A 211,248-nucleotide genomic window follows, 5' to 3' on the forward strand; every position below is an offset into this window, starting at 1 on the left:
GATCTGCAAGTCACACTCTCAATCCTTCTGCTTCAGCCTCTGAAGTAGTTCACTACAAGGATACACCACTGTGTGCAGCTATTTTTAAATTTTTTTTAAAGGAAGATATTTGCAGAAGATAAGTGTTCCCCAAACTATATTTAGTAATATTATCAGAGAAATAAAAGACAAGAATAGAATGCTATTATTTTTAAGAGGAACAATTTGTGAAGAAGAAAGAACACAAAAAAAATTAAATATAGTAGTTAATTTTTTTAAATCACTGAATGGATTAGAATATATATTCAAGGAAACCTCCCAGAAAGTAGAATAAAGTGACAAGGATGTGGAAAACAGGAGAGGAAAAGATATGAAAATTAGAGGTTTAATTCAGGGAATCAAGAATCTACCTACTAAAACTTTCAAAGAGAGCATAGGAAACAATGGAAAGTAAATTATCAAGGAGATAATAGAAAAATAATTCCCAGTATCAAAGGAAATGAAGTTGAAAGAACCCATGTAGTGTAGTGTCCAGAAAAATCAATTAAAAATAAAATCCCACACCTTGATCAACATCATGATGAAAATTTGAATGATAGTGATAGTGAAGAGCTTCCCAAAGCTTTCAGAAGGGAAAAACTCATATAAAAAGAACTGATGCTAAGAAAGGCAGTACCCTTTTCCACAGAAATAATATCTTAAAAATTCAGAGTGAATTTATATTTTCCTAATAAGGACTCTTTGTACAACCAAGCTGTCAAGTGGGATGATAGAATAGACATGAGGAATTTTAAAAATACTCTCCTGACGTGAGACTTAAAAAAAAAAAGGTAAAAATCTATAAAAAAAGAAGATGGGAAAGAAGTGGGGCATGTTGGCTAGACTGAATTAAATTTCCTAGAATTCCTTTCCCTTTAAGTTTCTCACTGGATGAGCCACAAGAGACATTCATGTGGAGATATGGAGGACAGAAGGGATGTGGTAACCATCTTTGTAGCTCACACATGCTGTCACTCATTTCCATAGCATAAAAGAGCCAGGCCTGTGACTGCTCCCCCGGCCCTGGATCTTCCTTCAGCACATGACAAAGGGTCTGACTTCTGCAGGATGCCCACATCACCAAAGGTAGAGGCCACAAGAACTGACTCAGGTTTCCGTCCATCCTCATGGACTCCAGCTTCTTGTTGCCTTATATCCACCTACCATTCTTGTCCAGAGCCATCCGTGGACTGTGAATGGACTAAACCAGCATCACAGCAAGTTAATAGGAGAATCTGGTGTCTGGGAACTTCCAGTGGCAATGCTGCCAAATACATTAAGACCACCCAAATACATGCGAATTCCTATGCAGCTCTGCCAGGTCCCACACAGCACCAGAGAAGGGGCACCTGGACTCACAGAGATGGGTGTGGCTTCCCAAGATGCCAATCAACCTCTTGAGGGCAAGACCTCAAGAAGCAAGATTCCACTGGTGAAATCTTTTCCCTGCCCTTAAATAAACCACCGGAGCCAATGTTTAATTGCTTTGTTCCAGCTCCTGCGTGGACTGGAAGATCCTATCAGGCGCTTCCTTAAAACTAATTCTGACTTTGTCTTATTTCTTCACTAAGTACTTCAGACTTTATTTTCTCAGGTGGCTTGTCCCCTCCTAAACAGGAAAAATTACTAGCCAGGTGCTAGCCACATCTCGATACCTTCTTACTTCTCTGTCCCCCAAAGTTCAAGCTTTAACATGATCTGTAAAGAGCAACTTTTCAGAGAGAGCTTAGCCAGCTCCCACAATTGCATTAAGTCAAACCCTTGTAGAAGTTCTGCTTCTCTGAACTCTGACCCTTGAAATGAGTCTCCCAAACAGGTAAGCTGAAGGCCAGAAAAGGAATTTTCTCAGTACACTCTTGGCTCCTGGAGACCTCCCAGAGTTCTCTGAGGTTTGCTCAAACCTGACTGCTCTCCCTGTAGGCCTGCTACATGAAGCATATAAAAAATAATATTGATAGACATTTGACATATTTCCCCAAATGAATAGCTTTACTTTGCACAAAACTTGAGTCCTCCCCAGTATACCAGTTAAGATAAAATGAAATGCTTATTCATTACTCTTCTTTTCAGAGATTTCTCACCTACCTGGACTTTCTTATTTCTTCTCTCTGATTATCTAACCATGTCTACATTGATTTTCTAACAGGGAAAAGTGCAAAAGATGTTTTCTTATTCTATTTTTTCCTTCAAAATTAAAGGAATGTTTGTTTTTCTTTTACTATACTATATATACAAGAACTTTGGAGCTGCATATATTTTATGCTTTTGAACAATAACAGCTTTCTTATTAAAGAAGAATCTCCCCATAAGCTTGTATACCATTAAAATTTTTCCACCCAATAAGGTTAAATTCTAATAGAAAACAGATTTTTTACACTTAAAAGATGAAGAAGAAATTAAGCTGTATGGTATAAATATATGGGGACAAAGAAGACAAGAGCTCACATTAAGTAAAGACACATTTTAGGGCTGGGGATGTGGCTCAAGTGGTAGCGCACTCACCTGGCATGCGTGCGGCCCAGGTTTGATCCTCAGCACCACATACAAACAAAGATGTTGTGTCTGCCAAAAAACTAAAGAATAAATATTAAAATTCTCTCTCTCTCTCTCTCTCTTTTAAAAAAAAGACACATTCTAGAATGTCTTTTAAAATTAAAAAAATAATAAAAGGAATTATCCAACATTTTCCTACCAAGTGCCAGGAACTGGGCCAAGTTCAGAGTAAGCAGACGAACCCTGGTCTATACCTTCATTGTGTTTACAGTTCATTGCCTACTGAGGGTTTCATAACCTCAGTACTAAGGACGTTTGGCTCTTGCGCATTGAACTGTTTAGCAGCATTTCTGGCATCTGTCCACTGAATGCCACTGACATCTCCATCCCTGTCTTCCTAATTGTAACAACCAAAGATGCATGCTGGTGTTGCCAAGAGTCCCTGGGGGTCAAAACTGCCTTCAGTTGAGGGAAAGAGAAGTTACTGGGGAATGACATTGATCAAATTACATTGATTGAATTTTTGATAAAATATGATTGAGGGCTGGAGGTTGTAGCTCAGAGGTGGAGTACTTGTCTAGCATGTGTGAGGCACTGGGTTTGATTCTCAGCACTGCATGTAAATAAATAAATAAATAAAGTCCATCAACAACTAAAAAAAGTATTTTAAAAAATATGATCTAAATGGATCTCTTTTCTCTGGTTTTTAGATTCTTAAAACATTATTTCCACATGAAATATCATCCAATTAATTAGAAAACACATGATGATACATACTGTTATGATATAATCTCAAACTATAGTCCCCAGGGTTGTTAGTCCTTCTGACAAAATTTTGGACTGTAGCTGAAAATTTTAAAGCATATATTTGAACCAGGGACGATGGTATGCTCCTGTAGTCCTAGTCATAAGGAGGCTGAGGCAGGAGGATTGCTTGAGCCCAGGAGCTGGAGGTCAGCCTGGGCAACATAGTAAAACCCTGTCTCAAAAACTTTTTTAAAAATATGTGTGTGTGTGTGTGTGTGTGTGAGTTTATGAAGATAAATACACATGCATATATGTACTTTGTCAAAAAATGTATTTGCACATTTAAATTTAAAATTTGACTTTGTTTTTCAAGATAAATTTTCTAAATAGAGAGCTGCTAATGTGGCTCAATGGAACAGTGCTTACCTAACATGCACAAGGCCCTGAATTCAATCTCCAGCACTACAGATAGGGAGGAAGGGAGGGAGGAAAGAGGAGAGAGAGAGAGAGAGAGAGAGAGAGAGAGAGAGAGAGAGAGAGAGAAACCCTAAATATCATTTTCGATGAAACGGTTTCTTGCTTTCACTTTGAAATAGCTATATGTTATATTGAGAACAAAGAATTTTATTGTTCACAATTATATACACATTTTGATTAATTTATTGATTGTCCTACATATAGTTCATTTCAAACAACTTATTTTTCTACATGTGTATTAGAAATAAGAACCTAGCATATTGAGCTTTTTAAATTCTCATTTAAAATTTTTATATTTGCACTAGGATGATTTTACCAATAACTAGAAATCTCTCAGGATCCAAGGCAAAGGTATTTGCTCATATGTGCATGGCCAAAATAGTCATCAAAAGTGACTGATTCCTCTAAGACTGAAACATTTTTTCATGTTCTCCTTTTAGAGTCATTAAGGGAAAATTCTAGAATTTTTAGAATAGACATTTTATGCTTGCTACAGGCCATCAAAGATTTGGAAATATTGAGGTCCAATCTCAGAGTTATTTATTTATATGGTGTGGGTTTTTGTTGTTGTTGCTGCTGTTGTTTTGTTCTGCCATCTGCAAAGAAAAAAGACAAAAATGATAGAATTTGTGAGAGGATTTTTTTTATTTGTTCTAATTTGCAAGGACATGCAACTAAATCAATCAGGGTCACTCTGAATAAATTTGGGCTGACTAAATAAAGACACAGACACAGAAAGCACCTTTTTCTTTGGGTTCAGTGACCACTCCTCAGCCACAGCTCCCATAAGCTGAGCAAGGCAGGCAAGAAAGAGGAGGAGTATGCCCTGAAGACTCACGTTTTATTAATGGGGGGAGCTAATTCATGGAACATTTTATCTAAAAAAGGACAAAGGGTAGGGTTACAACAAACAAGTGGGTGAAACTCAACCCCATCGGGTGATGCCCATTCCTGGAGCTGCACCTTTCTTATCCAAGTGGAGGTAAGGTTCAATTACATTGCAATGGGTGCAATAACAGTTCAGTACCTCTTTACTCAGGACTAAAAGGCGTGTACATAGCTCCTTCCAGAGTGGCTCCAGATGCTAATTAGTTATACATGACAGCAGAATGCATTTCAATTCATTGTACACAAATGGAGCACAACTTTTCATTTCTCTGGTTGTACACGATATAGAGTCAGTCACAACATACATCTACCTAGGGTAATGATGTTCATTTCATTCCACCATCTTTCCTACCCCCATGACCCTCCCCTCCCCTCTGCCAATCAAAGTTCCTCCATTCTCCCCCTCCCCCATTATGGATCCTCATCCACTTATCAGAAAGAACATTTAGCCTTTGGTTTTTGGGGATTGGCTTACTTTGCTTAGCATGTTATTCCCCAACTCCCACCAATTTACCTGCAAATGCCACAATTTTTATGCTCTTTTATGATGAGTAATATTCCATTGTATATATACCACAGTTTCTTTATCCATGCATCTGTTGAAGGGCATCTGGGTTGGTTCCACCGTTTAGCTATTGTAAATTGAGCTGCAAAAAACATTGATGTGGCTGCATTACTATAGTATGCTGATTTTATGTCTTTGGGGTATAGACCAAAGAGTGGGATAGCTGGGTCAAATGGTGGTTCCATTCTAAGTTTTCCAAGGAATATTCATACTGCTTTCCATAGTGGTTTCACCAAGTTGCAGTGCCACCAGCAATGTATGAGTGTACCTTTCCCCCCCCCACACACATCCTTGCCAACACTTATTAGTGCTTATTGCTTTTTTTTTTTTTTTTGGTGGTGCTGGGGATTGAACCAGAACCTTGCTGCATGCTAGGAAGGCACTCTACCAACTGAGCTAAAACCCCAGTCCCTTATTGCTTGTATTCTTGATAATTGCCATTCTGACTGGAGTGAGATGAAATCTTAGAGTAGTTTTGATTTGCAATTCTCTAATTACTAGAGATGTTGAACATTTTTTCATATATTTATTGATCGAATGTATATCTACTTCTGAGAAGTGTCTGTTCAGCTCCTTAGCCCATTTATTTTTTTGTTGAAGGGATATTGAAATAACAGAATCAATGACTGAGTAGAGTATTCTCCCAAGTATTTGCTTTTCCTCTATCACAAATCTCTACAGCATACACGGGAATGCCTCTCCTCACTAAAGGGAGATTGGGGTCATACTGTTGTTATTTGCATATCCATAGGAAGCAGCACGTACAGACTGTACAATAGGAGCTAAGAGATATTTATTTTTCATTACATAATAACATTTCCTATCAGTAATAGCATTTAAGGACTCAAACTTAGTAACCTGATCCAAATTGATAATGAATATGAACTGCTCACTACAAAGCCTGATACACAGAATAAATGTAATAAAGTTTTGCTGAGAGCCATAGCCCAGTCAGAATGACGCATGGCATTTTTGCCAGAAGTAGCGGTTGAGAGGTGACGCCAGCGAGTTCTCGCAGAGCTCCCGTTGAATTCCAGTTGAGCTCTCCTGGGGATTCCTGAAGAGTTCTCATTGGTTGGGGAAGTGCCAGAGGAGGGATTTCCAGTTGGTTGTTCCTGGACCAGCCACGTGGCGTTGGGGGGCGGGAGAAATTCCCGGGAGCGTGTGTGGAGTGTGCTGGTGGAGTTCAGAAATAAAGTTTGTTCCTGCTTCAGTGGCTCGTGATTTGTGCCCAGCCAGACTGCGGCAAAGTTTCATTTTCTTCTGTATTGAAACAAGATTGGGACTGTTTAATTTCATATATAAGAAAGACAGCCATATATACATACAGAAAATAAAAAGAACTAGAATTATCTGTGAGATGAGAAAACTCTGAGTCCTGATGGAGATAATATAATCCTCTGAAAATCACTTTACTAACATTTTCAAATTCGTTCACATTTTGGCACAGGAATTTTATATTCCAATAAAGAAAGTTGAGAGAAACTTCTGGTTTAATCTGTAATGAAAGATCTTGTAGCAGAAAAAAAAAAGTGTTACCTTAGATTAGGTAGAGAGAAGTGATGGGAGGGGAGGGGAGGGGATGGGAAGATAGGAAGAATAGTAGAATGAAACAGACATTATTATTATTGTGTGTATATATGTGACTGCATGACCAATGTGATTCTGCAACCTGTATACTTAGAAAAATGAGAAAGTATATCCCATCTGATTCAAATGTATGATATGTCAAGGTCATTGTACTGTCATGTGTGTAATAATTAAAACAAACAAACAAAAAATGGCACCAAGAAAAAGTTGAAGACTGGGTTGGGGGAAGCTGAGTGACAGAACAGGTGCTCAGTACACATGAGGCCCTTGTTTGAGCCCCAGCACAACCAATAAACAAATAAGTAAATAACTAAACAAATGAATAAAAAGGAATGAAGTATGAACCATCAGTGAGTTACTAAGGAGTCAGGGTTTGAGGGACCAGGTTGTCAAGCAAAGAAAAAAGCTCATTTAGGTATTTAGTAATTAAGCTGCACAAGACACTGAGGCAAATTTTAATTTGATATAACACAGCAAATTAAAAGCAGAGTGGAGTTTCATCAGCCCTTAGTGGTGAGGGGATAGAAATCATCATTTCTTTCTTTCTTTGAAGAACCTTCAAGGAGGAGGAATTCTATGAGATACCTCAGGTTGTTTGGACAACTATAGGACCACATTTAGGATAAATGTTATACATCAGAAGTAAAGTCAGTCTTGCAAAGACAACAAATCAGACACAATAAATTCACTTTTGCCTAAATTAGCCCATCAGTAACCAACCAAGAATTTCAACTGATATGTTAATGTTACTATTTTCCTGCTACTCCTCATCTCCCAGATTTCTCTCCTACTCTGGCCTGTATCTATTTTTTTTTTTTTTAGTCAATGACACAGATATATGTAGATTTTGAAATGGACTTACATGTAGACAAAATGCAGCTATAATTTTAGAGATAGACAAGGGAGGAAAAGTAGACATAACAGATCTTTCTAGCCAGCTATTTGAGGAGTAGGATTCAGAAACAGTGGAAGTGAAGAACAGTGACAGAACTTGACAGCTCTTCTTCTGTTTTCAAACATCTCTCTTGAAAAGATCCTTTTTTAGACCACTCAATCTAATACAGCACCAACAGTTATGGACAAAGATTTAGACATAAAAGGCACAACTTGTATCCAGAACATGGCATATACCCAGTTTGGCAAAAGGATGTAGTATACTTAGATGTAAAAATCCAAGGCCTAGCATCAGAATGCCTTGGATAATGTCTGAACTCAACCTCATTTAAACTGGGGTTCTCCTAAAGCACATGAGATGAAGATATGGATGCAAGTAGTTTATTTGAGAGAAGTTCCATGAAGCATACATCAGAGAGTAGAAAAAGTAGATGGAATGAAGAAGAAAACTTATAAAGGGTGTCAACTGAGTTGGGTGTAACCGCAGACAATGTGGCCTCACCCTCTCACCCTATTAGAACCTACGAGAGAGCCCCCATCACAATTTCCCCATATAGTAAAAGACCTGATTATACTTATTCACCAATGCCAGCCCTTATCGCTGGAGCGTTGCTTCTATGGGTATTGATTCCTCCTGTTTTAACCTAAACAAAGTACCTGTCCTCCAAATCCCAACCCAGTTCTTCTCTAGAATTGTTCCTTTGATTCTCATCCCCCCCCCCTTTTTGATACTGGGGATTAAACCCAGGGGGGCTTTAACCCTGAGCTATATCCTTTGTCCTTTCTTACTTTTTGTTTTGAGACAGGAGCTCTCCAAATTACTGAGGCTGGCCTTGAACTTTGAACTCTTCTTCTGCCTCAGCCTCCTGAGTTTCTGGGATTACAGGTAGGTGCCACCACTCCCAGTTTGTTTACTTTGTCAACATTACTTTCATTATGTCACCCTCTTTTTCTATGGTCTTGCCCTCTTTCCTTCTATTAGGCAAGTTCAACTCTTCTAAATTGTAGAAAATCAAAACCTCCCTTAATCCTGCCTCTAACTACCTTCCTATTTCTCTTTCTTTTTCAATTAATCTTTGTAAAAAGGACAATCTGCTCTCACTGACTCCACAGTGCCTCTTCACATGAACTCCTTAACCAAAGGCAATGACTTTTGCCCTATGCACTTTATAATAACTCCTTCCAAGGAGACCTCAAGTCTATTCATGCAGTTTCTTATTAATTTCTCACATTAAACCGTTTTCATCAAAACTTATTCTTCTATAAGTTTTCATAAAACTCATCTGCATTTGTTTTCCATCCTGTTAAAAAAAAAACCCAAGATTGAGTAATTTTTAAAGAAGAGAGGTTTATTTTTCTATTTTTCCTCTCAGTTTGGGAGACTGATAGTCCAAAAAAGCATGGCACCAGCTCTGGAGAGGGCCCTCCTTGGGCTGTGTCAGAAACAGAGAGTGGAAGAGAGGCAGAGTGGAAGCCCAAGGCAATGGAGACTGAGGGTAACATGAACTTGGAGTGTAACATTATGAAGAATCCCTCTCTCCATGTCAACCCAATCCTGTTCAACGCCCCTACCCAAAACACGCACACATCCTCCATGAGAAGCTTTTATGGACCAGAATAAGAATCACTGCTGCAGAGGGTAATGATGGTCCTAGACCATGTGAGAATGTTTCAAATAATAACAAGAAGGTGGAATGGAAGGGAGGAAATATATCAAACAAACAAAAAATAGCACCCATCTAAAGTACTGGCCACAGTCTTTAATTCCTCTCTGCTATGATTTAGACTAAAGACTGGCCCTAATAACTAAGTTATCTGTCCCCTACTCTATTCTTGAATACCAGGTGAGGTGATGTCAGGGAAATGGAGGTGTTTCTTCTCATAGTATCTGCTAATCAGGATAGTTGAGGACTTTATGCAATTAGTTTGAACATTCAAAGAGGACGTCTGTGGGGAAGCCACTATGAATTACTTGAGGGTCTTCACTTGGTATCAAAGCCAGGCAGATTTAGGTTTTTCCTTGGGAACTATCTGCAGCTGCCCTGTGCACATTAGATTGCCCAAGGCACATGACCTCAACCTCTGCTTTACTAGGAAGACCCCTCTTGTAGCTCCGAAGTTGGGCATAACCAGTTGGGAACTGGACAGCCCACCTCCTACCTTATTTGGCAAAGAATATTCCAAGGAAAACCTCTGATATCCCCTGATATGAATAAAGTAAGTGCGGGCTCCATTTTGCTTTTTTTGGTGTGGAAGCTCGATCCCTAAGATTGTCTAGCCCATCCCACCCCCGCTTTCTAAAAATACTTCCTGTGTTCTGTGGTTTTTTCGCCACTCTATTTTTTTTTAGCCTTTATTTTGCAGCCAGCCTATTCCACCAAGAGGAACCCCATTTCCACTGCCCACGAAGGATGTGGGTGAAAGACATCATTTCTTGGAACTCCATGCTGGGAGTCACACAAAGTGTAGCAGTGGATAAACAGTGCTCATTTTAATAGTAAGTATTGGGGTCAATAGCCAGCATCTCATTGGGGGGTTCTTCTTCCTGTCCAGGAAAATCCAAGCCACCCTAAACAAAATCTCAAATAATTAGTGAATTAAAAAACACAAATATTCAGAAATATATTTACAAAGGCGAACCCTCCTCCGCCCATAGGTCTAGTCCACATTGGCTCTGGAATTAGACAAAGAAAGAATGGCTTAGGTGGTTTGTTTAAGGGGGTACATCAAAGGCAGAGATAAGGTTTCAAGAGCAGAGTCTTGCTTCCTGATGTCTTGCAATCAGCAGGTTGATTGATATCTTGGCAGGTCACACCCATCTCTGGTGCTATGTGGGCCACGGCAGAGAAGGACAGAAACTCACATTGTCCCTGGGCAATTGACCAGAGAAAATGTCCACTGGTCGGTCATTACCAGGAACCAAATGTCTCTATCCACTAGGCATTCATGCATGGTGACCCATATGCAACCCATGGACAGCTTCTGACAAGTAGGTCTGGCTGGAAAGGGCTAAGAGCAAGCTCAAGAAAGCAAAATTTTCTGTTAATGAAGAATGGAGTTTCTACAGGTAATACAAGAGAAAGAGGTGAAAATGGGAGGTGTGGAATGAGACATGAATAGGGAACAGGGCCTGAAGAAAGAATCCCTAAAAATAACAAGGAACTGAGCAAGAGAGACGAGCCAGTGAGAAGTTCCAGGCTATAGTCAAAGATCTTTAAAGCACAGGGATGCTGAATAGTCAGTTTTTAGATGTTTACTGAAGGTTAATTCCTCTCTCTCTTCCCTTACCTTCCACTGTTAATTTTAAATCGTGAATATGCATCCTATCAAGATGCCTTGTGTCCATGGTATTTTGAGAAAATAATGAGAAAGAGGCTTTGTTTTGCTTTGGGAATGATATACAATGGAGAAAAAAATATAGCCAAAAAGAGACTAGATGAGAGAAATCACAGAAATTCAGTATGAAACCAGAAATGATAGAAAAACATAAACTCCAAGGATCCTAGAAGACATCAGCCAGTCAGGTTAGGTTTCTTTCTGTATATATAATGGAGATATGCATACTCTGGCAACTTTGAGGGCTTACAAACTTCAGGTATCTGACATTTGAAATGTATCAATAAAGTAACTCTCTCTCCTTCCTTCCTTCCTTCCTTCCTTCCTTCCTTCCTTCCTTCCTTGAGTAACAAGCATGAGATTTTTTATAAAGGATATGAAAAGGGAAAGGAGACACTCTCAAAGGAGGGAGTGAGAGCTAGTAGGTAGTTTCTTGTGCCATAAATTTACATGTTCCCTAAAGGCTCCATTCTACAGACTTGGAGAAACTTAATCTCACTTACTTCAGTATTATATCCGATAATTCAGTCTCTCTCCAGTCAGGGGATTGCATGTGATTTCTGAGGATGGGGTGAGGTTTGCATAGTGCCACCATGAGTATCTATGCCTGCTGCAGGCAAGGATATCTGTTTTTAATCCACACAGATCACTTCTTCCTTTTCAGAGATGCAAGTGAAAACATCCAATTATTTTAATTTACCCCCAGTGCTTCCTCTTTCCACCCCAGCAAATCATGAGGAGGGGGATCTGCTCTGATTTTTCACCTTATCTTTTTTCAACGTTTGAAATTTTATATTTTGCTTTTGGTACATCTGGATGTGACAATTCTTTGCAGAGGAAACCTATTCTTACATCTAGTCTGGAGAGGAGATAATAACAAAATATAAAAGAAAATATATGGTACAAACTAATACCTATAAATATTGTCCAGTTACATTTACGTTCCACATGAAATAAACACTCTGCAAAGTAATTAAACTATATTTTCTTCCATTGCTAATTTCTACTTTGATCTAACATTAATTATCTAAAAACTAAAAGTGTTTAGTGCTCTATGTCACAGGTCAGCTATCTTATCTCCTGTGGGCTAAATTGTAACCACTGCCTGCTTTTATATTTTTAAATGGTTGAAAATAATAAAAAGAAGATTAATATTTGGTGATATATGAAAATCATATAAAATCTAGATTTCAGTGTTTGTAAATAGAGTGGTTGGGGGACATAGACATGAGCATCCTTTACATTTGCCAGTGGCTGCTCTCATTCTACAACCACAGAATTGATTATGGCCCACAGTGTGGACAATATTTAACATCAGAACTTTTACAGAAAACATTTGTTAACCCTTGCCTTATACCACTCTGTTTTATCTATTGTCAGGGTTTTCCTTGTTTCCTTCTCTGGATCAGGGGTAGATCCTTCATAGTCCACCCTACCACCCATTATCCCCAATTTTTGAGCCTGACAAATTATTTAGTTATCTGCTGTTAAAGAGAGCACATGCTAATCTTCTCACCTGGCTAACTGTGCTAATCTTCTCACCTGGCTAACTGGAGTTCATGCATGCTTTGCCAATTCTTCTCTGACTTTAGAATCTTTATCATGGAAGGAGAAATGCAGCATGGGAAACCTTTTTATGGTAAAAGAGAGGGGGGGGAACCCCACAGCATATACAGTTGTAGCTTCCCTAAATAGTGAGTGAATTTAATGTGCATGAGTGTAATGCCAATTGTGTTGGACCCTCATTAGCCCACACTTATTTGTAGGCGTGTATCAAACCAGCAGATCTTATTTTTTTTTTTGAGGGGAAAAACACTTTTCCGGGTGAAATTTAATGTTTTATAGTCACTCTAGATTACTCTCTTATAACCATGGCAACTGTGAGTCATTACTTCATACAATTTTGTTTTCCATAACAGGTTTTTTAAATTTATTTTTTAGTTGTAGGTGGACACACAATTTTTATTTCATTTTTATGTGGTGCTCAGGATTGAACCCAGTGCCTCATGTGTGGTAGGTTAGGACGCTACCACTGAGCCACAACCCCAGCCCCTCCATAATGGGTTTTAAAGTAAAAGTTGTGGTTTGATTTTTATTCCTTTCTCATATTTTTCTTATGAATTAGAAAATAAAAGTTAAAGCCATCAAGACTGGTGAAATACAAATATGGATGAAGTTACCAGAATTACAAGAATTGCATTTGTTGAGTGAATGCTTTTTGAAAGAAAAGAACATAAATTGTTTATGAAGAAAGGAACAGTTCAGGTTGGTGTAGACACTAAATGCTGTATATTGAAAACAGCAATTAGGTATTTTTGTATTTAGTAATGAAGATCTGAACTAGGCAGTAATGAGAGATGTCATGGTAACCAGATATAGGAAAATGGGGGAAAGCAATAAGAGCCTTGAAACATTACTTATACGTGTGAATTTGATATAATTAGCTGATATGATTATACAATTGATTTCATTATGTATGTTAACTTCAAGTTTTTGAGCAAAAGATTTATATAAAAAATCATAATTAATGTAGTTTTCTTAATGCAAAGATCAGATCAGTGTTTCTCAAGCGGGAATGATTTTTCTCTCTTCCCTGCAACTCCAAGGAACACTCGACAACCAATGCCAGGAGACACTTCTTGGCTTTCTTAACTGGGAGTGGGGGTTGCTAGAGGTACCTAGTGGGTAAAGGCCAGGGACACTGCTAAATATCCTGCAATGTACAGGACAATCCCCAGCAAGAAGAATCATCCTTCCCCAAATGCCAATATTGTCAAGGCCAGATAAAGAAGAGAAGTAATAATGCTTAAATTTAACTAAAAGATATACAAGCTAGGCTAAAGGTCTTCAACTAGTCCCTTCTTTGGCATGACCAACTCTTTTTTCATTAAGTTACCCACTCAATTAAGTTAAAATCCTGTTACATTCTTTTAGATATATCTCAAAATTTATAAATATGTTCCCATCCATCAACATGGATGAATATCAGAAAGATATTTTGGACAAAAAGTAGTCATATAAAAATATCATTTACATAAAGTTTAAAAACAAAAAATTAAGCAATATTTTGGTGAACATCCATAGTTATATGAGGAAAATGAAGGAATGATAACATTGAATTCAGGTTAGTACTTTTTTATGTCTACAGAGAAATGAGTTTGGAGAAAAGAATGAGAAGTCCCTTAACATATTAAATTCTATGTGTTAGATGAGCTGGTGGGTTCTTGAGTGTTATTATTATTTTACCTTCTAATTTACAAATTTGTCATATATTTTGGGAGGTATCAAAAATCACATAAAAAATAATGATATAATTTAAGTTAGTATAGTCACTGAAAATTTTTCCTTTAAGTTCTATCACCACCTGCAGGTTGAAAATAGGAATTGCATAAAACTGTTTGTTTCAAAGCCCAAATTAGTGAAAATAAAAATAAAAGAACTGTATAAGGCCTGGGGATATGAAGAAGTACAAAGGCATGGTTTCTGCTAAAGCCATGATTACAGTCTGTGAATAAAGAACATTACAAAATATAACAACATAAAAATAAACAACATAATACAAAATGTTATAAGAACCACCTGATCAGTGTCCTACTAAATATCATCAGAAACAAATGGTATTTATTGTTTATGTTAAAAAAATCCAAATTCCTTGTTTAATTTATCCTGTTATTACCTAATGCCAAGCCTTTCTTACTTCATACCTTCTCCCTTTGTCTCTACCTTTTCTTTTCTTTCTGGTCTGAGCTAAACGTTGCTACTAGATTGAAGTCTTAACCATTTCATTACATCATTTCCTTCTTTCCAAAATCTTTAGTGGTTTCACACTGACTGCAAAACAAAACCCAAACTCTCCAGAGCAGTAGTTCAGGCTTTCTATAGTCTGGCTCCAACCTCTTCATCAATCTTGCCTTCTCCTACATCCCCATCCTTCATTCTACACGAATGCTTTTCTTCACTTAGTCTGGTTCCTGTGTTGTCTAGTGCTAATTTTTGATGTGTTATCTGAGTTTGTGGAGTGTCATGTTTCCTTGAACCTCAATCTGTCATTTATACCCTGCATCTTAACACATGTTAAACTGTCTAAATGAGGACAATTGAAATGTGGTTTCAAAAAAAAAAAAAAAAAATATATATATATATATATATATATATATATATATCTTAGAGGCAACTCTTCTATTTCCTAGAGATATTTTCACATATTTCTGTCCCTAGTTTCATCCAATATAGAAATTTTGGAGCTATCATAATTTCTGAGACAATATATCCCTATTTTATTCTGAATTACTAAAGCACTTTCTGCCTATAACATTTATTTGACACAGTCATGCACAACTGATACAAAATTGATTCATTGCCATAGGGTTTGCTTTTTAGATTAAACATTAAACTTTTGGAAGTTAGTGGTAATTTTATAGTTTCTCTGATTTTTCTTTACTTTTTCCCCTATAAATTTCAGTAATGCCCATATTTGAGTTTAAGAACCCTTTCCCTTTGTTTTTGTGATACTGAGAATAGAACCTAGGGCCTTGCACATGGTAAGCAAGCAGTCTATAGCTGAGCTACATCCCCAGCCCTTTTTAAAATTTTTATTTGAGGCAAGCCTTGCTATATCGAACCAGCTGGTCTTCAACTTGAGTTCCTCCTGCCTCAATTTCCTGAATAGCTGGGATTGCAGATGTTTAACACTGTGCCTGCCTAAGGATCTGTTTTTTGTTTGTTTGTATTTTTAATATTTATTTTTTAGTTGTAGTTGGACACAATACATAATAAATATTCTATTTATTTTTTATGTGTTGCTGAGGATAGAACCCAGGGCCTCACATGTGCTAGGCAAGTGCTCTACCACTGAGCCACAACCCCAGCCCAAGGATTTGTTTTTAATTTAAGAAATTTTCAAATTCTTCCCACCACTAACAGTATAGTATTGACATTCCATAAATTTAAAAATCTTAGTGGCAATAGTTTCTACATACATTTAAAAATTATATATATAGGTGGAAACTTAACAGGAGTGGGGTGTTGGAGGGGGTGAGGACTCTGACTCTGATTTTCCTTATCTGCCAAAGTTCCCCTGCCTGCCAAAAGTATCTGACAAACTCCTTCCCTAAGGTGGCCCTGCTAAACCCTATAAAATTCAGACTCTTGTTGTAGTCAGTCCCCATTTTCCTCTTGAAAATATGCCCCTCTGCTGCTTAATAAAGCATTGCTGATCTCTTGAGGTCTGTCTCCATTTCTTTTTCTTTTCATTTGCTTTGGTAACATATATAACAAAATAATGATGATAGTAATGTTTTGGGGCTTTGCCATGTGTTAATACTTTTTTTTATCCGCCCTCCCTTTTTTGGTATTGGGGATTCAACCCAGGGGCATTTAACCCACAGAGCCACATTCCCAGCCCTTTTTATGTTTTTATTTTGAGAGGGTCTAAGTTGCATAGGCCCTCACTAAGTTGCTGAGGCTGGCCTCAAATTTGCAATCCTCCTGCCTTAGCCTCCCAAGCCACTGGGATTGGAAATCTGTGCCACCACACCTAGCTGGCTGCCTTTTCTGTCTTAACAACAATAAGTTCCTCCAAGGAATCAGTTATACCTCAGTTTAAATCTAGTTTATACTACATGGTTCTGTCAGAACTTTATTTTACCTCTTATTTGTAAAATGGGTCCTATGCAAAACCAACCTCTTCAGGGATTTTATGAGAATTAAGAAAATCATAGTAATGAATTAAGAAAATCACTGCCTGGTATAAAATAAACACTAAGAAAAAAAGTGTTTAAATCCTTCGAAATAGGCAATATTATTCCCTTTCCCTCATTTTATAGATGGAGCAATTGAGGCTTAAAAAGACTAAGTAACTTGCCCAAGATCTCAGAGCGATGAAAGTAGGATACAGCATTCTGGACTACAATAAACACCTAGACAATTGGTTTCTTTCTGCCTTGCGCTCTCATAGCACTTTTCTTATTACACAAAATTTACCTACATTAAACTCCATCATTTCCCCATCCTTCAATAAAATATTAGTTCAACGCCAGTTTTTTTTTTAATCTCTGTACTTAGCAAAATTAGAAACAACAACAAAATGTTTTTAATGTATGATAAATGAATAGCATCAGTGATCATTCTGGCCCTGATGACTGAACTCGGATGCAGTAGCAAATCGCAGTGGCTTGGAAGAGCTTTTTTTGAATTGTGTTCTGAGATGAAGTTCTACTAATTGGTTTTGTAAACAATTTCTGTAGGTCACTGAGAACAAATTATTGGGAAGCCCATTCTTACCCTTATTTTGCATCAAAAAAAGTTATCCCATAATATAAACTGTCTAAAGCTAGAATGCCTTTGCACTCAACTAAAATTGACAATTGTTTTTAACTTAAGAAGTTCTCCTCCTTTATCGAATTTGTTTTTAAAGAGATAATCTGTCAATTTGTTAATCTTAATAGAGCTGTTAACAGAAGGGTACAAATAAAAGGAATTCAAAGGCTACAGGTTATGAGAAAGTTTCCAGAGATTAAACTCTGATTAAAGATATCTTTTTCTTCTAAGGAAAAAGCAGGACGTGATTCTAAAATAGTATTCATTATTAACAATATTTATGATTCTCCCACCGACTAGGTATATATAAGGTGTGGCAAACTAATTTCCGAGGATTTATTTCCTCACGTTAAAATTAGGGGGTTAGATAAGATCGTCAGGGCTGTTTTGTTTCCTTCCCTTCGCGACCAGTTTCTGGGTAAGAAAGAAAGTGCGACCTCAGTCTTTCTTCCTCCTTCGGGCACAACCTGGAGCTGACACCTCCACAGAAAACTAGCCCCGCCCCACGCTCTATCTCCAAGGGCCGGAGGGGCCAATCCACTTCCGCACAGGCCTCCGTCCGGGAAGCGCACAGACTGCTGGGATTTGTAGTCTCTGTCCCTAAAGCGGAAGGGAATTCATAACCCGGGACCGAGTTTGCATTCTGGGCTATGTAGTCTCTGGTTGTTCGTTTGTGTAATCTGTTCGTGACTAAAAGGCTAGAGGACAGAGTAGACGCTGGCGGGTCACGTGACTCGAGTCTAGCGCTTACTGAGATCGCATTGCGGCTCCCGCCCCGGCGAGTTCTCGCCCCCGCGCGGCGGTTTCCGAGGTGACGGCGCATGTCTCGCCTCGCGTTGCCCCCTCTGCAGTCCCCCCGCCCCGCTTCTCCCACCACAATGAGGTCCTAAGATGGCGGTGGCTGCGGCGGTTGGCGCCGAGTACCTAAAGTAGAAAGGCGGCCATTGGGCTCTAGGCAGTCAAGGAACTTGTGGACCTCCCTGTTGCGGTCTCTAAGGGAGGAACGCTGCCAGTGGCGGGTCGTGGGGGCTGACCGCCACTGCGCCCTTGGCAGGAGCGGCTGCTTCGTTTACAGGTAAAGCCTCCGCGTTCCCGGTCCCTGGCAACCGAGGACAGCGCGCCACAGGGGCGGGAGAGCAACGGCTCTGGGACGCTTGACCGTGTTGGGCCTGACCTGGGACCCACGCCTCCTCGGTGTCTCCTGAGACTTTTTGCTGCCTCTTTTTCGTCCCCTAGGCAGACAGTCCGCCCCTCCCCCGGGACCGACCGACGCGATCTCCGAGGTGAGCTTCTAAGGGACGTGTTGGCGACTGCAGACTCCCCGTCTCTCTCTTCGTAGACTTGGGGAGGATGTCACCCTGCTTCTGGGGTGCTCCAGAAATGCCCCCTTACGGGTGGAGACAGAAGGGCGAGGGCTGTCGTTTAGGTGCCGGAGTCGAGCTCTCAAAGGAAGGCCTTGGTGGCCGGAGGCCCCTTCTTGGTGCTTCCTCCTACCCCACCCCCCAAATTCCATTCTGTGGGGCTTTGGACGCCCAGACTCCCGGGCGGAGAAGGGCAGACAAGGAGCGTCGTGACCCTTACAGGGTTGGGTTGGCCTGTGAGCAGCCGGATTTCAGCTCTCTAGTATTCTTAGAGTAACCGAGCGAGGGTCGACATTCCTGACTTTGGACCAGAGGTGGTTTATTACTTGCGAAGGAAATGTTGATTTAATAGCGCTCTCTCCCTCACACTCCTCCTGTTGCCCCTGTTCTCCATCCCTTTTGCAGATCTAGTTAGGGCCAAAAATTTGGGGGAATGAAATGCTGAGTGGGATTTGGGAAACGTTGCTTACTTTGCAGAAACTGGCGTTTAGGGATTAGGTATTTGGCTCCATTGGTGGGGGGACAGTAGAGCTCACTTTTCATCCCGCGGCCCAACATCCCGCAGCTCACCTTGTTAGGATTTTTTTTTTCCTGGACGGTTTGAGGTTTGGGTCGGTTGAACTACGGGGATCTTGTTTTGGCTTTGGAAAGCGGGCTTTCTGGGCGCCCACTTCATCTCCGCCCCTTAACCGCTTTCCAGACCCCGCCTTCTGGTATTCTCTGGTTACCCAAGTGGGTGTTGCACCTGCTCCTTTCTCTCCCTATCACCTTCCTGGTGAGGGCAACTGGATGCCGTTATAATACTGAATTTTTAAACTGAAGGTACACTTTGTGTTTACATAGAGACAGGATTATTTTGTTATGAAGGAGCTAGCTTTGCATTTTTCATCATCGTATGACCAAAGTTCTTGAACAGTGATAGAAAGTTAATGACTTGATCAATCAGAATCAACTTTCTCACGGATTTTTCAATGGTAATAGGATTAGCTGTTTTCATTACTATTACAAAATAGATGTTAAGATATCATTTTGCAGTTTGGTAGGGTGTTAGAGGTTTGGGGGATTTTAACATTTAAATGCACTGTTTTCCAAAAAAGTTAAGGTAACTTAAGCTTAAAAATCCTGATAAATTATGTTTTTATTCTTTGTTGATTTCCTAAATATATTTTAGACCACAAATATAATATTTATTATTCTGTACTTCACAGTGTTAAGAATTTACTGAAGTGATTTTTTTTAATCATATGCAGACAACAACTTTAAAGTGTGAAGCAGAAAAGGAGCTGTTTCTGAGCTGCAAAACTTGTTTCTAAATAGGTAATTTGACATTATATTTATTATTTTCCCTTGTATTATAGCTGAACACTTTATGATGGAGACTGGTATCCAGTGTATGATTGAGGGCTGTACAAACATTCTGGGTCTGCTGCCTTGTTTGCTCTGCTTTTTGGCATATTATTTTGGCCAGCCTTCCATGCTATTCCTAATAACTAAATAACTAGAATGGTTTGTGAAGTATCTTTTCAAATATGTCTTCACAGAATTTCCTCAGGCCATGTGAGTTCAAATTTATTGTATGACAACTATTAGTATAACCTCTTTCAAAATCCATTTAATTTGAAATGTCCTTCCACAGTCTGTTAATTGGTTTTATCTTTTATTCATAAAAATGTTTTTTAAGTTTGTTATACTTGTTATTGAAATTCTTTTAGTTGTTTAAAATTACTTGTAACATGAATTTTTGTGCCTAGTGCATTGAAACATGTTAAGTCATTACTAAGGAAAGTTCATTCAGGGAAAGTTAAGGGCACTTTGGAATTTAAATGACTAAAGGTTGACGATCAGAAGAAATTATGTCAAAACCACTTTAGAAATAATTGGTCTTTAAAAATATCTCAGAATATGAATTTAATTCTACTGTTAAGATTTTAAGAAAGCCTATTTTCAAAATTTGTTTACTATATTCTTGCTTTCTATGAAAGCAACAGATTTTCAGCTTCCCTATGAGGACCTGCAATGAGACTGCTGTGTAGAAATACAAATTGGTAGTTGATTCATATCTTCATTATAATTCTCAGAGTGTGTATTTGTTTTGTTTTGCTTTTTTCCTGGAAGACTATAACAGAATAGGACAAGAAAATGGAATTCAGCAAAGGTTAGATGTGAGTGTGTCACAGGTTTCAACAGATGCTTGCTATGTAATAGGCATTTAGTGAAATAAAAAGAATTATAAAATTAATTTTCCTTTTAGCACATTAGGGAAGATAAATAAAAGAAATAAAAATAATGATAATAATCAAGTTAATTCACATTGGAAGACTTTCATTTTCTCTTTTTTATATACCTTTAATTAATTAATTAATTTCATGTGGTGCTGAGGAGCCAACCAAGTTCCTCTCATGTGGTAGGCGAGTGCTCTACCTCTGACCCCAACTTTCATTTTCTTAATAGGGGATGTAGCCTTTTGAAGTAAATGGTTTTGAGACTTGAAAAAAGCAAAGGGTTTAGAATGATTACACTAGTGAATTTTGTGTGAATCTAAACAGGAGAAACATAGTACTACATTTATTTTTTAAATCTAGTTGAATGCTCTGGTGTACTATGTAATGACCATAAAGTACTGGAGATAAGACAGTGTACAAAACAGTCAAAGTGCTTTACCTCATGGTAAAGTGTATATGTATAGAATATAGTGTACCTTAATAGTGGGCACAACCAGTGTCATTATTATTTCCTCACTGTTTGAGAATTTGAGGGTAGAAGCAACAAAGCAGGTAGTGGGCTTATCTAGAGTTATCAAAATAGGCAAATAGAAGAGAAAGTTAATGAAGCTAGCAAGATATTTTTAGAATGCATTTACTTGCATTTGGGTTTGGGTAAGGAAGCCAGATTAATATATTGAGAGAGAAAAAAAGATCAAGGGACTAGAAAGCATTTGGGGGAGAGCCAAGAGCAAGGTTAGCAGAAATGAGGCAGTGAGAAAAAATATAATGCTAGAATTTATGAACAGAAAGGAATTTCAGAATTTCTCTGAATAAATTACCAATTCAGGATGAAAAGGAATTGGAATAGAGAAGATGAGATGGACATTGATATTGAGGCCAGAATCTAGAAAAAGTATTGCAGATGTTCAGTTCATGAACACAGAGAATAAGCTAGAGAGTGAAACTAGGAGCCAGTTGTTATTAAGAAAAGTGCCTTGGGTAGGATAATAGGAAATGGTGTCCAAGACAGGAGGAGTGGTATTTTTTATGAATAATTTTTTAAAAGGAAAAGTTAAGCATTAAATAAGAATGGTCTGCAAACAGTATCCTTCTAGGAGAATAGGAAAAATAGCATCTTTGTTTTGTCTTATTACTGGGATCAGAACAAGGGGCACTTTACCAGTGAACGACATCCCCAGTACTTTTTGTTTTTTATTTATAGGCAGGGTCTCATTGAGTTGCTGAGGCTGGCCTCAAGCTTGCAGTCGCCTTGCCTCAGTCTCTCTACTTACTGTGATTATTGACATGCTTCACCACACCCAGCAAGTAGCACATTTTTTAAGAAATGACTACTAAAAAATGGTGCTTTTAGGGGCTTTGGGATTTTACTGAAGCCAAAGTAGCAGGAGGAATGTTTGGGAATAGATGGAGGATGTATGGGGAGTTTGTAATGGTCCAGTGGAAGAGATAATAGAGTTGTTATTAGTGAGTATGGGATGGAATGGCATTGAAAAATAGGGATTTGAGATTGATGGCAGTACCAGGGCTTAGTGATTTTTTCTTAGGGAGGATATGTAATTCATGATAAGGAATTGATAGATTTTGGATATAGTTGTAGGGAGGAAGAAGTCTTAACAATTAGAATTTTTTATATTGGGAGATTAATTGGCATTGATGGTTCACATTTGCTTTTGTAGAAGGCAAGAGTATATTATACAAATTTTGTTGGCATAAAATATCCTATATAAATAACTATTAAAAATGTATACCATAAAGTATTGATAATGCTTGAGGAGATATATTTAACCTGATTTAAATATTATGTAATGTATATGTATATATATATATATATATATATATATATATATCAAAACATATGTCACCTTATTAATATGTACAACTTTCTTGTTTTTATGTTATCAGTAAAACTTTTTTTAACTAAAAAAATAAATATAGTTATACCATTGGTAACTGTACCTTAAGATAGACCTAATACAAAGCTTGATATATAGTAAGGTCAAATTTTGGTTGATTCAAATTAAGCAGTATATAGTTTTGAAATTTATCCATCTCTTCCCAATTTATTTGCAGTATTAGGCTTTTTTTTTTTTTTTAAATTTGAAGAGGGTAATTGTAGAGGTATCTGAGTCCTAGAAATTTATTTAAAAATTGAAAAGTCTCAAATTTAAAAAGCGATGGATGGATCTGGAGACTATCATGCTAAGAGAAATAAGCCAGTCCCCGAAAGGTCGAATGGTCTCTCTGATAATGTGGAAGAAAGCTAACCCATATAAAGGCAATAAAGTGGTGAGGAGGTAGATTAGATTAGACAGTGGGGAATGGAGGGAAAGGAGGGGGGTTAGGAAAAGTAAAGACAGTGGAATGAATCTGACATAACTTTCCTGTGTACATACGTGAAAACATCACAGGGAATCCCACCATCATGTACCTCCGCTAGAATGGGTTCCTAACTACAATAAGATATATTCTATACTTGTATAATTATGTCAAGATGGATTCTACTGTCATGTATAACTAAAAAGTACCAGTAAAAAAATGGAAGTACAGAGAATTGAAGAAATTCCTCAAATGGAAATTTAGTTAAATTACACATAATACTAAATACTTTTACATTTTCTCTCAGTTTTCATTAAAAGTGCTTGGTTGTATACTATATTAAATCTTTCAAAACAGGCTGTTTCTTTTTTATAATCAGTAGAGGAAACACCCCGAATAGTCCAACCTTTAGAATATCCTTTAGATACATAAAATTCTAACAATTTTTATTTTGTGACTAATATTAAGAGAAAAAACTGTCCTTTCTACATTACTGAGAATTTCTTAAAATCTTGATTTTACCCCATTAGTTGAGAAGTAATGTATTTTCAGAGATGCTTATGAGTAATTAAAAAAATTTTTTTTAGTTGTAGTTGGACACAATATTTTTATTTATTTATTTATTTGTTTGTTTGTTTTTATGTGGTGCTGAGGATCAAACCCAGTGCCTCATACATGCTAGTCGAGCGCTTTACCACTGAGCCACAATCCCAGACCGCTTATGAGTAATGTAATGCCATTCAAAAAATAATACCTTAACTTTAACAATCTAGGGGAATTTTTTAAACTTAATTACTTGATTATTTAAATCTCTTCTTTACCTTGTGTTTGATTGATTGATTTAGGTACTGGGGATTGAACCCAGGGACACTTTAGCACTGAACCACATTCCCAGCCCTTTTTATTTTTCATATTGAGACAGGGTCTTGCTAAGTTACTTAGCGCCTCACTAAATTGCTGAGGCTAGCCTTGAATTTGCAATCCTCCTGCCTAGGCTTCGCAAGTAGCTGGGATTATAGGTGTGCACCACCACACCCAGCTCTTTTTTTTTTTTTTTTTCAGTTTTTGGTGGACACAACATCTTTATTTTATTTTTATGTGGTGCTGAGGATCGAACCCAGCACTCCGCGCATGCTAGGTGAGTGCGCTACTGCTTGAGCCACATCCACAGCCCACACACCCAGCTCTTTACTTCATATTCTTATTTCAAAGGCAAACTTCAGTTGTAGGTATTTTCATGGTAGTAAAACTGTGATATTCTACTTGTATATGATGCTTCTCTCTAGTAAGAATTCTGTAATAGGATTTTCCTTAAAAAAGAAAAAAAAAATTGCTGAGCACAGTGGTGTGCGCCTGTAATCCCAGAGGCTATGGGGGCTGAGACAGAGGATCTCGAGTTCATAGCCAGCCTCAGCATATGGCAAGGCACTAAACAACTCAGTGAGACTCCATCTGTAAATAAAATACAAAAATTGGGCTGGGATGTGGCTCAGTGGCTGAGTGCCCCTGAGTTCAATCCCTGGTTAAAAAAAAAAAAAAAAAAAAGAAAGAAAGAAAAATCATGGCAAGTAGCTTAAAATTGCTATAGTGTATTTACATTTTATATTTTTATTAGCAAGATAAGGAAACCCAGTAGGACTGTCAAAATTAGATAAGTGAAACTCACAAATTTAACTGTTTCAACTTCCTTTAGTATGAATAAGAATGCTTCTTTAATGTAAAAGAATTTTATTCAGATGTTCATTCTTTCATCCATTACCCATACCATTTGTTTGTTAGCAGCTTCAACTTTCTCATCTCATTGTATATTGAACCTGCCTGTCAAGATCCCAACCTTGGATGAATTCAGTGGAGAATTTATTACAAGGCCTATAAACATTTTTGGAGAAGAAAAAAAAAATGTAATGCATGTTAACAAACTAGTGAATGGTCTCTGGTTCACCTAAGTACTTAGTGCTGCCTTTAGTCTTTCTGTTCGCCACTCTTTCTTTTCAGATCTCGCAGCCACTGCATCTCACCCTTTAACCTTTAACATACAATCTTTCCTACTTCACAGGACTTGTGATCTCCCTCAGTTTCTTAGTACTGAATCTGCTAACCACCCTCTAGTTACATCCTTTCCTTTCAGTGAAAGAGATGTTCCTCTGCCTATCTAAAGCTAATCATTCAACCACATGAATGGGATCCTAATTAGAATAAGTTAAACTCCACGTACGTGTAATATGTCAAAACACATGCTACTGTCATACATAGCTGAAAAGAAATAAAAAATTAAAAGCTAATCATTTTTCTTTTGCCTTGGATCCCAGTTGCTCGTATTTTCTCAGAGACTATATCCAATCTCCTTTCTCCACTGCATCTTCAATTTTACCCTCTTTAGGCTCTTCCTGACAAATTTTAAATATGCTTAGGATAGTTCCATTTTATTCTTCATGATCATTTCTACTTGCTTCTCTTCATGGATTAATTCCTTAAGACTGTTGTCTAGTGATTTCCTTTATTTTTTTCTCCTTTCTCTCAATAATGCATTCTAGTTATGGAATTGACACTCATTGCTTTGCTGAAGTTGCTCTTACCAAGGTCAACAGTAACCTTGTTGCTAAATCCAGGTGGACACATCTCAGTGCTTTTCTTATTTGACAAGGTAACATTTGGTTTCTCATCACATGCTTGTCTTGGTAAAACACGCCCCCCCCTTCTTGGCACACTTCCTGTTTTCTGTCCTAAACTCTCTGTGCCTTCTTGCTGTCCTTTTCTTCTCTCTCTCTAAATGTGAATGTCCTTTAAGATTTAATCTTTTCTTACTCATCATCTTCTTCCTGAGCCCTCTTGCCCACTTTCAAAGTACTTTTATTTATGACTGGATGACTTACAGATCTATCTCTGTAGCTGAGATTTTTCTTGTGAGAAATCTGTATTTGCTTACTAGATGAATTTAATTGGGTGTAGCATAAGTACCTCAAACCTAATATTTCTAAAATTGTGAATTCATCATTCTTTTCTCTCAACAATTAAAACTTGTTTCATTTCTGATCACTTTGACATGATTATCATATACCTAGTTGCTTAAGCTAGAAACCTAGGATTCATCCTGTAACTGATTCCTCATCTCCCAATTGTAATAGTCACCAAGTTGTATTGATTCTACCACAGAAATCTTGCTTAAATTGGTCCCCCTCCCCTGCCCCACTTTAATGGAGATTGAACCCAGAGGCACGCTATCACTGATTTATATCCACAATCCTTTTTCTATTGTTTTATTTCTATGATCTTGCTAAGTTGTGTAGGCTGGCCTCAAATTGGGATCCTTCTACCTCAGCTTCCCAAGTTGCTGGGGTTACAGGCTTGAGTCATTGTTTACAGCCAGATTTTTTTTTTCTACATTTCTCTTTACGTTCCTAGTCTTTTGATTATGGGAATTTTTTTTACTATACTAAATATTAATTTATAATAATAGGTCTATAGATTAAGATTTAGAGGGCAGAGATCCATATTTGTTTTTTAACTTTTTTTTTTAGTTGTTGATGGACACAATACCTGTATTTATTTTTATGTGGTGCTGAGGATCAAACCCCTTGCCTCACATGTGCTAGGCAAGCGCTGTACCACTGAGCTACGACCCCAGCTGAGATCCCATATTTTTAATGGTGGCTTTGACTTGCTACTCTTTTCTTTCTTTTAATATTTATTTTTTAGTTGTAGTAGGACACAATATCTTTATTTTGTGTATTTATTTCTATGTGGCGTTGAGGATTGAACCCAGGGCCTCGCACTTACTAAGCAAGTGCTCTTTTGCTGCTGAGCCACTACCCCAGTCCCTTGCTACTGTTTTCTACATTGTATAGGGGAGATATTTACTATCTTTGAGAAATCTGCTGAATGTTCATGTTTTGAGAATTCATCCAAATGTAATTACTTCTTTGTATTAGTAATTTTACTTCTGTTATGTGCCTTTAAATTACATTTGGTATCATTATTAAGTTAATATTCTATGTGGCAATTGCAGTATAACAGTGGACAAAATTATTTTACTAACAGTAGATAAGACTTTAGTAAATAGTCTTTTAAAAGATTTTTAAAAATTCTATAATGTTTTCCCCAAATAATTATAATGTACAATTTTTAAACTGTTTTAGAAACTTACTTAATAGTATTTAGTCATTGATATATAAATTCACCTTTAGAACAAGTTCTTCATTTAAGGTTTTTTTTTTTTTTTTTTTTTTTTTTTTTTAATATCATGGATTGAACCGGGGTGATTAACCACTGAGTCACATCCCAGCCCTTTTTTAATTTTTTATTTTGACACAGCATCTTGCTAAGTTGCTTAGGGCTTCACTGAGCTGCTGAGGTTGACTTCAAACTTGAGATACTCCTCCTGCCTCATCCTTTGAGTTGCTGGGATTACAGGTGTGGGCTACCAACGTAGCTGGCTATAGGAAATTTATTGTAATTCAGAAATAGAATGTAAGACCTTCTCCAAATATATTGTTAATTAATTTATCTTAAAGTGAGTTTACTTTATTGTTGTTTTGACAGAAAGTAAAACATGTGGGTTGGGGATGTAGCTCAGGGATAAAATGCTTGCCTAGTATGTGTGAGGCCCTGGTTTCAACCTCCAGTACAAAAAACAAAAAAGAAGAAAGAACAGCATACTGTATTTGAAGAAAAAGCTAGCATATGAGAATTTTTACTTAAATATCATAATTTAATCTTCTAACATATTTACTTATTTGTGCAGTACTAGAAATTGAACCCAGGGCCTCTTCATGCTGGGCAAGTACTTTAGCACTAAACTATATCCCTAGCTGTCTAATTTGCATTTAAAAACAGTTTCCTTTTGGGGCTGAGGTTTGTGGCTCAGTGATAAGAGTGCTCGCCTAGCATGCATGAGGCACTGGGATCAATCCTCAGCACAACATAAAAATAAAATAAAGATATTGTGTCCACCTAAAACTAAAAAATAAATATTAAAAAAATACAATTTCCTTTTAATACTTTTTTTTTTTTTTTTTTGGTCAGACTAGGGATTGAACTTAGGACCCTATATGCCAGGCAAGAACTCTGCCACCAGATGTTTTTAGTACTTTCTAAAAAGTACACTAACACCTCTATTGCATTTGTATTTTTGGAGCTCCTTTAATATTACTGACATTAATATTAATGTCATTACTTCTAGAAAACAGTAGTTGCAGAACATTTTGTTTAAATGAGTTATTTCAATTACTGGAAATAACTCTCTTAGGGTAGTAACTATTTTAAAAGGTCCTAAATATACTTCTAGGCTAAAAATAATACAAATGATTGCTTAAATATATATAAATCAGAGAAAAGAGGGAAAAAGTAATCTCATTTCTACCCTGTAACCAATAATTAGTTTAACAAAAGCACTTTAGTATACTTCCTATTTTTTAAAAGTCTATCTACAATTTTCATACTGCTTTTTCCTCTTAATATTATGTGACTTTTTACACTATAAAGATGTTATGTTGTTTAGCCTTTGTAATTATATATTTTAAAGGGGGCTTAGTAGTCTACCTGTGGATATAGGACAATTTGTCTAATAACATGCATCCTGTCATTTGACATTTAGTAAAATCTTAAATTTAAGGTTGTTTCTTAGGTTGGATATGGAGATTTATAAATTTTAGGTCAGAATTCTGTTTTAGTTCTTGATGCAGTATTGCCAAAATACTTTTCAGAAAAATTATATCAGTTTACGTTCTCATCATAGTATCTGAATGTTCCATTTTCCCTTTACTCTCAACCAGGATTAGGTAGTATGTAATTTATATGAAATTAACAAGTTTAATAGAGTCTTATTTTAATTTGGTGCCGTACTTTGTTAATATTTTTTATTATTTTATGTTTACTATTTTTTTTGTAATATCCTTAATTCTTTATGTGCTAAAGGTATTAACTAACCTTCATATTTGTTTGATCCTTTTCCTCCAGTTTGTCATTTAGTATTTATTCTCAGAATGCTTAAGATTAACTTTTTTGTTCTTATTGTAGTGGTGCTGGGATTGAGCCCAGGAACACTATACCACTGAGCTACATCCCTACCCCTTTTTTAAATTTTGAGACAGAGTCTCACTAAGTTGCCAGGGCTGTTCTTAAACTTGTGATCCTCCTGCCTCAGCCTCCTGAGTATTCAGGATTACAAACTTAGCCATCATGCTTGGCAGGATTCATTTTTATGTGAATAGAGTCTGTTGAATTTTTTTTCTGCGTGTATGTGTGATTTCTTTTTTGTTTTGTTTGTTTTTTGTTTTGGTACCAGAGATTGAACCCAGGGGCACTTAACCACTGAGCCACATCCCAGAACTTTTTATTTAGATTTTGAGACAGGATATCATTATGTTGCTTAGGGTCTTTCTGAGTTGCTTATTAGCCTGGCTTTGAACTAGTGATCCTCCTGCCTTAGCATCCTAAGTTTCTGGGATTACAGGAGTGTGCCACCATGCCTTGCTCTGTATTCTAAGTTTAGTAAAGTCTGTATTTTTAAATCCATTCTATTTTCTTATTTGTTTTTTTAGCTTATATGAATTTTTGTCTTATCTGTTTTTAATTTATTTACTATATTTGTGGTTTAAGATAGCTTTTCTTAACATTAGGAGGATTAAACTTTAATGCAATAAGACATTTATTATTTACTATGAAATTAACTTCCTTGTGGAATAGTATCAGGATATGTCCATGGGAGAAATGAGAAAATAATAACCGAAGTCATTTTTCTATGTTCTGTGTTTGAGATAAAGAATTCCAGTTAAGAAAGATTACCAAGGTTCTTAATAAGTCTTGAAAATTGTTAGCAAATTGTTCTATCAACTGAATAATCCTATGTTGTAGAATTGTGAGGATAAAGTGATATAATGGACGTAAAGAATTCTGTGTGGTGCTGAGTATTTTCTTTCTTGAGCTGGTACTAATTTATATATAGATATTCATGGTTGAATGTCTTAAATTAACTTAATACCCTGCTGACCTCTACTTGCTTTTATTTTCCATATACCAATATTTGTTCTGGCTTATTTATTTTTCCAGATGAATTTTAGAATCATTTTTCAAGTTCCAAGAAGGATCCCGGTGGGATTTTTATTGGAATTACATTAAGCATTTAGAAAAATGATATGATTGCAATATTTGGACTTCCCATTTAATTACCTATTATATTGTTTTATAGCATGTAATAGTGTTTCTTCGCAAGGGGAAAATTATATTATTCTTAGGTAATTTGTGTATGTTACTGTAGCATCATTTCCCCTGCGTACGTAACTATATATTTGTATATTTTTTTGTGGTACTGGGGATTGAACCCAGGATCCCACACAGATGCCAGGCAAGTGCTGGACCACTGAGCTGTATCTCCAAACTTTTTAAAATTTTATTTTGAAACAGGATCTTGCTACGTTGCCCAACTTGCCTTAAACTTGGAATCTTCTTGCGTTAGCCTTCCAAGTGTCTGGGATTACAGGCATGTGCCACCACACCTGGCTTCCATTATTTTTTTTTGAGTGGGTATTGGTAATAATTTGAAGTTCTCTAAATTTTTTTTAATGCATGTTCTTTAAGAATATCACCTTTTTCAATATTAATATTCATATGTTTTCTTTCTTTTTTTTCATAGAACTTTTGAAATGGTGCTTACTGAATTGAATGTGGCATTCTTATTTTGGCTTTTGTAGGATTGTCCTTCATGTCTTATTTTATGTATAATGTTGACTGTTGGTTTTAAAAATACTTCTTTTCAGCTATTTGGAGAGTTATTAATGTATGCTATTTCAAAGAATACAGACAGTTTTAATATATAACTAAGGAAAATCTCAGTGTATTTGTTGTTTTTAAGATTTTCAAATATTTGTTGAATTTTATCACATCACTTTATTTTGAGAAGATTTAACTTGTTATGTAATCTGTTAATGTAATATGTATTCTAATAGACATTCTAGCATTAAAATATCCATGGAATTAATCCTGTTTAGTCATGGTTGATGATCTTTTTGCTTTTATGCTGCAGCAAATGGATCTTAGAATTGAAGCAGTTTGGATTTGTAATCTTTTTTGCCCTTTTAGCACAATGACTATAGTAAAATTATCTAACTCTTTTGAATATTATTACTTTTGTTTGTAGTCTAATGGCTCTCCCTGTCCCTTAAATTTTAGATAAAATTATCTCAACGTTTCCTACTCCTACATAATTTTATAGCTATTGGAAATCTAGAGTCCTCTACTAGATTATCTAGAGTTTTTTTCTCATGACCATTTCTGCTTTTGAACCTTTGCTTTCACCATTGCTACTTCTGTTTCTAGTCTCTTTAACCCAGATATGACATTAAGTTCTTTTTTTTTTTTTTTTTTTGTGAAAAAGCTTTTTTATTCTAAATCAAATTAGTTCACCAATCTAATCATAACAATGCTCAACATTTCCCATTTTGGCAATTTCTGTCACTCTCAATTTTTGGTAAATCTGCCCTGTGTTCCCAACATCATCGCACCCATGGCCCTCAGCAACCATTCCAGAAAACAAAGATGATCTAATTATACTACCTGTTCTTAATTTCATCTAGTAAGTTTAAAATTCTTTCTCTACTAAGAATCATTAATAAAGTGTCCATGCTTCTTTATGAAAGGCTTGATATCATACAATGCTCCTGTTTGTTTGAAAGCAAGAACAGTTTTCCACTCTAGTCTTCATCATATAACTGTTAAAGGGGGAAAAAAGAAGGAAGATCCATATTTCTTGTTTTTGTTTTCTTTTTCCCCAAACCCTGAATTTCTTCTCAATCTATAATGAACGAAACACAAAATCCACATTTCTTAGTGGAACTATTTTTCTTATTTGAGGTTTTTTTTTCAGATCCTGAATTTCTTCTAAATCTACAATGAAACAACCAGTGGATTGACAACATTGGTTCTGAGATAGACTCACTCGGTAACAAGAAAGTCCAATTCCAACTGGGGAAATTTACCTGAGTCCCAGCCTTTTCAGTTTAACATTACACCTACCACCTAGGAAAATAAATCCAAGTACCCATCTGGGTTGAGAAAAGAGTTACTTGTGACTTTATAAAAAATGGAACTATGTAATGTAAAATTCCAAAAAAGTCAAATGGTGCTACATAAGACATTTTTCTTTTTCTTAGGAAAAAAGAGTTATATGGAAACTTCTCATTATCTTTTTCTTCTCTTCTATGTCCAAAGTTCAAAGCAGGTCATACTATAGGGTCCATCTCACCTTCTTATCTAAAAAACTACTCGTGCTACTTTTCTTCCAGTTTTGGCCACACGGAAAACTAACTCTACTGTGCTATATGACTCCAGAAAACAGGATGAATAAAACTGTAATACAGCAGCCTCTCATCTTAGGATGGTGAACAGCGTTCCATCATGGACTCAAACTGGGTTGTTCGCTTTTACCATTCTTTTAACTAAATGTAAGCATGCACTCACTTAGCTGCTACACAATCTGGTCCTTCTGTAGAAGAATGAAAAAATTTAAAAAGAGCAAGTGTTCCAAGACTTGAAAAAGTAAATAACAGGTTCTGTCTCCAGGAGAAAAACCCCTCCTTTCATCCAAAAATGTGGATTTACACATGTAAAAATATGTATTTGTACAGATTCTCTTTAGGTATTAGATATGAAATCAATCTTGATATCTTGTCTTTATGCTTCTTTATCACACCAAAGGGTTAACTGCAAAACTGGACCTTCATTTCTATCCAGTAAATCTGTCACAAGATGAACCAGGATATAGAGATATAGATAACTTTTTAACATCTTTTTCTTTTCAAATTACAACAAATATTTGGAATTTACTGCTGCAGTCTCAAATGTGCTTATCATAATAGTGGCCGAAACTGGAAGACATTTTTTTAAAAAACCTGAAGTCATCCATACTTGCCATTTATTAGTCTTCTTGTTTGGAGCAAAAGGCTAAGAATTCACAAATACCACAACCTAAGCACCTGTTTCAAATTAAACGTCAGCCTTCAGCTTGCAAAATAATTTTTTGATAATTAAGCAAATTGCAGAAGACCCATCAATTGCTTTTTTTCTTCCGGGAGAAGTCAGCAGGATAACTGCACCCTAAGGGCTTCTTTCTGTGTTGAATTTGAAAGGTGGAACAAAAGAAAAGCAATCTTTTCCAATCTAAACCATGGAGGTAATGTGTAGAAAGGTATCCATATTTCAGTAGGGAAAGTGGCTGGATAAAAGAAGCAGGACTACCCGCTCTAGAAGGCAACATAGAAATACCGGCCACATCCTGAGTTCAGAATTTTGTTTTGAGATGAATAAAAAGCACCTAAATGTAAGGAAAGTGTTCATCCTGTGTGACAAGAATTCTCACATGGTCCATCAGACGCAGTCGGCTTCCCGGGGGCCTGCACGCCCCCGGCCCAGAGGCCAAACGGCCAAATGGCCGAGGCGCTCCTCACTCCACCATCTTCGCTTCTGACATTAAGTTCTTGTCCTTATTTTCACATGCCCAAGCAAAAACTCCCTGGGAAGTTTGGTAGACTTCAGCAAATAAGGGAAGCTATGGCTACTACATCATTGTTCTTAAAATGTATTTTAGCTATTGCACTCTTGGATTTTATTGGCCCTTCACCCCACGTTGATCTGCTTCTGTCTCCCCACCTTCTTGTCATCTTACTTAACGTTCTGATATATCTTGTTTCTCCTTGTTCCGTGCAGAGTAGTTCTAACTTTTTTGGATCTTGGGTATAAAACTAATGCCAGTTTTCTTGTGGTATCACTTTTATGCCAAGTTCATTAACAGTGCACTGGTTCTGTTAAAAAGTTCTTTCCTACCTATTTTCTTTACATTTTAGGACTGTGTTGAGTAAGTTAAAATAATCTTAAAGCATGCAGTGCACATAATGGATATACAGAGGGTTTCTTTTCCTTCTCTACTCGAGCTACTTAACTCATGATAACATAATATACGATAGCACCTAAGATAAAGTTGATGTTGTCTGTAACATGTGGTTGATAGTGCTTCTTTTTATTTTCACAAAATTAGTGTTTCAGAAATTCTTTTATATGCTAAGTTTCATGAAATGATTTAAACATTGAAACTTGTTTTATATGTGTTAAAACCCTTAGTTTTTACTTGTCTTTCAGGAAATTAATTGTTAAAGCCAATATGGCCACAGGAGGAGGTCCTTTTGAAGAAGGAATGAATGATCAGGATTTACCGAACTGGAGCAATGAAAGTGTTGATGACCGACTCAACAATATGGTATGATATCTTATTATTGATGGTGTGTTGTTGATTTCTAATGTTAAAATGCAGCTTTCTCCACACCAAATCTAACTCACTCTTTATTAACATTGCTAGTTAATATATTAAGGTACCCTGGACTATTCATTATTAGTTGAAGACCCTTTTATTATAACTAACAAATCAATTTGACTTAGCTTAAACTAAAAAGGAGATTTGTTATAAGGATATAAAGATGTTTTATGGAAACCGTATGAAGGAATATAGGTGGATTTTAGGGAAGGGACTGGAAAAAGGAACTGGAAAGTTGTCAAGAATCCACTCTTTTTCTACTGTGACTCTGCTTCTGAGTATTTTTTTTTTTTCTTTTTGGTATCGGTGGGGTTGAGCCCAGTGGTGGGTTAATCACTGAGCCACATCCCCAGCCCTTTTTTACTACTTATTTTGAGATAGGGTCTAGCTAAGTTGCTAAGGCTGACCTCAAACTTGAAATCCTCCTGCCTCAGGCTCCTGAGTCACTGGGATTAAGGCATGCGCCACCATGACCAGCTTCAAAGTACTTCTTAACCCAGTTTTCTCTTCACAGACTAGGATTATCTGCTTCTGTGGTCCATGAAGTTATAGTGTAATTGCCCCATCATTTTAAAGTTTTCAGTTATGGCTGTAATTATATGCTGATTGGTTATCTTTTATTTCCAAATTGAAAATTTGGGATAAGATTTTCCTAATTTGGATTGCATATGCATTTCTTTTCCCTTTAGCTATGGCCAGGAGAGAGTAGGGTAAGTATAAAGGGTTGACAGGAATACCTATATATGGAAGGGACAGTTCATAGAAAGGCAAGTTTTATTATAAATGAGAAAAGTAACCCAAATGGTTTCATTATAGTAGTAACTAATATGGATAAGGTAGGAATTATAGATATTTTTGTTGAATGAATTAGGTTATGTGGGTGTGATTAATAAAAATATTTTATAGCAATAATATTAAGCATATTTTAATTCTGTGTGTGGTATTATATAATACATCATTGTCTATAAAAATAATAGTTACATTTATTGCTTACTAAATGTGAAGCACTGTATTAGATGTTTATGTATTTCATTTTTAATCCCATTTTAAAGTTTAGGATTTTAGGCATTAGGAAGCAGACTGTAGTAAGTTAAATAAATTGCCTAGGATCACCCAGTAGAACATTTCTTTAAAAAACAGTAATTATTTTAGAACCCAGGTTGATTTCAGATCTGTTGTCTTTTTTTACTATGCATGCTGACTTCAATCTAAAGGAGGCCAGTAAATGTGTCTATAATTTATTTCACTATTTAATTTATAAATAGAAAAAAAAATTTAAAACGCTTTTGAAAATGTTTAGATTCTAAGACTGATCAAAGATTTTTAAGCTTATCAAATTATTTTCCTGATTTGATAGAGGCCAGATTAACTTATGCTTTTACTTTTTTAAAGGATTGGGGTGGCCAGCAGAAGAAGGCAAATAGATCATCAGAAAAGAATAAGAAAAAGTTTGGTGTAGAAAGCGATAAAAGGGTAACTAATGAGATTTCTCCGGAGTCATCACCAGGAGTTGGAAGGCGAAGAACAAAGACTCCACATACGTTTCCACATAGTAGATATATGACTCAGATGTCTGTTCCAGAGCAGGCAGAATTAGAGAAACTTAAACAACGGATAAACTTCAGTGACTTAGATCAGGTTTGTGAATTATTTTAAAAATCAAGTTTTATCTATGGGGAAATAGTTGAAATTGATTAAGTAATTTCTCTTAAGAATAAAAGATTGAGGGTTGTGGCTGTGACTTAGTGGTGGAGTGCTTGCCTAGCATATGTGAGGACCTGGATTGGATCTTCAGCACTACATAAAAATAAATATTAAAAAAAGTAAAGATATTATATCCATATACAACTAAAAAATATTAAAAAAAAAAAAAAGAATTGAGCCTTGTACTTTTTAAAAGGTTTCTGTGCTGTGGAAAAAGAATTTTAATACTCGATGATACTGCTATGTCTTTTGGAAGAAAACAGATTTTTTTTCTTTGTTTTTAATTGGTTCTTTTAAGTTGTACATGACAACAGGTTTCATTTTGACATAATTTTAAAAGTATAGAATATAATTTGTTCTAATTCAGTCCCCAGTATGTCCTCTTGCCCTCCCCTCCTCCTTCCCCCGTTCCCTTCCCTCAATTCTACTGATCTTTCATTTACTTATTTTTTTAATTAATGTTTTATGGGTTAACATGATGGTGAGATTCACTGTAGTGTTCATATATGTACATAAGAAAGTTAGGTCAGATTCATTTCTCTTTCCCCATCCTATCCCTCCTTCCTTCACTTCATTCTCCTTTGTCTACTCCACTAATCTATCTTCTATTCTTTTTTTTTTTTTTCTTTTAAGTCCCCTCCCCCCCTGCACCGCCCAGCACTTATTTTGGGTTAGCTTCTGCATATCAGAGAAAGTAGTCTGTCTATTTTTGACTTTGGAGACTGGCTTGTTTCACTTAGCATGTTAGTCTCCAGCTCCATCTATATACCTGCAAATGCCATAATTTCTTTTTTCAGGCTGAGTAATATTCCATCCCATATATATACCACATTTTCTTTATGTATTCAACTGTTGAAGGGCACCTTGGTTGGCTCCATAGCTTAGCTATTTTGAATTGTGCTGCTATGAACATTGGTGTGGCTACATCACTGAAGTGTTCCGATTTTAAATCCTTTGGGTATATACTGAGGAGTGGAATTGATGGTTATATGGTGGTTCCATTCCTGTTTTTTGAGGAATTTTCATACTGCTTTCTTGAGTGGCTGCACCAATTTGCAGCCCTACCAACAATGTATGGAATGTACCCTTTTCCCCATGTCCTTGTCAGCATTTATTGTTAATTGTATTCTTGATAATTGCCATGCTGACTGGAATGAGATCAAATTTCATTGTAGTTTTCATTTGCATTTCTCTAATTGCTAGAGGTGGGTAACAGTATTATTTCTCAGCTTGCCAAAGACATCTTTCTGGAGTTTATTACTATGCTAATAACTAATTTAAATTATTTCATTATGAAATTAAATTTTGCATGATACTAACTGAATAAAATTGTTATTAAATAAGTGGAAAGGGAAGGCGCAGTGGTGCATGCCTTTAATCACAGTGGCTTGGGAGACTGAGGCAGGAGGATTGAGAGTTCAAAGCCAGCCTCAGCAAAAGTGAGACATTGAGCAATTCAGTGAGACTCTGTCTCTAAATAAAATATAAAACAGGGCTGGAGATGTGGCTCAGTGGTTGAGTGTCCCTGAGTTCAATCCCTGTTGCCAAAAAAAGGAAAAAAAAGTAAGTGGAAGTATCCAGTTTAGCTTTAGCATATTTATTGGTTAAGTGTGGGATGTGCTAGATTACCTAAAATACAATTATGCCAATTTGAATTGGATATGTATTTCTTTTCCAGGTCATCTGTGACCAGGAAAGGGTAAAATAAGGTTAGCACGAATATCTACCCATGGATTGAGGTGTAGACACAGTTCATAGAAATATGAGTTTTTAATTATAAAAGAGGAAAGTATCTATGAATGGCTTTGTTGCAACAGTAACTGAATCTCGCAATATGGATAAAATAAGAATTTGTAGATGTTTTTGTTGAATGAATTATGTGGGTATGATTAAATAAATAAAATATTTTATAGTTAAAACTGACTTGTATTTATATAATCACTGAAATAAAGCTTAGATGAATTTTTATTGATCTAAAAGCCAATAGACATGATAATGAACTCTTGACCAATGTTTTACTGTCACACGTGCTTTAAAGAGAAATGTTTCCACATTTACAGAAAAGGGTAATTATTAGTTAATACTTAATTTATACCAGATACTAAACTGAATACTTTTTTCAAAACAGTGCTGCACATAGGTGTTTATGCTGATGTTAATATTAAATAACATTGATTCATTGGTTCCAAAGACTATAAAAATTCTGTAAGGAAGTAACAAATAGCAGTATTAATATGGCCCATAAGTTCTAGTAAGTCACCTAGACTAATTTTGTTCATATTTATCAGTTGTCTGAAGAAAATGAGAACTAGGAAGTGCTAATTAAATTTTGTAGATCTGAAGCTTTTTAATATTTTATTACAAAGCTATGTCTGCTGAATCAATACTTGATGGTGAAACTAAGAACATTGGAATTTTTAAAAAGTGGTTAAAGATTACTGTTTGTGATTTGATTTCATTTTCATGTATAGAGAAGCATTGGAAGTGATTCTCAAGGTAGAGCCACTGCAGCTAACAACAAACGGCAGCTTAGTGAAAACCGAAAGCCCTTCAACTTTTTGCCTATGCAGATTAACACTAACAAGAGCAAAGATGTGGCTGCAAGTCTTCAAAAAAGAGAAGTGATTGGATCAACACAGTGTAAAGAATTGTTTGCTACTGCTTTAAGTAATGACCTTTTGCAAAACTGTCAAGTCTCTGAAGAAGATGGTAGAGGAGAGCCTGCAATGGAGAGCAGCCAGGTGATAAAACTAGTTTATTTTGCTTGTTTTCACAAACCTCAAAGAATAAACATTAAGATTTAAAGGACTATATTAGTTATGCACATAGGAATTTTAGTTATGTGGAATTAAAGTATTTCCCTGACACTCTTCCTCAATCTGCCAGATATACTTAAAGTAGAATAAATATTTTTTAAACTAAATGATTGGAAAAATGGCATATAGGTTCACTAAGATTTCTTTTATTCGCAAAATACTGAATGGCTAATTTTGGTAAAGGGAGATTAGAAACAATGTGATTAATAGATTTTCGCTAATAATTTTTTAATGGTAGTATTTTTAAAAGTACTTTTCAAAGTATAATACTTAGGCATAAAAGAGAAAACATTAGAAGGAAATTTGTATAAATAATAGTTTATTTTATAACTAGTATTTATCAAGTAATATAAGGTAAAATAGTTTTGAAATTTATTTTTAAATTGATAGTGATTTTTAATCTTGCCAATTATGTTGATTAAAATCCAAATTTGATTCAGACTTTTTGCATGTATGGATTCATATAATAAACTTAGATGTACCATTATTCTTTTTGAAATAAAAATCTGTAAAATTGTTGCTATTGAGATGGTTATGTTAAGTTTTACATGTTGTGTGTCGTGCTGTTTTTCTTTTTAATATTTCCCCTGCAGATTGTAAGTAGACTTGTTCAAATTCGTGACTATATTACTAAAGCTAGCTCCATGCGAGAAGATCTTGTGGAGAAAAATGAAAGATCTGCTAATGTTGAACGCCTTACTCATCTAATAGATCACCTTAAAGAACAAGAAAAGTCGTACATGAAATTTCTCCAAAAAATTCTTGTAAGTTTTATATCTTTTTATAACATCGAGTTATTTTTATAATATATCACTGATGACATTTTGATGCTATCCTAGAGGAGTTAACGTATTTTCAAAAAATCTTGCCACCCATTATAACATTTTACTGCCCTTTTTAATAGTTGTATGATTTATACCACTAAAATATTTCAGGCTAGAGAAAATGAGGAGGAGGATGTTCGGACTGTAGACTCAGCTGTGGGATCTGGTTCTGTAGCTGAGAGCACATCGCTAAACATAGATGTGCAGTCTGAGGCTTCAGATACCACGGTAAGCGGCTTTTTGGTAATTAAAGTGCTGGAAATGAAGGTTTAAACTTTCCCCCCATTTTTCACAGTGATATTTTATAGGTGTTCTTTAATGAAAAGTATTCCAGTGGAAGAAACCCTCAAACTGTTAATGCTGTATGTATGTTTTAATGGAAGTTTAAAAATTTTAATTACATTAAAGTACTTTTTAAAAAATTTTTTAATCTTTATTTTGCTTTGTTTATTTTTATGTGGTGCTGAGGATCAAACCCAGTGCCTTACATGTGTGAGGCAAGCGCTCTGCCACTGAGCCACAACCCCAGCCCACATTAAAGTACTTTTGATGGCTAATTTGAAAATTTAATAATTTCTGAACTTTAGCTTTCAGAAATAGTTTTTCTAATTTGTTTAAGTATAATTTTACTAATTTTAGGAGGCATTGGATACGTTAAAATTTATTGTGGATGTAAGGGCTATTGTAATCACTAATGATACTCATGATTACTAAGTCTATAATTTATTAGAAAAGTATTCATGTTATTTGCCATTGGGGATCATTTTAAGGATATTAGGATTTTTAATTTCTCAAGCCCTAGTTTGGTACTGTAGCAAAACCAGATGATTGAAATATTTAGATAGAGTAGTAAATAGGACAGGACCGCATTTGCATTATTATGTTTTTCATAGTGAGAAAAATACTGTATTTTGTTTGTGGGCGTGTGTGGTACTGGGGATTGAACCTAGGGGTGCTCTCCCACTGAGCTGTATCCCCAGGACTTTTTATCTTTAATTTTGAGACAGGGTCTTGGTAAGTTGCTGAGACTGTTCTTGAATTTGTGAACCTCATGCCTCAGCCTCCTAAGTTGCTGGAATTACAGGTGTGCATCACAGCTTCTGCCAATACTGTAATTTCTGATTGAAAAATGAAATTTGTTTTGAAATTTCCAAAGCATGAAACCATGCTTTGGAAAATAATAATTTACAGAACTTTTGAGGAAAGATTTGTAGAAAAGACTTTACTCACAGATGTTAGTGTGCTTTAAAACTAGTATACTTGCAAGCATTTTTATTTTAACAGATACGCCTATACGTTAGTAAACTTTAAAACCAGTAAAGATTTTCTTTTGAAAGGATAACCATATATATATCTCTCCTGTTTTTGAGATTTGTTCCAAAATACCATTCAGCATTAGGAATTTGAGAGTTTGTTTCCTTTTAGTATTCACCTGCATAGTTTCTTATCTGCCTCCTTTCTCTTCCCTGCCCTTCCTGATTTGAAGAGGGAATTTGAATGTTGTTTTTTTTTTTTTTTCTCTACCTTGCTTTCACCAGGAAATGCTCAGAAGGCTTGATCCAAACAGTTGTTGAAGAATGGATTCTACTATGGGGAAATAGTTTTTCTATGTACAGTGGTGCTGGAAATAATTTCTTCCTTACATACCAGCAGAAATGGAAGGGTTGGGGCAATGTGGATAAAAAAATTTATTGGAGAGGGGTGGGAAATGGTATAGTTGATTATTATAGTTTATATTCTAATTTTTGAAGTGTTCACCATGATGAGAATTTTTTGCATAATAACATAAAGCCATAACATTATGGAAATTGCTTAATAATATGTTGTAGGATAAATGTTAAAATATGCTTTAACAGCTTTGTGTAGCTAGGATATGATATTTATTAATTATAATAAGTAACAATTTAGTCTAAAAAAATGTAAAGTTCTGATTGATTTTATTGCCACTTCGGGGTGGGGGTGGATTACTTTTTTAAAGATGAACTGGGTAACTTTTGTGTTTATTTAAAAGACTGGCTTATATGTTAAACAGAAGTTTGTATTAAGAAATTAATATGCTACACTATTTAATAAAGGAGGCATCTTTTAGTCTGAGAATTCGGCCGTGCATTGAGGACAAACTAGGGAATTCAGCCTCACGAGAACAGGTTTCAGACATTGACGTTACTACAAGTCCAAAAGGGAAAGGTGACAGACCTCCTCAGAATGACAGGGAACTGAGGCCTAATAGGAAATATAGCCGAAAACGTGGATTTCCCTCAAAGGTATACTTCACAATATTAACTTGGGAAGTCTCTAAGTAGCACCTCTTTTGTTCATATTCCTTTTCCTTATTTGCTTTCTGTTCTTGCTATTACTCTTAAATACATAAATTATTAATATGGTTAATTATTATACTGTAACTTGCTTTGGTAAAATGCTATCCCTTAGCATTTTTATTTCTTTCTGCATTTTTATTTCTTTCTGCTTTCCTATATACCTTCCCATGGATTATATGTGGCAGCTGATTTTAATTTACATTAACAAAGGATTTAAAGTGTAATTTGATTTCCTTTTTTTTGTTATCTAGGCTCAAAATACCTAACATTCTTAAATCCAGACTATTAGTCAGTTACCTTTTGTTTCTGATATTAGTGTTTGTGCATTATGATACTTTGCATTTTGTCTTATTTTCTGTGGTAATTCATTAAAGAAAAAGAAAATTGAGGGCTGGGGATGTGGCTCAAGTGGTAACGCGCTCGCCTGGCATGCGCGGGGCCTTAGGTTCAATCCTCAGCACCACATAAAAATAAAGATGTTGTGTCCACCGAAAAACTGAAAAATAAATATTAAAAAAAATATCTCTTTCTCTCTCCTCTTTCTTTAAAAAAAAAAAAAAGAAAGAAAAAAATTGAGCAAGCTACTAGCTTTCTTCTCTTTGTAAGAATGATAAGCTTTATAGTTGTTTATATTTTTGTTTTTATTGGAAACCTTTTTTTTAAGGAAAAGTAATTATGTAGTAGACTTGTTTATTAATGTTTTTGCTGGGTTTCTTTCAGTGTTTGATTTAAATGTTCTTTCTTTTAATTTTCTATGATTTGCATAAAGGTATTGAACATAAGTTTATGTAGTTCCACCTGAAACAGATTGGATAAAAATATCATATCATTCATAGAAGTATTTATATCCTTTTGCAAGAGCAAAGTGTTTTAATAATTGAGTATATACAATATTAATTTCATGTTTTATTACTAGCTTATTATCTCCAACTGGATCTTTCTTTTCAATTTTGTAGATATTTATATTTTCTTTTTATGACTGTTGAAAAATCATAAAACTTAATTCTAGATTTTTGGCAGTTTGTGTTTTTTGTTTGGTTTTGTAGACTTCGAGGACACAGTTTGAAATCAGTTATGGGGATCTTGCAATTTAAAGTGTTAATTAAGTAAATGGTGCCCCAACAGAGGAGTAAAGTGGGTGATTATTTTAAAAACTAGTAGCAGTGAAGAGGAGAAAGTGAACATGAACCACAATAATATCCTTTGGAATTTTTGTCTCCTTTTATCCTGAATAGTGACAAAATTTGAGAGTTGACAGTACAGTCTAGTTTATCTTAGCTCTGTTTTTATCCCCATAATGTGTTGTTGAAAACTCTTTTCTATTCTTAAGTTTCTTTGAAAATTATTTTTGTAAGTGAATTTGGAGTTTATTACAATTTGACTGTCTTTAAATTATGATTCTTACCTTGATTCTTAAGGTCATCCTAGTGTGGTTTTATTAGTACTCAGTTCCTAAAATGATTTTAATTTCCTAGGATAAAATTTATTCCCAACATTTGACTTTATTTTTTCCTCTGCTAAACAGAATCTATTATTCTCAGCATTCCTTCCCTTTTACTCAGCTTTTGTAAATATCTGTCTGAAATATTATTTACATGGGTACAAAAGTTATTAAATGGTGATAGAATTCCACAAACTTAAAAAATTGTTGGAAGTTCATTTTTGGATTAATGAAAAATATGAAAATCGTTGTAGTTGTACCTTTTTTGGTCTTTTTTTTTTTTTTTTTTTTTTACATTTTACTAATATCTTTGTTGAAATTATTGTGAAATGATCTTTTACCAAATCTGAGAGGACTATTGACAATTATTCCTAGTGTTTCAGGTTTTTTCCCAAGACGTAAAGTCTTGAAATATGCCAGAACTAAGAAGATGAATTTTTAATAGGGATGAATATAAATAACAAATATATATTAAATAAATATATAAATATAAATAACATCCTTCCTCTTGTGTAGGATGGCAGAAAACTGAGTAAACAGTAGTTACTTTGAAAAGGATTGTAGTTTATTAGGAATTCACAATAGAAAAGCCTTCAGTAAATAGCAGGCTAACCAAGATTATAGATTACTTCTGTCCTATGTTCATAAAGTCTAGAAATAGTCCAGAATAAGTAGATATGGCACTGATCAGGCTCTTCTGATGTGGACATTAAATATTTTTATCATAAGTCGATTTCCTATTTTATTTCTTAGTCACATATGTAAAATGTTTTCACAGTTACGCATTCTTAGTCACAATACTGATGCATTCTATTTGTGGAGTTAAAGAAAAGAGGCATTTACATAGTACTGGGAAGGGATGTCAGCCAGAAAGAAACTTACTTTGAGCCATCTGTTGTTCTCCATTATTTGTCCAGAATTCAGGTGTACATATGGAAAGTAGATCAGTATGTTTTTTTTTTTTTTAAATCATTGAACTTTTTTATAGAGGGGGCGAGGATTTCTTATTTAAAATATACAAAACCTCCAACAAAAATTTGTTAGCAAGACAAATTTAAAATTGCCTAAATAAAACAAAGGTGAATATTTTATGTAAATGTTAGGTAAAATCATAGAATTTTTAAATTAAAAAAATTATGGTAAATCACTGACGAAAAAATACTGATATATATTTCATGCATAATTTATCTTAAAAATGATTGTTTTGGGGTTATATTTAAATTCATATCTTTGACTTTTCTTTTTTCTTGTTGGATTACATTTTGTATGATTTTAAAATTAATGTCTAAAAGTTGATTGTTTCTTATCAGTGCTGCTTGTTTAATCTCTTACTTTTAGGCAGGATGATAACTTCCTATCATTTTGGGGGAATTTGTAAGTATTTACTTCTATTTTATGTCCTCAGACTCAGCTGAATGGGCATAATTTAAAAGTAAAAAAATGTAATGGTATGATACGAAATACACAATTTTCTGCGTTTTATATGCCTAATGTGATGCAGTTACATTAAAGCCTTTTTACATAAAATTATCAAGTAACTTTATTTTTAAAGTTTTTGTCCTTGGTTAGAAAGAAATTAGTGGGTTTGTTGTCTGAGGGTTTTGGTTTTTTTTTTTGTATTGTGTTATTTTGTATGCTTTGGTACTAGGGATGGAAATTGAACCCAAGGGCACTTTACCCCTTTGCTATATCCCCATTTCTTTTATCTTGAGACAGGATCTTGCTAAGGTGTTGAGGCTTGCATTGTGTTTCTCATTCTCATTCTCTTGCCAGAGCCTCTGAGTCTTGCATTGTGTTTGTAGCATCACTTCCAAGAGTGGGGCGGAAAATTTCTTAGTTTGGCCTTTTTACAGAGTCTTTTTGGGCATTAACCCAGTCTAAACTGTTCTCAATTTTTTATTGGCTGTGGTTCCCCTCATTCTTCTGTGTGTATGTGTGTGTGTGTGTGTGTGTGTGTGTGTAGGTAACTCCTCTTGCCCTTGTCAATTTTTCGGTTTTATGTTTTGTATGTCTTTTTCCTTTCTTTCCTTTTGTTAATTCCTCTTCATGATAAGCTATTGCTTCTGATCTTATACTATGAAATTACCTAACTCTTAACATGGCAGGCTATCTGTATGTTATCATTCTATTCTGATTCTTTTTTATTCAGGTCTACTAAAATTGTATATAGGGTTGCATATTTAATTCTAATGTATTATTTATGTACATATATTGCCATTTTTGTAGTCAAAAGGGGAAAATGGATTTTAATATAGATATAAGTAGTGTTGCTCTTATTTTCCAGGCCAGAGATCCTGAACAGGAGCCTATGGAAGAGATAGAAAATTTGAAGAAACAGCATGATTTATTAAAAAGGATGTTACAACAGCAGGAGCAACTGCGAGCTCTGCAGGGACGACAAGCTGCTCTTCTAGCTCTGCAGCATAAAGCAGAGCAAGCTATTGCTGTGATGGATGATTCTGGTATGACAATCTTCATATGTTTTTATAAGCAAGGCTCAATAAACACTTACATTGCAAGGTTGATGATGTTATTATATAGTCAGGTTGTGATTGTTGACTAGTTTAGAAACCTGCATACGAGGCTTACCCTATCCTGTGCTTTTCTCTGGTTATGCAGAAAAGGTTGCAGGGACAACTCCTGGCCATCATACTGTACGATGCAGACAGACAGCTCGCTCTCCTTTTCATCAGAGAGTACCCTTAAGAGGTAAAAGGGACAGGCTGTAGTTCTGTTTTTGTGCCTCAGATTGATAGGGCTCTTGATGCTTTTATTTCCAGTTTTTGTACTTTATTCAACTAGGATTGCCATTCTTTGTTTGCCTCCTAATGAAGTATTAAAAACCTTAAGTGAGATAATAAATTTATAGAGCACTTTACCATTTAATGTTAGTAGTAGCTCAGTTATTTCAATTAGATCTCCAATTTTGTATACTGGCTTTTTTCAAGTATAATTTCATATTAGTTTTCTTGAGACTCAGAAATGTTCATTTCTTCTTTTTCTCATCATAGCTATATATCATTTAGTTGAAAGTTTTATTGAATTGTTTAGTATTTAGTATTGTAGTTTGTCTCATTACCTTCACCTGAATGTTTTTATTTTTTTTTTTTGTTAAATTAAGATAATTACTTAATTAAGTTCAGTTAGGCTATCTTTTTAGTTTTATTTTTAATTGACAAATAATAATTGTGTATATTTAGGGGGTAAAAAGTGATGAGTTTATGACACACTCTTCTAGTGGCTAAATTATGTTTCCTAATAGAGTATTCTATCATTACATTCTAATATTTTTTTTCCTTTGAGCACCTCATTTTTGCTAGTGAACTTACGTCCCGAGACTACTTGTTTTGTGAGTTAATTTATACTGCTCTCCAGATCTAGCCTACCAACTCAGCTGTCTGATCACTGTTGTTATATCTTATTTAATTTTATATTTTCATGAGGATCTTTATGACTTTTAAGTCACTTTTATAATATATGTTGTGTGTATTAATAATTATACTAATTTTTCCTCATAAAATCCAGGGTACCATTGTATTTATATTTATACTTAGAAAGTACATAATTTTGGAAAATAAATTATTTCAATATGAAGACAATCCTAGTTAAGAAGTAACTCTTTAAATATTTTAAAGTTTGAAGTATCAGACTTTAAAGACTTCCCTTCATAGTTACATTAATTTTGAATATTTACATCATCTCATTTGATTATGATAGAATTGTAGGTTAGTACCTGTTTTAGTTAGCTTTCTTTGCTGCTGTTACAAAAGATTTGACAACAGCAATGTAGAGAAGGAAAAGTTTGTTTGGGTCTCAGGGTTTCAGAGGTCTCAGTCCATAGATGGCTGGCTGACTCCATTTCCTCAGGGCTCAAGGTGAGGCAGGTCATCATGGTGAAAGGGCATGGCAGAGGAAGACAGCTAGGAAAAATGGAACCAAGAAGCAAAAAGACTTCTCTACCCACCGAGGAAAAATATATATCCCAAGGGCATATTCACAATTACCCACCTCCTCCACCCAGTTATGACCCAGTTAATCTGTATCAGGGAAATAAGTGCACTGATTAGGTTAAGCTTTTCACAACCCAATTATTCCACCTCCGAAACTTTCTTGAGCTTTTCGGAACACCTCATCCAAACTATAACCATACCTAAAACTTTTATTCTTATTCTTGTTTTATATCAAAGTTTCTTTTTTCCCTAGGCTTATACAGAAAGAGTCAGATCTTTTTGAATTTTAGGCCAGAGGTCTTCTTCATATTTCTAAATATGAACCTTTTTAAGTAAACACACAGTATCTTTTAAAAAATAAACTATCACAAGGCAAGGAACAAGAATAGAATGAATAGGAATTTGGATTTGAATTTATTTTATACAATACTACAAAAAGAATTTTAGCGTAGTATTTTTAAATAGATTTGCTCCTGTATGTATGAGATTTTTCAGAGGGATACTGATGAAAAGCCAGAGTTACACTATTTAATCTTCTGGTGTTTAAGAGAAGCAGCACAGTTGTCATGGGAAAGAGTATTTTGCAAGGTATACACTAGTTACTGGACTGTAACTTCTTTATTTGTCATGTAGAGTTTGGAGTATATATGTGGAATTGTCAGCCCTGAAATTCTTATTTTTCCAGGAGAGAAAGAAATTTAGAAGTAGAGATAAAGATGGGTTGTTTGGATAAACCTGCTCCACCCCTAATGCATTGAGTCACAGGTTTTTAATTGGGTTATAACACCATTACTCCTTGTATGTTGGGTCAGAAAAAGATGAGGCACTATACTACAGTTTTGCAGTTGTCCTTTATTTTTAGAATAGACAGACACTTATAATAAAAGGATTATTTGGCAGATAAATAAGAAGGTTAATTAATTCACATTATTTTAGGTGAATTTTCCCTCACTTTATGTTTAGCTTCTCAGAACTTAAAAAATGTTTGATTTATTTATATTAATGAATAGTTATTAATTTTTTTTCAGTTGGAGAAACTACAGGTAGCTTATCTGGAGTCAGTATAACATCTGAACTAAATGAAGAATTAAATGATTTAATTCAGCGTTTTCATAATCAGCTTCGTGATTCTCAGGTAACAGTTTTTTGCATGGTTGATTTTAAAATCACATTCATTAGAACAGTGGTTTTCTGACTTTAATAAACATAAACATCACATTTGGAGTCCCTTTATCTCCAAAATTATGAATTCATAAGGTTTGAGTGGGCTTTTCTCCACATGATTTTATTGCTGCTGTTCTGGGAGACTAAACTTTGAAGAACACCAAATTAGAGCAAAATGTACTTTGAATGAAGTGCTAAGTGAAATTTTCTTTTTCTCTGTTATTAGATAATACTTCCTTCCCCACCCCCTGCCCCAGAAGACTATAAGGTCATAACCAATAAGATTTCTGTTAGATTCAAGTCAATGTCCTTGGAGCATTTTAAAATTGCTAACAATTTTGCCACGCCTGGTGATACACACCTATAATCCCAGGGGCTCAGGAGGCTGAGACAGGAGAATCTCAAGTAAAAGTTGCTAACAATTTTAAGAAAGTTCTTAAATTTAATTTGAGAATTAATAGTGTTATAATATGAGAACTTTGTAAATAATGATATAAATGCATATTTTCAATATGTGGGCTTTGGTAAATAGGGTAAATTAATACCTCTCCACTGGAAATATGTGTAATTGAAGGTGCATTGTCTCTTTGGTCTTTTTGCTGATTGATCAAGTGAAAATAAAAGAATATGATTCAACTACTTTGGAGAGTTGATTAGCAATATTTAGTAAATTTTTTCTAATGACCCTGCCATGATCTACCCTAAAGAATCAGATGTTTACAAGGAGGTAAATATAGGAAATGTTCATGGTAGTATTGTACTAATAGCAAAAAAACAGAACCAAAAGAAATGTCTAGCAAAATGAGTTAATAAATAATATATATGTATGTGTATAATATATACATTCCATGAAATTTTGATAGTAATTTGAATAAATGAAATAGAGCTAATGAATGAAAACTGATAAATTTAAGAAGGATACTGCTTATTTTATATTTTAAAATGTGTAAGTTTTTATGGATATATACATAGCTGTTACAAATTTCAGATTGTGGTTACATCTGGAGTGGGCAGTGAAATTGGGGAAGAGTACTTAGAGCTTTAGCTTAGTGTCTTTGATGTTATATTTCTCTTAAAAAGTAAAAAGAATGAGGCTGGATGCAGCGGCCCATGCTTGTAATCCCAGTATCTTGGGAGGCTGAGGCTGGAGGATCTCAAGTTCAAAGCCAGCCTCAGCAACTTAGCAAGGCACTAATGCAATTCAGTGAGACCCTGTCTCTAAATAAAATACAAAATAGGAGTGGAGATGTGATTCCGTGTTCGAGTGCCCTTGAGCTCCATCTCTGGTGTGCCCCCCCCCCCCGCCAAATAAAAAATAAAAAGAATGGATACAAATGTGGGGAAATATGATGAGGCTCACTGGTAGGTATCTACTGTATGATTCCCTAAGCCTTAGTACATTTTTGATATGTTTCATAATTAAAAAAAAAAAAAGTTGGCCAGGCACACGACTGGGCATACCTCTTAGATACTCTGGAGGCTGAGGCAGGAGGATCTCAAGTTCAAGGCCTGTCGCATATTCAAGACCCTATTTCAAATTAAAATTTTTAAAAAGAGTTAGGGATATGGCTCAGAGGTAGAACACTCCAGGATTCAATTCCCTTTACCACCATCACCACCCCAAAAAAAGTGTAGGAAAATTTGATAGTTAAGAAATTAAAAGCTTGTAATGGTGGTTCTAAGCAGAAATAAGAAAAAGATATTTGAAGGTTTATTCTATGTAAAATATGGCATTGTTAGCATCTATTTAAATATAGACAATAATGATAACCAGTGAACCCAGGACCACCGTATGGTTACATATGTATATGAAATCATTTATGTGTTGTGGTGGCATATCAGAAAATAGCATTTAATTTGGGAGTAGAAATGGAAGCCCACTGATACCTCTTATAAAAAATATTTTTAAGATGAGAATGCAACTTTTAATTGCCTTAATTCTATTTTTTTTTTTTTTTTAATAAGCCTCCAGCTGTTCCAGACAATAGAAGACAGGCAGAAAGTCTTTCTTTAACTAGGGAGGTTTCCCAGAGCAGGAATCCATCAATTTCAGATCATTTGCCTGATGAGAAAGTTCAACTTTTTAGCAAAATGAGAGTGCTGCAGGAAAAGAAACAAAAAATGGACAAGTTACTTGGAGAACTTCATACACTTCGAGATCAGCATCTGAACAATTCATCATGTAAGTAAATCTGGTTTAGCATTACTATATAGACAACATGTATCTGCTGGCACTTAATAGTGTTTGATGAGTAAATGAATACAGTTTCTCAGAAATTTACAATTTTGCCAGGAAGATAAAACTGGAGTGTGAAAAAAGTTTTTAAGTAACAAGTCAATATATAATAAAAGCCAAATATATGGTGAATCTTCAGAAAAGAAAAAGAATAAAGTTGGGCCTTGAAAAATAGGTAGAATTTTAATAAGGGAAAGGTAGAAGAGAAGGTAATTATTTGATACTTCAACATGGTACTGCGTTTTTTAGTATGCAAGAGTTTTTGTAAGGAAGTACTAATCCAATTTGTGCCTTGATTTAAAAATCTTAAAACTATAGGTTGCGGATGTAGCTGTAGAGTGCCTGTGTTACATGCTATGCTTGAAACCCTGGGTTGATCTACAGAACTGCAAAGAATAAAAGCTTGAATTAAATAAAAACCTTGAAAATATTAAGCAGATTTAGTTTTTAAGACACACAGACACACAAAGATATGAAAAATTTCTGTAGTATATGATTTAGAGCAGAAAGTCTCCAATTTATAACTACTGTACTTAAGTTCATTTTTTAAAAATATTATAAATAGCCATATCAAAGAGCTGTGACTATAGAAACTATCTTCTCTAATTTTTTTTTTTTTTTCTTTTTGATATTGGAGATTGAATCCAGGGCTTTGTGCATGTAAAGTGCACACTCTATCTACTCTAATTCCAACCTAGTTACTAGTCTTCAGTTGCTGTCCTCAGACCTTTTTAAACCTGGATCCTGCCTCTGGAGACACAGCTAGTAGTAATAAGGGGTAAAGCATTGGAAATTGAAGTCAGTAGGGGAAAATCTAACTTGCCTCTATTCTTTAACATTCCGGTATATCTAATTAAAGATAAGCAATAAAAACATCTCATCTCTGAAGTCCTTTTCTTTATTCTCTACACATCTTCTGTTTCTCTGCCACCTCCAAATGAACCTTACTAATTCTGCCCTGAAACATACTCCTTTTCCCTGATCTCTCCTAATCCCCTCTTCCTCTAAGTAGAGTATAATCCCAATCCCTTTCTTATACAAGAAAAGGTGAAAACAGCTAAGAAAAACTTAAAATTTGAAAGTTGTGCTCATGTCATTGTGGTCAGTTTTATACATATAAAGAAAGTAGTACTGTGCTAATGATTTTAGTAGGTCATTTTTTCCCATTGGAAAATAGTGTGAGGGCAGCACCAACAGTTAGAAAGGTTAAAGAATAGAGTAAAAAGACTACTAGAACCCAGCTATAGTAATTGTGTTATTTAAGTGAGTAGTAAACAATGATGGTCCTTTTAAGAGAAATGACAGTAGTTTTGAAGTGATAGAAGTAGAATCGCAAAGATTATGTCTTCATTAATTGTCCATGGAGGCATAAAATATCTTTGATGTATGTGGACAGAGAAGTAATTAGATTAGTTCAAAGACTTTACAGGATTGATTTTTATCTAGTTAAAAAATGGTTTTCCAGTTAGCATTTCATGGTATAGATGTATCACAGTCACGTTAGCACTTTTACTTTGTCTCCTGGAATAAAGCTCAATCTTGGTATTCATAAGACCTAATTAGTTAGGGCTCCCTATGATTTGCAGATTATGAATGCACATCATACCTAGGGGACCTGTTAACTCCAGAACTAAGTTTAGCAGAGTACTCTTCTAGTTATTTTTCCAGAATACATCATGATTCTTATCAGTGTCTATCTTGTCCACTCCCCCAACCCCAGTCGCCCAGTAACTATAATGTAAAAGATATAAAAATGTATTTTCTGTGTGTATTTTGATGTGTTTGGTTGTGGAGTATATTAATAAGCAAATTACTTGAATATATACTCAAGTTTCAAAAATTTAACTATAAAATTTAAAATGTTAATGATGTTTACTTTTTGGTCTATCTCTAAGCATATTATTAATAAGAGTTGCTTGGTGCCTTGTTTGTTTATGGTAACTGGTAATATTTTTCTTTTTTATAGTTGTGCCTTCTTCAGCCTCTCCACAGAGAAGTGGAGATCAGAGAAGTACAGTTTCAGCCCCCTCTGTTCCTGTAGGCTTGGTACCAGTTGTCAATGGAGAGTCCAACAGCAGCCTTGTATCATCTGTTTCTTATCCTGCCACTTCTCTAGGTCCTCAGAATGAGAATGAAAATGAAGGCCATCTGAACCCAACTGAAAAACTACAGTAAAATATTTTTTATAATCCTTATTCACATAAATTAGAATTAAATAATGGGGATAAACTTGGCATTTTTTCCCCTTTGTGTTAAAAAATTTTGGAGAAACTAAAGTTATTTAATAAGCATACTAAAGTGTGATGGTAAAAAGGAATTTATTATATGTGCATTCTATGAATAATCGAAGAGAAATATGACATTATAAAATAGGTAACTTCAGTGAGCTGATGTTTTTCTTGTTTTTAAAGAAAGGATCAGAAATAGCTAGGACTGTAGTTAAAATATTTCTATATTCAAATGATCGAGCTCAGGTCTGAAATTATATCATACAAGGCTATGTCACTGGACAAATTACTTACCATTACTAAGGCTGTTTTTGCATCTGCAAAATAGGCTTAATATTTAATAACATTAAATTTTTTAAAATACAGTTTTTAGTTGACACATAGGAATTGTATTTATGGCATAGAATATGATATTTCAATTTATAAAGATTTTTAAAGATTAAGAAACCTTGGCATAGTTCCTGGCACTTCGTAAAATTCAACAAATTTAATTTTGGTGAAAATAGCATGCATTTTATAGATCTCTACGTGTAGACTAGTTGGTAATCTTTTGTAAATGCTCAATAATATCTGTATAGCTGATTTGTCTGAGAAGTTGTATTTAAATTGAGTATTTAATATAATACTTCATGCTTTTGACTCTTATAAAGAAACCTAGAAGTATTTTTGACAATGAGTTTTTAGCTGTCAACATTTATACCTGCTTAAAGTGAACAATTAAATTGAAATGGATTTTTTATGCCTTTGTTCCTAACACAAGAAAATAAAGTCATGAGATTTTTGAGGGAACCATACTTGAGATTAAACTTATTGCTTTATTAAACTCATGAGATTCCCTAGGTATTTGACTAGGTATAAAATGTTTTTGTGCTGACTGCTGTTATATGAAAATAATGTGTGGGCTTTTTGGTTTTTTTTTTTGTTCTGTTAAGATGGGTGTTAATATTATATATTTTTATCAGGAAGTTAAATGAAGTTCGAAAGAGATTGAATGAATTAAGAGAATTAGTCCATTATTATGAACAAACATCAGATATGATGACAGATGCTGTAAATGAAAACACAAAAGATGAAGAAACTGAAGAGTCAGAATACGATTCTGAGCATGAAAATTCTGAACCTGTTACTAACATTCGGTAAGAACTTTATTTAAGATTGGTTTTCAAACCTAATATTTTCAGTGTAGGGAGAAAATACCTTAATAAATTGCTATTTACCTTTTATTTAAGCTTTTTTTCTTGCAAATCTACTGTTTTGATTAGTATAATCATCCCTGCTCTATAAAGAAAAATAGGGAATTATTTAATAATTTAGTAAATTTGCTGTTAGATCAAATGCAAGTAATCATAAGAGGTATTTAACTTAGCATTTTCCTACTTCTTTATTTTTAGGTGTATTTTGATTTTCGATGTTTTTCTTCACAAATTTCCTAATAATATAGATGCAAAAAGCTAATGGGAAAGAGAAGCACATTATTTAGTTTGAACTTAAATAAAATAGTTAATTGTGTTCTTAGTTTGCAGCTGTTTTACTACCACTCTGAAACTTAAAAAAAAAAAAAAAACAACTTAAATAACTTTAGGTTGTTTTCTTTCTTGCAGAAATCCACAAGTAGCTGCTACCTGGAATGAAGTAAATAGTAATAGTAATACACAGTGTGTTTCTAATAATAGAGATGGGAGATCAGTGAATTCTAATTGTGAAATTAACAACAGATCTGCTGCCAACATTAGAGCTCTAAACATGCCTCCTTTAGGTATGATTGACTGCATTTACAGATAATTTTGCCATATTATTCTGTGAAGTGGATTTTTTTTTATTAATACTCAAGTTTATTTTAAAATTATTGATTTGAATGATACATGTTTTTAATAGATTGTCGATACAATAGAGAAGGAGAACAGGGAATGCATGTAACTCAAGGTGAAGATGATGAGGAAGAGGAGGAAGAAGCAGAAGAGGAGGGGGTCAGTGGAGCTTCATTGTCTAGTCATAGAAGCAGTCTGGTTGATGAGGCTCCAGAAGATACAGAATTTGAACAGAAGATTAATAGACTTATGGCTGCAAAACAGAAACTTAGACAGCTACAAGATCTTGTTGCTATGGTGCAGGTAAATACTGCATGTTTGCTAAATAGTGAGTACAGTCTTTATAAAGTTTATGTATGTGTTTAATAATTATGTTGGTATAATTATACTGAGATGCATTTTTTTCCTCTTGTGCTAGGGATCTAACCCAGGGCCTCAAAGATGCTAGAAAGCACTGTACCCTGAGTTACATCCCCCACTGTAATTTTGTTTCTTATATGCAAGGCTTAGTATTTTACCCAATATACCTCAGACATCTGTGAGGGGTATTAGTAGGTATTTCAGTCTTTATAGTGTATACAATCTCTTTCACAACTTTACAGTGCAAAAGCAGCCTTACGTAAACAAAGAAGCATTGTTGTCTTCTAGTATAGCTTTATTTACAAACCAGACTATTTTGTTTTTGTTTTTGCCTATGCCACTAGCCTTATGTAGATTTTATAACATTCAAATGAGATAGGTATTAAAGAGATTGAAGAGGGTTTTTTTCACAGTTAAAAAGTAATAATAGGGCTGGGGATGTGGCTCAAGCGGTAGCGCGCTCGCCTGGCATGTGTGCGGCCCGGGTTCGATCCTCAGCACCACATACAAAGATGTTGTGTCCGCCAATAACTAAAAAAATAAATAAATATTAAAAAAAAAAAAAAAGTAATAATAAATTTTATTTAGTCTGGTATATCCAGATATTATCACTTTAACTGTAATCAGTATTAAAAATTATTAATGAAATATTCCACATTGTTTTTTGTGATAAGCCTTTAAAATTGGGTGTGTATATTACATGTATTATAGCACAATTTGGACTAGCTAAACTCAGTCACCATATGTAAGAGTTCAGGTCAAGACAACCCATGTTGTTTCTGTTCCCACCTAGCATGGGAGACAGAAGCTCTCCTGAATCTTAGTATCTTCCTGGGTATTTTGGGCCTCTATGGTCTTGGGTTACCTAAATTTTGAGTTTTTAAGTCACTACTGGCAATCACTCCCAAATCCAGCCTACCATTTTCAGGGCATGGGGTCCTTTCCCAAAGACCTTTTGACATACTTTTTTGTTATATGCTATCATCCATTCTCTGAGACATGCTATATATATAACCAAGTGAAAAGAGGATGAGATAAAGGAAGAGCAAAACTCCTCAGTTTTGGAAGATATTTTTAAGTTCCTACTCTAGACTAGAATTCACATAAATCTATTATAGCCTCTATACCAAAGAAAATTTTATTAACTATAACTGGATATTCTAGCTTGCCTGAGAAAACACCAATTTATATCTCTTTTCTGGCATAATTATTATCAAGTTTCTCCTTTCATTTTCAAAACTATCTTGGTTTGGATAGTAAAGGATTAAATCAAGCAATTATAGTCTACACATCATTACATTATTCTTCATATAATTCTATGAAATAAATCGTCTACATTCGTAATAAGGAAATTGAACATCAGGAAGAATTAAGAACCTAAGCTGAGTGTGGTGGCACATGTATGTAATCCCAGTGGCTCCGGAGGCCACAGGAGGATTGTGAACTCAAAGCCAGCCTTAGCAACTTAGCAAGACCCTGGCTCTAATAAAATACAGAAAAGGGCTGGGGATGTGACTCAGTGGTTAAGTGTCCCTGGGTTCAATTCCCAGTTACCACCACCCCCACAAAAAAGTACTGGCCCATAGTCACAAGTCAATCCAGAGTTAGAGTCCTTGTGAAGAGGTTTTAATTGCCCAATGTTATACAACTTCAGGACCAGAATTTAGACTTCCTGATACCAGAGCCTGAGATTTCAACACATTTGAGGTAAAGAAGAAAAATCCCTTTATCCTAGTAAAGCCAACTAAAGTTGGATTTTTATTTTTCCCCCAGTCATGGCTGGTGGTTGAACCCAGGAATTTTCTGTTAGGAAAGTGCTCTACCACTGAGCTACATGCCCAGCCTATTTTGTTTTGTTGGCTTTTTTAGTTTTTGAGACACGGTTTTGCCTAAGCTATCTTCAAACCACTGACCCCCCAATCTCGGCCTCCTGAGCAGGTGGGATTACAGGTGTGCACCACCATGCCAACAACAAAGTTGGAACTACTAATCATAGATTGTAAAAGGTAGTCTATATATACACGAATGTCTAATTGTGTAAGTAATAATACTTCTTTATTAACTAATATGGTCCAAAGACTTATTTGCCTTTTGTAGTTTACTAGAATGGATATAATCTATCTAGAGTGACCAAAATGATTTGACTTTTAAAATCATTCCTGTTTATCTTTTCCATCTTTTATGTATTGTTAAACTTTTTCTAGTAATGTAATCACTATAGAAATATTTTAGAGACTCTAAAGTAGTGTTATGATTTTTGGCCAAAAAACTTGTTTGTGATATCTATAACTTAGGGTAATATCAGCAGTTTTCACATCTCTGGTAAAAAACTGAATGATTTATTTTCATTGAGTTTTAGCTTGAAAGTTATGGAGGATACAGCATTAACATTAACCACATTAATAAAGGTATAGAAAAATGGTTTTCATCATGAGTGAAAAACTCATGTTTTATTCTTTTGAAATGCTTCTTTCTTTGAATTTTCAAGTAAAAAATGGGTATGCTGTCATCATTAAAAGAAAATATACATTATTAGTAAACTCCCTCTTGACTTTCATTCACAACTTCTTTACACAGATTTACAAATTATATATTATTAGATCTTTTCTCTGCATTTGTATACTTTGGTATGCATCATTCAAAAAAATGCACATCATTTTCTTTTGTTTATTTGTTACAAATCATATAATACACTTAAGTATTATTTTATAGCTTGCTTTTTCTCCTACTTTACAATGTCTTAGAAAACCTCTCTTCAGCATTTACTGTTCTATATAATTATATAAATAACTATGAAGTAAAAATAATTATATAGGCAATCAAGTATACCTAACACAGAGTACTTATAATACTTTTTAAATGTAGCGTAGTTTTCTGTAGTATCAGTGGAACTTAACTTTAGTTAATCTAGCTAGCATCCTGCCAACGCATACTTTTCTAATTTTTCACTATTTAGAAATGCCAGTGAGCTTTCTCTTTTTTTCTTTTTCTTTTCTCTCTCTCTCTCTCTGTAGTAGCGATTGAGCTCAGGCCCTCAATGCCTAGTTGGCAAATCACTCTACCATTGTGTCATATCCCCAGCATTTTTTATTTTGAGACACTGTCTTGGTAAGTTGCCCAGGCTGACCTTGAACTTGCAATTTCCTCCTGCCTCAGCCACTGGAATAGCTGGGATTAAAAGAGATATGTGCCACTGCTCCTAGCTTTAACATTTTTTATAAGTCTCTTTGTGTTTATGTTTTTCTAAAGTAGATATGAAAAATTTGAATTACTGTGGCCTCATTTATGTACATTTTAACTTTAATGGATACTGTTTAATTGCTTTCCAGAGTAGTGATGTTTGATTGAGTCCTTTTCCCCATACCTTTGATGACATTTTATTATCTTTATATGCTGTGGCTTATTTAAGCATTAGTAGCATTGGCTTGGCCTTTTTTTGATTTTCCCTATTATAAGAAGAGCTGTGGAGGAAAAGAGGGTGCAGGAACACATGTAAACATGTATGCAAACATATGGAGGTATACATTCATACGTATATTTATTTTTGCTTGTATAATCAAATTGATAATATCAATTGCCTATGGAGAATGGAATCAATTGGAAGACAATGCTGTAAATGAGACTTTTCTAAATGTCTTACTTTTTGAAGTTCATTATATGACTATATTGCCATTTGAAAAAAAAACTTCTAAAATAAATACTAATAATGGGTTATGCTATTTCAGATATTGCATTTGCTAATTTTACATTTTTTTCTAAGATTGTTTTCTTTAAAAGTATGGAAATAGTAGATAAGAACTGAGGAATAACTTGGTGGCTTATATGGCTTAATTTCAGGCTTATATTGAATGGAATTCTTTTCTAAGACTTGAAATACATATATGAGAAATAAGAAAACTGCAGACCAGAAGGATTAAATGCCCCTTCCTGAAAGAGAGCTCTTACAGGAGTTATCTAAAACTTCCAACATTTTATATCTAATGTTAATAGTTTTTAGTCTTTTTTCATGTTGAATGTAGTACTCTTTTTCTTATACCTGTATTTATATCCTGGTTCTCAGGGACACAGGAGAAGGTTTAAACATACATAGTTATTATGTTTATATAAACTGTTAGTCTTTCTGATTTAAAATCCTGGACAACTTAGAGTAAGGCCTTAATGAAGCCTAATGTATCAGTAAGCCTCCAGAAATTGTTATCTTTTGTTTTCCAGTCTATGATGCATTGTATATTAAAATGTGTGTTAATTTTTCAGCTTTATTTTAATGCTGTAGTTCATATCATTTCAGTTGTTTAGGCACCCTCATACTACCATCTGAAATTTCAGGAAGCTCTGTTTTGCATTATTTCTCATGCTTTAGTTTGTCTACTTTTTATTCTGTAAAAATACTTTGTGATCCAGCTTCTCCTTTTCTGAAGTTACAGTACAGTTTCTTTCCATCTTCCTATCAATATCACTAATAGGTTATGTTAGTGTTTAGATTGATGCAAAGTTGCTGAGGGGTATCAAAGATTAGCTTTCTGCAGAACATGAAGAGGAGAAAAAAATTACCAGTGGAGCTGGGCACTCTTGATAATAGATAAATTTTTATAGTAACAATTTCAAACAATCAAAATTCATTGTCACTGACCCTCTTTAAAAATTACCCCATTTTCTCTCTTTCCTCTTTAGTAAATACAAATATAGTGAGAATATCCTATCTCAAACATCATAATTACTGGAAAAAAACATAAAGTTCATATCTTCCTAGTAATAGTTGCTCAAGATGAGAAAAGACAAGTTGTTGGCGCACACCTGTAATCCCAGCAGCTCAAGAGGCTGAGGCCGGAGGATTGCAAGTTAAAAGCCAGCCTCAGCAACTTAGTGAGGTCCTAAGCAACTCAATGAGACCTTGTCTCTAAATAAAAAAAAAAATATTTAAAAAGGCCTGAGAATGTGGCTCAGTGCTTAAGTGCCCCTGGGTTAAATCCCTGGTACCAAAAAAAAAAAAAAAAAATAGAATTTTGGTTATTACTAGGTTGTCTTACTCTTGTGTTACTATATAGATATACCTGAGGCTGGGTAACTTTATAGAAATAAATAGATTTATTTCGCTCATAGTTCTGAAGGTTTAAGAGCCCATATCTGATGGTTGCCTTTTGGCTGACAGAATCTGTAGGCAATTCATAGTGTTACATAGCAAGTGACAGGGAACACATATGTGTGTCTTTTGGTCTTTCCACCTTTCCTATAAACCCACCAATATTTAGTTATTGGGATTTTACCTGGCAACTCTATCTAATTCTAATCACTTCTCAACACTAAAGTGAGATTAGTATTCACTCTCACATACTTTATAGTGGGGATTAAATTTCAGTACTTGAACCCTTGGGGGAGACACTTAAACCGTAGCAACTGAGTAGTTGGTAACCCATATTTTGAATGTGTTCATTTAGTCTTAGAATTCATTCCTCACCATTGGTTGAGAATGAACTTCAGTTTTCTATAAAAATTATTGTGTTTTCTCTATTGCATTAATTTGTGTTATGTAAAATTTTATGATCTAGTGCATTTGGTAAGGTGTGAATCTAATAATGTCTCTAGATATCAAGAGATATCTAAGATATGTTTTAATATAATTGTGCTATTTAGGATGATGATGCAGCTCAAGGGGTTACTTCTGCCAATACATCAAATTTGGATGACTTCTACCCAGCAGAAGAAGACACTAAACAAAATTCAAATAATACTAGAGGAAATGCTAACAAAACACAGAAAGATACTGGTGGAAACGAAAAGGCAAGGTATGCAAAGCTTTTGGCTTTTACTTAGTAAAAATCTAGTGCTTGTTAACAGAGAAAGTTCTTGGCTAGGTATTTTGTTTTATTTTGCTTAATGTTGTCATCAACTTTTATTGGGAGTCTACAAATAAAATGTCAATTTAATTATAGAGAGAAATTTTATGAGGCTAAACTACAGCAACAACAGCGAGAGCTAAAACAATTGCAGGAAGAAAGAAAGAAACTGATTGAGATTCAAGAGAAAATTCAAGCTTTGCAAAAGGCATGTCCTGACCTGCAGGTAATTAAGAATTATTTCTTTCAGTTTGCTTAGGCAAAGAGGTGTTCAAAACCTAAAGTTTAGGGATGGAATGTAGCTCAGTGGTGGAATGCTTGCCTACCAAGCGCTAGGCCCTATGCTCAATCCCCAGTATTGGAAAAACAAAACCGAACAAAACAACAACCAAAAAAAACTAATGTCAGTTGATAATGTTCTTTGCCTTTTTCTAGTACTGATGTATCAGATTTATATCTACTAATTTGGGAATTAATGAAATTGATGAAATAATGGGCTGGGGATATACTATGAAATCATGGGAATTAATCATTTTTATTCTTACTGGGCTGATAAGCCATTGATTCAGAACATGACTGACTACTTCTAAGTGTTTATTATATTAAAATATTCTGGTTTGAACTTTGCAGTTATAAACCAGTATTTTCATATTTTATTGGCCTAGGATTACATAATAAAGGTTTTAAATCATTATAAGTTTTCTTTTCCAGTACCAGGGATTGAACTTAGGAGCACTTAACCACTGACCCACATCTTCAGTCCTTTTTTATATTTTATTTTGAAATAGGGTCTCACTAAGTTGCTTAGGGCCTTGTTAAGTTGCTGAGAGGCTAGGTTTGAACTTGTAATTCTCCTGCCTCAGCCTCTTCAGCTGCTGGGATTTTATAGGCATGTGCCACTGCATCTGTCCTTATTATAAGTTTTCTGTGAAAATAAAATATATATGCTTTTGTTTATTAAATAGTACTGTATAGTATGGGTCTTTCAGTTTGAACAGAAAATAAGCTATATTTGGTCATGTCAGATAATCAGGTATAGGATTGATATGAGAATGGTATAATAATTCTTTTCTGAGATTTTCATAAAATTTATTGGTTAGCTTTATTTTTAGCTATATATATATATATATATATATATATATACATATATATAACGTTAATTTTTTAGTTGTAGGTTGACACAATAACTTTATTTTATTTTTTATGTGGTGCTGAGGATCGAACCAAGTTCCTCCACACATGCTAGGCAAGTGCTCTACCTTAGAGCTACAACCCCAGCCCCTATATTTTGTTTTTGAAGAAAGGGAAACATACCAAAGCATATATGTTTCTGATAAAATCATTTATTTTCAAAACTCTTACCTTTTCTACATTATCTAATCCTTTTGTTCTTTATCCCCAATCTAAATAATATCCAGAGGAATATGTGACAGTGTTAGGTTAGGAATACAGAATTTTGATTTCTATTGCTTTTGTTGTTCCTGAGTATTACTTTTCAACGTTAGCCTATGTTTTTATATGTTATTTTCAGATGATGATGGCATTTGGGGTCTAGTAATAACAGATTAAACATGTCACTAAAGATCCAGAGAAGAAGTATACTAACTACTTTTATGAAAATAATATTATTACTTTAATACCTCATAATAGTTTTGCCAATTCTTTTTTAGCTGTCAGCCACTACTGTGGGTAATTGTCCCACAAAAAAATACATACCAGCTGTTACTTCAACCCCAACCACTAATGAAAATGAGACCAATACAAGCAAATCTGTTTTTGAACCTGAAGATTCTTCAGTAGTAGATAATGAGGTATGGTAAACTCATTATATTTCCTGAGTTGGTCTTAAGACACATCATAAGATGGAGAACAGTATCTGTGAAACATAGGGTGTTTTGTTTTACCAGTTGTTGGATTGAATGTAAGGCTTTACACATGCTGGCAGTATTCTACTTGAAACATGTTTTGTGTTTTGTGTCTTCTACTTGGAATAAACCTCTTTTATTTTTTTATTTATTTTTTTTAATCAATGGACTTTTATCTATCTATTTATTTATTTATTTTTAGTTGTAGTTGAATACAGTACCTTTATTTTATTTATTTTTATGTGGTGCTGAGGATCGAACCTAGGGCCTTGCATGTGCTAGGTGAGCATTCTACTACTGAGCCACAACCCCAGCCCCTCTTTATTTTATTATATGCGGTGTTGAGAATTGAACCCAGTGCCTCACACATGCTAGGCAAGCTGAGATACAACCCCAGCCGTGGAGTAAAACATTTTTTTTTTACAAAAAATAATTATGCTGGCATTGTTTCAAAATAATCATGCTCTTTATTAGCAAATACTTAGCAGAATTACATATAAGAGTTTAGTTACAGCAGACACTAATTGTTTCAATTGGAAAGACTAATCACTTAGCACTACATATATATATATATATATAATTTGTAGATAATATTGTGTCTTTTCTCAAATAGTTCCTGAAGTTTGAGTGCTGCTTATTTTCATTAACAATTAAAGATTACCTAATATTTTCTTAATCATCACTGAAATATTATTTTAACCTTCAAAGAAATCTTATCATCAAAAGGATAGAGTGAAAATAGAAAGTTCTGTAGTACCAACAATATTCTTTGAGGCTACAGCAAATCCAAATATTTACTTGACTCTGATTTTTAAAATAATAGTTGTGGTCAGACATGCGAAGACATGAAATATTAAGGGAAGAGCTTCGACAGAGAAGAAAGCAGCTTGAAGCTCTAATGGCTGAACATCAGAGGAGACAAGGTCTAGCTGAAACTACGTCTCCATTGGCCGTGTCATTGAGAAGTGATGGATCTGAGAACCTGTGTACTCCTCAACAAAGTAGAACAGAAAAGTAAGAGAGTAGTTTAAATCACTTTTTAAATAATGTCAAACTTTAGGCAAAGCAGTTTGTTTTTCCCCCTTGATACGACAGCATAAATCTGCTGTTTCATTGAGGCTAGTGTTTTAGGTATCACCTTTGTGACTCAATTTGACTGAATCCAGCCATTTGCCTTTTTAAAATCAGCTTTCTCAAATTATTATGGCATGTGATAAATGGTGATAACAGATTTTCTAATGTCTATAAATCTTATTTTCTTAAAGTTTTAAGCCTATAAAAAGAAAATGCTTGATGTCTTGTTTTTCTAACAGACCAGGGGAAAAAATCAGTTTTTTACTTAAATTGAACATCTTCTATTTGTAAGAATCTTGAGGATCTTAAAACATTTTATTATACAAAACATTTTAGATTTTAGGATTTAAGTTCACCATTTCCATATTTAGAATATTTCACAAAGAGTTGGTTATCTATAAGACCAGTTAGTTGCTATATAGTAATATTTATATCTTAATTTTAGAAATCCAGATTTTTTGCAACTTTACATTTTCCTATCCTTAGAAAACATTTCTACCACATTGTACTGTCTTTCTCTTAGAACTTATCCTATTTTTGGAGTTTTATTCTGTGTTTTATTGATCAAACTGTATTATCAGTATTCTTTTCTGGTAATTACACATTTGTTCTTTTACAGCTTTCTTCAGATAGTTTTTATGAGCAGAACCATTGGTCTAGAGTTGTATATTGTTTTTTTGTTGTTGTTGTTGTTGTTATGATGCTGGGTATTAAATCCAAGGCCCTATGCCTGCAGAGCACAAGCTTTACCACTGTGCTACATTCCTGGACTAAAGTTGTACATCCTAAAACAGCAGCCCATAGATATTGGTGGCTCTTTAAATTAAAATGAAATGAAAATTTTTATTTCCTATCAACCACATTTTAAGTGCCAGTAGCTATGTGTACCTAGCATCCGCTGTGTAGTGCAGCACAGGTATCAATCATTATCACTATTGCAAAAAGTTGTTTTGATTGTTTATTTGTTTTTGTGGTTCTGGGATTAAACCCAGGGCCTTGTGCATGGGAGGCAAGCATTCTACCAACTGAGCTGTATCCCCAGCACACAGAAAATTCTTTTGGATAGCACTTAAGTAGAGAATTGTCAGTCAAGGAAAAGTTGAGGGAGGTTTAGTTAAGGAAAAAAGTCCTAAGGGCCAGGTGCAGTGGCGCATGCCAGTAATCCCATATACTCTGGAGGCTGAAGCAGGAGAATTGCAAGTGCTAGGGCTGGTTTTAGCAATTTAGCAAGATCTTTTCTCAAAAAATAAAAAAGGTAAAAATAAATAAATAAATAAATAAATAAAAAAGGTTAGGATTATAGCTCAGTGGTAGAGTGCCTCGGGGTTTAATCCCCAGTACTGCAAAAAAAAAAGTTCCTGGGGAGGTAATTACTATTTCAATTCAATTAAAGAATTGTTTGATGGAAGGCAAACTAATCTGTATAGCAATAATTAGGAGAGTACGATTTATCTTATAGAGTTATGATTAAATGTGTGTGTTAATATATATATATATGTTTGATATTAGGTCTGGTGCATAAAGTATTTAGCTTACTTTCAGAATGGAAACTGTTTTATGTCTCTTAATCACTAGAACAATGGCAACTTGGGGAGGTTCTACTCAGTGTGCCTTAGATGAAGAAGGAGATGAAGATGGTTACCTTTCTGAAGGAATTGTTCGGACAGATGAAGAAGAGGAAGAAGAGCAAGATGCCAGTTCTAATGATAATTTTTCTATGTATCCTCCTAATAGTGTGAATCACAATTCCTATAATGCAAAGGAATCTAAAAATAGGTTTGTTTGTTTGTTTTAGTTTTTTGCTTGATTTTAAGTATCTCGGGTTTTTGACACCACGGAATTATACAATTCTCCAAACTAGCTCAGTATCTTAAAATTCATTTGTAGCACATTTATAGCACTCTATACAAGAGTTAGTATAGACCTCATAAGTAAAGCAGTTCATTTCCACAAGAGTATCCTCATTTCAGATGTAAATGCTTAGTCCCTAGGATAATTGTACTTCTGTCTAACATGGCTACAAATTTGAGAGTTCCCACAACCCTTCTTTCAGTTGATAATTTGTAAGAGCAACTCACAGAACGCAGGAAAACACTTACTTATATTTACCAATTATAAGTACGATTCAAGTACCATCAAGTGAAAGAAATACATAAAGCAGTGTATGGGGTGAGGAGGTGTGCAGATCTTCTGTGTCCTCTTGCTATACCACTTTCCTACACCTTGATGTGCTCACCAACCTAGAAGCTTTCTGAACTACATTGTTTAGGGGTTTTATGGGCATTTCATTGCATAGGTGTGATCAATAAAACCATTGTTGATTAAATGCAAGCTCTGGCCTCTTTGTCTCCTCTGGAGTTCAGGGGATGAGTCTGAAAATTATAACCCTCTAAATGGACTGGTTGGTTTTTCTAGTGACCACTCCCTTCTCCATCATGAAGATATATAGGGCCTTCCAATAGTTACTTCATTAGTATAAACTCAGGTATGGTTACAATGGGCTTATTATGAATAACAAAAGACATTCTACCACTCAGGAGATGTCAAGGGTTTTTAGAGTGTTATGCTAAAAACCAGGGACAGAGACTGCTTTTATTAATATATCACAGGTGTTGCTGGTCCCAGCGAGACTGTGTCAAGATTCATACATAAGTTTTCATTTTTGCTACTGTTTTGGGGAATTAAGCAAAAATGAAAAATGATGGATAGTGAAAAGATGTGTCAACAAAGATATTAATTGCATTGTGGACCTGGGGGCACACTGTCTATAGTTTTTAACTATTCAGGAGGCTAAGGAGAGGATCACTTGAGCCTAGTTCAGGACCAACCTGGGCTCAAGACTCCATCTCAAAGAAATTTTTTTAAAATATTAACTGCATTTTGATTTATAACAGTGAAAACAATTTTTTCATGAATAAAAGATGGTTAGATAGAATAGTTCCACTTAATGGAATGTGTGTGGTTAAACTTAAAGCATGAGGAATGGAAGATTGTAGTATAGTCAGTGTTTTCATTTGACAGAAGAATACAGAAATAAATGGGCTCTTCTGTGTAAAGACATGAAGGAAAAAGACAGGGAAGCAGTTTTTAAAAATGGTTTAAAACTAGAAAATTGCAGGTTTTCCCCTCTATTTTTTATATTTTATAAGTCCTTTGAACTTCACGAGAATATTTGCTTAGAGACTAGGATATCAGGTTTATGGCTGTATTTTAAAAACCGAATTATTATATGTGATAACTTAAGGCTTTAAATTCTATGTTAGGTGGAAGAACAATCGCCCTTTTTCGGCAGATGGAAATTATCGCCCATTAGCCAAGACAAGACAACAACAGAATATCAGCATGCAACGGCAAGAAAACCTTCGGTGGGTATCAGAGCTCTCTTATGTAGAAGAGAAAGAACAATGGCAAGAACAAATTAACCAGCTTAAGAAACAACTTGACTTCAGTGTCAATATTTGTCAGACTTTGATGCAAGACCAGCAGGTAAAGTTTACTACAAAAATAAGTATCTTATTTGTATTATTTTCGAAGTAATACAAATTTTCCTCAACTCATCAGTAACTGTTACCAAATTTTTTTTTCAATAGACTCTGTCTTGTCTGCTGCAAACTCTTCTCACAGGTCCTTACAGTGTTATGCCAAGCAATGTTGCATCTCCTCAGGTACACCTCATAATGCACCAGTTGAACCAGTGCTACACACAGCTAACATGGCAACAGAATAATGTTCAGAGGTAATTGATTACTTAGAAATGTGGACAATTTTGAGTGCCAAAATTGTGTGAGAGTGTTATAGTTATCTGCTAGGAAGAAAGGGCATGAACCAAATATATATTAACACATTCTCAACCACCTGAGAAATGGATAAGCAGTGATTCCTCTATTGTTCCATATTGAAATTGTGGACTTTTGTTTGTAAAATTCTGAATTATTGAATTGTATACTTAACATTGGGTGAATTGTAGTGTGTAAGTTATGCCAGTAATGAAGCTATAAACAAAAAAAATTTACTTGTACTTGCTGTCTGACAGGAGACACTGCCTTCAGTTCTTGTTCCAAAGGCTAGCAGAGCAAGCATTTATTTGTTGTAGGACCAGAACAGTCCTGCATGCTGTTGAATTATTTCTTACATATAATCTTCCTGAATATACTTTATAGATGATAATATAGCTTGTTTTAAAATTACTGACTTCTTAAATTTTTGTAGGTTGAAACAAATGCTGAATGAACTTATGCGCCAACAAAATCAGCATCCAGAAAAATCTGGAAGCAAGGAAAGAGGAAGTAGTGCGTCACACCCTTCATCTCCCAGTTTATTTTGTCCTTTCAGCTTTCCAACACAACCTGTAAATCTATTTAATCTGCCTGGATTTACTAATTTTTCATCATTTGCACCAGGTAGGTGACTGAAACTGAAAGAAAAAAATTTTTTTGATATTATAATTTGTTGCATGGATTTTTTAAAATTCGTTCTAATTAATTATACATGACAGTAGAATGCATTTTGATACATCATACATAAATGAAGTATGACTTCTCATTCTTCTGGTTATACATGTTGTAGAATCACACCAGTTATGTACATAGGGTAATAATATCTGATTCGTTCTACTGTCTTTTCTACCCCCATAACTCCTCCCCTCCCTTCACTCCCCTCTTCCTAATACAAAGTACCTCTATTTTTTGTTAGCCCCCTCTTATTATGAATTAGCATCCACATATCAGAGAAAATATCCAGCCTTTGGTTTCTTGGGATTGGCTTGTTTTGCTTAGCATGATATTCTCCAGCTCCATCCATTCACCTGCAAATGCCATAAAGTCATTCTTCTTTAAGGCTGAGTAATATTCCATGGTGTATATATACCACATTTTATTTATCCATTTTGTTGAAGGGCATCTAGGTTGGTTGCATACTTGCTTGGTATTGTGGATTGAGCTGCTATAAACATTGATGTGGCTGTGTCTCTGTAATATGCTGATTTTCAGTCATTTGAGTACAAATCGAGGAGTGAGATAGCTGGGTCAAATGGTGGTTCCATTCCAGGTTTTCTGAGGAATCTCCATACTGCTTTCCAGAGTAGGTGCACCAATTTGCAGTCCCACCAGTGATGAATGAGTGTACCTTTTCTCCTACATCCTTGCCAACACTTATTATTGTTTGTATTCTTTTTTTTTTAATATATTTTTTAGTTGTATGTGAACACAATACCTGTATTTTATTTTTAATGTGGTGCTGAGGATCGAATCCAGTGCCTCACACATGCTAGGCAAGTGATCTACCACTGAGCCACAACTTCAACCCCTTGTTTATATTCTTGATAATTGCCATTCTGACTAGAGTGGGATGAAATCTTAGAGTAGTTTTGATTTGCATTTCTCTAATTGCTAGAGATGCTGAACATTTTTTCATATATTTGTTGTTTGATTGTATTTCTTCTTCTGCGAAGTGTCTCTTCAGTTCCTTAGCCCATTTATTGATTAGGTTATTTGGGGTTTTGGTATTGAGTTTTTTTGCATTCTTTATATACCCTGAAGGTTAATGCTCTATCTGAGGTGTGTGAGGTAAAGAGTTTCTCCCATTCTGTAGGCTTTCTCTTCATGATTCTTTCCTTTGCTGAGAAGAAGCTTTTTAGTTTGAATCTATCCTATTTATTGATTTTTGATTTTACTTCTTGCACTTTAGAACTCTTGTTAAGGAAATCAGTTTCTAAGCCAAAATGGTACAGAATTTGGGCCTGCTTTTTCTTCTGTTATGTATAGGGTCTGTGTTTTAATGCCTATGTCTTTGATCCACTTTGAGTTTTATGTAGAGTGAGAGATAGGGGTTTAATTTCATTTTGTTACATATGGATTTCCAGTTTTCCCAGCACCATTTGCTGAAGAGGCTATCTTTTCTCCAATTAATGTTTTTGGTGCCATGGTCCAGGATGCAATAACTGTGTTTATGTGGGTTTGTCTCTGTGTCTTCTATTCTGTACCATTGGTAGATGTGTATCTCTTAGTGCCAGTGTCATGCTGTTTTTATTACTATGGCTCTGTAATATAGTTTAAGGTCTGGTATTGTGATATTGCATAGATTTTTAACATTCTATTTTGAAATGGTAGGAAATGTTTGCAAGGCAAGTTAGAAACTTTTTTTCTACTTTGTTTCTTATAATGAAAACTTAATAATATAGTTGCTAACAAAACTAAGTAAATTACTAATGAATGATTGCTTCAGCTGTTTAGAAAGGGAGAAAATCTATTTAGTGGCTGTTCTATAGCAAGCACTATGTAAAGCATTAGGAGAGTAAAGATGATTAACATAGTATACTTCTATAGAAGCACCATATCTTGTTGGTAAGTGCATTTCTCTTAGGCTTTCATTCAGTTATTGCGAGTCAAAGGAGATAAATCCTTTCAGGAATTAAGAATCTATTGAGGAAGCTAAGAATGTTAACAAATGCTTCTAGTGCAGTGCCATGAGTGATGTAGCTATTGTGCGAATGCTTGGGCAAATTAGTTTTTGAATAAAATTTATTACCAGAGAGATTAGAAAGGAAAGGACTTTCTAATGAATGGAGCCACTTAGAGTAACAAAGCAATGAAATAACATATCATTTAGGAAATTTAGAGGTTGTTAAGTGTGACTAGTAGGTAGGACAGAAGCCTTTTGTAATTGGCAAAAACACTTCGACTACACTGTAGAGAAGAGGAGGCCATTGAAGGACTCTGAGCAGATGTGAGATTTATATTTTAGAAATATTATACTGGTGATAGTGTGGGAGGATTGAAAAGGAAGGAGGAGCTGGTAAATAAAAGACTTTAGCAGTAATATTAGGGAAAGAATGACAACCTGATCTAAGGCATTGCTAGTAGTGGTAAAGAAAAATGAAAAGACTTTAGAAATACAATGAATAAGTTAAGTGACTAGTTAAATGAAATGAATCATAAAGGAGAGTTGTTGTTTACAAGTGAATGTAGGAGGAGGAAAAAAGTTGGGAGAGCTTTGTGAACATATTTATGTTTATGTATCACAGTATATATTCTTAACAGGATTTTCAAGATGGTGGCATTAAAAAATTGAACAAGCTTTTTTAGTTCTATATTGTGAATATTGACAACAAACATTGAGTAGACTTTTAAGTGATGAATGAGAAGTTGCTCATTCTCTTTTCACTGTAATACTCTTTATACCTATGCCAACACCATGTACAATAATTGTTCGTTCTGTATAAACGGGTTCAGTTTTGTGAAGCCCTCCTCTCCAGGTTATTAAATAGCCCTATGCAGGGACCTGGAAGCACTGTTTGGTAAGTATGTAATGATATTTTGCTTGCCTAATTAGGGTGGGAAAAAATATAAACTTTAGATTCTTGCATACCTGAGATCTAACCATCTCTTCTTATTAGACGTTTGATCTCTAAGCCTTTTTTTCTCATGGCAAAATGAGTATAGTATCAATTTTATAGTGTTATTTTGGACAGTAAATGAAATAATATGTAAAGTGCCTATAGTTGGGTCTGGTATCCTGTAATAATTTGATAAATATCATTTACTAATATTTATAACTTTAGTCCTTTAAGGAGTAAGGATTATTAATCATCTTTGTATGCCAGTGGCTGCGTATAAATAGTGATTGAATAAATAAACATTAATTTATTAAATGAATAATTTTCTGTTTGAGTGGGTTTGAGCAGCACTTTAATTAAAAGCTGTCTTTAGGGCTGGGGATGTGGCTCAAGCAGTAGCGTGCTCGCCTGGCATGCGTGCGGCCTGGGTTCGATCCTCAGCACCACATACCATAAAGATGTTGTGTCTGCCGAAAACTAAAAAAAAAAAAAAAAAAAGCTGTCTTTAATTTCATTTAAAGCTAAAGACATTTCTTTATTGTTCTTTTACCCATTGCTTTTATTTATTAGGTATGAATTTCAGCCCTTTATTTCCTTCTAATTTTGGAGATTTGTCTCAGAATATTTCTACATCCACTGAACAGCAGCAACCTTTAGCCCAGAATTCTTCAGGGAAAACAGAATATATGGCTTTCCCAAAACCTTTTGAAAGCAGTTCCTCTATTGGAGCAGAAAAGCAGAGGTACTTGATTGTGAACATGACTTGTTATTTGCTGAAGCATTCACTTTTGTAATTATGTAGTTATGTGTAATTTGAAAACACAATGAAGGAGGATGTTTGTGATGGTTTGGTTTGATAGTATTGGAAATATGAAACTTTTACACCTTACTAGATATCTCTTAGGCATATTATATCTGCTGGTAACCCTGGTCTAAGAGTAGTAGTTCAGAATTTTGGTCCAGGATATTCTGTGAGATTTAATTTGGAAGGATATGACCTGACCCATATAGTGTTTTGTCCTTGATTTGTTTGTCTGTAATGTTAAAAAAGTTCACTGTTCATTGACTTAGGACTAGAAAGTAATGTTAACTACTGGAGGATACTTGTTAAGTGATGGTCCATTTATTTGACTCATAGCCTCTGATTAGAATCAGTTTCTAAAGATCATTCAGATATAATATTGACTACTAATAGAATCAGTCACTAGTTAGGATTTCATTTTCTTTCTCATATTTATTTTTTAAAGTGATACTTTTCCCAGGTACAATTTCTGACACAAATAGTGTGAGAGATTAGTTAGATTGGCTCAAGATAGTCATTTTCTTTAGGCATTTTTATAGCTACATAAATAATATTTTAATAATAATGTTGATCCCCAGAATTTATTTTCATACAGCTGGTGAAAATCTTACAGTGTTTTTATTATTAGTTTCAGGAAAAACTTTATATTCTGTCAGAAACATCTCTTAAGATTTGCTGTCCAAGTCCTTTAAAAAAATTCACATTGCCAGTTGCAGTGGTGTAGCCGGGCAAGGTATGATGTACTCCTGTAATCCCAGTGATTCTAGAGGCAGAGACAGGAGGTTTACAAGTTGGAAGGCAGCCTTACCCGTTTAGTGAGATTGTCCTGAAATAAAAAATTTAGGAAAAGGGCTAGGGATGTAGCTCAATTGTAAAGTGCCCCTGAATTCAATTTTTAGTATTCCTGTTCCCCCAAAATTCACATTCTATTTACTTTTAGCTATACTTTTGGACATGTCCCAGCCTTTTAATTTAGCATTTGATACTAATTGTTATGAACTTTTAGGGATTTTATTTTAACTTGATTAACTAAAAAAATATTAGCATCCCGACTTTGTAATCACCTCTAGGAATCCTACAATTAATCTCTTGGACTTTGTGGACTCTTATTAGTTGGATTAACCATTTTTTCCTATTAACTTTGATGTTGTTCTGTGAAAGTATTTTTTTTTTCATCAAAACTGAATATGCGGGGAGGCTGGGGTTGTGGCTCAGCGGTAGAGCGCTCACCTAACAGGTGCGAGACTCTAGGTTCGATCCTCAGCACCACATAAAAACAAACAAACAAACAAATAAATAAATAAAATAAAGGTATTGTGTCCAACTACATCTTAAAAAAAAAAAAATGAATACGGTGTTTAATGCACTGTTGCCATGAATCTCCATCACAGTCAGTGGGACTTCATTCTAATGCATTTCCCTACTTCATTATTATCAATGTTTATATATATATATATATATATATATATATATATATATATATATATATATACACACACACACACACACACACACACATACACACACATACATATAAATTATTCTAAAATTATTTTAGTTTTGTATTAAGTATTTATATTTTTAGGACAGATTTGGATATCTTATTTTAGATATTTTTACCACCTCTGAATAGATAGAACTTATCTCCTAAAATCTCAACTATCATAGGTTCCCTGAATAACTATAGAGATAACAAGTCAGATAAAATTTTTAGTTTTGAGCTAGGGTCAGAGAACTTTTCCTGTAAAGTTGCTAGGTTAGTAAACATTAGACATATTACCCTGTGGACAGTGTCTCCCAAACTGTTCTTTGGAACACTGCTGTCCATGCAAGTTCTATGATAAAATGTTGTAGAATTCTTGCTCACTATTACTCTTAAGACATTTATAAAGCACACTGACATATTAAAACTTCTAAGAAATTCTACATACCTATATTAAATTTGTTTTGCCTTTTTCCCCCAACTTAGATGAATAGTGAATTTCTTTTAAATATTAAGGGATGCCAGCATTCAGCAAATAAAATTTGGGAAATGATACTAGACCAACAGATGTAGGCTATACTTAATGAACAGAGTTTAGTGACAAACAGAGTTTGTTTTCATAAATTCTGGTTATGTTAGAAGTTCTTTAGATAAAAAGAGATCCATGTATGTTCCCGAACCCTCTGCTACAGCTCTTTTTTAGTTCCCTGAACTTTTTTTTTTCCTTCTGTGTCCCATTTTGCCTTAATTTTGCTTTCCTTCTTTCTATTATAAATGCTAGATCTTTGATTTTGAGTTTTTGCCAGTAAAAATGGTTTAGTGAGAAGAGTCCAAAATTAAAGTTTCAAGTAATCCATAATATGTAGTATTTGCCCATATAATGCATATTTAATGAAAACATTTTATAGCCTGTTGAAGATTTTATTCACCAAAATCTCCTTAGTAAACTAGTTTTTGAAGTTTTCAGTTAATAAATCTATAGTGTGATTTCTAAATACTTGTTTTCATTGGTAAGGAATCAGAAACAGCCTGAAGAGGAGGTAGAAAACATTAGGACGCCATGGTCGTATGACCAAGAAGGAGAAATAGGAAAACCATTTATCAAGACTGGATTTGCAGTGTCTGTAGAGAAAACTACAAATAGTAACCGCAAAAATCACTTAGATACAAGCAGGAGAAGACGCCAGTTTGATGAAGAATCATTAGAAAGCTTTAGCAGTATGCCTGACCCAGTAGATCCAACAACAGTAACTAAAACATTTAAGACAAGAAAAGCATCTGCACAAGCCAGCCTGGCATCTAAAGACAAAACACCCAAATCGAAGAGTAAAAAGAGGAATTCTACTCAGTTGAAAAGCAGAGTTAAAAATATTGGTAAGTATTGCAATTTGTTGAATGTTGATTGGCATTAGTGTTGGTAACCTAACAGTCATTTTTAGTTATCTTTATTATTTTTTTCCAAGAGTTTAATGTAAATATTTTATAACATATCATACATTGTTTTTTTGTGCTTCATAAACATTAGTATGTTTTCTGCATATATGGTTTCTGTGAGCTCACTCAGAAAGGTGTTCTCCAAATTTTCTAGGTTACTGAAGAATTCCCAAAATGTCCTTGTTTTTACTCTTTTCTGTCTTTTGTTACATCTGGTCCAAGCATTCCACTTTTTGTAACTTGTTAGATTTTTGATGGTTTCATTTAAAGAAATGAGGACTTATAATTATGTTGTAATTTTTGAATATCACACAAATGAATCCACTGTTAAAACAGCCACTGTTAGTCCTTCAAGAACAAACAAACAAAGAACCAAACTGATATTTTATTGAATCTTGCTTTTGAGTATCATACTAAAGTTTTCTTCATAGTGCTACTACATATACCTTTTAAAAAAAAATAGGTTTTCTTTGATTTTTTAGAGAATTTTCTGAAGTCAAGTACTAGGTTAAAAATAGTTTTTATTCACTAAAATCTGGAATATTATAGCTAAGGGATACTTCCTCACATTTGCAAGGGATTCTTTTTGTTTGTGGTTTTGAGGTTGTTGAGTTTAAGGAGATAATATTTGATACTTCAGAATAAAGTATTCTAAGCTTATAATAAGGAAAGTTTGAAAAAATTATGTATAACTGCTGACTCCCTCTCTTGGAAGTTCATAAAACAGATACACTAAAATCCCTGGGAAATCTTGTAGTAAAAACAATATACTCATCAACTTTGGTAGCATTCTTCTTAATCATTTTTGGGTGATGGGAACCCTTAAAAAAGCCAGCAAAACCTATGGATGTAACATAAGAGAATGATTGCAATTTTTTTTTGGGGGGGGGGGTCTTAGTAATTCATGCATCCTTAATCCTTGGCTCCTACGCCTTCCCTCATTGAAGAATCTATCTAATGGTCAAACAAGCAAATTTGATCAGGGATGGCATTTTTCTTAGTGTATTCTTGAAATAATTTTCTAGTAATTAAATGTTCAAGAGCAGTGGATTTATTTTGTATATTAACCAGTGCTGAAACCATTCAGACAACTACTGTGCTTTCTTCAAGATTACTTTTTGTGCTACCAGATAATGGCATTTTGAGAGAGGCCCTTCGAATAGTCATATAACTTTATTCCCCAAATGCCTTGCTCCCATAAAAATGGTTTATTCTAGCTTTCTCTGATACAGCCAGGGGATTCGAGAGTGCTGGGGCAATGATTTCTTTCTTTTGGTAACAGGGATTAAACTCAGGTGTACTTTAGCATAGAGCCGCATCCCCAGCCCTTTTTTATTTTTTATTTGTTTGAGACAGTGTCTCGCTAAGTTGCTCTGGGCCTTGCTAAATTCTGGGCATTGATTCTTAGACTTTAATGTTTCACACAAGACTCCTTCAGAATCTGTTTTAATTGCAAATTCTAGTTCACGTAGCCTGGAAGGATCCTGGGGGTCTGCCTTTCTAACAGACTTGGGTATTACCAATATTGATCTGTGGAGCACACCTTGAGTAGCAGAGTTTTAGAGAACCCTTGCCAATTTAGGGCCATGTCTCCCTAAGCCTAGAAATATTGATGCGTTTGGAGTTTTTGTAAACAGCTTTATTCTGAGAAATTTCAATTCCATATATATATAACATAATCTTTAACTTTAAGGCAGGGGTTGACATTGTCATCTTTATGCTTTCTTCCTTCATATTTAAGTTTACAAATGCCTGCCAAAACAAACTTTTGTATTTGTTCAACAAGCATTCAAGACCCTCTGTTAGTGAGAGTACCACTTTAATCACACATACAAAAATAAAAGATTCAATAACAGAATCAAATAGTATCTAGCACAGTCAGATTAATATGTAGCAGAATCACATTAGTCAGCTAAATACTTGCTATTCAAAATGTGAGATATGGACAAGCAAATCAGCATCATCTGGGAACATAAATCAAAATGGAGGTTTTGGGCACTCATATACTAACAAAATCATACACTTTGTAAAATTATGCATTTTACCAAGATTCCATGTATTCTGTGTGAAGATACACACATGAAAGTCTAGAAGTAGAGCTGGAGTTGTGGTTCAGTGGTAGAATGCTTGCCTAGCATGTGTGAGGCACTGGGTTCTATCCTCAGCACCACATTTAAAAAAAAAAAAAAAAACTACAACAACAAAACAAACTAAATAAACAAAATAAAGATATTGTGTCCATCTACAACTAAAATTATTTTTTAAAAAACAAAATCTTGAGAAGTGCTGAGATAGGTCATTGATTGATTTTTTTTTTCTGTTTGGAAAGGAAATGGCCAACAGTAGTTACAAGAAAAGGATGCTTTTTGCATCTTAAAAAAAACTAGTAATGGGGTCAGACGAGAGAGAAACTTTCCAAATCAGAATAACAATAAGAATGTAGAATATAGAATTGGGATGAAGCATGCTAACAGGAATTCGGAAAGGAAAAAAGCATATTACAAATAGACCAGCACAGTGGTACTTAAGTTGCTATCTTGAGACAATTGAGACAGCTAGTTTACTGTCCCAAACTTACTAGACTTAACTGTTTATATATATATTTTTTGCACTTATTGATATTCTTTCATTGAATGGAATGCTAAACCTTCACTTATTTCATTCAGATGGTGGCAATTATTTTAACTATTTGTGAGGCAAGAATTTACAAATTATATAAAATTCATTTTCTCTGCTTCAGTTCAGATTTAAATCTTATGAGCTGAAGGTGATTTCCTGCTTTGCTGAATTTTTCAGTTATCGGATATTTGGTGACACTCTACCAGGCCAGTTTCCTGTTTTGATATTCTTGAGGGGGAATAGGTCCATAGTCTATATCTTCACCTCTTCCTTCTTTTCTTGGAAAATTGAACAGACTTGTTAATGTACTGACTTCAGGGTTCTATTTATGTTTTTATGTCTTTCCTCCACCCTCTCTTATTACTCACATTAAACAGATGTAAAGAATTAGGCAAGCCAGGCACAGTGTTGCGTGCCTGTAATCCCAGCAGTTTAGGAGTCTGAGGCAGGAGGATCCAGAGTTCAAAGCCAGTCTCAGCAAAAGAGAGGTGATCAGCGAGACCCTGTCTCTAAATAAAAATACAGAACAGGGCTGGGGATGTGGCTCAGTGGTTGAGTGCCCCTGAGTTCATTCCAATAAACAAATAGATAAATAAATAAATAACATTTAGGCAAGGGAGCCTTTTGTGGTGGTGCACGCCTATAATTTCAGAGGCTCAGGAGGCTGAAGTAGGAGGATCACAAGTTCAACTTAGTGAGACCGAATCTCAAAAAAAAAAAGGTAAGGTAAGGCCTGAGAAACGAAGAGTAGTCAGAGATGCCAGCTCCCTTGTCTCACACTTAAAAGAGGAAAACTGAAACAAGAGGTGCCAAATGGCAGTTGTAACCTCAGTGGTAGGACACCCTATTGCTGAGAATCAGAGATGTACTGCATGCAGTTAAGGCATTTAATAGTCTGCAGATGTCCCCTCAGGAGTGAGGTAGAAAGATTTCATGTTTCATCAGAACCTGAGTGGCAATGCAAAACTATCTACTAATAGCCTCCCAGGGAGAGAAGACAGCAAGTAGGGAATGATCACATAGAAGCTCTGTATTCCAAGAGGGTCACATGATTTTCTGCCATGAATTAGATTCAGCAGTGGTTTAGTCCTTACATCTGGTATCCTGTTTTGAAACATGTAAGGTCTTTAAGGGGCCATGGCTAAGCCATTTCCCTTCAAAGGAGGGCCATATAGAAGTACTATTTCTTCTAATTATATGAACCACTCATACTGAGAAAAAAATGGAGATAGAGGAAAGAGTAATGAAGTGGTGTAGAAGATCACACCCTTAAAGTAATGAACCTCATGTATTATTCTTGCTGCTGTTACACTAGCTGACCTAGCCAGTGTTATTCTGTACTGTTAACATTCATTAAATTCTTCTGCTGCTCCTGGAGGATTACTATAAAGTGCTCTCCAGTTCAATCACACGTTAGTAGCTCAACTTCAGAAATCTAGCCTTTGATATTTTAAATTTGGGTCTCATATATAAAACAATAGTTTTTTCTTCTTTCTTTATAGCATCTTAGTTGTGGTATGTTTCATGTCACATTTTTGGTTGTTTGGGAGGGAGGGTTAGCTGTATATATGTATGTATTTGTATTTCTTTCTTTTTTTTTTTTTGGTCCTTGTATGTATATCTTTTTTAAAGTACCTAGTGGGGTTCCCCCAGAGATAATTTTATATATGCTAAGTAACCTGCATTGTAATTTCAATTTATTTAGCATTTTTTCATGTGATTCAGTATTAGCAATCAAAAGCTTATTTTCATTTATAAAAACATTCTTGTTAGAATAATGTGCTTAAATGGTTTTTTCTTCAGAGCATTGTGTGCTATTAAATGACACCACCAACAATACTTTCAATTATGTCATTCTATATAATAATGTGGCAATCGTTCCCTTATTTCTGATGTGTTTTATGTGAAGATCATGGTAAGGCAGCCTCAGCAAAGTCGAGGCGGTAGGCAACTCAGTGAGGCCCTGTCTGGGCTCATGCAAAATGAGTTTGGGGATGTGGCTCCATGACAAAGTGCCCCTGAGTTCAATCCCTAGCACCAAAGTAAATAAATAAATAAAATCTAGTAAATATGAGGGTTTAATATATTAGCCAATACACATTTTAATTCAGTGAAGAGAGGATTGGTATAATCAATTACCTATGTAAAACCACAACAAAAAAAAAATTGAATTCTTACCTTGTACCATATAGCAAAATGAATGTGGGCGGGGAAAAAAATACATAGAAGGAAAATGTAGTAGAATATATGTATAACCTGCGGGTGGGTAAGTCTTTTTAAACCAAGTCATTTGCATAAAATATATAATAAATAAGAAAGGCAGACATATTTGACTAATGCCCAGTACACTTTATTATGGATATTTATATAGATTGAATATGATTCTTGTTTTTCCTAATACTGAAAACTTGTTAACTTGGAGTCCGGTAGAGCATTTGGTGGTATAAGGTCTGCCTTGTACTATATTTTGAAATGGGATAAAGTCTTTAATGCAAGTGTCAAAAGCTAGTGAAGTGTTTATTACTATTACCCTATGCTTCCAAAGGTTTCTGCAAAGATAGCTCCAAGATAATATTAGTGTATTATGTTCAATTGATACCAGGCCTTCATAGAAACTATAAATTGAGTTACTTGAACTATTTCACTATGGAAATCGATTTCTCTTTCACTCTGAGTTGCTGCAACTGGTAACAGCTATAACTTTTTTTTTTTTAAACTAAAGGATATGAAAGTGCCAGTATGTCTAGCACATGTGAACCTTGCAAAAGTAGGAACAGACATTCAGCTCAGACTGAAGAGCCTGTTCAAGCAAAAGTATTCAGCAGAAAGAATCATGAACAGCTGGAAAAAATAATAAAATATAATAGGTCTACAGAAATATCTTCAGGTATGTTCTCTTCTTAAATTTGCTTTAATTTAAAGAGTTCTTCATCTTGGATTTGAAAAGCCTTATTAAAGCAAGTTTTAAAATTACCCTATCTCATTTTTATCATGTATGAGATTTTATGTAGTAGAGATTATGGTACACATTTCTTGATATTAAGAAATATAAGCTGGAAATGCTTTTGTGTTGTGTAATGATACTTTTTGACACATTTTAATAAACTTATTCCTAAGCAAATCATGAATAGTTGACATTAACATGGAACTCCCAATTTGAAATTCCAAAATCTTATATAATTAAAAGCTTAATACAGGGCTGGGATTGTGGCTCAGTGGTAGAGCACTCGCCTACCACGGGCAGGACCCAGGTTCAATCCTCAGCACCACATAAAAATAAAGGCATTGTGTTGTGTCTGTCTACACCTAAAAAATAAAATTTTTTTTTAAAAAGCTTAATACAAAATCCTGTTATTCCTCTGCTTACAACTTTGTCTTTACCATGCCTATTGGATAAAGTATGAATGCCTTAATTTAACATATATGTCCATTGGGGACTTGGTTCCATCTTGCCTTTCCAGACTCATTTCTCACCACCTTGAACTTTATTCTTTTAGTGACTGGGATCTAAAGTTTTCTCGTGGCTGTTAACACTGTTTCTTACCCTACCAGTTGTACTTTCTGCCTCAAGTCCTTTTTTGCCCTTTATAAGCCCTTTTTAAAAAAAAAAATATATATATATATATATTTATTTTTTATTAGTAGATGGACACAATACCTTTATTTTATTTTTATGTGGTGCTGAGGATCAAACCCAGGCCCTCACACATGTTAGGCGAGCACTCTACTGCTGAGCTACAACCCCAACCCTGTAAGCCCTTTTTAATGCTAGACTCCTACCTAAAATTTTTATTTGGGACCCTGAAATTTTATTTGAATTCAAGCCAGAATAACTTCCATTTCTCCTTTTTGTTTCCATTGGAGCCTGTATAAACCTACTTTGTTGCCTATATAAAACTATTTTGTTGCCTGTATCATATTATGTAATATGTACCTACTTAAATATCTTATCACCTTTCCAAGTTCCTTGGCAATGGATAATTTACGTCTTAAATTCCAGCATAATACCAGATACGTGGTTCAGTGGAGTCATATATGTTTACCACCATCTTAGTTTAAATAAGTACTAGTACTTTTCTGATTTATAAAGACGTCTCAAACAAATATGGAAAGGGAGTCAGGAATTATAGACTAATATGTTAATAAGGTCAGGTGAAATTATATATATTATGCTTTATTCTTAAAATTTTTCAAAATTGATGTATTTTGTTGTTTTCAGAATTTTTTACATATCATTTGAGACTTATAATGCTAAGTTGGCTTTGTTTCCATTTTTTGATGAGGAATCAGGGTACTGTCTTTTCTATCACTTATAAAGAACTAGTAATATAAATTGGTACAACTTTTGCAGAAGATTTCAAAAGTTATATCCTTAACCCAGTAATTGTTCTTATTGGTACCTATTTTAAGGAAACAGAATGAAAAAAAATCAACATTTAGTGTTGTTTGAACAGTGTATGATTCCTTCTATATGTAAACAGAAACGTGAATTTAAAAAGACTGGAAGAAAATGCATCAAAATGTTAATAGTTTTCCAGGTGCAGTGGTGGTGCATGCCTGCCTGTAATCCCAGCAGCTTGGGAAGCTGAGGCTGGAGGATTGTGAGTTCAAAGCCAGCCTCAGCAAAAGTGAGACACTAAGCAACTCAGTGAGACCCTCTCTCTAAATAAAATACAAAATAGGGCTGGGGATGTGGCTCAGAGGTCAAGTGCCCCTGAGTTCATTCCCCAGTATCAAAAACAAAAACAAACAAAAAAAACTTAACAGTTTAATCATCTTCTGTAAGTTCTAAGACTTTTAATAATGAGTACTTATTACTCAGGTTTAAAAAAAAAATCACATTTGCTTGTATTTTGAAATTACTTTCTGTAGCTCATATTGTTAGGAGATGATAGTGCTGAATTTTGAAGCATTAAGTTCAGGTTCCTTTTAGCAAAAATTATAGTTCTATTGTTCCTGACCCAGAATTTTATCAAAACTTTACAATTTTCATCTCCTTTTATTTTCTTTATCAAATAGTGACATCTTTAAAGAGTAAACAGTGGGTAGAAGTTGGGAAGGGTACTAAATTGAAAGGCATTACTTAAATCATTGATAGTCATAGTGGTACTTTAGACCTTATTGTCATTTGAAAAAAACGTAATGCTTGAATTTTGGTGAATTTAACAATGTTCTGAGTAGTATAAATTAGTACTCCCTTACATTCCCCAAAAGAGATTTTTTTCATTTTAACCATTCTCTAAAATATTTTGTACATTGTATACTAACACTTGTTATTCTACCCATATTATGTGATTATTAGAGTGTAGTAACTGCTAGTATTGGATTATGCAGTTTTTTTCTCTTATAGGAGTTATATAGGAGGTTCATCTTAATGTGTATGCTTCATAAAAATAAATGATAAAAGTTTATTAGGATAGTCATCATCAGTCACAGTAATGTAAGTTTATAATAGTAAACCTTTTGAGATTTTCCCTAATGAGATTATTTTTAAATAGAACAATAAACCATACCTTGTGATAACATTTCACTTTGGCAAATTTTTTAAAATTTCGCTTAATTCTTTTTTTCATTCACTTATTCATATTATAGACCCTGTCTTTACTACTCATACACATTTTATGTTCATCCTTATGTCTGCCCTTTCCTACAGCACATGCTAGGAGAATACTACAGCAATCTAACAGAAATGCATGCAATGAAGCGCCAGGTAACAATCTGCTTAGTTTTGGTGTCCACTTTTGTGAATTTTTTCCCATTGGTCCTAAAATTCTTAGTTATGTTGTTCTGATTTTTTTTTTTTTTTTACAATTTAGCTTAGTGTATGTTATTTGACTATTATAAAAATGAAAAAGTTAATATTCATAAAATTCTGAAGTCTTTTATTTTAAATTCTTGATTGGTAAAATTGGCTGCTTTTCTTGTTTTACAGTTAGTGTATGAAACCTAATCAACATAGTTATAAGGGTAATAGAAACTATTTTTGAGATTTTAATATTTTAAAGTTACTTATTTTATATTTCTTGAATATTTCAAAACATTAATATTTTTGAAACAGATATTTTTATATTATAGTTATTTTTTATCACCAGTTAATATCTATTGAAAAATAAGAAGCCATCAAACAAAACAACTATGACAGACTGTGATAAAGATACAAGATGGAAATTAGAAAAATTCAAGAAAACTATTTTGCTCTGTAAACTATTTTGGTTAAATATGGTTCTTTATGATTTAGCATTGTTAATATTCTTCAACTCCTCCTACATGAGTGAAAAAATGAAAGACTTTTTGAACCTTTAGGAAACTGTAAAGGACCCAGAACTGACAAAAAATATCAGTGGTAATTCCAAAGAAAAGAACTCTCAAAATAGTATAAAATCAAAATAGGATCAGAGAAACTGGACCAAGATCAGGGACTTTCCTAGCAAAAGCTAATTAATTATAATTAATAATCTAGGAGGAGAAATTGGCATACAGTTTCCATCACTGTAGAAGGGAAGGAAGGATAATTCATTATGTAGAAATAATTTTTTAAATTTAGAGTGACAATTTTATCTCATATTGATATTAAAGATGTCATTAAACCCTTTGTTTTTTTTACCTTTGAAAGAAACATTTTCAAGATCAAACAACTATGATTAAAGAACAGGATAGTATATCAAATCATATTTGGAATTTTACTATAAGTAGAGCTTTCTTAAAGGAAGTTTTGGTTTCTGCTTATAGTAAATGTCACTTTTATAATATGTCACATTTGAACATTTTAAAACTACTAAGAAAACTTCAGCATTTCATTTCATTTTATATTCATGACTATCTGAGGCAAGATAGGAAAATTGCATTTTTGTATTACTATTATTTTATGCTTTCAGAAATTGAGACCTGAAGTTGTTCAGTTACTTACTTAGCAGAAAGTTCTTCCATTAGAGCACATTCCTTTTGCATTTCCTTATCTCTCTCTCTCTCAGAAATCAATTAAATTCATGCTCTTTACATACTTTTTGAAAGCATGGTTCTCTGAGGTATTCCTGATTTTTGCAGAACTTGAGACTGGCTTCTTGAAGTTCTAGTATTGCTCTATAAAGTTTACAGAATTTGCTAGCTAGGAAAACCACTTGGAGATTTTTTTTTTCCCCCTCCAGAGAGAATTCAGTGGGAATAGTTCCTAGTTAAGAACTGTTAAAATTAAGAGTATGACTGTGTACATTTGAGAGTTATCATTTCATGTTATCAACAAATACATATAGTAGAATTGTAGCTTAATGATAGAGATGCTGAAATTCGGGGAAACCAAAAACTTCAGTTAGGTCACTGCCTGCTTCAGTTAATACTGAGAATGTAAATAAAATACTGTAGTAAAATTGATCTGTTATGTTATAAATTTAGTTATTTATCAGTATAGCACTTTTCGGAATTGTAGATGAAATTTGAAAATTAGTAAACCTAATAACCATATAGACCTTAAGATAGTAGCTTTTGTTAGCAGTTCTCAACATTAAAAATAAACAGATTTTCTTTTCTGTTATAAAGTTCATATTAGCAAAAAACAAGGCAGATTATTTGAACTTATTTCATTCAAGTGCTGAAAAATTTTTACTGATTTTTTTTTCCCCATGAAGTATATAAAATTTTCCAAATGTTTTTTATTGAGAAATAAATGGGGTTTTATATAGTGATTCATGTTATCCATGAATTTCAGTATTTCTTTAATATATAGTGTTGATTTTTATATTTTCAGATTGTTTTTGGTAATTTTAATCTTATTTTTCTACTTGAAATGTCCTGCAACAGAAATATATTCTAATTTTTAAGAAATCTAAAGCTTAAAGTAAGGACATAAATGAAAAGAATTGTTATGAAGATATTTTATCAGTATTAACTTTCCTGATTTTTTTTTTTAACTTCCTGATTTTTTGTATCTTCCAGAAACTGGGAGTGATTGTTCTATGTTTGAAGCTTTGCGGGATACTATTTATTCTGAAGTGGCTACTTTAATATCTCAAAATGAATCTCGCCCACATTTTCTTATTGAACTCTTCCATGAGCTTCAACTACTTAATACAGACTACTTAAGGCAGAGGGCTTTATATGCATTGCAGGTATCATTCTTTTTCCAACCCTATCTATTATCACCTTACTTCATGATAATGTCTGGTTACTTTTTTAGACTGAAGCATGTCCTAATTCTACATGTATTTTGATTTGTTTTTCTTGACATTTTATTTAAAAATTATTGTATAGCATAAGTGGATTATAGATAGTCTTTGTAATTTTGCCATGTTTCATCTTTAATGTTATTTCTTACACTTAACCTGTGAGATAAGAAGTACTATCTTTATTTTTCCATTTGTAAGATAAATTTGGAATTAAGCCTTATGTTTTTTCATAAATATTTTATTTCTTTATTTAGGATATAGTATCGAGACATATTTCTGAAAACCATGAAAAAGAAGGGGAAAATGTAAAGTCAGTGAACTCTGGTACTTGGATAGCTTCAAACTCAGAGCTTACTCCCAGTGAAAGCCTTGCTACTACTGATGATGTAAGCTGATAATAATTAGAAAAACATGGACATAATTTCAGTATGCGGTGAACAAAAGTTAAATAGGTTGTTGTCAAACTGTGAATATGTGTAATATATTCAATTTTTAGCTTTTTAAATTTTGTTTGTTTGTTTGTTTATTGGTTGGTTGGTTGGTACTGGGGATTAAACCAAGGGACTCTTAACCACTGAACCATATCCTTTATCCCTTTTTATTTTTTATTTTGAGACAGGTTTTCGCTAAATTGTTTAAGGCCTAGCTAAATTGCTGAGACTGGCTTTGAACTTGCGATCCTCTTGCCTCAGCTTCCCACATCACTGGGATTACAGGCTTGTGTCACTGATTCTGGCTTAATTTTTGCATTAAAAAAAGAGATGAGTGTAATCTATTACTTTATATTGAGGGTGAAATAGAAAATACAATCAAAATATGTTGGGAAATACCAAAATATTCTGCATAAATGATAGATAATAACATAGGAGCTGATTCGTAACAGACATCTAATAAATGCAGCTCGTGTGCCTTCAAACATTGAGTAAACCAATCACAGTAAAAACCCTTGCTTAGTACAGGATAAATCAGGTCTTTTGGTGAAAAAGAACCTGGAAAAAAGAAAATCATCAAGGGAAAATGTAATTTAATGTATTACATTTGTTAAAAAAATTTTTTAACCTTCATTTAATTTGTTTATTTATCTATATGCAGTGCTGAGAATCAGACCCAGTGCTTAACGTGCTAGGCAAGTGCTCTACCACTGAGTCACAACCCCAGCCCAACTTGGAGAAATTTTTCAATGAAGTAAAAAGGCCCTGGAAAAGTAGAAGAGTGTGAGGAGCATGATAGAAAATAGTACTTAGTGTGCATAATTTTGATGGAATGACTTAGGTAACAAAATCACTACCATAGGGGGCTAAGGCTGTAGCTCCGTGATAGAGCACTTGCCTAGCATGGGTGAGGCACTGGGTTTGATCCTCAGCACCACATTAAATTAATTAATTAAAGTTATAAAAAAATTCTTCAAAAATTGCTACCATACTAAGGAGATAATGTACTAGGTATTTTTGGAAATAACCTATTTAAAGTGTCTTGATTCTATTATAAAAGTTGTATATGGTCCTGGGATAGCAAATACACTTTTTCTTTCTTTTTTTTTTTTTAAGGACAACTCTTAACATATGAAGATTTGATTCGCAAATATTTGCTCTAGGTAGAAAGTTGGAATCATACTATGGTGTTGAAATATTAACACAAAGTCTTTTTTTAATATTTTTGTAGTTTTAGATGGACATAATACCTTTAGTTTATTTATGTTTATGTGGTGCTTAGGATCAAACCCAATGCCTCACACATGCAAGGCAAGTGCTCTACTACTGAGCCCCTAACACACAGTTTTTTGAGAAGATCTTGATTTTTTTCCTTAAGATTATTTTATCTCTTCTTCAGATAGACTAAGTTCCTTAGAACTATTGTGGACTTTTTCTAATGTTTCTCTTTAGCTTAAACTCCTGTTGAAAACAATACTTCTTTATGTATTTTTTTTTTCTTCTTAAAATCTTTCTCCACTAGGATCTAACTTCTAAGCTATTGTTAACAGAAACCTGTGTCTAAAACTACATGGTTTTCATTGACTATACAATTCACATATAAATTAAGAAGTACGCCTTTGGATAAATCATTATTATAGTTAACTGAAAATGTGCCCTCCTTTTTGTGAATTATATGCATAAAAATAGATTAGATTATATTAAAGTTTATTGGACATTGTAATAGTTTGGAAGAGAATGCAAAGTCTGTTCTAAAAGATCTTTTTCAGTAATTTTGTATCCCTAACTCTAGTACCTCTCCTTATTATCCAAGTTTCATATTGTCATATAGGCAGCATTATTTTCATTTATTTTGAAAGATTTGAGCACATTGGTCTGCACCATCAATAGCAAATTTTGAAAATTGGACTAAATTTAAGATAAAGTTAAGTTCACAGGATTTTAAATCTACAGTAAAATGTAAACAGTGTTCTACTTAAATAAGTAGGGACTTGAAACAAAAAGCTTACAATTTTAAAAAAAATAATTAAATACAGTTTATTTACTTTTTCTTTCAAAACTTAAATTCAGCATTAATGTCAATATCTTTCTACCAATGTCATTTTACCGGCAGCAACACATCATTCAGTGTTTACAGCAGTTTCCTGTAGGGACTTTTCTGCTATGATGGTAACTTAAAATAAAAGATCAATAGCTAGTTATTTTTAAGAACATGGAAAAAACATACTTTTTGAATGTTTCAGTCAGAATATAAATGAGACATAAATAACCTCTCTATCACACTGTACACAAAATTAATTTAAAATGACAGAGTCCTATAAAAACTAAAACCTATAAAATCTCTCTAAGAGGAAATGGGGGAGAATCCTCCCAATGATATCATTGGGGGAGAAACCCCAATAATAATAGACATTGGGGTTTGGGGGGGATTTTTTGTCATTGTATGTTTGCTTTTTTTTTTTTTTTTTTTTTAATATTGGGGATTGAACCTAGGAGTACTTTACCCCTGAGTTTCATCCCCAGCCCATTTTATTTTTTGAGACAGGGTCTTGCTGTGTTGCTAAGGCTGGCCTCTAACTTGAGATCCTCTCGCCTCAGCCTTCCAAGTTACTGGGATTAGAGTAAATTCCCAGCATGTCCAGTAACACAAAAAGGACTAACTATAGAAGAAAAAAATGAAAATTAGGTTTTATAAAAATAAAACTTTCTGCTTTTCAAAAGGTAGTGTTAGGAGAGGCTGGCCTACATAGTAACTCTACAACTTCATTATAAGACAACTTAGTAAAAAAATTGCCAGGAAGTTTTAACAGATGCTTCAAATTACTAGCATGCAAATTATAACTGTATGAGATACTACCTCACACCCACTAAAATAGTTAAAATTTAAAAGATGTGACCATAAGAAGTGTTGGTTAGAACATGTAACAACTGAAACTCTTTTATACTGCTTGTGGGGAATGTAAAATTGCATAACCACTTTAGAAAGAAGTTTGGAGGTTTCTTTTAAAGATGAACATAAATTTGACATATGAACCAGCAATTTTTCTTCTAGGTATTCATTCAAGAGAAGTGAAAACATATCCACAAAAATACTTGTACACTAATATTCACAGCATCTTTTTAGTCATTATAGCCTCAAACTGGAGATGAATGGATAAACTGATATATCCACACAAGGGAATACGGTGGATAAAAAATACAGCAGTTAAAAAATGACGAACTTCTGAAACACAACAATTGGGGATTAATTTCAGAAACACACTGAGCAAAAGAAGTACACTAAAGAGTATTCACTGTATGTTCCATTTGTATGAAATTCTAGAACAAGCAAAGCACATCTGTAGTGAAAGAAATCATATAATTGGGGTACAATGGGATTGATTGTAAAGAGGTACAAAGGAAATTTCTGGGCTGGTGGAAGTGATCTTTATTTTCAGAAAACTGTTTATAGAAGTGTATCTTTTGTCATTATTCCTCAAATGGTACACTTAAAGTGGGTGCATTATTGTATGTAAATTATATTTAATAAATAAAATACTACTTTTAAAAAATATTAATTATACTTTTTTGTTTCTTTTAATATGAGACAATGTTAAAGTAAGGTACTTCATATTGTTAGAGTTTGGAGATAAGAGAATGTCCATAAAGATGTAGGAATAATTTAAATTTTAATTAAAAGTTAATTTTGTCAGTTTAGAATTTTTAATCAGCTGACTTTTTAGCTACATGAAAAGTGTTCTGTAAGGTTCCTTAATATTTTAATATTTTCTGTGACTTTGCATTTATCCTTTAGTAACGTTGATTTTCACAGTTTTGCTTGGATGGAATATCTCTTTAAGATGTATAATGTTATGCAAATATTGTTTCCTTGTTAGATCTTTAATATTTATAAAATGTTTTAAGGAAATATTAGTGATTTTTGTTTATTTTATTATAACTTAGGAAACTTTTGAGAAGAACTTTGAAAGAGAAACACATAAAATAAGTGAACAAAATGATGCTGATAATGTTAGTGTCATGTCTGTATCTTCAAATTTTGAACCTTTTGCAACAGATGATCTTGGTAAGTGCATTTTTTTTTATCATCTCAATATGACTTTAAGTTGATCTCATGCAGTCTTTGAATTGCATTAATAAGGAAACAACTGGATCGGGCTAGGGCTGTAGCTCAATGGTAAAGTGCTTGCCTCACATGTGTGAGGCACTGGGTTCAATCCTCAGCACCACATAAAAATAAAGATTGGGGCTGGGGCTGTGGCTCAGTGGTAGAGCGCTTGCCTGGCATGTGTGATGCCCTGGGTTCGATTCTCAGCACCACATACAAACAAATAAATAAATAAAGGTCCATCAATAACTAATAAAAATATTTTTTTAAAAAATAAATGAATAAATATATTGTGTATCCATTTACAACTCAAAAAAAAAAAAAAAAGAAAGAAAGAAACAACTGGAAAGGCAATATGCATTTTAAAGAATATGGACCTAAAAGTCTCAAGTCTAATTTCAGTACTCTTAACTCTTCGACCTTGAGCAGATCTTCTAATCTTTATGATTCTGCAAATACTAAGGAAGCAGGGATCCTGTATACCTTACTGTATTGTTGGGGAAAATGTATGTAACTTTCTAGCATGAATAATAAGAGTTCAAAATGTTAATTTCCTTCTCCTTAAAGTAAAGTTTCCTTAAAGGAAACCTAGTAAATTAATGGGAGAACTTCAGACCTATTCAAACACATTTTCACTAAAAATATTAACTTCATAGTGTGAGGTAAGAACTCACATTTCTTGGCATAAATAACCTATATAAAAATTTCAGGTAATGTTAAAGCATGGCACATTGTGTTTTTCCCCCATGAGTAGTAAAAAGAATTTACATAACTTTAAAAAACAAAACAAAACTTCAGTGCTAAACTTAGAAAGGAAATCAGAGGAAAGAAAATATACCTGATAACATTTTTCTGTGCTGCAGCCTATTAAAGGATATCAAAATCGTCAGGAATTCAGATCTCCAGGGCACTTTGTTGATAAAAATAATCTCATGTGCCATTATTCTAGTTGTTCATATGAGGAGAAGATGATTGATATGATTTCAAAGGCAGTTTTCCACGATGAACTCTTTCCCTCTTTGCTTATCCTTCCCTTTCTGAATTACTAACTTTTAAAGTGTTGGCTATATTCTTTCTTTTACTGATTTTTTTTTTTCTTTTTCAACAACCCTTCACTGCTAGCATTGTTTGAAGTGGACATAGGAGAATTAGGAACTCTCATTAATAGGCTTTTTCCTTACCTTATTTGCTTGTGTTAGTTTGGATCATTTTCTGTAGAATTTTTGTGATATTTTGGAATTTGTTTTCTTTTTACTGTTTAAATGAAACATAGTGAACAAAATGGGTTTCATAATCAACGTGAGTTTAAATCACTACTTTTATGCTCGACTATGAAATCTTTTTGACAGGTTACTTAAGTTCTCTGAAAATGAAAACACTGTTTCCTACTTTATAGGGTTACTTACTGTAAAGATTAGGTAAATAAATGTGATGATGTAAAGAAAGTTTCCCATTAATATAGAACTGGTTTAAAGCTAATTTTCTTTACTTCAAACATTATTTTTTTAGAAATACGTGAAAAGTTTCTTTTATGAATACTAAAAATATTTCTGTTCCAAATGCAGGTAACACAGTGATTCACTTAGATCAGGCATTAGCCAGAATGAGAGAATATGAGCGTATGAAGACTGAGGCCGAAAGTAACTCAAATATGAGATGCACCTGCAGAGTTATTGAGGATGCAGATGCTGCTTCCGCCACCACTGTAATTAATAATTCAGAAGGTATGTTTTAGATTGATTAGGGTATTTGAAACAATTAAAGGCTCTACCTGGCATATTAATAATTTTTTTTTTTACTACTTTTTCCTAATTGTTTGGACTGCTAAAAACTGCATATATTTCCTTTTTTTAGCATAAAATTATCATAATTTAAACATTCTTTAAAATGTGGCATAAATACATATGTATAGTGTCATAGGCTTCATTTTGTTAATGTATCATTTTTCTTAAAAAATAGAGACTCCCATTATTGAAAATCATAGTTCACAACAACCTGTAAGTGAAGTTTCTAGCATCCCGTGTCCTAGAATTGATACTCAGCAGCTGGATCGACAGATCAAAGCAATTATGAAAGAAGTCATTCCTTTTTTGAAGGTAAACTTATTGTTTCTAGAAGATAAACTAACTTTCTGTATTTTGATTTTTGAGTCATTCAAAAAACTTCATTATAGTAAATCCTGAAAATACAAGTAAACAAAAGAAAAAAGCCAAAAAGGACCCATTAGTTTTCGCCCAGAGATAGCCCCAGCAACATTTTGTGAGCCTTTTTTGTACTATTTTGTACACATGCATAGTGCTTTTTTCGTTTGTTAAAACATCTTTGAAGATTATTATTTTTCTGTTACATGTTTTTAATGATTACACAGTATTTATTATTCATTCAAAAATATTTGTAGAATGTCTACTTTATGTCTTGTTTTGTGAACATAGCAGTGAACAAATCAAGCCCTTTGCTGTCGTGGAGATTACTTGATAATAGATGTTCTTTAGACTCATCTCAGAAAGTTAATGGTAGGGGCTGGGGTTGTGGCTCAGTGGTAGAGCACTTGCCTAGCATGTGTGAGGCACTGGGTTCTATTCTCAGTACCACATTAAAAATAAATAAATATAAAGGTTCATTCACAACTAAAATATATATATATATCATATATATATATATATATATATATGATATATATATATATATATAAATTAGTGGTAATTCAGATTATTTTGTAGTTCACACATAATTTTAAAGGACAGTAAGAAACATGCCTGGGGCTGGGGTTGTGGCTCAGTGGTAAAGTGCTTGCCTGGCATGTGTGAGGCACTGGGTTCGATTCTCAGCACCGCATATAAAGAAATAAAGGTCCATTGACATTTTAAAAATATATAAAAAAGAAAAGAAACATACCTAAAGTGGCTTGTTAAGAAAGTTAGAGGTTATTGTTGATTCAAGACATTTCATAACATCTAGAGACAATTTTCATTGTTAGGATGGGGCCAAGGTTGTGGATATTTTGGAGAGTAGTATAACTAACATTTAATGGATAGAGAAGCCAGTATGCTTCAAAACATCCTGTGATATACAGGATGTCTATCATATGAAGTTTGAGAAACCCTGAATTAGAAGATAATAAGAATGGGTTGTAAAAGTAGTTGAAATTAATTGAACTTTATAAACAGAAAGACATGCAGATGGGAACTATAGCATGGATAGTTCTCTTTAATACAGAAAGAAAATGATAACAGTTAAAAGCTAGTAAAATATTATTACCTTTTATGTTGGTCAAAATTGCAAAACTCAATATGTGTAGGGTGGGAGTTTGCTCTCATGAGTCAATCTTTCTAAAAATGTGTATGTGAAAATTATTTGTGCAAGAGAAATGAAATTTCATAATGTATGGATTAAAAATTTTTAAATAGTAGATAAGTGTATATCCTAACCAACTAGGATTTTTCTTAGGAGCACATGGATGAAATATGCTCTTCTCAGCTTCTTACTTCAGTAAGACGCATGGTATTGACCCTTACCCAGCAAAATGATGAGAGCAAGGAGTTTGTGAAGTTCTTTCATAAGCAACTTGGAAGTATATTACAAGTAAGAGTTTATACTTCTATGTCTTACCACCTGGTTAGTTTGTTTTAGTTTGGTTTTGGGGGTGGGGAGGTATTTTGGTTTTGGTGGGGTTTTTTTTGTTTTGTTCTTTTTTTTTTCTATTTTCTGGCATTACATGATTTATTTCAGTAGTCATTCATTCTAGCAGCCTTTTAAATACTTTTTAGTTTATTTCTTCATTAAAAAAATATTAGGAATTACATGTATCCAACTTAAAAATCTATTGGTTTGATTTTCTTTTTCTCTACCCAGTAAGAACGTTTTAAGTTTAAAATGTTCTGTGACTTTTTCTAAGATAGTTTTTGACTAATTTAGGAAATTTTAGAAGCTGGAAACCAGTTATCAATTGTAAAAACTTTTTAGCACTAATCAGATCAAAGTAATTAGCATTTCCCTTTTCTTATCATGTCTTTATGTTTAGATACTTTGAACTCCTGTCTTCTAGATCTTCATAAAGTATATAATAGGTTATTGTGAACTGTAGTTATCTCACTGTGCTTCTAACACAAATATTTATTCCTTCTATTGAACTTCCTTTTGGTACCCATCAGCTGACCTCCTGTATCCCCCTTCCCTCCAATCTTTCCCAGCTTTTAGTAATCCATATTCTATATTCATATGTACAGTAACTTTATATCAAGGCAGTGGTTCTCAACTAGGGGAGATTTTTGCCTTCCAGGAGACATTTGACAATGTCTAAAGACATTTTATGAATACCATACAGCAGGTATGATACAGGGAGATAGGGAAGTGGGAGGGGAAGTACTAGATAAAGGTCAAACATGTTGCTAAATGTCCTACAATGTACAGGGCAGTCTCTCATAACAGAATTATATAACTCTAAATTAATCATTAATGTCCAGTTTGAGGTCTAGAGGTGTGCTCAGTGGTAGAGTGCTTGCCCTGCAAACTTAAGACCCTGCGTTCAGTCTCCAGCACCATAAAAAAAGGGGGACAGGTTGAAAAATCCTGTGTTAAATAAGAAAACTTTATTTCTCCTTATGTCAGACACTTTTACTGTTACATTTTACCTAACATTTTCCCATTGAGATGGCTCAGTAAGATGTTGTTACTCCAAATTAGACAATACATTTTAATTTCATTTTATTGCATAATTTTCCTATGAAATTTTGCCTTCTGTTTTTTGTGTTTATACTGGTTGTGGATATAGTATTATCATTTTGCTAGAACTTAAATTACTGTTGTCTAGTTTTCCTTTTGAAATATAGTATTATCACTTGGTTAATTTTTTAAACCCTGGATTAGATGCAAATTTCCATCATGTTAATGTTAAAACTAAACTATAAATTCAGTAATAGGCTCAAACTGTCCAGGCTTTACTTAATACTGCCAGTGCATAATTTATAAGGAATATAAGACATCAGTGGTGGTGTACTTTGTAGGAATCCTTTAAATAGTATTCTCTGGCAAAATTTGCTGGCAGAAAACTAAAAGACTATGGAAATGTTCTTGCAGAAATATGTGAAGTATTAAAAATGTTTACGATAGCTTGTATATAAATGAATTTTAGTAAATTTAATCAGGTTATTTCTATAGGGAGAAATAACTTTTAGAATCTAGCTGAAAGAGAAATAATTTATTTGTAATTAACATATTTTCTTTATCAAGATCCACACAGCTCTCCCTTATTTTTACGCAGAATCCAAAGCATTAATTTGGAAATAAGATTTTTATCTAAATCTAAGAAAATTCGAATGTGTTTTTTGCATCCCATTCCTGATTTTTTTCATAGGGGCACATATGTGAAAATACAAGTTAGTTTACATCAAATACCACCTAGAATATTAAAATTTTTTCATGAGCTGAAATTTAAATTATTGTTGTCTAGTTTTCCTTTTGAAATCTGTTCAAGAATTTTTTCACAAAGCACTCAGCCTTGTTGAGTAGTATTTTTTTTCTTTTTTTTGAGTACTTCTTTCTATGATTGAACTAGATACTATTTGTTTTGGGTAATGGGACATTGCTTGTATTTGCTTGTCTATTTCTAAATGGCATTCTATATTTTTTAAAGAAAGAAAAGGGAAGTAGTTTTAACTGTAGAATATAGAATAAAATAATATTGTCCCTTTCATTTGATGATGCTAAAATTCAACTTGAACTAAAGTTTACATTTAAACTTATTCTGAAGAAAATTCTAATTACAATGAATGGTTGGTTAATATAAAGGGGAAACTAAATTAATGATACCATTTAGATGTGGAGGACTTTGTATTTTTCTCTCACAGTATTTAATGACTCATTACTGTAGTATAAAGGTATTACATAGGTATATGCCTAGTATGTACTATCTGAAAACTTTTTGCAATTAGGAATCCCCTGTTTTGTTTGTGCCCAGGAATTATATTAATAAGGATTAAAATTATGGATGACCATAATTATTTGCTTTCCCTTGTTGTATAATCTTTAAGCAGGACTAGCAAAATTCCTAGTAACTTAGTAATTAACTGTCTTTCCTTAGTTTCAAGTTTTTCAGTACTTAAAAGTAATACTACTGATTTTCTCCAAGTCAGTATTATAATTTAATCTTTTAATAATGTATATTGCTGTGCCCACAAGTGAAGTTTTCTCTGATCTTAAAATCATTTGGTTTGTCTATGCATAGGATTCATTGGCAAAATTTGCGGGCAGAAAACTGAAGGACTGTGGAGAAGACCTTCTTGTGGAGATATCTGAAGTGTTGTTTAATGAATTGGCTTTCTTTAAACTCATGCAAGATTTGGATAATAATAGTATAACTGTTAAACAGAGATGCAAAAGGAAAATAGAAGCAGCTGGAGTGATACAGTCTTATGCCAAAGAGGTAAATAACATTGATTTTGATTTTAGGAATAGTTATAATTAGCCTGTAAATATAGTGGGTTGTGTATGTGTGTGCACGTATGTGTGCACGTGCACATGCACATGCGTGCTAGGGCTCTAACCCAGAGCTTCATGCATGCAAGGCAAGCACTCTATTTTTGAGCCAACTCCCCAGCCCTAAGTATGGTTCATGATCAGTATTAATACCTAAATTTGTTTGATCTCAGTCAAAGTAGTTATTTTTAGTAAAATCATTTAATCAGATTGTAGTTCCATACATATACTACATATTAAATCTCAGAAGTAAAAACAGTAAATATTAGAAATGCAGGGGTTGGAGAGTGTAACTTAGTGGTACAGTACTTGCCTAATAAGTATGAAGCCCTGGTTGGATCCCAAGCAAGCACTGCAAAAAAAGAAAAAAGAAATCACGAATGCAGAATACAGATAGGAATGCTAAATGTACATTGTCACACATCTGTTTAACTTCATTGTGACTTATTTAGGCCTCCAAAGAGGAGAGGAGGACTGGGTATCTAGTTTTTTGGTCAGCTACCTGCCCTGGCTGTTACCAGTCCCCAAAGAGTCTCTAAGAATATATATCAACCAGAGGTCATTCCAACAACAGACAGCCTTGTTTGTTGGTTAGGGTTTTAGTTTCATATCCTCCTGTAGTTTCTTTCCCTTGTCAAACTAATTTTGACCATGTGAATTTGGATGAGTTGGTTCCGCCTGTATCTTAGGCTTACCAGGAAGCTTTCCCTCTAGATCTTCACCCTTTTCTTGGCCCTCTGATCATGAGAATGGAAGCAGACCAAGACCCAGATAAAAAGAAATAACCTCTCTTTCTTAGAATCTAAAGTAGACAAAGTCAAACTATGTACTTCATACTTTAAAAAAAAAATTTTTTTTGTAGTTGTAGATGGACAGAATGCCTTTATTTTATTTGTTTATTTTTATGTGGTGCTAAGGATTGAACCCAGTGCCTCACACATGCTAGGCAAGCACTCTGCTGCTAAGCTACAGCCCCAGCCCATGTACTTCATATTTTTATAACATTTATATTCCAGACATAAATTCATTTTAGCCATTGCTTTAGAGGTTAAGGAAAATAAAACAGCGTAACACCATATTAAATTATTAGAAGGAAGTCTCCTTTCAGTTTGCTTTAGCTAGGTAGTCTTCACCTTTGAGTGAAATATAAGCTAAACCATGAAAAATAAGGAGTTCATAATGAAAATGAAAGGAAATAGCTTTCCATGCAAAGATAACTTAAAGTGTAACAACTCTAAGGAAGGCTTGATCACTTGGAGAACAGAAAAGGTCATGGAGGAAAGAAGCATATTGAGGGAAGTGGTAAGAATATAGGTGATGTATCTTCTTCTTGTAGAGATGGACTAGGCTGCAGAAATATTGGTAGCAGGGAAGAGGCTAGGCTTTTTACTGCTCCAGAAACATTCAGAGGCAATTTGGTAGAAAAATAGGTTTTATTCAGAGCCAGCTTTGAAGAAAGATAGAAGCAACTTCATTTTCAAAAATTCTGGGTGTGAGGACAGCTTTTTTAAAGAGAAAAAGCAACAAAGTGAGACAAATATATGCAGATTTAGTTGTTCTGTTTTTGACAGGCAGGGGCAGGGGGCAATCGTCATTTTCAGTGCTCTTGGAACCTGTCAGGCTTGGAAGTTGTCAACCTTACTGTCAGCATGGAGATGTTGTTCTCAATTTTATAGGGGCCCTTCATTTCATTCTCTTTTAAGGTCAAGTTGTTGAGCATTTTAAGCCACATAAAAACTTTATTTATTTATATTTTACTTTATATGATGGAAACTCATGGGGAAGTTTGAAAAGAGCAGTGACATAATTTCACATTCAATTTTAAAGAATTTCTGTATACCACATTAAACATGTACTGGAGGAGAGTAGAGAGAGAAGTGGGGGGACCACTTATAAAACTGTTCAAATTGTCCAGGTAAGAAATTATAAGCTAATGTCTTAGATGGGTGTGCAACAACAAATATATGATAATCATTAAGTCAGTGAGGTGTTCATTGGTTTAGAGGTGAATAATGAATGTAAGCAAAGGCTGGTTCCGAGTTTTCTAGTTTATGTATCAGGATGAATGAAGTGCCATTTAGAGGTGGGGAAGATTGAGGAAGGATGGGGTTTGGAGGAAGAAAATGATGGTTTTTATTTTTGACTTAATAAATTTGAGATGCCTTTTTATATGTCTAAGGAGTAGTGAGGTAAGTGCTGCTACTTTTAGTTTTGTTAATTTAGAACTTACTCTACATTTCTAAGAAAGTATTCTTTTCTTTATACATGATGAAAAATGCAATATTTGTTAAAGTTTTTCTGAATTACCAACGTGTTTTGCTTAATGGATTTGCTAATAGGCCAAAAGGATTCTTGAAGGAGATCATGGCTCACCTGCTGGAGAGATTGATGATGAAGACAAAGTATGTGCTAATTAATTTGTGCCTATAAATAATGCTTTTGGAACAAAATATGAAATAATTTTAACAGCATTTACCTTAATATTTGAGAGCAGAGTATATCATCAGATGCTATTTTTTCTGAAAAACCTTTTTTTCTTTTGAAAATCAAATTAGATTGTCAGAAATGATCTTTGTATTTCTTAACTATGTACCTTTTAAAGTATATAAAAGAATTATTTAAATTACTTGTTGCTAGGACAAGGATGAGACTGAAACAGTTAAGCAGATTCAGACACCTGAGGTATATGGTGCCGAAGGTCCCAAAAATGTAAGATCTGATGTTTCTGATCAAGAGGAAGATGAAGAAAGTGAAGGATGTCCAGTATCTATTAGTAAGTTTAAAAGTCTGAAGTGTGGTTCTTTATTGGTCACTTATTTAAACAGTTTAGAGGAATATAATGAGAATAGAAGTAAGTGTCAAACTCTTGAATTTGAATTCTAATTTGATCTTGACTAAATTACCTATGTGGTCTTGATTAAATTACCTGGCCTTTTTATGCCACGATTTCTAGTATTTACAGTTTGAAGATTTTATATACTCTGTTTTAAGCATCTGGCCCATAAGATTCAATGATGTGAGCCTGATAGCAGGTGCCTGCAGTCCTGGCTACTCAGAGGCTGAAGTCATTGTACATTTGAGTCCAGGAGTTTGCAACCAGTTTCCAAAAAAATCTCCCCCCAAACCAAAAAAGATTAAATGATGAAATTTATTAAAAATTATGTATTAATCAACTTAGATTTATCTAAAGCGGAAACTCAAGCTTTAACTAATTATGGAAGTGGAGAAGATGAGAATGAGGATGAAGAAATAGAAGAATTTGAAGAGAGCCCTGTAGATGTCCAGACTTCACTTCAGGCTAACACTGAAACTAATGAAGAAATTGAACAGGACAGTCAGGTATTTCAGTGTAGACTGGCACACTTTTATTTCAGTTATTGAAAACAAGCACCTGCTGAAAAATGTCAAAATATATAGCTTTTCTCAATCCCATTTTCATGGATATAAGCATCTTTAGTATTCTTAGAATCTGAAACACTTGTTTTATATTTAGTAATGTTTAACCTTGTTTTTTTTTTTGGGGGGGGGTGGTACTGGGGATCAAACCTAAGCCTTGTATGTGCATGCAAGGCAAACATTCTACCAACTGAGCTATCTCCCCAGCCCAAACTATTTAAAACATTTTAATACTTAATTTTTTGGTAACATCTTAAAAAACAATGAAATGCTTTAGAAGATCTTTATATTTTTCTCCTAGTTATACATGAAATAGTTTGTAACAAAAATGAAATCATTTCCCTTTCTGCCTTCACTTTATTCTGTCCCAAAGGCAACACTTTATATAATTTCTTTTGCTCTCTAATCTCAATATTTCTGAATATGTGTGTCTGTCTATATTTAACCATCTATTTAGACTTGATTAAACTGTTAATATTACTAACTATTGAGCAAGTAAATATTGCTTATTTCTTAGCCTTGTATATTTTTCTCCTGAATTTAAGAAGTTCCTCACTTTTTATTAATTTTCTTGTAACATTTAAAGTTTTCTGCTATACTCCCCAGTAGCAAAATTTTCTGTATAAACTAAATTTGTCTTTTTTTTTTTTTTTTTTTTGCTTCCTTTTTTCTTCTGGAGCATTTCGCCTTTTGCTACATTCTAAATTTGGCTCTTCTTTCGACCTACAAAATAGCTACCAATATAGAAATTACATTTATTTATTTATCTTCTTTCTCAGATCTCTGTTTCTAGAATTCAGTCTTTCTTTCTTTTGGCTAACCACCTTATTTGGGGGTAGCATATCTTCAATTTTTTTTTTTTTGTAATGGACACAATATCTTTATTTTATTTAAAATATTTTTTTTAGTTGTAGTTAGACACCATATTTATTACACAATATTATTTACTTATTTTTATGTAGTGCTGAGGATCGAACCCAAAGTCTCACACATGCTAGGTGAGCGCTCTACTGCTGAGCCACAACCCCACCCCATTTTTATTTATTTATTTTTATGTGGTGCTGAGGATTGAACCCAGTGCCTCACACACACTAGGCAAGTACTCTACAACCCCAGCCCTGGTGTAGCGTATCTTTTAGTAACTTCAAAAAAAAGTGTCTTTTTTGTTTTGTTGTTGTTGTTGTTGTTGTTTGTTTGCTTTGTGTGTGTGTGTGTGTGTGTGTTATGGGAATTGAACTCAGGGGCACTCTACCACTGACCGCCTTCCCAGGAGCTAGAATTACAGGGGCTTACTACCATGCCTGACAAAAGACATGATATTTTTATACATTATATATCTATGCAAGTCTTAATTATTTGGTGTTGAAAATATTTTCCTTAAAATCTTTGAAGGTGCTGCTTCCTTGTCTGGTTTTCTGTGTTGCTATAGAGATAAACCATGGCTTTCTTAGTTCTCATCCTTTATCTCTTTTTTCCCCCTGCCTGTTCTAAAAGATCTTTTTTCCTGAAGTTCTGAAATACTGTAATAGTATACCTTGTTGCAAGTCTCCTTTTATTTATGTCACAAGCATACTTGTGGGTCTTTTGAATTTATATCTTAACTATTGTTCAATTTGGTAGTCGTCGTCGTTGTCTTTTCTTTTTTTTTTTTTTAATACCCCACCATTTTTCCTTTTCTCTCCCTCTGGAATTAATATTATCAGATATTGTTAGCCCTAGTGGGCTGATCAACAGCTAGTTTTCTCCTTTTTCCCTTTTATTCCATTGCTTTATTTTTTTGTTGTACTTTCTGGACGATTTCCTTGGCCTTAACACTGGTATAAAGATACTTTTACTTTCCCACTCATCTTTTGTATTTCTAGACACTTTTTTTTAATTGCTGTTTTTTTGTAGTGGTGTTATTTCATGGAAGCATTATTTTTTTTCTATCCCACCTGGAGGCTTGCTTCAAATAATCTCCTAAACCTTAGGTATTTATATTAAAGAATGTATAGCAGGAAACTGGTTTGTTTCCTTTTGGTTCCTCTGTGGGGCATTTCAGTAGACAGCCAGCCTTCTAATATTAACTCTGAAATGTCAGTATCTCTTGGTCTTTTCTTCAGAATAGTGTGGTTTCTTAAAAAGAAGGGTATATAATCTTGACTTCTGGTATTCTGAAGCTAAATGTGGGAATGAGGCCGAGTGTCCACTGTTAACAGACTTGCATTAAATCCTTTGGTTTTCAGTGTGACATTTTACTGTGTCCTCATTGTGCCTTCTTTACCCCACCTTTTCCCCCAAGGTGTGCAGGCTCACTAGTTCAATTTCTGTAAAATAAAATCTTTTATTTTCTGTTGAGGTTGGGATGGGAACCTAGAAGTCCATATTTTTCTTCCACAGTTTTAAAATTACCAGCACCACTTCTTTTTCATCACCAGCTCTACCATCATATACCTTCCACCCTAGAATCTGATAACTTCCAATTGTAATTGAACCTCAGTTTTTGTTCCCTTCTCTGGCTGAAAGCAACTGGCTTTGTTCATCTTTCTCTTCTCCTGGTCAGTTCCTCTCCCATTCACTTAATGTCTATGTATATAAGTATCTTTTAGTTTTATTTAAGATAAGTCTGGGGAAAAAAAAGTAATGACATCTATTTTTTCTGAATTGGTGTTTCTATTTTTTAGGTGGGGAATGATATAGTGCTGGTTGAACCCAGGGAGCTTAACCACTGAGTCACATACCTAGCCTCTTTTTGTATATTTTATTAGAGACAGAGTTTTGCTGAGTTGCTAAGTGCCTTGCCAAGTTGCTGGAACTGGCTTTGAACTCGTGATCCTCCTGCTTCAGCCTCCTGAGCTGCTTGGATTACAGGCGTGTTCCACTGCGCCTGGCTTCTGAGTTGTTGTTTGAGGGATTTATTTATTTATCTATCTATTTATTTATTTATTGGGGTATTGCTAGGGATTGAACCACCCAGGGCACTAATATTTATCACTGAGCTACATCCTTACATTATTTTCAGATAGAGTCTTTTGCTAAGGCTGACCTGGAACTTCGTCTCAGCCTTATGGGTTGTTGGGATTATACGTGTGCACCACAGCACCCAACTTTTTTTGAGTTTGTCTAAGGAAAGTAAACTTTTTTACTTAGCCATCTTGTCATTACATCCAAAGCTTACTCAAAACATTTTTAGGAACTCTTTTTAATTTCCTTGTTTGACAAAACCCACACACATAGTAGTAACTATCTCCTTTACAGTGACCACATATTTTAAAGCCCTGTTATTAAAATATCTTTTTCTGTCTAGGTTCAACAACATGACCTTGAAGAAACAGCTGAAAGCACAAATGTTTCATCAGAACAAGAACCCACTAGTAAAGGTAAGAAATTTAAATAATTGTTCAACTTAAAGTTCATCTAAAGTGCCTTTTATTGGTTTAAAACTAAAACAAATATAAATTTTTAGCTAATGTAGGTTTAAAGGCACTTGGGACTTGATGTGTATCTTTTTTTCCCCCAATAAATCTTTTGTAGAAAAACATAAGAGAGCTTTGTTTCTGCAAAAGCAGTTACAAATATTTGACAGATATTTACCCACAACAAAAAATTCTGCCAGGAACATCTGTAGATAAAATGAGACTTTTTTTTTTTAAACCCATACTTTGGAATGTTAGCTTTTTGTTACTGTGGTCAAAATATCTGACAAGAACAACTTAGAGAAAAGTTTATTTTGGGCTCATGGTGTCAGAGGTTTAGTCCATGGTTGGCGAACTGTATTGCTCAGGGTCCACAATAAGGCACACAGCATGGCAGAAGGGTGTGGTGGAGGAATGTGCTTGGCTCATGGCACCTGGGAAGCAGGGAGAGATCAAGGATTCAGAGACAAGATATACTAAGTCTAGGACTGGGGTTATGGCTCAGTGGTAGAGCACTTGCCTAGTATGTGTGAGGCACTGGGTTTGATTCTCAGCACCACATATAAATAAATAAAGCCCATTCATTGACAACTAAAAAAATATTAAAAAAAAAGATATACAGTCTAATGCCATACCCCAAGTGACCTACTTCCTCCAGCCATGCCCCACCTGCCTACAGTTACCACCCAGTAGTCTATTTAAATTATTAACCCATCAAATAGATTAATCTATTGGTGGGATTACAGCTCAAATAATCTAATAGTTTCACTGTTGAATATTCCTGTTGCCCAACACATGAGCTTTTTGCAGGACACCTTTTATAAAACCATACAAATGAGCCTTAACTCTGGAAAATTCTAATTCACTAGAAATCAGGTAACCAGGAATCTAATTTATTTAATGTTTCCAGATTAGATCTTATGGACTGAATTTGTAAACCACAGCTAAGAAGAGATTTTAATTGCCCTTTTTGGGGGATTATAATGCCTATTGTATTTATTTGGTATTTTATTTATTGTATTTATTTACTATTGTAAATTTAACAGCTGTTGGTATTGCACTGATGTAAAATTAAGACTTTGTTTTGATGCAGATGACCAAGATAGCTCTCCTGTGAAACCTTGTTACCTCAATATCTTGGAAAATGAACAACCTTTAAATAGTGCTGCCCATAAGGACTCGCTTACCACTATTGATTCATCTAAACAACCTAACCCTTTGCCATTACCTTTAACTGAAATTGAAACCTTAGTGCCTAGAGTCAAAGAAGTTAAATCTGCTCAGGAAACTCCTGAAAGCTCTCTCGCTGGAAGTCCTGATACTGAATCTCCAGTGTTAGTGAATGACTATGTATGTATCATTTACATTTCCAGTTATTTTTTATTTTAATTTTTGTGCATTTTTTTATATTCAGGTTAACATTTTAAGTGTATAAACCAAGCTCCGGTTTAGGTTTAGGTTTAGGTCTCTTGAGAGCATTTTTATTTCATATTCACACTTATTTTGAACTTTAGCCAAAGAGTGATAATGAATTAAGATGACCATCCCAAAACCTTAAGGCTATTCTTTTTATAGTTTTGAAAAACAAAAGACATGATTATAGGTGGCAACTTTGGAAGAGTTCATTTTCAGTTCAGATCTGAAGTAATAATGATACATGAGTCATCATTAATCATTAATCTCTCATACTATCCTTTTTTGGGGGTGGGATACTGGAGATCAAAACCAGAGGCATTTTACCAGTGAGCTATATTCCAGCTCTTTCTCTCTCTCTCTCTTTTTTTTTTTTTTTATTTTTTATTTTTTAGACAGCGTCTGGCTTGGAACTTGTGGGTCTCCTGCCTCAGCCTCCCGAATCGAGATTACCGGCATGCACCACCATGCCCAGCAATACACTACTCATTTTTAACTTCTCAGCTACTTAAGAAATTTTATACGTCTTTGCTAAACCTAAAAGTTTACATTTGGTATGTGAAATAAAACAATTTCACAGAAATAGAGTCCTTTTTCTATACAGTGAATGGCATAAAAATATACTAGGAAATCTGTACTTAATGATAGTAAGTAGTAAGTTTAATTTTACTCTAGACAGTTGTTTCAGTTAAGTTTACAGTAGCAAGTTATGTTTTGGATCTTGGGTGTATATGTTTTATATACTTTACTCTCTCCTTAGCAAAATTGAAAAGATTTATAACAGTATTTGAACCTCAATAAGTACTTCTAGATATAAGAAAGGTACTTCATTTTTTAAAAATTAAAATTGATTTACTTTTTAAAGATAAATTCCTGAGAAAGGGTGCTTATAATGTTTTAAAAACATTAGAAGAAAGTTTTGTTTACCTCACCAACAGTAAATGTATGCATATAAAACATGGTGGTGCATGCTGGTAATCCCAGCAGCTCAGGAGGCTGAGGCAGGAGGATCACAAGTTCAAAGCCAGCCTCAACAATTTAGCATTTAGCAACTCAGTGAGACCCTGTCTCTAAATAAAATTTAAAAAAGGATTGGGGATGTGACTCAGTGGTTAAGCGCCCCTGGGTTCAATCCCCTATACAAAAAACTGAAAATTAGATGAATTACCTAGTTGAAATTAATTTGAAGTGAGATTTTAGAGACTTATGAAAATTTTTGTGCAAGAAAGTAAATGGTTAAATTCATGGTCTATAAAGAATAACCTAATGACTATAAAATAAATTGTAAAGGGTCAGGAGTGGTGAAGCATGCCTGTAATCCCAGTGATTTAGGAGGCTGAGGTGGGAGGATCACAAGTTCAAGGCCAAATAGCAAGGGTTAGAGATGTAGTAATTTGTACCTCTGGTTTCAATCTCTGGTACCAAAAGAAAAAAAAGAAGGAAGGTATATTAGATTGCTCTGCTATCATATAAGTATAAAATGAATCTGAAAAAGAGTCGGTGGGTAGACTTGCAGGAAAAGGAAAAGCATATGGTTTCTATTTAGTTACTAGTTCATAGAAAATTATGCTATTTAAAATTAGAAGGGAAAGGCAAAAACAGTTTGAGATGATCACAAAGGTAAATTATTAAATTCATATTTTCATCAAACCTTGATGGAGTCAGTGTATTGAAAACTTTGTAAGTATTTACTAATATTCTGCTTGATATAGTACTGATGCATTCGGTAGACATATTAAGAAACAAGTCATTTTTCTAATTAGTTTAGCCCGATCTATAATTACTAATACATCTTTCTTCAGTCTATGTAAATCAGCTTTTGAACAAACATATCTCAACAGTATGTTCACAGCTACAGATGTGCAAACCTTCTAATGAACTCTAGGTTTCTGATATATTCATATAAGTATGGATACAGGAGAAAATCATAGAATTCCTGATATGTATTTACATATAAGAATGCATTTATTTCTTAGGATGGATGACAGATGTAGAGTAAGAGATAAAATGCTTTCGTTTTCAAGATAAATATAATTTATCTTACAGGAAGCAGAATCTGGTAACATAAGTCAAAAGTCTGATGAAGAAGATTTTGTGAAAGTTGAGGATTTACCACTTAAACTGACAATATATTCAGAGGTATTTTCTTGTCTTTAATCAAATTTGTCTTTATATAATACAGATATTGTTGAGATGAAAAATTTTATTTTTAATCTTCATTCTAAAGGCAGATCTAAGGAAGAAAATGGTAGAAGAAGAACAGAAGAATCATTTATCTGGTGAAATATGTGAAATGCAGACTGAAGAATTAGTTGGAAATTCTCAGACACTAAAAGAACCTGGTAAGTTTCATCAATTTTATTTATTTGTTTGTTTGTTTGGTGCTAGAGATCAAACCCCAGGGCTTTGTGCATGTGAGGAAACCAACTGAGCTATATATCTACTCATCAGTTTTAATTTTATATTGAAAATTTTTTGATCATGATACTACCATTTGAATTTTTTATTTTTTTAGTGTGGTACTAGCTTCTGGGAGATTTAAGTCTAATGTTAAAGGGGAGGTATTCTGTAAAAACTTTAGTTTAGCTACTTAATTTATAAAACAGTATTCTCCTTTAATTATCAGATCATTTTTTCATCTTTCAAATTTTCAGTTTTAGCAAATTTATGCAAGTACATGGTTCAAAGAAAGGTGTAAAAAGTTAATGATAAATAGCAAACACCCACTTCTTTTCATTATTGGTTTTCTTCCCTATAATAAATGTGTATTTAGACATTTTCCCTCCCCCTCAGTGTTTGTAGTTTTTTTTCTTCTGTTTTTCATCTTTGTTATTTTAAATATATATATGTATGTATATATACATATGTATGTATATATATTAAATATATTTGCCAGACATGGAGACACAACACTTGTAATCCCAGAAACTTTAGCAGCTGAGGCAGAAAAATTGCAGGTTCAAGGCTAGCCTAAGCAATCTCATAAGACCCTATCTCAAAATTAAAAAAAAAAAAAGAAAGAAAAAGAAAGGACTGGGAATGTATCTTAGTTTAAAGTGCTTATGGGTTTGGTACCAAAATAAATAAGCCAACAACTTTCCTTGTTTTATCAACTTGGGTGATTTTCATTCTTTTCTCTTTACTTTTTTGATTAAGTATTCTTACATTGTTAAGGTTATTAAAATAAATACACATTTTGTTTTTGTAACTCTAATAAATTTTATATACTTTAACTGAAGTTGATTTTATATAACTCATTGCAGAGGCAAGTGATGGTCCCAGATTTACACTTTTGTTATTCTCCATCAATTCATCAATTGGTTCAAATCACACGATTTAAAAAAAAAAAAAAAATCTGCAAATGGGGAAGAGAAGGGAGACCATTCAGATATGAAATCTTCAGTTAACGTCCCAGTTTTTGGCTGAGTTTTCTCTGCCTGTTTTAGTACATGGCAACTATCCCAGCTGCACAGTATGGGAACAATTGGACAGTACCCCATCCGCTTTGGACATTCTGATAATTTGTTGGTGTGTCCTAGTCTCTGATTTCTTTTTGGCGGGGGGTGGGGGGGGGTGGGGGGGGTGGGGGGGGCGATGCGTGCCGGGAATTGAAATCGGGAGCACTTGACCATTGAGCCACATCCTGTTTTGTATTTTATTTAGAGACAGGGTCTTACTGAGTTACTTAACTTAGCATCTCACTTTTGCTGAGGCTGGCTTAGAATTCTTGATCCTCCTGCCTCAGCCTCCCAAACCACTGGGATTACAGGCAAGCACCACTGTACCCAGCTTCTGATTTCTTACTGTCAGCTTTGTTGTTGTTGTTGTTGGCCTAAATTTAATTCTTTTTATATAGTTATTTTCTTTTCTTCTGTTAGTTTATCTGCTCAGTATGCCATCATAAAATAGAAATCCTCGCCTGTTCTTTTTTACTGTGTGTGTTATCAGGGAACTGGAGCTAAATTAGGATTCCCTTTGTAATATTTTATTCTAAAAGCTGTAATGGAAGAAAACTATTAAAAATAAACTTTAGTAACTAATGTGTTAATTCACTAAATAATTTATAAGGCATTAATTATTGTTCTGTTTTTCAGAAATAGTGGGAGCCCAGAGTGTATGAGATGTCTTCAGAGACTCATCTAACTCTGTTTATAAAGTCATCGCATATATGAAAATGACCCTAAATAAACATTGTTATGATCTGTATAAAATGTAAATTAGTTTGACACTGCATTTTTGGTAGGTGTGCTAATTTCTGCCCATGGCAGTTTAAAACATCAGAAACTGAATTTTGGACAGATTTAAGCCTTGGTATATACTGTGGCTGTTCTTTGTTTTTTGTTTTTTCTCTTTTATGGTCTTGATTTTCTTCTCATTGTGATGTTTGGTAACGTTAAATTTAAAATGTAGTTTTAAATAAAGTTTGAACTTATCTGTAAAATATTTTTTGGAAATTATGTTGAATTCTCTACAGCAAATTGCTGTTCTAGGTAATAGGAGGCAATTGAGAGAGAGCAATGGCTCAGAATTAGAGAAATATATTATTTATAAAGCCCAGCCATTGGGCCAGTCTTCCACATACGCCAGTGTTTCTGCTATTGGATATAGTTAATATTCTTTAAATACCTGCAGGTCCTATTCCTCTATATAAACAAAGCAGGACTAGGGCAGCAGGTCAGTCATAATATGGTTCCCTATCATTCACAGATCCTAGGTTTGATCCCCAGCAACACACACACACACACACACACACACACACACACACACGAAGAAAAGGAAGGAAGAATAGGACAGATTATAAATGTATCCAGGATATCTGTGAAATTATCATAGAATATATGTTAGTAATCTATTCAAATTGCATAAGTTTAGAATATATGTGCTTACTACCTAGAACTTAAATACTTATCTATTAGATGAATATTTTCCAGAATTGCAACTCCTATCTATATTGCCTCAATCTGGATTTTAAAGTTAGTATTTCTGCACAGTCAGTAATCTTCTGGTTAATTTTAAATGAAAAACCAAATATTTTCAAGTAGGGATACATAAAACTAAATTTATGTAATACAACATTAAGATTCTTGTCTTTTGAGATAATAATTTAAGACAAAAATCTAGTGGTTGATTCTGTGTGTAGTAAGAAACAGGTTCACAGGTGAAGTATTAAGAAAATCTATGTGACTTCTTTATCACTAAGTAAGCCAAGTTTTAAATGGTGATTTATTGTTTTATCCCATACTTGCCATAGACACAGAGATGTCAAAAGATCCAGTTAATCTTATAGATTCTTCCTTGAGTAAAATATGAAGAATATGAGGAATTAATTCTTTGTTCCAAGTAGTCTTTAAATCATTACCAGTGGTCTAAAATACTTCATAATAAAAGAATTAGCTTGGTATTCCTTTAAAATTCTTACTTGCTTGATATCTTAGTATCAAATTAATCTGTAACATCTAACAAAGGAACACTAATTGAGAATTTCCCTATAAGGAAATTTACTCTGTTTATGTTTAATTTGAATTGTGTAAGACATATCTCCAATTTTATAAGACCTATATGGAAAACTATCAGTTCAGAGTCAGGATTCTTATCCAGTTGTACTGACTTAAGGGCAATTGGAACAATAAATTACTTTATATGTATATTCAGATTCTGTATTTTCTTGACTCTAATCAGGAAAGGAGAAAAACTTCATTTTGGTTCTCAAGCCAAGCCTTACATATTGCAGCTGTCTTTCTATGTCTGCATGCATATTAAGGACAGAGAGAGCAGAAGAACTTTCTGCTATCACCGTGGTACCTGTGAACCTTATCAAACTATCTTTTGTTATAGCTCCTAATCAATCGGGTGTTTTTTTTTTTTCTATTTTAGTAGGTGTTTTAGTTTTTAAATACCCAGGCTTGAGAGCAGATAAGTTGTTTATTGTTTTCCCTAGCATACTATTGGTAAAGGTTTAGGCATTTATTATTCCTCTTTGTCTGAAAATTTAAATTAAAACTTTGGTTGGAGATAGAGGGGGGAAATGTCAAATGAGTGTGAGAGAACCCTGTGCAGGTTGAAATAATGCCTAAAATGATGAGCTAGCCAGTCTGTGGAGATACTCTTTGTATTTTGTAACATTCACTTTGGGTAAATGCTTTTTCACTGTTAATAAATGTAAATCCTACATACAACCCTGAATTGCATTTTTATTTACATTGACACACTCATGTATGCTTTAGAGTTTATTGCAGAACCGGCTTATTTGACAATGTTTAATGTAGAAAAAGAAACAAAAATCAGGACATAAAAAATGACACACTGACTAGCCAGAAAGATTTATTCAGCTTGAGACCACTGGTTTCACAATGAGCATATGCTTTATTTCTTAGTTAACATTTATTTTACATACTATTTTAAGAATGTAAATGTCGGATATGATATATAAATAATTCAGTGTGGCCAAAGGAGGAAATGAGTATGAGATTTAGAAGGAAGAAGCTTTTTATGCTCATAGGTCCCAGTGAAGGTGTTGGCACATGCCAGTCAGGAGGCAGAAGACAGGAGCCAAGGGAAAACCTAGCTTAATTACCTTTCTGGGGAGAAACATAGCAAGGAAGAGAACCCAAGAAAGAAATAATTGGTTCATCTGGACTTGGTGAATAACAGTTTAGAACTGGCTAATTCCATAATTCCCTTGGAGTTATTGCATATTGCAGCTATCTTTCTCAGAATGCATATTAAAGATGAGGCAATGTGTGAACTATATTTCCCTTCTGTGTAGAATTTAGAGTTCAGACTATAGGAATGTACTCATTTTCTGGTACCTTGATCAGGGATCGTATTAAACAGGGAAAATACTGGCTTGTGTGTGGGAGTTCCATAAGATGGTTGAGGCTGGGCTGGGGATATATCTAAGTTGGTAGTGTACTTGCCTCACATGCACAAGGCCCTGGGTTCAATCCCCAGCACCACCAAAAAACTAAAATAAAGGTGGTTGAAGCTATAGACCATCAGAGTGCTTGGTTTGCATATCAAAGATGTGCTCCTGGCCTAGAGGAGAGCTTGACCCTTTGGGCCTGGTCTCTCTCTGATCAGCAAGCTTTTAAAGTTGTCAAAACAATAAAATCGGGAAATAGCACAATCAATACATAACACTTTGTGAACTTTCTCATATTTACTCAAAAATTGACTTATTTCTTGTCCAGCTTACTTTACTATATAAACACTTCATCTGTCAAGAAGATAGGGAGTCTGGATTTCACTGTATATTTCACAAATAAGATTGCACAGTCAGCTTGACTGGAAGAGCAAGCATTTCCTGTTGTGGTTCTTATGCAACTCTGATTGTTACTCTAACATTCCCTGTCTTTACATGTCTGGTTTCCACCTCAGACTCATTTCATGTTTAGGTTTATTTTTCATTTCAAGTAATCTTTTTTTTTGTGGGGGGGTGTTTTATATGGTATTAATATAAGGATAATTTTATTTCCCTCTTACATAAAAGTTCAGATAGCACCATTTGTTGAAAAAAAAAAACCTGTCCTTTCCCTATTATCATTTTTGTGGAAATTGATTATATATGTGACTATCTGGAGTCTTTATGTTCCATTGAATTATATATCTAAAATCATTATCTTGACTACTATAGCTTTGTAGTAAAAATCTGGAAATTAAGTCGTCTAAGTATTTGTTCTCAAAAATATTTGGCTATTCTATGTCCTTTGCAATTTTGAATTTCCAATTTTAGGACCAGCTTGCTAATTTTTACAAACCAGAAACCTGCTGGGATTTTTATTGGAATTGCATTGAATATTTAGATCAGTTTGAAGGAAATGGAATTGTAAACAGTATTGAGTTTTCCAGTTCGTGAACATTGTATGTGTTCATTTAGGTCTTTTGAGTCTATAGAAATTTAGTTGGACAGTATTTTTTCTCTTAGCAATGGATAATGTCCATTCATTATTTTTTGGCCTGCATATATTTTTTTCATGGAAACTAGATACTCTTTACTAGTTAATTGAAATAAAAAATTGAAGATCCTGCATTTTTTAAAAGCCCTTTACATAAAGTAGAACTTATAATTGAGTGATCAGTATCAATTGGACACACTATGGATGCAACACAGATGAGATTTCCTCACACCACTTCCTTGATATTGATTTGATACCCTCCTTCAAAAAAAATCCTATAAAGTGCTTCAAAGCTCCTTTGAAATTGCAATAGTGCAGTAAAACCACAAGTGTATGTTATTTCAAATATAGAGTAAAAAGCCAATAGGCATTTTTTGTGTGCAATTTATTTAAAACAAATCATAAGTTGAAATATCAAATCTGCACAAGGCTGTCCCTTCATAGAAGCCAAGAAACTGTCCACGCATCAGGTCGGAGGCCATCCTGGGTGCTGTAGGCTGTGAAAGTGGGCTTCATCATCAGGGTCTGGCTGATGTGGAAATAAGGACCTTGCCACAGCGCAGACTGCTGGCCATGGGCTGAGGGGTTTTAGGGCTGGATCCGGGCATGACCTGGTTTAAGCCGCTCTCTGGCCCCTTGGCCCTGTGAGGAATGTTGGTGCTACTGCTGCTGCTGCTCCCGCTACTGTCACTGCTCGGACTCGTGTCCTAGGAATCTTGAAAGATAGGGTTTCTACTACTCCTTTTGGTCTGTGGGGGCAGAGGGGAGATGGTTATCTGCTTCATCACCATTCCTTCTTTTCCTGGGGTAGAGGCGCTAGCTCATGGCAGCTGGTGGAGGGGAGCCAGGCGTTATAGAGGGCGTTGTGTTCTGGCGGCCGCCACGCCCATCCCCTCTGCTGCCCTGCCTTCTGGTGGACGCTGCAAGCTGTGAGAACCCTTCCCACCCTTCCATCCGGCAGTACCCTGGCCTACATTTTTTTTTTTTAAGCGAGAAGTCTGCTGGCATTATTATTCTCTGTGCAATGTATCTGACTGCTTTTAAGCTTGGCTCTTTAAAAAAAAAAAAATTATATGTTGATCGACTTTTATTTATTTATGTGCAGTGCTGGGAATTGAACCCACTGCCTCACACATGCCAAGCAAGCGCTCTACCACTGAGCCACAACCCCAGCCCTAAGCTTGGCTCTTGAGCTATGGGTTTCTAGTTTCTGTCAAATTTGCTTCACACACTCTGGTAATTCTTTATCTCATCCTTTTTCTTTTCTCCCTATATTTACCATCTAAAACTATTACACCTGTGTCCCCTCATTAACAATTAAAATCCATGTCTGACTTGTTCAGCATGGTATCCCCAGCAACCAAACAGGACCTGTTATAGGGTTGGTGCTTGGTATTTGTCAACTTTGTGACATTGCCTGCCTACAACATTCATTCACCACTTGAGTAATAACTGTGGTGACCTAATATTTTTACTTTGACTATTCACAACATTCTAGCATTACTGATTCCAGTGTCAGATACTGATAGGTTAAAACGGGAAAAAATTAGGTAGATTTTTCCAAATGTTGTAGAAGACAGGTATAATTATGAAATCACCACCACTATTAACATCTAGCTTAAGGAAAACAAAAACAACTTGATGTCAACTCTATAGAGCAATTGGAATTCCTCTCTACCTACTACCTCTAACCTTAGCAACAGCTTTTGACCTGGAAAATAGATTCCTTGCCCTTGGTATTTTCCTATTATTAAGGAGTTTGGTTGAATAGGACAGAGGATAAAGAAGAGCAGTATCAGTGTGTGCCTATGTTCTCTTCTATCTGTAGACAACATAAAATGGGTACTCATTTGATCAATATGATAAATAAAATGCCTGCAATATTATCAAAGTATTAAACCACAAATGTTTGCCTATATTTTTGAACAAACATTTACTTTCAGTGCTATTTCTTACTCGCTGCTTTTCACCATTTCTTTAGGTTTTTTTGGCGGTCGGGAGTGTAGTCAGAAATTTTGCACCAAATTTCCAGTGACATTGTGTCTATTTGCAACAAGGTTTAAGTAGGACATTAGTTATCTGTTAAGCCCTTGGAAAGTTGTCTCTGTCTTTGTCAGTTATGAAGACATTTTTAAGAAAAACACTATTCAATCAGAAAATAAGGCCTGTCCAGGAGAAATTCTACAAAGAAGTTTGGGTAGAGGAAAACATTAATTAAAAGTCTTATCTTTGTATATGGTTACTGAAGGCTTGTAAGATACTAGCTGCCAGTACCTCTGACAGCTGCTTTCCAACAGGCTGTTTTAGAACTACATCTGTTACTGGAAAGTATGTCAAGTGATACAGTATCAAGTTTATTTGTAAAAATAAAGGTAGTACAGAAGGATGATGACCGAAAACTAAAAACAAAATCACATCATAATTTAGAACAAAAATGGAATGAAAAGTATCAATATTATATCCCTATATGATGTACCCGTCATTGGTTTAAGGACTCCAATTTTAAAAGCACTCATTCAGTCAAGTAGGAGAACCAAGAAAAGTGTGGGGCCTGGAAAGCAAGGTTGAAAGTGTTTCAAGGAAAAGGATCAAATGTACTAATTGGATAATTAAGAACTGAGAATTGACTGAGAGTTTAGAATTATTATGGTCACTGATAATCTTGACAAGTGTAATTGTCTCACAGTGGTAGAGTGAAAATATGATCAGAGTAGCCTTAACTGGTTTTAAGAAAGAATGGGAGCCAGGCATTGTGGTACATGCCTGTAATCCCAGAAACTCGGGAGGCTGAGGCAGGAGGATTGCAAGTTCAAACCCAGCCTCAGCAACTCAGCAAGACTCTGTCTCTAATAAGATACTTTAAAAAGGGCTGGGAGGGGCTTGGGCTGTAGCTCAGCAGTAGAGTGCTTGCCTCACACCTGTGAAGCACTGGTTTGATCCTCAGCACTACATAAAAATAAAGATATTGTATACATCTTTAAAAGGGGGGGGGGGTGCTGGGAATGTGGCTCAGTGGTTAAGCTCCCCTGGGTTCAATCCCTGGAATAATAATAATAATAATAATAATAATAATAATAATAATTGGGGCGTGGTGGTACATGACTGTAATCCCAGCAGCTCTGGAGGCTGAGGCAGGATCGCAAGTTCAAAGCCAGCCTCAACAACTTACACTCCAAGCAAGATAGTGAGAACCCTGTCTCAGAATAAAAAGTAAAAACCACTGGGATGTGGCTCAGTGGTTAAAGTGTCCCTAGGCTTAATCCAGATATCAATCAATCAATCAATCAATCAATCAATAGGAGAGGTATTGGAGATAATTCAAAGTGAATGAAAAAGGATGAGTGCTTTTAGATTGATCATGCTTATAAAGCATTGTCAAAGCTAGATAAGAGCGATATGAAAAGATAAATGTCCTTTGGTACTGTTTTGTAATTTTTATTATAGAGGTCTTTTACCTCCTCAGATTTATTCATAGGTCATTCATTCATTTGTACTGGGTCAAGTTTATTCATTAGCAAAATGAATTTGCCAGTGTGTTTAGATTTATCCTATTTGGAGATGGGTTAGTATTAGAATCATCTATTAAATGAGATACATTTACACATTGAAAGAGAAAAAACATATGATCATGTCAATTAAAAAAGCTAAAAGAACTAAAAGGGAATTCTTAATTTGAGAAATGATTTCTTTTGAAACTTGCTACCAACATTTGTAATGATGAATAATTAGGTATATCCTTTTTTTTTTTTTTTTTTGGTACCAGGGATTGAACCCTGGAGCACTCATTTGAGCCACAGCACCAGCCCTTTTTTGTACTTTATTTAGAGACAGGGTCTTACTGAGTTGCTTAGGGCCTCACTAAATCACTGAGGCTGAGTTTGAACTCTCGATCCTCCTGTCTCAGCTTCCCAAGCCACTGGTATTACAGATGTGAACTACCACACCTGGCCACATCCCTTTTGGAATGAAGAGAAAGAAGTTCATGACCATAATCATAATTATAACTTCTAATTCATATTGTACTATAGATTTTACCCAGTATTCTAAGACAAGAATGTAAGGAAAGAAGCCCAAACTACAAATAGAATACCTTGCAATTCACCTGCAACCAAGGAACACTTAATTGAGGCTTTATTAGTAAACCAGTTCTGGCTCTTCTGGGGGAAAACCAATACTTTTCTAGGAACACAAAAATGATTTTAACAGCTTCTATAAACAGAGACAAGAGAATTCTTTCCTGTTTCAAATAGCTATAGACTATCTTCAAACTTTTGGGATCTACCAACTCTAGCAGCCCTTGCCTGAGACAATGATCTAGTTGATTAATTAATTTAATTTTTTTTTTTTTGTAGTGCTAGCAATTGGAACCAAGGCCAAGCACACTGAGCTACCTCCCAGCCCTTTTCACTTTTTGATTTTGAAGCAGGGTCTCAGTTGCTGAGACTGGCCTCAAACTTGTGATCCTTCTGCCTTAGCCTCCTGAATTGCTGGGATTATAGGAATGTGCCACCTGAAATTTTAATGATATTAATTCTTCTCATCCAAGAATATGTGAGGTCTTTCTGTCTTCCAGCATCTTTTCCAATGTCCTTTTGTACTGTTTTGTAATTTTTATTATAGATGTCTTTTACCTCCTTGGTTAGATTTATTCCTAGTTCATTCCATTCATTCATTTGTACTGGGGAATTAATCCAGGGGTGCTCTGCCACTGAGCTACAGCCCCAACCCTTTTTAAAATTTATATTAATATATTGAGACAGGGTTTAAGTTACTGAGATTGGCCTTGAATTTGTGATTCTCCTGCCTCACGCTCCTGGGTTGATGGAATGACAGTGTGTACTACTGAGCCTAGCTATTTATTTATATTTGAGGCTAGTATGAATGGAATTGTTTTACTGATTTACTTTTCAGTGAGTATATTAGTATATAGAGAAGTTACTGATTTTTGCTGACTTTGTATCCTACTATTTTGCTGAATTTTATCAGTTCTAGAAGTTTTCTAGTGAAGGTTTTTGGGTCTCCTAATCACAGATTCATATTAAATGTAAATAGTCTCTTCTTCCTTGTTCATATCCCTTTTATTCCCTTCTCTTGCCTAATTTACCTGTCTAAAACTTTCTGTGAAAGTACTGTATTGAATAGGATTGGTGGATGACCTTGTCTTATTCCTGATTTTAGAAGAAATCCTTTCAGTTTTTCTGATATACATGGCTGATCATTTTTTATTGGATGCTAGACATTGTGTAATTGGATACTGGATATTTTTAAAATTCCTATAAATATTCTTTTGTTTTTGTATCTAAATTACTTGGAAACACACTGATCCTTTCAGGTCTTGTTTTTATTTTATATTTTGTTATGCAGGAGCAGAGCAGTGTAGCCTATATCTAATAATTTCCCCATTACCAAGACTAAATTTTTTTTTAGTTCTCTACCTAATGTTCCTATGAAATGTGAAGTTTTCCACTCAGGCTGGCAGAAAGAGGAGCTGTTCCCAAATCCTTATTAGTTAAAAGAAAGATTGCTTCTTCTCATTTTAGGAGTAGTTCCTTCCCCAGGTTTAGGCAATTCTCTTGGATGCACAAACTAATCAGTAATATAGGACTGAACAGAGTCCTCTGAAGATCACATTTCTCTCTCTCTGAAGTTCTCTCCTCTCTAGTACTCTGCCCTGTGATTTTTGCTACTCCAAGCTCCATCTCTTCAACTCAGGGATACGACATGCTTGATGTTCCCTTCTGCTCAAAAGCATGCAAATTCTGCAAGCAGTAATGTGGGTCAATAATCTACTGACCTTTCCATCTTCCAGACGTCTCATATCCAATGTCTCGAAAATCTTTCATATATTTTGTCTAGTTTTCCTATTATTTTCCTATTATAGTTTTCCTATTATAATTCCTATTATTATTTCTATTATAATGGAATTTTATAATTCTATTATAATAGAAATTAGTTTTCCTATTATCAGGCGGAGGGGTGAACCTGGGTTTTTGCTTGTTCATTTTGCCTGGGAGCATACGTAGTGATGACAGTGATGACATTTTGTTGCCAATATATATTTTGTTGAATTGTGGTAGGGACAGACAAGGCAAGGCACCGAAGATAATAGGAAACAGTTCTATTTGGCTGCAGCCAGGTTCAGAGGGCTGAGCTTTTGCTGTAATCAATCAATCCCCGGAGCCCCGAGTTCAGGTAGTTTCAGGACTTTACATCCAGCATGTAAGAGGAGGGGCTCAGAAGTTCACAGTCTGCTGAAGTTCACATAAAAGCAGCTTTTTCTTTCACTGTTTGGGCAGGTTAACCCTCCAGAGTGAAGCGTCATAGTTGCAGGCAACTGATTCCAGCTTAGAGGGACTCTAGTGGCTTGGACCATAGAACAACTGCCATGAGATTTTTCCACTTAATATGGGAGTAACAATCCCTTTTTTTTTCTTTTTGGTGGCAATGGGGATTGAACCCAGGTGCACTCTACCACTGAGTCACTTCCCCAGCCTTTTCTATTTTGAAATGGGGTCTTGCTAAGTTTCCCAGGGTGACCTCAAACTTTGAATCTTTCTACAATACAGGGGTACATTACTGTGCCCTGCTCATAATCCTTTTTTGCTCCCCTTTCCGATTTTCTAGATGTGGAGGGTCCACTTTGTAGTTTCTTCTACTTCAGTTGCCCTGACCCAGGCACCTGTGCATTAGTACTTGTAATGGACCCTTTGTCAAATTAGAGTTGTCAGTCCCATCTCCCCAGGAATGTCTTTGCAGAAGGCTCCAGAGATTCCATGAGAATAAATCTAGCAATGGGTATAGGGCAATTGTACTGTCTTGCTCTTACAAATATATTTATTGATATCATACCTTCATCAGGTTTGATAATATTTATCTTTTCTGAGTATCTAGAGGGGAAGGCACTATCCCCTGTATCTGGGAGCTTACAATGATTCAGAAATTTGGAAGGTACTTCAGGAGTACCCTACAAAGTAAACGTGGACCTAACCACATCTATTCTTTATATCTGCTGTCTAGTCTATACTTTCACAAGTATACACAAAGGACATTCACTGTGCACTAATTGTAGCTGCAAAACTACCCATCAGTGTACTTTAGAATCCTTTAAAGCATTTCAAAAGGGTGATGGAGCAGTGTACTTTAGAATCCTTCAAAGCATTTCAAAAGGGTGTGGTACGTGTCTGTAGTCTCAGCTACTCAGAAGGCTGACACAGAAAGATCACTTGAGCCCATGAGTTCAAAACCAGATTGGGGAACATAGCGAGAACCCAGCTCAAAAAAAAAAAAAAAAAAAAAAGTGATGAAAATATATAAATAGTGACATGGAAAGAGTTTCCTACTACTATGTGAAAAACAAAAATGAGCACAGAACAGGACATGGATTTCGGACAGGGTTCATCTTTGGAGAGGAGAATCGGGGAGGGTGAAATAAAGGGAGAGGTTTTTATTTTTTTTTTAATTTAAACAAAATTTTAGCAAGAGGCTTAAATTAATGTATTGTTTATATACATATATATTTCTTTAAAATTTTTAAGATAACCTAGACCATTGGTTCCTGAGTGATTTCACCTGACAGGTAGCTCAAAAGTATAACTGACCTAACTAGACGGATCAGATGCAGACTTAAAGTCAAGTCAAACAAACAAAATCTCTTATTTTGTAGCACATGGCTCACAACACGACTTTATTAGTGAAATTTAAAAATCAGTATTAAATAATATTTGTAGCTATACCTAAGACAAACTTAAAAAAGAAAACACAACTTGTAAATAAATAAATTTGTCTTAACCTTACTTGGTAAAAACTTGCAATTTCCCATTTTTCACTTGCTTGAGTGCTCTATGTTGATGAGTCTATAAAATATTGTCCACTGTGCTACCTGAGTTTTAAATTCATTTTAATTTGAAGGAGAAAAAAGGTGGTTTTGTAGAAAAACTAATTGTCAAAAATAAAAATATAAAGAATCATTTCAGAAAAACATAAACTTGTATTTTATAATTTATAAGTACCTTGGCAAGTCTGCAAAATTTAAAATGTTACTTTAAAATTTTACTTTACAGTACTTTACACAAAATGATGCACCAAATAACAGTTGCTTTGGTCATGATTCTAATGAACCACTTCAAAATGTTATCAGCTATTCTTTATAGTTTTAATGCTAGGTTTGTCATTGTAAGCAGCCAAGTCAAAAAAATAAAAGCAAGGAAGTTACTAAGCATCTGTATTTAGCCCCAGGTAGTCCATCAGTTATATGATTATATTAATAAACAATGAGAATTGCAGTCTCAGGGGACCTGGGGTTGTGGCTCAGTGATAGAGTGCTTGCCTAGCATGTGTGAGGCACTGGGTTCAATTCTCAGCACCACATATAAATAAATAAAATAAAGATCCATCAATATCTAAAACAAAAAAATTTTAAAGAACCACAGTCTCCTTTCCTAAACAACCAATTATGAAAATGAAAAAATAATCCATCATATTAGCTCTTAGCATGCTGACAGCTTAAGGAGATGATACAAAAACATTTTTAGTACCATTCGATTATTTGGGGGCATGGCCGAATTTCCAAATGGAGGAGAATAAGTCAAAATATAAAATTTTGTTTGGCCTATAAGAGTATCATTCAGTTCATATTAATATGATTTAGATTCTCAAGTTCATTTAGTTGAACAGCCAGACATCAAAGGCTATCAATTTGTATATTCCTTTGTCTTTGGCAGCCCTAAAAATTTTGCAGACATCTAAGATTTTTCATTGTGCCTCAGTTTCTTTGCATATTAAATACAGGAAAGCTAAATGGCCGAGTTCATACCAGGACAAGTCTCTTAACTTCATCTCCCCATAAAGGACATCATCATTCATTGGCAATGAGCTTTATAACTTAAAAATTACACTATAAAATTTTAAGTTAATTTTAACTTAGTTTTTGTTTTGTTTTGGTACCTGTGATTGAACTCAGGGGCACTTAAACACTGAGCCACATTCCCAGCCCTTTTTTGTATTTTATTTAGAGGCAGGGTCTCACTGAGTTGCTTAGGGCTTCACTAAGTTGCTGAGGCTGGCTTTGAACTCTCGATCCTACTGTCTCAGCCTCCAGAGCTGCTAGTATTATAAGCTGGTATTAAATAGGCACCACCTATTTATATAGGCACCACTACACCCAGCCTTAGTTTTAATAAAATTTAAAACTGCCAATTAACATTCAGAAACAAATATAATACTGAAATTGATTTTCTATTTTTAATATGCAATAAACTTAATTCTCCAATGACAGAGCCAGTACAATGAGTGAGGCTTGCAAGTTAATACTTTTTCTCAGTAAGATGAAAAGCCTTATTCCATTCAGCAATATGGTCCATTGTACCTGAGTACACATGTGAAAAATAGAAGTTATTATTGGTGCCAGGTTATCTTTCCTTGGTCATTGCTCTCTGACACAATGAGATTTCACTCACCTTCACACCTGGGGCACGCATGGCCTTGTGGTTGACTCCTATCTCTCATCACTATATTTTGAAATAGTGCTACCGACGCAGTCTCATTATTTCTTCACGTGGGAAGATTTGGAATTATTTAGCCCACTGGACTACTGTACAGCACAACCGGAACTTATCATTGCTTTCCTGGGATTCAAATAGGGTTGACACTCAAATCGGGTACTCCATGTTTTTAAAATCTATGTGTGTGTGTATACATTATATATATGTAAACAAATTTATGTATATTATACATATATAAAAATAACATCATTTTCAGTCAACAGGACATTTTTGGAAGCATCCAAACTAGCTCCTTATGACTGCTCTAGCAATGCATTTGCCTTCTGCCAAGTAGAGCGATATCCGTGTTAAGTACTAGCAATGGAAATTTTGATCAGATTTTCCCATGCAACTGTGCGAATGATAAAACACTACGACAGTTCTGGCACGTCCAACCACACCTGGGTGTTGACTGCTACTGAATTGCCTACAAACTTGAGATGAGGTAGAGTTTGAATCTAGATCCCTAAAGCTAGAAGCAGGCACACATAGAAAAGGACAGTGTGCATCAGACATGCTGAGGTAAACTGGAGGGGACATGGAGCTTGATGAACACCTCATTACATTCCTTTATAATAAATAATTATGAAATTATAAATTATAAACAAAAATAGAGGGAATATACGTATCCCATATCAGATATTTAAGGGTACAGAACTTTTAAAAAAATATTTCAATTGGTGCATTATAATAGTGGGATTCATTATGCCACATTCATACATGTACATAATTTGATCAATCTCATTCCCCAGGACCTCCCCTCCCGTCTTACCATCCACCTACCCTACTCTTTTGATCTAAAGGTACAGAACTTTGAACAAAAAAAATTTTTTTTTAGATGGACACAATACCTTTGTTTTATTTATTTAGTTTACATGGTGCTGAGGATCAAACCCAGTGCCTCACACATGCTAGGCAATCTCTGTACCACTGAGCTACAACCCCAGCCCAAGTCATTTGTCTTTTAAACTATTTAAAATTTTTTTTTTAAATCTGTTCTACTTAGTTGTACATGACAGCAGAATGCATTTCAATTCATCATAAACAGAGTGCAACATTTCAATTCTCTGGTTGTACATGGTATAGAGATGCACTATTTGTGCAATCATACATGTACCTAGGGTACTGATGTCCATTTCATTCCACCATCTTTCCTATTTTCATAACTCCTTCCCACCCTCCCCTTTGCCCAATCCAAAGTTCCTCCATTCTCCCCATGCACCCCCCATAATAGATCAGCATCCACTAATCAGAGAAAACATTTGGCCTAACTTTGAACACATTTTAATAGCCTACTTTATATTTGAAATTGCTACAAATTCTTGATCAAAACTTTGTGATAATCTCATCAAATTTTTAAAAATCTTTCAGGATCAATTTTGTATGCATAATTGGGTGATGGAATTTATAGAAGTTGAATTTATAGAAGTTGAATTTATATTTAAAGACTAATAGCTCTTTTTATTCTTTCACTGATAAATGTAATATTAAAAACCCATCCAAAATATTCTTATAAATATTCCAAAATAACCACATTGTACTTTGCAAAAAGCACATTAGGACAGTCAGGGCTGCCAGCTTAGGTGCCTCAAATTGGCCTGTCAGCCACAAAGGTCCAGAGTGCTGCCTGGAGCTGAATCCACCAGGAACCCACACTGCCTCTGTGCCTCCCCAGCATCTGCATGGTGCTGTATGCTGGGCTCCAGGTCCCTGGAATGTGAACTTCTCCAGCTAGAGCATGGGCTCGTGTCCATTAGACAATGAGATCTGCAGAAAGCCAGGTGCTACATACCATACATTGGTCTCGCTCAGCCTTTCTAGCAGAGCAGCAGTATCTGGATGTTATTGTTATCAGTGAAGACCAGGGACACCAAGACAGGTTTGGGTCCTGGTGGAAAAAAATGGGGTCTAAGTGGCTAGATATCTTTTTGGGGATTTGAAATAGGTAAAACCCAGCTGGCCCAGGCTGCTCCTGGTCTGCAGGGCTGGTGATCTGCATCAACTTGCTTCATGCCTTCCCCCCTTCTCCAGTCTGGTGATACCCCAGAGAGATGCAGTCTATCCCACTATGCTTGTGCCTCTACACCAAGGAGCTCTGGAGGAGATAGATGCCATGGGAGGACCCTGGATGAAGGTATCATAGGACACATTGGTAGCCCAATAGGGCAGCGCTACCAAGAATGGAGGATCTGAGATCTTACCCTGCTTGTAAACTAACCAGCTGGCCTGCCACAGCTTCATGGATGCTGGCAGGCTCCTGGGACTTTACTACTATGGGAACACCAGGCAGCATGGGCTTGAGATCATATCAGCTCCACTCGCCCTGCAAGTCCCCCAAGGAGGTAACATGGAAGAACAGGCCAAGTGGATGTTGCACACTGGATGATCTATGCCATAGCTAAGAAAACTCCAGAAATATAAGAGGAGCTGCTCTACTAGCCAGCCTGTCCCACCTATTCCCTGCAGGAAGACAATAGTCTTAATTATTCTAGTAAGAAAACCAATCTGTTCTCTGCCTAGACAAACACCTTGAAAAGATAGTCTGGGATAAAAGCTGCCACAAGATAGGCAGAAATGCCATGGAAAATTGCTCAACACAGCGATCTCCCCTGTGGCACCTGGGTGGGAAACTGCTTTCCCAATGTAAGAGGGAGGGAGTCCCTTAGGCAAAAGAACTGATTTCATGTGGGCTAACAACTCTCCAGAAGTTGCAGCCACTAGTCCTGTTGGGTTAATGTAGCTGTAGTTAACAGCTACACCTCCCTAGGCCTGTTGACAAGACCAGTGCCCAGTATGTAGTAGTCCAGGGCCTGCTGGCCACGTCTGACACATAATGCTAAGCTGGCAAATATTTTGTAAATTTACACCAATTAACAAAACTTATCCCTCACACTCTGGAGGACTAACTTCAGTAACCACCTGAGCTTTTCCATTCAGCAATTAAAAAAATTCAGAACTGCCCTTTTTTAAGAAATATTTTTTTTAGTTGTAGATGGACACAATACCTTTATTTATTTATTTATTTTTAATGTGGTGCTGAGGATCGAACCCAGTGCCTCACACGCAAGGCGCACCCTTTACCACTGAGCCACAACCCCAGCCCAGAACTGCTCTTTTTAATGGAGTGTTGGCTCGTAACCACAAAAAGGAGAGGTTCTTTGATTCCCCACAAGCTGAACACAATTTAGACTTGGGGTAGTGAAAAGACAAATAACCTGTTAGATGAATACACTGGAACCAATTCTTAGCCCCAAAGGTTTCTAATCCCTATGGAAAAGTTTTGAAGAGAACCCAAGTGATGCACACTCAGCACCATGGCTTGGGGCACTCCACTCCAGTGGGGGTCTCTCTCCCACGGCACAACTACTTGTGATCAGGTTCTGTATGAGAGTGTCAATGTAATAGCCAAGGGCTGGACAGACCTGGCTCAGTTCTAGCCCTCACCCTGATATTAATGCAGCTTTGAGCAACTCATTTCACTTCATCACTAGCAAGTTGGACTTCAAATACTTTGGGGGCTTGTTGAGAAAACTAAAGAAGCTAAAGCTCATGTAAAGCTGTCCCTAGGAGAAGCCCTGGTACACACACAGTTCTGGGCAAGTAGTAGCTATTATTAAGGTGAGTTATCCTGGAGCTACATGTATGAAGGAATGTAGTATGAGTCACCCCTGTTTTAAATCATACTCCTAAAACTAGGCTGGTAAATTCTAGGTTTGGCTCCAACCTGAACCTTAATTTTATCCAGTTTTTCTAATGCATATGCTTAATGTCCATGGCTACTAAGTTCTGACCTCTGAAAATTAAAATTGCACTGACTTCTGTTCAGGGGAAACTGTGGTAAGCATTTTGTTAAACATCCTCCCAGGTATCCTTTTGTACTCCACATGTTAGTTAGTTATGCATAAATACCTACAGAAAGCATAACATATACAGGCTTAGAGTTTAGAGAGTATTTTGTAAACACTGTACCACTGAACCATACTACTAAAAATTTTAATGCCAGGTATTTCCTCTAAACTCTTGGACTTATTCCCAAAGAATCAGTCTGAAATGATTGGTTTAAAATGCATATCAAAGGCTACTACATTAAAAACAGACATCAAGTTTGCCTCACTTCATTCTTTTTTTTTTTTTTTTTTAATATCTATTTATTTATTTATTTTAGTTTTCGGCGGACACAACATCTTTGTTTGTATGTGGTGCTGAGGATCGAACCCGGGCCGCATGCATGCCAGGTGAGTGCGCTACCGCTTGAGCCACATCCCCAGCCCCTCACTTCATTCTTAAAAGAGGATCAACATTTGAAGCAAAGTTTTTTTTTTCCTTTCCATTAATAGAATCCTAGTTTAACACAAATCCTCTTGTACTTCCTCTTGATTTTCTAAATAATCCTGGAACTGCTATTGTTCTGTGGAAGCACCTGCTGTCTGGGGGAAGAGCTGCCTCTGGACACCTGCACACTAGATTGATACTATGGAGTTAAGCGGAGGTAAGTATTAATCATGTAAGACTGTGACCATTTAGTCATATGTTTAATAACCCACTTACATAACCCTTGTAATTTAAGTCAGATATTATGTTCATCTTGTATTTCTTGATAATGACCCCCACCCCAAACCAACATGTACATGTACACCCAGTCTGCATGCATGACTGCTGACTGACACTACTTCCAGTGACTATATACTGAGCATCATGATGCAACTGAGATTATAAAAAAATGAAGTGGACACAGTTTTGCACAAATGGCATATATTTCACAGTTAATTGTGAAAGTTAGGAAGATTAACAATTTTTATTAGCTCTTTTCACAAACATTAATTTTTGAAAATATTTTAATAACTTTACTAAAACTTAAAAAACACATTGATCGGAAGAACAAACAAAAAACTTGTTTACTAAATGAATGATACTAATGAGAATTTAAAATAATGAATTTGTTTCTTATTTTCAAGTCTTTGACATGTTTATGAATTCACAGAATCTGGGACTCAGTTTTTGAAGTTAGCAACTTCCTGGGGTTACTAGGAGGTAGTGTGATTATGAAAAAGGGAACATTTCTTTATATAAAAGACTGCCTTGCAAACTGATTACTTCAGGAATCCCAAAAAGTACTATTTACAGAGTCAAAGGTCACTTATTGCCCATTAAAAGAAATACTGAATGTTTGTCTCATCCCCCCAATCAAATGTAGTGAAATTGCTGTCGCAAACAGCAAACGCAATTGATTTTAATAGTAGTTGTTAGAACCAGAAGGAAAATACTGCTACACAGAAAAATATACAAATATGTAGATAAAAGTGAAAAACCGAATAATGTGAAGTGTTTACTTTTACATTATTCATATTCACACAAGAATTTGGGATTAAATGCCCACAGAGAATCTTGAATTATTCCATGGAGCTGGGTCCTACAATGGCTTAATTGCTTATCCCCATCCCCAAATGTCCAAGTGAAATGAAACTGGGTAAATTCTAGCTGTTTTACTTCACTTGAATTTACCCTAAAACAAGAAGAATCAATGATTATGGCAAAAATATTCTGTTAATCATAAACATACTGAGAAGGATAAGCTCATGACTCAAAGAGAACCTGCCTTCAATCTTAGTCTTTGAAAGGAGACAACATGGCTGCAGGGGTCAGCTGTTTGCACCCTGTATCTTCATATCTTGGAAAGCAAATTCTGTGGCCCAGATGTGTGCTCACCAGCCTATACAGGGGTCTGGGCAATCCCGAAGGTAAGTTTCATAATGACCTTTGGTAACGTCAATCAAAGTTGTGAATACTGTCAGCTGAAAGAAAAGTTATTTTACATTAAGGATATTTTCAATTCAAAAATGTTCTGACATGTTAGCATTTCTGTCCCTAAGGAATTTGTTTAATATTAAATAACTTTATAAAGCAATTAACATATAATTATGTTATTACACAGTAATATAGCATGTTAATATTATATCCTAATTAAATAATTAAAGCAAGCAACCAACATCAATAGAACCATTATTCCAGGTCATGAATATTAATTAGTAGGCTTGGGAGAATCTCCGGTTCTTTACAAGATCTTATTCCTAAGCAGTACACTGCTTTGGTACCAAAACTCCAGATTCACTTGGCCCTCCTCAATGTATAAGTGGCAGTCATACAAACCCTGGAAATATACTGCAGAGTATGAACAGTTTAACATTGGCCATCCTTATCTTCAAAGCATTTCAAATACAATGGGGAAAGTACAGGCACATATTCAAAGTACCAAGCATACACCCAAGCCCACACAGCAGGCCATGTGTCTCAGGAAACCACACTGTGAGCTCATGTGAATCTGATGCAGGCAAAATGAGAAGCACAGCAGGGTCAGGGAGCTCAAGGAAGGCTTCCTGCAGGAGCCAGGTTTTAAGCCAAATGCTGAAGGATAAGAGGCACTTGTTTGGGCAGAGGTAATGGAGGCATGTTTATTTTAGGGAGAGGTGGGCAAAGGACCAGTGAAATAGGAGAAAGAACAAAAGGATCATGTACTTTTGTTTTTTCTTTGCTTTGTTTTTGCAGCACTATACCCAGGGCCTTGCACATTCTAGCAAGTGCTCTCTCACTGGGCTACATTCCCTGCCGGAGAAAGAACGCGTGGGATGGTCATGTATAGAACACAAAAGGAATGATTCTAACAAACTGGATGGCTAGCAAACTTGTTATTTTTTTCATTTACGCGTGGGGGGAAAGTAATGTGATAAAGTTCAGGGGAAACAAAACTCCACCAGGACACACAGCTCAGTCTGAAAATGGACTTCAGACTTACTTTTGTCAAATTTTAGGTGCTAGTTGTAGATTTTACCAGAAGACTTATGACAGGAAAAAGTCATTTATTTACCTGACATTTCAGTTAGGTCTAGCACCTAACTGAAATGTGCTAGACCTAACTTAAATGTCAGGTAAATAAAGCTGGAAACAATACTCATGGCCAATTTGAATACTAAGCCACAATGATGAACTTCTTTAGCATATTCCAAAAGTTATGCTTACAGCCATATAAATGATGTCTTTTAAAAATCAACCATAAGCCGAACATAACTTCTAGGCTCGAAGTGATCCAAGATAAAGGGAAGATAAAGTATAAGCCCATATTCTTTCCCTAGAAGTAATTATATATATATATATTTTAAAATACCTTGTTGAGGACAGGCTTTGTTGACAGGACATCATATAAGGTCGCAAAGGAGAGATTCTAGGACATAAGAACAGTTTTTGTTCAGCAAGTTAAACACAGAACCACATACAAACAGAGATGTCGTGTCCGCCGAAAAAAAACTAAACAATAAATATTAAACACAGGTGTTGATCAGCAGCATTCTATCCACACAAATGGGTCAATAGAAACCAAGTGATTCTTCACTCAGCCTCCCTCAAGGGACTTACCTTGGGGGTCACTGCTAGAAACAGAAGTGACAGTTATAATATACTGCTTTTTTTTCTTCTTTCTTCCTCCCCTTTTAAAATTCTTCCCTGTTTTTTATTTAACTTCACAGAATGGTATCCAGCATTAGGGTAAGACAGGAAAAGTACAGCAAAATGTTGTTCTTTTAAGTTAAAATAACAAAACAAAAACTGAGTGGGGACCATCCAGAGATACTGAATAATACAAGACCAAAGAAAAACGCCATAACTAAGATAATCCTTAATGGAGACAGTTTCTATCCATGGCAATGCAAACATACCTCCTGTGTTGTGAGGTTCAGACACATCTTCGTAGGAGTTCTGCGGTCATCAAGGAAGAAGGGGCTTTTCCATCGGTCATAATTCGTCTGTACCACATACCATCTACCATTCTTAGGATCAAGTCTAGAAACAAAAAGAGAGATTCTCTCTTAGGCTTCATGCCTTAAACTTGTACATATGTCAATCTAGGCTTTGGTTTCTACATATTTTGCTTTAAGAAAGGTACTTACTCATATACATCCAAAGAGTCTTTTCTTTCTCGTGTAATCACACAACCTTCCCCAGACTGGTTACCTCCCAGGATAAAGTACGCTGGGGCCAATAACTTGGTCTTGGTCAGTATATTCTTGGCTTCTTCATAACTAAATAGAAACATTTTTTAAAATCAGGAAACATCTTTAGTTGACTTGGAATGGAAATATTTGAGTTCTGTGAAAACTTAGGGAACTAACAAATGTAGAAGGAACATGTTTTTTAAAACAGGATGGTAAGCAGTGGTTCTGGGAAGGAATGATCTCTCTACATGGTAAAATGCTGAATTGGGAAGTTTGAAAGGTCCCTTTAATTTGCAGGAGAAATGAAATGGCCTCCAGAGATCACCCTACAGCCTTACCATCTCTGCCTTTGATTCAGCACCAGAAGGCAGGGAAATGGTGTTATAATTACAATATAGAAATAGGGAATAAAAAGAAATCTTGAAAGTTAGGACTATTAAAAATTGGAGTGAAGTATCAAAAACGACTACTAACTCACTCCCTATAAACTATTAAAAATAGGATCAATGCTCATTTACTCTAAGTCATGAGGTTGCAATATGGGCTGAAGATAAGGCAGTTCTGCTATTATAAAATTTCTGCACCACAGGAGACTATAACTTCTAGGTTAATATGTATTACTATTTAAATGAAGAATTTATTTACAATTTTTCTTTTGTAGGAGAGTGATTTTTTTTTTTGGTACCAGAAAAAAAATTCATGGGTGCCCTTCATAGTGTCCATATCCCTAATACTTTTAAATAACTCAATTCCTTGCTATAAATAAAACACAACAATAAAAGAAAACATGAATAATTCAAGTGTCAAAGGCTCACCAAAGAAATTCTGCAATAGTTTCTCAATGGATATTATGCTAGATTTTAGGAAATGTTTTTGTATTTTAATATGAATAACTTAAAATTAGCTAAATATTCAGTAATAAAGCAACCAATCACTTTACCTTGTAGAGTTTTCCAGAACTGATCTAGTGATAAACCCTATCCACATGGCATCTTTCTTTCCCAAAATCCATTCTAGGATACCTGGAAGAGATCAAACCACATAGTGTCAAACAACCTGAAAGAGGGTTAGGAGTAGTTAACTAGAAGGCACAGACCATAACTTGTCTTAAAATGGCTGAGAAATTCCCATTACACTCTGAACACTCTACTTACCAATATAACCGCCATTCATACTAAAACGTTCATTTAGTGTAAGACTAAATAGCCCCTAAGAAAAAGACAAAATATGGTCAGAAACTTCAACCATCTTCTTTAAGACCCTATCTATATATTACAATGGTATATAAGTGCCTGGATTGAGTAATGGGAAATCCTAAGAGAAACCAAAATCATGATAATTTCCACCTTAACTTAGCAAGACTTTTACTTTTCGTTTTTTTTTTTTTTTTTTAAGTTCCAAGCATTTCACACCTAGAATGTGAGATAAGTTAGGTGGGACATTGTTGGCTACACTTTTTGGACAGAAAGAATTTATGCCTAGCTCCATAAAGTAGCAGAGTCCCAGACCCTATCACAGATTTTGACTCCCAGCCCCTGATACCTGGTCACATGCTCTTTAATCTATGACACGCTCAGAAACCATTTCCTTATCTGCCATTTGATCTTACACCAATAAAAGTGACAAGAAGTACAAATGGATGAAATTGAGATTGTTTTCTTGGACTCTACCCTTCACAGATTGTAAAATCAGAACACAAAAGCTATCTGTAAAATTACGTAACAATAGATTCCTTACAGGTTTGAATCCTGTTAACATGCCCACGTAGCCAGCAAAGCTTGTAGCCTTGAAGACAGTTTTGTTGTTTCTCTGGAAGTCCAAATTCACTGTTAAAGGTTTCAGTTCCTCAGTTACTACCCAGGTATTATTATTTACATTCCACCTACAAAAGACAAATTTTGGTAACATTTAAGAACAATGATGATAATAATGTTGAATATGATGAGAGCCCGGCATTACACAATGCACTTTATCTCTCTAATCACTAATGAGCAATACTAATAGAACTTTACAGTATAGGTGGTTTTATTCACAAGTTGAATAACTCTCCCAATATTACTGATTGTACAAAGTGAACCCCAGATTCAAAGTTAGGCATCAAATTACCTTGACCTTTTCAGAAAGGTCAAGAGGACAGATACAGAAGAGTGCACCTCTTCCTTCTGAGCAATAAATGAGGCATGCATCTGTGGTCTTCAAGTATGGTCCAAGTTTCAGCTCACCATGTGCAACTTCTCAGATACAAACTCTAAATGGAGTAAGTGTGCCATCTTGTCTGGATACTAAGGAATCCAGTTATCTTCACTTATGGTCATTTTGGCATGATTTGGGACTTAACTTTTCATCAGAGGTAATACAATCTACTCTTAAGAAATGATACATATGATATTCCTTGCTTACCCAAGAAATACTCCAAAATCCATGTTTCTTCCATGGAGTAGATGACCTATTTAAAAGAAAGCAGAATGACATACAGTAGCAGTTAACAAAGTTCAACTGATTATAAATCATAGCTGAACACTTCATTTTGTTAAATTACATTCACAACTGTTCCATCTAACTATAAGAATTAAGAAATAGCATGACAAGCTTAACAAGATCAAATCAGTGTTACTGTCACATTGGCAAGGCTCCTATAAAATCTGAGAGCTCAGGGTTCTAGGTAAGATCAGAGTACCTTTACAAAATAGGATCAATGGTCATTCTTTGGTCCACTACTAGGACACAGATGTCTTAACTTCAACTAATGTGATTTACCCAGTGCTTCCCTTCGGGGACTAACACCTACAGTGGACACCTGAAGGGTTTAGGTGTAGGCAGACTTTATATCCAGAATGTAGGTCAAACATGAGGGTGAATCAGGGCAAGTCATCTTGTTTCTTGTACCCTGGGGAACATCCAGGAAAAGTATGAGAAAGTGAGCCTGCTATACATAGGGTCCCTTGGATGGAAACAACGTCTACCTGTTCCTCCAGAAAACTACATGTCATTACGTGTGTGAAGATAACATATGTCTAGAAGGACATAAGTAGTCTGTGAGGAAAGGAAGAATGTTTCTAGTTCTGAAACACTTTTTTCAAGTTTTTTGCGCACCTGAATTAATCTTTAATAGGCATTATAGAGGTCTTAAAGTGAGGCTAGTCTTCAGTGCACTTGTGAAAAGTCACTGTATATAATATACACAGGATGTATATAGCAAACCTGGGTTTAGAAAGTTCTAATTTTTCATTTCCATGGTACTCTGTTTTGTCCACCTTCTCTCAGTATATATTTACCTTCTTTGTCTTCAGTTATTATTGAGGTACAAATGGTAAAAAATTCATAAAAAATGTTGAATGAAATAATTTCTCCTATGAGGAAAAAAAGGAAGAAATTTTGTTAATACATAGAACCATGACAACATAAGAAAAATTTGTTTTGCTTTTCGTGGTTCTGGAGTAAAACTGAGGGACTCACTTATGATTAGCATGCACTCTACCACTGAGCTATACCCCCAGCCTCAAAAAATGTATTTTAAGAAAAGTTTTACCATCTTCACTCTGTGTGTGTGCGCACGCGTGCGTGACACACTTTGGTGCATTTCAGTGCTGCCAGCTAATTAATCCTTGTGTACCTGAACACCTGGCTGGTGGGCTGCTGCCCTCCCCCAATTGGACTCTCTAGAATGACAATAAAACAAGTCCTCAAAGAGGGAACTACTTCATGAGTTCAAGTTCTAGGCATGCTGGAATTATGTCACATCATAATGTCCAAAATTTTAAACAATATATGGCATGCATCATTTTTAATTTTCTTTGGGGAACTCAAATATGATAATGTGATTCATCTAGCTCTTGTTTGTATGCTGAAAATGTGTTTTGCTCAGATTTTTTAGAGTGTGACTAAAATCTCTACAGTGAGAAAGGACAGCTAAGAACTATTAATGAGTTCAGAGCTATCGAGAAAGTCCATTGTACAATATTTTATTTTTTGAATATTTTTCCAAAATGGTATGCCATTTAACATTCAAGCCAAAGATGTACAGTACACTTTGTCTATTTAATGTTCTTTATTCTACTCAATGCTAAGATACTAAGTGTAATATGTTTGTCACTCCAATCCAATATTTATGTTATTTCCATTCCAAGATTGAAGAAGATGGCATCACTATACCAGAACTAAAACTATACTACAGAGCAATAGTAACGAAAACAGCATGTATTGGCACCAAAATAGACTTGTAGACCAATGGTACAGAGTAGAGGACACAGAGACAAGCCCACATAAAGACAGTTATCTCATATTAGACAAAGGTGCCAAAAACATATATTGAGGATAGCTTCTTCAACAAATGGGAAAACTGGATACCCATATGTAACAAAATGAAATTAAGCCCCTATCTCTCACCATGCACTCAATTCAAAGTGGATCAAGGTCGTTGGAATTAAACCAGAGACTCTACTCTAACAGAAGAAAAAGTAAGCCCAAATCCTCATCATGTCAGATTAGGCCTCAACTTCCTTAATAAGACTCTTGTAATGCAAAAAATTAAATCAAGAATCAATAAGTGGGATGGATTCAAACTAAAAAGCTCTTTCTCAGCAAAAGAAACAATCAGTGTGGTGAATACAGAGCCTAATTTTTACCATTTGCACATTAGATAGAGCACTAATCTCTAGGACACATAAAGAATACAAAACAACACAAAAAACCAAATAACCCAATCAATAAATGGGTCAAGGAACTGAACAGACACTTCTCAGGAAAGGATATACAATCAATCAACAAATATATGAACAAATGTTTCATCTCTAGTAATTAGAGAAATGCAAATCAAAACTAAGATTTCATCTCACTTCAGTCATAATGGCAGCTATTAAGAATAAAAACAATAATAAGTGTTGGTGAGGATGTGGGGAGAAAGGCACCTCATACATTACTGGTGGGTCTGCAAACTGGTGCTACAAATATGGAAAGCAGTATGGAGATTCCTTGGAAAACAACTTGGAATGGAACCACCATTTGACCAACCTATCCCACTCCTTGGCTTATACCCAAAGGACTTAAAAACAGCATACTATAGTAATGCAGCCGCATCAATATTTATAGCAGCACAATTCACAGTAGCTAAATTGTGGAACCAACCTCGATGCCCTTCAGTAGATGAATGGATAAAGAAGCTGTGGTATATATACACAATGGAATATTACTCAGCATTAAAAGAGAATAAAATCATGGCATTTGCAGATAAATAGATTGAGATGAAGAATATTATGCTAAGTGAAGTAGGCCAATCCCAAAAAAACGAATGCTGAATGTTTTATTTGATGTGAGGATGCTGATCCATAATAGGAATGGGGGAACATGGAAGGAATGAAGGAACTTTAGATAGGGCAAAGGGGACAGAGAGGAAGGAGGCATGAGGGTAGGAAAGACAGTGGAATGAGATGGATATCATTACCCCAAGTACATGTATGAAGACACAAATGATGTGACTCTACTTTGTGTACAGAGACATGAAAATTGTACTCTATATGTGTACTATGAATTGAAATGCATTCTGCTGTCATATACAAGGAATTAAAATAAATAATTTTTTTTAAAAAAGGAAAAAAAAATGGGGAAAAGACCTTGACACACACTTTACTTTTCCCAAAAATAAAGAAATAAAGACATAAGAAAAAGGTCAACAAACTGAAAGTAATAATCTCAGTTAGCAGAGAAAATGCACATTTAAACTAAAATGGGTTATCATGACCTTCAAAGAAGTAGCTAAAATATAAATGACACTATCAAGTGGAGAAGTATCAAGTGGACCTGTATCAAGTGGAAAAAATAAAATTTTCATATTATACTGTCAGTTGATACAATCACATTACAACACTGTTTTGCAGAATCTAAAATTATACAGCTACTCTTTAACCTAACAGTTTACTTTGTAGGTATATATCCAAAATAAATGAATACATATGTCCATTAAAAGATAGTCACAAGAATGTCTATACTTGCTTTATTCTTAGTATTCAAAATATTAATATTCACAATATTCTACTCATACAGCAGCACACTCCCTGTGCAAGAAACCACATACAACAGTTCAAATGTTCAGTTCTATTTTTAAGAAGTTCAAGAAAAGGTAAAACCAATCTATGGTGAAGTCAGAAGAGTGCTCATCTGAGGAGGCTATATTCTGTAAAGGGGCATGATGGAGCATTCTGGAGTGCTGTAATTTTCTGTCTTTTGGTCTGATTTGTGACTTTGCATGGATGCGTTTTTAAAACTTCATTGAGATGTATACTTAAGACCTGTGAATTTTACTATATGTATATCATACCTAAGTAGAAATATATTATTTATTAAATGTTTTATACATTGCAAAGTAAAATTTACCTAAAGGTATTTCAGTAACATCTGCAATCCCCTTCATTTCCTCTTCAAAAGGACCAGAAAGACTGCCAAGGAGACCAGGCTGAAAATAAATACATTAACAATCATTTAACCTAAGAGTATGCTTTTGAGATTTTTGAGATCTGGTTCTTTGATATATACTTTGTTGTCCAGATACTCTTACCACAATAAGTGATACGAGTTTCTTAAAGCTTTTTTATTTTTCCTTTCAACCTGTACTGGGGATTGAACACAGGAGTACTCTATCACCTAGCTACATCCACAGCTAGGCATTTTTATATCATGTATTCTAAAAACTTTTATGTAACAGAAAATATTGGGCCTCTAAACAGAGACTCATGATTCTCAGGTTGTTTTTTTCTGCCTGATCCTTTCCCCATTTTCCAGAGCAAAGGAACTGGAAAAATTCCACGTGGATGAACCAAAATGACCCACAATCCAAAAACATTTCAAAAAGCACTCTTTATCTCTGCTCAAATTCACCCTCTAGCCATTGGCACATACCACATTCCCACAAAAACAGACGTGCACTATTCTATTTATTTATAAAACACTTTGTCATGGTTGATGGATAATCATTTTTTTTAATGTTGGCATTATTTGATAGTTTTATTATGTAACTTAATTGTTACTTAAGTTTAATTAAGTTTCTTAAAGCTGACATTACAAAATAAAATTAACTATAGCTGGGAAATTAATGAGAAATACAAAACTGGGCAATTCCTGTTTGTTGAACTTGGTATAACTAGTTAAAACAAATAAAACGTTATTAAAAACATTATAGGAAGAGAGCTATTAACAAAGTCAGAAAATGATATAAATTACACTTTTATTGTAATTTATAATTGTTCACTTTATGTTTTTGTTTACTTTATTTATTTATTTACTGGTACCAGGGATTGAGCCCAGGGCACTTAACCACTGAACTACATCCCCAGCCTTTTTTCTAAAAATATTGTACTGGAGACAGGGTCTTGCTAAGTTGCTGAGGCAGGCTTTAAACAGGTGATACTCCTGCCTCGGCCTCCCAAGCCTCTGGATTACAAGCCTGTGCCACCACACCCAGCTTTGATGGTTAATCTTGAGTTAAGAAACATTAACTGTATGATGTTAGTGAACAACAGACATGAGCAAAATCAGTGGTGTATACATCATACTTTTAAAAAAAATTTTTTTTTTTTTAGTTTTAGGTAGACACAATATTTTATTTTTATGTGGTGCTGAGAATCGAATCCAGTGCCTCACGCATGCTAAGCAAGCAAGCTACCACTTGAGCCACATCCCCAGCCCCACATCATACTTTTATTCTCAACTGCAACTATTTACTAATATCAAGATTACAATTTAAGTTCACAGTCTTTTGCTAAGATAATATGCTTATTATATTATAATATTCAAAAGTATTATTTTTTTAAACTAGGTAATGTGTCTTAACTAAGCATATTATTTTTTTCCCTATGAATTCAAAGCATTGTATAAGTGGAATGTTCTGGTCAATTTCACAAATGTGACTTCAAGAACATTGATTAAACATTTATTACATCCAAGCACAATGCTTTGCAGAGAGTATGTCATTTAATCCTCACAACTACCATATAAAATGTGTATTATTAGTAAATATCATTCTAATAAGGAAACAGAAGTTTCATAGGTGCATGACTGATACAGGCTTAAAACCCAATGTCTGATCTAAAGCATGGTACCAGAACACTGTGCGATGTTGCCCACCCCCAACATTCAGAGTAGAGGGGAACTTAGGGCACATGGGGTATGCGGGGGGGGGGGGCATTCTTCCTTTGCTTTTGGCAACTTTCATTTTGGAGAAGTACAGTAAGTAAGCATGAACATAAAGTAGAGCCTGAAGCAAAAATTAAGAATACAAGATAACAGGATTGGTGACTGGCAGGTGCAAGTGTCCCATGGAGGAGGTGCCCAGATCAGCCAGCCTCTAGGACAGTGATTTCCAACCAGGGCAGTTCTTCCCCACAGGAAAAATTTGGTAAGTCTCCTGACACTTTTGGTGTCATAGCTGAGGGAGCATTACCAGCATTTTACAGGTAGAAGCCAGGGATGTAGCCAAAACAAAAAAATTATTCAACCTCAAATGTTACTAGTGCCCCAAATCTGCCAAGGGCATGGAAATCCTCCTCTAGCCCTCCATACCCTTCAGTAAAGACTAAAGGAGGTTTTGCAGGCATGGTGGCACACACCTGTAATCCCAGCAACTCGGGAGGCTGAGGCAGGAGGATCGAGAGTTCAAAGCCAGCCTCAGCAAAAGTGAGGCACTAAGCAACTCAGTGAGACCCTGTCTCTAAATAAAATACAAAATAGGGCTGGAGATGTGGCTCAGGTCCCCGAGTTCAATCCCTGGTACTCAGCCCCTGAAAAGAAAAAGTCTAAAGAAGGCAATGAGGATATCTTTGGAGGTTCTAGAGGGCCCTAGATATTCTTCTACTGGTTCCATCTAAATGATAAAGAGGCTAAGAAATGGGGTCTTCCTGTGTGTCCAGGAGGAAATAAAGCGGTTTGGTGATGGCATTACCACATGAAACACTCAACCCAGTTGAGTTCGAGGATCACAGCTACTGAGGGACTCCACAGGAGGCAGGGCTGAGTTGAAGGTGTCATTTGGTCATTTCTAAAAGAAATCTCTAGGTATCCTGATATACTCAGGCAAAGTATGTTTTGTTTTGTTTTTGTTTTTCTAAATCTAATTTTCTTTCTTTTTTTGTTGCTGGGGATTGAACCTAGGCCTTTACACAAACTGAGCATGACATCCAACCCCTGAGCTACACCTCTGGCACAAACTAAGCTTTGAAATGTGAACTTACAAACCTAAGTATAAGGGCAACAAATTAATTCCACAATCCCAGAGGAAATCCATGTATTTGCCCACTGCTTTGTAAAATAGTCCATACTGTTAAAAAACAAAGAGCAGTTAACTGCCCAATTGCCATGCTTTGTGTCTTGTTACTCTAATATTACCAATCCCCAGAATTTAAAATCTCTGAAGTTTTGACAGAATCTACAATAAATGCAAATATGTCCCAAATTCTTGAGAAGAGGTGGTTGATTTATACCTTCAAATAAATCCTGGGCATTTTCTGGATTCTGTGTATATATATATGTATGTGCTTAAAATTCATCATGGGAAATGTTTCTTACCAGCTTTTGATCCACCAACTGTACAATTTTTCCACTTGGCACAAATGAATTTACTACAGTCTTCAGATAATTCACTAAAATCTTTACCTGAAAAAAAAAATTTTAAAAATAAAGAAGTGCTGAATTTAGATTAATATTGGTATAACAAAAACAAATGCAGAACTTTTGACTTACTCAAGCAGAGCAAAATTAAAGTGGTACTTGAAAATATTTTCAATCAATATACTAACATATTTTATCTTTTTTTAACACATTTTTTAGTTGTAGATGGACACAATATCTTTCTTTCTTTCTTTATTTTTATGTGGTGCTGAGGATGGAACCCAGTGCCTTACACATGCGACGCAAATGTTCTAACACTGAGCTATAGCCCCAGCCCCCACAATTTTATCTTTTAAAATGACATTTGCTTCTTAATTATTTAGACTATGAAGAAAAATGATGCAAAGGAAAAAAGCAACGAAAGAGGAATGGCATCTTCTCTGCAAGTATCAAAAGCAAACTTTGAAACTATTTGGTAGGTGATTTCATTAAGTGTTCTTTTATAAAAAACAGTTAAATTCAGTAAAATCAGGAAGATTTAAGAATCATAACATACCGCTGATGCCTTTTCAGTCATTAATTCATGCCATCTTTTGTAGGGTGGTAAGTCAAGATTTATGGTGTACCACGGAACCGGTCCTCTATAGCTGTAAAAAGAGGTGTACCGTCTTGAAATGTTGACAGTGGTTTCTGAAGAGGTTAGATAACTACATTTACAAGGATATACTATACTCATATTCTTAATAACTGTATAGAAGTTAGCTACTCAATTCAAAATTTTCAAATAAAGTGCAGTTTCCACCCATTGCTTCTGCCCTCTATTGCACAAACAATTTTAAGTAGTCTCAGAAGTCTCGAAATAGAATTATACATTCTGGAAGTTGAATGTAACTTCGTGCTTTGTGAAAGAATTAACTAGAGCTCAAAAGCTATAACCTAAATATTACTGACAGAAAATACCTATCCTTTTTCCTTCCTAAATATCTGCAAAGATTTAGTCTAGGCCTACACTCATCTCCAACTGTCTGACACTATTGCCAAATCACTGAACCTTGAATGATGGTTCAGTGAGGTCATCTCTGAAGCACCAGAGCTGCAACAAAAATTAGCTTCCCATAATTGGCTTCAAGAAACTTCACAATTCTTCCAGCCAAACTGACCTTCCTCAGTTGGCATCCCTCTGTTCCAAGTGCAAGCTCAAGCACTATTCAATTCTCCAATATCCTACTCTTAAACTTATTACATATAGCAATTTCTATTATGAGGATATAGCAATGTCCACTCTCTTATCTATGGAGCTAGGCTGGATTTCTGGTGGATGAATTCTATACCTACCTCTGCTGTTACGGGGGAAACATAATTTTTTGGCACTTTTTACCAAACTGAAATAGTTGTTGAGGGTGTGCTATTCAATGATTTATCAGCTTAAGGCTATATCTAAAAATTCAGTCAATGGATTTTAGGTATAGCCTTAAGCTCTATTCCAGAGAAAGGTAGGGTATATTGTATGCTGCAATGTTATCAGGTTCTTAAATTAAAATGTTTTCTGGACTAACATCTATAGCAGGTGATAGGTTATTTCCTAAAGGTCATTTACTGTGCTTCTATGTATACCTGTACCTTCATGAATACTTCATGCTCTAAGTAATGCTGCTAAATGTAGGGTTCTGGTATATGTATAAAGTTTTATGAAACTCTTAACCAGAAGTCGTTTATGTTGTGACTTAGATAAGAAAGAGAGGCATATTCAATTTTGGAAACATACATTTAAACAAAATAGCAATGAATAAATTTTGTTCTTCTCAAAGCATTTTCAAGTTCCCCATTTCCTTAAAGAGGTGATATCTACATGAAATACTATAATATTCAAATCCTTGAAAAAGGCTTTCATTATAACAATAAATTCCTTTCTAATTGGCCATAATTTCATATGTAAAATTCTGTCCCACAGTTCAATAATCTCTTACCTCTATCATGGGCAGATATTACCAACCTTCCCTTTCCCCCAAGCATGCATTTGGATTTCATGCCTAGTAGCAATGATACAAAACTGGTGGCCCATGTTAGTGGCAGTGCCATAGGATATGTGTTTTCCACATATGAACCCAATCAGCTCTTTTCCCCCTCATAACATCCAACAAAGCTCAAATCATGCCCTTATATTTACCATAAACCCCTGATTCTTTCTCAGACTAGAGTCTTGAAAAGGTTCAAGGATTTCAGAAAGGAAATGAGGAGGAAGGAGCTCATCATAGGAGGGGATTTTTGTGGGGATGGTGAGATCTCAGAAACCTTTATAACAAAACCTCCACTAATGACAATTTTTTTTTTTGAGAGAACTGTAAATCTGATTGACTAAAATTATTTTAATAACTTCAGTTTAACATCATCCCACATTTTACTTCTCATTAAATATTTTTCTAAATTATCTTAGTATTTATTTAGCATTTGCTTCTCAATTTCCTGTAAAAGAGTATCTACCTTATGAGGGTAAAGATGATTACATGAAATATGCAAAGAACACACAGCAACATTGGTGCTCAATCAATAGTAATCACTGTAGTATATTCTCCTGTTACTACAAATAATAAATATCATTTAATTGTTTTTGAGACTTAGTACAGGTCATCATAACCTTAATCATACTGCCTGAACCCACAAGGCTCCCCAGGTGGTTTGGAAACTAGTCCAAATGACACAGCACATACACACAAATAAGGGAACAGATGCTAAGCACCAGTGAGCAGTACAAAAGAAATGCTTAATGGGATTCAGATGGATATAGTGGTGATCTGGCTGTCATTCTTGGATCTCTGCATTGATATGACTGGTCAGGCTAGATGAGCAGGTGTCTCTTTCCTCCCTCACAGCTGCCCATGCATGCCACCAAAATCTACACACTGGATTGAAAAGAATGAACCCATAGGAATAGGAATTTTATCATTTAAAGGTACATGAATGCCTCACATTTCCCCCAGAGTTCAAGATATACTTAGATCAGAAAAGAAAAGGATCAGAGTAGAGCTGAGGATTTTGGTTTTGAAAACAAGGCTGGGGAGGTAGGAAGAAATCCAGCAAGAAACACAATGCAAGGAGAGAGACATCCATAAATATTATGTATGTGTACAAACGTGCATGTGTTTAGTATGTGTATACATATACATATATACACACACACATACACACACACGACAATGTGGAATCAGTTAAGTACCTGATCAGGGAAGGTTTATGGTTTGCAGGGCAATAAATTCACAAATACATGTGAAATACACACAAAAAGGGAATGGAAAAAGGACTTAAATGTGGAAGGTATTCATTCAATGTTCAGTATTCAATGTTCAATAATTGGGGCCATGAGATAAGCCAAGTAAAGCAATCAATAAGTCAATCAAAGCCAGTATGGTGCCAATGGTGAAAGAAAGGATGATCTTCTGAGTGCAGGCCATCAATGAGCAACTGGAATGTGCATTGGCTCAAGGATAACATCCAAACTGGTTACATAAAGGTAAGTAAATCAAAAGAATCTGGATTACTAACCAAGGAGATGAAAGCTCTCTACAGTAAAAACTACAGACCACTAAAGAAATGGAAGATGACCTCAGAAGATAGAAATAACCATACTACCAAAAGCAATATACAGATTCAATGTAATCTCCATCAAAATACCAATGACGCTCTTCACAGAACTGGAAAAAACAGCCCTTAAATCCATCTGGAAGAGTAAGACACCCAGAATTCCAAGAAAAGTGATGCAGGGGTATCACAATACCTGATCTCAAATTACACTGTTTATACGGAAAAACAGAATGGTATAGGCATCAAAAGAGACATAAAGACCAACGGAACAGAAGACACAGAGATAAATCCACTTACTTATAGCCATCTGATACTCGACAAAGGTGTCAAAAATATCTCTTCTGTCCAAAAGATTTTATCACTTCCTGATGTAAATATGATTTTTAATTTTATGTTTGCTTTAGATTTTATTTCAATCAAATAAGAGTTACATATAAGGATGGTCTCCCATGAAGCAGATGCACAACTTTGTCATTGACCTACTGTTTATTTTTTGGCTTAATAAAAAAACATTAAACTGTTTATATATATATATATATATATATATATATATATATATATATATATATATATATATATATATAAATAAATATATGGTGGAGGAAAGACAGTCTTTAAAACAAATGGGGCTGGGAAATCTGGATATGTATATGTAGAAGAATGAAAATTAGATCCCTACCTCTTACCTGCCCCAAAGTCAAATCGAAATGGATCAAAGACTTAGAAATTAAACCAGAAACCTTGCAACTGCTAGAAGAAAACATAGGTTCAATGCTCCATAATATAAGTACAGACACTGACTTCCTCAACTAGACCCTTATAGTTCAAAGAAATAAAACCCAGAAACTGTAAGTGGGATGATTTCCTCAAGCAATCAGGGACATACAAATCGAAACTACACTGAGATTTCATATCATTCCAGTCAGAATGGCAACTGCCAAGAACACAAATAATAATAATAAATGCTGGAGAGAATGTGGGGGAAAAGGTACACTGATACATTGTTCCTGGGACTGCATATTAGTACAACCACTCTGGAAAGCAGAGTGGAGACTCCACTCCTTGGTATTTATCCAAAAGAACAAAACCAGCATATTATAGTGATACAGCCACTTTAATGTTAATAGTAGCATAATTCACAATAGCCAAATTATGGAATAAACTCAGATGAATAGATCAAGAAAATGTGGCATATACACACACACACACAATGAGGTTTTATTCAGTCATTTAGAAGAATAAAATAATGACATTTGCTGGTAAATAGATGGAAGTGGAGAAGATTATGCTTAGCAAAATAAGCCAGACTCACAAAATCAAGGGTCAAATGTTTTCTCTCATATGTAAAAAAATAAGGAAAAGAAGGCAGTGTATGTGTGGGGTGGGGTGGAGAGGGCAGATCAGATATCATATAGGGACGATCAGTGGATTAGGAGGAGAATGAAAGGAACAAAGGGAGGAAGGAAGGGGAAGAAATGTGGAATGATTTAACAATATCGTGTTTTATGCATATATAAATGTATCAAAGGGAATTTCACCTTTATGTATAGAAAGTACCAATAAAAATAAATAAATAAAGGAATGTAAGGAAGATCAGTAGAATAGAAGAGGGGAACGGGGGAGAAAGAAAGGGGAGATGGGGAATGAAATCAAATTCCTTAAATATACGACTGTCAAGATGAACCCGTATACTATGTATAATTATAATGCTGTAATATAAAAAAGAATTTGTTATTATAGCTTCACTGAATCAATGGTAACTTGTACTCAATTAGTAGTAACCACCATAATATATTTTCCAACAAACAATAAATATAATTTAATCATTTTTGAGGTGGAACATTTGCTATGTCTAGGTCATCATAATATCAATCATATTACTTGAACTCACAAGGCTCCCCAGGTGACTTGGAAACCAGTTCAAATGACACAATACATATGTACAAATAAGAGCGGATGCCAAGCACTCAATGAGTAGTAGAAAGAAAATGCTCAATGGGATTCAAATGGATATAGGGTGATCCTCCAGTGTCCCAAGGATACCGGGACAGTGGCTACTTAGAATAGATAATTTAAAAAAGAACAATAAACAAATATAATTTGGAATGTTACAAAAACTGAAGATGCCACCTTGATATTACTGGTTAGTTATACCCTGCTTCCCCCCAACCCCCAATTGTCTACTTTCAGTGAGAAGGAAGAACAGGAAAGATAACTATTCCCTATACCTCCCCCGCTTTTTTTGTTCCCTACATTCTGTACCCTCTAGACCTGTGAGCTATTATGTTTCTCTCATAGGCCCATTTCACCCCTAAGCATTTGGAAAGACCAAAATTAAGACTAAAAACAATGTCAGACACACTAAAACATGGCATTGGCTCTTCTGTTTTCTGTTTTGTCCTCAACAGCTTTATCGAGCCAAGGGTAGTTTCTTAAATGGTTCGTTCACATGAGCTCCTAGGCTTATCTGTTCCAGTATAATTTAGAGGCTTATACCCAAGTATAATGGAGAATCACAGTTCAGCTTGATATATGCCTTACGTTTGACGCAGATGAGAAAAATGCTTGATGATCCCTACCTCTGGTGAAAAATGGAAATCCTTTCCTTTCCTATGACTTTGACAAGTCAGAAGTGTATATTTTAGTCATGGATTGTTTTCTTATTTGTCTAATATGTTGGTCACATGCATAAGACACACATCTAAGGAAACCAAACTGTCTCAGGATGGGAAGAGATGACTTTAGTTTCTATTCACTATTGTTATTTTCATGACAGAACAGTACATTAAAAAAAAAAAAAATCTCTACACAGGTCAAAGTAAGTTCTGACCATATGTTTACTCACGTTGGTCCAGAAGGAGGATAAGTTGATTTTCTACAATCTTCTGTCCACTAAAAAACAAAGAAAATTAAAGATTTCAGAAAGTTGCAAATACTTGCTAACTGAATAGGCAATCTATAAAAACAATTTTAGTTTGTGAAGACAAAATCATCTTTTAGACCATTTCAAAACTTTCTAAGATAAATCTTTCCTCTTAAAAAGAAAAAAAAAAAAACCAAACCAAAAAAAAAGCACTTCTAAAATCCTATACTGTTAAGGTCTCAATTCAATTTGCACAAGTAGTAGGTGTTATAATTTAGTTCTTTTTTAAAAAAAATATTTATTTTTAAGGTGTAGATGGACACAACACAATGCCTTTATTTCTATGTGGTGCTGAGGATCGAACCCAGGTCCCACCTGTGCTAGGTGAGCGCTCTACCGCTGAGCCACAATCCCAGCCCATAATTTAGTTCTTATATTATAAATATATTGAGTAAAGAAGAAACATAAGCAAATAGATGGAAAATGTTTTTACTACATAGGCTGATTTATCACCAAAAGTAAATGACTTGATAGGATGTGATATTACCTGAATTTCTGAGCCAACTGTCCTCTAAACTTGTTCTGGGATTTGCATCCCAAACCAGATTTTCAGGGCACACTAAATGGGTCCTTCATAATCTGTCCATAACTTACATCCTCGCCTCACCTCCCAGCACTCCTCCTAATATATATAGCCACCTGTAAGCACTTCTTATCACCCTTCCATGCCTGTATGTGTGCTGTGCTTTCCTCATTTCCTAACCTGGAGAACTTTGGGTTCTAACTTCTAAGATCCCATTCAGATACTTTCTTTTAGTGAAGTCTTCATTTAACTCCCCTATGAAAATGGCCACTGCTCCTCTATACTCCCATAGCATTGGTACACATCTCTATTACCATATTTAGGACATTGCATTATAATTGTTTGTCTCTCTCTTCAATACCACACTGAACTTCTTGATGTGAGGGCAGCCTCAACATTGAGGTCACCGCCTGAGACAATGAATGAATAAGACTATTTTAGGAATAGTTGCTTAATCTTAGTAGCAAAATTGAATTTTCTCCTAAAACAAAATCATCAAAAAGTCCATGCAGATTTATGCTTATTAGTAGTTCAAGATGGCAAATATGTTTGTCTTCTTTCCCCAAGAGACTCATTACGTAAAATAATTATTTTTTAAGAGTACAAATCTATAATAAGTGGAGATAGAGTAGGAAATGGAACTACTGGAATTGTAGATTGAGCTCAGAAAATATATCTGATGCACATTTTATGAAGGAATGGAGATCTTAGACCTTGTTTTAATTTTTGATAGCATGGGGAGTATATAAAGCCATCTGACATTACCAGTGATTCTGACATTTAACAGTTGTCAAAATGGCCTTACTGCAGTATAATCTGTCATATAATTACGTGTTTGCCTTATAATTTTGGGTTGAATTAATGAAGAAACAATATTAAGTCTTTAGCAAAAGCTGATTTCCAAAGCTGTTCATGTTCAATAATAGGGGTTGAGGGAAGAAGTTCTTGTTCAAAAAAATTTTGGTCTCAGCTCTAAGCCCCCAAACTGCAAAACTTCGCTGTTACCAAGTCATCTAGCTGCTCTGTTGTATGGGAAAGTCAGGAATTCAAGTTCTATTTCTGACAAAAAATCACAAAAAAATAATGGTTACAGCCACAAAAGCAAGTGAAGTTCATGGTTTACACTGCAAGTTTATACATTAGATTCAAATATTTTCCACAAAAGTTTCTGACAATGATTAATACCACTAATAACCACAACTGCTCGACATGTTCTCAAGTTTTATAAATTTGTTCAATTCAGCTTTTTTCTGCTCATAGATATTTTTACCCCTGTTAACCATTATATATCTTAGTAGATTAAAACATTAAATTATACTGAATTACTATTTTCTCTTCTTTGAAGATTTCCTCCTTCCTTCCTTCCTTCCTTCCTTCCTTCTTCCCTCCCTCGTGCTGGGGATCGAACCCAGTGCCTCATGCATTTGACTTATCTTTAATTGTTATTGATTGTGCTCTCCAAGTTTCGGACAACTGTTCTTACTTAAAGACATGTGGAACAATTTTTTCTAGTGATATTTCTTATGCTGCAACAATCAAATACAACTTAATTCAGTAACCATTGGTAAATGGCTTTTCTTGCTTGGCTAAAAATGAGCTACTTGGAGACTTATTTCGCTTGTGGCCTCACTTTTTATATTATGTAAACATTTCTGCACTGATGACATGGTGTGCTTTTAAATTTTCTTGTTTTTCTGACCATTACTTTCCGCTAAGTTGAGAACATTGTGGTGGCTGCTTGATCTGGTCACATGGCCTGTATTGTTTCAGCACAATTCTAGCACCATTACATAATAAAGACAATGCTTTGTCATTTAATTCAATTTCAAATAGTGCACATACCACTTTATCCCAAAAGATAACTGTTGAGGTCCACTGTTTTTCTTGTTTTGACATGATTAGCATGCACTAGCAAACTTTTTTAAAGGTAAAATATGATGAAGGAGGGCCCTGTCACTGACTCAACTAACGCTACTTTGTCTCCCAGACTACATCTTGTGTCTTTGACTCCCACCCTCTCCTTCAAATTCTAGAATTAGTCTCTTCTGCAGCAACTTGGATATCAGGAGCAACAGATCTGATGGGTAAATGGCAAAAACTGAAATTATACCCAAGTAACAGCACCTTTCTTATCACCAAAAAGACCCTAACTGATCCTGAGATAAAGATCAACCAGAGCATAGTCTGACCAAGATTACCTGCTTTATCAACTATGGAAATCCCCCAACTCTGCAAAGCCCTGATCCTTGCTTTTGTTCATTTTTCTATAAAATCTCAAAGTTCTTGTCAATTCCTTGAAGGTGGATTTTAGGTCACTGAGGTCTCATCTGTTCTTGCCAGTGCAGCCAACAACCACTAAAGCTCCTTTCCCACCTTCACTGCTGCTTCTGATTGGCATCTTGGGACAGCTGACTGAGCCCAGTCCATTGGAACACATGGTCTTGCGGCCTTCGCCCTAAAACTCCAGCAACAAACCAAGCCATGCCAGGAGAAGCACAGCCTTTGTGTGTTAGCCACTCACAGCCAGCTGACTCCAAAAGAGGAAAAACTGAACTGTTCCATCCAGCTGCTGAAATTACTTTTATTTATTTATTTATTTTTTCTTATCTTTTAACTTTGAGCCAGCATAAGTTGTTTTCTACCACTCTTTGGTAAAGAAGAGAAATGGGATTTGCAGGCCTGTAGATTGAGATCCCTAGTAAATCCAGATAGGATTATGCTCTTTCTTGTCATTTGAGCTCTTTTGGGTTATTCTGGGCTTAGGCCATTTGTTTTTTCACAGGGAAATTTGAAATCATATAGGAACTACGGTACCAAATATTAAGAAGAGACATTAGGTACAGAGAAGAGCCAAGGTACTGGAGATTGCCATTGTAATTTGTATAACAATAGGAAATACTAAGTTTGTATCTGTCAGTAACTCCCCTAGGAAAATCTTAGATGATCGATCTAATTATAGCTAACAAAGAAAATGATACAGTCTGGCCTATGTATGTACTACACTTAAAAGAAAGATGGCCCTCCAATAGGTCATTGAATTATTATACTATCTTACAGTTAGAACTGTTTCATCAAAGATCAAGAAAATGGAAAGGGATCCTGCATTTCACAATCTTTTATGGTTTTATATAATCCAGATTATTTTAAAGAGGGGATGAAGGCTGAGGATATAGCTCAGTTGGTAGAGTGCTTGCCTCGCATGCACAAGGCTCTGGGTTCAATCCCCAGCACCACAAAAAAAAAAAAAAAAAAAAAAGGGATATGGGCAAACTTATGGTATTAAGGTTCCTGACATCAAAGCCAAAGCCTTTGCTAAAAGATAATACAGAGACTGATGGATGCTGATGAGTCTAAAATGATCTCTTACTTTAAGGCCCATCAGGGCAGCCAATTTGATCAGGATATTCATGTGAACTGGGCAAGGCAATTCCCACTGAGACAGTATCTGGCAGAACAGCTTATCAGTGGGCTACTTTTAGACTTCTGTCCCATTTTTACCCCCTACTTGTTAAATTAGAAAAATTCTACCCACTCCCATCATGGTGAAAGTCTTTACCATCATTTTTGCCGCCCAGGGCTCTACTTGGGCTGATATACATGTTTTGCTTGATATAATGTTGACTGCAGGTATGAGGAGCCTCATCATAAGTAAGGTTAATAAGAAATCACAAGTCTTTTACCAGGTTGACCCTCAAAGTACCCTGAATCCAAGAGTTGCAATACTACTGGTGAAACCAAACTGGGACCCAAATGACAATGACTAATATCAAATGGAACACTATCCTAAGTGTATCCTGGAAGGATGCCAAAAGAATCATAGAAGGGTTATAATATGGGGGGTACCTGAGCTTAAGATTTTTGCAATTACAACAGGGGGCAAATGAAGACCTCAGTATAGTTGGAAAGAATATTATATATAGGCAATATATTGTCTTAGACCCAGAAGCCCCAGAGAATGTATGGATAGTCAATATGGTTTTCATTGGGCAGAGTGACCCTGACATTAGATAAAATTTACAGAAAATGGATTGGGCTATGGCATGAACCCTTCTCAGTTGGTGAAAATAGGCTAGGGCAAGATCTACAATGACCAGGAAATAAACAAAAGCCAAACAAGTCGCATGTTCATTCAAAGCATCTAGGGTTAAAAACCTGGAACTGAAGGTCCTACCTGAAAAGGAAGAGGCCCTTAGCAAAGGATCAATGCACATACTTGAAAAAAAACTGCCCCAATCTCTTAAACAAAAAGGACTAGCTCTGGGGCTGGGGTTGTGGCTCAGCAGTAAAGTGTTCACCTAGGATGTATGAGGCCCTGGGTTTGATTCTCAGCACCACATACAAATAAATAAATAAAGGTATTGTGTCCAACTACAACTAAAAAATAAATATTAAAAAAAAAATAGAAAGGACTAGCTCATTAAAGAGCCAAAGCATCAAGATGGTACAAGTTGATGACAACTTTGCTGAAGAACACAGAGGGCTGGAGGCTCCTGTGACATTTCTGGATCCAATAATTATTTCCCCACGGGAGCCCCAGGTACAACTGACAGTGGGGGAGAAACCCATATACTTCCTAATTGACAAGAGGACTATGTATTCAGTTTTAACAACCTCTTTAACAAAAAGGAGTAAACAGACTCAGCGACAGGCTTTCCTATGCAGCCTCTGGAGTGCAGCTAGGTAACTAGGTGACCTCACCTAACTCACAGCTTTCCCTATGTCCAGAAAGTCCAGTTTCATTGTTAGGGAGAAACTTGATCTGTAAAATCTATGTTCAAGTGACCTTCTTCCCAGAGAAGTGACAAATGCATGTAAAAGTGCCTCACAAACAGGCACTTAATCTTCAGCTGATTTTAATGCAGGAGGGGTCATCAGAGGGTGAGCTAATGCCCCTTATCAGCCAGGTAGTATGGGCCAACGGGACTCCAGACAAAGATAAAAATGCCTCGCCTGTTAAGGTTCTTTTAAAGGGAAGTGTCCCATCTCCCCACTTAGTACTCTTTGTAGTGGGAGGCCCTAGAGGGAATCCAATTTATACTTCCTTAAATGCAGCTAGCCAAACGCAGAAGCTAGTTATGACCTTGCTAGTCTCCCATTGTGTTTGTAAGGAAGGCTACACTGGAAAAGTATCATTTTGCTCAAGATTTACAAGTTATTAAGACAATCTATCCAGGAAATTCACGCTGCAGTGCCTAATGCTTACATTCTTCTAAATACTCTACCATAAGAGTGTAGATGGTTCATTGTCCTTGATCCAAAATTATTTTTTGTATCCTGCTTGAAACCAAGTCATGATTATTTCCTTAGGAGTTCAAAAACTCAACCATGATCATTGGAAAAAAGATGGCTAATGATTTGAGAATGTTGCAACTGAACCTCTGATACAATATGTAGATGACTTGTTGAACCACTTTGACTTATAAAATTGGCTGAGAACATACCACTTGGACTCTTCACTACCTCATTTAGGTGCAAATTTACAAAGAACAAGTTATTCATCTGGGGTTCCAAAGACTGATGAAGCCTAGAGACTGACTGGAAAAAGGCTATTGCCAGCATTCAGATCCCCAAGAACTGTAGACAGTTGCAAGGATCCTGGGGACCCGGGGGATGGCAGGCTATTGCAGAACATGGATAGCTAAATTTGGGCTTATAGCAAAGCCTATATATGAGACTCTAATTGGGAAAGACCTTAAGCCATTAATTTGGACAAAGGAATGCCAAATACTTTTAAAACTCTGAAGGATGGATTGATGTCTGCCCCCGCTTTGGGACTGCCTTAAAAAAGAGTCATCTAACTTTTTGTGCATGAACGACAAGAAATTGTGTTGGAAGTTCTTATTCAGTTGCTGGGGAAGAGTTCTCCAACCTGTAGTTTATTTATCAAAGCAATTAGATTACACGCCCAAGGGATGGACTCCTTGTCTTGGGGCAGTAGCAGCCATTCGTGATGTACCAAAGGAAGCTGAAAATTTTACACTTGGACAGTCAATTACTATAATATGTCACATCAGATGTTAACCTTGCTGGAACAAAAGAGTAGATACTGGCTAACTGCTGAGAAGCTAGGTAAATATTAGGTGATATTGTTAGATGACTGTAATGTGGCTTGTCAAATGATGTCAACTTTAAACCCAGCTATGGTGCTGTCCACAGGGCCTCAGCCTCCATTAATGCACCAAAATTGTGTGGAAGTTTTTCTTCTTTTTTGGGGGGAGGGAGGGTGGGGGTTACTGGGGATTGAAAAGAGCTGGAGCATGCTAGACAAGTGCTCTACTACTGAGCTACATCCCCAGTCTTGTTTTTGTTTTGGGACAGGATCTCATTAAGTTGCTAAGGATGGCCTTGAACTTCTGTTGCTGTCTCCTGAAGTGCTGGGATTACAGCACTTTAAGCCTGGCTGTGTAGAAGTTCTCAATGCCGTCTTTTTTAGTGGACCTAACCTGATGAATTAGACATTTGACCAGATTGGGAACTCTTCCTACATGGAAGCAGCTTCATGGATTATGGACAATGCCATTCTGAGTGTGCAACAGTGACTGTATATGAGGTCATCAAGTCAAATCCCCTCTAGGCAGGTAAATCTGTTCAAAAACTAAGATTAACAGTCTTTACCCAGGTCCTTGAACTTTCCAAAGAAAAAAATGCTAACTTTATACTGACTCAAAAGTATGCCTTTTTGATTATCCACACCCATGGGGCCAGATGGAAAGAGAAAGGGCTTCTAACCTCCAATAAAGACATGAAACCTCCTTCAGGAGACATGCAAACTCCTGAAGGCTGTCCTCATGCCAAAAGAGGTGGCTATCATACACTGTCACAGATATCAAAGAGGAGACTCCATACTAGGCCAGGGAAATTGACCAGCTGATCAGGTCAATAAGATATAGATTCACACAAAACCATGTTCCCCACCCCCCAACAGATATCTGATATTAACTTGACTTCTTTCTCTCCTGCATTTTCAGAAGATGAGAGAAAAGCCCCAAAATGGGGTTTTAAAGAGCAGAACCCTTCCTGTCACTGGAAGGTCAACTCTCACGGAATCATCTTATTACTGAGAGGCTTGTGTTTGCCATAGCTAACTATTCATCAGAGCTCTCATTATGGGCAAGATGTGTTAACTGAATTCATTAGGCCACATCTCAGAGGGCCAAGATTATATCAGGCTATAAAAAAAGATAACCTGGAAATGCTAACTTTGTGCCAGGAATAACCCTCAAACAGAAAAGCTGACCAAAGCTCAGGGGGCCATATCTCTTTGAAGACTGGAAAGTAGATTTCACCCAGATGTCTAAGGCTTTTGGAAACTTCAAATTATCTACTAAATTTTGTTGACATTTTTTTCTATTTGGGTGGAAGCCTATCCACCAGGTCAGAAAAAGCATCAGAAGTGGGACAGGCTCTACTAACAGAGAAGATCCCCAAGTATGGCGTACCCCATTCCACAAAGAGCAACAAGAGCCCTGTCTATGTCTCAAAGGTAGTGAAGCAGGTGAGCAAAGCCCTAGGAATTTATCAAACTGCATACTCCCTGGAGAGCTCAACTGATAAATAAGATGCAGGTGATCATACTCTAAAAAAGATTTTTTTAGCCAAAATAGGTCAGGAAAATTGTCTTACATGGGAAAAGGTATTGCCTATTGCCCTTGTCCACATTATGGTTGCTCCTAGAAGCAGGTTACAATATGGAGACCATTTCAGGCTTCCATAAAGGAGATATTCTGGGCTGGGGATGTGGCTCAAGTGGTAGCGCGCTTGCCTGGCATGCGTGCAGCTCGGGTTCGATCCTCAGCACCACATACAAACAAAGATGTGTCCGCCGAAAACTAAAAAATAAATATTAAAAAATTCTCTCTCTCATTTTAAAAAAAAAGGAGATATTCTCTCCACACTTAGAATATGAAAATAAAATTAAGCATATATACAGCAACTTCATCAAGTTCTAACTTCTATGCATGAGTTTGTTTCCTATGCAATAAGATATTGTCCTATGGAACTCTTTCCCACTGGGAGACTGAGTACATTAAAGACGTGGAAAAATCAGAATCCAGAAAAACAGCTGACAGAAAAGTAGATGGGCCCTTATGATGGACTTCTAAACATGTACACTTCTTTAATGTACAGATGTCAGGCTGCAGATCCACCACACTCGAGTAAAAAGAGCATCACCAGAAACAACCCTCCTATCGTCTTCAGTATCAATAGTCATTCCACTATACAACCCCCTGAAGACCTCAAATATCTCTTCAAAAAGCAAAACTTGGGTGAGACACACACTAGATAATTATATTACTGTCACTCTTTGCTTTCTTTGTCTTTTCCTTACTCCAAATCAGATCCATTCTAACCTGTTATAATACTTAGAATGTGAAAATAAAATTAAGCGTTATGAACAGCAACTTGATAATATGCAATATGTGGGTCTTAATGTTTCTGAAGTCTATCATCAGACTATCTGCTGGGTGTGCAAAGAGCTCCTTATCTCTGTAACCAACAGACTACCCTGAAAGATCTAGGCAGCCAATCAATCTACATACCAGATTCTTCAGATCATCTGGAAATCTGGGGGAATGTATTTTTCCTTCACCTGTTGGAAAATGCTTATTCTCTTCCTCTAAGCAAGAAGATCCTGAGATATTTCTAACAGCAGGTGAAATAAAACAGCATGTGCTTGCTTTATTTCAAGTACAGGTCAATGCCATGCTTTGGGTAGACTATGGGGTACACAACAGAGTTGGACGGCTAACTACAGAATAAGTTCAATTAGGTGAAACAGTGGCTCTATGCATCGAAAAACTTAATGATAGTTGGGTACAGTGGCACACACTTGTAATCCCAGGACTCAGGGGGTTGAGGCAGATGGATCACAAGTTTAAGGGCAAACCTGACAACTTAGTGAGACCCTGTCTCAAAATAACAGATAAAAAGGGTTAAGACTATAGCTCAGTGGTAAATTTCCTGAGTTCCACCCCCAGTATCAAAAAACAATACAAAACAAAACAAAACCCCACAAAACCAAAAACAAAACAAAAATTAACCACAAACCATCCAACCCTGAATAATTCTTGTAGGACTAAATAATGTACTGGACTCTCTGACAGATGCATAACTGACTATCACTTTAAGAGAATCTATGTGACTTCGGTGACAAAATCACTCACTAAAGGCAGGGAACATTCTGTGCCACGGAGATGGTAATGGACTTATAGAAGCCACGGTGGCTTTATTTGCCCTATGACCGGATTGGTCAATACACCTGGTGTCACCCACACTTTCCAGGATGAGTTGTCTCCCATCTGTTGACAGTTCCATACAAGTATTATAAAAGTCAGGTACCATATAAGAGAACCTCTTGGCTCTTCCATACCTGAATATACGTATCCCAGAAACTACCTCCATTAATACAGAATTTCATATAGAATCCCCAGCAGCCACGTTTTAATCAAACCTAAGGGGCCATCAGTTCTTAAATGAGACCACACAAATCTACAATGTAGTCTTCCAAAATTGGATGGCCTTAGATTTTGATTTCTGCCTAATAGAGGAACTTGTGTTCTCTTTTAACAGAGAGTACTGGGTGGTACACACCTCTAATTCCAGCAACTTGGAAGGTTAAGACAGGGGGATCACAAGTTTAAGGTCAGCCTCAGCAACTTAGTGAGGCCCTAAGTAACTTCCTAAGTAAATTCCTTCTAAATGGAGATGCTTAATGTTTGGGGCTATTATTTTTCTTTCTTTTCTCCTCTTTGGGTGGTATTTGTCTTAGCACATTTTTAAGATGGGTGCTTGAACTGTAAGTATCAGCAAGAAAAAGCCCCTTACATTTTTCAGACAAGGCCCAAGAAAGTTCGCTTACCCTTTCGAAGTCTTCCACTTCAAGTTCCTACATCGCCCCTATCAGCATTAAGTCCTTATGGCCCCCCATAGAAATTGAATGATGACTTGACAGTGGGAATTTGAAGGAGGGCCCAGTGTCTGACCTAACTAACTTCATCTTGCTTCTCTTACTTTTTATTTCCTTCTGAGTTCTCCTGAATCATTCTGTTCTGTAGATTCCAAGAGCAACAAGTCTGATGGATAAATACCTTGTGACAAGGGTTGAAACTATGCCCCACACAACAGCAACTTTCTTATGCCTGACAAGGCCCTGCCTTACAGATCCTGAGATAAGGATCAAACAGACCATGGTGTGACTATGATTTACTGAGCTGTCAGCTGTGAAAACCTCCACAGCTATGCAAATCCTCATCCCTTGCCTTTGTCTCCTTTTCTATAAAACCTCAAAGTTCTGATCAGCCTCTTCAAGGCAAATCTTAAGTCACTGACATTATCTGCTCTTTCCAGGGCAGCCAACAACAATTAAAACTCCTTTCCTGTGTTCACCATTGTTCACCTCTTCACCTGGCATTTTGGGATGGGTTGCCAAACCTTGTCCATTGGGACCTCTGGAGCCAGGGTTTTTACCCTAAAACTCTGGTAACAATAGTGTGCTGACACATATGGCACATACAATTTATTGAGAAATGTATGGTGCAAATAAGAAAATGGCACCAAGGTACAATAGGAATTCAGCAGGTTTCAGGAATAAATGGATAAAATAAATGTTGAATGAACAAGTCAGAAGCTGGAAAAATATACAGGATACAGTGATGATGACATCAGTTTGGTTTCTTCTTTCAGTAAGGGGGAAAAATTAATTAGAAACTGTAAAAGTAAGGCATAATACAAATAATCAAACTAAAATGTTGTGTATTTTTGGATAACTGAGAGGACCTATTTGAATTTTCTTTTAGGGCAATAGAGTTGGAGCTTTAGAATTATAGAAAAATGGGCTGGGGCTGGGGCTCAGTGGTAGAGCTCTTGCCTAGCACGTGTGAGGCACTGGGTTCAATTCTCAGCACCACATAAAAAATAAATAAATAAAATAAAGACATCATATCCACCTATAACTTAAAAAAAAGAAGAAAGAAATAGAAAAACAAATGTAATCATAGCACACTGATCTCTCATACCCCCCTACAGGGGATTTAACTCAGGGGTGCTCTACTACTGAACTATATCCCTATTTTTTTTTTTTTTTGAGACAGGGTCTCACTAAGTTGCCAAGGTTAACTATGAACTTGTAACCCTCTTCTTCAGCTTTCTGAGTAGCTTAGATTATAGGTGTGTGTCAATACACCTAGCTCTGTTGTGACTATTATTATTTTTTTTTTTTTGGAAGAGTCATATAGACAAGGCACAGAGAACTAAATGGCAATTGTATTTACTTTATCAACATTGACTAACCAGGAGTAAAAATGGAACTGAAGAAGAAAAGCGACAAAAATAAGATAGAGGGACACAGATGTCTAGAGGTTCTAGCCAAGGGAGTTCAGAAAGACAATGAAAGAAAGGCAACTAAATTAGAAAAGAAGTAATACACAATGAAGTATAAAGAAAATCTTATGGAATTTACCAAAAACATTAAAATGAATAATTGCAAGGCTGCAGGATACAAGATCAATGTATAAAAATCAATTCCATTTCTATACACTGACAATGAGCAAACTGAAAATGAAATTTGAAACATAATTCTATTTATAATATCACCAAAAAGAACAAAACACTTAGAGCTGGGCATCATGGCACAAGCCCATAGTCTCAGCTATTTGGGAGGCTGAGGCAGGAGGATCATAAGTTGAGGCCAACCTGAGCTACTTAGTGAGAACCTGTTTCTAAATAAATAGATAGATACATAGGGCTGTGGATGTAGCTTAGTGTGGAGTACCCCTGGGTTCAATCTCTAGTACAGGGAGAAAAAAAGAATAAAATACTTAGGAATAAATTTAACCAAGGAAATATAAGATTGGTATACCTAAAACTGTAAAACATTGTTAAAGAAATTAAAGAATTAAGTAATGGAAAGTCATCCATGTTCATGGGTTGAAGCCTTAATATTATTAAAATAGCAATATTCCTCAAATTTATCTTCAGATTTCAACAAACACCCAAACACCCAAAATTCTTCCTGGTTTCTTTGCATAAAGTGGGCACGCTAATCCTAAAATTCATATGGAAATTCAACAGGCCTAGACTATCCAAAACAATCTTGAAAAAAGAAAGTTGGAGGACTGATACTTCAGTTTTAAAATGTACTATAAGAGTTATACATTAAACCTTTATCATAAGAAGACTTCCTGTAATAAGTAAGATAATTCTGTACTACAGCAAAATAAGTACTGTAAAATTTATTATAATCCTAGTAACAATGGTTTGATTACCGTACTCAGGCAGTGTGGTACTAGCATAAAGATAGACACAAATAACAATGCAACTGAGTGTCTACAAATAAACCTATATTTATGGCCAGTAACATATCACATATCTGATAAGACATATCTAAAATTCATAATGATCTTATAACTCAGTAATACTAGTACTAATAACTCAATTAAAAAATGGACAAAAGATCTGAATAGACTTTTCCAAAGTGGATACACAATGGCCAATAAGCATATGAAAAGATGGTTAACATGTTAACTGTTAGGGACATGCATATCAAAATCATACTACTTCACACACCCTAGGATAGCTATAATAAAATGAAACACCTAAGGGCTGAGGTTGCAGCTCAGTGGCAGAGTGCTTGCCTAGCATGTACGAGGCACTGGGTTCGATCCTTAGCACCACATACAAATAAAATAAAGGCATTCTGTTCATCTACAACTACGAAAAAATTAAAAAAAAAAAAAAGAAAAGAAAAAGAAACACCTAAGTGTTGACAGGATGTGAAGAAATTGGATCACTTATACCCCGCTGGTATGATGTAAAATAGTGTAGTTACTTTATAAGACAATCTAGCAGTTCCTCAAACACATAACCATAGTTACCAAATGACCTCACAGTTATGCTCCTAGCTATATCCCCAAGAGACTGGAAAACTTATATCCAAACAAAAACTTGTATACAAATATTCATAGCAGCAACATTCAAAACAGCCCAGAGTGGAGATGATCCAAATGCCCATTAACTGCTGAACGGATAAACAAAATGTAGTGTATCCATTATATAGAATACTATCAGCAGTCTGTAGCATATCCAACAGAATATTATATGGCAATGAGAAATGAAGTACTGATTACATATTACATATTGTACATATCACAAGAAGGAGATGAATCTTAAAACCATTATATTAAGTAAGATGCCAGTCAAAAGGAAACCATTCATGGGTTGGGAATTGGCTCAATGGTAGAGCACTTGCCTAGCACTAGCTGGGCCCTGGATTTGATCCCCAGCACCACGGAAAAAAAAAAAAACCCCACACAAAACAAACAAAAAAAATGAGCACATGATACAGTCCCCTTTACACAAAATAGGCAAATCTATAGCCAGAAAATTCTTTAGTGGTTGCCTAGGGTTTGGTGGTTGGGGATTAAGAGGTGAAGGTAAGTAATGACAAGTGATAAAAATCCCTTAAAATTGATCATAATAGGGGCTGGGGATTTAGCTCAGTTGGTAAAGTGCCTGCCTCGCAAGTACAAGGCATGGGTTCAATCCCCAGCACCACGTGTGCACACACACACAAAAAAACTGATCATATTGATGGTAGCACAATGATGTGTATTATCTCAATAAAGCACTAGGAAAAACAGACGAATGTTAAAAATAAGCTAAATTTTTATCTACCATTGTAGTATGAGACAATGCCTAAAGTTAATTAACTCAGACAAATATATAAATATATCATTGATGTTGATATTCATAAAATAACTACAGGTGATTTAATTTTTAACACCCAAGATAGCAGAGCACTAATCAATTAAAGAAACTGGGCTGTAACAACTAGCATGGCAATAGATGTGGGTTCTAGATGACTTCTACCCTTAAATAATTACCTGGCCAACTAAGAACAGAAACAGTTAAAAGTGATTGCTCTAAGCCACAGGGCTGGGGTAGAAGGAATGGGGCAAGAGACTGTTAATTTTCATAAGCCTGTCCATATTATTTGATATTTTAAAACTATGTACACCTTGATACAAATTTTAAATGTTAATTTTTAAAATTGTAGGCTTTTGTTTATTTGTTTTAAAAAATATTTATTTTTTAGTTGTAGTTGGACATAATACCTTTATTTCACTTATTTACTTTTATGTGGTGCTGAGGATCGAACCCCGGGTCTCACACTTGCGAGCAAGCGCTCGTTTTAACTCTATCGCTGAGCCACAGTCTCAGCCCATATTTGTTTATTTTTATGTGGTGCTGAAGATTGAATCTAGTGCCTAATACATGCTAGGCAAGCACCCTGCCACTGAGAACTACAGCCCCCAAATTTGTATGATTTTATATATAGTATGAGGAAGATTTTCAAATATTGATTCTCTGACATTATTTTTAAATGTTTGAAACTATCACTATCTAAAATTATTTTAAAATAATACTAGCTACTGCAATGGAGGGCACTGTACTCGAAATTCTCTCATCCTTTAAGTAAATTTGGGAATGAATACCAAAAAAGTAGCATTCTATTCAAGAAAATCTTAATTTATAAGTATGAATCTTTCAAATATCATTTAGTAAGGACGCAATTATTAACTTTAGAAATGTAATTCTTATAAAAAATAATTATTCAATATAAAATTATTCTAAGTATCAGACCTTTTGGTTAAAATAGGACTTCATTCACAAAAATCCAATTTACGCCCATTTTCTCAAGTTCAAGCAACCAGAAATTGAATGGTCCTGTTCAGGATGCAAGTCTCAGATCCACCAGTGATTTGTGTAGACGGTTACAAAGCTAGAGACAAGCAGAAACCAGGGCTAACCCTGCTCTGTCACAATTTCCTACAGCAGTAACAATAAAATCAGTGCTTCAATCTGATTCCTAATAGAGAATAAGATGCACTAAGTTCAGTGCTTTTGATGATCACTAGAATTAACTCGGCAAATAAGTGAAATGCAATGACTCCTGTTCCTCTCAATAATTATATTGCATGTCCTGGGTTCTGAAGCCAATGTAAAAATCAAATTACAAGCACATTTCTTACTAGACAAGTGTGAGGGAAGTTGAAAATGCTTTGTCAGGTTTTAGAAGAGAAGTCAACCTGCCCCAGAGGTAAAAGCTAAAGAGCAACCTCACAATAATACATGTGGGAGTCCAGGGTTGATAACTATGATAATCCTGGCTACCATAAACAGACACGAAACATGCATACTTTCTAGTTCCAAGAACAAAGCGTAAATGTTGAGTGAAAATAAGTAACAGCCATGAGACCTCAGTATTTCAGGTGCTCAAAAGGTGCTGATCCAGAAATCATTTAAACATAGCATTTCTAACTATCCCCAAACTTAACTATACGTGGTTTTAATAGGCAATCTTATCAAGCCAGGTAAAAGTTAAAGTAGATGATACATAAAGATTATAAATAGATGATAGCACAGAGATGGTATGCAGCATGGTATACTGTTACTTTATCACAGCAAAAACAGTCAAATTTAGAATCTTAACACCCTCTTCACAGTCTCCGTCTCTTATGTTGCTTTCTAAGGGCAATGAAAACCTAATATTTTAATCTATTTGAAACTCTGGAAAGTGACTTCTTAAAGTTTTCTGGATCAGTGAATTCCCTGTAAATTATTCTGATTATTTGAGAAGAACTTAAGCCTTTGAAATTAATCAGTATTTAAGTCTTCTCCACTTGTTAAGAAAAATTAATTACAGAGCTACCGAACATAACATACTTAGGAAAATATTTACAACATACTTACTGAAAATTATTTCATTAAAGGCTCAATCAATATTCTACACCAAAGAGGGGAAAAAAAGAATAAAAAGAAGCAGCAGCAGTGGCCTGGCATGTGGCCCATGCCTAACTCCAGAGACTGAGGCACAAGGATTGCAAGTTCGAGCCAGCCTGAGTAAATTAGTGGGATGCTGCTTCAAAAAATAAAAAGAGCTGGAGGTGTAGTTCAGGGGTGAACCCCACTGGGTTCTATTTCTGGTAACATACACACAAAACAAAAACAAAACAAAACTTATCCAGTTCCTTAAAATATTTGAGTCTTGCAAAATTAACGAGAACCTCAATGAAGTGCTTCTACTAATGTACAAAAAAATTCTGAATTCCCTTGTGTGTTTTTATATACTCAGAAAAGAATGAGAGATAATTTAAAGAATAATAACTCATGATTTTTATATCTAACAGAAAAGAAGCTGAATAATTCTAGCAAGGCAATTTTTAATTCAATTTTTTAATTAATTAGCTATTCTAAATAAGTTGTTTCCTAAAATGCTATCTAAAATTTAGCAGATACACACCTAAAGAAGAAAGGGCCTGTGTCTTGCACACATAATGCATATGAGCATGTAAATGTTTTCAGGGCTTCAATGGAATGATCCCTATTAAACTGCTGATATGTAGGTAAAAGGAATATGAATAAACCCTCCAAGGGGGCACTGGCCGTGTCTATCTTGTTGACTGACTCGCTGCCAGCATGTGGAATGGAGTTGAGTACATGAATATTATATGAATAAGCGAATAGATCATTCATGTGTGGTCCTTTCTTTGTGAACAGGGGAAAAGCCCATGCAATACAACAGACACTGGTGAAGTCATGTGAGATTTATACAATTTTGGAATCTTTGTGAAAAATTATTGTTAAAGCTGATTTGAAATCTCATGTCAACAGTGTTCCTATTTGTATGAGAAGCTGATGCATAAAAATGTTCCCTTCAGCAATTCATTACTGAGTCATTATCTTTCAACATACAACAACTTATGAATCTGCTCAGATTTATTACTAAGAACAGTCATCTCTCCATAACTTTCTTTCTGATAAATCCCCAGCCCACTACAACCTATTTTCTGCCCCCAAACTGCTTGAGTCAAGATAATCAATGACCTCCAGCTACCAAATGGAATGGACATTTCGTATCTCAACTGCATTCAACATGGGTAACCTGTCCCAACACTCACAGCCAGGTTATTTCTGCTTTGCTCTTGAACCCACAATCTCACAGAATACCTACCTCAGACAAGACTACTCTGAGACATAATGAAACAAAGCAAGAGTACTTCATGATTCTATCTATGCACTGACAAAAACAAGGGCACTGTGCAAGCCATAAAATATTAAACACCCCTCCGCTCCTTAGATGAATGACTTATGTTTTTCCCCAAGAATTGCCCCACTTTCTGAAAGCATCCAATCAAGAGCAACCCCCAAATTCCTTAGTCCTACCCCAAATCCAAATTTTGTAATTTTTTTTTCTAACCCATGGTTGCCCATGGTGTGCATTCTCCCTCACCTCAAAAAATATTACACTCAGTTTGTTCAACTACTAGTGTGTTCCTGGTGGTCTTTGGATGAAGGGTACCCAACAGCATCAAAGTATTAAATTCTTTAAAGACCCTTGTAATCCCAACTCCCCTCAAGCAAATTAATTCCCTATACACATTAAGGCAAACTAATTTTATTTTTCCTTTTTCTTTCAATCCTTGTCCATATGTACATACTGTGTATTTTTCTATTATTTAAATAACTGTACGTACTGTTTTACATTCTGCTCTTATCTGCTAAATATTACATCAGTTTTTAGTGGCTGAATAATATCCCATCATGATTGATTCTTAAAGCATTTCTCCTTATAGGAATAAAACAATAAAGGAGATTACACTTTGCTTCCAATGTCCTATATAAACTATACATCTTCCTCAGCCTCAGGTCAGATGTACCATGTTTTAGTTATCTGATCTGCTGGCAAAGAAAAGTGTAGCCTTACTGGTTTTGTTTTGGACTGGGGATTTAACCCAGGGACTTGGCATGCTTAGAAAGCACTCTACCTCTGACATAATGGCCAGCCCCCAGTCTTACTACTTTAAAAGCAATGAGTTATGAAAGAGTGCCAGACTGGGTGCCAAGAGGCTTGACTTTAGGAATGCTCAGTGAACAATAGTGTGACCTCTGGCTAGAGATTTTCTCATTCTTGGTATACTTCCTCTTGTCTAGAAGGAGTCACGCTGGTCCCTCACTGTCTATTGCAGTTGTCAAGTCAGTGGCCCTGTGACCAGCTTGAGGGAAAAGGCCACAAGACCGGAGTTCCCATGACTAGGGGTGAAGGCTACAACGCGTGTGCTGGGGCCTGCTCTGGGCGTCTCCCACTGCCCAGGCCGAGACGACTGGCGATGGGAGGCTTCCGGTGAGGGTTTATCTTCTTGAGGAGAAAGCACCTAGTCACCAGAGAACAAAGTCATCGAGCAGTCTGCAACTTGAGTAATGTACACAATCGACTGGAATTTTTTCACTAAAGATTTCTTTCCGGATGCGAAAGCTTGGAACTGGTAGTTCAAATATTAGTACTCAAATGTGAGGGTGTGCAAACCATACACAGCCATTCTGCGGAGTTTAGGATTTCCCTAAAAGGAGTTCTGGTTCCATAGAGCACCAAATCAACCAGGTATGGGGCTCACCTGCCGGTTTGTGGCCACACTCCTGCGAACGAAACCACAAATCTCATAAAGTGATTGCCCGCGACCAGGTGTTCCTCACTCCCTGCCCGCTCTGCCACACCTGCACTTGCGCCCCCGCCTGCACCTGTGCCCCCATCTGCGCCTCGGTTCGAGCTCACCCACCGGCGGCGCGTGCTGCGCCAAGGAGCAGGTGGCTGCCGCAGCCAGAAGAACGAAGATGAAGCGACTCTGGCCCAGCATCATTCCAGCCGCAGCCGCTTCTCCAGGGGACTCCCGCCGACGCCTGGAGAGGCACCCCAGGGCTCAAAGCAAGCCGCGCCCCCACGGCCCCGTGACCCGAGACTCTGGACTGCACCACGCGAGGACGGGGGTGCAGAGGAGGAGACGGTGGGAAGAAGAAGTCTGGCGTGACAGAGTTGCGGAAGGGAAGGCAGGATGAGGGAGCTTTCCGACTGGAGGAGAGACCCGCGTGATAGGGTGAGTTATTTAAAAGTCCAACAGGAGTTCTCGCTCTCTGGCTTGCACTTTCTGGTCCAGGCATCATTTTGTAAACGCTTCATTAAAACTCAGAACATTAAGCCTCCGCATAAGGGGAGTCTTCGCTTGCCTTAAGAAGGTGCGGTTTCTTAGTGTCTCCCCGCCGCCCGGCGAGCTGTGGTTGGGTCCAGCTTTAGCCCCGCCCCGGCTGGTGGGGATGCGGAACCTTTCCCAGAGTTTTCGCCCAGTACTGGTGCGCTCCCTGCGGGCTGCCAGCCCGGCGTTGTCTGTGCTTAATCCCCAGCCGACCTGGGCGAGGTCTGTGCTGGGGCTGCTCTGTGCTCAGTGCCCACGAAACGGACTTAGAGTCTCAAAACTCAGTGTAACTAAAGTGTAAAGATGGGTCATCTTTGCCTTCGGCGGAAAGCCCGCTCGAAATAAATTAGGTTATTCATCCTGACTGATCACTGGATAAAGTGCAGGTGACAGGGTAAAGGGAGGCGGAGGTCACCTACTCCCCTGGGCCACTCACAGGCTGTGAATGGCCCACCGGGCTTTCACTGCAGAGTTAAGTCACGGAATTTAGGCTTCAGTGCCTTACCCTTGCACTCAGGTGAAATGAACAGGTGGAACCAATGCACCTTTTTTGATGTTTCAGCCATTCTGCAGCGATTCTGTTTCCCCCTAACTCGTGAATCAGTTTAACTTGGCTGAGCTGAAGTAAACCTAGGAGGGTAACCGCTCAGGGTCTCTTAGAATGCTACCGAAAAGCTGTGAGATCTACGGAAGTACAGTATTTGATTGGCTTTCATGCGTTCCATGATCGAAGTACTCACCATGATAGGGTGAGTTACTTAAAAGTCCAACAGGCGTTCTTGCCCTCTGGCTTGCACTTTCTGGTCCAGGCATCATTTTGTAAATGCTTCATTAAAACTCAGAACATTAATAACTAAAATCGTCACTTTTTTTTTTTCAATGCCGGGGATTGATGTATTTCGTGTATGTTGGGTAGGGGAAGAAATTGCAGCTTCACCCATTTGTTACTTCCTGAGTCTTTTTGTTGAAGGTTGGGAAGTGAGAATTTGATGTTGGTTCTTCCTCTATATTGGGAGGGAGATGGTAAATAACTTGTATCCCTTAAAGAGGAAGTTTGACTTTTGAAACATATCACATGGTTAAAGCTCATTCTAGTTCCTCCTTCAACCTTAAGCAAGCAGATAATTAAAATATTCAATATTAACAAGGTGGTGAGCACCTGTAGTCCCAGCTATTCAGGAGGCTGATGCAAGAGAATTGCTTGGGCCCAGAACTGCGGGCTAGTCTGGACTATCTACATAATGAGACCCTGTCTCAACAACAGCAACAAATCACTAATGTAAAATTTATAGTAAAAATTTACTATAAATCTACATTGTGGGGCTGGGGTTGTAGCTCAGTGTCAGAGTGCTTGCCTAGCATGTGTGAGGCACTGGGTTCAATTCTCAGTCCCGGGTATTAAATAAATAAAAATAAAATAAAATAAAGGTCTCATTGTCAACAAAAAAAATTCATACTTACATATATATATCCTACAATGTACCAAGCATTTTTCCCAGTACAGGGAGAAACAACAACAACAACAAAACAACTTTTGAGGGAAACAATACATAAGGGAATAGAACACATAATATTGCATATAATAGTAGAAGTTAGTAAATGTTAGAGAGCAGACCAAGGACCAAGAGGATCTAGAGTGTAGAGGTTGGGAGAAGGAAAAGATATAATCTTGTAGATGCCCAGGAAAGCATATTCCAGACAAAAACAGCACCTGGTACAAAGGCTTGAAAGTGAGAATGTGAGTATACATTTCAAAAAGCTAGGAGAAAGGGATTTTCAAAATTTTTACTATGAAGAAATGTTTGAAGAGATAAAGATGTGTTAAACTTGATTTAAACATTACATGTTGTATACATGTATCAAAACATTTCATGGTTCCCCATTAATATGTACGATTTTAATGTTTTTATGTGTCAGCTAAAAATATACTTACCCAGTGGCACATGCCTGTAATCCCAGCTACTCAGGAGGCTGAGGTAGGAGGATGGCAAGTTTAATGCCAGCCAGGGCACACAGACGGTAGAACACTTGCCTAGCATGTGTGAGGCCCTGGGTTCAATTTCCAGTACTGGCAAAACAAAAACAAAACTCCAACACCACCATCAACTTGGAAGGCTGAGGCAGGAGGACAGACTGTTCAAAGCCAGCCTCAGCAAAAGCGAGGCACTAAGCAATTCAGTGAGACCCTGTCCCCAAATAAAATGTGCTTTGAAAAAAAAAAAAGCATATATAGGACCGAAAAAAAGAAGATACTAGGCAAAAATTCATGAAATCTGAATAAAGTATGTACTTAAAGTAATTTTTAAAAAGCCAACATGACAATGTACTTGGCATGTTCAGCTATAATAAGGAAACTGGTGGGGCTGGAGTAGAAGGAAAAAGGGGAAAATAAATAGATGAAATCAGAGAGGTAAGGAGAGAGCAGATTTTGTAGAGCATTAAGAGCCATTGTAAGAATCTGGGCTTCACTCTAGAACAAGTGTAATGCTGAATACATACGTTTTGTGTCGAATATGCTAAATTACCCTGGACTTAAACTAAGTCTATTAGGCTGGGTGTGGTGGCAAACTCCTGTAATCCTAGTGGTTTGGGAGGATAAGGCAGGAAGACAGCAAGTTCAAAACCTTAGGGGCTGGGGTTGTGGCTAAGGACTATCTACATAATGAGACCCTGTCTCAACAACAGCAACAAATCACTAATGTAAAATTTATAGTAATTTATATTTTATTTATAGAGTGCACTTTTGGGGTAGAAGATTCCGATCTTTTAGTAGCTGTTACCAAATCAAACCCTATTTGATATGAAGATCATTCACCTTAAATACTATAGTATTATTGGGATTGAACCCAGGTGTGCTGAGTCATATCTCCAGCTCCTTTTACTTTTTTGAGACAAGGTCTTGCTGAATTGCCTAGGGAATCACTAAATTGCTTAGGTTGGTCACAAAATGTGATCCTCCTGCCTTGCTAGCTTCGGTGATTATAGGCATGTGCCACAATGCTCAGCTATTGGAAACAATTTAAACATGTCCCTCAGGATATTTTTCCTCTATGAAAAGGAGGAAATTTTTATTTTAGTTGTAGTTGTACACAATATTTTATTTATTTATTTTTATGTGGTGCTGAGGATTGAACCCAGCGCCTCACATATGCTAGGCGAGCGCTCTACTGCTGAGCCACAACTGCAGCTCCCCCCATACTTTTTATTTTACTTTATTAATTAATTTTGGTACTAAGGATTGAACCTTAGGGGCTCTTTACCACTGAGCCACATCCCCAGTTCTTTTTATTTTTTTTTTCAGACAGGATCTAAATTTCTGAGGGTCTCTCTAAATTGCTGTGCCTGAAATTTGCAATCTTCCTGCTTCAGCTTCACAAATTGCTTGATTACCAGCATGTCTATGATGCCCAGCCCCAAATCAAATTCTTTATGCAGAAAATTTACATTGATTGGCTTAATATTCTTATGCACAACTTTCATATAATTATGCACACAATGTTCAAAGGCCAATTATATACTGTTGATTTTCTTTTCAAACAATTACAATTTAAATCTATCTTCCTGAAATTATATCATTTTATTCATGTCACTTTCTAATATATCTTTTTTGGGGTGCAGGGGTGCTGGTGATTGAACCCAGGGGTGTTCTACCACTGAGCTAAATCCCTAAACCCTTCTATTTTTTATTTTTAGAGGGTCTCCCTAAATTACTGAGGGCATTGCTGAGGCTGGCCTCAAACTTGCCATACTCCTGCCTCAGCCTTCAAAATCTCTGAGGTCACAGACATGTACTACTGTACTCTGCTAGCATATCTTTATTTATTTTTTAAAATTTTTTTAGTTATACACCGACACAATATCTTTGTTTGTTTATTTTTATGTGGTGCTGAGGATTGAACCCAGTGCCTCACATGTGTGAGGCAGGCGCTCTGCCACTAAGTCACAACCCCAGCCCTAGCATTATCTTTCAAAAAATATTTTTAATGTATTCCATTCTTCAATACTAGAAATGTACGGAAAGTCAAAACAAGATGTATGGTCATAGAAAACTTTGCAATGATTTTTAGCATACTGACCTATTCACAGAAAATGGTATTTACATATATAAATGAATGGTTATATCTGTAGAAGGGTGGTTCAGATACTGCACAGAAGCATCAAGTTTAAGACTTGGGCAACCTGTTTTGTTTGCAAGAGTCAGCATAAGTAATCAAATTGTTTATGGGAATAGTTGAAGTTCTTGGCAAGCTATGAACTTCCTATCTCCTACCTAACATTCCTAGGTTCCTGAGGTACTGCCTTGATTTATAATCACTGCAAACTAACCACCACACCCTAAATGAAATATACCACACATTAGCCAGAACAGGTAGCATTGGATTTAATAAAACTGTATTTATAAAAATTTGTAAACATTTTAACAGAAGTATTTACAAAATTCACAGAAGTTTTTTTAAGGCTTAGTATATTTAAAATATGTTCTGAGGGCTAGGGATTTAGCTCAGTGATAGAGTGCTTGCCCTGGGTTTGAGCTTATCACTGAAAACAAACAACAACAAAAACAAAACTATAAAACAATTTTTCTGAGTTTCAAAAGATTTTTGTTTCTCTTTTCAGGAAAGAATCCAGATAAAAAAAGATGTAAGATATGGACTATTTGAAGTCATATAAAGTTATTACATGTTTACTTTCCTTCAGTAGCTTTAACACACAAAGATCACTTGCCTTATATTTTACTTTTAGATAGAAAAAATACATAAAATCATTACCTTCAGCTTGAAACATTAATTTTTTTTCTGTTGCAAAACTAAAAATTTAGTGTTCAGACTTAATCTAATTGTTCCCCATAAATGTCAAAATAAAATAGTTATGTTAACTATCCTTTACTTTGTTTACTTATCTTTGTTTCTTTGTTAAACATGTTGAGGTCTTTTTAAATCCCTGACACCCCAAACATTTGAATTTGAAGGGCCATTTTGATTATATATATATAAAATTTTGTCCTATTTTTACTTTCCTTGATGAGACATATGTTTCTGGAAAAAAAGTTTTTTGTTTGTTTTGCTGTGCTGGAGATCAAACCTAGGGCTTTGTATATGCTAAGTGTGTGCTCTAGCACTGAGCTCTATTCCTGTCATCCTGGAACTTTATCTGTCATAGTAAAGAAGAGCAAAGATGGAAGGGAAAATGTAAACCAAATGAGTATCTTGAAAACTTTCCATGTATTTATTTCATTAATCCAGACTCTACCCTCTGGCTAATATTGTACAGTGTGGATGTTTCACAAACCTCAGTTCCACTCCTTCATTGTGTGTCAGCTACATGATTTGAATGAGACATATCCTTATCTCTGGGGGTGGGTCCTGATTGGCCTAAAAAATTTAAAGTTACTCTATCATTCTTGCCACAGTGCTTGGCATAGGCCTTAGTCACTCAGATGTTTGAACCAAAACAAGCTATGGTTTGAAGCACAGGACTTTTGCTCTATAATTGAGGCAAAATTCCTCTTTCCTTTCCTAAGAGGAAGTTAGTAATCCCTAATGCTGATGGCACTCATGCCATAAACTTGAAGGGAGCCACCTAAGATGAAATATATACCATGGACAGCACAGTGGAAAGATAAAAAGAAATTGGGTCATTGATGACATTGTTAAGATGCTATATCAACCAGGAGCCTGTCCAACAACTGGACTTTTCATTTGCATAAGCCACTACTTTATTATCAAAGCCAATTCAAATTGCTTTGTTTGCAAGTTAAATTATTTTATCAAAGAGTATCCTGATATATACAAATAAGTATTTCTTCCTTCTCAATAGCACTAGGAGGTACAGTAAAGTTATGAAGCTTAAATGTCAGCCCCTTCACTTACGTAGAATCCTTGCCAAACTTTTATGAAATTTTATATTTGTAATTTTGCATTTTTTTTTTTACCTTAAAGAGTACAACCCAAATTTCAGAAGCTTCAGGCCTCATAAAACTTGGACCTGTCAGATGTTTTTGGGAGGAAACTTTACCTTTCTCTCCAGTGCTTTCCATTCATGTCCCCGTAGGGGAGGAGTGACTTACCTAATTGGTAAATTGCTGAAAGGATCATAGCACATGCATGACAAAGTCTGTTTCTGGCTCTGTAATTCAAATCTGCCTGCCAAAATGGTAGGCTCATTGTAGTCAGCCCTGGGTGATAGGAATAGAAGCAGAAGCCCAAATTGGCAGGCCTCCAACAAATTTATAAAACACCATTTTAGCATGGTAGCTCTGAAAATTCTGACGAAGGGACCCTGAAAAGGGAGCTTTGGGAGACATAGAAAGAAGATAGTTGAGGAATGGAGACTTATAAGTACACGCACCCCTGGCCACCAGTGGTTTGGGTCCTGTCCCACCCCTCCAGCCTGATCCTCCTCTCAGTTCACTCCCTCTTATATTTGCTGTGCCCCTAGGAAGAAGTTGCATTTATTTAGTGATTGAGTGTACAAATTAATTCCAGAGGAAGAGGAATTGGAATCCCATTTTGGCCTCAAGTCCACAGTTTTCCCTTTTTCAGCATAATCAGAAACAAAGCTGATAATGAGTCCCCTCTAATGCCTGTGTATATTTCTCAATTGTTCTCAATTCAGACAGGTGGGGAGTATGATGATCAGACTGAAATGACAACCAAAATCAATAACAACAATTATGGCATTAATATACGTAAAAAGGTACTAGAAGACCATTAAGTACGAAGCAGAAAGACACACATAAACTCCAGATCTCAGGGAGTTTACACCTAAAAGAATCTCTCTCTCTCTCTCTCTCTCTCTCTCTCTCTCACACACACACACACACACACACACACATACACACACTTATAAAGGCAACTCTGATTCAAATATATTTTATACATATTCAATTATAGTAGTTTGAACACATGGGATTAGCATTTTTAGAAGAGTATTAGAATTTTCATATGGCGAACCTCTATTACCAACATACAAAACATTTGCGATTATAGCTGCTCCTTACCAACATCATAGCTTAGCAGCACAGTGCACTATAGAGTATTGGTTGTTTTCCCTTGAGATGATGTGGCTAACTGGGAGATGTGGCCTGCTGCCACTGTTCATCATCACAGGATACTAACCCAGGAAAAGATCAAAATTCCAAATTCAAAGTGTGGTTTCTACCGAATGTGCATCTCTTTCACACCAGCATAAAGTCAAAAATATTTAAGTCAAATCTTCCTAAGTCAGGAACTGTTAGTTCTTGACTTGACCTGGAAGCTAGTGTCATTGCACTGTAGTTAGCATCTGTAGACCTCTGGTGGGAGTTGTGCTGTTTCTCCTCATTTCTTAAAGGTCTTCACACCTGGCCCATTATCACTGTAATACAACTCCTAGTGAACACTCTTAGTGATTTTAATATCCACAAAGATAATCCTTCCAATATTCTACTTCATTGGCCTCTTGACTTCAAATATTCAGATACATGCTTAAATTTATTGGATAATGCTGCTGCTGCTGTTGCTAGGGATTGAATTCAGGAGCTTTACATGCTAGGTAAGTGCTCTTTACCACTGAGCTATATTCCCAACCACATATCTTAAACCTGGAAATATTTAATTCATTTTGTTTCTGGGATACCACCATCTTTTGATTCTTGTCTTATTCATGGGCCACATCTTGAATATCCTCTGTTGGTTTCTTCTCATGGACTGACTTTTACATGTGGAATACCCAGGGCTTGATCTTCAGATGTCTTTTCTCTTTTATCTATGCTTATCCTTTATGTAATTTCATCCAATCTCATGGCTTTAATGCCATCTGATTCTTAATGACTGGTATGGTTTGAATGTGTCCCCTCTAAAGTTCAAGCATTGTAAATGTGATTTATTAAAAAGTGGGCCTTTAAGAAGTGATTAGGTCATAAGGGCTGCTCCTTAATTCATAGGGTTAAGAATTTTATTAAAGCGATTCAACCAGCTTTTGACCTCTTTTGCCCTTCTGCCATATGAGGATGCAGTAAAAAGTTCTTCATCCAAATCCAGAGCTTTGATCTTTAGACTTCTCATCCTCCAGAATTGTAAGAAAATACATTTTAGTTGTTTATAAATTACCCACTCTCAGGTATTTTCTCATTGCAGCACAAATGAACTAATACAATGACTCAAATTTGTATCACTAGCTCAAACCATTCTCCTGAACAGGACACTTACATATAATAGCATCTATTTTGTATATCTTAGAGACATCTTAAGTTTTCATGTCTAAAAGTGAAATTTTTGTTTATTCTGTCTTAACATCATTACCCATTCTAATAGTCAAGCCAGAAACTTAGGAGTTGGCTCCTCTTTTCTTTATTGACTACATTTAATCTTAATGATTAAGATAGTTAATTATGTTTTAAATAATCCTGTCATCTTCTATCCTCACTGTCAACACCTGGACTCACATATTATTCCCCCCTCTCTTCTCCAAAACTTCCTCTACATTGCAACCATAATATCACTCAGTGTTCCTGCCCACTAGTTTTCTGAGCATGGAATATTTTCTCCCATGCCAGTCTTCACACATGGAATCCTACTCATTCTTCAGAGTTCAGTTTGACATACATCCTCCTTTCCTGACCTACATCTCTCCAACCCAAGTTTCTTCACCCTATTAATCAATTCTCAGATATCCTGTACTTTTCCTTGCTAGTACTTTACACACTTATAATTATTTGATTAATCACTTATGATTAATCAAATCATTTATGTTTGCCTTTCTTAATAGGTGAACTCCATCAATACAGGAATCATGTCTGTGTCATTTATCACCATATTTGCAATATCAAGCACAATATCTAACATAATGTGGATGCATAGTAAATACACAATGTTCATTTAATTGAATGACTATAGAGCTTAGGAAACCAACCTCTACATAACAATGTTTTGTTAGAAAATGTACTCAAGTTCTAATCTGGATGCTAAAACATTGTCCTATCCTCTTCAACCATTTTTTTTCCTTCTCTTTCTTACTCTTTCTATTCACAGGTACGATGTTCACCCTATTCAGCCTGTATGTAGAATGTGTCCAATTTGTGATGGGCACTGGAAATATGGATTCTGGAAGAAGCCGTGGGTAAAGGACCAAGGGTAAAGGAACTTGGGTAAAGGACACCTTGGGACCAGGTTATTAGCTCAGAGTATATAAGGATAACTTTTCTATTGTCCAGGCTTGAAAGTTAAATTTTAGGGTTTTTTTTTCCTAGTACAGCTACATGATGCACAACTAGACTGACCAAAATCTGATACATCATTTATCAGAATCATGTTAGAAAAGACAAAATCTACTCTTAGTAACATTATGTCCAAAGATATGAAGGAGGGGAATCTATGAGTTGTGGGATATATATACACAAAGTGACTAAACCTATTTACTTCCACAAAAAGTGGGTAAGTCCCATTGTTTATTGCTAACTTTTACCAACATTATGGCTGAAAATGCTATCTCATTGTTTTATTTGGCTGTTCCCTAATTACTAATGTGATGGGCTGCTGGGGTCTGCTCTCACTGGCTCATAAGCCACTTGAGTCTAGTGGCATTGCACTAGTAGCTTGAATAATCTATGATATTTACCCTACAGAAACAAGCAAACACTACAAGTCAGGGCTTTTCCTCCCTGGAGAGCCAGTTGTTAAATATTATCAGTTCACCACTGTTGATAAGGTTGAATATTTTCTCATATACTTATGGGCTTTTATATTTCATTTGAAATACTTGTCTTATGCTTATTTATTAAAATTTTAGCTTTTTTTCTAACTCATTCAGTTGCTCTTCATATATCAAAAAAATACTAATCTTGCAGGGTGTGATGACAAGGCCTGTAATCCCAGTGCTTTAGGAGGCTGAGGCAGAAGGATTGCAAGTTCAAAGTCAGTCTCATCAACTTAGCAAGGTCCTAACCAACTTAGTGAGACCTTGTTTAAAAAAAAAAGAAAGAAAAAGAGTTGGGACTGTAGCTTAGTGATGAAGTGCCCCTGAGTGAAATCCCTAGTACAGAAACAAAACTAATAACAACAAAACGAATCTTTAACCATTTAAAATTGCTATGGTGGGGATATGGTTTATGTGTTCCCTAAGAGTTCATGTGTTGGAAGCAGGGTTCTCAGTGTGATGATGTTAAGAGGTGTTGGGACATTTGAAATATAGGAACTTACTGGGAAGTCATTAGGGCATTGGGACATGCCCTCAGAAGGGATTAACAAAGTTGTCATGGGACCCTATTCTCTGGCTTCCTGTTTCACCATGTGATCTCTCCTTTTATACACTCTTACCTCATCTACCACGAGGCCTTCATTAGAGCAAAGCTCATGCCAGCACCATGTCCTTGAACTTCTAGAAAGGAAAGCTAATAAACCTCTTCATGAAAGTATCCAGCATCAGTTGTTTTATTATCGTAACTAATAAAAATATTTTACAAGTATCTTCTCCCAGAATGCAGCTTGTATTTTTATTCCCGTTTTGCCTTTTTTATTAAAAATATCTTTAAAAAATTTTTGGACAGCCAGGTATGGTGGCACAGGCCTATAATCTCAGTAAATTGGGAAATTGAGGAAGATTGCAAATTCAAGGCCAGCCTCAGCAACTTAGTGAGACTCTGTTTCTAAATAAATAAATAAATAAATAAATAGTCTGGAGATGTAGTTCAGTGGTGATAAAGCACCTGAGTTTAATCCCTAGTACAAAAACAAAAAATTGTTTTTGAACATACATACAAAAATCTACACATAATTAATAGCATACGACTTGATGAGTTTAGAGGTATGTATATTCATAAAACAATCACTATAATCTATGTCATAAACCTACTTGTTATCTCCAAAATTTCCTCCTGACCTATTTTTGGTGCTAGGGATCCAACCCAGACCTGTGTCCATGCTAGGCAAGCACCCTACTGCTGACCAAAGTCCCAGTTCTTATATTTTTTTGTGTGTGAATAGAACACTTAACATAATGTTTACCTTCCTAGCAAATTTTTAAGTACTGTTTATTATAGGCACTTTATAGCAGATCTTTAGGACTTATTTATGTTGTATAACTGAAACTTTGTACATTTGGTGAATACTTTTCCACTAGTTTCCCCTTATCTCAGGCTCTGGCACTCACCAATATACTCTGCTTCTTCAACTATTTTACACATTGGTCATACAAACAGCATCACATAACATTTAGCCCTCTGTATCTGTTACTTCCCTTTGCATGATGTCTTCCAGGTTCAGCCATGTTATAGCCAATATGCAGGTTTCCTTACTTTTTAGGTCTGTATGTATCACATTTTCTTTATCCATCCATATGTCATTGTACATTTATGTTGCTTCCACACCATGGCTATCATGAATAATGTAAAACATGGGAGTGCAAATTTTTCTTCGATATCCTGATTTTGATTTCTTTAGATATATACCTACAAATAGGATTACTGAGTCATGTGTAGTTCTGATTTTGACAGTTTGAGGAATTTCCATACAGTTTTCTTTCCATTATGGCCACACAAGTTCATATTCCTGTCAACCGTTTACTAGGGCTTCCTTTTTTCCACATGCTTACTAACATTTATTTTTATTTTTTTAAAGGTCATTCTAGCTGATAATGAGGTGATATCTCATTGTGGTTGTAATTTGCATTTCCCTGATTAATGATGCTGAATACTTTATCATACCTGTTGGCTATTTATGTCTTCTTTGGAGAAATATCTAGTTTCTTTGCTCATCTTTTTTTCTATTGAGTTGCAGAAGTTTCTTATATAGTTTAGATATATTAGATGAACAGATTTCAAACATTTTCTCTCATTCTGTATGTTTCCTGTGCTGTGCAGAAACACTTTTTGTGTGTGTGTGTGTGTGTGCCAAGGATTGAACCTAGGGGTGCTTGAACACTTGAGCTCAACCCCAGCCTTTTTTTTTTTTTTTTTAATTTTGAGACAGGGTCTTGCTAAATTGCTGAGGCTGGCTGTGAAGTTGCAATCCTCTTCCCTCAGCTTCCGGAGCTGCTGGGATTACAGCTGGGATTACAGGCCTGCACCACTGTGCCCAGCTGTGCAGCTTTTTCAAGTTTGATATGATTTCACTTTATTTTTGCTTTTGTTACCTATGCTTTTGGTGTCATTTCCAAGCAATTACTGCAAAGCCAAAGTCCATGTTTTCCCTCTTGAGATCTTCTAGGAGTTGTATAGTTTCAGGTCTCATAATTGTTTTTGATCTATTTTTTTTTTTGTGTGTGTGTGTGTGTAATGGTGAGAGATATGGGTCCAATTTCATTCTTTTCCACATAGATACCCAGTTTTCTCAAGACCATCTTTGAGGAGAAAAACCCTCTCTCATTGTGTACTCTTGGCACCTTTGCCAAAAGTCAGTTGAATATATATATATATATATATATATATATATATATATATATATATACTTATACTTATTTCTGGACTTTCTATAGCTGTGCAATATATTTTGATATCAGGATGGGTGAATCTTCAATTTTTATTCTTCTTCCTAAAAACTGCTTTGGCTGTTTGCAATTTTTTTTCTTTTTGTTGTTGTTCTTTACAAATTTCAGGATTTTCTGTCTCTGTTAAAAAAGTGCCATGTGAGGGGCTGGGGATATAGCTTAACGGTACAGCACTTGTCTAGCATTTGTGAGGCCCTGGCTTCAATCCCCAGCACTACAAAACACAAAACAACAAAAACACAGCATTGGGATTTTGACAGGGCAGGGATTGCATTGAATGTGTAGATCACTTTGTGTAGCATGGACATCTTAATTTCTACTCCATGCACATGGAATGTCTTTCCATTTATTTCTGTCAGCTTTAATTTTTTTTCATTAGTGCTTTATATTTTTCAGTGTGTAACTCCTTTGTTAATTCCTGAATATTTAATTTTTTGATGCTACTGTAAATGAGATTTTAATTTTGCTTTTGAATAAATTGTTGTTATTATATAAAATGTCACAAATGTTTTGTGGTGCTGGAGTGTGAATATTGGGCCTTATAACATGTTAGACATGAGCTCTACCACTGAGCATAACGCTAGACACAAAATGTCATTGAATTGAAAGTGGATTTTGTATCCTACATTTTTGCTCAATTTACTAGTTCTGACAATTTTTTTTCCCCTCAGAGTTCTATGTGTTTTCTGGACAGAAGATCATGTCATCTGCAAGCAAAGATAATTGTATTCCTTCCTTCTGATCTGGATACCTTCTATTTATCTATCTATCTAATTGCTGGCTAGAACTCCTAGTCCGGTGTTGCACAGAAATGTCAACAAGTGGGCATCTTGCCCTAGACGGAAGAGGAAAAGATTTCAGTTTTTCATTATTGGATAAGATGTCATTTGGTACTTTATATGACCTCTTGTTGAGGAAAGTTTTTACTACACATAATTTAATGAGCATTTTCATCATAAAAGGGTATTTGTCAAATGCTTTTTCTATTTGTTGGGTGATGTTTATTTTTATCCTTCATTCTGTTACTTTAAAAAACATTTTTTTTTAGTTGTAGATAGACACAATGTCTTTATTTATTTTTATGTGGTGCTGAGGATCAAACCCAGGCCCCACATTGGAAGGCAAGTGCTCTACCACTTAGCTACAGCCCCAGCCATTCTGTTAATTTTTGACGTATGACATTGATTTATGTAAGTTAAACCATCCTTGTATTGCAGGGATTAACCCCACTTGGTTGCGATATGTGATCCTTTTCACATATTGTTGAATTTAGTTTGCTAATATTTTGTAGATGATTTTTACACCTACATTTAACAGTAATATTAGTCTGCAGTTTTCTTGTTGTGTCTTTGTCTTTGATATGATGATACTGCCTCATGAAAGAAGTTTGGAAGAGTTTCCTAGTTTTTGAAAGATTTAAGGGTTAATATTAATTCTCTAAGAAACGACCTTGTAATGGCTTAATCTGAATGATTACATGCCTCCAATTATGTTATTTTTATCCAATATTTTATCTTTAATGCCTCTTCTACAAGTGAATTATTAGTATTCTTTTATATACACTTTTGCTCGGCTTTACCCATTAACATACTTTAAGTATATCTACTTTTTTTAACCTTTTGATCTGTGGGATCATTTTCCTTCTAACTAAACTTTTATAAAAAAAGTTTTAAAATTGACCTATGATCTACTTATGGTTAATTTTATTTTTATTTATTTAATTTTTATTTATTTAATTTCATTTTTATTTATTTCATTTTATTTATATAACAATGTGTTTTTCTTTAGCTTTTATTCTGGAAACAAGTTTCAGAGAGTAGCCTTCTGGACTGACAATCATTGTCTCTACTAGGTTTAGAAAATAAACTGCCAAGAAAATTAAATAATTAAATATAACAACAAAGATGTATCTATTTTATTTTTAATCAAAGTGTACTAGGTAAAGGGATGAACTGCCAGGCTCAGTCAGTCAGAATTAGAGATGCATTTACAACTTAAGAAGGTGGAGCAAAGGTAAATTATCTATCCCAGCAGGCTTGTAGATAATTTAAGGTGGAATAAAATATTAGCTGGGCTGAGGTGGGAGACTTTTAAGGCAGGTAAATGTAAGGCCACACCATAGCATGGATACTGAAGTCACTGAAATTGAGGAAGGGAAGACAGTAAAGAGGAAGATGATGAACCAGGTTTCAAGTGGGCTATGACATTGAAGAGTAATGCATTTGCAGTGGTGATAGGTGTGGATAGTATGTGGTTCAAAGCCCAAGTTGATGGGTGGGAACAGTGAGGAGTTTCAAAACTAGTATTTGGGGCCACTTGATTCTCCAACTCTGGATACACTGGAATGAGAGCCAAATACAGGTTGGAAAAAAAAAATTGAGGTATTTTCATGGGGGAGTCGAAAGGAAATTGTCTACTGAAATTTTAAAATGTGTTTTTGTGAGACAGAATCTCGGTCTGTTGTCCAAGCTGGCTTCAAATTCCTGAGCTAACAGGATTCTCCTACCTCAACCTCTAAATAGCTAGGATTATAGACAAGCACCAACATGGCCTGGCTTCATTGGACATTTTAATTTAAAAATTAAATTAAATTAATTGCTAGATGCTTAGTCTTTAACAATTTTTTTATTATTGTGGAAGAAGAACACTGGTGTGGAATGAGGCTGTGGTAGCAAATGGAACTTGAATAACAAATAGTGGATAAGAGTAAGTAGAGAGATTGAAGAAGCAACAAGGAGATATAGACAGTCTTTTGGAGAGGATCTTTGGGCTAAAAATGAACAAAGGAACATGCAAAATATTTGTTTCTGTAGGAAATTATTTTCCTAAAGAACAAGAGGAAGGGAGACTTTCAAACAATTTCTGCTGCTCTGCTTTAAAACTGATCTAAAATAAGATTTATGGGGCTGAGAAGCTATGTAAGAGCCCAAGTTCATCTCAAGTCAACACACTTTAGATATCTGTTACACACACAGGTAGCCTCAAATTGAATTAAAGTGCCAGTGATCTGCCAAACTATTAAGTTTAGGTCCATCTGAGTGCAGGTGTTTTCCAGGAGATTTTATATTTATTCACATATATATACACACACACACACACACACACACACATATTTTTTTGCTTATTATTAGCTTTTAAAAAGGGGGAACTATATTTAACATCAGGATGAGAAAGTAGGGAATAACATTTAGTAACTCATGGGTAAGGTACAATAAAGGAAAAGAATAACAAAGGGAAAGAATATATAAGAGATTAGAAACTGAAGTCATTGAATATTTTTTTATATGTGCATGTAGCTACCCAGTCATGGCTACACAATTAGGTCAACTTTGTCAGGTGACAGGTAGGGAATTAGTGTGAAAAGTCAAGAATTGCTTGAAGTGGAGTCTGCTTATATTTAAGTTTCTTCCTTTTAAGAAATAAAGAGAATGCTCTCTTCCTTACAGTTTAATTTAGTACCAAGGATCAGAATTAGGAAATTCTATGATGGAAAAATAAACACAAACAAGCACAGCTACACCCTTTCTTCTCTAGTAGCAGCACAGAGCATTGCAAAAACCTCATTAGATTTGCAAAACACAAAGAAAAAACCATCTGCTGATTTTAATTTTTAAGTCCTCATTTAACTCTGAAAATAAAACTTATTTTTTATGAAATACAAGGCAGAGAAATACAAGGTTAAATGGAAAGGTAGCTTTTTTTTTTTTTTTAAATCAGAAAATAAGCCTCAGAAATATTTAACAGCATCCCACTGTCAGTTTAATCCCTAATTGAACTGAAGCACTGAAAATAGTGCCAGAAACTTCCCTCCAGTATAATGCACAAGAAATGTCAAACAGCAACATTTGCCTTAATACTGTCAAATTCCCTTAGTGAAATATGCACTTTTTAAAAAAGTTGAAAAGAGATGGGTAAGGAAAAAGGGCAATGAAGCTATAGATTTAACATTTTCCTTGATTTTATCTGTAATCTTTTCACTTAAATGAAACGGATTTCAACATTTACAAGTCTAAAATTTAGGAGTTTGCATGCTTTGAGCCTTTTAACCGAATATCATAATAAAAGAACAATACAATGAATAAGTTTTTGTTTTTCATTACAATAGGAAAATTATCATTTTGTAATAATTTGGCTAACAAAATATTAAGCTGGCATATTTTGTTTTTCAGTCACAGGGATAAAGATAACCTTATAAATATAATTCCTACAACATTTGAGGATTAGCTATGGACTGATCAGAATCTCCACATTGTATTTGTGTGCATACTGGGTCATCCGATTTGATGAATCCATTTTATGAATTCAGGTGTATTTTAAGATGTATGAATATTTCAATTATTTTAGTGATGTCATTATTTATTTCACTATTCGGGATGTCAGAATTTTGTATTTGTAGCTGGTAAAACCCAGGTCCTCAGGCTGTGGCTATGGCTCAGTGGCAGAATGCTGGCCAAGCACTTGAGGCACCGGGTTCGATCCTTAGCACCACATAAAAATAAACAAAATAAAGGCATTCTGTCTATTTACAACTACAAAAAAATTAAAAAACAAAACAACAAACGCAGGTCCTCAATCATGGGAGGACAAGAGACCAATAATTGTTAAAGCAGGTCATAGTGGAGTAACTTCTATTAGAATAACCCTTCTACACATACAATTAAACTTTGGTCAAAATGTTTTATAAAATTATCTAAACAGATATTGGCCAAAAGCAGGTTGAAAGTAGAGGAGAGTTGACCCTATTAAGGGAATTGTAAACCAGGCATGGTGGTACAAACAAGCCTGTTAAGACCAGGGACTTGGAAGCCTGAGGCAGAAGGATCCCAAATTTGAGGTCAGCCTCAGCAAGTAAACAAGAACCTGTCTCAAAAGGATTGGGAATGTAGTACCCCTGAGTTCAATTCACACTAACACACACATGGAATTTTTTAAATATCTTAGCACAGGTGCCATGTAGTGCCATTCAGAATCATGAAAACTCAGAGAAACCAAAGTCCTACTAGCTGAGGAACCAGAGGATTAAGTTTAGAGTGACAGAAGTATCTGGATGATAATGAGGAAATCTAGGCAAGGAAAGAGCCACAAGAGAGCCACACTGCCCTTATACCATACTGTTTTCTGAGTCTGACATGCATGAGACTGATTTCAAAAGCCCAGATAAAATTACAAGAATTGAAGGAAGTTTACAACTGTTGCCCACTGTAGAGAGACTGAATTTTGGGCATGAGGTCAACCAAGTTAAATGCCTACTAAACAAACAAATGAGCACTCTCTCCCACCAAAACCCCCAAATTCTTCAGAGGAACAAAACAAAATCCAGTTTCTATCGTGTTCATGACATGATCCAATTATGTCAGACATATGAAGAAACATATTTAAAATAAAGGGCAATATGAAAACTGATCCCAAGTTGGCCCGGATGTTGGGATTAACAGATGCAGATTTTTAAAGCAGTTAGTAAAACCTCTGCCCAGACACAACCCTCAACCCCCTCGAAAACAAAACAAAACACAACACAACACTATAATGAAGGGAAGGAAATCACAGTAAAGAAATTAGATTTTTAAAAAAGGAACTACATAAAATTCTAGAAGTAAAAAAATACAGTATATCCCAAAATACCCCTTCCCCCCGCCCCGAAAAAAAATTGCCAGGTAATGTTTAACAGCAGTTTAGAGATAGTAAGAATGTATTGGTGGACCTGAATATAGAACCAGTGAAATGGCTTAACATGAAAAATTCATGTAAGCACTTTCTCTTGGATTAGCACCTTTATTATTATTTAAGATTACTGGACTGGTAAATCGGGAAAATGCTTAGCCAGAATGTATATGAAGATCAACAACAGTTTAAGGAAATTCTCTCATCCTCACATATAAGACAAAAACATATGGACCAGATGACAATATTTAGATGTATTTTTAAAAATTTTGCAGTGCTAGGGATCAAACTCTGGGCCCTGTGCATGTTAGGAGGGCACTCTACTACCCTCAAGGATGTATCATTAATTCTTACCTTTGCCATTCCTCCAGACAGACTTCAGTGCTATAAATGCACTGGTATAAAGTACAATGGGAGAAAAAAGAGAGAGCACCTGTTATTTGCAATTGCTTTCTCCTTCACTAGTGCATAAACTCCATGAGAGCAGGTAATGCATATTTTTCATCTTTATCTTCTGATTTGGACCTCTAATTAGCTTTGCTCACTACATAAGGGCAGAAACTAAGAAATATGAGAATAAGTGAAGTGATAAAGGGACCCAGAAACACACTATGTGCACTAATGCAGGCAGATAGAATTATTTCTTCCAGCGAGTAAGTCAGCAGGGAGATGGTCTCAGGTATCAAGCTAGCAAGACTTAATCTCTTGTGGGCATGTTCATCAAAGCATTATTCCTTTTACTTGTTAAAATGCAATTTTCCAGCCTAATCCTAGACTTGATAATCCTCAATCACTACTAAGTATTGGTCTTAGAAATCTATATTGGAGGATCGGGCAGGGGTTGTGGCTCAGTGGTAGAGTGCTTGCCTAGCATGTGTAAGGCACTGGGTTTGATTCTCAGCACCACATAAAAATAAATAAAGGTCTATCAACAACTAATAAAATACTAAAAAAAAGAAATCTATATTGGAAAACTGTAGATGTTATAGGAATTCTTTTTTTAAAATTTTTTTTTTAGTTGTAGATGGGACACATTGCATTTTATTTATCTTTATTTGGTGCTGAGGATCAAACCCAGTGTCTCACACATTCGAGACAAGTGCTCTACCACTGAGCTACAACCCCCAGCTCCAGTGATTCTTATATATACAAATTCAAACTAGGGATTGGGAGCTGATAAAAGCAAAGAATAGATGAAGCCCTGGAGTAGGTTTCACATCTTGAAACAGTTGGCTTTATAGGCTGGATGATCCCTGATGGGGGGGGTGGAGGGGTGGGCAGGTGGCTGTCCTGTCCATGGTAGGGTATTTAGAAACAACCCTAGCATCTTTCTTGTCTCTCAATTTTTTCCAAACAAACAAGTCCCCACATTGATACATGTCCCTTAGGAGGCACAATAGCCTGGGATTGAGAATCAGAACCACTGCAATGGGGGATTCCAGTAGTAAACATTTTCCCAGTAAGAGGATAAGAAGCAGGAGAATATGTGGTTGGGGGTAGGGGAACAGTCAACTAAGGGAGTAGGAATGCCAAGTTGGGGCTATACCTCCAGCAGTAGCTTATATGAGACTGACAGTATAGCTTAGCTACCATGCTTGCAGAGGGGCCATATACAACTTTAGATTTAGTGACAGATGGAATATAAGGTTAGCACTAGACAGGATCAAATAGATCGGGCAGGTCTGAATCCTACTTGTGAACTGGATTCAATACGGACTTTAAAAAACAGAAATGCATAGCCAATGTCAGTTCTAAATCAGAATTTCCTGTGGTGAAATCCAGGCATCTAGTACACAGTGTGGATTTGCAATCAACATCTAGAGCACTGTGTTCAACTCGGAAAGATTACCCTCAGCAAAGCTGAATGTCTTAGGCAGCTCCCATCCTGGAAGTGAAGATAAAAGCATTACATACGTATAAACACTGAGGCTAACCCCCTGTCCTAATTAAACTCAGTTTTTAGAGTGCTTGCTTATCATGCAAAAGGCTCTGGGTTTGATCCAGAGCCTGCAAACAAATAAAAAACAAGAGGGAGAATCAAAGCCTTATTGATTGACTGCAGTGTGAATTTCTAAGCTCCTTCTAAAGGTTCTGATTAAGCACTGATAGAATCAAGTGAAGAGAGACTGTAAAGCAATATGATGGATTTCACAAGCCACACAGGAAACATTAGTTTCTTAAGAGTAGTACTTCATGCTTTATAACAAGAATTCCAGTAAAGAAATGTCTGTAGTACTTTTAAGTGTGTATAGTTAACTGAAAAGTAAATCTATCAAGAATCTTAATTAATCTTGATGAAAGTAGATACTAATAATTTCACAATAACCCAAGAACTCTGTAAAAGCACTGCCACTGAATATTTTATTCAGAAAAAACAAAAGGAGAAAGAAATAAAAATCCTGGTCATTTGCAGTATCTATCAGCTTTCAATTTGGCTCTCCTGTTTAAGACAAATAAAAATTAATTAATGTAAAACATACTTTATACAGTCACACTACTACTAAATATAAAACTCAAACTTAGTATCTGTGTTTGTTTTGATTATATTACTACAATTATATAAAAATTTTACTTTTTAGCATTCTTTTTTTAGAAAATAAAATGTAGTTTTATGCAATTTGTTTACTAATATTTAAGAAATATTGCCTAATGGCTTTTTCAAGTTATAACATCAATTTTAATTACTTGAATTTAAGCCTTCCTAAATTCCTGATGGGTGCTCTGGTATATTTTTTATAAGAGATAAAGTACAGGACAAACAGCTTATTTTATTTTAGAGTCCACATCTTGAATATATTTTATACCTTCTTTGATTTCTCAGAACTATATACATATTAATTTGCTCATTGGAAAAAATTCTTATGACATTTACTGATTTCAGGTAAGAATTCCACCAAATAGTTACCAAGAAATATATGATTATATACTACCTTTATCAGACAATGTAAAGAAAGGATGAGTAATTTTGCAACATAGAACTTGAATGAGCGATAGGAAACTACTAACTCTTCTATTTGGCACATATTTGATTTATAGCTGCAAGCTCACAACTAAACCTCTCTACCTATTTTTCTAGGTTGTAAACTTAGAACACTATTTATTTAATTAGAAATATTAATGAACAGTTGTTATTACTATGCTATGATAAATACCCTGCACATTTCTAAATCTAATAAAATGGATCCAATTTCACTTATTATTTAATTTTTATACTTGAGTCATTTTAAAAATTCATCTATTTTTATCTCATTTTTAGGAACTTGTACTATTCTAATAGAATCTAGAGTTTTGATATTATTCAAACAACCTTCTAATTCTGGTAAGTAAATTTATGCAATAGTTTCAATCAACCCTGAATTTCTTACAATAAAGCTTACAAGACTCTGGTTATCTTTAATCAGATTTATGATGTCCTCTCTAGGTAATATTACCATATACATAAATTAGAGATAAATACAAAAATTTGAAAATTATGGTAGTTTAAAAAGTACAATGGATTTATACATGCCACTTCTTCTGGATACTGAAAACAATTGGAAATACATAAACATATATTTACCTGTCCAGAAGCGTCTCATGCAAAAATCCATCTTTTCGAGCCCTTTTAAGTATTTTGCTGTCTTCTTTACTTATTTTAAGCTTGTGGTCTTGGAAGCTCTGAAATTTTTTTCTGTAAAGAAAATGTCATCATTGAGAAGTATCTCAAATTTTGATTATACATGTTTACTGATGAAGTTGCTAATATCATTCAAGTTTTTCTCATTGAAAGAATCTAAGCATATATAATAATTTAAGAGCTTTTAAACTACAAAGATGACCTCTATGACCACCACCAAGAAGGACGTCATTTGGGTAATTCTGAAAAGTCCCTTCTTCCAGGAAATGTGGGCTGGAGTCCCCTGGGTTCTGAACATGAACAGCTTCTGGGTGACATCACAGCAATTCTTAAGGAACCAAGAGAAATGACGAGGCCAAGTGACTTTAGCCTTGAGGACAATTAGAAAAACTGAAGCTGAGAGAAAAGCTTTCAGCTGAGTGCTTTGCTTTACAGTACTCATTATGCTGCTTCTTCTTGTCCTTCAGTGTTTTTACTTCAAAAGTTCCTTGAGAAGTGCTTCACTATCAGATCTGTGAATCTAAAAGAGAACAATACATACACATAATTGATTTCACATTGTTTTACATTTCCTTTGTCTTCTTCTGGGATGTCATCTTTTTTCTTGGTTTCCCTTTCGGCACAGGACCTAATCTGGATATTGGAGAGATAAGAGCCCAATAGGTTTTACATTCATCTTCACCATTGCTTACCCGACTTACTACACAAGGCACAAGGACATTCTGGGTGATTTCCTTTTTTTTTTTTTTTTGTTAATAACAGTGCTAGAAAATTGAAATCAGGGCCTCCAGCATGCTAGGCAAGGCTCTACCACTGAGCTACATTCCCAGCTTTCTAGGTGATTTTGTATGCAAAACAACATAATTAACTTAGGTATTAGACTGAGAAAAAGGCTCCAGGGATGTGTTTTGGTTTTATATGTGATTTATATAAAAAACTACCAAAATTACCATCATATTTTTCTCTAGAACTAACATTTGACTTTTCAAAGTATAAGATAAAATACTTAAGTTTTAAATGAGATTTCTGGCACTCAAAAGGCAGCAAAATTTCTAGTTCCCATACTATCTTTTAGGGGGTGTACTATTTTTCCATCAGCCAACTTCAAATGATGCAGTAAGAGTTAATGGTATTATTCTTGTCTAAAAAGATTAGCACTGTTTTTCAAGGAGAAAAGAATACTAAAAGACTAAATTGACTGCTATGAAATTAAGAACATCTGTCAAATGAAAGCGAATGTACAAAGAATCTAACACAAAGCATGTATAGATATTTGATAGATACTTATGGATTACGCTGGTAGTAGAGAATATGACAATCATTTTTTATGTTTTATTTGTAAAGATTAAGGTCATTTTAGAAATGGCTCCCCCCATTTTTAGAACCTTCCACTCTGGCCCTCCCTAATGTGTTAAAAACACCAAATTTTGTTCAGACAACCTGCAAACTGTGATTCCCAACAGATAAAAATGAGGGGAGGTCCAGAATACTCAATACTGAGATACACACCAAGAAAAAGAAAAGTAATCTAAGAAGAAAATGGTAGTTATTCTTTAGACACATCTTCATATGTGTTTGTCATTAAGATAAAGTGGATTTTTGAAAAAATTAAGGCTTTACTAAACGGCTTCATCTCCTTTGAGTTAACCACCTGATTCAGTTACTGGGCATTTTTATTTAGAATTTCACTTGACATGAAAATGAGTGTTTAACTTTCACAATCAAATAAAAGAAAGTATGATTAGGGAATTTGCCTCACATAAGGAACTTTTATTTCCAGCTTAGTGACTGATAGGAAATTTTAAAAATGCTTTGTGTGTTTAATACTTCTCTTCATGTAAAGACAACATACTCATTCATATAAAGAACAAAATTTTGAAGGATAAAGCCCTAGAAGTTCTGCTATAACTATGCAGTGATTAGCTTCACAGATGGTCAAGTATTAATAAAACAACCTAGTAACCTTCTTCTATATGTTGGTGCAAATATAATTTTGCACCACCTCTATGGGAATTAATCTTCAGATACACTTGCACATATACAAAATTATACTCATTCATCATATTAAGTGCTACGGCACTGTTTTTAAGAATAAAAGCCTGGAAACATCTCAAATTTCCCTCTACAAGAGAATAATTAAGTAAGTTAAAGTACATCTCTAAAATGGATCACTATGTAGCTATCAAAACAAAGAAAGAGAAAGAGGGAGGGGGATGAAAAGAAAGGGCAGGAGAGAGAACTTTCTACACATATACTAATAGGAAAAATCTCTAAGATACAATATTACGGGGAAAATTTAAGGCATAAACTTACAAACATATTCATATATTTATAAAAAAAAACTTTAGGGGCTATTAAAAAATAGGGAGTAATAGGGACAGGGTAGATAGAGTGGAACACGGTGTATAGAAATTTATGACTTTATATACTGTTATTTAAAACCAAGCCTGAGGGCTGGGGCTGTAGCTCAGTAGCAGAGCGCTTGCTTTGCACGTGGGAGGCACTGGGTTCAATCCTCAGCACCACATAAAAATAAACAAAGAAAATAAAGGCATGCGGTCCATCTACAACTATAAAAAATAAAAATAAAAACAAGCCTGAAAAGTGCAGTAATTTCTCTATCACATTGTGCAAATAAGTCAGCAATTATGGGATTTATAATTAAAAATAAAATCTATCTGGAACATATTATAAAAAGCCATGATGTCTTTGAAGTGATAAGTCAATGTTATATAGAGCTGTAATCATATCACATATGTGACACGTATTAGTCTGTAGGAAAAAGTTAAAAGTTATGATTACCTTTATCATTTCTTCTTCTCCTGCTGTTTTACTTTTTGCTTCTATATCTCCTGCTTCATTACATCTAATAAAGCAACTATTTGAGGCCAATAAAGCCATCTTCCCCTAAATAAAGCAAAATGGCACACAAAAAATATTAAGAGCTATGAGAATGCTGGCAAGAGAATCTTTAGACTAAATTATTTTTTTTCTCCTTGATTTTAAAAGCAGTATATTTCTCACTGGATTGGGGTTAAGAGTTTCAAAGTCACTAACTCAAGATTTTATTTTAAACATGTAGAGAAATGAGTCTATTACTTTTTGAGGGAATGTTGTGCTAATTTATGATCTTGAAAACCACAATTGGGTTCTGTCTTGAATTTGTTATTGTATATAGCTGGTAGTATCCAGCTACTGAATTTCTCCTTCCCTTGATCTACTTGATGCCCACTGGTCCTTGTTATTCTTGCTGCAACTCTTTGCAATTTGTTTAGCTCCTGTATATTTTTGTTCAGTTTTTACTGCTTAAACAGAAAAGCAGAATTATGTATTCTGTATCAATAGACTTAAAACATCCATATATTATAATTGCCTACTTACTAAAATTAATAAAAATTAATTTTATTAATTAATGAAGGGCTGACACCCCCAGCTCTTCATCTCTTTTGTATTAAACTATCTTTTTGTACAGTTTGCTTTTCTTTTTGAATTTCATTATGAAGTAACAGTTCTAAAAGCACTAAATTTACTTCAATAAACCAGTATCATTATTATTTTATGCAAAAGTTGTCAAAATCTAGCCTTTGCTTGCTCCACTGTCCACTTACCACATTCTGTAATTTTTGGAAAAAATACATGATTTCTGTTAAGAAGATACTCCTGAATTATCCTGTTTCCCTATTTGGAGACTCAAGATTGGCCATTATTTAAAGTCCTGGTTAAATAAGAGAGACTTATATCTAGGCTCCATGGGTATACTTAAACTATAGTAGGCAAAGGTACTTCTGTTCTTTTTGTTGCACTATTGTGTTTGAGTTCTTTTGAAGATTACAAGTTCATATTGATCTTTTACAATTTAATGTAATTATATTATTTATTATATATTACACCTGTTATTTTTATTTGTTTTTAGAAAACATGCTTTTACTGACTATTTAAGACTTTGTCTTAATGATAGGGAGCTTTTATAAATAACCATGGCACTTACATCTTGAAAGACTGGTTCCCATTGTTCTCTTGGTCCAATTGCATCTGAACGACCAACAACAAGCCCATCTGAATTTATACCAAGGTATTTTCCATATCCAGATTTCAGTGCAATTCTTTGAATTAATTAAATGGATAAATGTTAAAAAGTAAGAACAAACAATAAATATAGAACATAAAAACAGCATGTGAATATGTACCTGTGTATGTTTATATATTGAAATATGTATACATTCAGACTAGACATAATTTCAGTGTTCAAAAGCTATATGTGGCTTGTTGCTATCATATTGGACATTGTAATTTTATATACACAATATTACATTTTGCTTCTGAATATACGCATTATATAACATCTTACATTATATATTACATAACAAACATTTTCTAAATGCACTGTTCTATAAATATGTTACTTTCAGTACATTTAATGTTCTATTATAGGGGTGTTAAAATTTATTTTTCTGCTATTATATGAAGTCCTACTAATATAGTTTTTGATTATGAAATTACTGATTTATCCTTAGGAGAGATTTCTAGAAAAGGTTGTTACTGAATCAAAAGGTATCAACTTTAAGGACTGGGGTTGTGGCTCAGCAGAGGAGTGCTCGCCTAGCACATGTGAGGCCCTGGGTTTGGTCCTCAGCACCACATGAAAATAAATTAAACAAAGGTATTGTGTCTAACTATAACAAAAAATAAATAAATATTTAAAAAGTATCAACTTTAAAGTTGCCATGTTCTGTGAAGTTACTTTGTAGAAAAGGATGTATCTATCAACTTGTATTCTCAAGTTACAACTTGTTTTTAATCATGGATTTTTTAATACATTTTTTATAAGTGGAGACAATACCTTTATTTTATTTTTATGTGTTGCTGAGGATTGAACCCAGTGCCTCATGTATGCTAGGCAAGCACTCTACCACTGAGCCACAAACCCAGCCCTACTCATGAATCTTTTTTTAAACATCCTTTCTCTAAAAAAATACATAAAAATATGATACGCAAAAAAATAGCACCCTATTTAATTTGCATTACAATTATTGGTAAGAATGATGTATACATTTTTTTTCATTTTCATTTTTAGTTTTTAAATTATCTAGTTATGTGCATGTCCATTCTTCTGTTGGGGGCTTATTGTTGGCCATTTTTCTTTTTTTTTTTTTAATATTTATTTTTTAGTTGTAGTTGAACACAATACCTGTATTTTATTTATTTTTATATGGTGCTGAGGATTGAACCCAGGGCCTTGCACATGCTAGGAGTGCTCTACCGCTGAGCCACAACCCCAGCCCCTGTTGGCCATTTTTCTATTAGGTCATTACCATTAAGAAACTCATACATATGTATAAAGAGTAGGAACTGAATGCTTATTAAGGTTGTTGATTATTTGTCTGTTTATAATATTTTCTGTTATGACAAAGTTTGCATTTTTTCTACCAGTTTGATTCTTAAAGTCTTTCACTAACTTATTACACTTTTAAAGAAAGTATAAAAATAATCATCTTAATAATTTTTTCCCACAGTTATGATTTCCAATTATTTTACCTTACTAGTCTCCTGTGATGCCAGAATTGACAATGTAGTCATTTATAGGTTTATGACAATATAATGCAAATCATTATCATATTGATGTAACCAATTAACTAGAATATTAAAATTCAATTTTGGTATCTAATACCCATTCTGCACTTCTTTCTCACTGTGAGAATAAAAAAGATCAGCTCATGAAAGAATTATAAAAACAGTAAATAAAACATTCTTTGGGTTCTTTAGGATTAAGTAACATTCTCTGCTGGTTTCAAAATACTCCTTTCTTTTATCCTCCTGTTTCTTGACTTCTGAGTAATAAATTTATATGCCACAGCATCAATGAACCAGGTTTTATGCTGTTTATTTTCTTCACATAATCTTTCCAACCTATTTTATTTGGTCTCTGGCAGCATTAATTTTTTATAAAATCATGTTTTTCCAGCCAAGTATTATATATTGTAAGAATTATAATATATACTTTATACAGGTTGAACATCCCTACTCTGAAAATGTGAAGTGCTCCAAACTTCTCAATTATACACGTTACCACATGTGGAAAAGTTTACAGTTGACCTCATGTAGCAAAATGTAAAAATCCTAAAAGTATTGTATGAAATTATCTTTAGTCTATGTATATAAGGTGTATATGAAATATAAATGAATTTTTTTGTTTACATGTGATTCCTATGCCCAAGATATATATCTCATTATGTGTGTATGTGTATACAACTTTATATATAAATATAAAATTCAAAATCCCCCAAATCAGAAATCCAAAACACTTGGGCATTTTGAATTCAGGACAACCAATCTGTACCTGAAGGTTTAATTTTCCTCTTAAATAACAGTTATTACAAATCTAACTAAAAACTTAAACATATACTGGGTATATAAATAACATTTCTGAATGTCACAAAATCCACTTTTCAAAAAAAATGTTTGGTTTCTTAAATAGAAATTACTCTGTAGGCTTAAGTTAGCTAAGTAGTGGAATTTTTAATGAATGATATTGAAAAAAATAAAAAGTTGCTTAATTGTAGGTCAACTCAAACTTACCTGGAATCAGACAATTTGACAGCAGTAAACTGCTCTGGAGGACTGGGACCCTCATCAACTATAGGAGAAAAGGATTGAAAATATTTAATATTGTTATATATATACACATACACACACATAAAGATACTCTTTTGCTTTAAAACATTTTTCTCCTCTGAAAATTAAATCTAAGGAAAGATATTTGGGCACAATTGTGATAATATAGTGTTCACAGTATTATGATCTTGTTATCTTATCACTACATAGCTAATTTTACATGCTACCTAAGATATGTTGGCATGAGATTTATTTAATCAATTCCAAGATATTTTCTCTTTGTGTCTTAAAATACAATACATAAGTAAGCACTTAATATTTAAAATATTTATTTGTTTAAGGAATGACCATTCTGACCAAATGATACTACTCCTTTTTATACTTCACACCTCATTAATGTTTCCCCAATAGGCTAAAGAGAATGAGAAAATTTCCAGTTGCCAACTATACCCAGGCTACTTCTGGCAAAAGTCTGAAGAAAACAAATTTAAATTTTGACTTAACCAGGTTTTCTTTTTTCCTCCCAGTTAGTATTTCAATTATTTATGTTGCTTTTGATTTCCACAGAAACTCTAGCATTATTTGCAATGTTTTCGAATGCTTATTCTAGAAAGAGGAAATTGCCAATAATGGGTAAATACTAAGGATGGGAAATGTGGAAGAATACAATGCAATGACTCTATTCTTTTAGAATATGCTGGGGACTAGTTAAAATTTGGCCCAAGTGTATGAATGTCATGAAAACCTACATATTAAAGGCCTTTCCCTTTGAAAATTTTCATGAGCTACAAACCTTCTTTATGTGGTGCTCCCAGTGTAAAAAGACCATTGTCAAGAGCATGAATATAGGTTCCTTTATCCATTTCAATGGCAATGGTTCCTGAAATTTCACCAAAGTTGGATACTGTCCACCAGATTCCTAAAAAGTAAAATCCATATTGAAACTCATTTTTAGGTTTGACACACATTTTTGTTCTTGTTATAACTTATTTTTTTTTTAAAGTTTTTGTTTTGCAGTTATAAGAAATAATGCAGTGATCTTATTTATTCTTTACTCACTTTCCCCTAATGGTAATTAATGTCTTTCATAACTACTGTACAAGTCAAAGCTAGGAAATTGATAATGACATAATCTATAAACTTCATTCAGATTTCACCAGTTTATAAGCCCTTGTTTGTGTGTATGTAGGCAGATTCATGTGACTATCACCGCTGTCAAGAGTAGGTTTTCTTTAAATCTAATCTTAGGTTTCAAATCAAATCTTTTTTTTTTTTTTTGTACTAGTGAGTAAACCCAAGGGTGCTTAACTACTGAGCCACATTCCCAGCCCTTTTTTAAAATTTTGAGACAGGGCCTTGCTAAGTTGCTTAGGGTCTAGGTTGCTGAGGCTAGCTTTGAACTTGCGATCCTCCTGCCTCAGTCTCCTGAGATGCTGGGGTTACAGGAGTGTGCCACCATGCCTGGCTAAACATAATCTTTAAACAGGAATATATGTGAAGGTAAAAAATGGTTTAGAAAAAACAGTCTCATTCCAGAACCCCTCCAACCATCCATCCATCCATCCATGCCTGTTTTCCAGTGGCAGTGTCTATTATGAACTGTTTCTTAGCCCTACAAAAAGAGGTACTTTCCAGCACATATGGTAGTGCCCTTTTTTGCAGGGCATACATTTCAAGAGTCTCAGCTGATGCCTGAACCTGGGGCTAGTACCAAATCCTATATATATCTGTTTTTTCCTATGCATGTATACCTATGCTGAAGCCTAATTTATAATCTAGGTACATTATGAGATTAAAACAACAACAACAAAAGAACAATTATAACAATATGCTGTAGGAAAGTTATATGAATATGGTTCCTCTATCTCGAAATATCATTCTTTTTCCCCCCTCTCCTTTTCACTTAAAGGAAGAACTTTATAGCTTCTTTTTTGGCATTTTCAACCTTTTGGCATCATTACTCTTGTGCTTTGGGGTCATTATTAAGTAAAATAAGGGCTGTGTAAACACAAGCATTGTGATAGCATGACAATTGCATCTGATATCCAAGTGGGCTACTAAGGGAGATTCATATATTAGCCAGGAAGGTGGGAGATCTGATCATGTTATACCAGATAAAATGCATTTTAAAACTCATTACCTATTTCTGGAATTTTCTCTTTAATAATTTTAGACCTTGGTTGATTATAGGCAATTAAAACCACAGAAAAAGAAACTGTGGGACAAGGAAGTGGGGGATCACTGTAGACTTTTGATTTTAGATTAGAAACAAAATTAGTGGAATCTATATCTATGAACACTAATGTTCACCAATAAAGTGTTAAAGTTAGAGTCCAATTATATAAGCAATCATTACAAAAGTTTATATATTTTTAAAAAATATTTTTTAATTGTAGATGGACATAATACCTTTATTTATTTATCTTTATGTGGTGCTGAGGATGAACCCAGTGCCTCATCAGTGCTAGGTGAGTGCTCTACCACCAAGCCACAACCCCAGCCCAAAAGTTTATGTTTTAATAGAACAAACATGATCTCAAATCTTTCCTTGAATTGTACTTTAGCTAGAGTAGAAATAAACCAATCATTAACTGTACATTAGACAGTATTAAGGAATTCTTATTAATTTTACAAGGTCTGATAATGGCACAGTGATATGTATAAAAAGAAGTACAAAGCAGAGAGGGGGAAAGAGGGGAACTTGACTGACTGACCTTATTAAAAAATGTACATTTATGGGCAGGATACAAGATGTAAGGCTAGAGAGAGGCTTGGGATTCTAGTAGTGGGAATACTGTTTCTCTGCGAGTTATTAGAGGACCCCGAACAGCTCAGCTGCTCCTGTGCAGGTCTCCAGACCTCAGCATCAGTGCAGGACTCCCTAGCGCTTGCCCCCGCAGGACCACTGGCATCAGCCCCCACGTGAGACCACCAGCTGCCCACCTGCCCAGGAATCCTGGCCGCTGCTCCCACTCAGGATACCGGGCCACTGCCTACACGCAGGACCTCCGGCCGCCACTCCCATGTGGACCCCCATCTACCAACGTGGGTCTCTCCTGGTTTCCTCCATCTTGGGACACTGCAACCACTGCCATGTCCCCTACACATGGTAGCTGGCACCTAGGGACACAGGACAGGGTCTGGAGAGAGCCACCAGCCATAACACTACATGCACACTACAGAGCTGCATCTCTGAACACGGCGCCTAATGCCACCACCCGGTCCAACCCGATCTGACATCCCATCTCTGAAAGCAGCTACCTCCTTCTGAGGATACCTTTGTCGCCATCCTTAGTTGGGGCAAATCCCAGCTTGGGACAACTGTTGGGTCCTAGAAGCAATATCAAGGTATTTATAGTCCCCAACTACGCCCATCTCCCACAGCCACTAACCCAGCACAGTGCGTGCAACTAGGTGGCTAGTCTGTAGCTTGCAAAGCCTGGCCCTGAACTGCCCAATACAAAACAGCTCTCTGTGGCAGGTGCGCAGCCTCCATAGTGCAGCCAACAAGACCTCAAAGAGAAAGGTTCGTTGGGATATAGAAAGGGAGAGGGTGAGTGAGATACAGTTTAGAGACTAAATTAAAGACCAGGAATTGTGAGGTCTATAGGTGCTATAAGGAGATAAGACCAAGCGCCCACATCACACCAACAGGCCTCAAAGAAGAGGCCTGGGGGTGCAGTCTTCTATCAGGACAGGAGCTCTGCCCGCAAGACCAACCCTCTCACCCTAATAACTTTTCCCATCCTGAGGGTGGAGATACCAGCAAACAACAGAAAACCCCAGCTACTGGATGAGAAGTGGGAAACATACTGAATTCTAACAAAAACAATCCTTATAAAAATTTCCTTGGACATTTTTTTTTCTTTTTTTCTTCTTTTCTCTCTCTTCTCCTGCCCTCACATCCCCAACATTTGTGAAACCATGTACTTTTCATGTATTGGCTATGAGTTCTGGGATGTCTGAATAGTATATTACAGTTGTGTTGCATATTATCTCCTATTTTTACATTTTAAAATTTTCTTAATTTCTAATTTGTTTTTTGTACTTAACTGTCTTCACACTTACTTGTCTCCCCCAAATTACTTTCTTCTCTCCCGCTACTAGCCAACTTCTTTAGATTCCTCTTTCAAGCTTCCTAAGATCTAATAACTCTCTATCATCACCTCCTACCTCCTTTAACATCTCATCCTACACCCCACCCCTGGTTCTCTCTTTGGCAACCATCAGAAACTGTAGACCCTTTAGCAAACCTACTGTTTATATTATAGACAATAATTTCTGTATATTGTGACAAAACCGTAAACATCTTACTAGCAGCTTTTTGGATTAAGACTGTATAATGTTTGTACTGGAATCTGTTAATATTGTTCTCCACCTTAAAGGAGAGGTACTGGAAGCCTACAGGGACACTATAAGCCTATAGGGTAAAAACAGTGCTAGAAGGGAAGACACACGAACAACATGAAAACACAAGTGGAGAAAGTGTCCCCAAACAAACCAAGATACTACATTATTAGAATTCACGGCCAGCATAGCAGAAAACAAGACAGAGAAGGAGTTCAGGATGTACATGATTAAAATGTTCTGTGAATTAAAGGATGATACAGGAGAGCAAATTCAGATAGCAAAAGACCATTTCAATGGAGAGCTACATAAGCAAATACAGGAAGCAAAAGATTACTCCATAAGGAGATACAGGTTCTGAAATAAAACCAAACAGAAATCCTTGAAATGAAGGAAACAATAAACCAAATTAAAATCTCAATAGAAAGCATCACCAACAGATTAGATTACTTGGAATATAGAACCCCAGATAATGAAGATAAAATATATAATGTTGAAAAGAATGTTGACCACACAGTGAAGATGGAAGAAACCATGATTAGAACATTCAAGAATTATGGGATAACACAAAAAGACCAAATTTAAGAATTATTTCGATAGAGGAAGGTACAGAATTACAAATCAAAGGAATGAACAATCTATTGAATGAAATAATATCAGATAATTTTCCAAACATGAATAATGAATTGGAAAATCAAATACAATGGCTTATAGGATTCGAAATGTATAAAACCACAACAGATCCACACCAAGGCACATTATAATGAAAATGCCTAGTATACAGAATAAGGAGAGAATTTTAAAAGCCACAAGAGAAAGGAATCAGATTACATATGGGGGAAACCAATTAGGATCTCTGTAGATTTTTCAACCAAGAGCCTGAAAGCTAGAAGGTCCTGCAACAACATATACCAAGCTCTGAAAGAAAATGGATGCCAACCAAGAATCTTATATCCAGCAAAATTAAGCTTTAGATTTGATGATGAAATAGAAACCTTCCATGATAAATAAATGTATATTTATGTAGTATGGGTGTCATATTATAATATCTTTGATTTATATAAAATTCCCCAAGGGGAAAAAATGTGTGGGTATATGTAAAATGTGTGGTGCTGAGAATTGAACCCAGAGCCTCACATGTGCTAGGCAAATGCTCTACCACTAAGCTACAAACCCAGCTCCATGATATTGATTTTGTACTGACTTTTTGCATGTGATATCAAAAGCATAGGAAACAGAAGAAAAAATGTGACAAATCGACTTCAATAAAAATATCTTTTGCCCATCAAAGACTACTGTTTTTCTCTGTGTATGATATTGGAAATTAAACCCAAGGGCTCCCATGTGCTAGGTAAGCATTCTACACTTAGCTACAACTCTAGCATTTTTTGTTTCTTTCTTTTTGAAACAGGGTCTTGCTTCAATTAGAATCCTTATATATGGTCTTATGATCAGCATATCCTTCTTAAAAATGTAACATCATTATTTAGTATTCTCTAGGCCAGATTAATTTTTTGTATTTAGTATACTCTAGGCCAGATTAATTTTTTTCTTTTTTTTTGGTGGTGCTGGGGATTGAACCCAAGTCCTCACAGACATGCTAGGCAAGCACTGAACTACACTTCCAGCCAATACTTATTAAGTGAAATAATTTTAATATAGCATCTCAATGGTAACTTGCAGAGAAGAAATTTTTGGCAGACAAGCTCTTCAAAATTTTCAACTCTGCCAAAGTAGAAAAATGATAAAATATATTCCTTATATAATTTTGAACTGATAAAAGAGATGTCTTGAGCAGAAACCTGTTTTTTTCTCCTGAGATTTCCAATGGCCTACATTCAAAGATGGAAGTATGCTTACAGGTTTAATGACTAAAGTAATGTAGCACAATACATGCTGGTCTTGCCCCAGGGATTCAGGCTGCAAAAATGCAGTCTCTAAAGATACTAAGAACAGTTGTCACTGAAGCTGCCCATCTCTAAGTCAGTTATAGCTTAAAGCTATGTTTATGTGCTACATTGAAGTTGACTCTCAGAATCCATTCTAACACTTTACTTACTACTTGTCCAAACAAAATGTAGAGACATGCTTAAAGCTATTTGCTTTTAAACCTTACATAGACTGTTAGATGTTGCTACAGTGGATTCTCACATCACATAACAAAGCTTGACGTATAACTTTTTATGTAATTGTTTAGAAAACAATATTTGTAATAATGTTTGTGATGGTAAGGACCAAATATATGTTGTTTAAGAATATCTGGCACATAGAAGGGGCTGAATATATGCTTTCTAAATATCAAATGGATGGATGTCTTAGTATAAAAGTGATTGCAGTTGATAATATACTGTCATAGTTCCCACTCCTTCTGTTATTAAGGCTACTAGAGACACTAAAGGATGGGTCTATACTTTGAGAGGCTTCACTCTGTGGTTAACTGACCTCCCAGTGGTGCTCACAGCTTTGTGCTTACGGCCACACAATTACCAATCCTTCTAAAGAGGTGAGATAGATGAGAGGTTGTGCAACAGTTTATCTCACTTTCTTTTTTAAAATATTTTTTAGTTGTCAATGGACTTTTATTTTTATTTACTTATTTATATGCAGTGCTGAGAATATGCCTCACACATGGTAGGTATGCACTCTACCACTGAGCCACAACCTCTGACTTTAGTTCCCAAGAAAAACAAGTTATTTAAGAGTTTGACAAACTATGCTATTAAGAAATCTGGTTACTTCCAACCCTGGCAGATCTCACTGAAACTGTTTCCTTACAGACATGCTCTTCTATATTACTGTCCAGACTTGATATTTTCCATGTAAAAGGCAGAATATGCCAATCCATTCTGGTTTAGATCTTCCTTCAGGGCCTTACATGGAACCAACAGAACAATTTTAAAACATTTTAAGTTTCCTTTCTTTTCCCCTTCAAAAATAGGTATATACCTACCTACAGATCAAGCTTGAAAAAAAAATCATGTGAAAGAAGGTAGACAGAATATATGAGAAAACTGTTTTTCTAATATTGGAACAAAGGTGAAGTGGGACTGCTGTCTTGAAGAAAAGGAAAACACATGAGGTGAACCTCACTATCATTTTGGTTTTCTGCCTAATGGCAGTTTTGCAAACATAGGGCAGGTAGCTGAAGCTCCAGAAGAACCCAGAAATCCCACTGAGCTGAGACTTAGAGTCTGGAATTTACATAGCAAGATACTGTAGAAGAGGGAACTGCCTAAAAGTGGGGACCCTTAAAAAGTGTATATAAGGTTTCTCCATAGATCTTAGGTCAAGGGCTTGGCTAAGGCATGTACTGGGTAGGATTCACAAGGCCTAGAAGAGAGACCATAGTTCCTGAGAACTGAATGGAGATATTGGAGAGAACAGGAAATTGGGAGACATGAGGATGGCTTCAACACATGAGTATACTTGGGCATTTACTTGAAGCCCCATAAGGACCAATGCCTAAAGTAAATGCTACAATCTAGGCAGGCACAACCAAATAGCCCTAACAATTAAGAGGAAAACCAAAAAAACAACCAACCAACAAACAAATAACTACCAAGCCTTACAGAAGCAAAAAATTATGAATGATTTAACTAGACTTAAAGGTAAGGAACATTATCAGAAATAAAAATAAACATTTTTATTAAGATTAAGATAAATGGTTGATTTTAAAAGGACGATTTAACAATCCGAAATATATATACATCTTAAATAGAAATTTAAAATACTTCCAAGAAAAACTAAGAGAAGTAGACACACTGAGATTTGGAGAGTTACTCAGCCATTTGTAGAATTAGTTAAAAATCAGGAAAGATACAGAAGATTTGAAAATCTACTCCATCCCCCAAATGATCTGACATTTAGAAAATATGTAACTGACATATGCAGAATATATTTTTTCAAGTATACATGCAAATTCACAAAGGATGTATATTCTTAGATCATACTATGAACAAATTAGAAATCAGCAATAAGATATCTACTATATCTCTACATGGCAGAAATTAAGTGGTATGTTTTCATAAGGACTAAAATTAAAAAACCCTCTTTGGTGTAGATAATATCACAAGTGAATTCTATCAAACGTCTGAATAAGAAATCTTATACACTATACCAAACCAAATATACTCCAAGAAAAAGGAAATAAAAGTCTAATCTCTCTCAACACAAATACAAAAATAATTTTAAAAATATTAGAAATCAAATGTAGCAAAATACAAAATACAAAGGCTATACACCACAACCATATGGGGTTTAACTCAGGAATGTGAAGAGAGGTCACAAGTTGAAAATGAAATCAAAGTAATTCACTGGCAGAAAAATGAAGAAAACATGCACAACATGTCAACACATGCAGAAAAGAGCATCTCACAGAATCGAACACCTTTATGTTAAAAATCCCAGGATATGCCAGGCGTGGTGGTGCACTCCTGTAATGGGGGATGGGGGGGCACTGGCAGGAGGATAGTGAGTTCAAATTCAGACTCAGCAATTTAGTGAGACCCTGTCTCTAACAAAATATAAATAAGGGCTGAGGATGTGGCTCGGTGGTTAAGCACCCTGGGTTCAATTCCTGGTTCCAGAAAAACAAAACAAAACGAAAAAACAATCCAAAGATACTGGCCAAGTACAGAGGTCATGCCTATAATCCCAGCTACTCAGGAGGCTGAAGCAAGAGGATTGCAAGTCTGATGTCAGCCTTGATAACACTGTGAACCTCTACCTCAAATATTAAAAACAAAAAGGGTTGGAGATGTAGCTCAATGGTAGAGTGCTTGCCTAGCATGCAGGAGACCATGGGTTCAATCCCCAGTATTGCAAAAAAACCCAAAAACATCTCCCAGGATGCTAAATGATGCTAATTTTGATAAAAGAAGTCTAAGAAAATCTTACAGCTAAATCATATTATATGGGGGACAACTACTAAAAGCTTTCTAAGTAAGACTGAGAACAAAGCAATTATGATTATTCTTATCACTTTCGTTCAACGTTACAGAAGTCCTGTCTAGAATAAAAGAGCAATAAAGAGAAATAAAATATAATAAAGATTGGAAAGGAAGAAGAAAAGCTATAGGGCTGGGATTGTGGCTTAGTGGTAGAGTGCTTGCCTAGCATGTGTGAGGCACTGGGTTCGATTCTCAGCACCACATACAATTAAATAAAAAAAAAATTTCATCAACAATTAATAAAAATATTAAAAAAAGAAGTAAAGCTATAGTCATAGGAAATATGGGTGCATACTTCTTGGTTCTCTACATAGTAAACAAACAAAATCAATAAAATTAATAAGGGAATTTTATGTCTCCAGCTATAAGGCTTGATATATAGATAAACTGATTGTAAAATGACAGCAAACAAAGAAAATTTAAAAATTCAATTTATAAAGAATTATAAAATACTTAATAAAAATTTTTGAAAAGACATGAGATGACTATAACACTGAAAACTAAAATTATTTAGCTTCTATATGGCTAAGATGTTGATGCTCCCCAAATGATATGAATTTAATACAATTCTTCCAGAAAATCAAGTGGATTTTAATGTAGAAAGTAATAAATTGATCCTAAAATTTATATGAAAGTGTAAGTGACTTGGGATACTTAATCTTGAAAAAAGATGTAAAAACTTGCAGGACTCACTAGTTGATCTCACAATTTTATGAAGTTACAGTAATGACATCAATTGAAGAGAAAAATATGTCAATGAAGCAAGAGTTAAGAAACAAATATATATGGGGCTGGAGTTGTAGCTCAATGGTAGAGCACTTGCCTAGCATGTGTTAGGCACTGGGTTCAATCCTCAGCACCACGTAAAAATCAACAAAAACAAAACAAAACAAACAAAAAACAAAATAAAGGTATTGTGTTCATCTACAACTAAAAAAAATTTTTTAAAAAGCAAATACATAGAGATTCAATTGATTTTAAACAAAGAAACCAAAGCAGTTTCATGAGGAAAGTCTATTTTACAATGGGGCTGAAGAAAAACATTATCCATGTGGGGAAAGGGAACGCTTGACACCGTCTCACACCATGTCAAAAATTAATTTGAAACAGATAATAGAGTTAATGTAAAAACTAAAAATGCCTATCACATATCTAAAAGCAAAAGTAGATGAATTTTTCATAACCTTAGAGTAAGCAAAATATTTCTTAGAACAGAGGTAAGGATGTTACCATAAAAGAAAAACAAAACAAAACAAAACTGAGCTTTAGAAAAACTAAAAACTTCTCACCAAAAAAATAACAAAGACAGCTGGGCATGGTGGTGCATGCCTGTAATCCCAGGGGCTCAGGAGGCTGAGACAGTAGGATTGCGACTTCATCAATGGTGGGGTGCTAAGCAACTCAGTGAGACCCTGTCTCTAAATAAAATAAAAAACAGAGTTGGGGATGTAGCTCAGTGGCCAGTGCCCCTGAGTTCAACCTCTGGTACCTCCTCACCACAAAACAAAAAACAAAGACAAAACAAAACACCAAGAAGAAAATGAAAAGGTGCATGACAACTGGGAGAAAAGACCGATAACGCCACCAACTGCAGGCCAGGATGTGGAACAACAGGGACTTTTGGGACTTTCACTCATTCTTGGTGTGAGGATAAAGTAGCACCAATTCAGGAAATCTGGGGTGGTTTCTTCTTTTTTTTTTTTTAAATTTTTATTGTGGGTTGTTCAAAACATTACAAATTTCTTGACATATCATATTCCACACTTTGATTCAAGTGGGTTATGAACTCCCACCTTCACCCCATACACAGATTGCAGAATCACATCAGTTACACATCCATTGATTTACATATTGCCATACTAGTGTCTGTTGTGCTCCGATGCCTTTCCCATCCTCCACCCTCCCCCCCTCCCCACCTCTCCCCTCCCCTCCCCTCCCCTCCTCTCTCTCTACCCCCTCCACTGTATAACCCTGAGGGTCTCCTTCCATTACCATGCAATTTCCCTTCTCTCTCCCTTTCCCTCCCACCTCTCATCCCTGTTAAATGTTAATCTTCTTCTCCTGCTCTTCGACCCTACTCTGATCTTAGTTACTCTCCTTATATCAAAGAAGACATTTGGCATTTGTTTTTTAGGGATTGGCTAGCTTCACTTAGTATAATCTGCTCTAATGCCATCCATTTCCCTGTAAATTCTATGATTTTGTCATTTTTTAATGCAGAGTAATACTCCATTGTGTATAAATGCCACATTTTTTTTATCCATTCGTCTATTGAAGGGCATCTAGGTTGGTTCCACAGTCTTGCTATTGTGAACTGTGCTGCTATGAACATCGATGTAGCAGTGTCCCTGTAGCATGCTCTTTTTAGGTCTTTAGGGAATAGACCAAGAAGGGGAATAGCTAGGTCAAATGGTGGCTCCATCCCCAGCTTTCCAAGAAATCTCCATACTGCTTTCCAAATTGGCTGCACCAATTTGCAGTCCCACCAGCAATGTACAAGTGTACCCTTTTCCCCCACATCCTCGCCAGCACTTGTTGTTGTTTGACTTCATAATGGCTGCCAATCTTACTGGAGTGAGATGGTATCTTAGGGTGGTTTTGATTTGCATTTCTCTGACAGCTAGAGATGTTGAGCATTTTTTCATGTACTTGTTGATTGACTGTATGTCCTCCTCTGAGAAGTGTCTGTTCAGGTCCTTGGCCCATTTGTTGATTGGGTTGTTTGTTCTCTTATTGTCTAATTTTTTGAGTTCTTTGTATACTCTGGATATTAGGGCTCTATCTGAAGTGTGAGGAGTAAAGATTTGTTCCCAGGGTGTAGGCTCCCTATTTACCTCTCTTATTGTTTCTTTTGCTGAGAAAAAACTTTTTAGTTTGAGTAAGTCCCATTTGTTGATTCTAGTTATTAACTTTTGTGCTATGGGTGTCCTATTGAGGAATTTGGAGCCCGACCCCACCGACTGTAGATCGTAGCCAACTTTTTCTTCTATCAGACGGCGCGTCTCTGATTTGATATCAAGCTCCTTGATCCATTTTGAATTAACTTTTGTGCATGGCGAGAGAAAGGGATTCAGTTTCATTTTGTTGCATATGGATTTCCAGTTTTCCCAGCACCATTTGTTGAAGATGCTATCCTTCCTCCATTGCATGCTTTTAGCCCCTTTATCAAATATAAGATAGTTGTAGTTTTGTGGATTGGTTTCTGTGTCCTCTATTCTGTACCATTGGTTGGGGTGGTTTCTTTTTATAGTTAAATATTTACCTTTCAACACAGTAATTCCACACCTACAAGTATTCCCAAGATATTTACCCTAGTTTTAGAATTGCTGATTCCAAAAAAATGTGCAATTTTCCAGAACTATACCATTTCCTACTTTTACATAGATTTAAAGCAGGCATAAATTAAGAAAAGCCAGAATACAACTTGCCACATTGTAAAAGTAAAGAAATTTCTTCTTAAGTACAGGTATGGAGAGGATAAAACAACTAAACAGAGAATTGGCTCTTAAATGTGTTTGGGTCCATTTATTCCTAGTACTATCTACAGGATATCTACATATTCTATTCTGTTTAATTAGGAGTTTCATTCATTTTACTGTTTACAAAATAGTTATTTTTACTATGATTATACTTCCTTGAGAGACAAATTATTGATTTCTACAAATAAACTGCATAGATGTTCAAAGAAAATAATTTGGTTAAATAAACTTATCTACAGTAGGTCTTTAAAATGATGGATAAGAAGCTTTGCCTACTAAGGAGTTTAAAGGTGCCTACTAAATCCAGAGTCACACTTCCTCTCTCCTGCACATTGTTCTGATGATGAAGAAAAATCATCAGTGACATCTACTGGGCTCACAAATATGAGAAACCTTCAACTCTAAGTATATATGAGCTTTCAGACAAAAATTAATAGGTCATAAATTTCTACCTAGGAAATTATTTAAAATGGAATCTTAACAAATGTTAAGTTTTCTCAGAATAAAGTACTGAAATGACCCACCAACAATATCAAGTTGGGTTTTTTCATCGTCTTCTCTCTTTCTCTTCTTATCTTTGCTTTTTTTCTTCTTACTATGGGAGAAAAGTATGATAAATGAGTTTAGGCATATTGTTTTGGGTGTTAAATGTCACTAGATATAAGCACAGAAAAGTCTTAAAACTGTATAAAAGGCCTTCCTCATCCTGTCACTTCTTAGCTCTATAATTTCAATATTATAAAAAGGTGAATTTTATGGTATACAAATTATGGTATACAAATTTCCCTACACAGTTAATAACCATAAATCATCATTAAAACCTCCTTTCATTTGGCTCTATTTATTTCTTTGGTCACGTGTTATATTATGTAATCCTCATAATTCTTTACCAGTATCAACAAATACAAGGAAACTCAGATTTTAATAATAAAAAACAAGGGTGATTAAAAAAGTTAATATGCGGTGCTTAGAACAATACTTGGTACACAGCGCTACACAGATGCTAATTACAATTGATAATTATGAAAACTATAAAACACATTTGTTTGCCTTTTAACCATAAAGGAAGTTTTCAGAAGTTAACTCCCCTCTCCTCCCTGCTGAGTCAGACAGTAAAAGTTTCAAAGAAAAGAAGATTTAGGGTAAATTTTTCATAATACCAGGCCCCTAGCAAGAGTTCTCAAGGCAGTGACTTCAGTTAGCTCCTTGACACACTTTCCTTTTTACCTAAAAATGCCCAAAATTCTTTTTATCACTCAACATTTGTATAATAATCAAGCAGACAAATCTACCGGTTCAAAAAGAAATGCAGATATGAATGGACATGTGTCTTTCCCTACACAGTTAATAACCATAAATCATCATTAAAACCTCCTTTCATTTGGCTCTATTTCTTTCTTTGGTCACTGTGTTATATCATTTAATCCTCATAATTCTTTACCAGTATCAACAAATACAAGGAAACTCAGATTTTAATCAATTTGCCACTAATTACAAACTCCATAAATCGGTGCATTCCCCGTTTGAGCTCACATCTCTATCAAAACCCATATCCTCAATCACTGTGTAACTCAGCCCAGTTTCCCCTTGCATATTACGTGGGAAACAATCATGAATCTTTTTTCTTTATTAAATCATTTATTCTATTTTATTATACATGGTGGCAGAATGCAATTCATTTCATATTACACACAGAGCACAATTTTTCAAATCACTGATTGTACACAATTATGAATTTTTATGGGGAAGGGAGGCAAAGGTGAAAACTAATTTCTCCTAAAAGCCAGTTATCGTTATGACATACGGGAACAGATTAGGGCAGACCCATCATATAGAGGTCGGAACGAGGCCTCCCTCTTAACACGACGCTCCTGGGCTACAGGTCTCCACTTTTCCCGTCTTTTTTCCGGGACGCTACAGCTTGGTCGCCTCTCTGCCAACTTGTCTGCCCCCAGCTCTGCACAAGTGCCGCGAACTGAGTCGCAGCCTCTGTACAGCTCAAGGGGCTAAAAAGACAGAACTCTAGGACTTCGAAGGGACTCGCCCGCCGCGGGGACGCGACAGAAAAACCGAGAAGCCTCCTGCCCGAGCTTCGGGGTCTCACCTCTTAGCCTTCGTTCCCTTCAGCACAAGTTTGGTGGACTTCACATAGGAGTATTCGGCCATGGTTCTGACAAGGGCTTCTGTAGCAATTAGTGAGACCTGGCTCAGGACAAATTGCTTAGGCTGTAAGAAAAAGGTGGAGGAGAAACAAAAGTAAGCACTCCCTGAGAACTTATGAACCCGCTACAGTCAAACTCTACTGCGGGATACCCTCTACGTTTACACCGGAACACTGACTTTCGGAGAGGAAAATCTGCTTCCTGTTCCCTGTCGGGGAGCTACGGCAGCTGCAGAGGACCTAACTACATCAGCATTCCTTTGCGCCCTCTGGTGGAATTCCCGGATGTTAGGGCTTTTATACTTTCTTTCTACCCTATGCCCTGCCTTGAGGTAACCAGAGAACAGCGCCTCTAGTGGATGCCGGCAGTATCATAGCCGTCGTAAGCTCCTCCTGCTACTGAGACAGCCTCACGCTAGGTTTCAGGAGGTAAGTGATGAACCAGAGGGTAGAGTGACTCAATTAGCCCTCCCCGCGCACTGAACACAGTTTTAGTGAATTTCGTACAACTGGTCTGAACCTTATGTAGACCTCGCAGTTTGTATATTTACATAACCTCAGCTCTTTCCCCGCCAGAAAACTGGGAACAAAGTATGTATGCGCATGTCAAAATAAATCCTTTGCATGGGTCTTAGTGGCACTGCATGGGGCCTGTGCTAAGATTTTAGAATACAGTTCTTTTTTTGACAACTCTCCTCTACATTCAGCCTGCTTTTGGTCATTATTTATTACCTTCAGGTAATTAAAAAATGTATTTGTCCAAATTTTAATTTAATTTAATGTTTTTTTGCAAGAGAGTTAGCCTAGTAAAAGTTACTCCATCATGACTGACTCTCCACTTATTGGTTCTTTGCTCAATCAAGGACCTGGGATTTCCTAGATACAGATAAAAAACTCTGACATCATAAATAAAGAAATAATTAAAATAAATATGTTCCTACACAATGAACATTCAGAAAATATGCTTGAATTCTTAAAATGGAATCATCAAACCAGATTACCCAGTATCCACTCAAATACAAAGGTAGAGTTCCTATTTGGTCCTTGTGTAGATTGATGAGTCCATGGCTTATCTTCAGTTAGCCTTTGAAGGAACTATAACCCTATGCTAACTTCTTACAATTAAGAATGTGCTGCTTAATACTACATTTTATTGGCCAAATTATTATAATGTGATAGTTTTCATGCTGTGATTAAAAAAACATCAAAAATGTCTCTCTTTTTATGATAGTCAGTGCTACTATCACCGGAAGAAGCTCAATGCACATAAGCTCCATTATAATTTTAGGCTTTCAAATGTTGCAGTTCACTCATTTAATGTAAAGATTAGAAACAAAATGAGGAAAAGAGTGACATCATACCTTTATTATCCCTTTCCTTACTTATTTCCAGTTTTTAAGAAAGCACATGTTTAATTATGGGAATATGATGGTATTAAGGCACATTTTTCCTCTTGATATTTCTTGTGCTTATAATACTGCATGCAGCAAAATCTCTGGCACTATTTGTTGTGTTTCTGTTTTATGCTGGTGGAAGGCTGCTCTTAAATTTTACTGAGGCTTATTTTCTGTGATGGAACAAAATAAACCTCCTTTCCATTTAGTCTGTTTCAACACAGCCTCATATTTCATAAAATGCAAGTTTTATTTTCAGAGTGTGATGTGAGGACTTACAAATTAAAATCTGCAGGTGGTTGTTTTTCTTACAG

General features: G+C 35.3%; 3 protein-coding genes and 1 pseudogene across 17 annotated transcripts; 1 reads left to right on the top strand and 3 right to left on the bottom strand.

The window, feature by feature from the left end:
- Positions 1-18,022: 18,022 nt before the first annotated feature.
- Positions 18,023-111,369, top strand: Pcm1 (pericentriolar material 1). 13 transcript variants are annotated; one of them, XM_046425940.2, is made up of 44 exons: positions 18,024-18,401; positions 18,563-18,609; positions 19,938-20,004; positions 34,356-34,473; positions 35,920-36,165; positions 38,703-38,972; positions 39,641-39,811; positions 39,983-40,099; positions 41,947-42,135; positions 45,915-46,092; positions 46,250-46,339; positions 48,609-48,715; positions 50,710-50,926; positions 52,947-53,151; positions 54,171-54,344; positions 54,810-54,964; positions 55,084-55,319; positions 61,008-61,159; positions 61,307-61,436; positions 62,881-63,021; positions 63,899-64,089; positions 65,725-65,925; positions 67,413-67,635; positions 67,740-67,885; positions 68,359-68,549; positions 72,053-72,224; positions 74,783-75,141; positions 80,543-80,707; positions 83,474-83,530; positions 85,750-85,922; positions 86,234-86,365; positions 90,353-90,473; positions 92,081-92,239; positions 92,475-92,611; positions 93,963-94,097; positions 96,739-96,936; positions 99,329-99,391; positions 99,627-99,762; positions 100,168-100,328; positions 103,672-103,744; positions 104,874-105,130; positions 107,240-107,332; positions 107,421-107,535; positions 109,288-111,369. In XM_046425940.2, the coding sequence occupies exons 4-44, from the start codon at positions 34,378-34,380 to the stop codon at positions 109,311-109,313; spliced, it is 6,558 nt and encodes a 2,185-aa protein (XP_046281896.1). In that variant the 5' UTR covers positions 18,024-18,401; positions 18,563-18,609; positions 19,938-20,004; positions 34,356-34,377; the 3' UTR covers positions 109,314-111,369. The 13 variants fall into 13 exon arrangements, with proteins under 13 accessions (XP_046281900.1, XP_046281896.1, XP_058429105.1 ...); XM_058573122.1 differs by having other exon boundaries at positions 18,024-18,609; XM_046425942.2 differs by lacking the exon at positions 19,938-20,004.
- On the bottom strand, positions 97,288-166,086 carry Asah1 (N-acylsphingosine amidohydrolase 1). 3 transcript variants are annotated; one of them, XM_058573127.1, is made up of 15 exons: positions 165,805-166,086; positions 165,681-165,702; positions 146,628-146,674; positions 140,760-140,850; positions 140,162-140,248; positions 136,979-137,057; positions 133,885-133,959; positions 133,010-133,055; positions 132,347-132,491; positions 131,764-131,818; positions 131,550-131,631; positions 130,565-130,696; positions 130,334-130,457; positions 129,787-129,843; positions 97,288-97,341 (listed from the first exon to the last, which is right to left on the bottom strand). In XM_058573127.1, exons 1-15 carry the CDS (start codon positions 165,921-165,923, stop codon positions 97,303-97,305), a joined length of 1,200 nt encoding a protein of 399 aa, XP_058429110.1. In that variant the 5' UTR covers positions 165,924-166,086; the 3' UTR covers positions 97,288-97,302. The 3 variants fall into 3 exon arrangements, with proteins under 3 accessions (XP_058429110.1, XP_046281931.1, XP_046281932.1); XM_046425975.2 differs by lacking the exon at positions 97,288-97,341 and adding an exon at positions 127,363-128,419 and having other exon boundaries at positions 165,805-166,079; XM_046425976.2 differs by lacking the exons at positions 97,288-97,341; positions 165,681-165,702 and adding an exon at positions 127,363-128,419 and having other exon boundaries at positions 165,843-166,072.
- Positions 111,005-123,798, bottom strand: LOC131423468 (protein FAM104A-like; annotated as a pseudogene).
- Positions 166,087-186,710: 20,624 nt separating the features above from the next.
- Positions 186,711-209,814, bottom strand: Frg1 (FSHD region gene 1). Its single transcript, XM_046425978.2, has 10 exons — positions 209,720-209,814; positions 209,484-209,605; positions 207,904-207,974; positions 195,398-195,523; positions 194,569-194,626; positions 191,981-192,095; positions 190,795-190,899; positions 188,534-188,625; positions 187,936-188,046; positions 186,711-186,816 (listed from the first exon to the last, which is right to left on the bottom strand). Exons 2-10 carry the CDS (start codon positions 209,543-209,545, stop codon positions 186,780-186,782), a joined length of 777 nt encoding a protein of 258 aa, XP_046281934.1. The 5' UTR covers positions 209,546-209,605; positions 209,720-209,814; the 3' UTR covers positions 186,711-186,779.
- Between the last annotated feature and the right edge of the window lie 1,434 nt (positions 209,815-211,248).

Source organism: Marmota monax, unplaced genomic scaffold (assembly GCF_021218885.2).
Source record: "Marmota monax isolate L192 unplaced genomic scaffold, Marmota_monax_Labrador192_F-V1.1 WCK01_AAM20220418_F8-fsc00197, whole genome shotgun sequence".
Classification (NCBI taxonomy): Eukaryota; Metazoa; Chordata; class Mammalia; order Rodentia; family Sciuridae; genus Marmota; species Marmota monax.

Excerpts from the sequence above, each read along its gene's own strand:
- Frg1 (XM_046425978.2), bottom strand. The coding sequence starts at position 209,545 with ATGGCCGAATACTCCTATGTGAAGTCCACCAAACTTGTGCTGAAGGGA. Across the intron at positions 207,975-209,483 it reads AAGGGAACGAAGGCTAAGAG|TAAGAAGAAAAAAAGCAAAG; the intron begins GTGAGACCCCGA and ends TTTCTCCCATAG. Across the intron at positions 192,096-194,568 it reads GTCAAATTGTCTGATTCCAG|AATTGCACTGAAATCTGGAT; the intron begins GTAAGTTTGAGT and ends ATTAATTCAAAG.
- Pcm1 (XM_058573121.1), top strand. Across the intron at positions 39,812-39,982 it reads AATTTCTCCAAAAAATTCTT|GCTAGAGAAAATGAGGAGGA; the intron begins GTAAGTTTTATA and ends AAAATATTTCAG. Across the intron at positions 86,366-90,352 it reads GCCTTGCTACTACTGATGAT|GAAACTTTTGAGAAGAACTT; the intron begins GTAAGCTGATAA and ends ATTATAACTTAG.
- Asah1 (XM_046425975.2), bottom strand. The coding sequence starts at position 165,923 with ATGATGCTGGGCCAGAGTCGCTTCATCTTCGTTCTTCTGGCTGCGGCA. Across the intron at positions 133,960-136,978 it reads TGTTACTGAAATACCTTTAG|GAGAAATTATTTCATTCAAC; the intron begins GTAAATTTTACT and ends TTTTCCTCATAG. Across the intron at positions 130,458-130,564 it reads GACTCTTTGGATGTATATGA|ACTTGATCCTAAGAATGGTA; the intron begins GTAAGTACCTTT and ends TTTTGTTTCTAG.